Source organism: Neoarius graeffei, chromosome 1 (assembly GCF_027579695.1).
Source record: "Neoarius graeffei isolate fNeoGra1 chromosome 1, fNeoGra1.pri, whole genome shotgun sequence".
Lineage (NCBI taxonomy): Eukaryota > Metazoa > Chordata > Actinopteri > Siluriformes > Ariidae > Neoarius > Neoarius graeffei.
In genome coordinates, this window is record NC_083569.1 from 61,409,433 (window position 1) to 61,697,790 (window position 288,358).

The window sequence follows — 288,358 nt, forward strand, 5'->3', positions numbered from 1 at the left end:
GAGAAATCCAAAACAGTAACAGGGGCTAGACAAATCGTGGTCAAAAAACAGGCAATAGTCGAAAAACCGGGAGTCAAGAGATACGGGCAATCAGAACTCAAGGGCTAGGCAAAATGGGAAAAAAACAGAAGGCAAAAAAGGTCATACACAGAGAAACAATCAATATAATAACGCTCAATAGGCTTATGAGAAGTGAAGACAATACTGTGCAAAGGACAAGACAGACAAAGGGATATAAATACAGACATAAAGAAAAAGGTACAGGTGATCAGAACTCAGGTGAACCACTCCTACGAAGTGGTTCCGGATTGGTTGACGGAGTGCGCGTGGCGTGTGAGGGGGATTATGGGAAATGGAGTCCTGAGGGTTGAGGCGGATGGAGGGTGAGCCCGGAAGCGTGACGGTTTCATTTTATTTTATTTCTCTTTACATCACAATAACATGCAATTTTAACAGGTGTGTGTAGACTTTTTACATCCACTGTATATTGTAACAGTATATTACACGGCTGCGCGAAGATATGACGTTTATCTTCAAGTGGTTATTGTACATATCATGAGTGAGCGAAGCGAATGAATGATGTATTTTTCAACACGAGAAGATAAACTTCATAACTTCGCACGACTGTGTAATGTTCTTGATATTATATGGACGCATCCACAAAAAATATGCAAGTTAATCAAAAGAATTTTCATTTTGAACCAGTTCTCCATTTTGACAGTGCGTGTCTAGTCAGTGGGAAAACACTGGGAGTGACATCATCGGAGTGAACTATCTGGAAATATGTCACTCAGATCCATGATGTATTTTGTATGAAAAATGTGCGTTTTTCAACATGAGATCAACTTCATATCGTTAAGTGATAGTCTTTTTATTATATAGACACATTCACAAACAAAAAGTACCCAAATTTATTAAAACAATTCATCAATTTCCTCACAAGTGACATCTAGAGAGTTATGTCACGGTTTTGGTTCTCCATGTCCCAGATGTAGCTCATATGAAAAATATGAGTGGTGTATTTCCCAGTAAAGCACCCATTTCCATACAATATCTAACAATTATTCGCCAAAGGTGAAGTGAATATCAGTGAATAATAACCAAGACAAAGTCAAATTCACCAATATTCACTGAGTCTGAGGCAGATACTTGTTTTAGTATAAATACTGTACACAGGTGATTATTTAAAAAAAAACTGTATTAAAAATAATTTATTTCAATCTTTAAAGGGGCATGCAAATGTAATAACGGCGTGATGCAGACTTGTGCCAGTTATCTATGCCGACTCACATAAAATACTTTGTTTTGAAACGGATAAAATAAACCCCAATTCCACCTTACCTTTGAATAGTTTTAGACCAAACTTTGTAACATCTTTAGTGCTTTTAGGAACAGCATTTTCTTTCATAATTTCTAATTTTGATTGATTGATTGCTTTATTCTGAACAGTAAAGGAGAAGGATATATATAAAAAAATACAATAATCAAAACATCGTCATAAACAAACAGAATAGCGTAGCCACAAGGCAGTAATAGAATAGAATAGAATAGAATGCCTTTATTGTCACTATACGCATGTACAATGAGATTAAAGCATCTCCAACAGCAGTGCAAACAGCGTGGAGAGAGAGAGAGAGAGAGAGAGGAAGGGGAAGGAAAAAGGGGGGAGTGTGTAAGGGGGGTAAGGTGCACAGTCTGAGGTGTATGTGCTGTGTTACACATTATGGAGTGAGGTATTGCACATATAAAGTATTGCACAGAGACAGTCACATTATAAATTATTGCACGAGAGAGTCACATTATAAGATAAAATATTACACATTATGAAGTATTGCAAGGTAAGGTAAGGTGCACAGACTTGAGGTGTATGTGCTGTGTGTAAGCTGCACAGTCCTGAGGTGTATGTGTTAATACACCTCAGGACTGTGCACCTTCATAACATAATAATGTTCAGAAAGGATTAGGAAGAAGTAAATAACTTATCAAATCCTAACCCTCTATACCACCACTAATCAAACGTCACTTTCCGCCATAATAAACTATATATACAAAAGAAAACAAAAGCAACAAACAAAAAAGAAAACATACCAAGACATACCAACATGGTATAATATCGACCAAATCAAATCATATATACAGATACTTACCGGTATGTTATGCATATATACACACATACAGTACATATATACAGTACATACATATACACATACCTATAACTATATACAAAATACAAGAAGAGCAGTCACAGACTTACTCTCAATTTCATCATCACCTATATAGTCTGCCTGTCCTCATTCTCATATATTTTTAGTAACATGTTTTTATATAATTTTTTAAACAGTTTTATGTTGGTGCAATTTTTGAGTTCATTATCCAGACCATTCCACAATTGCACCCTGCAGACTGTTATGCACATACTTTTCATAGTTGTTCTAACATTTACTCTCTTAAAATTCATTTCCCCTCTCAGGTTATACCCACCCTGCCTTTCCATAAACATATTTTGTACCTCACCAGGAAGAAGGTTATGTCTTGCTTTATACATAATTTGTGCAGTCTTGTGTTTAACCAGATCAGTGAATTTCAGAGTGTGTGCTTTTACGAATAATGCGTTTGTATGCTCAAGATATCCCGTATTATTGACGATTCTTATTGCTCTTTCTTGTAATGTGCATAACAGCTACAGGTTAGATTTGTAGGTATTACCCCATATCTCCACACAGTAGCTCAGATATGGAAGTATGAGTGCATTATACAGAGTATGTAGTGATTTATAGTCCAGAATGTGTCTTGATTTCCCCAAAATTGCAGTAATCTTTGCTATTTTTGCTTTAACATGATTAATATGTGGTTTCCAGCAGATTTTGTGATCAACAATCACACCCAGAAATTTTATTTCATAAACTCTTTCTATGGTTATGTTGTCAATTTTCAATTCAACTTGAGGGTTCGACTTATATTTTCCAAATAACATAATCTTTGTTTTACTCAAATTCAATGACAATTTGTTTACATTAAACCACCTTTTTAATTTATTCGTTTCGGTTGTGATTGTCTCCATAAGCTGCTGTGCATTGTCCCCGGCGCAAAAGATGTTTGTATCATCGGCAAATTAAATGCATTTCATTATACATGATACATTACATAAGTCATTAATATACAATATAAACAGTTTAGGACCTAAGACAGACCCTTGCGGTACTCCACATGTTATGGGCAAATAATCAGATGTGTGATCTCCAGTTTTTACAAATTGCTGCCTGTTGCTTAAGTAGCTCTTCACCCAGTCCAAACCAACCCCTCTGATACCATACCTCTCTACTTTGTTGAATAGAATGTCATGATTTATTATGTCAAATGCTTTCTTTAGATCTATAAAAATTCCCATAACATGTTTTTTATTGTCTATACCATTTGTGATTTTCTCGATAAGTTCCATTAATGCCAGGGTTGTTGATCTGTCTTTCCGGAATCCGTATTGACTGTCAACTAAAAGTTTGTGTTTTTCAATGAAGTTGTCTAGTTTTGCTGTGAACAGTTTTTTGAGGATCTTGGAGAACTGAGAGAGTAAAGAAACTGGTCTGTAATTTGTGTAATGGTGTCTATCCCCACATTTATATAAAGGTATAAATTTAGCTATTTTCATGTTGTTTGGAAATTTACCAGATTGAAAAGATATATTACATATGTGAGTAAATGGTTCTGCAATTTCTTCAATAACTTTTTTTATTAAACTCATATCAATATCATTCCAGTCAGTGGAGGTTTTGCTTTCACTTCTCCTTACAATGTCTATGACCTCTTTTATGCCAACTGCACCAAGTTCCATTTTTTCCTCATTTATGGTGACAAAGTGATTGGCTGCCATTTTGCCGAGTCATTCGAGGTGATTATCGAGAAATAGTCTGAATCTCTCGACCAATCAGTGAGTGTGATTTTCTATAATCACCTGCGTATTTATACTAAATACCTGTATTGTGATTTAATACTTATAGCCATTACTTTATTCTTATATTTTTTTCTGTGTTTGAAAAGTGTTCTTTGCCTTTAAGGAGAATACTGTCTATGATTGAAGGGTCAGCGTGTGTGATGGTGTGTGTATGCATGAGTCAGGCTCTCCAACTTTCTCTCTCTCTGTGTGTGTGTACTGGCAGCAGTAGGCTGCTATCCCAGATGCAGACTCCTCTCTTCTCTCTCACTTTCTCTTCTTCTTTCCCTCACTCCTCCTCACTCCTCCTGCTGTCTGCTTAAGGAATCATCCAGGCTGCTCTTTATCCTGACTCATAGTGTCCTCGCCTCTGGGGTGTGTTTGACTAGTGTGGGGTAGTGGATGTGGACAGGGCTGGTGCTGCTGTCTCCTCATGCTGCGTGTGTTTATCCTTTGTGCCCAGAATGTGCTGACGCACGACGAGGACATCACAGATGCCTACTGCTGTGTCACATATGAAGGTAGGGATGAGGGTCCAGGGAAAGGGGCTACAGCATTGACTTGGAAGTCAATTTATAAACTGCTGGCAGCAACAATTTCTAGCATTTTGCTTTATTCATTCTGTCCTCCTGTGGGTCTATGATGTCCCCTGTCTCTGTGTGTCTGTGTTCATGTGCCCACACTTCAGCAGCTGAAGTTATTATTGGAAAAACAGACTCTCTCTCTCTCTCTTTCTCCATCTGGGGCATGCAGGGGAGTCCTGTTACATCGTCGCTGTGCGCATGTGTCCGTTTCGTTCAGCAAGGCACTGTGTTTATAAGAAGTGCTCTGTCATCACACTTTGGGGCCTGTGTGGTAGTCACTCCTCTCTGGGTGCTTTATCCTGTGCGCTGGACCAGAGAAATGTTAGACAACAATGACTCTGTTTGTTTAACATCAGTCTTACTTTCACATTTTAACTTCTCCAGATATTTATTTGCTAATGTTAAAGTGCCATTCCACCATTGGATGTATTCTTTGGCATAAAATACAATATATTTTGACAACATATATAAATGGTATCACTAGACAGAGAAATCTTTTAGCTTCAAAATGATATATCAAACATAATTTTTTGACAACGACAAGTATATTAATTTTGCGACCAAAGTCACCTACCCTTTTAATTTCCGCGCGTGATGTCATCGGCAGGTTCCCCTTCTTGTGTACCACGTGACGTGCGACGTGGCACAGATTATCAGCAATGGCGGATAGAACGCGATAAAAATAATACCAATAAATCTAGCTAATACCAATAAATCTAGCTAACTGAAAGATTAACTCAAAATTTTTCGCAATTTTTTTGGCCCCCATATACGAGGAGAAATGACTCTCTCACTTTGGGGGTTTCCTGGTCTAAAAATAGACCGACACGTGGTACACAAGAAGGGGAACCTGCCGATGACATCACGTTTCACTACCGCGCGGAAATTAAAAGGGTAGGTGACTTTGGTCGCAAAATTAATATACTTGTTGTTGTCAAAAAATTATGTTTGATATATCATGTTGAAGCTAAAAGATTTCTCTGTCTAGTCATGTTGTCATAAAATATATTGTATTTTATGCCAAAGAATACATCCAATGGTGGAATGGCACTTTAAGGAATCTGCAGGTAAAATATGTGTAGCCTAGTAGATTTTGTCTGTACAATGAGACAAATGTACTGTACCAAATTTGTCCACTCTTTAGCATACTTATAGCATTCATTCATCATAGAAGACCCTTATCTTGAAACAAGCGTAATATCACATTTATTTTCATCCTAGCCCATGAGCTGGTATGACACCCACATGCACCCTCAAGCTGGAACCACACACACACACACACACACACACACACACACACACACACACACACACACCTCCCCAAAACCCTCTAGTTGCGTTGTTAATGAAAACGGACATTGTTCTTAAAAGAGCATTGAAGAGATTTCTTCAGTTTTCATTTGTTCCCTTTCCCTCCTCCTCTATATCTTAGTACACAGGAACTGAATCCTGACCTCTCTCTGTATTTGAGACTGGTTTTGACTATCGAGCTAATTGAATTAGCAGCGGACATGTGAATAAATTGTAAGCTGATGGAATCATGACTGCTTCCCAGTAACGGTAGCAAGAGTTAATAAATGAAGCCTTGAGAAATGCTGAATCATGCCTCTAAAAGATAATAATGAGAGAGGATTTTTATTTCAGAATTAAAGTAGATGTATGAAACAAAATGAAGCCTTGAGAAATACTGATTCATGCCTTTAAAATATAAGAATAAGAGTGGGTTTTTATTTGAGGATTAAAGTAGATGTATGAAACAAACAACTCCATATTTCAACTCCTTTTATTTTGATGTGCAGTTTGATCTTAAATTTTCAATGTTTAATTTGAGTTTTAAACAATATATGATAAGTATTTTATTTTATTTTCAAAGAAAACAACACCATTTTTCTTCTTATTAATTTCATTTATGGGATGGTTAATTCTATTCATGGTCAAAAATTTACTTACTCACTTATCTGTACATTGAACAATTACCTAATCTTGACACGGTGGTGTAGTGGTTAGCGCTGTCGCCTCACAGCAAGAAGGTTCTGGGTTCGAGCCCAGCGGCCGATGAGGGCCTTTCTGTGTGGAGTTTGCATGTTCTCCCCGTGTCCGCGTGGGTTTCCTCCGGGTGCTCCGGTTTCCCCCACAGTCCAAAGACATGCAGGTTAGGTTAACTGGTGACTCTAAATTGAGCGTAGGTGTGAATGTGAGTGTGAATGGTTGTCTGTGTCTATGTGTCAGCCCTGTGATGACCTGGCGACTTGTCCAGGGTGTACCCCGCCTTTCGCCCGTAGTCAGCTGGGATAGGCTCCAGCTTGCCTGAGACCCTGTAGAACAAGATAAGCAGCTACAGATAATGGATGGATGGATGGACATAATGGAGTAAATCTCCTGAATCCAGATTCACTTTTGCACTTGGTTCTTTGTTGTTGCAGCTTGTACTGTGGGTGTGGGGGTTTATTGAGATGTGAAGGTTGTAGGGTACATACTGTAGAGCAACAGTGTAGTTCTCAAGTTCATTGCCCCCTCTATTGATCTGCATCACTGGACTTCTCGATTGTGTAATTATTTTAGTGTTATTTGGAAATCAGCCTCATAACATTAACTTTGACCCATAGCTTAGACTAGACAACAGTTTGTTCTGATATTTGTGTTGAAGCAACAGTTTTTAATTATTATATTTGCAGTAAATGTACAACCCCAAATCAGAAAAAGTTGGGACGGTTTGGAAAATGAAAGTAAAAAAAGAAAGCAGTGATTTCTAAATTTACTTCGACTTGTATTTCATTGCAGTCAGTACAAACCCCAGATATTTTATGTTTTGTCTGGTCAACTTCAGTTCATTTGTTAATATACATCCATTACTGCACTTCAGACCTACAACACATACAAAAAAAAAATGGGATGGGGCAATTTAGGGCTAGTAATGAGATAAAACAATTAAATAATGATGTGATTTGGTACAAAATCAGTATCCAGGAAATACCTAGCCTTTAAGGAGCTAAGATGGGCCAAGGATCTCTAGTTTGTCAACAAACTAGGGTTAGTGGTCGCCAGTGTCCTGTTTTACACCGTGGTGTGCTGGGGGGGGGCAGCACATCCAAGAAGGACACACAGGCTGGACAAACTGATCAGGCGGGCCGGCTCTGTGGTCGGCATGAAGCTGGACTCTCTGGTGACGGTGGCAGAGAAGAGGTCTATGGACAAACTATTGAACATCATGGACGATGCCAGTCACCCTCTGCACACCGTCATCAGCAACCAGAGGAGCCTGTTCAGTGACAGAATGCTCCTTCCCAAGTGCAGGACGAACAGACTCAAAAACTCCTTTGTCCCTCACGCCATCAGACTGTACATCTCCTCTCTGGGGGGGAGGAGGGGTAACAGGAGGACAGAGGACGGGAAGGAGCAGTAGCCTAGCCTTACAATAAGCAATACTGGACAATGTGCAATATAATGTGCAATACCTCTTCTGGTGGACTTTTTTTCCCTTCCTCTTCCCCATATTTATTCTTATTCTTTTTTATATTTGTATATGTAAATATCTAATTTAATTTAATTTAATTTATCTAGAAGTTTTTCTCTATTTCTATTCTCTGTTTAGCCTGTAATGATGCTACTGGAATTTTAATTTCCCTGAGGGAACCCTCCCAAAGGGATCAATAAAGTTCTATCTAATCTAATCTAAATGCATGAGAAAATTATTAAAATGTTTATAAACTTTGTATTCTCAATATAGTTAACAGTTATTCCATTAAACTGAGTCAGATATGCGCTGATAGCCGACGAGGCACATAGTGCCAACTTGGCTATAAGCCATATATGACGAGACTGAGTGGAATAACTGTTTTATTTTATCCACATTCATTGGATTTTGAGAAACAGAGCATTTTTATTTTTATTTTTGCAAATTCAATAAATAAAATCTTTATACAAAATATCTGACAAAATCATTCTGCTGAGAATGTAAACAAACCGGCAAAATAACAGTAGCAATTTGTGAAAAATTGTATAATAATAATAATAGAAAAATAAAAAAGATACGTTCTTACCATCAAATACTTTTATTCCATATTTTGTTGCTTTTTTTTGTTTTGAGTAGAGTTTTTATTTCATCCTTGGTTGGTTCAGTAACACAGTCCACCATTTTCTTCTTCTTTAGGGTTTTTGGCAGTTTGGCACCACCAACTGGGCTGGAGTGTGAAACAGGAGAGTGGGGAGGGGACTATTTTTTTTTAGCCATTTCTGTTTCCTTTAAATACTTGATAACAATGTGATATATCTAACTTGATGTGCTCTACCATATTGTTTTTCTCTACTCACTGTATATGAGCTGATATCCTAGTAGTAGAGTAGCCAATCAGAGTGCACAATTGCTCATATCCAGTGAATGTGGATAGAAAAATATTGGATATTTCACCCTTTACAGTATATAATATCGTTAAATGATTCAAGGAATCTGGAGGAATTTCACTGAAACACCTGTGATCTCTGATCCTTCAGATGGCACTGTATCAAGAACCGTCATTCATCTATAGCTGATATAACCACATGGGCTTGGGATTACTTTGGCAAACCTTTGTCAAGCACTACAATACAGAGTTACATCCAAAAATGCCAGTTAAAACTTTAATGTGCAAAAAGGAACCCTTATGTTAACTGTGTCCAGAAGCACCATCGACTTCTCTGAGCTCATGGTGTCTGGGAAGCCTGGAAGCATGTACTGTATTGTGGTTAGACATTATCTACAAATACTGAGGTATCTGGAATCATGCGACTTCTCGATGAAAAATTTTTTTTTTTCAATTTCAGTTCTGTTCCACAATTTCAGTTCTGCAAGTTTCACCTCATAGTTACATATTAATAAAAACTAGATATTCAGATCCTCATATGGTCCCATGTGAACTGAAACATTCACTAGTGCTTACAGATTCTGTATTATTATTATTATTATTATTATTATTATTATTATTATTATTGTTGTTGTTGTTGCATAACATGTGTCTTAAAGGTAATTCTGAGGCAGTAAAACAATCTGCCTAATGTCCTTGTTAGGTAAAGATTTTCATAAAGAAAGACCCATGGCAACATGAACACAAAGCTTGAATATAACCATAAATCCTGAGGTGATAATAAACAAGGCAAGGCAAGGCAAGTTTATTTATATAGCGCATTTCATACACAGTGGCAATTCAATGTGCTTTACAGAGGTAAAGGCAAAACAGTAAACAATAGAAAATAAAATTACATAAAATAAAGGGGGAAGAAGAGAGAAAGTTCAGTAAAAACAGCAGAGTGAAATGGAATAAAAGTTAAGTAAAGTTTAAAACATGTAAAGATGATGATATTAATCACTTAGCAGAAAGCATCTGAGAACAGCTTGGTTTTTAGTCTAGATTTGAAGCTGCCAACAGCAGGAGCATTTTTGATGTCCTCTGGCAGTTGGTTCCATAGCTGTACTGCATAGTAGCTAAAAGCTGCTTCACCACACTTTGTTTTAACAACAGGTTTTACCAGTAAATTTTGCTGCTGCGATCTGGTAGATCTGATTGGGTTAGGCCGCTGCAACATATCAGAGAGGTAATTGGGCCCTGTACCATTTAGAGATTTCTACACCAGCAGCAATGCTTTAAAGTCAATTCTGTAGCTTACTGGGAGCCAGTGAAGGGACCTTAGAATTGGAGTAATGTGCTATGTTCTTTTTGTTCGTCTGAGAACCCTCGCCGCTGCATTTTGAACCAGCTGAAGTCGTTTGATGGTCTTTTTTGGCAGGCCTGTGAAAAGGCCATTGCAGTAATCAACCCTACTAGAGATGAAGGCATGTATAAGTTTTTCCAGATCATTTTTTGACATAAGTCCTCTTAGTTTGGAAATGTTTTTTAGGTGATAAAATGCCGATTTAGTGATTGCTTTCATGTGACTGTCAAAGTTTAGCTCACTGTCAATGAAAACACCAAGATTTTTAACCATATCTTTTGTTTTAATCCCCTTTGTATCAAGAATAGTGGTAATCCTGAGTCTTTCATCTTTTTCCCAAATAGAATTACTTCTGTTTTATCTGTGTTCAGCTGAAGAAAATTTTGTGACATCCAGTTGTTGATTTGGTCGATACACTGGTAGAGACATTCAAGGGGGGCATAATCATTAGGTGATAGAGCAAAATAAATTTGGGTGTCATCTGCATAGCAGTGATACAAAATTGAGTTGTTCTTGATAATTTGTCCAAGTGGGAGCATATAAAGGTTGAATAGTAATGGTCCAAGGATCAACCCCTGGGGGACACCACAGGTCAAGGACATTGATGTTGAGGTACAATTTCCCATGGTAACAAAGAAGCTTCTATCTTTTAAGTATGATTTTAACCAATTGATAACTTTACCAGTCAACCCAACCCAGTGTTCAAGTCGATATAGCAGTATGTTGTGATCAACAGTATCAAAAGCTGCACTGAGGTCCAGTAACACCAGGACCGATGTTTTGCCTGCATCAGTATTAAGACGTATGTCATTTATAACTTTAATATAGTATATTTAATGTATAGTTTGAGTGATTTTCTTTTGCAGCACCAGGTGGTGCTCCTTATCTGAACAAATTCTTTCGCCCATGAAGGGCCTGGCACACCATAAACAAATACAGGATGTATAGTTATCATTTAATTCCTGCAGCATTCTCAAACCATGGTCAAATATTCACAGATATCAGTTCAATCATCATCATCATCATCATCATCATCATCATCAACTTTAAGAGCAAAATGAAATGTTTTATTAATCAGTAGAGAAAATCTTTGAGCATCTGAAATGATCAACTGTGAGCCATTTACTTATGTTCACTTAATTTGTGAGCCTTTTTGTTATTGCTATTATTAAGTGGTCCATGTGGGTTGTGTCTGCAACCTCTACCATCCAGGAAAAAAAAAACAGGCAGAGGGGGAAAGAGAGAGACAGGACAAAGCAGCAGGAAATGTTAAGATTTCCTCTCAACACATGGGCTGGGTTACTGGAGTGGGGCGTCTGGTTTAAAGTGAGTTAGCTGTGTATGTCTCAGCAAGTTCCCACTGACTTTTTCACTGTCAGAGGAGGTAGCACCAGAGCACTGGGAAGTATTCACAATCTACTTAATCAAGTTGTACATGTAGAGGATTTTCATTCTGGACGCTCACTGTGAGAAGTGACTGTGCACATACAGTATCTCAATACTTGCTGCGTGTGGATTTTTCTGTGATGTGTGGAGTATCTGCCAGTCTGTTGGAAGGTTAAGTTGTACAGTTACTGTAGCAACATGCTGAGGTGTGTGCTCCAGAGAGCGACTCACCTGAAGAATGTGGAGAAAGGGGAGCGGCAAAGTGACCCGTTAGCCAGCATCACATTTCGAGGTAAGACGTGTAGAATGGACCGTGGTGGAAAAAGCTATGAATATTTTAATTTATGGGAAGGGAAGCATGGTGTCATGGAGGGTAGCATTGCCATGAGTATGTCGGGTGAGGAGTTCTCACTGTGACTGAGGGTTTTCTTTGGGTTCTCTGGTTTACTCCCACTGCCCAAAAAATATCCTGCTAAATGGATTAGCTCCACTAAATGGCCCCTAGGTGTGAATGAATGTGTCCATGGTGCACTGTAATGGACTAGTGTCCTATCCAGGGTGTATTTCTGCCTCATTCCCAGTGTTCCCAGGATAGACCCTGACTCCACCATAGCTCTGACTGAAATAAAGTGGTTACTGAAAATGAATGAATGAATGAATGAATGAATGAATGAAAAATCATTTATCAAAGGTTCCAGTGTATGTTCCAACTGCTGCATGTTACAATCGTGCAATATCAGTTATGACTGACATGAAACAGTTATGACTACAAACTATCCATGTCAATATGGTTTTGTTCTCAGTGGCAGCTCACTATAGACTAGCAGAACAGGGATGTTCTCATCAGGAATGCTCCTGATGAGTCGAACTGGCAACGTGCCTCTTCTTATGCTATACAAATCAATGAGATGCGATGCTATAACACAATACAGAATAACAGCAGAGTGCCTCTTGGTTCAGTTCCAGTGGAATGAATGAGTAACATGGGCTCTAGTTAGCCACTTTTTTTTTGCACTTATACGATGATTGGTAGTTCCTGTCATTGTGTTCTATTTCCTGTTCTTACTTGTGTGGATGAGAGTATAGGACAGGGTGTTTTCATACTCAAATTCAAATAGCAGCTCTCTCCTTGAGATTACAGGATCTTCTAAATCCAGATTCACTTTTGCACTTGGTTCTTTGTCGTTGCAGCCTGTACTGTGGGTGTGAGGGTTCATTAAGATGTGAAGGTTGTAGGGTACATAGAGCAATAGTGCACTTCTCGAGTTCACTGCCCCTCTCTGTTGACCTGCATCACTGGACTTCTTGATTGTGTCTCATCTCATCTCATTATCTGTAGCCGCTTTATCCTTCTACAGGGTCGCAGGCAAGCTGGAGCCTATCCCAGCTGACTACGGGCGAAAGGCGGGGTACACCCTGGACAAGTCGCCAGGTCATCACAGGGCTGACACATAGACAAAGACAACCATTCACACTCACATTCACACCTACGGTCAATTTAGAGTCACCAATTAGCCTAACCTGCATGTCTTTGGACTGTGGGGGAAACCGGAGCACCCGGAGGAAACCCACGCGGACACGGGGAGAACATGCAAACTCCGCACAGAAAGGCCCTCGCCGGCCCCGGGGCTCGAACCCAGGACCTTCTTGCTGTGAGGCGACAGCGCTAACCACTACACCACCGTGCCGCCTTCTTGATTGTGTAATTGTGTAATTTATATATAATATTTAGAAGTCAGCCTCTTTGACCCATAGGTGAGAACAGACAATAGTTTGTTCTGTTTAAGTAACTGTTTTTTAATTATTATATTTGCAGTACATGTATGTGTGGCATGCTGGGAAAACCCACTGGAAGATGCTGTGGCTGAATTCTGGAATAAATAAATAAATAAATAAATAAATAAATAAATAAATTTTCTGGCAGTAAAAACCCAAAAATATTTTATCAAAACAATGCGGAAATGTTTTCATTTCAGTTATTTTATAACCTTGCATTGCATCTATGAGTAAAGCTCATGTTGGGTAATTAAAGAGATGGTTAATCACTATGTCTTAAGAAGTCCAAGACTAAGCTAGGTGTGATTGCCTCACTCAGCGAATGTCAGGCAGTGATTAAGTTGTTGGATAGCTGCATTCCATAGTGAAATGGACATCATTAATTCAGAATAATTCGTAATCAGTTTGTACTGAGATACCAAGTAACATCTCTTTATTTAAAATCAAATAAAGAGACATTAACTAAAAAGAAACATAGCCAACAAATAAGAACTCCATCCATCCATTATTCGTAACCGCTTATCCTGTGTAGGGTCACAGGCAAGCTGGAGCCTATCCCAGCTGACTATGGGCGAAAGGCGGGGTACACCCTGGACAAGTCGCCAGGTCATCACAGGGCTGACACATAGACACAGACAACCATTCACACTCACATTCACACCTACGGTCAATTTAGAATCACCAGTTAACCTAACCTGCATGTCTTTGGACTGTGGGGGAAACCGGAGCACCCGTAGGAAACCCACGCGGACACGGGGAGAACATGCAAACTCCACACAGAAAGGCCCTCGCCGGCCACGGGGCTCGAACCCGGACCTTCTTAAGAACTCAGTAATGATTAATCAGTAATTATTTCTGTCAGTACAGAGAGAGATCAGCTGAGTGAATAGATGATGATGATGAAGCTTGTATTTAAATGCTGTGAGTGACTTTTACCTCAGGTGATGAGACAGACTGAAGTATATGACGCTGGTAATCAGTGATAATTCATAAACTTGTCAATTTATACTTCTTTAAATGTAGTTTTGTTGTTTGTCCATGAATGGATTGGATTAAAGGTAGGTGGGGCCTATTTGGAGTTGAGATAGAAACTTTTTACATGTTAGTTTGTCCATTAATATGGTATAAATTTACTTTTCATTGGACTATGTGCAGAATATATTTCAGTTCAAATATATGTAGCTGCATATACGAGAAAATCTGAAGCCTTTCCCCAGGTTGCCATAATATATGATGTAATACATACAATATACTGCATTGTGTGCACTAGTTCCTGCAGTTGCTAAATCTCAGAACTGCTACCGTTAACTGTAAATTTAGATCACAGGCTGAAAATAATTTTGCATTTAAGATGACAACTTTAATAACGTTTACAGTTAAGGTGATCACTTCAACAAATAAAAAGGCTCCGAGTTGTTTTTGTGACTGTTAGAAGGCTGGTGGAAACCTTGAAATAGCCAAGCATTTCCACCCTCATGATAGTGAATGCCATCTCCATTTATAGACATCATGAACAAATTATTCTCTACAGAGGACGCTCTGAGTAAGCAACAAGCTATGAGAGAAAGTCTGGGGGTTGGGGGGGTGAAGTGGATAGTTACATGAAAAAGAGACTGGAAGCAAATACAGAACTCGTATTTAAACGATGTTGATGAGAAGAGTGAAGGGATCATGTGCATTGTGACTTTTTAGTTCATTACCAAAGTCTGGATATTTTAATCTCTGGAAGTATATACATGCTTCTTCATTTGTTTCCACTGAGGTTATCTTTCCAAAACTGTGTAGAGTGATGTGTCACTTGTTTGCCACCAAAGCTGTTTCAGATGAAGGACACGTTATTTCCATTTCATTTCCAGAATCAGAGACAGTTTTTGGGTTAGAATTTGTACCAGCCCAGATCACGCTATGACCTTTAGTGACGCCAGCTGTCCTTGTCTGTCTGTTGAGACAATATTTAAAAATTGTGTTACTATTTTAGTATACCCATTGGCTAGTGTAGGTTAGTTGCCAAAAATACTTGTTGATGCATGTCTGCCAGATAAGGTATTTAAAAGTACATTCTCCATGGCACAACAGGAAGGACCTTTCCTGATTCCATTTATACTTATTTTTGACAGATTTGTGTACTGGATTTATATAACGACCTTTGTAGTCAGTTAAAATGAAGAATGAGCACCTTTAATGTAAGATCCTCAAAAGAAAACGTCTAAAAGTAAAGCACTTTTTTTGTTTTGGTTTTTAAATGGCTAGTTATCTGTCTTGCTCACACTGAACAAACATCTTCTCCAGATCATGGTTCTGAATTAGTACCAGTTAGTGCCATGAACTAGCCTCTCTAATTGGGCTTGCTTCAACTAAATATTTATTTACAATCTATTCTGATGTATATCAGTATTTCTGTGATTTATAGAGATGTTTACTTTGATTGGATCTGTTTATAGTTAGCAGAAACACCACTTCCTGTATACACTGGAAGTCAGAACACAGCCTTCCTTCTCTTGACGGTTTAAGAAACCAGTTTCCTTCTATTATATATGAACAATCTGACCCTTCATTTCTCATCCCATGTAGTACGGATGGTGGCATAAACAGCTACAGGATCTCACACCTATAAATTGTAAAATGAAAATCGATAATATTCATAGCATGTGAACATTTCTTTTCATCATCACAGTTACTGAGTGCTATCTACAATAATTTACTTTTTCCCCTTTATACAGGGTCTAAGAAGAAGACCAAAGTGGTTAAAAACAATGTCAACCCTGTCTGGAATGAGGTTAGTTACCCACTATATATTATGGTATTGATGAAACATTACTATTTAACAATGGAATATGATTAAGCTACGTACACTTTCACTAGGAAATATAATGCATGTCGTGAGATACAGTAGAACAGACCTGACACCATTCAAACTGGTAACAAGTAAAACTATTATTTGGTAGAAAAATGAAATACAGCACTTTAACATATGAGGCATGTCACCACAAAATGAGTCCAGTTTGCCAAAAAATGAACATTGGATCTATTGTTCTATTGGATATTCTAAATCTACAGTTAATTATCTTTAAAATAAGGGACGAAATGCGAAATTTGGTGTAGCCAATACAAAGAAATGAGGAAAATTGTTAAAGGTATCATCATTTTAACAGAAAATCAAGTTTGGAGAGAATCAGCTGTAAACTTTGTGATGGGTAAACTGAAATTAATGCATAGTACACATTTATTTGGCCTACAAAGTCATAGGTTGTTTTACAATGTACAGTGGTGCTTGAAAGTTTGTGAACCCTTTAGAATTTTCTATATTTCTGCATAAATATGACCTAAAACATCATCAGATTTTCACACAAGTCCTAAAAGTTGATAAAGAGAACCCAGTTAAACAAATGAGACAAAAATATTATACTTGGTCATTTATTTATTGAGGAAAATGATCCAATATTACATATCTGTGAGTGGCAAAAGTATGTGAACTTCTAGGATTAGCAGTTAATTTGAAGGTGAAATAAGAGTCAGGTGTTTTCAATCAATGGGATGACAATCAGGTGTGAGTGGGCACCCTGTTTTATTTAAAGAACAGGGATCTATCAAAGTCTGTCTGATCTTCACAACACATGTTTGTGGAAGTGTCTCATGGCATGAACAAAGGAGATTTCTGAGGACCTCAGAAAAAGCGTTGTTGATGCTCATCAGGCTGGAAAAGGTTACAAAACCATCTCTAAAGAGTTTGGACTCCACCAATCCACAGTCAGACAGACTTTGTACAAATGGAGGAAATTCAAGACCATTGTTACCCTCCCCAGGAGTGTTCGACCAAGAGCAAGGCATATAATAGTCGGCGAGGTCACAAAGGACCCCAGGGTAACTTCTAAGCAACTGAAGGCCTCTCTCACATTGTTCATGAGTCCACCATCAGGAGAACACTGAACAACAATGGTGTGCATGGCAGGGTTGCAAGGAGAAAGCCACTGCTCTCCAAAAAGAACATTGCTGCTCATCTGCAGTTTGCTAAAGATCACGTGGACAAGCCAGACTATTGGAAAAATGTTTTGTGGACAGATGAGACCAAAATAGAACTTTTTGGTTTAAATGAGAAGTGTTATGTTTGGAGAAAGGAAAACACTGCATTCCAGCATAAGAACCTTATCCCATCTGTGAAACATGGTGGTGGTAGTATGATGGTTTGGGCCTGTTTTGCTGCATCTGGGTCAGGACGGCTTGCCATCATTGATGGAACAATGAATTCTGAATTATACCAGCAAATTCTAAAGGAAAATGTCAGGACATCTGTCCATGAACTGAATCTCAAGAGAAGGTGGGTCATGCAGCAAGACAACGACCCTAAGCACACAAGTCGTTTTATCAAATAATTATTAAAGAAGAATAAAGTTAATGTTTTGGAATGGCCAAGTCAAATTCCTGACCTTAATCCAATGGAAATGTTGTGGAAGGACCTGAAGTGAGCAGTTCATGTGAGGAAACCCACCAACATCCCAGAGTTGAAGCTGTTCTGTACAGAGGAATGGGCTAAAATTCCTCCAAGCCGGTGTGCAGGACTGATCAACAGTTACCGGAAACGTTTAGTTGCAGTTATTGCTGCACAAGGGAGTCACACCAGATACTGAAAGCAAAGGTTCACATACCGTACTTTTGTCACTCACAGATATGTAATATTGGATCATTTTCCTCAATAAATAAATGACCAAGTATAATATTTTTGTCTCATTTGTTTAACTGGGTTTTCTTTATCTACTTTTAGGACTTGTGTGAAAATCTGATGATGTTTTAGGTCATATTTATGCAGAAATACAGAAAATTCTAAAGGGTTCACAAACTTTCAAGCACCACTGTAATATTTTGGTGATGGATACATTATAAATTAAGTAATGTATTTATGGAAAATTATATTCACAAAAAACTAAAAATGATTATGTGGGTAATTTTTTGACGCAACCCCATTTCAAATTGCTATATCTCTGAATGAATTTTTGCTACAGTGGACTCGTTTTGTGGTGAAATGACCCACTTAATGACAAACTACACTAATTACCTATGAAACTTTACCTTTCCTCATTTTATTTGCAAAGAACGATTTGCTCTTCACATTTGTCTCTCTAATTATTTTCTGTTTTATCATTATATCAGGGTTTTGAATGGGACCTAAAAGGAGTGCCCTTAGACTCAGCAGCAGAGCTGCATGTGGTTGTGAAGGACCATGAAAAAATGGGAAGGAACAGGTATGTGTGCTTGTACAGTACATCTACAGTATGTGGAAGCTGAAGCCTTGTCCCAAATTGCACCCTAGTCCCTGTACTCCTCCTTAAAGCCTGCACTTTTATGTGACTGGCACTTTTTTTTTTTAATTTTGCCTTCTACATTCAGCAACTCCCTCCTCCATGACTGGCTCTATTTAATATTTCAAGGGTTTTTTTGGGTAAGGTACTGCTGATGAATCAGTAGTATCTGGCTCAGCTTTGACAAAACGGACAACGTTAGAGAAGAATGTTAGGGCCAGATTAAAACAATGATCATTAGTCTAGATGTTAATACAATCCAACCAATTAGTTTTCCGATGTCTTTTGATATGAACTGAACCAGGATACACAGATAAACATCTGTACGAGTACAAATCCAACAGCTGGAATGTCATTTACATGTCGACAGTACCTTTGTGTTAATAAAGACATAATTCACTTACATGTGTTCATAAGGTTTGTGGTTTCCTAAAGCATGACCGTTCAGCTTAGCTACTGAATTAACGAATGTTCAGTAGGACTTCCGGTTACATTTTCTCCTAATGGTCTGATGTAGCTATTGAAGAAAAAAAATCCTGCTTTTTATGTCTTTCATTTTGAATTTCATTTTAAAAATAATTGACCATGTAAGTGCATTGAAAGTATTTGATTCTAAAAAATGTATTATTCCATTGAGAAACAACTGACTAAACATGAATTGTCACTGGGATTTCAATTTATGTTTTTCCTAAAATGTTTCTATTTGTTCTTAACTTGAATTCTGTTGGTTGCTATATCACATTAAAGGTGGAAAACGATCTGACATGATTTATCTTGTTTTCATTTTTACATAACAAAACCCTGAAATTTTAACAGGGGTGTGCAGACTTTTTTCTACATTGTATATATGTGTTACTATTCTCAGTTTACACCATTCAGTCATTGGGTCTGATACAGCGAATATCATGTGCCTGATACAGCAAATTTTTCTTTTGTACGTAAAACAGTTGAACATGTGCATCATTAAACATAACCTTTGTTTATCCTTGAAGGTAGAAACACAAAAAGTTGTCCACCAGACAATAGGAAATAGATTGAAGTTGTGCCAAAGTGGTGGAGAGAGATCGAATACTTCTTTTACTTTTTCTCATTTTGTGCTTTATTGCATTTCATACACTTTTCACTTGAATGTCAATTATATGTCAATATGTCTTCATATTATGAAGATGAGATTGGAATGAACTGTACCACAAAGTTATTCAAAATTGCACATCACTGATATTAAATCAGTCAGCTCTCCTCCCTGCACTATAGCAACTTTAAGCACAATACGTTAGGTATGGTCTGTGTCTGTGTGTCAGCCCTGTGATGACCTGGCGACTTGTCCAGGGTGTACCCCGCCTTTCGCCCGTAGTCAGCTGGGATAGGCTCCAGCTTGCCTGCGACCCTGTAGAACAGGATAAAGCGGCTACAGATAATGAGATGAGATGAGACGTTAGGTATGTAACTGAATATGAATATGCTATTTGGATTAAACAGACACCACATCCTTTTTTTTTAATAAAAAGTTTGCTAGAAAGCTTCCCACTAGGTGTACACATTGGGATTCCCTGGATGAAATAAAACAAGTTACAGGAACATGAGTATTTATTTATTTATTATTATTTTTTTAATTGTGGAGCTGTGAAGGACTGCTCCTTGAGACTTATGGTCAGAGTTACCACATTTTTAGCAAAATTCCCACCCCAAGTACAGCTCAAAAACCACACACAAGATTTGAAATACTTCTTTTCTCTTGCACTTTTGGAGGAATCAAGTTAACAGTGGCATATTTATGATTTACAGTATATATCAACAATCCAATGCATTAGACAGTAATGCTAGCAAGCCTACTCATGGAACCAAGTTCATCAACATGGATATTCATAGGACATGCACCATTCTTTTCTTTTTTTTTTTACTTAGTGTTTTGCACCAGTAGTTTGATACTGCCTTACTGAGCTCCACAATAAAACTATATTTTGACTGTATTTCTGTACAAACATAAGAAATATGCTTTCGCAGTGCACATGGCTCTCAAAAAGTAATTATACTGTATATATATATATATATATATATATATATATATATATATATATATATATATATATACACACACACAGTGCTGTGCAAAAGTCTTTGACACATGTAAAGAAATGCTGTCGACCAAAAATATGAAATGAAATGTTTCAATATAAAAAAAAAATACTATAAACAGCAGTAAACCATAATAAATGAAACAAAGTCAGTATTTGGGGTGAGACGACCCTTTGCTTTTAAAAAACAAAACAAAACAGTAGTCTCAGGTACAGTGAGTGCAGTTTTATAAGGAAATGAGCTGTAGGTTTTACTGAGCATCTTACAGAACCAGCCATAGTTCTTCTGGACACTTTGACTGTCTTCATTTTGCAGCAAAACCCAGCAGCCTTCATTATGTTTTCTTTTTTAATCTGAAAAGTGCTCCCTTATGTCATATGCTGCTCAGATACAACATTTAATTTTGTGCTGGAAAACAAACACTTGGAACTCTAAAATGTTTTTGTCCTGACTCGATAATGTAGAAGTCATAAAATAGAAATCGATGAAGTTTGTATGAAAAAACATAGGGCACCTAAGACTTTTGCACAGTACTCTATCTATCTATCTATCTATCTATCTATCTATCTATCTATCTATCTATCTATCTATCTATCTATCTATCTATCTATCTATGTGTGTGTGTAATATCTGCATTCACTGTAATATCTAATATCTGCATTCACTGGATATGAGCAATCGCGTGCTCTGATTGGCTACTTTACTACTCAGATATCAGCTCATATACCATGAGTAGAGAAAAACAAAATGGCAGAGCGTGCTACTGAACCAACCAAGGATGAAATAAAAACTCTACTCAAAAATAAAAAAAACCCAAAATACAAAAAAAAGCAACAAAATATGGAATGAAAGTATTTGATGGTAGAATGTATCTTTTTTTATTTTTCAAGAATTATTATTATAGCATTTTTCACAAATCGCTACTGTCATTTTGCCAGTTTGTTAAGCAGAAATGATTTTGTTGGACGTTTTGTATAAAGTTTTTTTTTTTGTTTTTTTGAATTTGCAAAAAATAAAGATAAAAATGCTCTGTTTCTCAAAATCCAGTGACTGTGCATAGAATAAAACAGTTATTCCACTCAATCTCGTTGTACATGGCTTATAGCCAACTCGGCGCTACACGGCTCATCGGCTATCAGCTCATGTACAACTTGATTTTGTGGAATAATAGAATAATATATTTTTTCTCACCTTTCTGTCATGTAACAAACTCGAAAACTGAAGAAAAGCTGGTAAAATATTATTAGGTGGCTGTTGTCAACTGTGAATAACACATTTGTGATTTGGCAAAGACAGCTTTGCTTGGAAACAAAGTCAGCTTTCTGATGCAGTCACATTACATAGAAGGTAAAGCTTGCCAGTAAGTTCCATGTCTGGTTCAGGAGGTGAATAAAGTTAGGTTAGGTAAATTGTTATTTACTACATAAGCCATGGCCTAAAGGTTAGCAAAGCAGCTTTGGGACCAAAAGGTTGCTGGTTCGATTTCCTGGACCAGCAGGAATGGTTGCAGTGCCCTTGAGCAAGGTGCCTAACCCCTAACTGCTCCCTGGACTGCTCTGGGTATGGTGTATGTAACCCTGGATAAGAGCGTCTGCTAAATGCCTAGAATGTAATGTAACTTGTGAATGAAAAATCACTCCTCCAGCAGTGCAGTTATTTTCAGTTTTCTTTCCATTGTGTCCAGGCAATAGTGATAGAATTCACATTAGAAAAACAAACAAACAAACAAACAAACAAACAACCAGTATAGACCATGCCCACTTGCATTTTTAAACCAAATATGAAAACAGATATGAACATTTTTTTAATATAGAAAATGCCATTGCATTACAACCCTACTGCATATAAAAATGTGAGTCCTGGAGCTTAGCAGATCGTATCTCCAAACTTAATCATAATCATTCTACTCATTCTTTCTGTTGCATGGCTGCTCAATGAGAACATTCACACTAGATCATTACATAACTGTGTTTCAAGTGCTGGGGAATGTGCACAAGAAACAGCAACATGAGTAGGAGGTGTGGCAAATAGTGAGAAACAATTGGTAAATGATCCAGACTTTCTGAACATGCCCAAAGGTAATTTTCAACCATTGTGGTGTACTTATACAGTGACGCAATATCACAGGGAGACCAGAGGTGACATAATGTAAACAAGTATCTTCATGAGTTGGTGGAAGTGCTGACCAGCAACATTTGCATTTTTTTTTCAATTTTAATATATTTAAAAAAACACCCCGAATGTAATTCTGTTGTTTTATGCATACACAGAATAGACTGTACACATGATCTATTGGCATGTACCATAGGGTATTGTTTATGTACTGTAAGCTTGTAACATTTGCAAATCATGGTTGTGATTTAATCACTGGCAATTTTGAATGGCTTCAATAGTATATTGATTGCCTATTGTGAATGCATTATTCTTAACAACTCTGATGATGACTTGCACTCTTGCCCATGCTGTTGGCAAGTAGGAATGTGACATTAAATTCCAAACAATAAACAGCATTGTTAAATGAGACAGAATGGCAAACCTACACTCTGTGTGGATTCAGGAGCGTTTATATACAACCCCAAATCAGAAAAAGTTGGGATGGTATGGAAAATGCAAATAAAAAAGAAAGCAGTGATTTCTAAATTTACTTTGACTTGAATTTCATTGCAGTCAGTATGAATCCAAGATATTTCATGTTTTGCCTGGTCAACTTCATTTAATTGATTAATATACATCCATTCCTGTGTTTCAGACCTGCAACACATTCTAAAAATGCCAGGACAGGGGTAATTTAGGGCTAATAATGAGGAAAAACACTTAAATAATGATGTGATTTGAAACAGGTGATTAACCATGATTTGGTACAAAATCAGTATCCAGAAAAGGCCTAGTCTTCGAAGAGCAAAGATGGGCCCAGGATCTCCAGTTTGTCAGGAAATATGTGAGAAAATTATTTAAATGCTTAAAAACAATGTTCCTTAAAGAAAGATATGAAGGGATTTGGATATTTCACCCTCTATAGTGCATAATATCATTAAACAATCATTAAAATATCATTGCCCTGTGATGATCTGGTGACTTGTCCGGGGTGTACCTCGCCTCCGCCCATAGTCAGCTGGGATAGGCTCCAGCTAGCCTGCGACCCTGTAGAACAGGATAAGCAGCTACAGATAATGGATGGATAAAATATCATTAGGGTGCAAGCCAAGGCTGAACACCTATGATCTCTCATCCCTCAAATGACACTGCATCATGAACTGTCATTCATCTATAGCTGATATCGCCACATGGGCTCAATATTACTTTGGCAAACCTTTGTCAAGCACTACATGACAGAGTTACCGTACATCCACAAATGCCAGTTAAAGCTTTACTGTGCAAAACGGAAACCTTATGTTAACTGTGTCCTTCTCTGGGCTTGGAGGCATCTGGGATGGACCATCACATAGTGGAAATGTGTATTGTGGGCAGATTAATCAGTATTTCAGGTCTTTTTTTTTTTGGAAGAAATGGACACCGTGTGCTCTGGAACAAAGATGAAAAGGATCATATATACTGTAACTGGCAACAAGTCAAAAAGCCAGGGTGTGTCATGGTATGGGGTTGTGTCAGTGCCCTTGACAAAGATAACTTGGACCTCTGTGATGGCAGCATTAATGCAGAAAAGTACATTAAGATTTTGGAGGAACATGTGCTGCCTTCAAGAGGACACCTTTTCCATGATATTTCAACAAGACAATGCAAAACCACATTCTGCACTCATTACAAAGGCATGGCTGTGGAAGGAGAAGGTGTCTGTCCCTTCTGTCTGTAATAGAGAATGTGTGGCGAATTTTTAAACGAAAACTGACAATAATGATCCTGTACTGTGGCACACCTTAAGACTTGTTTGCAGGAAGAAACACCTGAAACACTTAATCACTTGGTGTCTTCAGTCCCTAAACATCTTTTCAGTGTTGTAAGAAGGAATGGCAACATTATCTCATCTCATTATCTGTAGCCGCTTTATCCTGTTCTACAGGGTCGCAGGCAAGCTGGAGCCTATCCCAGCTGACTAGGGGTGAGAGGCGGGGTACACCCTGGACAAGTTGCCAGGTCATCACAGGGCTGACACATAGACACAGACAACCATTCACACTCACATTCACACCTACGGTCAATTTAGAGTCACCAGTTAACCTAACCTGCATGTCTTTGGACTGTGGGGGAAACCGGAGCACCCGGAGGAAACCCACGCGGACACGGGGAGAACATGCAAACTCCACACAGAAAGGCCCTTGCCGGCCACTGGGCTCGAATTCGGATCTTCTTGCTGTGAGGCGACAGCGCTAATCACTACACCACCGTACCGCCCTGGCAACATTATAAAGTGGTAAATGCTTTATCATCCCAACTTTTTCTTTTGAAAAGTGTTGCAAGAATAATATATAGATTTAGGCACTGCCTAAAAGTGGAGCTCCCATCTGTTTCTGGGTTGTAGAATTTTCTTATATCATAGCCAGCCTCTTTTGTTTTATTTCTTTACCATTATAGTTACTATACTGTTTCCTTATGTTGTACAAAACATACACAGAAAGAGAATAGCTCTGGCCTGATGAGTAGAGTCAGGGCAGTGATTTTATTTATAAATTCAATTTCACATTGCTGAGACAAGAATACAAAAAAAAAAACATATCGGAAAAATAATATCATATTGAAAACAAAATATAATACAATGAATACGCTGCCGAGTACAAAAACCCGGGATAAAAAAAGTGCAATTGAGGAAATATTTAAAACACTCAGCATTGGCATTACCAACATACTAATATTAAGAAATTGTGTTATTAAGAAAGCCCATTAAAGAATTTTCTAGAGTTATAGTTTGTTCGTATATTTTTTTTAGAAGTGTGCACATTTTGCACGAAGGTCTCAGGTCCTTATTACATGGTTATCAAAATGAATAATGCACATAATACAGCATGTTGAGACAGAATTAACTCCAGCGATCGGACATCTGGATGTATTTTTAGACAATTTCTGCAGGCTGGAATCTTTGGGCTTTGTTTCATCCAAAAGAGAAAGTAACTGGTTGCTGGTTAGCTGAAAGAAAATCATATATGTAAATAAGCATACACTTCTTTAAATTATAAAATCATGCTTGTCAGTTAAAGGTAAGAGGTACAATGAAATGCATCATGGCAAGAAATCAGAAAACAACTCGATGGGTTACTCACTATTCAACTGTTGGGTTTCCTGTGGTGGCAGGCACACACAGGACTGAAACCATCAGAAAACAACTCAATGGGTTTCTTTATGTATCCACACTCTATGCCTATGGGGCTCCGCTCACGCGGGCCTTCGGCCCACACAGGCACTCGGCTAAAAATTGAAATAAGTATTTTGAAAAACAGTAAAATTCATGAGGTAAAACATCAAATAATGTGCTGTTGTATTGTTTTGAGCGCAATACATCTCATCTCATCTCATTATCTCTAGCCGCTTTATCCTTCTACAGGGTCGCAGGCAAGCTGGAGCCTATCCCAGCTGACTATGGGCGAAAGGCGGGGTACACCCTGGACAAGTCGCCAGGTCATCACAGGGCTGACACAGAGACACAGACAACCATTCACACTCACATTCACACCTACGGTCAATTTAGAGTCACCAGTTAACCTAACCTGCATGTCTTTGGACTGTGGGGGAAACCGGAGCACCCGGAGGAAACCCACGCGGACACGGGGAGAACATGCAAACTCCGCACAGAAAGGCCCTCGCCGGCCCCGGGGCTCAAACCCAGGACCTTCTTGCTGTGAGGTGACAGCGCTAACCACTACACCACCGTGCCGCCCTAGCGCAATACATACCAAACATTATTTACAAGGCATTGCTTTCAGTTTTAATTTCAATTTCAACATACCATTACACTTTTTCTGGGCGGCACGGTGGTGTAGTGGTTAGCGCTGTCGCCTCACAGCAAGAAGGTCCGGGTTCGAGCCCCGTGGCCGGCGAGGGCCTTTCTGTGCGGAGTTTGCATGTTCTCCCCGTGTCCGCGTGGGTTTCCTCCGGGTGCTCCGGTTTCCCCCACAGTCCAAAGACATGCAGATTAGGTTAACTGGTGACTCTAAATTGACCGTAGGTGTGAATGCGAGTGTGAATGGTTGTCTGTGTCTATGTGTCAGCCCTGTGATGACCTGGCGACTTGTCCAGGGTGCACCCCGCCTTTCGCCCGTAGTCAGCTGGGATAGGCTCCAGCTTGCTGCGACCCTGTAGAACAGGATAAAGCGGCTAGAGATAATGAGATGAGATTACACTTTTTCTGATTTATGGTTGTACCTTTTCCTTCCCTGGCATGTTCTCACTCTATGCCAGGGCCTATGCTGAGAGAGAGAGAGAGAGAGAGAGAGAGAGAGAGACTATCAATAATAATGAAGTTTTCCAGCAAGAATCATTTTATTTCCCTGACAACAATTATAGCTATTTTCCCTTTGAAAGCATAGTTTTATACTTCAAGTGTTTTTGTTAGTTTTCCAACAACTATTACTATTGTTTAGATAAAGAGTAAAATCCTTTCTGTATGAAGGCTCATATACTAATGAATGACCAAGGAAAGCTGAATGCTCTCTGATTGTGGTCTTTAGTTTGCAGCATTTAATTACTGAACTTAGTGTTGTTGCACTCAGATGATTATAAATCTTTCAGAATGTCCAGAATAATCACGAAAGCCACTGGAGTAGGGAGTGGTCACTTAGTGGGATGTTTAGGGACGTTCAGGATGTCCACTGGTGTGTCTTAAGTAGGGAGTCATGCAAAAGGAAGGATGAGTGGCATGAATGGAAGGGAATGCCCACAGGATATGACTTGCTATGGTGTGTCACATCTTATCATCTCAACTTCCTTCAAATAGGTTTAAAATGTATTTGTATTTTTAATACTTACATGTTAGACTTACTTCTTGGTAACAGTCAAAGGAAGAAAGAAAGAAAGAAAGAAAGAAAGAAAGAAAGAAAGAAAGAAAGAAAGAAAAGAACTCAAGCTCATCTCTTGCATGCCTTTATATAACCACAAGAACCTGAACAGCATTTGTCAGAGTGACACATATTTACAGAGAAAGAGCCATGAAGAAACCGACAGAAACCAGTGTTGTTTGGTGGTGTTTCCATGGTGATATGGTACTAGGAATACAAGACTGTTAAGACAGACCTCATCTGAAGTATCTGCCACAAAGTGTCTAAAAGTATGTTATATATTACAAACAATCCATATAAGATATTTGCATTCTGCGTGTTTTGCAGGTTTCTGGGGGAATGTCGGGTTTCTTTAAGAGATGTACTCAACTCCCCAAACCTTTCAGCTACCTTCACTGTATCCTTAGTGGACACCAAGAGGAATAACACTGGGGTAGGTCATGCCCATTTTTCTTCTTATTATCCATCTCTGTCCAGCCTCTTTTTGACTCCTAGCACTGAGTTAAATAAATCATGTCATGCAAAGATATAGAGTTTCTTCTAACAGCCTCTAATTCCTACTTGCCATCCCTAAGATCCAGAAATAGGGCAATTTTCCAAACCTAAGTATGAGTGTGTGATATTTTGGTGACATCATACATGAAAAATACCAAATAATAAGATAACAGTAAAATCAATGCATTGGAAACACCTAGTTATTACTAAAAAGGTAATGGTAACACTTTATTGCAAAGTTATCTTAAATACATAAAATTAGTTCATCTCTCATCTCATCTCATTATCTGTAGCCGCTTTATCCTGTTCTACAGGGTCGCAGGCAAGCTGGAGCCTATCCCAGCTGACTACGGGCGAAAGGCGGGGTACACCCTGGACAAGTCGCCAGGTCATCACAGGGCTGACACATAGACACAGACAACCATTCACATTCACACCTACGGTCAATTTAGAGTCACCAGTTAACCTAACCTGCATGTCTTTGGACTGTGGGGGAAACCGGAGCACCCGGAGGAAACCCACGCGGACACGGGGAGAACATGCAAACTCCGCACAGAAAGGCCCTCGCCGGCCACGGGGCTTGAACCCAGGACCTTCTTGCTGTGAGGCGACAGCGCTAACCACTACACTACCGTGCTGCCCAGAATTAGTTCATATTAATGAAAAAAATTACAATCTAATTTTTAACCTTAACCAATAATTATTCCATCTATTAACTGAAGTAAAAAAATTAACATGTTTGCAGTGGTTAATTCACAACATTCATAATTGAGACAAAATAAATGAGACTTAAAGATAAATTAGGGATAAAATTAGCTCATGTTTAAAGTCTTTAATTTTCTGTAAAGCTGCTTTGCAACAATGTCTGTTGTTAAAAGTGCTATACAAATAAACTTGACTTGAAATAAATGTGACTTAATTTACACCATGATGGCTGAATTTTCCAACATTTCTACCCAAAGACTTGGGATTAGTTCATCAATGTGTAGTAACTAGTTAGTGCATATGTATTTCATTACCATTTAAACAACTAATGCTTGTGTTGACTCACATTTTTAAAACTTTTTTCACATTAATGGTTTATTAATGTATGATTTGTTAATAAAATGGCAATTAAAGAAACCATAACGTAAAGCATTATCAAGGTACCACTGTTAAAGGTCACTTTCAAAGGCTATGATATGGCTTGTGGTCATGTCTAGAGGATAAGAGCCCTCATTAAATCAAACACAAGAAAGAAAGCTGAATTTATATTAAGTCTGACCATGAACTATAAAATGGCTTAAAATGTATTCCTAAAATGAGAAAGTGCAAGAGAATATTGACCGTGATGATGGTGACACAGCCATTAGAAGGGATACCAAGTGTACTCTAACATGCAATTACAGATTACTCTTCATTTTCTTGAACTGAATCAGAAATAGCAGCCTGTGTTTTTTCCTCCGAAGCATTGCTTATGTCAGTGAAGCGGAACACCCAGCTCTGGATTCAAGTGACAGCGATTATAAATTGGGAAATTTGATCATTTTCCCTCAGCCCCACCTTCAGGTCAAAGTGGACTAGAAGAGACAAACACATACACTACACACATGCCAGCCTGCAAGCAACTTTTTCCTGAAGGCTGCTAGGGAGATTTAAGTTGTTTTGGAACTCCCACCTTCCTTATTGATGTGAGTCGCCTTTAGACGTCACCAGTGGTCTCTTAAGAGGCAGTGTTTTCTATCCCCAACCCTACAATCTGATGACATTAAACACTCGCCTACTACCTTTCTCACACACCATATCCAAATGTGGGACTGTGCTCCTGGCATCTCAGCCCTACTTCCTGGCATTGTGTGTGTGTGTGTGTATGTGTGTGTGTGTGTGTGTGTGTGTGTGTGTGTGTGTTTCTTACCCCTGGATGGAAATGGATGGACAGGAGAAGGTGGAGTTCTCCCTTTAAGCTGTTTTGTATCCGTGTTCTCTGGAAAAACATAGCGGTAGGAAATAACTTCAGGAAGGTTTGGCTACATATTTGTGTTTAAAAACAGATTTATCCCAGTACATTTAATCTTTCCTTCAATAAAGAAAAAAAGTTTACATGTAACCATTAATAATTTCACTGCTTAGTGCAAAGTGCATTATAACCCTAGGTGGCAAAATTTAGTTACCAAAAAATATTGAGTTAATCATATGGGTACTACTGGGGGCAGCCATCGCTGTAGGTTAGATAAACAGAGTTGAGTGTATGGATAGCACTCTGCCCTCCCTCTGTATCATGGCTGAAGTGCCCTTGAGCAAGGCACCTAACCCCCAACTGCTCCCCGGGCTCTGTAGTATAGCTGCCACACTGCTCTGGGTGTGTGTGTGCGTGTGTGTGTGTTCATTGCTCACTTGTGTGTGCATGTTCACTGCTTCAGATGGATTAAATGCAGAGGAGGAATTTGGCTGTGCTTGAGTGTGCATGTGACAAATAAAGACTTCTTCTTCTCTCTACTGAGCACCATGATATGTTCAGTCGTAGAGATAAGATAAAATTATCATGAGGATATGTATGTCAATGCAATTAATTATGTATATATTCTTACTAGAAATAAAGCCAGGAAAACTCTGTTTCAGCCATGCTCCAATAAACCTCTGGATATTTTAGTATCATTTTAATATATTGGCTATCTGATGGGTGGCATGGTGGTGTAGTGGTTAGCACTGTCGCCTCACAGCAAGAAGGTCCTGGATTCGAGCCCAGCGGCCAAAGAGGGCCTTTCTGTGTGGGGTTTGCATGTTCTCCCCATGTCTGTGTGGGTTTCCTCCGGGTGCTCCAGTTTCCCCCACAGGTGGCTCTAAATTGACCATAAGTGTGAATGTGAGTGTGAATGGTTGTTTGTCTCTGTGTCAGTCGTGCGATGACCTGGTGACTTGTCCAGGGTGTACCCCGCCTCTCACCCATAGTCAGCTGGGATAGCCTCCAGCTTGCCTGCGACCCTGTAGGACAGGATAAGCGGCTACAGATAATGGATGAATGGATGGCTGGCTGGCTGGCTGGCTGGCTGGCTGGCTGGCTGGCTATCTGATTGCAGAGTAAAGAGAATCAAGTGTGGTGGAAAACCTCCCCAAAGATTAACTGAAAACCAGTAGTTAGAGTGAAATTCTGTACTCAATAAAATTGTCGTTCAATTAAAAAGTGCATCTTAGTTTCAATGGAAGGAAATTGTAATGCTACAGCATACAGAGACAGTTATGGACTTCCAACTCTGTGGAAACAGTTTAGGGAAGAAGAAGAAGAAGAAGAAGCCTTCATTTGTCACATGCATACGCAAGTACAGTGAAATTTCTCCTCTGCATTTAACCCATCTGAAGCAGTTAACACACGCATGCACACACAAGTGAGCAATGAGCACACACACATACCCAGAGCAGTGGGCAGCTATGCTACTGCACCTGGGGAGCAGTTGGGGGTTAGGTGCCTCGCTCAAGGACACTTCAGCCCAAGGTTAACCATGTTAACCTAACCGCATGTCTTTGGACTGTGGGGGAAACCGGAGCACCCGGAGGAAACCCACACAGACACGGGGAGAACATGCAAACTCCACACAGAAAGGCCCCCCATTGGCCACTGGGCTCAAACCCAGAACCTTCTTGCTGTGAGGCAACAGTGCTAACCACAGTGCCGCTCCAGAACCAGATATGTGTCTGGTGGTCAAGTGTCTGCATACTTTTAGCCATACAATGTATATGTGATATGATGTTGGGTGTATGAAGTACATCCATCCATTATCTCCACCGCTTATCCATCAGGGCTGGGGGGAAGCTGGAACTGACTCCAGCTGACTTCGGGTGAGAGGCAGGATGCAACCTGGACAGGTCACCAATCTATCACAGGGTTAACACAGAGACGAACAATTATTCACACTCACATTCACACTTATGGGAAATTTAGAGTAGTCAGTTGACCTAACCTATATGTCTTTGGACTGTGGGAGGAAACCAGAGCACCTGGAGAAAACCCACACAGGCCCAAGGAAAATATGCAGACTCCACACAGAAAGGCCCCAGTTGACTATGAGGTTCAAACCCAGAACCATCTTGCTGGGAGGTGACAGTGCTAACCACTGTACAACCATGCTGCCCATATGAAGTACTTAATTATCAGATTATCTACTCTATATGAGTGTTATACAGTACAGTTTATAAATCCAGTGTTTGAAATAGGGACTCACCAATCCCACTATTTTCATTTTTGACATCAGTCATGGTGGCACGGTGGTGTAGTGGTTAGCGCTGTCGCCTCACAGCAAGAAGGTCCGGGTTCGAGCCCCGTGGCCGGCGAGGGCCTTTCTGTGTGGAGTTTGCATGTTCTCCCCGTGTCCGCGTGGGTTTCCTCTGAGTGCTCCGGTTTCCCCCACAGTCCAAAGACATGCAGGTTAGGTTAACTGGTGACTCTAAATTGACCGTAGGTGTGAGTGTGAATGGTTGTCTGTGTCTATGTGTCAGCCCTGTGATGACCTGGCGACTTGTCCAGGGTGTACCCCGCCTTTCGCCCGTAGTCAGCTGGGATAGGCTCCAGCTTGCCTGCGACCCTGTAGAAGGATAAAGCGGCTAGAGATAATGAGATGAGATGAGACATCAGTCACCTTCTTCAGTACTGATATCAGATCAACAGCTGGTACATATCCAGTACCGACGTCCATAAGCCATTTCTCTCTGGAAGCCTCTGTTACAAAATTATGTGCAACACCAGAGTTACAGCATACTGGTTGTGTCCTTGGTTCATGTACTAAGTCTCTGCCAGTCAGTCCAAGATCAGTGGATTGGAAAGGAAAATGGGTCGATTCCACATTTAAAGCCAGTTTTAACTCTGATATAGAAGCACAGTATCAGTACACCCCTTGTAATGGTAAGGTGCGTGAAACTTCAAGCACATTATTATTTTTTCACTAAGACTTATAACTGAAAGATTTAACTGTACATAGAAGCTGAGCAGAACAGTCTAATTATCACATTTATACTGACTGTGTCCAACAGGCCACAGTGACCCTGCAGGTTTTCTACATCACTCCCCCAGGCATGGCTCCCATTTTTCAGCCCCCACTACAGCCAGAGACTCCACACAATACTGTAGAGCTGGATACAGTCACAGGTACAGACTGCGTGCGCACACACACACACACACACACACACACACACACACACACACACACACACACACACTGTACAGCATGGAATTAAAATGTGCACCATAATCTGATTATCACTGAATTTTAGGAAACAGTTATTTTGTGTGTGTAAAGCAATTAATAAACTATTGTTTAACAATTATTTAACCATAACTATTATTCTTTTAACTATTATTCCTTCAACTAACATTATTTGAAGCATTATTTAACATTATGAAGCTGTGAACTTCAGCATTAATAAACCATAAATAATGTTAACAAAGTAATAATATTAGCACGTACATTAATTAGTTTTAACAAAACACGTTAGCAAAAAAAATGTTGGCTCATATCGCCTAGTCAGGGCTTAATTTTACTCAGTAATGCTATGAACATGAGTTAAAAGAAGTGTTGATTATTTGGCTTATTTCGTTTCTTATATTTATAACACAGTCTCAATTAATACAAGCGTTATTTGGTTTAGTAATGTTACTTATGGTGCATTAGTGCTGAAGCAATACTGTAGTTTATAGCCGAGCTCCCCGTTCATGAAACACATGGAACAGAGCTCCATACTTAAAGGAGATACGCAGAACCTTTATTTTTAAATACATTTCTGAGTGAATAGTATCTCTATCCTTGACTCTTGTATGCTGCATAAATGGGAATAAAAAATATATATTTTTGAGAGTTAAAATCGACCGCAAAGTTGGCATTTGAGCTGCCCCACTGAGCCAGCCAGCCCTGAGTGTGTGACGTCACAGCGGGAACCGGTTTTAAGGCCGAGGCCTTTGACAGCTATAGACCAAAGCCAGACTCGGCAGGCGAGAGTGGTTGCAATGGCCTCTTCATTCGGATTTATTGGAGATTCTTCGGATTTCTCACATAGTATTACATCTGACTGCGATAGTCCTGAAATCGGAGTGTGTGTACATGCTACTGCCATACATGTAGGACCGTATCAGTTCGAACCATCAGAAAGTGAATCCGATAGTAACGTTGGCCACAGAGGCCCCCACCTTATGAAATAAAGCCAGAAAACAAAGCCGTCTAGAGAATTGGATGGAATTGAACTGACAGTCTCATGTAACTCTCATTAAAACAGGATAGGCGTTATAACTTATGCAACACACATGTACATGCATGCATTTTCACTGATAAAATGTAAAAGGCTAATTAAATAATCAGATGAACTGAGACAATCACATTCTGAAACAAGTTAAATAATCTTATACCAGTAACTTAAACACACAATACAAGTTACATGTATTAATCTAAATCCAGGTAAACAACGAGTGTTGTTGTTGTTGTTGTTGTGATGTAACCAAATGAGAGTTGCATCTTACCCGTCTGTGTTCTCGCTTCTTGAAGGCCAATTTTGTGGCCGATTGTTTTGAAACAATCTGACTTTCAGTTCTTTGTTCAGTTCCTTGTTCATTTGCTTCTTCTACAAAAGGGTGAGATATTGCTGCTGAGGCGAGCATATCCAGCAGAGAAATCTGACGACTGGTCCATTCATTCTCCATTTTCTCCATACTGAACACTCTACCATTACTGTTCGGCTCACACTCCGGGAGAACTGGTGCAACTGAATTTACTTTCCTTTTCTTGTAGTTTTCTTTTCCTTTAATTGTTGGTACTGCACCATCTTTCAGTACGGGCTTATAGCCAACGCTCCTCAACAGATCAGAGGTTTCGTACGAGTCATCAGTAAAATGTGCCTGTGAAATTCTCGCAAAATGCGTCCAAATCTTTGCAGTTTGAACATTCTTGGGCCATGAATGCAGCATAAATCCACCTTCTGTCATGTTGCTGCACCTGCCAGCAACACATCTACATGGCATGGCGATAAATTAGCTCAAAATGGAAGATCGAAGTTGCAGTCAGCTGTGTGTTTTAGTAGAGCGAAAATGGCGATGAGACCAATAGACTTCCTGCTGTCACGTCACAGATGTCAGTCGTTCACTCAGACCGCTGCCTATATGAATCATTTTAATCGTAAAAATTACGATATTAGATTTTTTGTTAACACTTAAAACTATTCCTGTGCCATTCTTGAGGTCTCAAGGCATTTATAAACAAAAAGTGAGGCCATGGTTCTGCGTATCTCCTTTAAGAGAATATGGTAATGCATCGACTTGATTTTTGATGGCTTTTGCAACTGTATGACATCCGTACGTATGCATGTACGTATGTGTACCACCACAGGGAACCCGATCGTAAGTGCAAGGCAACGTATCTCATAAACACTTGACCACTGGACAATGAAATTTGTACCTTTATTTACATATGATAGATGGGTTTTTATCCAGCACTTATTGTTAATTTGCTTTTTAAAAAAGAACATTGGATTATTTAACACTGTAGCAGCAGAGTCTCTGATGGGTGCACCTGTGTTTTATTCCACTTGAACACGAGTATAGCATCAAACACCGGACATCAAACACCATACACCGTGAAAACTAAAGAAAACAAAACAAATATAATGAACGTAACATGGCTGTAAACAAAGATACAATTTTGCACAGAATGTTTACAGACTATGCTCTGAACGTTACACATCTTTCTCTGCTCAACCAAGGGTGCAAACCTCTACAAGTTAGCCTTTGTACTCAAAGTCTCATGTTACACCAGAGTTCAACCAATGGACTGAACACAAACAAAACACACTCAATAAACAGCACACACAAGCTTTACATTGTGCATGAATGGCATATCAGGATGACAGACAGGAAAGCTTTATAACACACCGTACTAAAGCTCTGATAGAGGCACATGGTGAATGTAAACATAGCAGCGAGCGTCTGTAGCATAACAAAGACAGCTTCCTGGACTGACAGCTCTGCCCATGACATGAATAATGAGCAACAGCTCTGACCACCACTTACAAACACACTTTACACTATATACAACCCCGATACCAAAAAAGTTGGGACAAAGTACAAATTGTAAATAAAAACGGAATGCAATGATGTGGAAGTTTCAAAATTCCATATTTTATTTAGAATAGAACATCGATGACATATCAGATGTTTAAACTAAGAAAATGTATCATTTAAAGAGAAAAATTAGGTGATTTTAAATTTCATGACAACAACACATCTCAAAAAAGTTGGGACAAGGCCATGTTTACCACTGTGAGACATCCCCTTTTCTCTTTACAACAGTCTGTAAACGTCTGGGGACTGAGGAGACAAGTTGCTCAAGTTTAGGGATAGGAATGTTAACCCATTCTTGTCTAATGTAGGATTCTAGTTGCTCAACTGTCTTAGGTCTTTTTTGTCGTATCTTCCGTTTTATGATGCGCCAAATGTTTTCTATGGGTGAAAGATCTGGACTGCAGGCTGGCCAGTTCAGTACCCGGACCCTTCTTCTACGCAGCCATGATGCTGTAATTGATGCAGTATGTGGTTTGGCATTGTCGTGTTGGAAAATGCAAGGTCTTCCCTGAAAGAGACGTCGTCTGGATGGGAGCATATGTTGCTCTAGAACCTGGATATACCTTTCAGCATTGATGGTGTCTTTCCAGATGTGTAAGCTGCCCATGCCACACGCACTAATGCAACCCCATACCATCAGAGATGCAGGCTTCTGAACTGAGCGCTGATAACAACTTGGGTCGTCCTTCTCCTCTTTAGTTCGAATGACACGGCGTCCCTGATTTCCATAAAGAACTTCAAATTTTGATTCGTCTGACCACAGAACAGTTTTCCACTTTGCCAGTCCATTTTAAATGAGCCTTGGCCCAGAGCAGATGTCTGCGCTTCTGGATCATGTTTAGATACGGCTTCTTCTTTGAACTATAGAGTTTTAGCTGGCAACGGCGGATGGCACGGTGAATTGTGTTCACAGATAATGTTCTCTGGAAATATTCCTGAGCCCATTTTGTGATTTCCAGTACAGAAGCATGCCTGTATGTGATGCAGTGCCGTCTATGGGCCCGAAGATCACGGGCACCCAGTATGGTTTTCCGGCCTTGACCCTTACGTGCAGAGATTCTTCCAGAGTCTCTGAATCTTTTGATGATATTATGCACTGTAGATGATGATATGTTCAAACTCTTTGCAATTTTACACTGTCGAACTCCTTTCTGATATTGCTCCACTATTTGTCGGCGCAGAATTAGGGGGATTGGTGATCCTCTTCCCATCTTTACTTCTGAGAGCCGCTGCCACTCCAAGATGCTCTTTTTATACCCAGTCATGTTAATGACCTATTGCCAATTGACCTAATGAGTTGCAATTTGGTCCTCCAGCTGTTCCTTTTTTGTACCTTTAACTTTTCCAGCCTCTTATTGCCCCTGTCCCAACTTTTTTGAGATGTGTTGCTGTCATGAAATTTCAAATGAGCCAATATTTGGCATGAAATTTCAAAATGTCTCACTTTCGACATTTGATATGTTGCCTATGTTCTATTGTGAATATAATATCAGTTTTTGAGATTTGAAATTATTGCATTCCATTTTTATTTACAATTTGTACTTTGTCCCAACTTTTTTGGAATCGGGGTTGTATGTATATATATATTTTTTACATTAGCTAATGTATTAATGTCAGTTAAGAGAACCATAATGTGAAGTGTTACATTGTACCCTGTGTTACATTAAGGTAAAACCTTATGTATCTTGTATGTGAGTGTAGTACACAAAAGTTTTTTTTTTAATGTAGTGAATAACACTTCTTATGTATGCAGTGTTCTCATTGGACACTATGGGAGATGAGGACACAGAGAGTATGCTCATGGTGGAGGTTGCAGAGGAGCCTGAACCTGTTCCAGGACCACAAGGCCAGGAGATTGGGGCTCCTCATACACCACCAAAAAAAGCTCCTCCAGCATTTACACATGGCATGAAGAAAAAGAAACACCAAAGCAACAAAGCCCCACTTTCCAACAAACCTCAGGATCTCCAGGTGTGTATATGTGTTGATTTGGATCCAAAAACTCACAGTGTATGAATAAAAATTTATTAGCAACACATGTACACCTGCATATTCATGCATATCTCTAAGCAGCCAATCATGTGGCAGCAGTGCAATACAAAAAAAAAAGAAAAAGAAAAGCAGATACACGTCAAGAACTTCAGTTAATATTCATATCAAGCATCAGAATAGGGAAAAAATGTGCTCTCAGTGACTAACTGTGTTGGTGTATGTATGTATGTACGTACGTATGTATGTGTATATACAGTGGTGCTTGAAAGTTTGTGAACCCTTTAGAATTTTCCATATTTCTGCATAAATATGACCTAAAACATCATCAGATTTTCACACAAGTCCTCAAAGTAGATAAAGAGAACCCAGTTAAACAAATGAGAAAAAAAATATTATACTTGGTCATTTATTTATTGAGGAAAATGATCCAATATTACATATCTGTGAGTGGCAAAAATATGTGAACCTTTGCTTTCAGTATCTGGTGTGACCCCCTTGTGCAGCAATAACTGCAACTAAACATTTCCGGTAACTGCTGATCAGTTCTGCACACCGGCTTGGAGGAATTTTAGCCCATTCCTCCATATAAAACAGCTTAAACTCTGGGATGTTGGTGGGTTTCCTCACATGAACTGCTCGCTTCAGGTCCTTCCACGACATTTCAATTAGATTAAAGTCAGGAATTTGACTTGGCTATTCCAAAACATTAACTTTATTCTTCTTGAATCATTCTTTGGTAGAACAACTTGTGTGTTCAGGGTCATTGTCTTGCTGCATGACCCACCTTCTCTTGAGATTCAGTTCATGGACAGATGTCCTGACATTTTCCTTTAGAATTCGCTGGTATAATTCAGAATTCATTGTTCCATCAATAATGGCAAGCTGTCCTGGCCCAGATGCAGCAAAACAGGCCCAAACCATGATACTACCACCACCATGTTTCACAGATGGGATAAGGTTCTTATGCTGGAATGCAGTGTTTTCCTTTCTCCAAACATAACGCTTCTCATTTAAACCAGAAAGTTCTATTTTCGTCTCATCCGTCCACAAAACATTTTTCCAATAGCCTTCTGGCTTGTCCATGTGATCTTTAGCAAAAACCAGACGAGCAGCAATGTTCTTTTTGAAGAGCAGTGGCTTTCTCCTTGCAACCCTGCCATGCACACCATTTGTTGTTCAGTGTTCTCCTGATGGTGGACTCATGAACATTAACATCAGCCAATGTGAGAGAGGCCTTCAGTTGCTTAGAAGTTACCCTGGGGTCCTTTGTGACCTCGCTGACTATTACACGCCTTGCTCTTTGAGTGATCTTTGTTGGTCGACCACTCCTGGGGAGGGTAACAATGGTCTTGAATTTCCTCCATTTGTACACAATCTGTCTGGCTGTGGATTGGTGGAGTCCAAACTCTTTAGAGATGGTTTTGTAACTTTTTCCAGCCTGATGAGCATCAACAATGCTTTTTCTGAGGTCCTCATAAATCTCCTTTGTTTGTGCCATGATACACTTCCACAAACATATGTTGTGAAGATCAGACTTTGATAGATCCATGTTCTTTAAATAAAACAGGGTGACCACTCACACCTGATTGTCATCCCATTGATTGAAAACACCTGACTCTAATTTCACCTTCAAATTAACTGCTAATCCTAGAGGTTCACATACTTTTGCCACTCACAGATATGGAATATTGGCTCATTTTCCTCAATAAATAAATGACCAAGTACAGTGGGGCAAAAAAGTATTTAGTCAGCCACCAACTGTGCAAGTTCTCCCACTTAAAAAGATGAGAGAGGCCTGTAATTTTCATTATAGGTACACTTCAACTATGAGAGACAGAATGGGGGGAAAGAATCCAGGAAATCACATTGTAGGATTTTTAATGAATTAATTGGCAAATTCCTCGGTAAAATAAGTATTTGGTCACCTACAAACAAGCAAGATTTCTGGCTCTCACAGACCTGTAACTTCTTCTTTAAGAGGCTCCTCTGTCCTCCACTCATTACCTGTATTAATGGCACCTGTTTGAACTCGTTATCAGTATAGAAGACACCTGTCCACAACCTCAAACAGTCACACTCCAAACTCTACTATGGCCAAGACCAAAGAGCTGTCAAAGGACACCAGAAACAAAATTGTAGACCTGCACCAGGCTGGGAAGACTGAATCTGCAATAGGTAAGCAGCTTGGTGTGAAGAAATCAACTGTGGGAGCAATTATTAGAAAATGGAAGACATACAAGACCACTGATAATCTCCCTCGATCTGGGGCTCCACGCAAGATCTCACCCCGTGGGGTCAAAATAATCACAAGAACAGTGAGCAAAAATCCCAGAACCACATGGGGGGACCTAGTGAATGACCTGCAGAGAGCTGGGACCAAAGTAACAAAGGCTACCATCAGTAACACACTACGCCGCCAGGGACTCAAATCCTGCAGTGCCAGATGTGTCCCCCTGCTTAAGCCAGTACATGTCCAGGCCCGTCTGAAGTTTGCTAGAGAGCATTTGGATGATCCAGAAGAGGATTGGGAGAATGTCATATGGTCAGATGAAACCAAAATAGAACTTTTTGGTAAAAACTCAACTTGTCGTGTTTGGAGGAGAAAGAATGCTGAGTTGCATCCAAAGAACACCATACCTACTGTGAAGCATGGGGGTGGAAACATCATGCTCTGGGGCTGTTTTTCTGCAAAGGGACCAGGACGACTGATCCGTGTAAAGAAAGGAATGAATGGGGCCATGTATCATGAGATTTTGAGTGAAAACCTCCTTCCATCAGCAAGGGCATTGAAGATGAAACATGGCTGGGTCTTTCAGCATGACAATGATCCCAAACACACCGCCCGGGCAATGAAGGAGTGGCTTTGTAAGAAGCATTTCAAGGTCCTGGAGTGGCCTAGCCAGTCTCCAGATCTCAACCCCATAGAAAATCTTTGGAGGGAGTTGAAAGTCCGTGTTGCCCAGCGACAGCCCCAAAACATCACTGCTCTAGAGGAGATCTGCATGGAGGAATGGGCCAAACCTTGTGAAGACTTACAGAAAATGTTTGACCTCTGTTATTGCCAACAAAGGGTATATAACAAAGTATTGAGATGAACTTTTGTTATTGACCAAATACTTATTTTCCACCATAATTTGCAAATAAATTCTTTAAAAATCAGACAATGTGACTTTCTGAATTTTTTTTCTCATTTTGTCTCTCATAGTTGAGGTATACCTATGATGAAAATTACAGGCCTCTCTCATCTTTTTAAGTGGGAGAACTTGCACAATTGGTGACTGACTAAATACTTTTTTGCCCCACTGTATAATATTTTTGTCTCATTTGTTTAACTGGGTTTTCTTTTTCTACTTTTAGGACTTGTGTGAAAATCTGATGATGTTTTAGGTCATATTTATGCAGAAATATAGACAATTCTAAAGGGTTCACAAACTTTCAAGCACCACTGTATATGCACCCCCTACAGCTTGGGCTCTGACATGGACAGTGGGCCCGCTGCACCTCCCCAGTGAGTAGAGGAACTCAGGCACAGGACCAGTGCTATGGAGCCCAGCCCTCTTTGGTTACAACCCTCTCAAAAGTGCCCAAGAATGCCTCGATGTTGCCCTTGGTGGTTAGCTTCGCAAGTCGGCACTGGGCATCTTGGACCAGGTCCAGGATGGGTACTATAGCTGTAAGGGCGGCCTGTTCGAGAGACATTAGCTCTTGGGTGGCCACATGGAGGCCCCATGCCATCTCCTGTGAGAGCTGTGACTGCTGCAGGATGACCTCAAGGAGATGCCGCTTGACTAGATCCAGGATGGGAGGGTCGGGGTATGGGTCTGTGTCTTCTGCCTGCATTCTCCACCAGTGTGACACTCCCTAGCACTCAGGTTTGGACACAGTCTCAGGAGATGGAAGCTTGGTCTCGATTGGAAAAGACAAGTGCTCTTCTATTCAAAAAGATGGCAAGTAGTGGGTAAAATGGAGTGAAGGTGTGAGGTACTGGTGAATCTTCCCAACCTCACGTGATAATGTCCCTTGCAGACTGTTGAGGTTTCACTGCTTATGGGAGGCATCATGGAGAAGAACTGCTTCTGTCTGAAGACCTGTGAGTACTGTTGGAACTGGAATCTGTTGGCAGACAAAGAGAGCAGTGCAGACTCATTACTTCCTCTCACCATCCTCTTACTCACTCAAAGGTTGGAGTGGCATCCTTTTATATCTTCCCTGTGTCTCGTGGAGGGTGAGTGAGCATGCCATTGAACAAGCTCCAACCGTGTTGTATTAGATATCCCCGCCCCTTCAGCAATGTGCATGCTGTTTACCAGCAGTGATGCTGTGGTGGCGCTGTCTCTTCAGCACCACTGTGGCAGTGTGGTGAGGAGCTCTTGTGAGCTTGGGCTCAAGGGCCGCCAGCCCGCTGTTGTCACAATACATATTCGTGATCATGATTAACTATAGTTGGTTGCTTCTCTGTGCCAACATAAAAAGGGTTTGTTTGACAAGTACTGTACTCATGATTGGGAGGTGCAGCCACTTTGCCAAGGTCTGGAAGCAGACCAAAACTGTCACCCTCACCCAAGAGGAAATTGGTTCGGATGGACCAACCCAGGAACGACCACGGCACAGGCCTGCCATGAACTGGTAGCTGCTGGAACACCAGTGTCACTGTCTACAGTCAAGTGAGTTTTACATCATCATGTACTGAGAGGCCATCAAAGAAAAAAAGCACTGTCTCCAAAATTGACACCTTCAAGATCAACCAAAGTTTGCAGCTCATCACATGAACAAAGAAAAAGTGGAAAGTTTTATGGTTAAGTGAGACAAAGATTGACTTGTTTGGCTACAATGACCAGAGGTATATTTGGAAGAGTAAAGGTGAGGCATTCAGCCCAAAGAACACTGTACCAACAGTTAAATAACTATTAAGCATGACTAAACAAAGTGGATGGTATAATGAAGAAGGAAGACTACCTCAGGATTCTTCAGGATAACTTCAAACCATCAGCTAGACAGTTGAAACGTTTGGACACAATTGGGCTTTCCAGCAAGACAATGACCCCAAACACACATGAAAGCTGGTCGTTTAATGTAATAACTGATAAGCAGTAAGTAAACAGAAGTAAAGGTTTCCAAATCAACAATACAAAAAGGAACACTATTTACATTTCTGGCATTTGGCAGACTCCTTTAACCAGAGTGACTTACATTTTCTAATTTATAAACTGAGCAGTTGAGGATTAAGGGGACAGCTTGGTGATGCTGGAATTTGAACTGACAACCTTCCAATCAGTAGTCTAAAATATAAGCACTAGGCTATCATGCACAAAACCAAGCTGCTTTCTCTAGATAACTGAAATGTGAGAAAGGATAAAGCATACGTTGTGCATTTTAATTGGGTTCATTCATAAATGTGTGCATTTCGTATTGATAATGTTGAAAGAATAAGTGACACCAATAAGTAAATGCTTGAATGAAAGATTTTAATCAATGACACAAATGACTAACTGTCCAGGTACGGGTGCGAATCATTGAGGGAAGGCAACTGCCTGGCATCAATATTAAACCTGTTGTCAAAGTAACTGTGGGAGGCCAAACAAAGAGAACACGCATCAAGAAAGGCAACAATCCATTCTTTGATGAGGTAATGAATTATAAATAATGAATAAGTTTTTCTGAATGCTGAATGTTAAATTATTGAAGGTATTACTTTCAGTACACTGTTATAACCTTAGCTTTTGCTGGGCTTCTATTATCTTTGCATCAATAGCAGAATTTATTACTGGACCACCACTCATTAAGACCATACTTGTGCTTTTTCCCCCCTCTTGTGTTCCCCAGACTTTCTTCCTGAACTTCTTTGAGACACCAACAGATCTCTTTGACGAGCCTATATTTATTACAGTAAGCAGACCAGTCTTTATATTCATTTATTAGCTAAACTAAATGAAATGGGGATTTCTTCATGTAGAGCTTGAATGTAAGAAATAAAAAGGCCTAGATGCTATCTTTGCTCACACTTTTGATAGTGAGGACATTCAAGAACTCATCTCATCTCATTATCTCTAGCCGCTTTATCCTGTTCTACAGGGTCGCAGGCAAGCTGGAGCCTATCCCAGCTGACTACGGGCAAAAGGCAGGGTACACCCTGGACAAGTCGCCAGGTCATCACAGGGCTGACACATAGACACAGACAACCATTCACACACACCTACGGTCAATTTAGAGTCACCAGTTAACCTAACCTGCATGTCTTTGGACTGTGGGGGAAACTGGAGCACCCGGAGGAAACCCACGCGGACATGGGGAGAACATGCAAACTCCACACAGAAAGGCCCTCGTCGGCCATGGGGCTCGAACCCAGACCTTCTTGCTGTGAGGCGACAGCGCTAACCACTACACCACCGTGCCGCCCATTCAAGAACTCTTTTGGAAATTATTTACTGCCTACTTAACATTACCAAACCATAACTTCAGCATAAATAAGCTGTAAGAAACAGAGTAACAAAGTAAATTACAGGTAGTCGTCGACTTACGACTGCGTTTGGTTACAACTGACCGGTCGTAAACCGATCTGGTCGTAAGTCGGCCTATGTTAAATGAATGTAAGTATATTGTGATGTGTAATGATATTGTAATCATCTTAAAGTCTTATTTTATCAACATTTTCTTATTTCATTACCTTGGCTCATTATTTAGTTTAAGTCAAACACTGCATACTACACTGCGTACAGTACAATTCGTTTAATATGTGCAAAACAAAAAATACAAAATACAGGTGTGAAAAATAGAAAACATTTTAATTTGAAACATACCAAAATGCAAATGTAAAACATAGCAAAATACAAAATTTAGTGACTGCTGGCATCACTGGTGCTTAGCTGTGGGTCGTCTACGTCATCATCAGCTGTTGCAGCGCTCGGGCTGGCGGGAGCATTTGCTCGTTTCATAAACCAGGAGCTGGGGCGGAAACTGTATGACGGAGTGCACGAGGGAGCGTGAGAGAGACTGCACATGTGCCTGGAGCTGGGGTGGAAACTGTATGACGGAGTGCGCGAGGGAGCGCGAGAGAGACTGCGCATGTGCCTGGAGCTGGGGCAGAAACTGTTGTACGCTGCGAGAGGCGCTGCCGGGAGCTGGGGCAGAAACTGTCGTACGCTCAGCTAGCTCAGCTGGGAAACACTTGCCAGTCATAACCAGACGGTCGTAAAGTCGATCGGTCATAAGTCGCATAGGTCCTAAGTCGACGACTACCTGTAATGTGTTAATTGAAGTCTATTTAAATGTTGACTAAATACACCAGCATTAAATAATATTTATTCGATCTAGGACTCAAAAAAGTCAATTTATATTAGCATAATTTAAATGACAGCATGTAATGAAATGTTCGTAATCAGCTCAGTGGGTCTAAATACTGGAACACACTATTCAGCTCTAATGAATTTTGCCAATTAACTACTACATACAGATTAACAGGATATTAGTTTTTATGGGGATGTTTTTATTGATTGATGTAATTCAATATAGTTTGGCATTTTAGTATGTCCCTGATGTGCATGGCAGGTGGGAGATGATGTTCACACACAACTTTATTTTTGCTTTTCATAGATTTTCAGCTCAACTTTACTCATTCACACACACCACACAGACAGGTGCTCTGGTCAGGAGAGATCCTCTCTTGTCGCTCTCTCCCTCCTTTTCTACTTTCCACCCTCACTGCAAAAACACACACACAGCCACAACGTTAATTGACAACAGGCGTGCTCACTTTGCCAATAACCTTCCCTGGCCCCGCCCTCCATTCACAAACCAATGCTTGGCCATGCCCCCACTGCCACATACCCCATTGCCTGACTCAGGCCAGGGAGCTGTTCAGCCTGCAGAGAACTCCCCCCCCGACGGGATAGGAAGCCCACTACCACCATCTGCATCCTCAGCCTGTGGACCACCTCAAATTTAAATGGCTGTAGGACGAGATACCAACGAGTGATCCAAGCATTGACATCTTTCATGCGGTGGAGCCAATGGAGGAGCACATGGTCTGAACAGAGGGTGAAAGGGTGCCCCAGCAGGAAGTAGTATCTGAGGGTGAGGACCACTCACTTGATGGTCAGGCACTCCTTCTCGAGGGTGCTGTACTTACTTTCACGCATCGAGAGCTTGCGACTGATGTACAGCACTGGACGTTCCTCACCCTCCACCTTCTGGGACAGAACGTTCCCCAACCCTCTGTCTGATGCATCTGTCTGTAAAATAAAAGGGAGAGAGAAGTCAGAGGAGTGTAGCAGTGGCACCCTACACAGTGCAGCTTTTACCTTGGTGAAGGCCTGTTGGCACTGCTCCATCCACTGGACTGGATCTGGTGGTCCCTTTTTAATGAGATCAGTCAGAGGGCTGGTGATGTTCAAATAATTAGATATGAACTAGCGATAGTAGCTAGCCAGCCCCAGGAACTGTGTCACCCCCTTTTTGGTCTTAGGCCTCTTGCAGACTGCAATTGCTGCAGTCTTGTCAATTTGGGGATGCACCTGCCTGTGAACCAAGTGGAAACCCAGATACTGTACTTCCATCTGCCCAATCGCATGCTTTTTCAGGTTAGCTGAGAGACCCGCATGCCTCAGCTACTCTAGGACGGCCCTAAGGTGTTCTAGGTGCCACGGCCAATCATTGCTATATATAATAATGTCATTGAGGTAGGCCGCCACATAGGCGGCATGGGGGCAGTGGATCTTGTCCATGAGCTGCTGGAACATGGTGGGAGCCCCAAATAACCCAAAAGGAAGTGTGACAAATTGGTGTAATCCAAACGGTGTGGAAAAGGCCATTTTCTCTCGGGATAGAGGACTCAAGGGGATCTGCCAATCTCCCTTTTTCAAATCCAGTATTGAATAAAAGCAAGCAGCACCTAATCGATCGAGCAACTCATCAATGCAAGGCATTGGGTACACGTCAAATTTAGACACTGCGTTGACTTTTCTGTAGACCACACAGAACTGGACCAACCTGTCAGTCTTGGGAACCAGGACTACTGGGCTGCTCCAGTCACTGTGGGACTCCTCAGTTATGCCCATTTTGAGCATGGCCTTGAGTTTGTCCTGAACCACCTTTTTCTTGTGTTCAGGTAAGCGGTATGGGTGGCTACACACCACCACCCCAGGGGCATTTCAATGTGGTGTTCTATGAGGTGGGTGAGGCTGGGAAGGGGAGAGAACATGTCAGAAAATTCTTTTTGCAACCTGGCAACTTCTGTGAGTTGTGCTGGTGAGAGGTGGTCTCCACAGGGGACCAGAGTGGTTTGAGTGGTTACTTTTGTTTTTCCCTCTGGCCCCAGTGCAGCCTTCTCCAGAACTACCGATGCCAATGCCACAGGGACCCCCTCATTCCAGTGTTTTAGCAGGTTGAGGTGGTATATTTGTAGTGCCCCTCCCCCATCCATTTGCCTCACCTGATAGTTGACATCCCCAATTCGCCATGTGACCTCAAAGGGCCCTTGCCACTTGGCGACTAATTTGGAGTGCGAAGTGGGCAATAATATGAGCACTTTATCTCCCAGGTCGAACTCTCTCTAAGGCATGCACCTCTGTTGTACCGCCGGGCTTGACGTTCTTGTGCCTGCCATAAATTCTCCTGGGTTAAGTGCGTGAGGGTGTGGATCTTTGCATGCAGGTCGAGAATGTACTGAATTTCATTTTTACTAGTTGAAGATCACTAGCACATCCAAAATGCTGCGAGGCTTATGCTCATATCACAATTCAAATGGTGAAAATCCCATGGAGGCTTGTGGGACCTCTCATACTGCAAATAACAGGGGCTCGAGCCATTTATCAAAATTACATGCATCTTCACTTACAAACTTCCGAATTAAAATTTTAAGTGTCTGATTGAATCATTCCACTAAGCCATCTGTTTGTGGATGATAAACACTGGTGTGGATGGATTTAATTCCTAATAACCCATACAGCTCACGAAGTGTTTGTGACATAAACATAGTGCCTTGGTCAGTCAGGATTTCTTTGGGAATCCTGACTCGGGAGATAACACGGAAGAGTGCCTCTGCAATGCTGCATGCTGAAATATTGTGGAGAGGCACCCCTTCCGGATATTGTATTGCATAGTCCATCAGGACCAAAATAAAGTGATATCCCCATGCTGACTGATCTAATGGCCCGATGAGATCCATGCCAATTCTCACGAAGGGGGTCTCGATTAGGGGGATTGGGCGCAAAGGTGTTTTTGGAGTGGCTGCAGAATTTACTAGTTAGCATTTGTGTCATGCTGCACACCACCAGTGGACATCCCCATGAATCCCTGGCCAATAGAATCAGGCCATTATTTGGGCAAGTGTTTTAGCCTGATCGAGATGTCTGGCCATCAGTTTAAAGTGAGCCGCATGGAATATGAGTTCCCAACAGCTCTTTGGGATTAACAACTGGGTTATCTGTTCACTGGTTTGAGTGTCCTGCATCACTTGATACAGCCTATCTTTAATAATTGTAAAGTACAGGAAGGAGGGTGTCTCATTTGGCTGGAGGGGTTGACCATTGATTACTCTCACTTGGTCAAATGCATAATGCAGTGTCTCCTCTCATGTCTGCTCTAATGGGAAATCCTCAAGGGAATTCCCGAGAGAGGGAGGGGGGTGTGCTGCTCCCCACTCCATGTATTGCCCTGACGTGGTGCTGACATAGACAGCTCTGTAGCAGCTTCCCCAGTCAATGCCACACTGGGATCCCCCTGTGACATGTTGCTGCAGGATCCGCCCACTACTATGTGCTCCATTAAACCTCTAAACCCCGGCCAATCAGTTCCCAGAATCAGTGGGTGCATGAGGCATGGGTTAACCGCTGCCTTTATGCTATGCTTTTCCCCCCAAAATAGAATGTGGATGGACACTAATGGACATTCGTGAACATCCTCATGCACACACAAAATCTTCACCACTTGTGCTCTCCCCAGTACCTCACCTTGCACCAGGCTTTGGTGGATTGAGGTCTGATTACAGCCAGAATCCACCGACGTATGATACGTATCCCCTTGAACACTCACCGGTATATGATATGCTCCAGCCCAATCGAGGGCAGTCTCTGGCATATCGGGGATCCAGACCACAGCTCCCACCTCCACTGTGGAGCACTGACCCTGGAGATGCCCGGGCTCCCTGCAGCACCAGAATACCGGCCCAGGCTTCCCCTCTGCACTGGCAATATGGGAGTCACTCACCTGGGGGGAGAAGACACAGACATAGAAGGGGAAGATGGGAGGACAGCACAGGTGTGGCGGGCCAGCTGGGGGGAAGCCGGCCCCTGCCTCCGCGATGGGGGAATGGGGTGGGGATGGGAAGAGGAGAGAGGGGAGGAAGGAGAAGGAGAGAGAAAAAGAGAAGAGGCGGCATGTCTGCTTGCCACCGGAACCAGCACCAAATGGTCCTCTGCCAACTCAATGGCTTGATCCAGCAATGCCGGGCAGTGGCACTGGACCCACTCCACTTTTCCTGCTGGAAGCTGCGTGATGAACTGCTCCAGTGTCACCAGATTGATGATCCCCTCTGCGTTGTGGTCGTCTGCCCTCAGCCACTGCCAGCAGGCGTCCCAGAGCTGTTGGCCAAATGCAAACGACTGGCCGATCTCCTCCAATATCAGCGTCTGGAAGTGCTGGCAATGTTGTTCTGGGGAGTGGCCGACACGCTCCAGGATGGCTCACTTCAGGTCCGTGTAGATGAGCTGACTGTTAGTGGGGAGCTGCTGCGCGGCGAGCCACGCATCTCCAGTCAATGGTGGTAAAAGGCGCGCTGCGCGCTGCTCTACCGGCCACCCCCACACTTTGGCCACTTGCTCGAAGAATGCTATGGAGGCTTCCAGATTGTTGTGCAGCCCCATCTCGGTGGGGGTGACATGGGGAGGGTCTGCTGCAAAGGTGGTCGAGGACCTCACCGACATGAGCAGGTGCTGGAACGCCTGGCGATCTTCTTGCTGGGCCAGCAGCAAGGCTTCAAAGTGTTGTTCCTGCTCCTTTCGGAGGGCAATCAGTGCTTGGTACTGGCTCTGTTGGGCAGTAGCGAGGGCATTAATCAGGTCCTTAAATGGGGAGGACTCCATGTGGGGTTCCCTTCAGTATTCCTGGCTTTTGGCACCACTGTAGTATGTCCCTGATGTGGGTGGAATACTGAAGCATGGCAGGCTGGAGGTGATGTTCACACACAACTTTATTTTTGCTTTTTGTAGTTTTTCAGCTTGACTTTACTGATTCACACACACCACACAGACATGTTCTCTGGTCAGGAGAGATCCTCTCTCATCGTTCTTGCCCTCCTTTTCTACCTTCCACCCTCACTACAAAAACACACACACAGACACAACGTTAATTGACAACAGGTGTACTCACTTTGCCACTCACCTTCCTTGGCCCTGTCCTCCATTCACAAACCAATGCTTGGCCATGCCCCCACTGCCACAGGCATCATTTTAAAATTTTATCTGAAATTTGACATTAATTTGGCCTGGAGATGGACATGAAGTGGCAACTGTTGGCTTGTCTCCTATTTGGTTCCTCCTGATGGCTCATTATTTTCAGTAGTAGTAATGGTATTTAATACTATAGTAATATTTACCCCTGTGTTCTATCCGAGGTATTTGACTCCAAGTCTCTTCGTACAGACTCTGTCATTGGAGAATTTAAGGTAGTATTTTTCTACTTTTGTAGTCATTCCATTCTTTCATCAGTTTCAATTGCTGTGAATGGACACTGTTTTTTGGGATCTCTTCCCATGACATCTGTACTTCCTTTTTATCTTTTGTTTGTGGGACACACAGATCTGTTCTCTCATGCACAGCTGATAACAGTTATAACTCTTTCTTTTGTTGTGTTCTCTCTCAGCTGGATGTTGGCATGGTGTATAATGAACACAGTGAGTACTGCAGACTCCTGTGACTCTTGGCTGCCTGCTTGTACTTAATAGAGCACATTCAAAAATCTCACACTTTATTCCAATTCAAAATTTATTTTGATTCAATAGTGCATTAGTTTCATGCCATATTTGTATTATGCTAAGAGAATGAGAGATTTACCTTAGTAACAAGATGATTATTATTGTTTATTTTAATTCTTGTGGCAGGACATGCTATTCTCAGGAAATGGCTGTTACTGGCTGATCCCGATGACCTTTGTGCCGGGGCCAGGGGATATCTGAAGGTCAGCCTTATAGTCCTGGCTGCAGGTGATGAGCCACCAGTGAGTAAGAGTAATAACTCTCAAGTTTTGATTGTGGTTTCAAATTTTATTGATCCTATAGAAGAATTTATTCTTCCCCAACGAAATGTAACTCTATAAAATCTATGTCTTAGACTGAAAAAGAAGGTGTTCAGGAAAGGGAGGACATTGAGGCAAACCTACTGAGACCAGCAGGGCTCACACTCAGAGGAGCCACTTTCACTCTTAAAGTCTACAGAGCAGAGGACTTGCCTCAGAGTGGGTATTATCATTTGCATGTTTATCAGCATTATTGTGTGAGATCCTTTTTTATACATATGTAACTTTTTCTACCTTTGCTAGTGGATGATGCATTTATGGATGGCATGAAGCAATTTCTGGGTTTTGAGTCAAACCGAAAAAACCTGGTGGATCCATTAGTAGAAGTCAACTTTGCTGGCAAAACGGTACAAATTCTACATATTATTCAAAAACATCTTTGATCTGCATTAGCCATGTTCAGGCAGTCCACACACATCTTTGATCTGCATTAGCCATGTTCAGGCAGTCCACACCACAGCCCACTAGATTCATCTGTTTTTTTTAATGACTAAATGTTCTGTCGATCCACAGCTGGGATTTTTTTTTTGCAATATATTTTCCTTTGCTTTATTTTTAAGACAATCCAACCCATGACAAGAAATTACAGCTGGCTGACCGAAATGTTCCAACCAGGTTTTAGCCACATATGACCAGGTCCTAATGAAAATGCTCCAAGTCATGAGTCATGAGGCTGGCCAGTTTTGATGTAGCAAAGAAGAAGTAGGCTAATATACAACCAATGACCTCTCAGCATTTCAGAGTTCTTTTAAAAGCTTCCCAAAAATATTATAGCCATGGTAAGATGCACTGTAAAATATAATAAGTTGACTTTACTTAAAAAAAATATGCAAAGTCGTTGCCTCAAAAAAAGTCATTTATGTTGATTTAGATAAATTAGATTGGGTTAACTTATTTTTTGTGAGTTTGCAGTACTCAAATTAACTTAGATTAGTTTGATTACATTAACTTATTTATTTTGAGTTTGCAGTACTCACAAACTTATATTAATTTGATTACATTAACTTATTTATTGTGAGTTTGCAGTACTCATCTTATATAATTTTGATTACATTAACTTGTACTGTAAACTTAAAATAAATAAGTTAATGTAATCAAAATTATATAAGATGAGTACTGCAAACTCACAATAAATAAGTTAATGTAATCAAATTAATATAAGTTTATGTGAGTACTGCAAACTCAAAATAAATAAGTTAATGTAATCAAACTAATCTAAGTTAATTTGAGTACTGCAAACTCACAAAAAATAAGTTAACCCAATCTAATTTATCTAAATCAACATAAATGACTTTTTTTGAGGCAACGACTTTGCATATTTTTTTTAAGTAAAGTCAACTTATTATATTTTACAGTGTGGTAATAATTATTTTGAATTACCTCTGAGTAAAGATGATTGAAAAACTAAAAACAGGTAATTCACTCCATGTCATATTAATCATAAGGATGGTCCTGAGTGAGTTCTTTTTCTCTAGGATACTTGATTTTGAGGGCCAATATATGTGTATTCACAGATGTGCACTAAGATATTGGAGAAGAACGCCAACCCACAGTGGAACCAAAGTCTTATGCTCCCTATCAGAGTAAGATGAGCTACATAACAACACATATCAGAGGCTATTGTTCAAATTTCTCCATGCTCCTAGTCAATGCCAAATCCTGTTTCTTTCTGCAGTTTCCATCTATGTGTGAGAAGATGAGGATACGCATTTTAGATTGGTCAGTCCATCTTGAAAACAAATTATATTGCACTTGACTTCTATTCATCTGAACAAATAACTGTATGCGGTGTACTTACATTTAGAAAATCTTTAACTTTTTGCATTATCATTATTTCATTTCTGCTAGGGATCGAGCAAGCCACAATGATGTCATTGGCACCACACACCTGAGTATGTCAAAGATCTCTGCTCCAGGCGGGGAAATAGAAGGTAATCAATTAATTTCATATGAAGTGTAGCAAAATGTCTTTTGAAATGTGCACCTTCTAGTTTCATCTCTTCATCTTCATTCCATCTTTTATTTCTAAGCATACATGGAAAAACATGTGGCTTAGGTTATAAACACATTAGGATTCATTACATTACTCCATTGAATCCCTACCACAGTCGTGTGCAGCCCAGATTTCTGAATTTTGCAACACTAATGAGTTACAGTCAGAGTGTAATTCTATAGAATGTAATAGCAACAAAAGCACTAAATTTACTATTAGTGTGTGACAAACAACATATTTGCAGAACAGTCTTTGAAGAGCAACAGCAATGCTATGAATGCATTGTGATACAAGCATGAGTACTAACTTCCGAGCATATTCAGACACATCAGTAAGGAATGAAACACTTACTATTATAGGAAAATAATCAATGATGGCATGGTGTGATGCCCCACAGTTGATTATTTTCCAATAACAGCACAAATTTTATTCTTATATCATAGCAATTTGCCAACTATTCCATTTTTTAATTAATTAAACATGTTGCTTTTTGAATTAGTTTATAGTTATTTACAATGTTGTTGAACCTTCACAAGACAAGTTAGTTCACATGATCACTTGTTATAACAGCTATTTAACAGTTATTCCACAAAATCGAGTCATACATGAGCTGATAGCTGATGAGGCACGCAGCACGTAGCATGGCTTATAGCCAACCGAATTGTCTATAAGCCATGTACGATGAGATTGAGTGGAAAAACAGTTTTATTCTATCCACATTCACTGGATTTTGAGAAACAGAGCATTGTTATTTTTATTTTCTGCAAATTCGATAAATAAAAACTTTAGACAAAACGTCCGACAAAATCATTTCCACTTAGAATGTAAACAAATTGGCAAAACGACAGTAGCAATTTGTGAAAAATGCTATAATAATAATAATTCTTGAAAAATAAAAAAGATATGTTTTTACCATCAAATACTTTTATTCCATATTTTGTTGCTTTTTTGTACTTTTTGGGGTTTTGTTTTCAAGTTGAGTTTTTATTTCATCCTTGGTTGGTTCAGCAACACACTTGGCCATTTTGTTTTTCTCTACTCATGGTATATGAGCTTATAGCCTAGTAGTAGAGTAACCAATCAGAGTGCGCAATTGCTCATATCCAGTGAATGTGGATAGAATAAATTCAATTATTCCATCATCAGGGCGGCACGGTGGTGTAGTGGTTAGCACTGTCACCTCACAGCAAGAAGGTCCTGGGTTCGAGCCCCGGGGCCGGCGAGGGCCTTTCTGTGTGGAGTTTGCATGTTCTCCCCGTGTCCGCGTGGGTTTCCTGCGGGTGCTCCGGTTTCCCCCACAGTCCAAAGACATGCAGGTTAGGTTAACCGGTGACTCTAAATTGACCGTAGGTGTGAATGTGAGTGTGAATGGTTGTCTGTGTCTATGTGTCAGCCCTGTGATGACCTGGCGACTTGTCCAGGGTGTACCCCGCCTTTCGCCCGTAGTCAGCTGGGATAGGCTCCAGCTTGCCTGCGACCCTGTAGAAGGATAAAGCGGCTAGAGATAATGAGATGAGATGAGATTCCATCATCAGCATCTGTTTTTTCCTCTCTCTTGAAGTAAACAATACATAAACAATGCAGTTTGCATGTTACAGAGATACCACAAAACCCTACATTCATAAGTTACAGCTTTACCTCTGTTACAAAGCACTGACACTGGAGACTCCTTCCATATACTTCATATTAACTATATGTTTCCTTTACCATAGTGTCATCTTATCAACAATTACTGTACAATTATCTGTAAACATGGAGCATCTGCCATGCAAGTCCCTGTGTCAGGTGTTAGCATATTAGAATGGGTCCTTTACCTTATAGCTGGAACTACTCTCTGACCTGTGCTGTTATAGGAAATTAATCAACACCTTCTGCTCAAACAGAATTGAGCATTTAACAGTGCACTGGTATAAAGTCTTATAATTGACTCTAGACTTTATTCAGTGAGGACTGTGATTGTACTGGGGCATTAGTGCTTAATTTTGTTTATAGTATGTCCAAAGAACAGGGCAAGTGTGATATCAGAGTCTGTGATGTGTGCATGCAGGTAAAAGCCTGTATTTGCATTATAATGGCCTGTGGCATGAACAAGAACTAACTTTCTATTGTTGTACAACTTTATCTAAATTCCCACTTTGATCACAGTGGTCCAGTGAATGTAATTGAGTTTTGGTAACTCCAGCTGTCGCAGCGCTTTAATTTGTAGATGTGGTTTGTCTATTGTATTGTGTTGTACACAGTGCTTGAATTGGCCTTATTCTTGGCTGACTAATTGGTTTGTGAAACTCCTTCATGTAAACATGTGCTTGGAGATCTAACTACTTTGTGGCCGCATGGGTTAGTAGCAAAAGCGAGTGTGCAGCTGTAGTTTTCAGTTATGTTTAAAGTATACCTTATTTCTCTATGCATTCAGATGACTTGCCCCCCAGGACCCTCCAAAATGCCAGTATGTCTTTCTTTCCTATTGTATCTGTATCATGCAATTTACTTTCCATACAATCACTTCTAGGTACTTTAATTTCTTCTGAAAATCACAATATAACAATATGGGTGCAGGCTAGATCCATGGCGAGATTTTCTTACTGAATTTTAGCATGCTGAGCATACTCATTTACTACTCTCACAATTTAACCTCAACATTTCTGTCTTAGTTGATGACAGCCTGGGCTTCCTGCCGATGTTTGGCCCCTGCTATGTGAATATGTATGGAAGTCCTAGAGAGTTCACTGCCTTCTCTGACCCCCATGAGGCTCTTAACCTTGGCAAGGTAAAGTAGTCAAGCTCCACTTGAACTGCATTATTGCTAAGCATTGCTGTGTGAGATATTGAGAGTCTAAAAGCCTGCATAATGACATAGTCTTGCTTGACATCAAGTCTATTAACAAAATGGATCTTAACCTAGTATGGCACCCCCACCGCACACACAGTGTAGCAGACTACACCACCCCTTGGTTTATTCTTAGAGCAAAGGTGAGATTTGTATTAAAAAAAACCACAACACGGATTTAGAAAAATACCAAAATAAAAACTTTATTAAATATCTTTGAAGTGTCAACTCACCTAATTTGATTGGTCAACAAAAGAAAGACTACAAAATAATCATCTATTTGGATAAGTTAATCCACGGGTGTTGGTGCACCAATCCGGGTGTTATAAACTCCACAACCACACATAAATAAATACTAAAATCCTTCATGCAGTACATACTACTAATTCAGAATGCACTGCACCACAAACTTATCATTCTGCTGAACACAGCACAAACACCCCAATTACCGGTTAGCTCCCAAACTCCCCCAACTTGACCAACACCTAGGCTGGAGTAAATAAAAAAGAAAAAGACCCCCCCCCAAAACAAAACAAAACAAAAAACCATCTAGCCAATGGCTCACAATTCAATTAATACTCATTTCCACATACGCCATACAGCCAATGGGCTAGAGATAAACCAAGCACTAAAGTACTATTAAATTTAAAGCAGCATCCCAAGTAAAACATAAAAACAAACAGTCATATAATTGTGGGAGAAAAACAGCAATGAATAGCAGAACATCAGCTATATCTGTCAAACTGTAAGCATAAACTGATAGCCCAAGGGAAGGTGAACAGCAGCTTGGAGCGTCATGCAGCAATAAGTTACCAGCATTAGTCAGAAGCTATTCTCAGAGAAGTTGTTTATACCTTCCATAGAACAGCCATGCTACTTAGACAAGTGCAATCCTGTTGCATCACTTTATACAGCCAATACTCAATAAACAGGCCCAGCATGAAGGATGCTGCACCCACACTAGCTCAAACCAACAGCAATGGAATGAGGCTGCTCTCAGGACTCAAGGCGTTTGCACATATACCTGATCCTAGGACTCCAGATTTCTCAACAAATGCCTACTCCCATCCCAATTAGTAAAACCCCCCCCCAAAAAAAAGGAAATCCTTCACTGTCTATTCCCACAAGTTCACTCAAGTGAATCCAGAGTGGAATGGATAACCTACATTGACATCCTACATGGTTAACCTAAGTTAGCTGTAATGGATGTCTCTATTTGTTGTGTAGAAGAGCGATTATAATTTTAGCAGTGGTGTGTGTTGTGTGGTTTAGGGTGAAGGTGTAGCATATCGTGGCCGAGTGCTCTTGGAGCTCACCACTAAGCTGTGTGAACGAGTGGAACAAAAATCGGAAGACGTTAACCCTGATGACCTTCTGGTGGTAGAGGTAAGAAGTTTGACCATATAAAAGAAACATTCACCTTTCTTAAGAACTCCTGAACATGATTCCATGTAGAAAGGTTTGTGTGTTCTTTATACACATTTACTGTTGCTTCACACAGACACACAGTATGTATATGCATCTACTGTTTGTCTTTCCATGCAGAAATTCATGCGGAAGAGAAAGTACTCTCTGTTTGCTGCTTTTTACTCGGCCACCCTTCTTCAGGACGTGGATGATGCCATCCAGTTTGAGGTCAGCATCGGGAACTATGGCAACAAGTTTGACTACACCTGCCTTCCTCTGGCCTCTACAACGCAGTACAGCCGAGCTGTGTTTGATGGTGAGAAATAATGTTTAACCACATTCTCAAAAACAAGAGTGGTCAACATTGAACCATTGGTTGTCAAAGAAAAAGTGTACCCTGGAACACATGATACAGTGGTGCTTGAAAGTTTGTGAACCCTTTAGAATTTTCTATATTTCTGCATAAATATGACCTAAAACATCATCAGATTTTCACACAAGTCCTAAAAGTAGATAAAGAGAACCCAGTTAAACAAATGAGACAAAAATATTATACTTGGTCATTTATTTATTGAGGAAAAGGATCCAATATTACATATCTGTGATTGGCAAAAGTATGTGAACCTCTAGGATTAGCAGTTAATTTGAAGGTGAAATTAGAGTCAGGTGTTTTCAATTAATGGGATGACAATCAGGTGTGAGTGGGCACCCTGTTTTATTTAAAGAACATGGATCTATCAAAGTCTGATCTTTACAACACATGTTTGTGGAAGTGTATCATGGCACGAACAAAGGAGATTTCTGAGGACCTCAGAAAAAGCATTGCTGATGCTCATCAGGCAGGAAAAGGTTACAAAACCATCTCTAAAGAGTTTGGACTCCACCAATCCACAGTCAGACAGATTGTGTACAAATGGAGGAAATTCAAGACCATTGTTAGCTTCCCCAGGAGTGGTCGACCAACAAAGATCACTCCAAGAGCAAGGCATGTAATAGTCGGCAAGGTCACAAAGGACCCAAGGGTAACTTCTAAGCAACTGAAGGCCTCTCTCACACTGGGTAATGTGAATGTTCATGAGTCCACCATCAGGAGAACACTGAGCAACAATGGCAGGGTTGCAAGGAGAAAGCCACTGCTCTCCAAAAAGAACATTGCTGCTCGTCTGAAGTTTGCTAAAGATCACGTGGACAAGCCAGAAGGCTATTGGAAAAATGTTTTGTGGACAGATGAGACCAAAATAGAACTTTTTGGTTTAAATGAGAAGCATTATGCTTGGAGAAAGGAAAACACTGCATTCCAGCATAAGAACCTTATCCCATCTGTGAAATATAGTGGTGGTAGTATGATGGTTTGGGCCTGTTTTGCTGCATCTGGGCTAGGACGGCTTGCCATCATTGATGGAACAATGAATTCTGAATTATACCAGCAAATTCTAAAGGAAAATGTCAGGACATCTGTCCATGAACTGAATCTCAAGAGAAGGTGGGTCATGCACCAAGACAACAACCCTAAGCACACAAGTCATTCTACCAAAGAATGGTTAAAGAAGAATAAAGTTAATGTTTTGGAATGGCCAAGTCAAAGTCCTGACCTTGATCCAATCGAAATGTTGTGGAAGGACCTGAAGCGAGCAGTTCATGTGAGGAAACCCACCAACATCCCAGAGTTGAAGCTGTTCTTTACGGAGGAATGGGCTAAAATTCCTCCAAGCCGGTGTGCAGGACTGATCAACAGTTACCGGAAATGTTTAGTTGCAGTTATTGCTGCACAAGGGGATCACACCAGATACTGAAAGCAAAGGTTCACATACTTTTGCCACTCACAGATATGTAATATTGGATCATTTTCCTCAATAAATAAATGACCAAGTATAATATTTTGTCTCATTTGTTTAACTGGGTTCTCTTTATCTACTTTTAGGACTTGTGTGAAAATCTGATGATGTTTTAGGTCATATTTATGCAGAAATATAGAAAATTCTAAAGGGTTCACAAACTTTCAAGCATCACTGTATATGTTTATATTGATATATTTGTTTGTGTGATGTTTCGTAGTGTTGAGCAATTCTGATGCTAATTGACTGGTGCTGTATTTTCATTAGCGGTCAGCAGTTGTTCACTACTCTGACATCACAAGAGAACATTGCTAATGCAGTTGCAATGGTATTTATTGGGAGAAAAAAATTAGCAATGTTAAATGTAAGGAATAATGTTTTTGTTGTTACCTCCTAAAAATGAAGGAGAAAGAGCTTCTTTTATCATTTCACCATTTTCCAGTGAAGTTCAATGTCCTTCATGAGAAATCCAACCTGTAGAGAGTGGAGTTGGCAAACTCTGCACTCAAAGATCCAGAAGGCAATACAGCTATATGATGCAGAGACTCAACTCGACTAGTTGGTACTCTTTAAGATATCAAGCATAATGGCTTTGAATGCAGCAATGAAACATCTGTTTGAGTAGAGTGTAGAGTTGATGAGGTGTGAGAGCTAGACTAAAGGACTTTAGACTGAAGGACTAAAGCATTGCTGCATCGGTCTCTTTAGGTAGAACTGAAGCAAGAGATAATTCCCACTGGCACCACTGTCAGCAGGTAGTCAAACAGGATTGTGGGTAATGCACTTGAAAGTTGTGAACCCTTTAGAATTTTCTATATTTCTGCATAAATATGACCTAAAACATCATCAGATTTTCACACAAGTCCTAAAAGTAGATACAGAGAACCCAGTTAAACAAACGAGACAAAAATATTATACTTGGTCATTTATTTATTGAGGAAAATGATCCAATATCACATATCTGTGAGTGCCAAAAGTATGTGAACCTTTGCTTTCAGTATCTGGTGTGACCCCCTTATGCAGCAATAACTGCAACTAAACGTTTCCGGTAACTGTTGATCAGTCCTGCACACCGGCTTGGAGGAATTTTAGCCCATTCATCCATACAGAACAGCTTCAACTCTGGGTTGTTGGTGGGTTTCCTCACATGAACAGGGCTTGACATTAATGCTTGTCCGCTTGTCCGGGACAAGTGATACTTAATGTCAGACAAGTTCATCGTCTCAGTTACTTGTCCGATCGGACAAGTGCCAAAATACGCCGATATTCAGGTTACATATCAAATTTATCAGTTTATTCACATGATTTCCGAAGCATCTCACTCGACATATTGTTTTGATGAATCACCGGATGTTTCTATTCGGAAAGAGCGATGTGCACATGCGCAATATTCCACCTGCGAAACCGGCCAATACCGCTTCGTGTATTTGAGCTGAAAAGTAAACGGTCGTGTATGATTGGTTTTAATCGTGTCATACACGTGGATTTGTTGACGGGATCATTATTCAACTGTATATTTACGTTATGTGGTAATTTCCAAATCTTTGAATTGTTGTTGATGGTGTTCATTATATAGCCGAGCGCGTGTGGCGGGGAATGTGCGCCTGCATGCGTGTGGATTGACAGGGAGTGAGGTAGGAGTGGGGAACGTTATCTATGAAATACCAAGCTGTCAAATGGCTGCTAATTAGGTTACCAGCTGTATTAATTAACTAATTATTAATGGGAGTTTAGGGATTTGAAACATAGGGCTCTATAATTTAGATATAATTATGGATTATTTGAAATTATCTTTTTTTTGACCATTAAATACCATACAGGAGCCACACTGAATAATTAGATAACAATTAATCAGTGGAGGATATATATTCAAAATTAATAATTTAAAAATGAAAATATATATAATTTTAATTTTCTGGTTTTCAATTTCTCATAAATAAATTAATGATTGATGGAGTCCAATTGATGGAGCAGAACTCAAGGGTTGATAGATGAAGATGAATAGAAACTTTATTTGTATCCATTCATCTGTGAGTCAATAGAGGTGTGGAGGTTTTCATAACAAGCTATATTATCTTGTCATTTGATAACTAGATTTCAGTGTATAATAATCAGTGATTTACAGTATTAATCAGTCAATTTTTTTATCAGTTGTTTTTATTTGTAGCATTGTTGTTATTTGTTTCTCTTGTCCAAACTAGTGATATCTCATCAAGTCATAAATTTTATGATAATGTTACTTTTTGTGATATTTGTTACTGAACTGCAGAGTACTGATCTGTATGTATATAATGGTTAGTGTTTCTGGATCTCATAGTATAGTTATTTTGTTCTTAAAATTTTATGTTCATAATTTCTACTCTATTGGAATATATTGCTTCTGAACTTCAGCATAATAATTGGTGAATTATGGTATCAATCAGTCTGTTTTACTATATTTTTGAACTTTTGCCTCAATATATCAAGTACTGATTACTTTTTTTAAAGATTTTTTTGGGCTTTTTTTCACCTTTATTGGATAGGACAGTGTAGAGACAGGAAATGAGCAGGAGAGAGAGACAGGGAGGGATCAGGAAATGACCTCGGGTTGGAATCAAACCTGGGTCCCCAAATTTATGGTATGGCACCTTATTCACCTGAGCCACAATGCCCTCAAGTATTGATTACTTTTGATTCATACATAATATGCATACCGGTATGTTGTGAATTCGGAAACAAATGCAATTAAGATTGTTGGGTTACAGATAGTTTATTTGTGGGGTTTTTTTCCTCAAATATTTGTTCGGACAAGTCAACTTCACATTCGGACAAGTAAATTTCCTTTCAACTTGCCTGACGGGACAAGTGGTTTCAAAAATTAATGTAGAGCCCTGATGAACTGCTTGCTTCAGGTCCTTCCACGACATTTCGATTGGATTAAAGTCAGGAATTTGACTTGGCTATGCCAAAACATTAACTTTATTCTTCTTTAACCATTCTTTGGTAGAACAACTTGTGTGCTTAGGGTCGTTGTCTTGCTGCATGACCCACCTTCTCTTGAGATTCAGTTCATGGACAGATGTCCTGACATTTTCCTTTAGAATTCGCTGGTATAATTCAGAATTCATTGTTCCATCAATGATGGCAAGCTGTCCTGGCCCAGATGCCACAAAACAGGCCCAAACCAGGATACTACCACCACCATGTTTCACAGATGGGATAAGGTTCTTATGCTAGAATGCAGTGTCTTTCTTTCTCCAAACATAACACTTCTCATTTGAACCAAAACGTTCTATTTTGGTCTCATCCGTCCACAAAACATTTTTCCAATAACCTTCTGGCTTGTCCACATGATCTTAATCGAACTGCAGATGAGCAACAATGTTCTTTTTGGAGAGCAGTGGCTTTCTCCTTGCAACCCTGCCATGCACACCATTGTTGTTCAGTGTTCTCCTGATGGTGGACTCATGATCATTAACATTAGCCAATGTGAGAGAGGCCTTCAGTTGCTTAGAAGTTACCCTTGGGTCCTTTGTGACCTTGCCAACTATTACACGCCTTGCTCTTTGAGTGATCTTTGTTGGTCGACCACTCCTGGGGAGGGTAACAATGGTCTTGAATATCCTCCATTTGTACACAATCTGTCTGAGTGTGGATTGGTGGAGTCCAAACTCTTTAGAGATGGTTTTGTAACCTTTTCCTGCCTGATGAGCATCAGCAATGCTTTTTCTGAGGTCCTCAGAAATCTCCTTTGTTCGTGCCATGATACACTTCCACAAACATGTGTTGTGAAGATCAGACTTTGATAGATTCCTGTTCTTTAAATAAAACAGGGTGCCCACTCACACCTGATTGTCATCCCACTGATTGAAAACACCTGACTCTAATTTCACCTTCAAATTAACTGCTAATCCTAGAGGTTCACATACTTTTGCCACTCACAGATATGTAATATTGGATCATTTTCCTCAATAAATAAATGACCAAGTATAATATTTTTTGTCTCGTTTGTTAAACTGGGTTCTCTTTATCTACTTTTAGGACTTGTGTGAAAATCTGATGATGTTTTAGGTCATATTTATGCAGAAATATAGAAAATTCTAAAGGGTTCACAAACTTTCAAGCACCACTGTAGGAACCCGTTAAACAGTGAAAATAGACCAATAATGTTGTACGCCACTGAAGATCACATGTTAAACATGAAGATTAATATGCAAGTTGTGCAAGTTGTTCAGGGTGCGTTTTTCCTATACCTGTAGGTTGTCACTACTATTACCTGCCCTGGGGGAATGTGAAGCCTGTGGTGGTGCTGTCGTCAGAGTGGGAGGACATCAGCCCCCGTATAGAGGCCCTTAACATGCTGCTGCTCATCACAGAGCGTCTGGTGAGGGCAGAGTCAAAGTGCATTAGGATGAGAATTATGCTTCCGAAAGTTATATTAAAGTTAAAATGTTATATAGGCATACAGTATGTGTAAATGGTGATATAAAAAGGAAAGCTTGTTTTTGTGGGATGGTCATTTATACATTTGACTGTATTTGTGTTAGGAATCAAACCTGAAACTTGTACAGTTGGAGCTCCAAGCAGGTGGTGACCAGGACAGATTGGAGGAGAGGGTGGTTAAACTACTTGATGATCTCATCTCTGACTGCAGGTAAAGCTCCTCACAGGTATAAGTGGAGGGTTAAAAAGATCACAACCTCAAAATGTTTTTTTTTTAAAAAGCATATGTTAAAAATTGTTTAAAAGCAATTTGAGAAGGCCTCTCCATGATGGCAAAGATGAATATGTTATTAGCTATTATTATATTAGTATATTAGAATATACTATTTGCTTTAAAGGGCAGCATGGTGGTGCAGTGTATTATTAATTCCTCACAGCTCCAGAGTCCTTGAGTTGATCCTGAGCTTGGGATACTGCCTATGTGGAGTTTTACATGTTCTTCCCACATCTGTGCAGGTCACCTTTAGGTTTCCTCTCACTGTCAAAAAAAAAAGCATTTAGGTGGACTGACTATGCTAATTTCCTCAAAAGTGTGTGTGCGTGTGCGCGCGCACGCGCATGTGCGTGATGGACTGTCCCTCTATTTGGGGTGAATTCTCCTGCCTTGCGCCCAGTACTACAGTACCAGTATAGTCTCCAGCTCCATCATGACCCTGACCAGGATAAAGCAGTTACTGAAGATGACAGATAGTGGTGGCTCAATGGCTAAGGTTTTGGGTTACTAACCTGAAGGTCATGGATTCAAGCCCTAGCACTGACAAGCTGTTACTGTTGGGCCCTTGAACAAGGCCCTTAACCCTCCTGTGTCATGTACCCCCTTGTTGTAGAGTTGCTCTGGATAAGAGTGTCTGCTAAGTACCTGTGATGAATGAATATTAGCTTTATCTCTAAAAATGGAGATATCTTAATAAGCAACTGAAATATTACTATGTGTAAGCTTTAACACAGTATTTCAGTAAATGAGAACTTTTTACCTTATATCAGTGAAGTTTTTGGGACATTTTTCTGGGTTGCTGTGTGAGTATTAATGAGATTAATGGCCATGATGGTGTCTTTCAGTGAGGAGCTGCCTGAGCTGAGTGGATGGCCATGTGTGACCCCTTTGGATAAATCTTTGCGGCGTTTGCGTAAGGTGAACCTGAAGCAGATTGAGCAGGCCGCGCTGGCGCTAAAACACGGCCAAGAGACGGAGCTGAGTACAGTACTGGAGCAGGCTGAGGACTGGGCCATGAGACTGCACTCACTGACTGAGGAGGTGAGAATCCACAGATGGGACCTGAGCATGAGTGCAAAAATCTAAAACAATATTGACTGTTTTAGAGTTACTCCTTTTACGCATCATTTCCTTATTTTTTCTGTTTTCTTTTGTTTTGCTCTTTGTTTCTGTCTTTTTTGTTTTTCTAGCATTCTTTGGTGGCAGAAAGTCACATTCCGGAGAGAGCAGGGTACACAATGTATCTGTCTCAGCGGAGTTTAAAATGCAAAGATTTCTTTGTTTTCTCTTCTATCTCAGTTTTTCTTATTTGTTCTCTCTCTCTCTTCTGTCATTCAGTATTTATATTTTATTCAAGTCTGTCTCTCACTCAACCAGAACAGAATTACTATAATACAGAATGATTAATGTTATGTTTAAGAAGTAAACCAATTTATTTGACTTCTTTATCAGTTGACCTGTAACCCTAGCTATGTAATAAGCGAGAGGCTGAGGGCTATAGAAATGCCCAATGTGCCTTGATGGCATGGGAAGGACTCTTTATCAGTTGAAAATTACCATACTAATATGCTGTCTAACATTACAACAGCTAATGCTGCTGAGAGTTGAGAGTTGATACAATCATCTATGTTATACAATCAGTACATGCAACAAAGAACCTTGATCATAGTTAAAACCAGTAAGCAATTTGATCCTTTTTTTTTTAAACCTAATTGTCTTTAAATAATATTGTTATTTGAAAATGTAATATTTTCACATGAACAGTAGGGGGTGCCAAAATTTACCTCATCTCATCTCTAGCCGCTTTATCCTGTTCTACAGGGTCGCAGGCAAGCTGGAGCCTACCCCAGCTGACTAGAGGCGAAAGGCGGGGTACACCCTGGACAAGTCGCCAGGTCATCACAGGGATGACACACAGACAACCATTCACACTCACATTCACACCTACGGTCAATTTAGAGTCACCAGTTAACCTAACCTGCATGTCTTTGGACTGTGGGGGAAACCGGAGCACCCAGAGGAAACCCACGTGGACAACATGCAAACTCCACACAGAAAGGCCCTCACCGGCCACGGGGCTCGAACCCGGACCTTCTTGCTGTGAGGCGACAGCGCTAACCACTACACCACCGTGCCGCCTCCAAAATTTACCTATGCCTGGCAAAATGAGTTCATCATGAGTTACTGCTTTTGGGATTTCTTTCTTAATCATTTTACCCTTTTTTCAGCCTCAGAACAGTCTGCCAGACATAGTGATCTGGATGCTTCAGGGGGAAAAAAGAGTTGCGTACCACAGAATCCCAGCCCATGAGGTACTCTTCTCTCAGGGTTACTGCGGCAAACGCTGTGGTCAGCTGCAAACTGTCTTCATGAAGGTGTGTATGCTACAGAGCAAGCAATGGAAACAACTCTTCCAATGTGTAAGTTTGTTATGAACTATAAACTGTTAAATCGACTTCTTGGTGTATGTTTTAGTACCCTCAGGGTGGTAGCGAGGACTATAAGATCCCAGCACAGCTCAGAGTGAAGGTGTGGTTTGGTTTGGCTGCTGATGTCAAGCACTTCAACCAGTTTTCAGAGGGCAAACTGTCTGTGTTTGCAGAGACAGTAAGCAATTTTTAAACATTTCAGTTATATATCCTCACGTATTGCTGTATAAATTGAGTTTAACCTTGTTGTCTCAAAAAGACCTATTTGAAATGATTACTCAAAACAGAACAGTGCTAAAATAACTGTTGATTACTGTAAAACATCATTAAAAATAAGATTCGAAAAACCCTGCTGTTAATATAGCTGTCAAGTCACCTTCGTGTATTTCTCTCACACCCGTGCACCCACATGCCATCAGGATTTTCAAACATGGTTGAAAATCTGTGTGTTCAGAAGTATCGCTGACGTTGTCGATAACTGAGGCAAAGGTATATACAAGTGTACTGCTGTAAGAGATAAGGAGGCCGAGCTAACTGAAACAGCATAGTGAACTGGACCAAAGGATTAACAGGTTTTAGAAGTTTACTTCTAAAGTCTACTTCTTTCATGGGACCAACAATGTGGGAACATTACTATTCAATGTCTCTGTAAAAATAAGAAGCTTTTAACATTATCATGGAAATGTGATTAAGGCAAGTTTTCAGGCTTTAGGTATTTTAGTATTCTTTGTCAATTTTGGCATAAAAATGACAAACAGTACCTCATGACACAGTAAAACCTTGAAAAATTAGCAAAAAGAATGCTAGATCATCCTACCTCTTTTGAAAATAGTCAGTTCACAGTCATTTTCTTTGACCATCCATATTTTATTTAGCTCTGTTGAACTGATAGTCTGCAAGTTTAATTGACTCTGTTAGCTAGATGTGTAGCTACGTTGCATACGTGCCTTGTGAGTTCATCTGCTTTTTGGACAAATAGTACCCATAATTGCACAAATTGCATACCAAATTTAATAAAAGTCTATTTACACGAACTAGGCCTACTGTTTGAAAACCTTTGCTAGCCAGCTGTGTGCTTACTGTTTCATCTGGCTGTGCAAAACTTGCTAGCAACACAATGCTTTGGAATTATTTCAGGTAAGTAGGAAAAACACACCAGACATACTTTTAAAGGACAAGGGTCATCGCAAATTGAAATCTTATTTAACAGCAGGAAAAATTGAAGAAGTACTTACGTCTTTGAATAGAAGCTTTAAACATGCAGCACCCAAATAAATCAGAGACTTGCATGACACATTATGGCACGTTCTAGAGGGAGTTCCCACTGTTAGTTTAGCTGGCATTTAGCTTTCTATGGGTTGTATGGCAGCAGTTTAACTGAATTCTCGAGGAGATAATTTGATATACTGTAATTTCCATGAAGGTATAGTATTAGTTCTCAGCCCCACTTGTCATTCAGATAATTAAGTATTGTTTGTGACTTGTAACTCTACTAGACTGTTACTGGTTTTGTTGTGTTTTTCATGTTTTCTTCCTACTGTGTTTCCTGTAGTATGAGAACCAGACTAAATTAGCTCTGGTGGGAAACTGGGGGACAACAGGGCTCACTTACCCCAAGTTCAGTGACATCACCGGGAAGGTGAAGCTGCCCAAGGAGAGTTTTAAACCCTCACCAGGCTGGGCATGGGCTGGAGACTGGTACATCAGCCCAGAGAAAACGTATGTTCCACACTAAATTCTACTGGCTTACTCTCATCCATGCTCTCTTTCACACACAAAAAAAGATGTCTTTGCATGTTGATCTAGCACACTTGAGGTGTTGGCCTATCTGTATAGCTCTAAGCTTGTGTATTGAGCGTACTTAGCTGACACCGAGCATGTTCTTAATTGCATAATCCAGTGAATCCTTATTAAGCTTTATTGACCAGATGTTGTTTTCCCCATATTTTTATGTTGTCCAGCTTGCTATATGATGTGGATGCTGGACACATGACTTTTATGGAGGAAGTGTTTGAGAATCAGATGCGGCTGCCAGGGGGACAATGGATCGGCATGCCAGAAGGTTACACAGATGTGGTGAGCATATAAAACTTTATAAAGTTGAATAGGATTTGTCTGCATATAATGTTTATTGATGTCCATTCTTTGGTTATCCAAACTGAAATTAAAGAAGAAGTCTTGTCCTAAAGTAGCCCTGCGAACAGTAAAGACTGAAATGCTGTTTTGCATTTGTCCATCGGGGAACAGAATGGAGAGAAAGCAGTGCCTAAAGACGATATTGAGTGTCCTCCAGGCTGGATGTGGGAAGATGAGGAATGGAGTAAAGACCTAAAACGGGCTGTAGATGATCAAGGTATAGAAACTATAATGTTGTTTTACCATTGTCTATGATAAACCTGTATAATTTATGGATCGATTGGACTTTTGAGTGGCGGCACGGTGGTGTAGTGGTTAGCGCTGTCACCTCACAGCAAGAAGGTCTGGGTTCGAGCCCCGTGGCCGGTGAGGGCCTTTCTGTGTGGAGTTTGCATGTTCTCCCCGTGTCTGCGTGGGTTTCCTCCGGGTGCTCCGGTTTCCCCCACAGTCCAAAGACATGCAGGTTAGGTTAACTGGTGACTCTAAATTGACCGTAGGTGTGAGTGTGAATGGTTGTCTGTGTCTATGTGCCAGCCCTGTGATGACCTGGCGACTTGTCCAGGGTGTACCCTGCCTTTCGCCTGTAGTCAGCTGGGATAGGCTCCAGCTTTCCTGCGACCCTGTAGAACAGGATAAAGCGGCTAGAGATAATGAGATGAGAATGGACTTTTGCTATTGAGATTGCATTAAGTCAAGTCAATTTTATTTGTATAGCACTTTTAACAATAGACATTGTCGCAAAGCAGCTTTAAAGGAAAAGTATACATTTTAAACTTATAAATTTATCCCTAATGAACAAGCCAGAGGTGATGATGGCAAGGAGAAGCTCCCTGAGACAACATGAGGAAGAAACGTTGAGAGGAACCAGACTCAAAAGGGAACCCATCCTCATTTGGGTGATAACAGATAGCGTGATGATAAATAACTCGTATCTATAATTGGATCTATATGGTCAAAATGTGCAGTTGTGTAACCAGGATATTCATTATAGTTTTGAAATGGTCTATTTTGTTGTAGTTATCAACTGTTCATTGATGGAGACTTGAGAATAGCATTAAGAATAGATATTATGGACGTTGTTGCTAATTTACTTATTTGACTTAAAGAATATTTTATTATCTAAAAGACAACCAAAAGCCTTTGTTATTACCATTATCTGCAGGGTGGGAGTATGGCATTACCATCCCGCCTGACCGTCGGCCTAAGTCTTGGGTTCCAGCTGAGAAAATGTATCACACCAATCGCCGACGTCGCTGGATCCGCCTTCGCCGCCGAGACCTGCAAAAAATGGAAGCACTCAGAAAGGTACCACATTGCTATCTCACCATTATTGGTTAAATCTTAGTCATATGGTTTTCATCAGTGCAATAAAATTCAAACTTTTCTTCACTCTTGTATTGGGAACTAGATAAAAAAAATCTCCACTTCAACACTACTCTTTACTCTCAGTTTGATGCTCCATACCCGCTGTCTGAGTTCAGGGGGATTCTGGGAAATGTCAGTGTGGTGGAATGGTGAGTGGAGTTCTGTAGAGTATTTGGCAGATGAAAGTGGGGTTCTTCTGAATTGTAGATGGAGGTTGAGAGGACACCTAATCAATCACACCATCTGACACTAATCTGAAATCGATCCCATGTCTCTAATCTATGAGTCTTATTCTGCCTTGGCAAGAAATCCACAGCTCATCCAAATTTAGCGTCTTACCACAAATATGCCTAATGTTAATCATCTGTGGAAGAGTGTACGTGTGTGTGTGTGTGAAGGACAGAGAAAGAGATTCTGTTTTTGAAAATCTGTGTGTATCCTGAAAACCCCATAGACATCATAGCTAAAACACACATGTATTATTAACAATGATGTATTTTTGAGATTATCTCACTGTTTTCAATGATCGATGAGACAAAGAAGCCAAGGGATAAAGAGGTACACTGGAAACCACTTCAGGATGAGTCAGGCTGAGAGAGAGAGAGAGAGAGAGAGATGAAGCACATAACCTTCATTCTTCCCATTTCCTATGCTCTCCTCATGGTGGTGCTCTGAGAGCGCAGATCTGAAAAATTTCTTTAATTCTAGAGCTGTTGAGTTAACGCTCTTCAATGTGTGTGTGTGCGCGTGTGTGACCTCCAACAGCAGCGTCCAGATGAGTCGGAGAGGGAGGGTTGGGAGTATGCTTCTCTCTTTGGCTGGAAGTTCCACCTAAAGCAAAGGAAGACTGATTCGTTCCGCCGTCGCCGCTGGCGTTGCCGCATGGAGCCTCTGGAGAAGACTGGACCAGCGGCCATCTTTGCCCTGGAGTGCTCACTGGTAAAGATAGTGAACAATTTTCAGTTTACAAAGCTGGAAGTCAGACAAAGCCAAACTGACCAGGGGTAATTGAAAGACAAAAAAGAGAGAGAATGTGAGAGTTGAAACTGAATTAATACTTGTAAGGTGTGAGATTTTGACAAGGTCTGGCAATCGCAGGAATTGAATGAAAGTGTGTGTGTGTGTGTGTGAGAGAGAGAGAGAAAGAAACACTGATCTGAGACATCAACAGCAAGAAATTCACATCAACATACTCAGTCCTGAAGCAGGAAAGTTAAGGGTAAAGCTTGAGTTGGAGAAGTAGAGAACAAAAATGGGCATAAATGGCTTTGGGCTTGGATGGGCCTGAGGTGCTGAGAGTGACTGGGCAACCAGTGAAGAATCAGCCTGGTGAAATAAGGGCACCATGGGAGACTAATTACCACAAAATAAAGACAGATCTGTGTGTGTGTGCAACGGAAAATGTGTGTGTACAGTACAGTATGTTCACTCATTTCTCAGGCTCCCAGTCTACTGGGTCTGTTGTGTCACATCCATTCCAGGCTGCTCTGGCGTGGGCTGTGATGTGGGCTTGGCTGGATCTGAGCTTTACATCGCTCTGGATGAAGTTAGGTTGATTATTGAAAGGCCCTGTTAGTGCTACCAGTTGTGAGTCGGGGGATCCCCTGGCAACTTCTGAACTCACAATCTCTCTGTACAGTGGGCACTAGATTACATTTAAAGTTTGGTTTCAGGGTCAGTGCCCACCCAAGCAATGATCATAATTATTTATGTTTTTTTTGGGTTCAAAGGAAACCAAATGAAACTTTTTAAAATTCCAAATAAAATTTGAAAAATATATTTCCATTTGAAACATTCCAAGATGGAACAATACTTGAAAATACATGTACTTAGATTACTTTTTTTTTAATCATGAAAAATCATTTAGAAATGATGTTATGGCTCTGAGAGTAACAAGGTAAAATGAAACTGGGAGGAAAAAAAAGTTGTATTTGTAATATTAAATATTGAAGTTAATTTAGTTCCTGTAACATTTCCTAGATCTTTTATTTGCAATTACACTTGTGCATACAAACATGAAATCAGGAGAACCCTGAACACGAGGAAGATATCTACTGTATGGGTCCATGGATATTATTTATAATAATTGAAATAAGATACACTGATTTGCCAGCTGGCATGATGGTGCAGTGGTTAACACTGTCTCCTCACAGCAAGAAGGCTCTGGGTTTGAACCTGGCGGCTGACCCCTGGGCTGTTCTGTGTGGAGTTTGCGTGATCTCTTTGTGCCTGTGTGGGTTTCCTCCTGGTGCTCTGATTTTCTCCCACAGTCCAAAGATGAGCAGATTAGGTCAACTGGCTACTCTAAATTGCCCATAGGTGTGAATGGCTATCTGTCTCTCTGTGTTAAGTCTGCAATAGCCTGGTGACCTGCCCAGGGTGTACCCCAGCTCTCACCTGAAGTCAGCTGGGATTGGCTCTAGTGTGACCCTGATGGATAAGCAGTATACATGATGGATGAGTTGCCAGCTTATTCTACTTATTAGTCATTGTGTTAGGTATATCTTTTAGGTACAGTGGTGCTTGAAAGTTTGTGAACCCTTTAGAATTTTCTATATTTCTGCATAAATATGACCTAAAACATCATCGGATTTTCACACAAGTACTAAAGGTAGATAAAGAGAACCCAGTTAAACAAATGAGACAAAAATCTTATACTTGGTCATTTATTTATTGAGGAAAATTATCCAATATTACATATCTGTGAGTGGCAAAAGTATGTGAACCTCTAGGATTAGCAGTTAATTTGAAGGTGAAATTAGAGTTAGGTGTTTTCAATCAATGGGATGACAATCAGGTGTGAGTGGGCACCCTGTTTTATTTAAAAAACAGGGATCTATCAAAGACTGATCTTCACAACACATGTTTGTGGAAGTGTATCATGGCACGAACAAAGGAGATTTCTGAGGACCTCAGAAAAAGTGTTGCTGATGCTCATCAGGCTGGAAAACATTACAAAACCATCTCTAAAGAGTTTGGACTCCACCAATCCACAGACAGACTGTGTACAAATGGAGGAAACTCAAGACCATTGTTACCCTCCCCAGGAGTGGTCGACCAACAAAGATCACTCCAAGAGCAAGGCGTGTAATAGTCAGCGAGGTCACAAAGGACCCCAGGATAACTTCTAAGCAACTGAAGGCCTCTCTCACATTGGCTAATGTTAATGTTCATGAGTCCACCATCAGGAAAACACTGAACAACAATGGTGTGCATGGCAGGGCTGCAAGGAGAAAGCCACTGCTCTCCAAAAAGAACATTGCTGCTTGTCTACAGTCTGCTAAAGATCATGTGGACAAGCCAGAAGGCTATTGGACAAATATTTTGTGGACGGATGAGACCAAAATAGAACTTTTTGGTTTAAATGAGAAGCGTTATGTTTGGAGAAAGGAAAACACTGCATTCCAGCATAAGATCCTTATCCCATCTGTGAAACATGGTGGTGGTAGTATCATGGTTTGGGCCTGTTTTGCTGCATCTGGGCCAGGATGGCTTGCCATCATTGATAGAACAATGAATTCTGAATTATACCAGCGAATTCTAGAGGAAAATGTCAGGACATCTGTCCATGAACTGAATCTCAAGAGAAGGTGGGCCATGCAGCAAGACAACGGCCCTAAGCACACAAGTCGTTCTACCAAAGAATGGTTAAAGAAGAATAAAGTTAATGTTTTGGAATGGCCAAGTCAAAGTCCTGACTTTAATCCAATCAAAATGTTGTGGAAGGACCTGAAGTGAGTAGTTCATGTGAGGAAACCCACCAACATCCCAGAGTTGAAGCTGTTCTGTACGGAGGAACGGGCTAAAATTCCTCCAAGCCGGTGTGCAGGACTGATCAACAGTTACCGCAAACATTTAGTTGCAGTTATCGCTACACAAGGGGGTCACACCAGATACTGAAAGCAAAGGTTCACATACTTTTGCCACTCACAGATATGTAATATTGGATCATTTTCTTCAATAAATAAATGAGCAAGTATAATATTTCTGTCTCATTTGTTTAACTGGTTTCTCTTTATCTACTTTTAGGACTTGTGTGAAAATCTGATGATGTTTTAGGTCATATTTATGCAGAAATATAGAAAATTCTAAAGGGTTCACAAACTTTCAAGCACCACTGTATATCATTTTGTTAGGGGTGTCAGCCCTGCGATAACCAGGTGACTTGTCCAGGGTGTACCCCGCCTCTCGCCCATAGTCAGCTGGGATAGGCTCCAGCTTGCCTGTGACCCTGTAGAACAGGATAAGTGGCTACAGATAATGGATGGATTTTGTTAGGGGTGGCATGGTGGTGTAGTGGTTAGCACTGTCACCTCACAGCAAGAAGGTTCTGGGTTTGAGCCCAGTGGCCGATCGGGGCCTTTCTGTGTGGAGCTGGCATGTTCTCCCCGTGTCTGTGTGGGTGCTCTGGTTTCCACCACATATGGTTAGGTTAATATGGGGCAGCCATAGCCTGAAGGTTGGGCTAAAGTGCCCTTGAGCAATGCACCTACAGTGGATATAAAAAGTGTACACACCCCATTAAAATGATAGGTTTTTCTGATGTAAAAAATGACACCATGATAAATAATTTCAAAACTTTTCCCACCTTTAATGTGACCTATAACCTGTACAATTCAATTGAAAAACAAACAAATCTGTTAGGGGGAAAACATAAAAAAAAAAAAAACGTACAATAAGCTGGTTGCATAAGTGTGCACACCCTTAAACTAATACTTTGTTGAAGCACCTTTTGATTTAATTACAGCATTCAGTCTTTTTGAGTAGGAGTCTATCAGCCTGCCACATCTAGACTTGGCAATATTTGCCCACTCTTCCTTCATTATCATGCTGAAAGATGAAATTCCTCTTTATCTTCAGCTTTCTAGCAGACACCTGAAGGTTTTGGGCCAAAATTGACTGGTATTTAGAACTGTTCATAATTCCCTCCACCTTGACTAAAGCCCCTGTTCCAGCTGAAGAAAAACAACCCCAAAACATGATGCTGCCACCACCATGCTTCACCGTGGGTATGGTGCTCTTTTGGTGATACAGTGTTGTTTTTGCTCCAAACATGCCTTTTGGAATTATGGCCAAAAAGTTCAATCTTGGTTTCATCAGACCATAACACATTTTCCCACATGCTTTTGGGAGAGTTGATGTATTTTATTTATTTTTTTCCAAAATTTAGCCGGGCCTGGATGTTTTTCTTTGACCCTACCTCATAGTCCAGAAATATGGAGAATACGGGAGATTGTAGTCACATGTAGTACACAACCAGTACTTGCCAGAAATTCCTGCAGCTCCTTCAGTGTTGCTGTAGGCCTCTCGGCAGCCTCCCTGACCAGTTTTCATCTTGTCTTTTCATCAATTTTGGAGGGACGTCCAGTTCTCGGTAATGTCACTGTTGTCCCATATTTTCTCCACTTCTTGATGACTGTCTTCACTGTGCTCCATGGTATATCTAATGCTGTGGAAATGTTTTTGTACCCTTCTCCTGACTGATACCTTTCAACAGTGAGATCCCTCTGACGCTTTGTATGCTCTCTGTGAACCCTGGCTTTTGCTGGAGGATGGAACGGAGTAAATGTCTGAACTTTATTTGGGGTTAATCAGAGTCCTTTTAATTGATGGCAGGTGTGAACCCAAAAAGACTGAATGCTGTAATTAAATCTAAAGGTGCTTCAACAAAGTATTAGTTTAAGGGTGTGCACACTTATGCAACCAGTGTATTGTACATTTTTGATATTTTATGTTTTTCCCCCGAACAGATTTGTTTGTTTTTCAATTGAATTGTACAGGTTATAGGTCACATTAAAGGTGGGAAAAGTTTTGAAATTATTTATCGTGGTTTCATTTTTTACATCAGAAAAGCCTATCATTTTAACAGGGTGTGGACACTTTTTATATCCACTGTAACCCCCAACTGCTCCCTGGGTGCTGTAGCATAGCTGCCCACTGCTCTGGGTATGTGTGTGCTCATTGCTTGCATGTCTGTGGTCACTGCCTCAGATGGGTTAAATGCACTGGAGGAATTTTGCTGTGCTTGAGTGTACATGTGATAAATAAAGGCTTCTTGTTTTTGTTGTTCTATACATGTCCAGAGTAGAAGAAGGCTGATAAATTGCAGCAAATGGATTAACAGTGGTAATTGTATACCTACAAAGTGACCAATATGGAGGGTTTATCTACAACCCCGATTCCAAAAAAGTTGGGACAAAGTACACATTGTAAATAAAAATGGAATGTAATGATGTGGAAGTTTCAAAATTCCATATTTTATTCAGAATAGAACATAGATGGCATATATGTTGCTCTAGATGGAGTATATGTTGCTCTAGAACCTGGATATACCTTTCAGCATTGATGGTGTCTTTCCAGATGTGTAAGCTGCCCATGCCACACGCACTAATGCAACCCCATACCATCAGAGATGCAGGCTTCTGAACTGAGCGCTGATAACAACTTGGGTCGTCCTTCTCCTCTTTAGTCTGAATGACACAGCGTCCCTGATTTCTATAAAGAACTTCAAATTTTGATTCGTCTGACCACAGAAGAGTTTTCCACTTTGCCACAGTCCATTTTAGATGAGCCTTGGCCTAGAGAAGACGTCTGCGCTTCTGGATCATGTTTAGATACGGCTTCTTCTTTGAACTATAGAGTTTTAGCTGGCAACGGCAGATGGCACAGTGAATTGTGTTCACAGATAATGTTCTCTGGAAATATTCCTGAGCCCATTTTGTGTTTTCCAATACAGAAGCATGCCTGTATGTGATGCAGTGCTGTCTAAGGGCCCGAAGATCACGGGCACCCAGTATAGTTTTTCGGCCTTGACCCTTACGCACAGAGATTCTTCCAGATTCTCTGAATCTTTTGATGATATTATGCACTGTAGATGATATGTTCAAACTCTTTGCAATTTTACACTGTCGAACTCCTTTCTGATATTGCTCCACTATTTGTCGGCGCAGAATTAGGGGGATTGGTGATCCTTGTTAGGACTTGGACTGTTTTGGCCTCTAGAGGCCGCTGTTATTTCCTTTTCGTGTCATATTTATTTTGGCCTCTAGAGGCCGCCACTGTTCCTGTGTTTTGTGTTTTTTTTTTTGTTAATTGCCTGTTAGTCCTAATTATCTTCACCTGTGTCCTTAATTAGTTTGTGTATTTATACCCCTGAGTTCAGTCCTCTTGTCACGGAGTCTTTGTGCTGTTATGTTTATCTCCAGTTTCCTTTGTACTGTGTTTTGTGGATCTTCTGAGCTTTTGCATTTTTGCCTTTTTCTTTTTGAATTATACTCTTTGTTTTTGTTTTTTTTGTTTTACCCTGGATTGTATATAGTGTACATAGTATAAATAAACCTTTTGTTACTTTTTCTACTTCCGCCTCACGCCTCTGCATTTGAGTCATTCCCCTGGTGGCCTAGTGGGGGTTTGCTGGATCATCACACCAACGAACCAGGTTCGAATCCCAGCAAAACCCTAACAGAAAGACTCCGTCATGACCGACTCAGCAGAGGCTGCTTCAACTGTCTACCCGGCCAACCTTCAGGGAATTATGGCAGCTTTGACACGCTTCGGAGCGACCATGGACGCTCATGGACGTACGCTCACCAGCCAACGTGAGGCCCTTGCTCGCCACGAGGAACTGCTTCAGCAAATTGGGAAAACCCTGGCACAGCTGACATCTCTGCCTGCATCTCCTGCTCCAGCTCCCACTCCTGCTCCAGTGCCTCCTGCCATGCTGCCTTCTTCACCTCGCGAACCCAGCCTTCCTGCACCACAGAGGTATGAGGGCAAGCACAGTGAGTGCCGAGAGTTCCTTACCCAGTGTCAACTCACCTTTGAGCTTCAGCCTACCACCTACACTACGGATCGCCGCAAGATTGCCTTTGTGATCACCTTATTAGCTGGTAAGGCGCGAGCCTGGGCTACTGCTATCTGGCAAAGACAGGGACCTGAGTGCTTTGATTTCCAGCTGTTTTCTGAAGAGATGCTTCGGGTCTTCGATCAGGCAGACATCAGTACCGACGCAGCCCGAAAGCTCATGTCCATCCGGCAAGGAGGAAGCGTAGCAGATTACGCCATCTCGTTCCGAACACTCGCAGCAGTAAGTGGATGGAACGAGACTGCCCTGGTGTCAGCCTTCCACCATGGTCTGTCTGACCCCATCAAGGACGGTCTGGCCTCTATTGGATGCCCAAGTGACCTCGAAACCCTCATCTCACATGCTATTCGTCTGGACAACAGGATGAGAGAACGCCACCAAGCCTTGAGCCCCCCCAGCCTCCCTACCTCTACCTGGAGACCGTCTACCTCCTTCAGTGACTGTCCAGAACCCATGCAAGTGGGTCGTACTCGCCTCTCCGCATCTGAGAGGGAGCGCAGAAGGAGGGACAAGTGCTGCATCTACTGTGGCAAGCCTGGTCACTTCCGAGCATCATGTCCCGAACTCTTGGGAAAAGGACCGCCCCGTCCAGCCGAGGGAGGGTTGTGACGGGGCCTACCCTCTCTCCCGGACTCCCTGGCCAAGGAATCTACATCCCGGTCTCCATCTCCTGGGGTGAGTCTGTCCACTCTTGTCAAGCTTTGATAGACTCAGGGGCGGCTGGGAACTTTATGGATATTCACTTCGCCCAAAGCATCAATATACCTACTGCACCTCTTGAAGTCCCTCTGTCTGTGTCTGCCCTCGATGGCCAAGCGTTAGGTGATGGAAGAGTCACCCAAGTTACTTCTCCAGTCTTCCTCCAGTCTCAAGGTCACAAGGAAGAAATATCCCTGCACCTGATTCCTTCACCTGAGTTCCCAGTTATTCTAGGCCTTCCTTGGCTTATTCGCCACAACCCTCGCATAGACTGGGTAACAAGCCAGGTTGTGGAATGGGGCCCTGCATGCCATGCCTCTTGTCTGCTCTCTAGCTCTCCTGTGTCTCCTGCCGAGCCCCCTGATCTCACCGAGTTATCTCAAGTTCCCACAGAGTACTGGGATCTCAAGGAAGTATTCAGCAAGAGCAGGGCCGCCGTTCTTCCTCCGCACCGGGCCTACGACTGTGCCATCGACTTGCTCCCTGGGACTACCCCTCCTCGTGGCAGACTGTTTTCCCTCTCTCAGCCAGAACGCAAGGCTATGGAGGAATACCTCAAAGACGCCCTGGTCTCTGGGTTCATTCGACCCTCCACTTCACCTGCTGGTGCCGGCTTCTTCTTTGTCGGCAAGAAGGATGGGGGGCTTCGACCATGTATTGACTACAGGGGCCTGAACAAGATCACTGTGCGCAACCGATATCCCCTTCCGCTGATGTCCACTGCTTTCGACCTGCTCCAAGGCGCCACCGTCTTCACCAAGTTGGACCTATGGAACGCATACCACCTCATCCGTATCCGACAAGGAGACGAGTGGAAGACTGCCTTTAACACCCCGTCTGGGCACTACGAATACCAGGTGATGCCCTTTGGACTCACCAACGCACCAGCTGTTTTTCAGGCCCTAATCAACGACGTCTTAAGGGACATGATTAACCTGTACGTCTTTGTCTACCTCGATGACATCCTTATCTTTTCCAAGACCATGCAGGAGCACTGCCACCATGTCCGCCAGGTTCTCCAGAGGCTGCTACAGAACAATCTGTTCGCCAAGGCCCAGAAATGCGAATTTCATGTTCCCGAGGTCTCCTTTCTGGGATTTATTGTACGGACAGGCCAACTCCAAATGGACCCTGCCAAGACCCTGGCCGTCCGGGACTGGCCTACTCCCAAGTCCGTTAAGGAGGTTCAGCGGTTCTTAGGATTCGCTAACTTCTACCGCAAGTTCATCAGGAACTTCAGTTCTGTGGCAGCACCCATGTCAGACCTCACCAAAGGGACAGGTGGATCTTATGGCTGGTCTCCTCAGGCAGAAAAGGCGTTCAAAGACCTCAAGGCCCGCTTCTGCACGGCACCCATTCTGGTCCTCCCGGACACCTCCCAACCATTCATCGTGGAGGTGGACGCCTCGGACAGTGGTGTCGGCGCGGTACTCTCTCAACGTTCGGAAGGAAAGCTGCACCCCTGCGCTTACTTCTCCCACCGCCTGAGTCCTGCGGAGTCCCGGTACGATGTGGGGGATCGAGAACTGTTAGCGGTCAAACTGGCCCTTGAGGAGTGGAGGCACTGGCTGGAGGGAGCGCAACATCCATTCCTGGTTTGGACTGACCACAAGAACCTGGAGTACCTCCAGCAAGCCAAGAGACTGAACCCTCGACAGGCTAGGTGGGCCCTGTTTTTCAGTCGGTTTGACTTCACCCTCTCGTACCGTCCCGGCTCCAAGAACACCAAACCTGACGCACTGTCCAGGCTGTTCTCTGCCACTAACAGGGAGAATGAAGTCGGGCCTATTATCCCGGTGTCCCGGATTGTGGCCCCTGTCCGCTGGGGTATTGAGGAGGCTGTTCGACGAGCCCAACGCCAGGACCCCGGTCCTGGGACGGGGCCACCGGGCCTCTTGTACGTCCCACATCAAGCCCGGGCCAAGGTTCTCCAGTGGGGTCACTCTTCCCCTCTCACCGCCCACCCGGGAGCTCGGAGGACCCTGGACTTCCTGAAAAGACGCTTCTGGTGGCCTAACATGGAGCAGGAAGTAAGGTCATTTGTCCTGTCCTGTGAGGTTTGCACCAGAACCAAGAACCCACGACAGCGTCCCCAGGGTCTCCTGCATCCTCTGACCATTCCCCGGCGTCCCTGGTCCCACGTGGCAGTCGACTTCATCACGGGTCTCCCTGAGTCACAAGGTAACATGGTCATTTTGGTCATTGTTGACAGATTCTCCAAGGCCTGCCGCTTCATACCTCTGTGCAAACTCCCCTCTGCTCTTGAAACAGCGAAACTTATATTTAATCATGTCTTCCGAGTCTTTGGTCTTCCACAGGACATCGTCTCAGACCGAGGGCCCCAGTTCTCCTCCCGAGTGTGGCACGGGTTCTGCAAGGTCATCGGAGCCACTGCCAGCCTCTCCTCTGGGTTTCACCCACAGTCCAATGGTCAGACGGAGAGGCTCAACCAGGACCTGGAAACCACCCTGCGAGGCCTGGCTATGGATAACCCGACATCATGGAGCACCTGGCTGCCATGGGCAGAGTACGCCCACAACACCCTGCAGTCATCGGCCACCAAGCTGTCGCCATTCCAGTGCCAATTCGGGTTCCAGCCACCTCTGTTCCCGGACCAGGAGGAGGACGCGGGGGTGCCCTCGGTCAACCAATATGTGAGACGGTGTCGCAAGACCTGGAGCAAGGTCAGGAAGACCCTCATACAGACCTCCAGAACCAACCAGACTCAGGCCAACCGCCACAGAAGACCTGCACACACTTTCCGCCCTGGGCAGCGGGTTTGGCTGTCCACTAAGGACCTTCCGCTGCGGGTGGAGAACCGCAAGCTTGCTCCTCGCTACATTGGCCCCTTCAAGGTGGTGCGCAGGGTGAACCCTGTCTCCTACCGGCTCCAGTTGCCCCGGACTCTGAGGATCAACCCCACTTTCCATGTTTCCCTGTTGCGGCCTGTACTGACGTCTACGTATGCCCCTGCCCCTAGGAACCCCCCACCCCCCCGCATCTTCCAGGGGCAGACTGTGTTCACTGTGCATCGCCTGCTTGACTCCCGCCGGGTCCGCGGCGGGTTGCAATATCTGGTGGACTGGGAGGGCTATGGTCCTGAGGAGCGCTGCTGGGTTCCTGCTCAGGATGTCCTGGATAAAGAACTGTGTCGGGACTTCCATTCGGCCCATCCGGATCGCCCTGGGAACGTCAGGAGACGCTCCTAGAGGGGGGGGGTCCTGTTAGGACTTGGACTGTTTTGGCCTCTAGAGGCCGCTGTTATTTCCTTTTCGTGTCATATTTATTTTGGCCTCTAGAGGCCGCCACTGTTCCTGTGTTTTGTGTTTTTTTTTTTTTTGTTAATTGCCTGTTAGTCCTAATTATCTTCACCTGTGTCCTTAATTAGTTTGTGTATTTATACCCCTGAGTTCAGTCCTCTTGTCACGGAGTCTTTGTGCTGTTATGTTTATCTCCAGTTTCCTTTGTACTGTGTTTTGTGGATCTTCTGAGCTTTTGCATTTTTGCCTTTTTCTTTTTGAATTATACTCTTTGTTTTTGTTTTTTTTGTTTTACCCTGGATTGTATATAGTGTACATAGTATAAATAAACCTTTTGTTACTTTTTCTACTTCCGCCTCACGCCTCTGCATTTGAGTCATTCCCCTGGTGGCCTAGTGGGGGTTTGCTGGATCATCACACCAACGAACCAGGTTCGAATCCCAGCAAAACCCTAACAATCCTCTTCCCATCTTTACTTCTGAGAGCCGCTGCCACTCCAAGATGCTCTTTTTATACCCAGTCATGTTAATGACCTATTGCCAATTGACCTAATGAGTTGCAATTTGGTCCTCCAGCTGTTCCTTTTTTGTACCTTAAACTTTTCCAGCCTCTTATTGCCCCTGTCCCAACTTTTTTGAGATGTGTTACTGTCATGAAATTTCAAATGAGCCAATATTTGGCATGAAATTTTATAATGTCTCACTTTCAACATTTGATATGTTGTCTATGTTCTATTGTGAATACAATATCAGTTTTTGAGATTTGTAAATTATTGCATTCCGTTTTTATTTACAATTTGTACTTTGTCCCAACTTTTTTGGAATCAGGGTTGTCATAAAAAGGACAATACAGGATACAGGTCCCTAAAAAACTCAGTGTATTTTGGGTATTATAAAAGAAATGTTGAGGGTTAAAGCCATTTTATAAAACTTTATGCACACTACCTATATTTTATTAACTCATTAATCTTTCTGCTCATTATTCAGCAGATCCACTGGAGAACTGTGCATTTATGAGAGTAATGAAAGTCTGGACTGAATGGTTCTGAAAGTTTAAAAGGTTAAAGGACTTGGTGATGGAGTTTTCTCTTGCACGTTAGGCTGGAATTTTCTAAATTATGATTAACATGGTTGAACTCTTAAGCTTCAATACTCTACTGGTTTCTGATGTCTCTGCACTCTTCTCTCTGAAGCCAGCAAGCAATCTCTTTTGGACTGGCATGAGTTGATGCTGGGCACACGCTAGTGGTTAAGCAGTGGTTTAGAGCTGGGTGAGCTGGTTCCTCACTGTGGCACTGCCTTGTTTCCGTTATTGTATGGTTGCATTTAACCCAGTTTAGTCATCTCTCCCTGTATGTAGAACTACCACTCCTATTGTGCCAAAGGCTGTGTATAAATTCTTCTATAGTATAGGCATATTCAGCACATGAGATCTGTTACTATTCCATGGTCTCAAAGCCACGGATGGTACATGACACTAAACTGTTTCTGTGACCACTGGAATGATGCTATGATATATGAGCCAATTCCGCAGCTGAATTTGGCAAATTCCAGCACTGAACTGGTTTTGATGCAATTTGGTTTGCTGTATTTTGTGTATTTTATTTGTCATATCCTATTTTAGCCGTGACTGGTTTAAACTCTGAGCCTTGTTTTAAGGAACAACATATTTTTTCCACAAATAAAACAATAAGTCACGCAAGTCAGTAGAACCTCAGATGACACAGCACTTTCCCTTTAAACAAGACACACAATTAGATGTTTCTTTTTTTAATGATTTTTTTTTTCTGGCTACTTCAGTTGAAATTCCAGCACCACGAGGTGGTGACGTACAGTAGTTTAGTGCCAGTGGTTTGTGGTGCAGATGGAGTTGCCCTCTTACTAACTGGCGGTATGCAGATCATTAACACATTCTCCATTACACTCTTGGTTGGAATTGTTAGATATCTGATCCAGCATAATAACTCTTTGTCCTGCTCAACAGCCAAAATATGCAAGTCTTGTTTACATTCAGGGAACATATTACTGCTTAATTGGCTCAGCGTTTCATTCTAATGTTTCTTTTTCTGTCCATCAACAGGGCAATGTGACTGATGACAAAAATGATGACAAGTCTGTCACAACAACTTTTGGTGTCAATCGTCCCACCATCTCATGTTTCTTTGATAGTAAGTAGTCAGAATTTTAAAATTATTTTGCAGTATTAAAACACAATATATCGTGAAGCACTGACTCCTGCACTGTGTTTCAGGTGGAACTCGCTATCATTTGCGCTGCTATCTGTATCAGGCTAGAGACCTGCTGGCGATGGATAAAGACAGTTTCTCAGGTGGGTTTGAATCATACATCATGTCAGTTATGCATGAAGATCAACTTTAAAACTTGGTATTCTTTAACATTGCTCTTTAGTGTTAAGAAAGCACTTTTAGTTTTGAAGCAGATGTGCTTGGCGGGAGCCAAGTGCAGATGTGCTTTGTAGGAGCTGTTCTTATGCAAGTCTGCCATTTATTATAAGCATCTGTATTTGTTTGTCAGAATGCCATGTGTGTAAGCTGGGCCACACCCTGGCTCTGACCTTTTAACCCTGGAGCCCTTAGTTATTTCTGCAGTCTTTAGGGTGGCCTATTAGTACTTTCTTAATGTGAGCCACTGTTGCACAGTTAGTGTAATTCTGAGGCACACACCGGATATCAGCAACGTATACCCTTAGGCTCTTACTGCTGTATGACATGGGGTTTATGCTAGATTTTGTTGCCAGGTAAATGCATGCTAAGGTCTATATTTCCCTACCAAGCATGCTCATACTTGCATGATAGATTGAGGTCTACTGGTAAGCCTAATATGATGCACATTGAGAACGGTATGTAATAGAGGTGGAATAACGTTTTTATGTGTCCGCTGTGTAAAAAAAAAAAAAAGGTCAGCATTGCTCAGTATAATAGAAGGGTTTTATAAATAACAAAATCATAAAAGTGAAGTCTTGTGAGACTTAATGTTAGCGTACCCATGGCTGAGTTTACGTCAGAGATGGTAAAATATGGTGCTTGGCAAAGCCTGGGATAAAGCCGTTTTGGTAGAGCTTAGCCCCAAGTGTAGAGAAACTGCTTACTGCAGATTTACTGCTGTGGACACAACAGAAGGCATTGTAGTAGTGAAACAAATGTTACTATTGAATAGTCTTTTTGTTTTCTATCTAGCTACATTTGGAAGACGATGCATTTGAACTGTATTGCTTAATAGGAGACATATTCTTCTGCTTCGGTTTGAAATGAACAGAAATTGAATCATTGCAAATATTAGAGTCATTAATGGACTATAATCATTAATATAAAACTAAAAAAAATGACGGCAAGTTAACTTAATAAAGTTAAAAGGACCTATAAGGATAAAATTTGTTGTTCATTAGGTGCATGTGAGCTTCTATGAGGTCATGTAGTTATGGTTTAATGAAGATAGCTAACAGCGGTGCAAACGTCTCATTGGAGCGGTGTTGTGGTTTGGCTGGTCATACCTTGTATCCTTGGAAATGAAAACCAAAGCAAGTGCAACTAAAGTGTGTGTGTGTGTGTGTGTGTTGACTTGTGGGCAAGTCCATGGGCATATAGACATGAGGATTACACTCATACCATGATGTATATTTGTGCTTTGGTGAAAGGGGATTTGGCATTATAAATGTGGTTAGCTCATGAAGTACTGACTTTGATATAAATGCTCTAACCACGCTTATCAGGTGGAAAGTTTGAGTCTGCGATGCATGAATGGGGCGCCAAATGTTGTGGGAAAGCATTCAGAGCTTCTATAATCATTTCATCTTCCTAATGAACAATGGCTTTTTAGTTACTAAAGGCACTTTCGCACGTTTTTTTTCTTTGACTGTGGAGTCTATGAGAATGGTGAGAAAGGAAAAGACATAGATATATTGATTCACCATTAAAGAACAGTAGAATGGCTAATAGATGAATGAATGGGTTTTAACAGAGTCCCAGTCAGAGAAAACAGTGTGCCATTTCTAATAAGTAAATTCCCCCCCACTGTCAGGAAAGTCAAGACAGGAAAAATAAACCAATCTGACCTACTGTTACTAATTCTTTTGATAAGGCTGCTCCTGTTATTATTGTAGTCTCATAAGTCTAATAAAAACAATTTTAGGTAACACACATGCAGACGTCTTTGCCCCAATCATATCCACCCATCCATCCATTATCTGTAGCCGCTTATCCTGTTCTACAGGGTCACAGGCAAGCTGGAGCCTATCCCAGCTGACTACGGGTGAGAGGTGGGGTACACCCTGGACAAGTCATCGCAGGGCTGACACACAGAGACAAACAACCATTCACACTCACATTCACACCTACGGTCAATTTAGAGCCACCAATTAGCCTAACCTGCATGTCTTTGGACTGTGGGGGAAACCGGAGCACCCAGAGGAAACCCACGCGGACACGGGGAGAACATGCAAACTCCACACAGAAAGGCCCTCACCGGCCGCTGGGCTCGAACCCAGGACCTTCTTGCTGTGAGGTGACAGCACTAACCACTACACCACTGTGCCGCCCACCCCAATCATAGTCATATGCAAAAACAAGGATACAGCAGACCCACATCAAATAAATTGATGTGATTATCACTTAAAGTATTTGTGAAGCAGAAATGTGCCACAGAAAGTCCTATAAGGCACCGGGTGTACTGTGTCATTAAAGCACTGTCATCACTCTTCATGGTCTGTGGTTATCACCCACTACAGATGTCCAACATAAATCTCCTATGGCTGAAAAAAAGCACTCTTGCTAAAAGAGAGAAAACTGGGTGCAAAGGAGAGGTGTGGCTATTGTATGTATGATTTTTCCTTTAGTTTTTGATGAGATAATGGAAACTGAGTGAGACAGGTCCTGTGCTTGGGGCATAATTTCAAGCCCACAGACCCTGATGAAAAAATGCTTCATATTTTCAAAAAAATATGAAGCCAGTATAAATCACCAGGCCTGAAGTTCTGACTGCAAATCTTCAGGAAATTTTAGGGTCAGTTACCAGACTCTGCCGGACCCACAGTTCTTTTTCAGAAGTCTGGGGAAAAGGTATAAATCATGGCAGGACTGGAACCACTTGTCCTGGTGACTGAGATGGAGCTGAATAAAATAAAATAAAATAAAATTATGTGCAACGAGATTTACAAAGGAACAAAAAAGTGACTTCCATTCACAGGTCCATTCTCTATTACAGTGACCACACTGCATAAAGATGAAAACCACTGGGTGGACATACTGTGTAACAACCAAACAACCAACCCTCCCTCACACACTCATTGAAAATTCACCAGAACATTAAGTTTAGCCAAGATGACTTTACTCATATTCTGTTGAAAAAAAAAATAAGTTTCAAAATAGAGATGGGTGATATGTAATGCATAAAACATGACAGGGTCTGCTGTTGTTGGAAAATACGCCATGAAAGGCAAGGTTTTGAAAAAAAAATCCCAAAGTGGATTTTTTTATTCTAGAAAATTTTACACTTCTTATATCACAGCAATTTGCCAGCAATTAAAATGTTTAATATACTTACAGTATGAACAACATTATATACAGCATCTTTGTAAAGTTGCAGTAATCATTTACTGTACCCCATCTGACATGAATTCTTCATGTAAAATGTGAAGATTGGTTTTCACACAGGTATTACTCACCTTTCAGACACTACCTGTGAGTTGGTGAATGTTGAAACATAACTTTGAGTGATTTTTGTATTCTGTGTCATGCCCTCTTTTAAAAAATGTATGATATGTCATGATTGTTTCAACATAATGACGGAGAATCTGATATGAACAAAACCTTGTCTTTAGACTTTTTTTCTTGTAAATATGTTCTAAGGGTGAACAGTATATACATATACAAGGGTGGCTGTAGCAACTGCTTTAAGGGGTAAAGAGTTAAACGAACTTCCATTAAACAGTCCTCCCATCACCAGTCTCTCTCTTTTTTATTACTTTTATTTTTTTCTGTCACTTGAAGTTAATAAGACAAAACAAGCAGCCTCTCATGTTACAGAGAAATCAGAAAGTGCAAAGTCCTCTGTCCTGAAGACTCCCCCCCAAAAAACAGAAAACCTACTGACCGTTAAAAAGCACTGACACCCAGGACTCATTCCAAATTACTTACAACATTGTAAATAAATGTCTGCTTTCAGAAAGTTTTACCATATCAACATTTTTATATTTTCTTTGTTAACTAACACATTGGGCGGCACGGTGGTGTAGTGGTTAGCACTGTTGCCTCACAGCAAGAAGGTCCGGGTTCGAGCCCCGTGGCCGGCGAGGGCCTTTCTGTGTGGAGTTTGCATGTTCTCCCCGTGTCTGCGTGGGTTTCCTCCGGGTGCTCCGGTTTCCCCCACAGTCCAAAGACATGCAGGTTAGGTTAACTGGTGACTCTAAATTGAGCGTAGGTGTGAATGTGAGTGTGAATGGTTGTCTGTGTCTATGTGTCAGCCCTGTGATGACCTGGTGACTTGTCCAGGGTGTACCCCTCCTTTCGCCCGTAGTCAGCTGGGATAGGCTCCAGCTTGCCTGCGACCCTACACAGGATAAGCAGTGACGGATAATGGATGGATGTAACTAACATGTTTTAATCTGTTTTTATTAGCTTTAGTTTAATGTAGATTGTCCACCGTACAAGTCTCTGTGTTTAAGCTGTTATTACAGAAACCTTCATGCTTTAAAGAGAGTGCATTCAATTAAAGTTGACATTATTGTCAGCGTCTGCTATTAAAGAAAATTAATGAACACCTTCTGACCAGTCAAATTTGAGAATTCAGCACTGCAATGGCATAAGGGAAATATATCATTGTGACACTTGTTGACATTTTCATGACACACAATATGTATCATGATATTTAGTTACAACGTTCCCTTTCATAAAAAAGTTCCAAATAAACCCTTCTGAAAGAAAAGAAATTGCTGATTTTGTTTTCAGCATCACTGAAAACGTGGACTGGAGAGACACTGATAACAAAATCATTCCCAAAGTGCTTTCTTTTCAGAGGGGTTTATTTGGCCCTTTTTGTGAAAGGGAAACCCACTGTTATAGCATTCTGTGTGGAACCTTTAAGGGCTCTCCCAATCAAAGAACTTTTTAGTTCACTAAATAAATGTGATTTTCTACGAGTGTATGGATTTGCTTGTAATGACCACATCTGCCAGTATTCGGACCCCTGCTGTGGAATCTGACCATGAAAATTGTAAATGGGATTGAAATAGGAACATAAATAAATTCATATAATCATATAATTATAACCCACTGCGTCTGACTCTCAAATACAATACTGAAGAACAATATCTGCTCTTAAATATTTGGTAAAGTCTCGATAATGCCATAAAAATGTGCCAACTATGTGCGATTCCACCCAATATTCAACATGCTGTCTTGTGGTCGGCTACAAAAGGCATTTATTTATGACCTGCCTGTGGCTACAGTTTTTTCCCAGGCACCCTGATACATTTTTAAGAATATAAAAATGATACACTGCACTTAAACAAGCCAATGCTACACTGTTGACAGATTGCAAACAATGCATACTGGCAGTGCCTCCTCTGTCGTCTGACTGTATGGCAGTACTTTTCAGAGTCTCGCATGGTTGAGTCATACACGTGGGCGACCATTGCTGAGCCGTTGTCCAGTCCCACAATCCCCTCAGGAGGAGTATTTATTTACTCTGTGCAACCCGATTAGCCCTCGCCTGTATTTATTTCCCATTGACTCCTGGGTGATGGTGCACACTTGGCTTACTTATGCCTCTGTTTATTTGAGCCAGAATGTTTTGTGGGAAGGGGTATTAGTTTGTGTGTATGTGTTAATCAGAGCTGGGAAAAAGCAGGTCCATTTTCCCCTCCCTAGTGAAATTATCCCCATTGAGGATGGTTTTTACGTGGACTATAATAATAAACTAAAACTGTCTCTTCAATTTTAGGCATTCCTAAGTAGTTTATGTCATTCATTTTTAATTTTGGCTCACTTTAGAAAATATAAGTTTAACTCTTTGGTGTTTACACACACACACACACACACACACACACACACACACACACACACACTTGTATAGACATTACATTTGGATGACCAAAGTTCAGACAGTTTCCTTGCAGCATATGGCTATTTTCACTGGTTTGGTTGGCGCAGTATTCCTGACTTCATCGCTCTTATTATATTATCAAAGACAGAAACACCACAGTTTATTATGCTCAGTGATGCATTGGCCTTGAAAGAAGGACTTTCATTAACTACTAAATCACTGCCTCGGTTTTAATGACAACCAGACCTCTGCTAGTTTTTGCGGTTGCACATCCTAACACTGGCAACTGTTTCTTTCCATTTTATTTGTCTATCACTGCAGCACATAACAAAATCACTATTATTAAATTAGAAAGGAATCCACTGGATGTTAATACAATGAAATGCCGGAATGTTCTTATGCTATAATTTGACAGTTTAATCTGATTTGCAGTGCTCTGTTTTACAGAACATAAGCTTGAATGTTTACCTCTCCAGGATTCAAGGAAATATTTCACTCTGTCACTATACAGCACAATTTCTTCAACTAAATGACATGTTCCGATTTTGATGCTGAATTTTTGATATTTCTTTGCAGATCCCTATGCCATTGTATCATTCCTGCACCAGAGCCAGAAGACAGTGACCATAAGGAATACACTTAACCCCACCTGGGATCAGACTCTTATCTTCTATGAGGTGGAGATATTCGGAGATCCCAAAGTGACAGAGAAGAGCCCACCAAACATTGTGGTGGAGCTCTATGATCAAGACACTTATGTGAGTTTATAGTACATTCTTTGTGCAAATGAGTTTGTCTGAGCATTTACATTTGTGCATATCAATATATGAGTTAGTGGAATAAATTTTGATCCTATTGCAGCCGTAACTAATTACAAAGACAACAAGTGTTGCCAGGCAAAACAAACCTCGCCCAGTAGCACTTATGATGAATATGAAGGAAGATATCATGAAAAAATTAGGTACCTTATGGGTACATGTGGCTACTGCTTATAAATAAAATTGTTTTCTGATCCCATGTCCATACAGTAAATATGGCATATTTATTTACTCTACGAGGCAGTAGCCACAAAAATGAAGCGTAATCCAAAAATGAACAATTTAAAAATCACAGAAGTAAAATGTACCAAGTGTCTGTACTTTATATTATTCTACTCTTACTTCTTAGTTTTCGAAACTGAAACCTCTGAACTGAGGCTGACATGCACACGCTGTCGCCATGACCCAAACTCTTATTTCCTGGAAATGGCCCGGCGCTAGAGCTCAGTGGAACACACTTTCCCTCTGTAATAAGCATAAATATGTCTGAAAGTGATTTCTTTAGTCTAGTCCATTTTTTCGAATGATGAACCGAATTGTGTACACTCACCGGCCATTTTAATCGGAACACGTGTATGTGCATGTGCAGTGCGCAACTGTTACACTCTTACATTCTTACAGCACGATGACATAGTGGCTAGCGCCTCTATATGAGGCAGTAGCCACAACAAAAACGATTTTGACCTTTTTGGTGACCTTGACCGGATGACCCTCAAAATGTTGGAGGTTCTATTTGAGACCAATGCCCATCTATCCTGAAAGTTTCATGAAGATTGATCCAGCTGTTTTCCCGTAATATCGTTAGCAAAAAAACAAAGAAACCTGACCGAAAACAATACCTCGCCCCCGGTGGACTCTGTCCCGGGTGAGGTAATAATTATGCATACTATTAATTAACTTAATGTGAAGATAATTAACAGATTTTAAGGAGGTTTTTTTTTAAAGATTTGTGCATATTTTTAGTCTTTTATATTTGTAATTATTTGTATCTGTACATGCATGACCCCACCAGCTCTGCTGATCAACTTACCGTGTTTAAATAAATAAATAAATAAATAAATAAATTCATTCATTCATTCATTCATTCATTCATTCATTCATATGTTTACTGCATATGATTGTAAATGTGTTAATGCATGTTACTGCAAATGGGTGCTTCAAAAATCGAAGCATGGCATAGCTGGTTATTTCACAGTTCTGGCAAGCATTTCAAATGTTGCTGATTTTTTTTAATCAAATCACTATTAACACCTGATAGATTAACAGGTGCTACACTGGTATTTCATTGTACACTATGTAGTTCTCCCAGTATCAGATGATTGGTGGTGTGAGAATAGTGTTGACATCGATTTTAGTTAGATGAAGACTAAACTTGTGGGATATGTAATATATTTCTGAATCAGATGATATGACAGATGATAAATTGGTGTTTTTATCTAATCTTTCGACTTCTCCTATAGGGGGCAGATGAGTTTATGGGGCGCAGTGTATGCCAGCTGTCTGTGGTCTCCTCATCTCGTCTGGCCTGGTATCCCATCTTGAAAGGTGGCAAAGCAGTAGGTGAACTACTTGCTGCATTTGAGCTGATCCGCAGAGATAAGGTAAAGACTGTCATCATTATTATTTGTTTATGCCTCAGTTTATTGTTTCTTAGAGCAAAGGGTGGCATCAAAAAAGAATTACAAGCTTAGGTCCCAACTGGCACAACAGAAAAGTGTTTGTGCTATTGTTGGGAGATTGTGAGCAAAATTGGCTGTGCTTTCTGAGTGGGAAGGATGGCATGCTCTCTCTCTCTCTCTCTCTCTCTCTCTCTCTCAATCACAGTGACAGTAACCAATCAACTGTATAATTTTGTTATAAAGTTAAATTCTGTTAAACTATATTACTTGGCGCACCACGAGCTGGCCTAGTGGTTAGTGTGTCCGCCTCTCGACCAGGAGATCATGAGTTCTACTTGCGGTTGGGTCACACCAAAAAACCATCATAAAAATGGTACCTACTGCTGTCTGGCAAGGCATGCTGCAATACAGATGTGAGTGGGAAGTCAAACTCTCATGGTTACCAGAGGACTGGCCCCCCACTGTAACTCTAGCTGTATAATAGGCAAGAGGCTGAGGGGCTATAGAAACGGAGATCGGCGCCGCCCAATGCGCCTTAAGGATCTGGTTAGTACTGGGACGGGAGACTGCCTGGGAAGACCAGGTTCTGTCACAGGAGGGACTGAGTTTATATTACTTGGAAAATGCATTTTGTGTAAGTCATTAGAAATGACTTTTGAATGGACTTGTAAGAAGGTAAGTTTCTGCCGAAAGGTCTTCGAAATGTGGTGACCCAGTGAAGCACTACAGCACCTCAATTATCAAACATGCAATGCCCCTGTCTGTATTTGTATGTGTATCTATTTAATGCTCCATATATTTGCATATGCATGTGTATTCAGGTTGAATCTCATAGTGTAGGTATGTCTGAAACCAGAAAATGTGCTTGAGATATGCTCAGGACTATTTTTACTCCTGCATGTGCAGATATTACATTTGTTTTTTTTTCCAGTATGTCATACTTTCTAATGAATTTAGTTTCCAGTTACTAAGGATGACCAAACATTCATGTTAATTAACATGGCCTTTATTTGAAATTCAATTCACTCATGCCTGCATGAAACCTCTTGCACACAAATGAACCTTTCTGGCATCCTTTTAACCTTTTATCAGGCAAACAGTGTGCCTATTCATATCTGTACTGTATTTGCATTTGAACACATTAGAACACATTATCTCTTCAATCCAACAATGTAGTCTGTTCTAAAGTAAGCTGGTCATAAATACCTCAAGTTCTTTCTACTTTACCAACTGACCTGTATTGCAGCTGAATATATCGGTTAATCTGTCATTTAACATTACTTTTCACATGTGCAACACCAGAGTTTGTTATCTGTGTTATCTAGCATTTTCGTTTTCACTCGGCAGTGCATTTAAAACTAATGATGTGTACTAGTTAGTACAGTTTACAGCTTGAAGCTGTAATAGCATTTCTTGAAAAAAGCTCCAACGCTAATAGGGATTTTCACACAGGAGTCGACAATCTCCATGTGGGCAGTCACACTGGCACAGGCGGAGTAGCAAGCGGGCTCAACCCCGAGAAACCATTGCCAGCCTGCTTAACCTCATGCTCTCAAGTTGAAAAGTTCAATATTTTTAAGGACCAATGTGAATATTGCATCAGATTTGGCCAACATTTCTAACATTTGGCTAACAAATGTGATTGTTTCAAAAGCAAAAGTAAGCTAGGGTGTGCTCTTTTTCAGCTGCTGTATGAAAAGCTGATCAGCAAAGCTGATTTTGAGTTTTCATTCCTGAAGTGGAGCGAGACAACCAGAGCAGAGAGTCGTCTGCCATGTGAACAGCTTTTTACTAAATATAAGAATTTGTTGATTCCACTAAATAATATCAGAGCTGTAGGTTGCATGGGTCAAACTCTGGTGTTGCACATGTGCTTCTAAGTCAAAGAACAAATTCTACTCGCATTTAAAAAAAACAAGGAGCAAATGTCGGTATGACACTTGCACTACGTATAAACTCTGTACAAACGTGTTCAGATGTGTACTGTTTTGTATTTTAATATTACTCTGGACAATAACATTTAATTCATTTACGGGAGGTCTTGCTTTTTCTTACATTGTGGTTTTGCTCTGAATAGACTGCATTGTGTCCACGTTAGGGACTTGTGTGTATGTGAGCGTGTGTGTGTGTGTGTGTGTGTGTGTGTGTGTGTGTAAGGAGGGCGCCTGGATCCCAGGAGAACATTGTGTGCTTTTTGATGAGTACTTGTTCACATGTGAACAGGCTGCATTCCCAGTGGCCACAGGCTAATTTAATAATGTCCCATGATGTCACCGCTTTCATTTGAGACTTATTAAATGTGTGGTCTGCAACTAATGCGTTCTATCTATCTATCTATCTATCTATCTATCTATCTATCTATCTATCTATCTATCTATCTATCTATCTATCTATCTATCTATCACAGCCTGCGATTCATCACATCCCTGGTCAAGAGGTTAGTGGTGTTTCAGTTTTTTGCCCCCCCCACACACACATTATTTCGCCTTCAACACAGGCCCTTACTGTTCTCCAAGGCAAGCATGACAGAGTAATTGGATAGGGCTGCTCCTAAGTGGTAAGTACACCACTGTACCTGGACCCATTTATCTGGCCTTGTATCAATCTTGGACGTGTTTAACAGACTGTCATGGATTTGTGGTTATTTTTTCCCCCTTCTGCTCTTGGATCAGCCAAAGGACCATGTCTGTGTAATGCAGAATGCCATGAGAATGACTGTAGATACCATTGTGTGGTTAAGTGTGCCAGAGGCTCCACCCAACATGCCCACCTGGCACCAGTTACAGCGGCATAATCAGAGGGAAATTGAATTACTATGCAAGGCCAGGCCACCCAAGCAATCATGTTCACACACACACACACACACACACACACACACACACACACACACACACACACACACACACACACGTGTGTGTGTGTCAAACAATTCTTGTGAGAACCTTCCACTGACATAGTTATTAATGCAGCCAATTAATGCTGTGCCTGCACTTAAATCTAACTCTAACCTTAACCTCAGTAACTAAAAACCATTTGGCTCATTCAGGGTTTTTTTAATAAAATATTTTTGGAAAAAAAGAAGAAAAGAAAAAAAGCAGTATTATTTGCAAGGACCAGCCAAGTGTTCCCACAAAGAAAACTGTCAAAACTGTCAGATATCGTCCATGTGGGGACCTTTGGTCCCTGCCAAAATATAAATACATGGCTGTTTCTGAACTATTGGGTGCCCAAAGTGACAATTTACTCAGGCATCCTTGACTCACACCAATCATATTTATGTATAAGAATGAACAGAATTATCTTGGTGGAAGGAGAAACAGTGTAATAATAAAATGAAAAACAGCCAAACAAGAACTATACAGTGTCTTGCAAAAGTATTCATCCCCCTTGGTGTTTGTCCTGTTTTGTCGCATTACAAGCTGGAATTAAAATGGATTTTTGGGGGGTTAGCACCATTTGATTTACACAACATGCCTACCACTTTAAAGGTGCAAATTGTTGTTTTATTGTAACACAAACAATAATCAAGATAAAAAAAAAACATAAATCTGGAGTGTGCATAGGTATTCACCCTCCAAAGTCAATACTTTGTAGAGCCACATTTTGCTGCAATTACAGCTGCAAGTCTCTTGGGGTATGTCTCTATTACCTTAGCACATCTAGCCACTGGGATTTTTGCCCATTCCTCAAGGCAAAACTGCTCCAATTCCTTCAAGTTAGATGGGTTGCGTTGGTGTACAGCAATCTTCAGGTTATGCCACAGATTCTCAATTGGATTGAGGTCTGGGCTTTGATTAGGCCATTCCAAGACATTTAAATGTTTCCCTTAAACCACTTCAGTGTAGCTTTAGCAGTATGTTTAGGGTCATTTTCCTGCTGAAAGGTGAACCTTCGTCCCAGTCTCAAACCTCTGGCTGACCCAAACAGGTTTTCCTCCAGAAATGCCCTGTATTTCATGCCATCCATCTTTCCTTCAGTCCTGACCAGCTTTCCTGTCCCTGCAGATGAAAAATATCCCCATAGAATGATGCTGCCACCACCATGCTTCACTGTAGGAATGGTGTTCTCAGGGTGTTGGGTTTGTGTCACACGTGGCATTTCCCATGATGGCCAAAAAGATCAATTTTAGTCTCATTTGACCAGAGAATCTTCTTCCATGTGTTTAGGGAGTCTGCCACATGATGTTGGGCAAACTCCAAATGTGTGTTCTTAAGCAATGGCTTTTTTTCTGGCCACTCTTCCATAAAGCCCCACTCTGTGAAGTGTACAGCTTAAAGTGGTCCTATGGACAGATACTCCCATCTCCACTGTGGATCTTTGCAGCTCCTTCAGTGTTATCTTTGGTGTCTTTGTTGCATCTCTCATTAATGCCCTCCTTGCCCGCTCTGTGACTTCTGGTGGGCGGCCTTCTCTTGTCAGGTTTGTAGTGGTGTGATATTCTTTCCATTTTGCTATAATGGATTTAATGGTGCTTCATGTGATATTCAAAGTTTGGGATATTTTTTATGACCCAACCCTGATCCATACTTCTCCACAACTTTGTCTCTGACCTGTTTGGAGCGCTCCTTGGTTTTCATGTTGCTTGCTTAGTAGTGTTGCAGAGTCCGGGTCCTTCCAGAACAGGTTGATTTATACAGACATCATGTGACAAATCATGTGACAATTTAATTGCACACAGATGGATCTTAATCAGCTAATTATGTGACTTATGAAGTGAATTGGTTGGACCAGCTCTTATTTAGGGGTTTCATATGAAAGGGGGTGAATACTTATGCACACTCCAGATTTCTGTTTTTTCATCTTAATTATTGTTTGTGTCACAATAAAACAATAATTTGCACCTTTAAAGTGGTAGGCATGTTGTGTAAATCAAATGGTGCTAACCCCCCAAAATCCATTTTAATTCCAGCTTGTAATGCAACAAAACAGGACAAACACCAAGGGGGATGAATACTTTTGCAAGGCACTGTATAAGGAGTCAAACCTCTAAACAAGTGCTATCTGAATAAATAAATAAACATTTCTTCAGGGTGGCACGGTGGTGTAGTGGTTAGCGCTGTCGCCTCACAGCAAGAAGGTCCTGGGTTCGAGCCCCGGGGTCAGCGAGGGCCTTTCTGTGTGGAGTTTGCATGTTCTCCCCGTGTCCGCGTGGGTTTCCTCCGGGTGCTCCGGTTTCCCCCACAGTCCAAAGACATGCAGGTTAGGTTAACTGGTGACTCTAAATTGACCGTAGGTGTGAATGTGAGTGTGAATGGTTGTCTATGTCTATGTGTCAGCCCTGTGATGACCTGGCGACTTGTCCAGGGTGTACCCCACCTTTCGCCTGTAGTCAGCTGGGATAGGCTCCAGCTTGCCTGCGACCCTGTAGAAGGGTAAAGTGGCTAGAGATAATGAGATGAGATGAGACATTCTTCATTCTTCTTGAATTGTTGAGTTGGTGAGTAGGTAGCAACTTAACTTGTTTTAGCTTATTATTTCTTACTATTTTTCGCTAGCTGGTGAGGAACTAACTTTTTCCATTATGAACATGTTGAAACAAGAAAGTCTCTAAACAGCTTAAATCCAAATAAGTCGCATAAATTTCTTACCTGTGTTTTGAGTTTTTCTCATCTTCTGCTATGTTCCTTTTTGTGTTTCTTCACCCCTGATAGATGTGATCACTGCTTCTTCTTCATGATCTTCTGACATTAGTTATGTTAGTTACTTAGTTTGGTGATGTAAACTAGAATATTAGTGTATTCTTTTCATACTATTGGTGGGGGTGGGGGGTGAAACTACCTGAAACATAAAGATCTTTTGTCAAATGACAGTAAAGTATGTATTTTTGGTAGGCCTAATGAACCACGTAGTATACCACTGATAGCAAGAAACAGCCCTGTATGAAACATGCCCATGCACACACACAGGCTCTCTTACCACTGTTTGATTTGAATTGTTTTTAAATTATATTTTAAACTTTTTTTTTTTTATTCCCAGGGTGACCTTGTCCCACATTCTCATATTATGGATGAGGTAAGTAATGCCAATCATAAAAATTGACCCATAGCTCTTTTGTTCCTTTATATTTAACATTGTTTTTATTTTTAAATGGATCTCATGCCTTCTTTTCATATATTTTTCATTTTCTGTTCCTTCTCTTGTTTTACTTTTTCTTCAAGCTTGTATTTCCAGCAGTCTTCTCTGAGAGTTTGCAGCAATGGGTAAAATATTAACACACACACACACACACACACACACAGACACAGCCTTGTTGGTGAACTGAAGTCTTCGCACCACCGCAAACTTTAAGCACAATGGAGTTTACACAAGATCATGCAGCAAATGGCTTTAATCCCAATTATATATCTTCCTGAATTTTGTTCTCAAACTCATTCCCTCATTCCCTCAAACCACAATGATGAAGCACTCCAGCAATGAGGGAATGATGCTCAGTTTGAAGTGCAGAAGTTTTAAAGGGTTTTTCCACTTGTCCTCCTGGAGAAACCTCTAAGGTGTCTGTGTAGAACTGTACCAACTGATTGTTGACCTTACACATCCAAATAACCTTTGAGGAACCCTTGAGAGTGTATGTTTAGTTTACAATTATGTCTGTACTCAAATAGTTAATATTTTTCCAGATCTATTGCATGCTGTGGATCAGGTTCATCTAATTACCTGCGAAATATATATATATATACACACACAACCCCGATTCCAAAAAAGTTGGGACAAAGTACAAATTGTAAATAAAAATGGAATGCAATGATGTGGAAGTTTCAAAATTCCATATTTTATTCAGAATAGAACATAGATGACATATCAAATGTTTAAACTGAGAAAATGTATCATTTAAAGAGACAAATTAGGTGATTTTAAATTTCATGACAACAACACATCTCAAAAAAGTTGGGGCAAGGCCATGTTTACCACTGTGAGACATCCCCTTTTCTCTTTACAACAGTCTGTAAACGTCTGGGGACTGAGGAGACAAGTTGCTCAAGTTTAGGGATAGGAATGTTAACCCATTCTTGTCTGATGTAGGATTCTAGTTGCTCAACTGTCTTAGGTCTTTTTTGTCATATCTTCCGTTTTATGATGCGCCAAATGTTTTCTATGGGTGAAAGATCTGGACTGCAGGCTGGCCAGTTCAGTACCCGGAACTTCCTTCTACGCAGCCATGATGCTGTAATTGATGCAGTATGTGGTTTGGCATTGTCGTGTTGGAAAATGCAAGGTCTTCCCTGAAAGAGACGTCGTCTGGATGGGAGCATATGTTGCTCTAGAACCTGGATATACCTTTCAGCATTGATGGTGTCTTTCCAGATGTGTAAGCTGCCCATGCCACACGCACTAATGCAACCCCATACCATCAGAGATGCAGGCTTCTGAACTGAGTGCTGATAACAACTTGGGTCGTCCTTCTCCTCTTTAGTCCGAATGACACGGCGTCCCTGATTTCCATAAAGAACTTCAAATTTTGATTCGTCTGACCACAGAACAGTTTTCCACTTTGCCACAGTCCATTTTAAATGAGCCTTGGCCCAGAGAAGACGTCTGCGCTTCTGGATCATGCTTAGATGCGGCTTCTTCTTTGAACTATTGAGTTTTAGCTGGCAACGGCAGATGGCACGGTGAATTGTGTTCACAGATAATGTTCTCTGGAAATATTCCTGAGCCCATTTTGTGATTTCCAATACAGAAGCATGCCTGTATGTGATGCAGTGCCTTCTAAGGGCCCGAAGATCACAGGCACCCAGTATGGTTTTCTGGCCTTGACCCTTACGCACAGAGATTCTTCCAGATTCTCTGAATCTTTTGATGATATTATGCACTGTAGATGATGATATGTTCAAACTCTTTGCAATTTTACACTGTCGAACTCCTTTCTGATATTGCTCCACTATTTGTCGGAGCAGAATTAGGGGGATTGGTGATCCCCTTCCCATCTTTACTTCTGAGAGCTGCTGCCACTCCAAGATGCCCTTTTTATACCCAGTCATGTTAATGACCTATTGCCAATTGACCTAATGAGTTGCAATTTGGACCTCCAGCTGTTCCGTTTTTGTACCTTTAACTTTTCCAGCCTTTTATTGCCCCTGTCCCAACCTTTTTGAGATGTGTTGCTGTCATGAAATTTCAAATGAGCCAATATTTGGCATGAAATTTCAAAATGTCTCACTTTCGACATTTGATATGTTGTCTATGTTCTATTGTGAATACAATATCAGTTTTTGAGATTTGTAAATTATTGCATTCCGTTTTTATTTACAATTTGTACTTTGTCCCACCTTTTTTGTAATCGGGTTGTATGTTATTTACCAGCTGGGAGGTCCGTATGGTGAAATACCATGACCGAGGTCTTGAAAGTACCGAGCGAGGCCCTCTAGGCCGAGGTCACGGTATTTCACCATACGGACCGACCTTAAGCTGTTAAATAACATATATATATTTTTTCTTTACCAAATTCTAACAGAAAACTGGAGCGCCGGAAAGGGAATACCAAGCCGAGCCGCCATTTTAAATCCTCATTCACGGCTGTAATGCAAATGGCTTCCTCCTCAATATACAAGTGCACTTCCATGGCAGGAAAAAAACTGCATTTTGCCGCCTATGTTGTCCCCTATTTATACAAAATTGAGTCATTCAGGACTCAGCCATGTTTTTGCTCGGCGTTAGCAACAGTTACAGGTTTTTAGCTTTCTCCTGAAATGTTTTCTTTTATTTCTTCTTCCTCAGGGTAGTAAAACTCGCCTTCGCTGTGAACACTGTCGTTATCACTATCCATGATATAAAATTAATGCTATTCTCCTGAGAAATGCGAAAATAAATGTTGACAAAAATTGCTACAATGTTTGTTGTTGTTGTGAACGAGTGAGTCGCCAGAAGTCCATAACCGGGGTCCGTAACCGGGGTCCGTACCGTAGGATACGGACCTGCTCGCCAGCCAATCAGAGTGCAGGATTTGATGGAAACCGGACCGAAAAAAAAATTAACAGTTATTTCACAAAACTGAGTCATGTATGAGCTGATAGCCGATGATCACGTAGCACCAAGTTAGCTATAAGCCATGTACAATGAGATTGAGTGGAATAACTTTTTTTATTCTTTCCACATTCACTGGGTTTTGAGAAACAGAGCATTTTTATTTTAATTTTTTTCAAATTTGATAAATAAAAACTTTATACAAAATGTCTGACAAAATCATTTCTGCTTAGAATGTAAACAAACCGGTGAAATGACAGTAGCAATTTGTGAAAAATGCTATAATAATAATTCTTGAAAAATAAAAAGATACGTTCTTACCATCAAATACTTTTATTCCATATTTTAATGTTGTTGGTTTTTTTTTGCATTTTTGGAGTTTTATTTTCAAGTAGAGTTTTTATTTCGTCCTTGGTTGGTTCAGTACACTCCGCCATTTTCTTTTCTTCTTTTTTTGGTGGTTGGCAAACCAACTTAAAGGTGCAGTACTGCCACTGACTGGGCTGGAGTGTGGAACAGGGGATACTGGGGGGGGGTATATTCATTTATTTAGTTATTTCTCTTTCTTTTAAATACTTGATAACAAAGTGATATATCTAACTTGATGTGCGCCGTCATTTTGTTTTTGTCTACTCACAGAATATGAACTGATATCCTAGTAGTGATATCAGAGCACATGATTGCTCATATGCAGTGAATGTGGATAGAATAAATTTATTAATTTTTTTCCCGGTGTGGTTTTCATCAAATCCTGCGTTCTGATTGGCTGGCGAGCGGGTCCGTATCCTACGATATGGACCCTGGTTATGGACATCTGGCGACTTGCTTGTTCACAACAACAACATACATAGTAGCAATTTTTGTCAACATTTATCTTTTTTATAAGATTTATTTATAAGATTTTTATCAAAAATCTTATAAATTTTTGCCAGCATTTCTCAGGAGAATAGCATTAATTTTACAGCATGGATAGCGATAATGACAGTGTTCACAGCGAAAGTGAGTTTTACTACCCTGAGGAAGAAAAAATAAAAGAAAACATTTCAGGAGAAAGCTAAAAACCTCTAACTGTTGCTAACGCCGAGCAAAAACATGGCTGAATCCTGAACGACTCAATTTTGTATAAATAGGGGACGACATAGGCAGCAAAATGTAGTTTTTTTCCCTGTCATGGAAGTGCACTTGTATACTGAGGAGGAAGCCATTTGCATTACAGCCGTGAATGAGGATTCAAAATGGCAGCTCGGCTCGGTTTTCCCTTTCGGGCGCTCTCGTTTTCTGTTAGAATTTGGTAAAGAAAAAAATAAATATATTATTTACCAGCTTAAGGTTGGTCCGTATGGTGAAATACTGTGACCTCGACCTTGAATACTGACCTCGGCCCAGAGGGCCTCGCTCAGTACTTTTAAGACCTCGGTCATGGTATTTCACCATACCGACCAACCAGCTGGTAAATAACATATATCATAGCTTTTCTGTGCACAATGTAAAACAAAGTTAGCATGACTCGTTAAATAAGGGCTCATTTAGGAGTTGATCTCAGAAAATGCAGTACTTTCTGCTCATCTTTGGGTTTATGTTTACATTTATGGCATTTGGTGGATGCCCGTATTCAGAGTGACTTACAGAAGGGATGTTCAGTCTCTATCAATAAGTACTTCTTCAAACTGGTTCACTAGATTAGGGACTAATGGCCCTTTTCCACTACCCTTTTTCAGCTCACTTCAGCTCGCTTCAGCTCACTTCAGCCCGACACGGCTCGCGTTTCGACTACCAAAAACCAGCACGACTCAGCTCGCTTCAGCCCTGCTTAGCCCCTAAAACTCGCACCGTTTTGGAGTAGGGCTGAAGCGAGCCAAACCGTGCCGAGTGAGGCTAGGGGCGTGAGTGGACACTCCCCTGTGCACTGATTGGTGAGGAGGAGTGTCCTCACATGCCCACACACGCCCCGCGAGCGCGCTGGGATCTGTAAACACCGCAAACCCGGAAGAAGAAGAATTACGAATTACGAGAATTTCTGAAGCCTTATGCGCCTCGCCTCATCTATACGCTCTTGCCAGTATCTGTTGGCGTTGTTGGTGACAACAAGCCACAGCACCAAGACCAGCAACACTAACGACTCCATGTCCTCCATGTTTATTGTTTACTATTCGGGTCGTGAGACTACCGCTTAAAAGCTCACTGAATCAGTGACATACAGAGCATCGTGGACGAGTTCGTGGAGCGCAAGGCTCGTCGTATGCCCTTCAAATAATGCGCGTAGTAGGCTATTGATGTTTTATTATGAGCCATGTACAGTATGTCGCCTAATGTTTTTTTGTTTCTGAGTTACATGTTCGTTTGAAGGACTTAATGTACAAAATAACATAGTTGCACCCCGTAGTGTTGAAATTGGTAAACACAGTGCATTCAGTGAGGTTTGCACCGCCCTCCTTTTATTTCTGACTCTTCCTGTCACCGTTGCAACCTCTGAGCGCTCATTCGTATGCCCTTCAAATAATGTGCGCAGTATAGGCTATTGATGTTTTATTATGAGCCATGTACAGTATCCTAATGTTTTTTGTTTCTGAGTTACATGTTCGTTTGAAGGACTTGATGTACTAAATAACATAGTTGCACCCGGTAGTGTTGAAATTGGTAAACACCGCAGTTGCGGACATTTTGTAGCCTAAAATGATGTTATGATAAGCTTTAATAAAGGACCCGGTCATTTGCCCCTCCCCCGGCCCGGCTCTGACTTGTTCTGCCACTGTCACTGATGTCACTGTTTGCGCTGCTTAACGACATCACGTGACGTCCACCCACTTTCGCTAACTCCACCCAATGTGTCCACCCACTTCCAGCCAGCACGGTTCAGCGCGGTTGTAGTCGAAATGCAACTCCAACAGCCCCGTTCAGCTCGACTCAGCTCGACTCAGCACGGCACGGCTCAGCCGCGTTTGTAGTGGAAAAGCGGCATAAGAGTACTATCAATCTAAAATGCTGTTGGAGAGGTTACTTTTTTTTTAATTTCTTCTGCCGTATGTTAACATCATATTCACAGATGTCTAGATTTATACTGGATTAGATCAGTATTCTCAGAAGGCAAGAAAACAGTGCCATTGAAATGTGCTGGATCATTTTCTCACAATAATCTGTGAAGCTTCCACTTTTTTGTTTTTTCATTTTGCTAAAAGCTTTACTTTTTCTTTATTGCTCTTGGCTTAACATCGAAACAAGCCATTGTGTTGTTGGCAATTTAGATTCATTTCAAGACAATAATGTGATTTCCCGCAAGTTTGAGATGGTGCATCATCTAATATAACACTTGCTCACAGCATACTACTAACTAAAGCCTATGTTCTGTTTTTGGAAGGAATTTTATATCAGCGTTGGGAAGCATTTTTCTTATTAATGGGTTGGGGAAATTTAAGGGCAGTCTTTTGTACCTCAAAATAATGGCACTCAAACATTACATGGTGTACTATTAAAGATGTGAGAAATATAGCAGTGATTTAAAACAATATGCCATTGTATTTAACAGTGACATTGTCTTTAACATTGCTTCCAAAGGCAGCGATGCAATTCTGCTAACAATCAGGGTTTCATTTTTTGGCATGTTGGCTAACCACAACTAATATTTAACATAACAGTGTTTGACTGATTTCCCCTGCAATCTGGAACTAAAATGTGTGTCTTTTGATACCCATCTCCAAATGTTCACGCACTGTAAGTAAGTCACACAGCTACAGTGTTCCACATATACAGTGCAGGTTGAGTGTGGAGGTTGAACAAGGTGCAATATTAAGGTACACAGAGCAAATGTAACAGTGCATTACTTCAATACAGTACCTGCTGCTGTGCTACATATTGGATTGGATTGGACTGGATTGTTCAGTGTTAAGCCCTGTTTTTGTGTTCTGATTGGTAGCCAGAAGACTCAGATTTGCCATACCCACCCCCCCAGAGAGAGCCAAATGTCTTCATGGTGCCACACGGCATCAAACCTGTTCTCGAGCGCACTGCTATTGAGGTTAGTCCAATACAGGCATGGAGACCAGCATAGTTACAATAAGGATTTGAACTGCAGATTGCTTAGCATCCATCACAAATAATATGACTTCCAGTGTATAACATTTTAGATCCTGGCATGGGGGCTGCGTAACCTGAAGAGCTTCCAGCTGGCCAGTGTGACATCTCCCAGCTTGCAGGTTGAGTGTGGAGGTTGTATGGTGCAGTCCTGTGTCATCCGCAACACTAAGAAGAATCCCAACTTTGACATCAACACACTCTTCATTGATGTGGTACATTGTAGGCTTAATCATTCTATGACATCCAGTTATAATATTAATCTATTTAATTTGTAACCAAATCTCTTGGGGACATTTTCTGATTTAATAGGTAACTATTAACTTTCACCAAACTATATTATAGTCCTGATAAACAACAAAAAATGCACCTAAATTTCTTGTCGTTATGTTGAAAAAAAAATTTTTTTTTTTTGCTTGTCCATTTCTTAAAATGTGCAGTTTTGGCAGTATAGATCATCAATATCATTAGGCTTGACATGAGTTTCAGTTTGCTGGCATTGTTTTTTGGACCTTATTGCTGCAATGACTGCCACAGCAACAATCCACTGCATCAAACGAGTCCAACCTGTAATTACCTAACTCTAAACGGTCTGGAGCATGCATGGAGTCTCATCTTACGGTGAAAGGCTTTGTGTGGAACAAATACTGGCTGGATATGTTGACGGTTCACTGTCAGTTAGAGACAGCTGTATGCCAAGCATGAGACAGACACTCACCATGTCATAATTCCTTTGGTTAGTTGCACTGAGTGTTGTGGCAGTGAGATGAGCCCTTCTCTAATTACATGTGAAATGGAGAAAACAACAATACTGTACTCAAGAGACATGCATTGCACCGCAGTCAGGACTAGCAAAGGCATTTATCTTTTTCTTCATTTGGTGTCAAAAGCTTAGTGACCTTTTCCCCACATTTTATTCTACATGTCAGTCTGTCTATAAAGGTTTTCAACTAATGAATCCAGTTTGATAAGTGGCAGAAAGATTAAGATTACAAAGGACTTACGACTAGACATTTGTATTGTAATGTTACATTCTGTGATCTTTTGCGAACCCAGCGGCTGCCCAGGGAGGAACTCTACATGCCTCCATTGGTGATCAAAGTGATTGACAACCGGCAGTTTGGCAGGAAGCCAGTGGTGGGCCAATGCACCATCCGCTCTCTGGAGGAGTACCGCTGCCTGCCTGAGAACCAGGACGAAGAGTCCACAGAAGAGGAGCTGGGTGAGAACAGAGAGAAAATGAATTCTAATGGATACAAAAAGCAAATGTAATGTAATGAAAATGACTTTACTAATTTTTCCTTCATAGAAACTATTGCTCACACACCAAGAGATGAAATACTGATTGACATTGACGACAAGGAACCTCTCATTCCTGGACAGGTACAGTTTTTTTTTTAATCTCTGTCTATTAGTACTAGTCAATAACAGGTCTCACTAAAACACAAATGATTCCAAGAAGTCCAAACCAAACAAAAATGGGAAGGTCCATTGCTTGAGACCCTTGGGTGTATGGCTGAAAATGTCATCATCGCTAACTCAGTCTAACGTTGTTCTAAAAGAAGCATTAACCTTAAGGCTTACTTAAGTGCGACAGACTCGTATATGATTTGTTTGATTACGTAAGTCTTTTTTTTTATGAGTGTAATTCTTTTGGCTGCTATTTGGTGGTTCTGGGGTCATGTAGCTTGGGTTTCTCTAGGTTCCCTTTGGACACTTACAGTAAGTGAGGTATGATCTTATGAGATGTTATATACAGAACACACCCTTAAACACAGAGTCTAGGGGTAATTCCTTAACAACGGAACCTCTGGCTCATTGCTAACATTGGCCGCACCCTGCCTAAAACAGAAATGTGTTTTGATCACTGGCCAGTCGTTGCCCTCGCCTGTCAGAGAAATAGTAAGTATTCAGCACTGGCAAATTAAGTTGGCGACGTAAGTTTAGAAGTTATGTCACCATTTATGTGAGCACAAAGCATATTCGGTTACATTATACAGGTGCTTATGTTGATTTCCAGGTGTTTATGTTGACATTCACATTAATAAAATGACCTGCCTGTCATTTCTTCAAGGTTAAAAAAAAGGGCTGAAGAAGCAGGTTGTTTGCGTGTGTGTGTGTGTGTGTGTGTGTGTGTGTGTGTGTGTGTTTGTGTTGTTATTGTTTTTTACATAAAAGCAAGAGACAATTTAAAAACACACAAATTAAAAGAATGAATAATATGATGATATATAAATGATAAAATGGCAAGTATTTAAAGAAACAGCTAATAAGGCTACGTTCAGACTGCACCCTGAAACGACCCATATCCGATTTTTTTTTGCCCATATGCGACCTGTATCCGATTTGTTATTGACAATCTGAACGACACAGATCCGATTTTTTCACATGCGACCCAGGCCGCTTGGATATGTGGTCCTAAATCCGATGCAGATCCGATATTTTCACATGTGACTGCAGTCTGACCGGACAGGTCGCATTCATGCGACCTACACGTCATCAACAAGAGACAAACGTCACTATTCTGAGTTGGCTAATCCCGCCTCTTTGGTGGAAAACAACAACATTTGTACAGTTTTCAGAATTTAAATAGACTTTTATAGAATTGATCAAGCTAATGGTGGATTTGGTAGGGACCTGGATGTTAAATCATCCTGTATTACAAGATAAGATTGTTCTGGAAATTTCCAGTAATTTGACACCTTCGGTCTCATTAGTCTGCTGCCCACATTAATCAGATTATTGTGTGAGTTCTGCCGCCGCCACAAAAAACACATCGCCAGGTCTCGCCTCATCTCCATGCTTTACTTGCAAACTTGAAGAGTGCGCTTTTTTTTTGTTTACGTATTACGTAGATGTGCTTATTACGTGTCAATTTGCGCATGCGGGACACTTTTGGGTCGTTTTCCGTTCATATTGGAGATCGCATACAAGTCTCATATAATTGGTAATGTGAACGGCCTAACAAAAAAATCGGATTTCACAACAAATCGGATATGGGTCGTTTCAGGTTGCAGTCTGAACGTAGTGTAAGAGTCTAGTAAATTGACAGAATATTACTACTCCTAGTTCCTAGCAATTAAATCACTAAAAATTTACAACACATTCTCTATCTTTTCCCCCTACAATGAAGTACTGCAGTTGAAATTGTGAAACTTAGACATGGTTTAAAAATGATCTATCTATCTATCCATCTATCTACCTATCTATCTAGAAGCAGGTGAGACCTTGCTTGTGGCCACATTCATTCTCTCTCTCTCTCTCTCTCATATATATATATATATATGAGAGAGAGAGAGAATGTAGCCACAAGCAAGGTCTCACCTGCTTCACTTTTTTTGGTCAATTTGAGGATGCACTTTTCCAGGACCCAAGATGATGCCCACACAGTATACTATACCTCCACTTGCCCAACTGTAACACTTCGTGGGATTGATCTCAAGGACTTTCTTGATATCATATTATGCTGTATATGCCTGTGCAAACTGTCACTATAGATAACTATGTTGTTTAAATAAACAATGGCATGTGTTTTGTGGGGCTATAGCATGTAGTCCATTAACTTCTGAAACATAGTTGGGGCTCTGACAAGCCCAAAATGAAAAATGATAAACTGGTAAACCAAAGATATATATTTCCCCTTAGACTTTGACAGTAAGGGGATCTGCCAATCATCCTTGGTCAAATATAGAGTCAAATGCAAATGAACTACATTTAGCCGATCCAGGAGCTTTTCAAAATAAGGCACTGGACAGGCATCATATTTTTAAACTGTTTTCAAATTGCAGAGATCCATGCAGAAATGGATCATTCCATACACCCTGGGCATAAGCATACTGGACTTGTTCTAGTTACTGTGTGGCTCCTTTATTACTCCCAGCTATAGGATTTATCCCAATTTGTCCTGAATCACTTTCCTTCAGGCAAGCAATAAAGCCAAGACAGGGGAGAAAAGACATCAGAAAATTTTGCTTGCAGCTTGGCAACCTCTGCTCTTCAGGATGGTGAGAGATGGACTCCAAGAGGGATTGAAGTGGGATTTGTGTTTTTGAACACTGCTGCCCCAACTCATCTCTCTCTGCCACTCATCTCTCTCTCTCTGTTGCCAAAACAACAGGGACTACCTCTCTCCACAATTTAAGAAAACTGCTGAGTAGCAGCAGTATAAGTCTGCTGCTAACTGAACCAAATCTGTTCCCAAAATTACTGAGTAGAAAAGATAGGGACTAACTGCACCCTTTGCTGTATGTTTTGGCCTCTGTATTCAATGCATTCAGTGTCACCAAAGGATATTTTTTTCAGATCATATTGAATATACCTCAGCTTCACCTCCTAGCCCCTTTCCAATGTCTTGTCTTGAATCAGGCTTTGGTCCATCAGGTCTTGCAGATAGAGTAAGCACTGTAGGACCCAGAGCAATGCTGGGGTAGGAGCAGTTCTGGGCTGGGGAGAATGGCATGCAGGTTCTCTTGGCCAGCAAATCTGCACATGGTTGCTGGCCAGGTGGATATCTTCAACTAAAGTGTTGGGTTTGTGCCACTTTCCCAAACTCAGAGATATCATCTGGAGGTCAAATGACAAACTGCTCCAACACCAGCCATTTGTCTACCTTCTCTGCCTGCTGTGGATCATGTCTCAGCAAGCACTTGCAGGTGTTGAGAAACCTCTGGGCAAATGCGAAGCACTATTTGGGGTATTTGGGGAAAGATCTCTTGATGCTGTGGTTGTAGGCCAAGGAAAGCCTGATGTTGCTGCACTGGCATCACTCCTGCACAACTGGACCACTTGGGTGAACAGACTCTCATTCTTAGTCTGTAGACAGCTCCTGGGATTTGGCACCAATCTAACAATCTCAACAACATGCCACTCAGGGAATAAAGCAGACCAAGGGTAAGCGCACATGCGAGCTTTTCTTAATTTGGGTTTGTGCCTTGGCACCGTAGTCAGACGGTAACTTAAAACTGTGCTTTGCTCATGGCCACACACAGACATACTCAGATTACTGCTCAGAATAGAGAGAGACAGAGAGAGAGACTATATAACTATACATGGAACTATAGGGCTCAGGTGTGTACCATTTGTCATTACCCCACTAGCTTGTCTCCAAATACACCCTTCATGGTGTAGACCCGTGCTAAACAATGCTCCACCCCACCTGCTAGAAAGATGAACAGTTTTTTATTTTTTTATTTTACTGCCCTTATTAATGGTTGATGGGGAGGATTGTTTTTGTATAGTCAACAAGTGAAGTAGTTGTTAAGGAATTGCTGGAAGCACATTATGAAATGATAAATACCCATATAATTAACAAATGGTTTTAAAACCCATATCCACAGCATTTAATGAAGCCTCCTATAGCGTTCATTAAAAAGAGACTCACTTTTAATAAAGCCTCCTATAGCGTTTATCAATTGCCTGCCATAACTACAGAATGAAAACATAACTGCCACACCAAAAACATAATAACATCATAAAAAATGATCAAGAGAGGTTCTGAAAATTGGAAAATTGTTTCCATTTCTCAGTTTTGACCTTTCAACTTTTTGTTTAGTTAGTTTGTTCACTTGAATAAATAACTGAAAACAAAATTAACTTTGGATCGAATGGATAACTTGTTCCCTTTGGCAATTTTTGCAGTTATATTTACAAGATTGATCTTCCAGTTTGGCTTTACATTCTGGTATAATACAGTATTACAATCATTTGATATACCACTGAAATATAGTCCTTTGAATGAAAGATGCACATTTTTGACTAAGTAAGCATTTTGCTAAATACAGAGTAAATACCTCTTCTATATCCCCCTATGAATTCAGCTGTATTGCAATGACAGCACAATGGGTTATTTAGATCTCTGCATTTGTATGAGGGAACATTTTTCTCTCATTTGTTTTCTGGCTTGCCTTGTCAAAGGACCGCCATCAAATGACTTGTTCGGGTCAGAATAAATAAAACGGGAACCACAACCACAGCTATCCATGTGAAAATCCCCTCATGATTCTCATCTCTGTCCATCAGAAAAGTTCTGAGAGCAGTAAAGAGACAGATGCTGGGGTTGGGAGCGTATGTTCTGTAGGATGCATGTTCTGCAGATTTAGCTTGTTGATACATACTATATGTTAACATATTACTTGGTGGGTTTCATAGGTAAGCTCATGGTCTTTCAAATAATCTTATTATTATTGTTATTGCTATTTTTGGATACAGGTGCATGCTTGCTAGCTTATATGTGGCTAGATGCATGGCCACATGTTGTTAATCCAGAGTAGTTGACTATGTCTGAGCTGAACCTGAGCTGAATCCTAGAATTTCAGTTTCACATGACTCCTGACACTCTAGTGGAAACGTAGGCCTGAAAGTAAGCCCCACACAAAACCGGGGGAAGTTAGAAAAGCCAAAAAGAACAATCTGATCTTGTGCCACTCTGCAGCTGTTTGAAGCCTCCTCTGTTTTGAACGGTTTAAGACTTTGCCTTGCAATGGAAGCGATACAGTAAAGGTTCTGCTCTTAGGCCAAAGCAGATCTTTGGTGTCTGTATCCACAAATCATCTAATAGCTGATACTATGTCATATTTTTTTCAGATCAGTAGTACTTGTTTGCTGGCTTTTTTGGTTTTGGATTGACATTTCATAACAGGGTCGGTCCCTCGAACCTGTCACTTCACATAAAGGAGTGGACTATTTTGTCGAGCTTGATGATGAGTGGGTCACATCCAACTCTTTGTATATAACCAATTTAAATGTACAAAGTTATACCAGGCATACACCATTACAGTGAGCCAAAAACTCTCAGTGCTCTGAATTATTTCCACATCTGTGAATTCCTTGTGTTTTATGCTGTGGGGGCAGAAAGCTGGGCTACACTCCCCAGTGCATTAAGTGAAACTTGAGCCCCCATCATTTCCCCAAAGACTCCACTTTGGCTCCAGATAGTACCCTGAACTAGGATCTTATATTCCCTGAAAAATGCTCTCTGGTAGAAAGGAGCATGTTTGTCACTCAGTACAAGTTTTGATGAAGGCCAAAGGCAACATCTTTTGGGGAAAGTTAACACACCCTTAGTGGCTTTATAGATGCTCTTTGGCTCTTTACTCTTTGGTTTAAGAACAAACTGCAGAAAGAGGGTGCTAAAAGTGGGGACCCATGTAGAGATGCTTTCAGGATGTTTTTCAAATGGGACTTTCTGGACACCGATAGGATATTCTAATAGGATCAGCTTTGTCATACCTTGATGGATTTGCTGGGGGGGGGGCATTACAGCTTGGGAGGATGCATGTGTTATTATATAGAGAGAGGTGATCCAGCCTGTTCAGTCCATTGAAACTTTTCAAGTGTACTTTTGTAATGTGCTGTAATGCAACTGCCCCACATTAGAGGACAACAGCAAACGAATGGCCCTGTTCCTAATTAGCTGTTCCTTTGAGTGCCTTGTAAAGCTGCCTCTGTTATTGTATACATAATGTCCTGGCACTAGGCTGAAGAAGGCGCTGCTAGGGTTCAGGCCTGCCTCTGATGTGGTGAGTCGTTGTCGTGGGCAACTGAGTTCCCCCGTTCCTGCCTGCTCACCACAGGCGCCACAGGAACCATCCCTCCCTGCCCCTCCTCCATCCTCCTCTGTCTTCCTCCCAAAGCCTCCTGCTTAGGGTCGATTCTAGGGAAAAAGGAGCACTTGCTGACAGACCTCTGCAACCAGGTCCTTCTCTGAAGCACCACACCAGAACAAGGCTGAAGCCTTGGCGAAGGGTGACCTTGGCTCTTTTTGACTGTCTGATTAGCTTGTTGATTTAGAATCTTTATGTAGTCTCAAATGCTGGATTGTCTTTGTGTGACCTAAGAAGTCTTTGCTCATTTAAACTTTGTTTAAATGTAGGTTCTGACGTATGTGTCATATCAATCCCTTTAGACACTTCTCTGTGTCACTGCACAAACCTCATGTTTAACTTTTGTGATATAAGGGTAGCTTAATTTGACAAAGTTTCTGTGTTGAACATTCTGTGTTGGCACATGTAATGACACGTCTTTGGGCAAAACTCCACAGTTGTAACGCTGTTCTTCTATAATGTTTTTCCCCACACCCGTCTGGTTTTAAGTCTGAAGTGGTTATGATGATGGTTTTGGATGAGTGTTTAAGCAAATATTTCTGTCAACCTGATTAGCTTCCAAGGCATACCATTGCAGTCTAATTGATTTGGCAATGGTTGTGTTTGGTTGGTGTTTATTGGCAACCTGGCATGTATACGTCTCTGAGGATGATTCAGAGCTATCTCACTCACATGACCTAACTGAAAAATTAAACAAACCTTCACCCTAGTCTCAACCTTATCCATTTAAGTGCAAATACACCTATATCCATCACACTCCTGGATGATATTTGTAATGTCTGCAAGATGTGAGTTAAGTTACTGCAGCTTAAATGATTTGAAATTGAATGATGTTCTTTTCAATCTTGTTATGTGGATATTATACAACACAGTCCTACTGTTGTCATTTCCAGTGAAAGTTGTAGTTTTTCGACAGAAATTCCATTATTCCCTCTGCTTTTCAGGGTCTCATTATTCACCAGTTGTTTAATTCAGAAGATGAATTTCTGCTACTTTATCATCAGCTTAGCACTTTACATAAATATACTCCCAAGGACAACAATAGATTCATTAAGTGCTAAAGGGTACGATGATCTGATATCATCATATGTCATGTTTGTGCATTAGATTTGCACACTTTTTGTTCCTGGCCACAATCTACTGGAGTTATTACTGGGGAAGCCACATTCTTAAGCCATGGAAAAAATGACTGCATCTTTCTTCATCAATAAATTGCAATTCAAAGGTCTAGCATTCATAATGACTTTTACATATACTGAAAACCCAGTGTTGCCTGAAATATGGATATCTAAGGAGTTATCCTCCTGTCAGAAATAGGTATCCATTCATTTAAGGCAAAAATAATAATAACAACCCCAAATCAGAAAAAATTGGGATAGTATGTTGAAATTGAAATTAAAACTGAAAAAAAAAGATTTGTAAATAATCTTTTATTTGTATTGCACTCAAAACAATACAACACATTATTTGATGTTTCACCTTATGAATTTGATTGATTTTTCAAAATAAACACATTACAATTTTGATTCTTGCAACACTTTTCAAAAGAAGTTGGAGCATTTACCACTTTATAATGTTGCCATTCCTTCTCACATTTAAAAGATGTTAAGAGACTGAAGACACCAAGTGATGAAGCATTTCAGGTGTTATTTTGTCCCATTCTTCCTGCAAACAGGTCTTAAGGTGTGCAACAGTATGAGAATGTTATTTGTCATGCATTCTTTATTAGAGACAGAGGGGACAGGCACCCTCTCTTTCCGCAGCCATGCCTTTGTAATGTGTGCAGAATGTGGTTTTGCATTGTCTTGTTGAAATATCCCTGGAAAAGATGTTGTTTTGAAGGCACAGAAGTGGAAGTTACTGCTGCCAAGTTCACTGACACAACCTCATACCATGACAGACCCTGGCTTTTGGGCTTTTGCTGGTAACAGTCTGAATGGTCCTCTTCATCTTTGGTTTGGAGCACATGACATCCATTTCTTCCAAAAAAGACCTGAAATACTGATTCATCTGACCACAATACACATTTCCACTGTTTGTTGGTCCATCCCAGATGCCTCCGAGCTCAGAGAAGTCGATGGTGCTTCTGGACACAGTTAACATAAGGCTTCCTTTTTGCACAGTAAAGTTTTAACTGGCATTTGTGGATGTAACTGTGTGTTGTAGTGCTTGACAAAGGTTTGCCAAATTAATCCTGAGCCCATGTGGTTATATCAGCTATAGATGAATGACAGTTCTTGATGTAGTGCCAACAGAGGAATCAGAGATCACAGGTGTTCAGCTTAGGCTTGCATCTTTGCCCTTTCTTCAGATTCCTTGAATCACTTCATGAAATTATGCACCATAGAGGCTGAAATATCCAAATCCCTTCATATCTTCCTTTGAGGAGCATTGTATTTATTTTAATACAACCCCGATTCCAAAAAAGTTGGGACAAAGTACAAATTGTAAATAAAAACGGAATGCAATAATTTACAAATCTCAAAAACTGATATTGTATTCACAATAGAACATAGACAACATATCAAATGTCGAAAGTGAGACATTTTGAAATTTCATGCCAAATATTGGCTCATTTGAAATTTCATGACAGCAACACATCTCAAAAAAGTTGGGACAGGGGCAATAAGAGGCTGGAAAAGTTAAAGGTACAAAAAAGGAACAGCTGGAGGACCAAATTGCAACTCATTAGGTCAGTTGGCAATAGGTCATTAACATGACTGGGTATAAAAAGAGCATCTTGGAGTGGCAGCGGCTCTCAGAAGTAAAGATGGGAAGAGGATCACCAATCCCCCTAATTCTGCGCCGACAAATAGTGGAGCAATATCAGAAAGGAGTTTGACAGTGTAAAACTGCAAAGAGTTTGAACATATCATCATCTACAGTGCATAATATCATCAAAAGATTCAGAGAATCTGGAAGAATCTCTGTGCGTAAGGGTCAAGGCCGGAAAACCATACTGGGTGCCCGTGATCTTCGGGCCCTTAGACGGCACTGCATCACATACAGGCATGCTTCTGTATTGGAAATCACAAAATGGGCTCAGGAATATTTCCAGAGAACATTATCTGTGAACACAATTCACCGTGCCATCCGCCGTTGCCAGCTAAAACTCGATAGTTCAAAGAAGAAGCCGTATCTAAACATGATCCAGAAGCGCAGACGTCTTCTCTGGGCCAAGGCTCATTTAAAATGGACTGTGGCAAAGTGGAAAACTGTTCTGTGGTCAGACGAATCAAAATTTGAAGTTCTTTATGGAAATCAGGGTCGCCGTGTAATTCGGACTAAAGAGGAGAAGGACGACCCAAGTTGTTAACAGCACTCAGTTCAGAAGCCTGCATCTCTGATGGTATGGGGTTGCATTAGTGCGTGTGGCATGGGCAGCTTACACATCTGGAAAGAAACCATCAATGCTGAAAGGTATATCCAGGTTCTAGAGCAACATGTGCTCCCATCCAGACGACGTCTCTTTCAGGGAAGACCTTGCATTTTCCAACATGACAATGCCAAACCACGTACTGCATCAATTACAGCATCATGGCTGCGTAGAAGGAAGTTCCGGGTACTGAACTGGCCAGCCTGCAGTCCAGATCTTTCACCCATAGAAAACATTTGGCGCATCATAAAACGGAAGATGCGACAAAAAAGACCTAAGACAGTTGAGCAACTAGAATCCTACATTAGACAAGAATGGGTTAACATTCCTGTCCCTAAACTTGAGCAACTTGTCTCCTCAGTCCCCAGACGTTTACAGACTGTTGTAAAGAGAAAAGGGGATGTCTCACAGTGGTAAACATGGCCTTGTCCCAACTTTTTTGAGATGTGTTGTTGTCATGAAATTTAAAAATCACCTAATTTTTCTCTTTAAATGATACATTTTCTCAGTTTAAATATTTGATGTCATCTACATGTATGTTCTATTCTGAATAAATATGAAATTTTGAAACTTCCACATCATTACATCACCTGTTTCAAATCACATCATTATTTCATTGTTTTACTTCATTACTAGCCCCAAATTGACCCTCTCCCAACTTTTTTAGAATGTGTTGCAGGCCTGAAACACAGGAATGGATGTATATTAACAAATGAAATGAAGCTGACCAGACAAAACTTGAAATATCTGGGGTTTATACTGACTGCAATGAAATACAAGTCAAAGGAAATTTAGAAATGACTGCTTTCTTTTTTTTTAAATTTGCATTTTTCATACTGTCTCAACTTTTTTCTGATTTGGGGTTGTAATATGAACTGAAAATCCAATGCCAATTTCATAAATAACTAATGGTGGCACAGTAGGTATTGTTGCACCTTTATAGCTTCATGAACTCTGCTTCAATCCTGTGCTTGGTTTACTATTTGTTTAGAGTTTTCCATGTTCTCTATGTGTCTGTGGGTTTCCCCTGGGTTCTCCAGTTTTCTCCCGTCTTGTATAAAATATGCCAGTAGGTGGATTGGCTCCACTAAATTGCCCATAGGGGTGAATGAGTGTGTGAATGTGTGTGCATGTTGTTCTGCGATGGATTGATATCTGGGGTGAATTCTCCCACCTTCCAGAGTTCCAGTGGTCTTGGGATAGGCTCCGGGTTTACCACAGCTCTAATTGGAATAAACAGTTATTGAAAAGGAATGAATGAGCAATTTATCAAAGTACAATCTCATCATTGCATTTACATATAATTACATTTGACAGAAAAATAGCTCAGTACATATGTGAATGCTTGTGAAAGGCATCTCTGCCTCATTATACTCAAGCTTATTCTGTAAACATTGTCCTTGTCATATTACCCTTAAACAGAATATCTAACAATACTGATGCATCTTCGTCCTATCATACCTATCATTTTATTATAATGCATACAGTATATATATATATATATATATATATATGCTTACAGTTAAATTATATATATTCTATCCACATTCATTGGATCTGAGCAATCGCGCGCTCTGACTACTCTACAACAAGGATATCAGCTCATATACTGTGAGTAGAGAAAAACAAAATGGCAGAGCATTTTGCTGAACCAATTGAGGATGAAGTAAAAATTCTACTCAAAAACAAAACCCCAAAAAATACAACCCCCCCCAAAAAAAACCCAAAATATGGAATGAAAGTATTTCATGGTAAGAAAGTATCTTTTGTTATTTTTCAAGAATTATTATTATTATTGTATGTTTCACAAATTGCTACTGTCATTTTGCCGGTTTGTTTACATTCTAAGCGGAAATGATTTTGTCAGGCGTTTTGTATAAAGTTTTTATTTATCAAATTTTCAAAATATACAAATGCTCTGTTTCTCAGAATCCAGTGAATGTGGATAGAATGAAACAGTTATTCCACTCAATCTTGTCGTACATAGCTTATAGCTCGGCTCTCAGCTAAAGTACAACTCGATTTGATGGAATAACTGTTTATAGTAACTGAGAAAAATCCCTACCTCAGACCGTAAATTTATACTGTATATAATATGTAAATCATTTTGTGATTTGGTTTATTTTAAACCATTTTACTTTTCTTTTCTATTTTTTGATGCATAGAACTGTGGTTTTCCCTACAATTTTGACAGTGTGCAATATTTTAACATACTAACAACCATGCCTCTGGTTTGTAGCTGGCAGATGGCACCAGTTCCGCTATTATTAACATTTCGCCTTCTCACTCCAGCCTCCATGTACGTATGTATGATCTAAATATTGTGGCTATACCTTTTAAAGTCTTGTGTAAGCATGTGTTACTTCCTCTGTGTGACCCTGCATGTATGTATGTGCATGTTCAATGATATATGCATGCCTGTACTTTACTCTTAGATTATGTTAATATGTCTTGTGTCCAGGGACCAATACATTTACAAATCAACTGTTTACACTTCTGAGTGGTGGAACAGAAAAGTTTTTACCCTATCTTCCAGAGATTGCTAGTTCAAATGCCATAGCCGTCCATGGCCGGGAGCTGAAGAGAGCACAATTGTCGTGCTCTGAGGTGGCTTCCTCCCTCCCATGTCAATTGTAGCAATGCTCGACAATTATGGGTGTCTGTGAGATTGTGTATGTGGAGGTGGGCGGATAGCTTTTTCCTCCAAGTATGTAACACATGGCCCTAAACAAGCAGTTTGAAAAAATGGTGTTGGCTGGTGTCATGTGCCTTGGATGAAGCATGTGATAGCCATTGCCCTCCCTGGTTAGTAGCTGTTGTGTGACTGGGGAGAGGTGTCTAGTGGGTGGAAATTGGCCATGACTAAATTATGGAGAAAATCGGGGGCGCAAAAAAAAAAAAAATCAACTGTTTCCAATATATTCCTTTATTCAATGAGAGAATTCCTCACACATTTGCTGTATTTGATTATATAATCAAGAACAATTTAAAAAAAAAACTCAGAAAAAAACAGATATACTGGAATAATTAAAAATAGTTAAAAAGAATGAAACGCTATGACTTTCAAGTGGGACATTTATGAAATGCTTTGGTTTCAGTTGATTATTTGTTTGGGGAAGAGTGGGAAATTGTTCTGTTTTTCATAATTATAATACCACTTCAGAGTAGTTGTGGCAATGTAGTCATAAATATAGAAAAATAAATATGTCTTTTAACAAATGGTGCTCCAAAGTACTACTGTCTCTCCCAGTCATAAATTGCACCATTTATATTTACTTTTTTTTTTTAACAGTAACTGGAAGGATAACAGTCCAAGGTCTAAAGTTTAAAGGTTGTTCTAAGGTGCATCTTGTAAGATGTATGTAACTACAGTAACTGAAAGAGATTCAGGTGATTAAGAGGGTCACTTGTTATCATTTTGTCATCAGACAAAAACTGCAGATTTTGACAATTCTGCTTCATTGAACCCATCGTTACACCCAAATTATGCAAAAATGGCACTGAGACATGAATAGCAATGGCTTCAAGTGCTGATTATAAACATGCATCACTCTGTTTAGCTGCTAATTATGGACTATGAACATAATGCTGCTATGCGATATCAACAACCCCAAATCAGAAAAAGTTGGGAAGGTATGGAAAATGCAAAGAAAGCAGTGATTTCTAAAATTACTTTGACTTATTTCATTACAGACAGTATGAACTCAAGATATTTCATGTTTTTTTCTGGTCAACTTCATTTCATCTGTTAATATACATCCATTCCTGCATTTCAGACCTGCAACACATTCCAAAAAAGTTAGGACTGGGGTAATTTAGGGCGAGTAATGAGGCAAAACAATGAAATAATGATGTGATTTGAAACAGGTGATGTTAACAAGTGATTGTAATCATAATTTGGTACAAAAGCAGTATCCAGGAAAGGCTATCTGAATATAGACAGTGGCATTGTATTATAATACCTAAACTAGTAACGGTGTTATTACATTTTGTTCATAAAGTAAAGTGATAGACATTCATTCATGTTGAGGTCGAGGAAGCCAAATAGATTTCAAAATTGGGCTCAATTTCTCTCTATTTTGTCTGTAAGAGTTATGGGTTATGTGCATGTGAGTCAATGTATCTCTGTGTGTGACTAATTATGACTGTGTGTGAGTTAAAGATAGTTTGATGGCATGGTAGAACTCACTGGTGTTATATGACCCAGTTTCCATAGCATTAGAGGCTGGGTTAGTTTTCATAACTCTTCGTGAGTCAGGCAGTCCTACACTATGCAGGCCCCTTCAATACAAATGCATGTTTATATCACACACCAAATGTAGCACTCACTGACTCTCCAAGCCAAGACTTGGAGGTTTCTCTTTCTGCAAAGATATTTATTTTATTAGAAAATATTCAAACCAGATGATCAAAAACCTGAATTTTCTCTCTTGGTAGAGCCAAAGTAAATAGAGCTGTTAAAAGATTCCCAATGTATATCCCCCAAAGCCAAAGCCAGGAGCAGATGAAGGAGCAGGGGGTGCTTTTCAGTCACTTTTCCCCTAATGAAATTTGAATGTAGACTTTGCATGAGCCGAAGGACGCCACTCTTGCTGTGCCTTGCTGGCCTAAGGGTGGTGGACCTAGCAGCTTATGATACAGCAGTTGTGTTGTGCCTTAACATTGTGTTAATGTGAGGTTTGTTCATACATATATTGCCAATGTAAAACCCCAGTTTAGGACAGAACTTGAGGCTTGAGGCTGACGAAATTACAGACAGCTATACTTTTTGTGCCACATTCACACACACACAAAAAAACCCTTAAGGCTGAAAGTAGCTGCTAAGTGCTTGATTTGGGAGTAACTATTAGTTTGCTAGAGTATCTTAATTTCAAGGCTCTTATTTTTTCAGTCTAAGCAGTTCCCAAATAACTTTAAAGCTATAACAGCTTGAATATCTGCAACAATTTAGTGATGGTCTGGAATACTTTACATCACTAAAGATGAAGACTTCTCACAAACAATTAAAAAACAGAATGACACCAGCAATCCAGCTACAGAGTTTGTGTGTTTGAAATATTAAATGAAAAGTACTTTTAAAAATGCCTATCCTAATTGTGAAAGTATTAAACTCCTTGCTAATTTTGGCAGGGATACAGTCAGCTCATCCACGGAGGGAAGCAATGAATCATCATCAGTTTGATGACTCTACTTGGTAAAAACAATTATGCAGCTCAAAAAATTGGAAATATCTCAGTCATGTACGAGTTGAAGGGCAGCATGGTGGTGCAGTGGTTAGCACTGTCGCCTCACTGCAAGAAGGTTCTGGGTTTCAACCTTGAGGCTGACTGGAGCCTTTCTGTGTGGATTCTGCATGTTCTTCTCATGTGTGGGTTTCCTCTGGGTGCTCTGGTTTCCTTCTACAGTCCAAAGACATGCAGATTAGGTCAACTGGCTACTCTAAATTGCCCATAGGTATGAATGTGAGTGGTTATTTATCTCTGTGTTGGCCCTATGATTGGTGATCTGCCTCTTGTCAGAAGTCAGCTGGGATTGGCTGAAGGTTACACTACAACTGTCGTACAATGCCGTAGTGTCCCAAATCTGGTAGCTGGTTTGCTGAACACTTTTCAAGTGGAATAAATACATTTATGGCTAAATTAAGAAGAAGAAGCCTTTATTTTTGTCACATGTTCTCTCAAGCACAGCAAAATTCCTCCTCTGCATTTAAACCATCTGAAGCTGTAAACACACACACACACACACACACACACACACACACACGCGCGCGCGCACACACACAGAGAGAGAGAGAGAATGGGAGAACGAGAGAGCGATGAGCAGAATAAAAAATACATTTATGGGTAAATTATATGGATCTGTGATGCCTGCATGTTTCAGCTTTTGGATGTAATGCAATCTGCTGGTATAACATACATTTTTAATCATTTCAGAGAGATTGTACTGACTGCAGTCGTTTCGGTTTTCATTATAAACTGTCGTGGCTGTTGCTTTGTTTGCCCGGTAATATGGCGGATGCTGCATGATAAACAAAAACCTGTGACTGGATATGTTGAACAGTAAATGGTGTCTATAGACTGTGCAGTATCTAACAATCTTCTAGAAGGTCACTTATTATACAAAGCCATGCCCTTCCAGGCATATAGTAATTAAGAAAGCTGTTTAAATGGAAAATCCATAAACTATTATCCTTTTAGTAATTCACAGTGTTCCATGTGTATACACTGACAATTAGCTGTTCATATAGCTGACAAAGTAAGCATTTACATTTGGCTTTCCTATATTGAAATAATCAATGCTGTAATTTTCATTCAATATTTATGACACTACTACACATATCTACCATATTTGTGGAACACTGAACTTTGTCAAAAATGCTGACCTTAACTGACTAAGCAGTGTGGTAACATTCACAAAATAAGCCTATTCTTTATATCTGACTGGCTAATTGAACTTCCTTACTTCCAATGTCAACAGACATCACAATCACTTGTTACTTTTATGATGACTGTCAAACAGAGGCCTGCTTCACCAAGATGCAGTCACTGCGAAACATGGAGCACTGCTGACCCGTTACATGCCAAGCCTCCAGACATTCCAACGTGTAAAAAGCATTTCAATGATTTTTCCATTTTTCATCTTTTATAGTTGACATCCGAAACAACTTCAGAAGTTTAGGGGAGGGGGAAGCCAAAATTGTGGTCACTCATAAAACAGAATGTTGGTTCATTGCTGAATTTTCTTTAGTTTGTCCAAATATGCTAAAGGTTATTTAAAGGATCCCCTAGATTCTGATGAAAAGTGCTTCTCGTGTTGAGTTGTAACCTGGGTTAGAGTGTATATTTTATTCATTTCTTCACATTTTGATTTTTTTATACTTGCCATCCAATTGGCTCATCTTGCTCCTGAAAATATAAACGTTTAAAAATTCCTCTACTGTCTCCTATGCACTTACATAAAAGGTAGCAGGCTGAATTTACAAGAGGCTGCAAGATAAAGTTTCATGTCTGGAATTCAACCTGCACCAGAGCTCTAACTAATTTTTCACCCACCACTGTTGCAAATTCCTGAGGCCATTTTGGAAATTGTTTCTTTTAGTCAAAACGTCTAACCTTTCAGCCCAAACATCTGGAATTCCAGTACAGTATATTTAAAACATTCTACACATTAAAATCTGTGGATTTACCTTAAATCCATTTACTGCTAAACTACATGCAGCTTCTTTTTTAAACTCGCTATAACCTTTAACTCTGGAATGGAGAGTAGTACGAGGCATTTTTAACAACTTTGACATGAATTAATTCTTGGAAGGGCGACAGTGCCCTGTTTTCACTCTGACTGTTTCGACCACCTTGTATCAACATTAGGCAGCATGCCCACTTATGAAGCGACCTTGGCAATGTGCAGCTGGCATACAAAGCCTGGCTCTGCTGTCCTGCCCGGTATTATTCCTCTACAAGTTATGGCAAGCCGGAGCAAATGATTCTGGCATTTAGCCATGACTACAGTGAAGCCCTCAATGGAAGGGCTCGTTGATAGGTTTTATTAAGTGCACACACATACACACCCGTCTTGTCCTCTATGGTGCAATAACAGTCATAATAAAAGCACCAAGCCCCAGACACATGGCCCCTCATTATATACATCTACACATATAAAATCAGAAAAGTACTTAAAGTATACACACACACACACACACACACACACCATCAGTGATGGAAGCTTGACTGCCTGCACCCGCTAATATTCCACTGGTAAATGCACACAGTATGAAAGGCACTATTCAGAGCCTCGAGAGCCTGCGCTATAGCTGAACTAGCTTTGATGGCAATTGTGCACTACACAGCCAATCTTATTCACCCACCGTTTTCATGTCACCTCTGTGTAGATGCGCTGCCTGACAGGGGAATCCCCAAAAACATCTCACCCGAAAAGCCCCCATTTCTGTGCTCTCTTTTTGTGGCTTTTCGCCAGTGATTGCTAAAGCTTCATCCGTCTCTCTCTCTCTGACATTCATTTAATGTGTTGTGCTTGTTTTTCTTTTTATTCCCTTTCTTTGCATTGTTTTCCCTCTGATTGTGAAGAGCGGTTCCACATTTCTGCCAAGAAACTGGCCACATGGTTCTCACATGCTGCAGCAGTGGTACCAGTAGCATTCGGGGGTAGTGACAAAAGCCTGCTTAGCTCTCTCTCTCTCTCTCTTTCTCTCCATATACTACAATCTCATTGGGGATCAGACAAATGTCCCCATAAGGTTACCCCAACACACACACACACACACACACACACACACACACACACACACACCAAAAACAGAACCAAAACAGTCCAGTGTGCTCCATTTCTGAAATCTGCTACCGCTGGCATGAAAAGTTTCACTCCCTAACAATTTATTAACCTTGACAGGAGTCGGAGTCGTAGCCTTTCAGTTACCTAAAATAAACATGAAGTTTTTTTGTGCTAGATCACACTTGTACACACACATATTCATGTCTATACACACACTTAAAACAAAGTGTGTTTACAATCCAACATGCTAGTTCTCAATTCATGCACCCGGCCACACGTGCACACACAAACACACAATTGCTGGCACCACTTAAACACATTGTGCCTGGCCACCATGACACATGCTGTGCTGACATGTGCCACGACCGCACTGAGAGAAAAAAGAAGCAAATTCTATCATTCCTCTCCCACTACTGCTTTTTCCTCCCTTGACGCTGTTGAAAAATAGCAGGGAAAAGAATGCTGGATTCAACGTCCCTCTGCAGTACATGCCAGAGTCATGCTTCTGGAACAGCGAGAGTGTGTGTGTGTGGGTGGATGGAGTGTGAGAGCTGGGCAAGAGCTGAGATCTCACATACACTGAATCTTTCTCGAAAATGGACATGTGCATACACACACAGACATATATCCTGTCCCGCTAGCTTGTCAGTCTTTTGCTCACATGTGCACGCACACACACATACACACACACACGTGTACATTCATTTTAGCACTGTCTCTGTTGAAGGTCAACAGCAATTGGATAATGTGTTAAGTAGAGCCCTTAGCTCTGGACAGTGGCTCCCCTGGCTCACTTTGAAGTTGAAAGATATTTTTTGTTTCTTGTTTCGTGGCAGCGACCCTGGCAGAGGGTGTAATCTTATGTTAAAAGCACTACTTTGTCCTTTGTTTGGTGGAAATGTGGTAGTGGCTTGAATGAAACGTGCCTGTTACTTGCCATCTTTTGAAAGTTTCCCACCAAATACTTTCCATGTCCCTCATGCCACACAAATGAGGCCTAGAGGTGACCACTTTTATCAGTGGGAATGAACACATCTAACACTGGCGCAAATCAGTGAGTTAATTCCTACCATAGATCGTACAGTCCAAGAGCTTGTTACTGAAAGATTTCGGATTACATCCTAAAAGTCTAGCCTCGTCACCTGTGAGGGATTTGTCATTTGGTTTAGTTTACTGTGGAAAGAACATAAAGTTTGGAAAATGTTCTTTCCACTCATTACTCCTCCACCTCCAGGCCTTTTGTGGACACTGCTACAGTCACTCTTGCATGCGCATGAACAATCTAGTTGTATAAGGCACAGTCCTTTAATCACTCTTTTTTTTTTTTTTGCCATACTGTTTTAATTTGAATTTTTACTCTCCGGACATAGATGATCCACTGGGTAAGTGAAGTTTATTAACAAGTATCAAGTATGCTTAAAAAGTTTTCCACTAAAATGTTATTGCTTCTCTTTTTGTTTTGTTGTCCTTTTCTTGTTCTAGGAGGATGAGTTTATGGATTGGTGGAGTAAATTTTATGCCTCGACAGGAGAGAGGAAAAAGTGTGGGAGTTATCTGGAGAAAGGCTTCGACATACTCCAGGTAAGGCAAAAAAAAAAAAAAAAGTACACAGCAATACACCTTTCGCTAAGTATTAGTAGGTGATAGTACTTTCAGATTTTAATCTTTCCCAATTTCCACTCACTAGCTTGTTACTAGCTGAGTCTCCTCATGGCATGATTGCTCTCAACCTGAGAGGGTGAATGCCAAACTGTGGTTCTTTCAAAACTCTTGAAGTCATGCAGTGTCACAGATCGCTTGAACTTCAGTATACATGAGCGAACAGACACAAATGTCTAGCATCACTCTGATTGACAGATGATAGAAGGCCTTTCCTTCAACCTAGAATGCAATGCCAAGTGCACTACATTTCAGATGTCATGCTTCACATGCTCCTTGTGTGACTATCATGTTCACATTAGTAAATTCACCGAGATGTTTGCAATATCTGGATTATGGGTATCAAATGTTTTCCAGGCACTCCATACTTAAGTACAGAGTGTATAGTATAAGGTGTAGTATATAGTGCATAGTACTATAGGACCACTGGTGTTGGGATTTTAACTCACAACCTTATGACAATAAGGAAAACACTTGGTGGCTCCAATCATGAGACATAGCTCAATTTCAATGCAGCTGTCTAGGCAAACCTGAGAAATAAAGTAAATATAATCACTGAATGGCTTATAATATTAAATCACTTAAATTGATTACTGGACTGAAATCACATCAGTTTTATTCACTGCCAAGCAAAACCAAACAAAACACTAAAAGTGCAATGAGAACGTTGTCTAATGGCTCTACAGCATGACTTCGAAAGTCTGCTGAGCCATTGGGGACAGCACGTGCCGTCTTTCAAGTGTACACTTCCCTCTAGTCCACTCCAGCCCACTTCCCACGAGCTTGTCTGTTTAGAAAGCAGCCCTCGGCTGACAACTTTTCCGATGAATTCATGTCGGGGATGCCGCAGGGGGATAACTGAGAGCAGACAGGGGCTCAGCTACTGACATCATCAATTCATTCCCACTTGTTCCACACCACTTTCTCCCCACCACCACAATCTCTCTCTCCTTGCCAGGCTTTCCATCCTTTCTTGTCCCAGGAGCATAGTCTGACAGCCTTCCAGCCATCCTTTGTTTCTCAGGGCTTACCTTGCTCTTGTGTGGAACGTTTGGCAAAAGAAAGTGAGGCTGGGCTTTGCTTCTCAGCAGGGAGGAGTCACACTGACACTGACTCTCACTCAGAACTGCTGTGATCAGCTGTTATTTTAAACGAATGGTGCCTCAGGGAGAGAGTGAGACGGAGAAGGAGAGAGATTTCATACGATGCATGCAGTGTCGTACATTGGTTGTGGGGATGTGGCCAGAACACAGAGTGAATCATTTGGAACAACACAGACTATTTATGGATATTCACTCTTGCTCTCATCAATAAATTGTCTCCTGGGTGGCCTTTTCAATGCCTTTTTAGGTAGCTAAATTATGTGGTGCATCGATATTACAGCAGTGCATATTTTCCAGTCGTATAACAATTTTAAATGTTCTTGTAAAAGAAAAAATCCTTAATACCTTTACGCTTATAATTATAACCACATTTAAGGTTGTTTAATGCACTTGAAATTTTAGACCCACAATTAAAGTCCATGACCTAAAAGACATCCTGGCAATTGATACAATAACGTGTGGTATAATCATCCGTTGAACCATAACCATTATGTAAGTATATATACAATGCTTTCCATGAGTGATATTTCTGTTTATACCCACTCTCTCTCTCTCCATGTTTGTGATAGTTTGTATTCATCGAGGTCATTTCGAATACCTCAGACTATTAAATCAAGCTGACTGGATTTCTGGTAAAATCATGAAGATGTTTTTCATTTTCTTTACAGTTCAGACCATCTTCAAGACCTTCAATGCAAGTCAAAAATAGTCTCTCCACTAGGCATCTCGCTGTCTCTTACTCAATCACTCACTCAACACTATTCCCTCTGCAGGTGTACGACACTGAATTGGAAAAAGTTGATGGTTTTGAGCAGCTGGCAGATTTCTGTCAGACTTTCAAGCTGTACCGCGGACGCACTCAAGAGAGTGAGAGCAATGATCCCTCAATTGTTGGAGAGTTCAAGGTGAAATCTCTAAAATCCTGTATATGACATTGAAGCAACAACATGATACTCACTCAAATGCTATAATTGGTTTTGCTTGTATCCTTGCCTGCATTTAAAACCCCTACATGCAGAGCCAGATGTGTAATGTGACGGATGTTCAAGCTTTCAAACAGACCTCATAGAGTTACTGAGGTTTTTTCAATTGGCCACATATTCATCTCTTCAAAATAGTCCATTCAATCTGGAAAGTGACTGCTCCATTGCAAATCATATGTGTAATGATTGCGTTTTCATATGCAGAATTTGCTTTGGTCTGACCTCTCTAATCTTGTCATACAGGGCATGTTTAAGATCTACCCATTACCAGATGACCCATCTGCCCCTTCACCTCCCCGCCAGTTCTGTCTCCTTCCTCCTAATGGCATAGAGGAGTGTTTAGTTCGGGTGTATATTATTCAGGCTTATGGCCTGCAGCCCAAAGACACCAATGGCAAGGTGAGCTACACTGTCACTGGCACGAGACCTGACGCAATCATCATTAATACATGTACCCATTATGATTACAGCATTTTATTAGAAGGGTGTCTACATTAAGCATTCCATAAATCTTTTATAAATGAGGAATGGAAAATTTAAACTTGAACTTGACCCAGCTTATGATGATCTTTTCAAAGCACAGCCAATAAGATGAGCCCTTATATGGGACTTAATAAAGATGTGACTCACTAGTTACAAGTCTATGTCGAGTTTTCTGATAAGGAATCCTCTTGTGGAGGATATCAAACTTGTTTTTGTCCAACCTAAAATAACCCTGGAATTGGTTGTCATGGTTGGATTTAGAAACATTCAGAATGGGCTAGCTCTGAGAATCTATTTTTTAAAACCTATCTTGAGGACATGGCTCCGCTTCAACCTAACACAAAACACAGATCATCTGTAGGCACTCTTGCAGTTATAAACACTATAAATGTTCCCATTTTTCTTCTTTCTTTACAGTTCAGTTTACAGTTCAAAAAATCTTCAAGGTTTTACAGAAGTCAGAATGTAGATAGAGACATATGTTTCTTTTACTAGGTGTCTCTCTCTCTCTCTCTCTCTCTCTCTCTCTCTCTCTCTCGCTGTGGCTCTCACTCAAAGTCAACATGAAAAATTGCAACACGTCACTTTACTAACACAAGCACAAAGCGCAAAATCCTCTCTCATGAAGACTTTGCTATGGTGGTAAACCTATCTCTGGCTGTTATAAAGGCTTAGATTATGTGTAGTTGTTACTATAGAAATGATAATGTATTAGAATAAGTGCAAACCTGTGAGTTGAATTACAGCTGGAACTATTGTTGGAGCTGCTTTTATAGAAAACTAATCAATCAGAGTTCAGAGTTTGCAGCTCTGTAGTAAAAAAGTAAAATTAATAATGATTTCAGCATGCGGCGGCACAGTGGTGTAGTGGTTAGCGCTGTCGCCTCACAGCAAGAAGGTCCTGGGTTCGAGCCCCGTGGTCGGCGAGGGCCTTTCTGTGTGGAGTTTGCATGTTCTCCCCGTGTCCGCGTGGGTTTCCTCCGGGTGCTCCGGTTTCCCCCACAGTCCAAAGACATGCAGGTTAGGTTAACTGGTGACTCTAAATTGACCGTGAGTGTGAATGGTTGTCTGTGTCTATGTGTCAGCCCTGTGATGACCTGGCGACTTGTCCAGGGTGTACCCCGCCTTTTGCCCGTAGTCAGCTGGGATAGGCTCCAGCTTGCCTGCGACCCTGTAGAAGGATAAAGCGGCTAGAGATAATGAGATGAGATGAGATTTTAGCATTAAATAATCCATTGCTTTGACCTCTGGCTTTCTTAAATAAGTGAAATTGTTTTGAAATTGTTTTATATGAAGTATTAAAATATACTTCTGAAAAGGTAAGCTGACAGGTAAACACACTAACACAGCATAGACATATTAAAGACTTATGAATAATGGGGAAGCCATGGCCTAACTGTTAGAGAAGCAGCTTTGGGACCAAAAGGTCACTGGTTCAATTCCCTGGACCAGCAGGAATAGCCGAAGTGCTTTTGAGGAAGGTACCTAACCCCCAACTGCTCCCCAGGCTGCTCTGGGTATGTTGTTTGTTGCTCTGGATAAGAGTGTCTGCTAAATGAATGTGCTGTGAGTAAATACAGGCTAATTAATTTATAAGATAAAAAATATAGACAACAGCCTTAAAAGTCACAAACTACATAAAATATTTCTTCTCAGTGTCATATGCTGATATAACTTAAGCTTTCATAAATCCTGCAGCACTGTTTGCAAAGTTGTATGCAGTTCTTATGAATGTGTTATGAAGGCACTTAAAGTCCAGGGCAAATTGGCTCCTTGTAAGATTTTGGATTTTTTTTTTTTTCAACAAGACTAGCCAGTTGTGCACTACATGACCACTGACCATATTTTAGACCACTAATATCAGCGAACCAGTACTGGCAGTGTGCTGCCAAATTTATTTTCCTGCTAAAAACAGAAGCAGATTTGCAGTTTATTTACTGGAAAATTAAGTGTTTTACAGTTGGCAACATCTACAGTATATTACTGTTAATAAAAAAAGAAAGCAGTATGAACATTTCGCTTTTAACTTTCAGAGTATTTTATAGTTAACTGATGTATTTTTAAATATTTCTTATATATAACCTTTTACAGTACTTGAGTTTTGCAACTTACATTATTTATACTTTTATGAATATTTAAGGGGCAGCACGGTGGTGTAGTGGTTAGCGCTGTCGCCTCACAGCAAAAAAGTCTGGGTTCGAGCCCCATGGCCGACGAGGGCCTTTCTGTGCGGAGTTTGCATGTTCTCCCCGTGTCCGTGTGGGTTTCCTCTGGGTGCTCCGGTTTCCCCCACAGTCCAAAGACATGCAGGTTAGGTTAACTGGTGACTCTAAATTGACCGTAGGTGTGAATGTGAGTGTGAATGGTTGTCTGTGTCTGTGTCAGCCCTGTGATGACTTGGTGACTTGTCCAGGGTGTACCCCGCCTTTCGCCCGTAGTCAGCTGGGATAGGCTCCAGCTTACCTGTGACCCTGCAGAAGGATAAAGCGGCTAGAGATAATGAGATGAGATGAGATATTTTAATCTTGAAAAGTTTCATCCAGTTGGTTGATTACTAATCTTAAAAAAGTTCTTATTATGCACAACTGAAGAAATTTTCACTTAATTATGATGTTTCGATGTCTTTCTTAGCTGACATCTTGATCACATCTAACGCTTGGCGTCTCTGGCCACCGCCGGATGGTGCACATGACCTAGAAATGAGACTGCTGCATAAATCGGGACGTAGGGGCATACTAACTCAGCCATATGTGGGATCAGCTGATTTCTAGGTCACATGCACCATCCGACGGTGTCCAGAGACGCCAAGCGTTAGATATGATCAAGATGTCAGCTAAGAAAGACATCGAAACATCATAATTAAGTGAAAATTTCTTCAGTTATGTATAATATAAACTTTAAGATTATTTACATTTTAATATATTTATATTTTTAAATAAAAAATGCTGCTTTATTCTAATACACACCCTGCTGATTGTGTCCAAATCTCATCATCAGAAATGTGCTTTTTAAATTAAAAGGGCTAAATAGCTACCCCTGCAATCATGTTAACTAAAATTAGTGACAAAACTAACACAGCTCTTCAAGCATTTTACTCGTTATTTTAAAGTAAAGGATCAAATATGAAACAAATATACCTTGAAACATTCGGAGCACAGTTCTCATGATAACATGGTATGGGTATGTGTGGAAGTGCAAATATTGAAGATGTGATGATGAACAGTGATATGAAACAGTACAGTAGTGTCCACTTCTCCCAATCCAGCCTATGGTGTTAGATTGATGTCCACATACCTGATAAGAAAACTTCCTTGCAAATCAAACAAACTATTGTGGCTTATAAAAATGTCACTAAGTCAGTACTTAGAATAATCATCAGGGCCTGATAAAGTAATTTGATATCTATAACCACTTATCTGGTGCAGGGTCACAGGCAAGCTGGAGCCTATCTGGGCGAGAGGCAGGGTACACCCTGTACAAGTCATCGCAGGGCTGATACACAGAGACAAACAACCATTCACACCTACGGTCAATTTAGAGCCACCAATTAGCCTAACCTGCATGTCTTTGGACTGTGGGGGAAACCAGAACACCCAGAGGAAACCCATGCAGACATGGGGAGAACATGCAAACTCCACACAGAAAGGCCCTCGCCGGCCACTGGGCTTGAACCCAGGACCTTCTTGCTGTGAGGCGACAGTGCTAACCACTACACCACCATGCCGCCCTATCAGAGGTGGACAGTAATGAAGTACATTTACTTGAGTACTGTACTTAGTGGTGCTTGAAAGTTTGTGAACCCTTTAGAATTTTCTATATTTCTGCATAAATATGACCAAAAACATTATCAGATTTTCACACAAGTCCTAAAAGTAGATAAAGAGAACCCAGTTAAACAAATGAGACAAAAATATTATACTTAGTCATTTATTTATTGAGGAAAATGATCCAATATTACATATCTGTGAGTGGCAAAAGTATGTGAACCTCTTGGATTAGCGGTTAATTTGAAGGTGAAATTAGAGTCAGGTGTTTTCAATCAATAGGATGACAATCAGTTGTGAGTGGGCACCCTGTTTTATTTAAAGAACAGGGATCTATCAAAGTCTGATCTTCACAACACATGTTTGTGGAAGTGTATCATGGCACGAACAAAGGAGATTTCTGAGGACCTCAGGAAAAGCGTTGTTGATGCTCATCAGGCTGGAAAAAGTTACAAAACCATCTCTAAAGAGTTTGGACTCCACCAATCCACAGTCAGACGATTGTGTACAAATGGAGGAAATTCAAGACCATTGTTACCCTCCCCAGGAGTGGTCGACCAACAAAGATCACTCCAAGAGCAAGGCGTGTAATAGTTGGTGAGGTCACAAAGGACCCCAGGGTAACTTCTAAGCAACTGAAGGCCTCTCTCACATTGGCTAATGTTAATGTTCATGAGTCCACCATCAGGAGAACACTGAACAACAAATGGTGTGCATGGCAGGGTTGCAAGGAGAAAGCCACTGCTCTCCAAAAAGAACATTGCTGCTCGTCTGCAGTTTGCTCAAGATCACGTGGACAAGCCAGAAGGCTATTGGAAAAATGTTTTGTGGACGGATGAGACTAAAATAGAACTTTTTGGTTTAAATGAGAAGTGTTATGTTTGGAGAAAGGAAAACACTGTATTCCAGCATAAGAACCTTATCCCATCTGTGAAACATGGTGGTGGTAGTATCATGGTTTGGGCCTGTTTTGCTGCATCTGGGCCAGGACGGCTTGCCATCATTGATGGAACAATGAATTCTGAATTATACCAGCAAATTCTAAAGGAAAATGTCAGGACATCTGTCCATGAACTGAATCTCAAGAGAAGGAAGTTCATGCAGCAAGACAACAACCCTAAGCACACAAGTCGTTCTACCAAAGAATGGTTAAAGAAGAATAAAGTTAATGTTTTGGAATGGCCAAGTCAAAGTCCTGACCTTAATCCAATGGAAATGTTGTGGATTGACCTGAAGTGAGCAGTTCATGTGAGGAAACCCACCAACATCCCAGAGTTGAAGCTGTTCTGTACGGAGGAATGGGCTAAAATTCCTCCAATCCGGTGTGCAGGACTGATCAACAGTTACCGGAAATGTTTAGTTGCAGTTATTGCTGCACAAGGGGGTCACACCAGATACTGAAAGCAAAGGTTCACATACTTTTGCCACTCACAGATATGCAATATTGGATCATTTTCCTTAATAAATAAATGACCAAGTGTAATATTTTTGTCTCATTTGTTTAACTGGGTTCTCTTTATCTACTTTTAGGACTTGTGTGAAAATCTGATGATGTTTTAGGTCATATTTATGCAGAAATATAGAAAATTCTAAAGGGTTCACAAACTTTCAAGCACCACTGTAAGTACACTTTTTGAGTATCTCTACTTGACTTGAGTATTTTTTTGGAAACTTATGACTTTAACTTCACTACATTTGAAAGGCAAATATCGTACTTTTTACTCCACTACATTTCTATCAAGGTCTTTGTTACTTGTTACTATGAAGCGGCTTTGAAAGTGGATGGTTTTTTTCTTTGCTTTTCTAAAACGTGATTGGTTTTTTCACATGAGACACTGAGACAGCCTATCAGTAATCACTAGGATCACATCACATCCATGCACTGTATAAAATCAAGTTCAATGATTTCTCAGCAGCGTTATTTAACACAATCAGTTGATGGCAGAATGAAAGGAAGTGTTTTTTTCTGGGGAATGCACGCACTCATAGCCCATGAACCCACGTTTCAGTTTTCTGAAAGGATTAAAGATGTGTTTCGTTTTAAATGTTTGCTTTGTTTGTCAAAAACGAACCACATCACGGCCTACAAAAACTCGCCATCCAACCTGCACACTCAAAAAAAAAAAACCATTGGATTTACTTAACCGAGTTATGGCAACCGGTCCCACAAAACTGTGTTAATTTAGATGTATTGAATACAATTATGTTGAGTTATTCAAAACATAACTGTATTCAATACATCTAAGTTGTCTGTGTTTTTAGAGCTCGCAATAATGTTGCAAACATAGCTATGCAGTCTGGTTAGTCAAATGACTTTCTATGGATTTGCCCAAGTTGCTGTAGCCTTGTCCACGGCTAATGTTAACACATAGCTAGTTAACTTGGACATTGTTAGTTAGCACATAAAAACGGAGTTACAATAACATGAATAATGTTAACTTATCTGAAGTCCTTTCAGGAGTATGTTTTAGCATAATCTTGCCAAATAAACAATGTAGAAATCTTTCGTTTCTAGTAGCGTTAGCTACCCAATATGATTTTGAGTTTGAAAAGAGTTTACTAGCATGTCAGGTGGAGCTTCACTGACTCGCTAGCTTAACGTTAAACCACCATGATGGCATAGCATGCGTTCATTTTGTGAATTCACGTTTCTGTCCTTGGTAGCGGCATTAGGTGGCATTAGGTTTTGTAAGCTTTGTGGCAATAATACAACAATGCATTGACAGAAAATGTACTTTTAATACTTAAGTATTTTTAAAAGCAAGTACTTCAGTACTTTAACTTAAGTAAAAAATTGACTGTACAACTTTCACGTGTATCAGAGTAACATTTGACCAATGGGATCTGTACTTTGACTTAAGTAATGAAGTTGGGTACTTTGTCCACCTCTGCGCCCTATTTGATATGCATTCATGTGCAATTTCAGAGTCAAACAAGTCATAGCTCAATCTCAACTCACCTGAAGATTTTCTGGTTGAAATTATATATAAACCACTTGAAAACACCAAACAGTTCAATTCATTCCTAGAACTTCCCTTAGCTTCTGCTTTATGGCCTTTACTGCACTGTCCTTGTCCTCAAGCTCGCTCATATCAATACAGTTAATAACGATTATTAACAGATTCAACAAACCATGAAGTTACAACAAGGCACATATTTTTGACCTCTGATTCAATAAACATTATGTAAATTTTCTGTTGCTCTATTCTAGCTGGATATGCCAGATTTTAGATTTTAGATATTAGATCATTATATTCCTGAAATATTCAACATGCGTCCATACTTTTAAATAGATGTAGATGTAGAAGTTCTTGACATTAGCTAATAAAATGTAATCCTGATACACAGCTGCTGAATGTTTTATACATGCGTATCTATTTCAATATAATTCACTACACTGCAAAACAACTGGAAACCTCAGTGATGAGCTTTTTAATAACTGATTCATTAAATAAAACTGCTACTCGCCAAATAATAAAATTGCTGTGCATTTTTGCTTGGATGTTTTTTTTCTTCCTATAATGCATTTGGGTTATATATTGCTGCAAACTATTTTTTGTTAAAGATGGATATCTGGGGTGGTTAATTAGCAGGAAAGTGCTAAATTTGAGAGAAACATGATGGTTCTTGTTAGAAAACCATCAACTGTATGTCATTTAACAGATTTTCTATTGTATTAACAGTCGTCATCATCATCATCATCATCATTTTCCCCTAGTGAAGTTCTACGCTCGTTAGGGTGCTTCTGTCAGGATTCTATCCAACAGTCACTTAAAGTCTGATTTTGACATCATTATACGCCGTATCTGCTGGGCATCTAATCCCAGCAAATTCTCGAACCTACTCCATTTTGGTGACTTTGTGTCAAACAAAAGTTGTTTCTTCACTTCCCCATTATCCATTAACAGTAAAGTTTTGCATTTCAAAATAACAGGTTAATACTGTTGAAATTCTAATGAAATTTATAGCAAAGTTTTACAGCGTATAAGGATTTTCATGGTGAATAAAATGTTAAGAAGACTGGAGAGGTTACTGTACTGTATTATACATCAATATAGCCAGCTTTTCCTTTACCAACTGTAGGCATGAACAGTGTGGTCTCTCCACTGACCTGACCACAGATGGTCTCTCTTGTGAGCCATTAGCTATGAACACACTCTGATGATGTTTTGTCATTACCTACTCAGGTCGAGAGTTATGATATGGAACATTACACACACACACACACACACACACACACACACACACACACACACACACACACGCCTTCTCTGAAACCCTACAATTATCGTCGAGGTTGGATGATTTTTCCACACTACTAGTGAGAGAGTGGTTGGTGTGAGTCAAGAGAGGTTTTGCTGCTGTATGTGCTGGACATTGATGGATATACTGTGGTGTGTTTGAACATACATGTGTGTGCATTAGTGCATACGCTGTAATGGATCTCATTTCTGTCTCACACTTTCTCTACACACAGTGTGACCCATACATTAAGATCACATTAGGGAAGAAATCAGTAAATGATCATGACAACTACATACCCTGCACCTTGGACCCAGTTTTTGGAAAGTAAGTGACTCTCTCTCTCTCTCTCTCTCTCTCTCTCTCTCTCACACACACACACACACACACACACACACACACACACACACACACACACACACACACACTGTCCCATTTTCTCTATTCTTCTTGTCCCTCTCATCATTCACATGCAGGTAAATGATTTTACTCTGTAGCTATGGTACATCAGATAGGAATTTTACTATTGCACCAGCAGGGGTCGCTCGACTCTTAGCAATGGTCACACCACGATTTCTCCAATACTTGAGTCATTACACATTGATAAGTTAAAGCACGTATTGATGCAAACCAGATAATGACATCATGTGGGAACATTCCTAAAAAGAAAATCCAGTATCATTTGATTAGATCTTGAATAGAGAACTGATTAAGCCCTCATTTTTCTGAAGAATGGTGATTCAGACAGCCCAGTGTATCATGAGTCAGAGAGTCAGGAGTCATGGCGTAGGAATAAGACCATTTACCTTTTTCTCTCAGGATGTATGAACTGACATGCTCCCTGCCCCTGGAGAAAGACCTGAGGATCATGCTGTATGATTATGACATGCTGTCTAAAGATGAAAAGATTGGTGAGACCATCATTGACCTGGAGAACCGCTTTCTGTCACGTTACAGTGCCCACTGTGGCCTTCCCCAGTCCTACTGCGTGTAAGTAGTATACACACACACACACACACACGCTTGTTTCACTATCCCTGTGAGGACCTTCCATTGACATAATTATTATTGTCGTTAATTAATACTGTGCCTGCGCCTCAACCTAACCTTAACCTCAGTAATGAAAAGGAAACTTTTTGGCTCTTTTATTTAATTTTATTTTTTACATTTTTGTTTAAAAAAAACAAAACAAAACACACACACAGCAGCAATTTCCCCATGGGGACCATCCAAATGTTCCCACAAGGTCAAAATTGTCAGATTTTACTTTCCTTGTGGGGACATTTGGTCCCCAGTAGTATATAACCCCCCCCCCCCCACACACACACACACACACACAGAGGTTTATACCGTTATCCTAATGAGGACCTTCCACTGACATGATTATTCATGTAGCTAATTAATGCTACACCTAAACCGTAACCTTAACCTCAGTAACCAGAAGGAAATCTTTTAGCTCTTTTAGTTTTTTTAAATAAAAGCAGCAGTTTTTGTTTCCTTGTGGGGATGAGCCAAATGTGCCAACAAGGTCAAAACTGTCAGATATTCTTATTCTTTTTTGGACATTTGATCACCGCCATGCCACTTACCTACAAAAAAGGCAGCTTTTTTACTCTTTACCATTAGGCTTTCTTACTTCTACAAGTGTAACAGTGTTCATAATTTACAGCGTTAATAAAACCATTTAAATCTTTGCCAGTCCGACAATATTGTATTTTAGCTCATGGATGTCTACAAATGCAACATCTAATCAGCATAACATGCCTGTCCCTGACACTCGCACAGGTCTGGAGTGAACCAGTGGCGAGATCAGATGAAACCCACCCAGCTGCTTCATCGTTTCTGTCAGAGGAGAAACTACAAACCGCCTGTCTACAAGCATGACAGAGTGATTTTTAGAGGACACGAGTACACCACTGCAGACCTTGGTCAGTCATACATGCACACTCACGCACACTTTACCAATCTGAATTTATCATTTGTTATGTTTTCAGTTCGTACCACAATGTGTCTATACATGTGCGTATGTATAAAGTCAATACTATTTATCGTGGGCATAGACAGGAGGATAAGAAATGAAGGTGGAAGTCTTTTCTTTGGAGCTGCCTACTGCATTAGTCACAACTAAAAGCTAATCAAAACAATGGTCTAACTCTATCACATCTTCCATCAATAAAGAACAGCGTGCAAGAACAGCTGCGGTTGTGTGAAATCACTGACAAAAGAGAATGTGTGCATAGCATACGTCACGGCCTGTGTCATATATCATAACTGTATATGTGAGGGATTGCAGGGGAGATAGGGAGGAAGTTTACTGCTTGGATGCTATCAGCAGAAAAAATGCCGTGTTCCTTGGTGAAGAAAAACACTATGATGTATATGAAACCTGTGCAAATGTACAACATCAGCTTCATGGATCTTCATTCATTTAGCTATCCATTATGTATACCGCTTGTCCGTCAGGGTCGTAGAGGAAACTGGAGCTAAACCCAGATGACTTTGGGCTAACACAGGGTCAAGCCTGGGCAGATTGCCAATCTCTTGCAGGGTTAACACAGAGACGAACAACCATTCACACTCGCATTCAACTTAGAGTAGCCTGGCATGGACACTTTTCAACAGAATACATATCATTCCTCTCATAGTGATCCCACATCCCTCATTGCTGAAACACACCTGAGAGAAGTTTGCAGTTAGTGTTCCACTTATTTCCCAACTGTCCCCTGCTATGTCCTGATTTTTCTCATTTCCTCTGTCCAAAACTCCAAAGATGATAACCAACAAATAAAGCCAAACCAAGGTTTTCTCCCTTTCCTTTGCTACTGAGGTGAGGCACATAGTGGAGACTAAGGGCTCCAACAGCCATCTTTCCAAGGTCAGCTCCAGATTTACAATGCGTTAGTGCGCTAGTCTGACCCAGCCAAGGTCAACACTGCGGTGGGCTTCTCCAGCTCTCTCCATCCTTCGGCTCCCTTCTCACCACCAAGGAATACTACCTCACTTTGTTTCCGCTCTCGTAACCATAGTGACTCACGTTAAAGTGATTGTCAGGTGGCCTTTTTGGTCTTTCAGCTTCTTCATGGTGGACTGTGCGCACCTCCAATCCTCTCGTGTTTCTATCCTCTCCACACCATGACTGTTTCCCTCAGGGATGTGACACAGGGTATGAGCCCATAAACTCAACATTGGAGAATGTGCTCTCTCTCTCTCTCTCTCTCTCTCTCTCTCTCTCTCTCTCTCTCTCTCTTTCTCTCTCTCATTCAGTCTCCATGTCTTGGAAGAGGAAAAATCTTCTCTTAGATCAACACAGAAATCATTGGGTCATCCAGAGAACTGAAAAGGATAAACTCTTCAGACCATAGAAATGGAATGCTTCATGAATTTACTTTACAGTCCCACTTTTCCCCCCTTTTCCCAACATCTCATTGATGACTTTATAAAGACGTGTTTCAATTTCCCACTTCAGCTCAAATACGAGGGTCAAGTCCTGATAATTTTTGCACAGAAACAATATTGCGGTGAATATTGTGATTACTGCATATCACTTTTACAGTATTAGGCTAAAAAAAAAAAAGAAAGAAAAAGACATTTGGTTGAAGCTATTTCCTGGTATGCTGAACAAATACACATAGTGAACATTCCGGAAATCACTTACATGCATCCATTCATTACATATATACACCATAATATTGATGCAATGATGATGGATCTGTCTGTCACTATTTCTTCAGTAGATGAGGCAAAGCCAGCAAACCCTCACCTTGGGCCACTGGAGGAGCGTCTGGCTCTGCTGGTGCTGAGGAGACAAGGCCTTGTGCCTGAACACGTGGAGACCAGGCCTCTATACAGCCCCCTGCAGCCAGACATAGAACAGGTAAGACTCAATTTCTTTTATTTGTAAAACATTCAGAGAACTACAAATGCAGTAGTAAATCTTGGAGCTATAAGGGGCCATTATGAGTTTTTATTTTTATTTTGGCAAAAAATGACTGAATAAATGTGAAAAGTTTTACATGTACGTTTGCTTAAAACTATAAAAAAAAATGCAAATATTGAAGGTTCTTTTGGATCTGAACTTTACTGTAGATCAAAAATCTATGGCGAAATATATTAAAAATATAGAATTTGTCAGATATCGCCTCCTAATTCTAAGGTCCCGGGTAACATACTGCATTATATATAGAAGACGAATCCTTTATTTGTCACACTCAAGCACAGCGAAATTCCTCCTCTGCATTGAACCCATTTGAAGCTGTGAACACACGCATGCACACAAGTGAGCAATGAGCACACACACACATACCTAGAGCAGTGAGCAGCTATACTACAGCGCCTGGGGAGCAGTTGGGGGTTAGATCCCTTGTTCAAAGGCATTTCAGCCATGATACAGAGGAAGGGGAAAGTGCTGTTCATTCACTCAACTCCCCTCACATTTTTCCTGTTGGTCCCAAGAATTGAACCGGCAACCCTTTGGGCCCAAACCTGCATCTCTAACATTCATGATTTATTATATTTGTTCAATAACTTATATTTATATTATGAAATAATATTTGTATATTATCATCTGACTGGGGGTGGCATGGTGGTGTAGTGGTTAGCGCTGTCGCCTCACAGCAAGAAGGTCTGGGTTCGAGCCCCGTGGCCAGCGAGGGCCTTTCTGTGTGGAGTTTGCATGTTGTCCGCATGGGTTTCCTCCGGGTGCTCCGGTTTCCCCCAAAGACATGCAGGTTAGGTTAACTGGTGACTCTAAATTGACCGTAGGTGTGAATGTGAGTGTGAATGGTTGTCTGTGTCTGTGTCAGCCCTGTGATGACCTGGCGACTTGTCCAGGGTGTACCCCGCCTTTCGCCCGTAGTCAGCTGGGATAGGCTCCAGCTTGCCTGCGACCCTGTAGAAGGATAAAGCGGCTAGAGATGATGAGATCATCTGACTGGCCTGTTTTTTATACTTGTATTCAGGGACGGGTCCAGCTGTGGGTGGATCTTTTCCCTAAATCCTTGGGCCCTCCTGGACTGCCTTTCAACATCACCCCACGCAAAGCAAAGAAGTAGGATTAAAGAACCACACTTTCCAAATTTACAGTACGAAATCTATTTTATCTCTTTCCATGAGTCATATTTTTTGCCTTGTTTTCTTGTACAGGTTCTTTCTACGCTGCATCATATGGAACACGAATGATGTGATCCTCGATGATGTCAGTGTGACAGGCGAGAAGATGAGTGACATTTATGTGAAAGGGTACATCCATCTTAAATATTCTAATGAGGTTGTTAAGCTTGTGGAGATGTGTGATTTTGCTTGGTGTTATTTCTGTGTCACACATTTTCTTGTTTGTCTGTTGCTAATGTGACTAATAGTAACAGCAGGATGCTAAAGAGAGTGAACTGCGGAAACAAACACAGTTGCAGGGCAACAGGAGCTATCTGTCAAACCTGATGACACTGTCTCAGTGAAAATTTCACGTGACGTAATTATGGATTTTGTTCATCGCTTGCAGATGGATGCATGGACATGAGGGGAACAAGCAGAAGACGGATGTGCATTATCGCTCGCTGGGTGGCGAGGGTAACTTTAACTGGAGGTTCCTCTTTCCCTTCCATTACTTACCTGCTGAACAACTCTGTACCGTTGACAAAAAGGTGAGGTTCAAAGACACCCCTGTCTGTCTGTCTGGAGGTGAAAATATGCCCTAGTCCAAGCATACAGCATGTTCAAATCAAGCTATCATTGTCAATTGGCCAAGCTGATACAGGCAATATAATTTTACGTCAGCTGCCCCAATGAGTATCATCTGTCTGATTGAATGTAGAACTGAAAGCTAATCTCCAGGCCTGATCAAGTCATTGAGCTTCAGTAAGGCTCTCTGGGCAAATCCACAAACCCTAAGTGATCTTTAAAGCTGCCACAGAAAGCCTTTACGTGATGGAAATCCTCAGAGCAGACAAGTACAAGAGAACAAATTGTCTCAGACTCCAGAAATTGGCTGGCTGCTCCCTTCATATAGTAACAAGGTACAAGAAATCTCGTCAAAGCACATCTGCCCCTCATCCAAACCAAACCAGGTTCAGGGAAAACAGCTGTGATGGACAGGGCACTTAGAGTGAGGTTTTGGCAAGCAGGAGATCAGTTATGGTAAGATTTAAGATAGCGGTTGCACCCATTACACCCAGAGTGGGCAATTATGTCAGCTGTCAGTAGATAGATCCACTTTTGGCTCAGAGTTTTCTGGAGTATGCTCCAGTTGAAGTGATACATTACGAAAGTCATTTGTGTGCATTAAAAGGAGAGTGATAGATTAGGTGTGATAGTTTGTTTTGATTGGCTGTTGCACGGTTGTCAGGCAGACAGACAGGGCTTGTTTACGGGTGCAGGGCGTGACTTCATTATCTCTACAGTGCTGCTGCTCACATCAACCACTGCTACTGTGTGGCGTCTGTGCTGTCACACTGATGGCATCCTGTCTGGCGGCTGGGTGGAGAAGTGGGGTTGTAGTGACACTCTCTCTGAATAATCTTGTCAAGCTATTCTCTCTCTCCTACTTTCCCTTTCGTTCTGTCTCTCACTCAGTGTCTCATTCTTTCCCTCTCACGTTCTAGGGTTAGAGTTAGGGTTCATTTTCTCATCATTTTCTCACTTGATCTTTCTCATGTCTATCTGTTTACATCTGTCTCATCACTTACCGTATTTTCCCTCTCACTCCACTCACTAAATTTGCATGCACACTAATAATTAGATTTCAAGAATTGAAATTAAAGACCCCTGCATTTAAGCCTCATAATTCAGTACACGTAGGTTCGTTAATCTGATATCTTTTTTTTCCCTGCACATAAGAATAACAGTTTTTCCCTATGCCTTCGGATTAAAACCAATGAGACAAATTGAAGGAAAAAAAACCCCATTATGTTAAATAAATAAATAAATCTCCCACAAAATCTCCCAGTAAAGTGATTTAAGAGCTGAGCAACTAGCTGACAAGAAATAACATTATGGAGGGTTTTATATTTTAGGACAAAATAAAGAGGACAAATTAATTTAATTTATGCCACAAAAAAGTAACTTAGTAACTTTACTAAGATTTGAAATAACTGATTTGTATGCAAGCGGCACGGTGGTGTAGTGGTTAGCACTGTCGCCTCACAGCAAGAGGGTCCGGGTTCGAGCCCCGTTGCCGACGAGGGCCTTTCTGTGCGGAGTTTGCATGTTCTCCCCGTGTCCACGTGGGTTTCCTCCGTGTGCTCCGGTTTCCCCCACAGTCCAAAGACATGCAGGTTAGGTTAACTGGTGACTCTAAATTGACCGTAGGTGTGAATGTGAGTGTGAATGGTTGTCTGTGTCTATGTGTCAGCCCTGTGATGACCTGGCGACTTGTCCAGGATGTACCCCGCCTTTCGCCCGTAGTCAGCTGGGATAGGCTCCAGCTTGCCTGTGACCCTGTAGGACAGGATAAAGCAGCTCAAGATAATGAGATGAGATTTGTATGCACAGTTGTGTATGATTTACAAAGTCTAATCAAATGCAAAGTAGGGGGAGGAGCCAATATGTAAATAAGGCTTTAGTGTATACTTAGGCCCAATCCCAATTCTAATTTCTACCCCTCCCCCTCCCCCTTCCCCTTGGCCCTTCCCCTTGAAACTGAGCTACAAGGGATAGGGCTTGAAATTCAACCCCTACGTATTGGGATAGCCCTTCAACGATCGCATACGTCATCGCGTACCTCCGTCAGCGTTTACGTTAGCAAAACGCGACCAAATGCGTCATTGGCTGCGACCAGCCGCTACAGTCAGAGCCAGAAGCAGAACCAGAAATCTCTGCTGAAATGCCGTCTCCCACTTTTTTGATGCTTGCTGGGAGGTCACCTTTCCCTCCAGGCCAAGCTCCTTGATCAGCGTCCTGTATCATAAATATGAGGAGTGATGTAAACACTGTGAAGAGCAAGCTAATGTAGGGTGTGATTTGTTAACTAACACCACTGAATGGGATATCTTTGGCGCTTTGTGCATCACATCCGACAGAATGAGGTGTCAGAACACTCATGTAAACAATAAAAGTGAGAATAACAGAACAAAACGTACGCAGTCAAGCAACCGAAAACAATACTCACTCCCAAAGCTTTTTAGCAGCAGCTTTGGATTTCAGAAATCGCTGCTCATTCTCAGCTCGAAAGCGAATCAAGCGGTGTGTTTCCTCTGGATTCCCTAGTTCAAGTACACAGGGATGGGAAGCTGGTTAACGTAACGACACAACAGAAAAGCAGATCCTCTGTTGTTTGTAATTACTTGAGCTAACTGCTAAATAACAACTTTGGTCACAATTTTCATTGCATCAACTGATCACACAACGTTAATGTTATAGTACGTTAACGTTAATAGGCTAGTTAACACTATTGACGTAGTAATAGAACGGTTATAACAACTTACGTAAATAATGGAGAAAATATTTACATTTATGACAATCTTTCGCCGCGGGAACCGCCATCTTTCTGAAATCCGCATGAAATCTCGCTGAAATCCGCATGGCATTGTGGGAAATCACTCAAACCCCTTCGTTCGGAGTCAGCTCCAGGAAAATCTCCGTTTGGAGGGGTACAGAAGCCCTACCCCTTCCCCTACCCCTCTGCGTTAACTGGGATTGGGATACCCCTACCCCTTCACGTGAACGCGCAAAATGGAGGGGAAGGGCCAAGGGGTAGGTCCAAGGGGTGAAATGGGATTCGGCCTTAGTGTTCATGATAGCTGATGGTTTCAATGAGATTGTCTAGAAGAATGAACTAAAACCTCCATTACATATGCATGCCAAATAAAATGGATAAGACGTCATGAAAACTTGTTCAAAATATTAAAAGTAGTCAGGCATGACTTTGTGTTATGTATATGTATGTATATATGAAAGAATACCTTTGTACAGGCTCTCTGAATACTGTTGAAAATAATGGGTACAAATGTGAAGTGAACCTTGAATATAAAACCATGATACCATTGTAAAATTAATTCAGCATTTAGATTACGTTTAGACTATTTTTAGATTCTAAGACACAAATTAAAAATTCCATTCAAATGGCAGGAACGAATTTCCATAAATTTCATCCTTGCTCTTTGGTTGTATTCATTTGCATGTGCAATAGCTGTTTGTGAAGTCACTTTCAAGCCCAGTGGATCACTGTGTGAGGGGTTTATTAATTGAATAACACAGACATTATGCACTCTTTGCTAGAAATGTGGCTCACGTTTATTGGATTATATTTATGAAGGCAAATGTGCTACTTTGCTCATATAAAAAGATGCAATTTGTCGTAGACCATCGAGGTGATTAAGCTTGCACATTACTAGATCAGGACTTTAGTGTGTTTAATTTCACAGATGTGCCTTTATTATTACAAGTGACAAAATGATCGAGAGTTCATGTTAAGATAATAGCAAAATTATCAAAGTAACATCAGATCAAAAGTGTTTTTCCTTTGCTGTGTGTGATTATAAATTATCTCTAATAACTTTGCCCACCCTTTGTCTTTATAACTACCTTCAAACTCTTTCATATCCTTTGAGCAGCTTTTAGATCCTCTCAGTTGTAATAGTGGCCCCTCATTCTTTTTTACATACAGTGGTGCTTGAAAGTTTGTGAACCCTTTAGAATTTTCTATATTGCTGCATAAATATGACCTGAAACATCATCAGATTTTCACACAAGTCCTAAAAGTAGATAAAGAGAACCCAGTTAAACAAATGAGGCAAAATATTATACTTGGTCATTTATTTATTGAGGAAAATGATCCAATATTACATATCTGTGAGTGGCAAAAGTATGTGAACCTTTGCTTTCAGTATCTGGTGTGAACCCCTTGTGCAGCAATAACTGCAACTAAATGTTTCCGGTAACTGTTGATCAGTCCTGCACACCGGATTGGAGGAATTTGAGCCCATTCCTCCGTACAGAACAGCTTCAACTCTGGGATGTTGGTGGATTTCCTCACATGAACTGCTCGCTTCAGGTCCTTCCACAACATTTCCATTGGATTAAGGCCAGGACTTTGACTTGGCCATTCCAAAACATTAACTTTATTCTTCTTTAACCATTCTTTGGTAGAACGACTTGTGTGCTTAGGGTCGTTGTCTTGCTGCATGACCCACCTTCTCTTGAGATTCAGTTCATGGACAGATGTCCTGACATTTTCCTTTAGAATTCGCTGTTATAATTCAGAATTCATTGTTCCATCAATGATGGCAAGCCGTCCTGGCCCAGATGCAGCAAAACAGGCCCAAACCATGATACTACCACCACCATGTTTCACAGATAGGATAAGGTTCTTATGCTGGAATGCAGTGTTTTCCTTTCTCCAAACATAACGCTTCTCATTTAAACCCAAAAGTTCTATTTTGATCTCATCCGTCCACAAAACATTTTTCCAATAGCCTTCTGGCTTGTTCATGTGATCTTTAGCAAACTTCAGACGAGCAGCAATGTTCTTTTTGGAGAGCAGTGGCTTTCTCCTTGCAACCCTGCCATGCACATCATTGTTGTTCAGTGTTCTCCTGATGGTGGACTCATGATCATTAACATTAGCCAATGTGAGAGAGGCTTTCAGTTGCTTAGAAGTTACCCTGGGTTCCTTTGTGACCGCACCGACTATTACACGCCTTGCTCTTGGAGTGATCTTTGTTGGTCGGCCACGCCTGAGGAGGGTAACAGTGGTCTTGAATTTCCTCCATTTGTACACAATCTGTCTGACTGTGGATTGGTGGAGTCCAAACTCTTTAGAGATGGTTTTGTAACCTTTTCCAGCCTGATGAGCATCAACAACGCTTTTTCTGAGGTCCTCAGAAATCTCCTTTGTTCATGCCATGATACACTTCCACAAACATGTGTTGTGAAGATCAGACTTTGATAGATCCCTGTTCTTTAAATAAAACAGGGTGCCCACTCACACCTGATTGTCATCCCATTGATTGAAAATACCTGACTCTAATTTCACCTTCAAATTAACTGCTAATCCTAGAGGTTCACATACTTTTGCCACTCACAGATATGTAATATTGGATCATTTTCCTCAATAAATAAATGATCATGTATAATATTTTTGTCTCATTTGTTAAACTGGGTTCTCTTTATCTACTTTTAGGACTTGTGTGAAAATCTGATCTTTTAGGTCATATTTATGCAGAAATATACAACCCCGATTCCAAAAAAGTTGGGACAAAGTATAAATTGTAAACAAAAATGGAATGCAATGATGTGGAAGTTTCAAAATTCCATATTTTATTCAGAATAGAACATAGATGACATATCAAATGTTTAAACTGAGAAAATGTATCATTTTAAAGAGAAAAATGAGGTGATTTTAAATTTCATGACAACAACACATCTCAAAAAAGTTGGGACAAGGCCATGTTTACCACTGTGAGACATCCCCTTTTCTCTTTACAACAGTCTGTAAACGTCTGGGGACTGAGGAGACAAGTTGCTCAAGTTTAGGGATAGGAATGTTAACCCATTCTTGTCTAATGTAGGATTCTAGTTGCTCACCTGTCTTAGATCTTTTTTGTCATATCTTCCATTTTATGATGCGCCAAATGTTTTCTATGGGTGAAAGATCTGGACTGCAGGCTGGCCAGTTCAGTACCCGGACCCTTCTTCTACACAGCCATGATGCTGTAATTGATGCAGTATGTGGTTTGGCATTATCATGTTGGAAAATGCAAGGTCTTCCCTGAAAGAGACGTCGTCTGGATGGGAGCATATGTTGCTCTAGAACCTGGATATACCTTTCAGCATTGATGGTGTCTTTCCAGATGTGTAAGCTACCCATGCCACACGCACTAATGCAACCCCGTACCATCAGAGATGCAGGCTTCTGAACTGAGCGCTGATGACAACTTGGGTCGTCCTTCTCCTCTTTAGTCCGAATGACACGGCGTCCCTGATTTCCATAAAGAACTTCAAATTTTGATTCGTCTGACCACAGAACAGTTTTCCACTTTGCCACAGTCCATTTTAAATGAGTCTTGGCCCAGAGAAGACGTCTGCGCTTCTGGATCATGTTTAGATACGGCTTCTTCTTTGAACTATAGAGTTTTAGCTGGCAACGGCGGATGACACGGTGAATTGTGTTCACAGATAATGTTCTCTGGAAATATTCCTGAGCCCATTTTGTGATTTCCAATACAGAAGCATGCCTGTATGTGATGCAGTGCCTTCTAAGGGCCCGAAGATCACGGACACCCAGTATGGTTTTCCGGCCTTGACCCTTACGCACAGAGATTCTTCCAGATTCTCTGAATCTTTTGATGATATTATGCACTGTAGATGATGATATGTTCGAACGTTTTGCAATTTTACACTGTGGAACTCCTTTCTGATATTGCTCCACTATTTGTCGGCGCAGAATTAGGGGGATTGGTGATCCTCTTCCCATCTTTACTTCTGAGAGCCGCTGCCACTCCAAGATGCTCTTTTTATACCCAGTCATGTTAATGACCTATTGCCAATTGACCTAATGAGTTGCAGTTTGGTCCTCCAGCTGTTCCGTTTTTGTACCTTTAACTTTTCCAGCCTCTTATTGCCCCTGTCCCAACTTTTTTGAGATGTGTTGCTGTCATGAAATTTCAAATGAGCAGAAGCATTTCGTTGTTTGCCGGCAGCACCCGCAGTAAACTGTCGCAGTGAATTGAAAATGCCGTAAGATTCGTATTACACATGAAACGTTTGTGCTAGTGAGTGATTGTTATAATTTGTAAACAAACATGGCCACCAGGTTTGTTCCATCGAATGTGTATGTATAATAATAGTAATAATATTGGCTGGCTTTTTTTTGTAGTATATCAGATATATTCCATTCAGCTAGCATGATATTGAACGAGTCTTCAGTATCATGCTAGCTGAATGGAATATCGCTGACATACCATGAAAAAAAAGCCAGCCAATGTTGTTTAATTATTTACTCTCAAATAACCTTTTCCCTGCTTTCCTAGAAGCTTTAATAAAATTGATCGTGTTTACTACTTGCAGTGTTGCTACTAAAAGAATCCTGATTATTGACTGACTCATGCAGATTCATTTTTAGTGTGTGTGAGAACATTAATTACTGTGAAAACTTATTATTGTTTTAAGCATTAGTCATACATCTGGTTCTTTTGTACATGTACAAATCCTTTGTGTCTGCAGGAGCACTTCTGGAGTTTGGATAAGGCTGAAATGAAAGTTCCTCCTAAACTCACCATTCAGATTTGGGACAATGACAAGTTCTCCTTTGATGATTACCTTGGTACGAACACACAAAGAGCAAAAAAAAAAAAACCTTAGAGTCTCAGTCAGACCTCCAGCTCAGTGAGTTCAGTGGTGTTAACCTTCCCAAAACCACAGAACTCTTCAACTGCACCATTTCTCAGCCTTGACATGACAGCAGAACAAGAAGCAAAACACTGTGTGAAACAGGACCACGCTGATAGGATCCTTATGTTTAGTTACTTTATGTGCTAGTGTGTCCTGCTGTGCATGTGTCTCTGTGCGTGTGTACGTATATTTTGTAATTAGTTTGTTGCATATGTCTGGGCCTCAGTTTGAACCTCTGTAACTTGTAGCCGTTGTCCCTGAGGCTACACCACACACAGTGGACCCCTACACAAATACATCATTCATCTTCACGACTACTGTTATTATTGCATTTATTAAACTTATTTCCAGCATATCAGCACATTCATGGAAAAGAAGAGTTATGGCTTTAGGAACATGGCTCCCAAAAGAATGCTGTACACTGAATTATGGAGTATGTATATGTTTAAACAATATATCATACAGCCACAGTGTTAAATTTACATCTTTGCAGACTGTGACAAATTGTCCACTTTAGGGTGGCAAAGTATAAAACTGCCAAAAACCCTTTCTCATCAGGGAATAATTAGAAAAAAAAAAGAAAACAAGTACAACACAGCATCTCTTTCTCTTTGTCGCTGTCTCTCTCAGGTTGTTTGGAAATGGATCTGAACCACATGCTGAAGCCAGCAAAGTCTCCTGAGAAATGTGGTCTGGAATTGCTCTCTCAGCCCCAGGACAAGCTGGTGTCTCTGTTTGAACAAAAGACAGTCAAGGGCTGGTGGCCTTGTGTGTGTGACAGACAGGGACAAAAGATCTTAGCTGTGAGTGGTATCTAACACACACAAACATCTTGTAGCAATACACAAAATATGCACATGTACAGCATTTGTTGTGTATGACAAATTACCATGAACAAGACTTCTGACATGTTTCCCTTTGATCAATGGAAAACCTGCACACTCAAAACTCACTCAGAATGGAAGACTAAGGGCAGTTGTTGGGGTTTCAGTAAACATTTATCTTCATTCATTCCCTCATCTTCAGTAAGTACGTCATGCTGATCAGGGTTGCTGTGATTCTAAGCTACACAGAGAGCAACTTGAACTCAGAACTGAACCAGCTCTATCATCTGCTCCACCATACCGGAAATATATTTATCTGGAGTATATTTTTGTAGCTTTCATGAATTCTGGAGTCTAATTTATTTGTCAGTTTTGTTTATATGTGTATTTCTGAATTGGGACTATTTTTAGTGCCGATTCTGAATTTGTGGTTATAAGTTACCAAAGTGGGCAGTATGGCGGTGTAGTGGTTAGCACTATCACCTTACAGCAAGAAGGTCCTGGGTTCAAGCCCAGTGGCTGATGGGGGCTTTTCTGTGCAGAGTTTGCATGTTCTCCCCGTGTCTGCGTGGGTTTCCTCCGGGTGCCCCGGTTTCCCCCACAGTCCAAAGACATGCAGGTTAGGTTAACTGGTGACTCTAAATTGACCGTAGGTGTGAATGTGAGTGTGAATGGTTGTTTGTCTCTATGTGTCAGCCCTGTGATGACCTGGCGACTTGTCCAGGGTGTACCCCGCCTCTCGCCCGTAGTCATCTGGGATAGGCTTCAGCTTGCCTGTGACCCTGTGCAGGATAAGTGGTTATGGGTAATGGATGGATGGATGGATGGAAGTTACCAAAGTAGCCAGTTTCTTCCTGATTGGACATTTATTGTTTAAAATTTGGATAAAACTACCTTAGAACAGTTTTGATAAAATGTTCTTTAATTTACGTTTTAAACCCACTTAATGTGGTGAGTGAGTAGATGCATGGATGCAGGATGTATGTGTGTAAACTTGGTATGAACTTCATCTCATCTCATTATCTGTAGCCGCTTTATCCTGCCCTACAGGGTCACAGGCAAGCTGGAGCCTATCCCAGCTGACTATGGGCGAAAGGCGGGGTACACCCTGGACAAGTCGCCAGGTCATCACAGGGCTGACACATAGACACAGACAACCATTCACACTCACATTCACACCTACGGTCAATTTAGAGTCACCAGTTAACCTAACCTGCATGTCTTTGGACTGTGGGGGAAACCGGAGCACCCGGAGGAAACCCACGCGGACACGGGGAGAACATGCAAACTCCACACAGAAAGACCCTCGCCGGCCACGGGGCTCGAACCCAGGACCTTCTTGCTGTGAGGCGACAGCGCTAACCACTACACCACCGTGCCGCCCCTGGTATGAACTTCATTTGGCAAATCCAAGGAATGTAATCCATGTCAATAGCAGGGGGTTGAACACAGGCAGGTAAACCTAAACAAAGATAATCTATAATCAGAAACAAGGGTCAAAATCAGGAAGCACAATGAAACACAGAACTTGGAAATGAAATTACTAATAGCACAATAAAACTTTACAACACTACAAAGAAACAGGAGAGTATAAAAAACAAACAAATCAAGAAGTAACACAGAACAGGTGGACACCATCAGGTAACAAACCAAGACCAGGATGGGTGGCAGAGACAGAACCAAAACAGAAACCAAAACATAAGCACATGGTGTTTGTCGCCATGGGAACTGGAATGGGGAATCTGTGACAACCAATGACCTTATTGTTAACGTAATTTATTTTTATATGAAAATCATATTCAACAAGTGCCCTTAGACTTAGATTTATGATAACTCAGTGTTTTGTCAAAAGTATTCTGTGTAAAGGAGTGAAATTTGTCCCTCAGGGTAAGGTTGAGATAACACTGGAGATTGTGTCGGAGCAGGAACAGGAAGAGAGGCCTGCAGGTCTGGGCAGAGAAGAGCCCAACATGAACCCTCATTTGGAGGAGCCACAGTGAGTCAATTCTTTTAATGTTTCCTGTTAGTTCCCAAAACACAGTATAAAGCCTCCAAGATTATTTAGACTGGATTACCACAGATTGTTGTTTTTCTTCACTCTTTGGATTCAGATGAGTTCGATCGGAAGGTAAATAAATACAGCTTGATAAACTGATATGTGACTTCTTGTTATCTCTGTGCAGGCGTCCTGAAACCTCCTTCCTGTGGTTCTCCTCTCCTTATAAAACCCTGAAGTTCATTGTGTGGAGGAGGTTTAAATGGTTCATTCTGGGCCTGATCATTCTCTTCTTCATCCTGCTCTTCCTGGGAGTCTTTCTCTACTCTTTCCCTGTAAGCTGTGTGTATGAATGTGTGTGAATGTGTGTCTGTGGGGTGGGTATAATTTCTGGGTGGTAATTTTATAGATCAAAGGATAGATGTAGAGTGTGAAAAGCTTGTATCTCTCTGATCATATTTCAAGAATGTGGGGACCATTATTTAATATTGCACCTGGGTCAAATATTTCTCTCTTGCACACACACACACACACACACACACACACACACACACACACACACACACACACACACACACACACACACAAGCTCAATGATGATAAGTGCACTATAGTCACACATTGTTTCAGTTAGAAAGCCCTGATTTTACTTATTCCTTAGGCAGTTCTGGAAAATGTTTCAATTACTGATTTTACCGTTAGAATTAGGTTATGTCTCTTTCGTGTGAATCACCCAGCATGGTCTAATGCCTGGAAATTCATAACGATTCACATGACTCAGTTTATATGAAAGTTGTGAACTTTCATACAAAGTTCACAGGGCAAACATGGACAGGGCAAGCATTCATAGCCTTCCTTACAGTTTAAATCGAACAACATTAAAAGAAATCCAACCACATAACCTCGCACATTCACATTTACATTCATTTTTAAAGCTCAGGTTTGAATGACCTGTTGTAATTTTTCCATTCTTGCAGAACTATGCTGCTATGAAGATGGTGGGCCCCTTCAGCGGAGTAGGAAATGGGAAACAATAAGCAGGGGAATTTGAGAAGACACAGAAAGAAGGATGGGGCTCAACGCCCATCCTAGCACCTTCTACTCTTATGCCAAATACATATCAGTATTCAAACTGCTCCATCTCCATGTTACTGGGTTCCTGCTGGATAATCGAGTCATATTGCTTGAGCCATTGTATATGTGCACAAAGAAACCCATGCTGCTCCTACTGATATCTGTCTTCAACTTGAATAGAGAAAAAGCTACAAGAGGATTTAGGTGTAAACTGATGTTATGCAGAGATAAGAATGTAAAATGATGTGTGTATGTGACTCTGATCAAGCCATATGTGCATGTAGAAACACCCCGTGACTCATGTTTTAACTCTCAGCGCCTTTTTCCTGGTCGAGACCTAATGCTGAACTCATTTCTCCCTCTGAATTCTGTTCAAGTCCCCATGTATACTTTTATCTCTGTCCCTGATTTAAACGCTTCTTCATGCTGTTCGTAAAACTCTGGCCTTTTCACAGCTAGCCATGGCTTTCTTCCATCTCAACATAGAAAAAGAGACAGAATTGCCTTTCGCCTCCTCTGGTGCCTTCATCCCTCACCACCCGCCCCTTTTGCTTTCAGCATGATGTGCTGATGCTTTAGGTTAAAACCCGGATTTATCCTGTGAACTTGTAAGGTCTGAGACAACCTGCTTGTTATCTGAACTCCAGCTGTCAGCAGCCCTATGTCTGTCTGATAACTCTCAAAGCCTCCGCAGAAATCCCTCACTAAACAGGCCTGGTATCAGTTATAAGCTAGTTATATGTGTGTTTGCCTACCGTATATGTGCATATGGAGACTGGCTGTGTGAGATACAGGAAAACGTGAGAGTTTGAGAAGGTGTGTAATGCGTCTTTAACTGTTAAAAAGCAAAATAATGTGGTGGCTGTGATTGCAGATATATGAATGAGTTTAGAATCACATGTGTACATCTGTTAAGGTCAAGACTACTTTAAAGGACCCATAAAATGGCAATCAGCATGATAAAGCATACTGACAGAAGTAGGTTATGTGCTATGTTCCCTCCTGTGTTGAGTGAAACACAAGCTCAGGGGTCGAAGCATGGCCACGGGAAGGGTCAACCGGATCATAGTGCAGGGCTCCGCAGTGCTGCAAATATTACGTAAGACTGATCTTTGCATGCTTAAAGGGTTTAGCAGTGTGTTTATCCTACAGCTAGAGCTGCACAGTGTCATTCTGAACAGGAAAATTCAAGAGAACCAGACTAATCCCAGCGAATTTTCACTGATTTCCTGGAGTGTGCACGTTGGCCCAAAAAGAGGTGGAAAAGGTGCTTGAACTTTAATTCAGGCTGAGACAGCTCTAAAATTATGACATAAGAAAAGGGACTTGAGGAGGAATGTCAGCAATTAAAATATGATGATTTTTTTGGTTTGTTTCTCTTCTGTTCACTGTAGTCAAATTGAGTAAATCTATTATATACTTGTACTAAAGCTGTACAATCTGAGTCCCAAAATACTTGAAATGGCTCCTTTTGCAGGACAGTTGTTGATATACATAGTCCTGGGCCTATTCAGCCAAAGTAATTGAGGGTTATAATTTACCCAAAGAATGACTAGCTATTATGTCAATGTTATGCCTTGTTAAAGTTACACAACATGACAATCCTGCCTGTTATTATTTCTGTGAATACAACACTGCTGTTACTCTGAATACAACATACTGCACTATCTTGAATCTAATAATGAATGTGTTGGGAATATGTTGGCTTTAGTCCCTTATAGGGATGAATTCACTGTGCCTAAAATTGTATGCGCATCCGTTTTCAGACAATATATGGTTACAACATAGCAATATTCCAGTAACAAAATATATGCCCTCAATTATAGTATTGTCTTTTCTTGCATCAAGACCTACATTAAATCATATTTTAAAATGGTGTATGCATGAAGCACATTCCACATATTCAGGGTTTTCTAAATGAAGCAGTTTTGAGGTAGCATGCATGTGGATTTGAGCCGAGTGTTTCAGGAGTTGGGAAAAGTTCATCTGTACAAAAAAAAGGAAAAGAAAAAAGATCTTGGATATCTTATTTGTCATTGCGTTGCATTTTTGTCTTATGTGTTCAAAATTGAAGAAATAAGCAACCTGATTTCCACAGTCCATGGATACGTCAAGATTAAATTCTCACTTAAGATACAGGCAGGAGACAATGTAGTGGTTTGCCCAGCTAGAAACTAAGCCACAGTGTCGTTAGCTAGTCTTGGAATGTTGCTGAGTAGTGCAGTCCTGGAGTAGGTTGATGGTGTTCGCCTCATGAAAACACATTAACCAGCAGGAAGTTGGGGAACGTACAGCACATGAACAGAGCGTTTGGGTTCTGCCATGTGGAATGGACCTTCACCAGGTCCTGTCTCAGTGCCGTCGCCTTGCTGACACTTTTGGCCTGCCTTGAAATAAAAGCAGGAATTTAATCGAGTGTGAATCATGGCGCTGTAAAACAGAGAGAGAGAGAAGGTGTGTAAAAACAAAATGGAAGCTTATTCTTATTAACATGATCTATTTCTAAAATAGCCTGTAGTATAAACATCACTTCACTATTGAGGTGAAATGTGGTGAAGATCCTTCGAGCTCACAGCTGGTTCTGTAAAATCATTCAGTAAATTCCATAGATCCTGCAAAATTATGTTTAGTACCTCAGGACAAATGATGAAGTAACCCAGAAATTATGCAATACAGGATGCAGCTAGTTTCAATTTTATATTCAATGTGCAGGGGCAGGCAAGTGAAGTAAGTCATGGTAAAGATGAAGTGCCCTGTTTTTTGGATGAGAAGAAATGAAAGCACCTGTGTTGATGATGGTGATGGTGGAGCATCAACCATGACTGACAATCAAAATCCACCAGTAAAATGATTCGTCGACAATTTCTCTTGCTTTACTCCCTGCCAAAAACAATGCAAGACGTTGTTTTCTTGACTTTTCTCATTACCTTGCTTTGATCTTCACTATTAATTTTCTTCCAGTTCAGTACTACTACTGAAGTAAAACTAACTGAAATATTTTATCCATAACAAATAAGAACAAACAGCTCAGTTTTAGTTGCTAAATGGAAATCAGCCACTTAAAGCATCATTACACAGGTGAAATCATATATCTAATAGAATCAATAATAATAATAACAGAAAAGCAGGGATTTAGTTGATAGAAACATTATGTTCCAGAGGGCTTAGACATGCCTGAACACCCACAAAAGAGCACAAGAAGACAGACAACAAAGCTGTTGAAAGCAATACCACTCAACTGCTTATTTATACATTAAAATAGCAATGCAACCTTTATAAATATATTTTTAATCATAAAACACTGCAGGGAAATATACCCTGGAGGTTCAGTTTTTAAAAGAAACGAGGATGTGTTTTGATTAAATGTCACAGCTGCATGTCAAAACACAACACTTAATAATCTATTCTTTCTACCCCCACACTTTTTTTTTAAACAATTGTTCCACTCTTTGCAAAAGGAAAGAGTGCAGTGTGGAAGCCATGGTCTAAGGGCCTCTGCATGCTCTTGCGACAAGGCTTTCGCAGATAGCTTTTCGCAGACAGTTGTAATTTATCATTGAGCGGGGAGTAATAGGCATGCGCGATGTTATTCACCGCCACAATGCAAGGGGGCGCGAAGTCGCAAAATCGCTAGGAGTAGTTGGTGGGTGTGGTTAGTGGAGTGTTTATCCTCCGGTTACTTATAATGACTAGAACTGGAGTCGTATAGATGTACGTACTTCCTCAATCAACCGCTCTTCGTGCTGCTCCATCTTCGCTCGTGTTTTTAAAAATGGCGGTAGTGAAAACAAACCAAACCGGGAAAGTAGGGAAGCGGAAGTGCGTGTACAGCGGACGTAGAGTGGACCAATCAGAGCCCTCTTGTCTGCGACGCTGTCTGCGAGGCTTCTGCGGTGGTCACAATTTTTGGGAGGTGCGTGCAGAGCGTCTGCGAAGGGGGGGCTACGCAGACGCCATCTGCGACGCCATCTGCGAGGACTGCATTGTCAGCATAAATTGGCCTTACCGGTTAGAGAAGCAGCTTTGGGACCAAAAGGTTGCTGGTTTGATCCCCCGGACCAGAAGGAATGGCTGAAGTGCCCTTGAGCACCTAACCCCTACAGTAACTGCTCCCCAGGCTGCCCTGGGTATGTTGTATGTCGCTCTGGATAAGAGAGTCTGCTAAATGCTTGTAATGTAACGTGTTAGCACTGAGCCTCATTCCTCTAGGTGAAGAAACACCTGTTATTATTAGTAAATATGTTAACATGTGAATCTGCCCTGTCTATAACAGTAATTGAAGCTATCTGAGGGGAGGGGGTGTATGTGACGAGTTTTCATATAGCTTGGAATTTGTATCTACATCCAGAGCTCTACACCATAATCATCTGGTTATGTTCTTTATTAAACATAGTATACAAGACCCAAAGGAGGCAGCTAAAGCATTTGAGCCAATTACTGAATTACAATATTCAAAATGAAATAACAGGTGGTGTTAAGGTCATGCAATGGGTATCGTTGCCTGGGTTTGATCCTAAGCTCGGGTTACTGTCTGCATGGACTTACTATGCATAATCCTTCTGTGCGCATGTGGGTTCCTCTCCAGTTTCCTCCCATTTCTGAAAAACATACTGCATGGTGGATTGTGAACGTGTGTGAATACATATGTGCATGATGTTCTGCCATGGCTTTCCAAGGTGTATTCTTGCCTCTTGCCTAGTGCTGCTCAGGTACATTGTGACCCTGACCATTACTGAAGATACAAATAAAATGCATTAATAGTAAATCTATGTTTAAATGATTGCCCTACTTAAGTTTTGCAAACAGATAAATCACTCATTTGTCTACAAAATATCTTAAAGCAAAACTTGTTGAAAGCCTCAATTACACTGTTGTTACATGGTAACTAACGTGTAATAGGCTTACACAGTGGCATGCGCTTCAATACGGCTCTTGTAAATATGTCTTTGTAGTTTGTGGAGGAAATATTACTACATAATAAATCATGGTGTTGAATGTGACTCAATACTAGCGGGCCACAACACTCTGTCTCTGACTCACTGTAACCTGGTTACAGTGAAGGGAAACATTCATATTACAGCTCCCATTGCGCCCAGTAACACAGTGATATAATCGGCACCTACTAGCCTTTGCTTAGATTGCACCACATCTTGGCAGCCTTTTATACAAAGTTACTGCTGTCCAACAGCTCAAATATAACCCACCAGTCTACACTAAAAGGTCATAATTGTGGGTTTACTGTTCGTGAAAGAAAACCCTGTTTGGATGATTTGATATATACAGTGGAAAAGTGCTATATGTAGAAGAGTAGGGTGTGTATGTATGTACTTTCTTATGATGTAATTGGTGTTGGCCAAACTTCCATAATGAATTGAAAGATTAGAGTATCCTTGGGATCAGTCAGTTAAAGTTCGCTACAATGATATTCTGGTAAAATTCCAATAGGTCCAGTGTCAACTTTAGTCACGTTATCATGTCTTTTACGAAGGGCACCGTATTCTTGGCGCTTCTAAGACTATTTTGTACAACGTCTGTACAACATGGTTTTCAGTAGAAAGCGTAAAAATTTAAAGAGTCATCTTAAATCAATTCCAAACTGATTTGCTGTATCCACAGCTTTAAATACTCTCTGATCTTTTCACCAGTCTTATAAAGCGTTCTTGATGGAATAATTTCCTGGTGAAAAGGTTTTAATAAAAAAATGATCCCTCTAAAGGAAAGATTCCTTATGGCACAATTTTATCAAAGGATGTATTTTCAGTGGAAAATTTATATTGGATTGTCCTGAGCTAGCCCAGTCATAGTAGGGTGCATTTACAAAGAAATTGAGGATGAGAGATGGCCTGATGCACTGACCTATTTTTGAACTTGTCCAGTCAGCACATGTCTCTATAATTGTATTTTGATGGCCTTAGAGCGTTCCTTAATTGCTACCTTTCCATCTCTCTCTCTCTCTCTCTCTCTCTCTCTCTCTCCCCCTATTCCTTACTTTGTGTAGGTAATGTGTGTGTGTGTGTGTGTGTGTGTGTGTGTGTGTGTGTGTGTGTGTGTGTGTGTGTTAAAGCTTGGGTATGTTATTTCAGCCTTGCTGAACTTCCTATGCTCCTTGACCATTGTCCACTGAGTATGTGGGTGGGAGGCAAGAGTCATGTCTAACCTCGACTCTCATAATTCCTACAGTATACAGGGGAAAGGATCAGATGTCTCCTTGTTAGTAGACAGAATAAATTTGACTATACATTTAACACACAGAAGATGCTGACCTCTGCCATGTACCTTTAAATTACTTCCTGTTGTTCATATTATCCCAAATGTTTTGTGAAGGATTATTTTTGTTGTTTGATTTTAACTATTATTTCACTGTGTTTTGTAAAATGTATGCTGAAAATTGTATCACCTACATAGTTGGGGCATTGCTCATCTACATTGTAATTACAAAGGTGAAGCATGTTTGACTCTCAGAAAATGTTTTATTGTCTCTAGAATGAGATCATGGAAAAATCCAGACATCAAAAAGCTTCACCTATTAAACAACATCTGCATTGACTGCTAACTTGGCATGGCCAACCCTTTAGAAATCAACCCCTGGTTGCTGTAGACCAAAAGGACCATTATCACGCAAATTGAATTAACAGATTAATAGTTCTCAAACAACAGAGATATCCTAGGTGGGTGATTTGGGATGTAGAGGCCATCTCATTAGCCATCTCTAGTATTGGAGCTAACTGCTTAATAGCTTCAATAAGTGGCCTCTTAAAGTCAATTTAGCAATCATATACATAAGTATGAACTCTTTTTACACATAATTATCAACTGAATAAACAAGAAGGAATTTTTCACTCTGAAATGGAAAAAGCTATATAATTTTATGAGCCACACAACCATGTTTTTTATGTGTTGAGTCATTTTTGTTTTCTCACCATGCCTTGTTTTGATAAAGCCTCATTTTCTGTTTGATTTAGACACAGATAACAACGAAATGTGTTTAAATTTACTTACTGCTGCACAACTACTGTTTTGCAACAGTTGCGATCATGATTTTAGTGGCTCCTATGTATTGAGGATTAAAATATCAAGTCCCCATGCAAAGGAAAAGCCATATCTTGGACAAAATTCAAGATTGTTTGCCTTTAACGGTCTGGGTCGCCCTGCATTGCTCTCTAAGTGCTGTTCTGCACCATGCGATGCTCTCTAAAGCCCATTATGAGAATGCTACCCAAGGAGTGGTTTTATGGCACTGTGAATGTAATTGTTTGCCTGTTTTATGCATTCTGCAAGCAGTGGGGTGGCATCCACACACAAACACACACATGCACACACACACCACATAAAACTCTTCACACAAAACACTAAGCATACTTTTGAGAATGCCGTGGTTTGTGGTCTCCTGATTTTGCCACCCTGACAGTAAGCTGCTCCTACTAGGGTCCTGTCTGGCACGTCTACCTACCACAGAGCCTGGGAGACATAAAGCCCAAAAAAGTAACTACAACATATAAGGAGATGTGGTATAGTTAGGAGAAAAGAAGTGAAGAGGGAAAAAGATCTTAATGAGGTACGGCCTCATTAGAAGTATGTTAATAAATATGGTAATTTATGCTAATAATTCACCAATCAAAATATAATGAACTCATGAATCAAAACTGATTCAGTAATCAATTTTAAATTATTTTTAGAAATAGCTGTTGACTGAAAAAAGCAAGCTAATAAAAACCATAGAATGATCTTTGGAAACATGACCTTATAGAACCTTCTGTTATGGGAGACAAGTGTGTGGCCTGTGGCTGCTCAGTTGGGGTATCAGTCTCATGTTGGGATGTCTGGGAACTGAACTTTACTCAAACACCATCTATTTCCTCTCATTACATCAAGAGGAAACATTAGAGGTCAACTTGCAGGAACTGAAAAATGCCCACTTCTTTGATGTTGCATTGTGGGATCTTAACTGTGCCCTTCCTTTTCAGGCATTGCCTCTTTTAACTCATTATTTTGTTCAAGAATCGAGTTTGAACAATATGTTCTTTTGTTGTGGGCAGCTACAATTGTCATCCCCAGTGGCATTTGATTTTACCACTTCATTCTTTTGGCCTCCTCATATGTGCCCACAGCCCTTTTCTTTACCCTGAAGTCCCAGCAAAGCAGGATGCTGAAATACACCAAGCAAAAAGATGTTCTCATTTACATGGGTAATTAAAGCAGATAAATTTCCATTACATGGATGAAAATTTTCATTGTAATCAGGAAAATATCTGAACAGCAGACACACTGCTTGTTAACAGTTCTCAATAAGCAGCTGTACTGTTTGTGAAGGAATTTCCAAGCTCACAATCTGGTGAGATGTCACCACAATTTAAATCGCACTGCGGAATGCCAGCTCTCCTTCTAAAAATATCAAAATCACATGATTTTATAATGTTAACCATCCGAGTTCTCTTTATAAGGAAGAAGATGTGTCTCAATATGAATTCCAGGAATGTTTTGACTGCTGTGATGAGGCTTTGGCTTAATTCACCTGGCCCGAGGTCAGTTTGGTCACTGTAATTTCACCTCAGCCAGTACAGCATGTTCCCAGGAACTATCCTTCAGCAAAGGGAAACCAAACCCTAAGTTTAATTTCAAAAGAAACCCATTTGGGACATGAGTAGTGCTTTACCAGATATGTTTTTCCCAGTCATATAGACAACATTTCAGTCATTCCTTTTACTAACATGTTGAAGCATAGCCAGGCTTGGAGCAATATTTTCATCAAGCAGAAAAGTGGTTGGCATCCTTGTGTATTTTTCACAGAAAAGTCCAGTGGAATTAGGTGTATTCAAAGCTCATACAAAAGAGCAAAGAGTTTGGAACTTGTTCGACTTTTTCACAAGACTGTTTACATACATACATACATACATACATACATACATACATACCAGTGTTGTAGTTGAGTCACTAAATTGTGAGTCCAAGTCCAGTCTCGAGTACCCAGTGTTCAAGTCCAAGTTAAGTCCACGTCATTAAAAAAAAAAATTCAAGTTGAGGCTGAGTCGAGTCTGAGAACAAGATTCCAACCTCACCGTGGCTGTTTAGCCCCATTAACATTAGTTTGTTCCTTAACATGACATATGAACAGGTGAATGTGCATTCTTTTTATCAGGGAGTGTGAAGTATTCTGTCAGAGATGGTTGGGAGACGGATGTAAGTGCAGAAGGTGTGTTTATTAATACAGGTGAAGACAGATAAACAATCCAGAATGGCAGGCAAAATCGTAAAACAGTGAAACAGGCAATAGGTCAAGTGAGGCACAAACAAGCTATCATAGACTAGGCAGAATCAAAGATGAGAAACAGGAAACGTGGGATCAGGAAACCAAACAAGGAAATAAGGCTTGGTAATGTATCAGCAACGCAACCCAATATTTTGCAAAGTAAGTGTGTTTTCACAGTTTTTATACAAGCACGCTGATTGTGCCTTCATGCTGTGCAGGTGCGAGTCGTTTATGGCGCACGCGCGAGAGTCCGCTTGGCGCACAGGTTGTCCGGAGCGTCCCTGAGAGTCTATCTGATGCACGTGCCAAGGCGCGCAGGTGTGACACTCTTGCATGAAATTAGTATAAAAATTAATACTGATATAAATATCTTATGCCAAATTATGATGGCATGTTACAAAAAATAAAGAAAAAAAATCAGTCCTCGTCTCCAATTTATGACTCCTAATGTAGTTAATGCATGAGTCCGAGTCCAAGTCCGAGTCATTGGTGCTCAAGTCCAAGTCAAGTGACGAGTCCTTAAAATTAGGGCATGAGTCGGACTCGAGTCCTGGATTCGAGTACTACAAGCCTGATACAGACAGACAGACAGACAGATACACACACACATATGGCACAGTGGTGTAGTGGTTTGCACTGTCACCTCAAAGCAAGAAGGTTCTGGGTTTAAGCCCAGTGGTCGATGAGGGCCTTTCTGTGTGGAGTTTGCATGTTCTCCTCATGTCTGTGTGGGTTTCCTCCGGGTGCTCCAGTTTCCTCCACAGTCCAAAGACATGCAGGTTAGGCTAATTAGTGGCTGTAAATTGACCGTAGATGTGAGTGTGAATGGTTGGTTGTCTCTGTATCAGCCCTACGATGATCTGGCGACTTGTCCAGGGTGTACCCTGCCTCTTGCCCATAGTCAGCTGGGATAGGCTCCAGCTTGCCTGTGACCCTGTACAGGATAAGCGGCTGCAGATAATGGATGGATGGATATATATGAGAGAGATAGTTTATCGTTGAGAGGTGAATATATTTCATGAGTGAAGCAAACGCGTGTCGAGACAGCAGGAGGGATAACGTTGGGAGTGACGTCATCAGAGTGAAATCTCAGAAATTATTATACATACAGGACACATGGAACAAAAACATGTATTCTATTCCCTTGTAGCAGGTTTCATTGCATGGTTCAATAGCATGCAGTATGCCCTTCGGACATAATGTACGACCCCGATTCCAAAAAAGTTGGGACAAAGTACAAATTGTAAATAAAAACAGAATGCAATAATTTACAAATCTCAAAACTGATATTGTATTCACAATAGAACACAGACAACATATCAAATGTCGAAAGTGAGACATTTTGAAATTTCATGCCAAATATTGGCTCATTTGAAATTTCATGACAGCAACACATCTCAAAAAAGTTGGGACAGGGGCAATATGACGCTGGAAAAGTTAAAGGTACAAAAAAGGAACAGCTGGAGGACCAAATTGCAACTCATTAGGTCAATTGGCAATAGGCCATTAACATGACTGGGTATAAAAAGAGCATCTTGGAGTGGCAGCGGCTCTCAGAAGTAAAGATGGGAAGAGGATCACCAATCCCCCTAATTCTGTGCCGACAAATAGTGGAGCAATATCAGAAAGGAGTTCGACAATGTAAAATTGCAAAACGTTTGAACATATCATCATCTACAGTGCATAATATCATCAAAAGATTCAGAGAATCTGGAAGAATCTCTGTGCGTAAGGGTCAAGGCCGGAAAACCATACTGGGTGCCCGTGATCTTCGGGCCCTTAGAAGGCACTGCATCACATACAGGCATGCTTCTGTATTGGAAATCACAAAATGGGCTCAGGAATATTTCCAGAGAACATTATCTGTGAACACAATTCACCGTGCCATCTGCTGTTGCCAGCTAAAACTCTATAGTTCAAAGAAGAAGCCGTATCTAAACATGATCCAGAAGCGCAGACGTCTTCTCTGGGCCAAGGCTCATTTAAAATGGACTGTGACAAAGTGGAAAACTGTTCTGTGGTCAGACGAATCAAAATTTGAAGTTCTTTATGGAAATCAGGGACGCCGTGTTATTCGGACTAAAGAGGAGAAGGACGACCCAAGTTGTTATCAGCGCTCAGTTCAGAAGCCTGCATCTCTGATGGTATGGGGTTGCATTAGTGCGTGTGGCATGGGCAGCTTACACATCTGGAAAGACACCATCAATGCTGAAAGGTATATCCAGATTCTATAGCAACATGTGCTCCCATCCAGACGATGTCTCTTTCAGGGGAGACCTTGCATTTTCCAACATGACAATGCCAAACCACATACTGCATCAATTACAGCATCATGGCTGCGTAGAAGAAGGGTCCGGGTACTGAACTGGCCAGCCTGCAGTCCAGATCTTTCACCCATAGAAAACATTTGGCGCATCATAAAACGGAAGATACGACAAAAAAGACCTAAGACAGTTGAGCAACTAGAATCCTACATTAGACAAGAATGGGTTAACATTCCTATCCCTAAACCTGAGCAACTTGTCTCCTCAGTCCCCAGACGTTTACAGACTGTTGTAAAGAGAAAAGGGGATGTCTCACAGTGGCAAACATCGCCTTGTCCCAACTTTTTTGAGATGTGTTGTTGTCATGAAATTTAAAATCACCTAAGTTTTCTCTTTAAATGATACATTTTCTCAGTTTAAACATTTGATATGTCATCCATGTTCTATTCTGAATAAAATATGGAATTTTGAAACTTCCACATCATTGCATTCCGTTTTTATTTACAATTTGTACTTTGTCCCAACTTTTTTGGAATCGGGGTTGTATACAGTTGTACACATGAAGTTCCATAGCATTTTTCCTTGTGTCCGAAGGGGTCATTGTCATCATGTCGCTTATCCTACGTGTATTACGCCACTCTACCCAATGGACAATGAGTGTTCAGTGTGGTTTACGATATTGCATGTTGTCAAGAGAACATGACGTCACATGCCAGAGCTGATGAGAATATCCAATGAGAAAGTTTACTGCTGCGCATGTGCAGAGGCATTTCTTTGTTCACTGGGAAAGAGAAAGACCCGGCTATTCCAGTGCGAGGATTAGCTATGCTATGATTAAGCACTAAATAAATAAACTGAAAACTGAAACTAAAGACACGTTGAACACCCGAAAGGCTACCAAAACTTCATTAGATATTCTTCACGCGTATTTACAAGCAGTGGTGAACCGTTACTATTAGAGCTGGGACTTGAGCTCAGCCAAACCTTAGCAAGACCAAAAAAGCAACAGGGCAACGGATTTTGCAAGGGATTAGCAGCAGGGTGCCAGGTTGCTCCATCATGTGTAGTTGTTGATGTTTATTTTAAAAGTAACTAAGTAAATTACAGAGGGAAATGAATACTTAAGCCTGAGTGAAAAATACTGTGGTGAGCGGGCATGGAGGAAGAGTCTGGAGACAGCAATGTTAGTTTCTTGGTCGTTAGCCTGTGCTACTTGCTCTCGATAGCACTGGCTTGACTGCTTTATTAGCATTTGCTAACACTACTGATGGAAGGTGACTTAACTGCTGCACTGACAGCAACAACTTGCGGTTAAGGTTGTGTTGGCCTTTGAGGAGGCCTAGAGTGATACATTTTTGATCCATGCCACTATAAATCAAAATCTGATTGGTTAATTCATCTGTCACTTCCTACATAAACATACACTGCCATGGCCTTCTGTCCCGGCAATGAAGTCCTCAGCAGTGAGTGAGCCAGCTCTAAACTCTTCTCTGCCTAGAGACAACAAACAAAAAATTCTCATTGGATAACTCGATTTTAATGTTTTCAGGACAGTAACCCTTTCATTTCTGAAGCACATTTGATAGAAAATAAGACAAGATTAGAATTAGAAGAGAAAAATTATAATGAAATTATGAAAGAATGAAAGCAATTAAATATAACATTTGAAATGCTGATATGCTTGAGCCTTCTCTGAAGGGCTAGAAGGCCCTGATGGGTCCCTTCTGTTTACAAGAGAAAAACATACCAACGGACATCGAAAAACTCGAAAAGAGAGTGTGTATGTCTCATCTCATTATCTCTAGCCGCTTTATCCTTCTACAGGGTCGCAGGCAAGCTGGAGCCTATCCCAGCTGACTACAGGCGAAAGGCGGGGTACACCCTGGACAAGTCGCCAGGTCATCACAGGGCTGCCACATAGACACAGACAACCATTCACACTCACACCTACGGTCAATTTAGAGCCACCAGTTAACCTAACCTGCATGTCTTTGGACTGTGGGGGAAACCGGAGCACCCGGAGGAAACCCATGCGGACACAGGGAGGACATGCAAACTCCACACAGAAAGGCCCTCGCCAGCCCCGGGGCTCGAACCCAGGACCTTCTTGCTGTGAGGCGACAGCGCTAACCACTACACCACCATGCCGCCGAGTGTGTATGTATAATAATAATAATAATAATATCAGCTGCCTTTTTTTTGTGATATATCATGCTAGCTGAATGGAATATATCTGCTAGACCACTTAAAGCCAGCCAATATTATTTAAATATGTCACTCAGATCCACAATGTATTTTGTATGAAAAATACAAGTTTTTCAACACAAGAAGATAAACTTCATATCTTCAAGCCAACATGTGATTTTCTTTTTATTATATAGATACATTCACAAACAAAATGTACCCAAATTTATCAAAACAATTCACTGATTTCCTCACAATTAAAGATATTGGAAAATATGTTACTCAATGTCCCAGGTGTAGTTTGTATAAAAAAATACAAGTGGCATATTTCCCAGTAAAACACTCGTGTGCATAAGCTAAAGGGGATGGCTATTTGGAACTTTCTCTGATAGGGATATCCAGGAATCAATGAGTTCTATGAATTTTTAAAAGTCCCCCCAAGGAACAAACCATCAGAACACCAAGGTTCAAGAGTTAACCTATTTTAATGTAGGGTAAGTGATCATAGCTATCCTAATTGTAATGACTTGAGTTCTTATCTGTCACACCAGCTCCCCACAACTCTCCTCCTGACCACCAGAGGTCAACATCCCTTGGGCTCCAGTTTGGTTTAACTTCCTGTAATCACATTTACCTGTTTCCTGTTACCTCTCAGGTATTTAAATATAGAAGTATACCAACTAGATGCAAAATCTAATTACATACTGTATGTTAGCACCCTTACCATATTAGCAGGGGCAAGAATCCCTCTTAAGCCAGTCTAGTTATAAGGAGAGAAACTGCTCTACTCTGATATCCTCAACTCAACACAATTTATACTTTTTAAAAAAATCTAAATGTGTGGCGGTGGCACGGTGGTGTAGTGGTTAGTGCTGTCACCTCACAGCAAGAAGGTTCTGGGTTCGAGCCCCATGGCCGGCGAGGGCCTTTCTGTGTGGAGTTTGCATGTTGTCTGTGTGGGTTTCCTCCGGGTGCTCCTGTTTCCCCCACAGTCCAAAGACATGCAGGTTAGGTTAACTGGTGACTCTAAATTGACCGTAGGTGTGAGTGTGAATGGTTGTCTGTGTCTATGTGTCAGCCCTGTGATGACCTGGCGACTTGTCCAGGGTGTACCCTGCCTTTCGCCCGTAGTCAACTGGGATAGGCTCCAGCTTGCCTGTGACCCTGTAGAACAGGATAAAGCGGCTAGAGATAATGGATGGATGGATGTGTGTCTTGAGTAAGAGTTTTACTGCTATTAATAAGTTTAAATCAACTACCAGAAGAAGAAGAAAGTAAAAAATAAGAATAAGAATAGTAAGCAGGCGGCACGGTGATGTAGTGGTTAGCGCTGTCGCCTCACAGCAAGAAGGTCCTGGGTTCGAGCCCCGGGGCCGGCGAGGGCCTTTCTGTGTGGAGTTTGCATGTTCTCCCCGTGTCCGCGTGGGTTTCCTCCGGGTGCTCCGGTTTCCCCCACAGTCCAAAGACATGCAGGTTAGGTTAACTGGTGACTCTAAATTGACCGTAGGTGTGAATGTGAGTGTGAATGGATGTCCGTGTCTATGTGTCAGCCCTGTGATGACCTGGCGACTTGTCCAGGGTGTACCCCGCCTTTCACCCGTAGTCAGCTGGGATAGGCTCCAGCTTGCCTGCGACCCTGTAGAAGGATAAAGCGGCTAGAGATAATGAGATGAGATGAGAAGAATAGTAAGTATAAATTAGACTAGAGAAGAGGTGCCAATAATTCTTTAAAAAATGACCTATAAATACCTCTACATCCCACTACAGCAACATATTCTTCATAAATTGGTCAAATAACATAATCTAACCTAAAGGTAATACTCTATGTCAGGCTCAAGCTAACTGAGCTATCTTTAGATAAACACGGCCTACCTGGCAAATAGGTCAAAAGTGCATCATTACAAATCCAATCATAATTACCTTGACCTTTCTTTGACCCCTTGAGTTTCATATCTGATAACTCACTCCCATATAAGAGTAAAAACAATGCAACTGTTTTATTGGGCCCCTTTGAAAAAGTAAAAAAAAAAAAAAAAAATCACCTTTGAAACGACTATTTATGAAAGAAAAAGCCAGCACTGCTTGACAAAACTTTGGAGATTGAGATGCACTTTTCAGTATCGATTCCTTCTCACTCACATTCTCATTCCTCACTGTTGGAAGAAGCGGGATGCTTGCCCTAAAATCACTCATCTTTTTCCATCTAATAAACATTAATAGCAATGTATTATAGCTGTTCGCATTGTCCTTTTTTTTCTTTGCACAGATGCAAAGGTGTGAGAGAATACCACATGTATGTATTACATATCAGTAGGTCTTGATAGTAGGACAGTATTCAGTACGTAACCTTTTACAGATTCTATATAAATTAATGCAACTATAAAATGTGTTGGAGGGTGGGTGGGGCCAGAAAAAAAACTTACTAGAGCCAGATCTGGCCTGCATCCTGTACTTTCATGATCCTGGGTATAAAGTTTGTGGACCAATTTCTTGAGTTTGGATTTGCCATTTGGAATTTTCTTTTCTTTTCTTTTTTTCCTCTTGTACATCTGCTTAAATAAACTTCTGCACATGGAGCCAAACAATCCAAGTCCCATGAGATACACCATGCCTCTATGTCACTGTTGTAATTGTATAATTTGCCCAATGTACCATAAATCTACCATAAATATTTGGAACAGATCAAACAAACTGAAGCTTAACTGACATGATAACTTCTGTCTTATTTTAATCTGAACCTCACCTTCGTATTTCTGCAGTTCTTCTAATTAGGATCAATATTGCCTCAAAAGTCTAGATCACTGTAACAAACATTACTCCATAAGCTGTTAAGTGTCCATGTGCAGGAAGGCTTCATTAACAATAATTAATACAGTCCAATATCTAAAATGATAGAACAGGCTAGAGTTAAACTATTTAGGGCATGAAATAGCATGAAAAACAAAACTAGAGGGTGATCCTAAGAGTAGTTAAATATTAAAGGTAAACAGTCTAAATATATTCAAGACAATTTTGGGGGGAATTTTAAGTCTTTATTCATCACATGTACATTAGAGGACAATGAAATTCTTTCTCTGCATTTAACCCACCTGGGGACGTGAACACACACATACACAGAGCAGTGAGCAGCTGTGCTGCAGCGCCCAGGAAGCAGCATCTAGTGCCTTGCTCAAGGGCCATGGATGTTGAGGGAAGGGAAAGTGCTGTTCATTCACTCCCACTCCCACATTTGCCTGCTGGCCCAGGGAATTGAACCAGCGAGCTTTTGGTCCCAAAGCTGCTTCCCCAATTAGGGATAAACAAGGGTCAGAACTATAAGATGAAACTTTGTAATGACATGCTGAAAACTGTTAGCTTATATACTGTGAAATGAGGAAATGAGCAGGAAATTGAGGTCAAAGTTTGTGCTAGAACTCAAAAGGGCATGACCGGATGGCCTTAGAGCGTTCCTTAATTGCTACCTTTCCAGAGAGGGGTAATAGTGTAATGGTGTTACCAATTACCAATAAAAATTGATAGAAAAACAGCATATGTGGTGGTGAAATTTTGACTTTTTTGGAAAAAAAAAGTATGCTTAGTTCTCTAAAAGTACAGGTTGTATGAAACTGAAATATATTACTCTTTTGCATGTATGTATTGTAAAACCTTTTTCTTCTTCTTCTTTCGGCTGCTCCCATTCAGGGTCACTACAGGGGAACTGTTCCACATATTTGATTTGGCATTGTAAAATCTGATTATCCCAAAAAGTGAAAACAAACAAACCTATTGGAAATACAGGAGAATCATCTTGACAGTTGGCATCTGAATTGATTTTGTCTATTTTCCTCCAGATGACATTCAGCAAGTATGTTATTGGCAGAAAACCCCAATTTTGGAAGTTTGCTTGAATTAAGCTGCAGCAACATTCAGTGGGTTTTCCCAGAAGAAATGTCAAACATAATAGTAAAAATGTATTTCACCTGTTGTGTTACAGTATACTGTATACTTTGCTATAGTGTTGTGATATTTTTTTTAAAGTCCAACCTTTTCCATTTTCAAAATCGAAGTATACATTCAGTGATGGCTTGTGAGCTTGCAAAGTGACATTTTGTTTTTGTTATTTTTCATAGAACATATTTAAGACATGGTACAGGAAATGGATGATTGAAATGGAGGTGCATATTCCATAATACAAGTAAAATCTGTCACTCTTTCATAACTTTTACTGTTTGAGCTACTCAAAATTCTTTTGAAACCTGAACAAAGAATTTTCCCTGAACAGAAATTTCCATAATGAAAAGGTCAACACATAATGTGTCAAAAGTTATTAAATCATAACCTGTAGTCATTTTTGTCTTTCCACCCAAATACTACGGCATGCCAAGTCCATCATTTTCCAGGTGGTCAAACTTTTCTCTACATGGATAATCAAGATTATATTCCTGCCAACAACATCTTTAAAAACATCACTTTTATTATACAGTGCCATGCAAAATTATTCGCACACTTCAGAAAAAGAAGCAAAATGTCTCATCTCATTATCTCTAGCCGCTTTATCCTTCTACAGGGTCGCAGGCAAGCTGGAGCCTATCCCAGCTGACTACGGGCGAAAGGCGGGGTACACCCTGGACAAGTCGCCAGGTCATCACAGGGCTGACACATAGACACAGACAAACATTCACACTCACATTCACACCTACGGTCAATCTAGAGTCACCAGTTAACCTAACCTGCATGTCTTTGGACTGTGGGGGAAACCGGAGCACCCGGAGGAAACCCACGCGGACACGGGGAGAACATGCAAACTCCACACAGAAAGGCCCTTGCCGGCCCCGGGGCTCGAACCCAGGACCTTCTTGCTGTGAGGCGACAGCGCTAACCACTACACCACCGTGCCGCCCCAGAAGCAAAATGTATTATATAAAAATAATAACACATGCAAAAAGTGATGTTCTAAGCTCACACTTACAGGAGAGTTGTATAGTTTAATTTAACATTGTTGCATAAATGCATTTTAATGATTTCTCTCAACAAAACACTGGTTTTAAAATTATTGGCACCTTTACAATTACTATTTTGTGATGCCTACCGTGGTCCTCCTCCATGTAAACCAGTTTAAGCTCCTTCATATTCTTACATTTGTGCATGCCTCCTTCATTTTTGGGTTCACATCTAGAAACTGAGGTGGTGTTTACATTAGACTGTATCAGCGGATCATCAGATTAACGTTTTTAAAACGATTAGCGTGCACACAGCAACGCTAATACATGATTCGCGTGCACACAGCAACGCCAATACACGGATACGCTCGGCTCCGCAGGCATCCTGCGCTCCAAATCACTCCGCCCTGAACAGCGAGTGCCCTCTGGAGGGTGCGCACTCCGGCCCTGCGCAGCTCACAGAGCGCGCGAGTGAAGCGCACGAGCAGTGATTCGGGACTGAGCCGCTGTGTGTGTGATCCCAGTGCATATCGGGCATGCGCGTCACTTATCACTTGCAAGTGGAAGGATGGCAAGCCTAAAGACAATCATAACTACACAATGGGCAGTATTTGCATCAGTATTTGCAGTATTTTCATACTTTTATACTCTTTAATGAAAGGTGATACAAGGCGGAAGTCCGCGCCGTTTTTCAGCAGTCGCGTCACATGACCAACGCCAGTGAATCAGGAAGGTGGATGTCACAGTGACATTGTCCAATGATGACGCCAGCTAGAGCTCAGCACAGCGTATCTGCGTATTCTCAATGTTTACACAGCACCGGACCAGACACGATCTGGATTGAATACGTGGTCCCTGGCGGATTCCCGTTTCCAGGCGTTTTAAAGTAAACGGACAGTGCATCCGCGAAGAAAACGAGACAGATACGGTCTAATGTAAACCTGGCCTGAGATAGGTATTTCAAAACACCATTTTGGTGCTTTGTTGACTATTTCTGTGTTGATTTGGAAGTAGAATTGGCTGATCATCTTATTAAAAACCCTATCTATAGCCAATTCTGAACAACCCTGAACCACTTGCCACAAAACAGCCCCAAAGCATCACTGATTCACCACCATATTTTACAGTGGAAACAGGTGCTTTTGCCTTTGGGGCTTTCAACCCCATTTTGATGCCAAACATGCTGAAGGTATGCATGACCAAAATGTTTGATTCTGTCTCATTTGACTACAGCATACATAATGCCAATTGTTGTTCTCATGACACTTGGTGAAGTACAGATGTTTCATATTGCAAAATGCTCTCAGGTAGGACTTTTTTTTTCAATGCCTACAAACAGCTGTTTGTTAAAGTTTTGATTTTGAAACTTGAAAACTATGTATAAGAATCAGAAACTGTGCAGTTCTAAAATACTGGGCTTATGGGTCCAATTCCTGTAATCTTCCAACTGTTTCAGACATGCAAAGCTTTTAGCTTTGTCCGTACCTATACTTAATAGTATTATTATCCATTAATGCAATTTTGTAGACCCAAGAAACATCAGGGTTTTTTTTTTTGACTGGCATTGATCGTCGTCATCGTTTGGATGAACCCGACCAGGAGTCACAGTGGGCGGTCAGGGCAAAAGAGCCAGTTGACAGTGGGGCCATCAAGAATCTTCAGCCCCAGGATTCCGTTGAGGGCACCGAAGACAGGACAGAGTTCAAGTAGGTGGCTCACAGTTTGGGGGGGGGGCCCAGGAGCAATTCTCAGAACCTGCTGCACCAATGGTGTGGAGGAAGGCCTGAGTTTTCCCCCAATGGGCAATGATAATAGATGAAAATGGATTTTATATTTGGGCAACCTCATATTGAATAGAATGCCTTTATTGTCACTGCACAAATGTACAATGAAATTTAGTTCATCATAGGAGAGCAAAGCCGCTGTGTACAGTACGTGCGCACCGCCACTCTTGGGCACTTCAGCCCAAGGCCTTCCCGTGTTAACCTAACTGCATGTCTTTGGACTGTGAGGGAAACCAGAGCACCCAGAGGAAACCCACACAGACACGGGGAGAACATGCAAACTCCACACAGAAAGGCCTCCGTTGGCCACGGGGCTCGAACCCGGACCTTCTTGCTGTAAGGCAACAGTACTAACCACTTACACCACCGTGCCACCCATACTAATACATATTAATACTCCAAAGAAAAAGGACACGGTTAAACAATAGAATTCCTGGAAACGGAGTAAAAAAAAGTTTGCATTTATTTAAAATAATACTGTTTTCATATAATTATTGTGTCATGTTTAATTTATTTAATAAAGTTTGCTCATTTTTATGAAGGGTGCCAATAATTCTGGCACTGTAAACAGTTTGTTATCTGTTTGGACCATGATATAATGAATAATTAAAAATAATTTCCATCCTGGTTCACCTTCTGCACTTCAACAGACATAAATTCATCCAACATCATTAATAACCAAAGGCATCAGACAAGCAATGAAACCACATGGCTCAAGCTACATGGACCACTGTCATGTGGAATGAGATGCAACAGTTAGTTTGTGCTTAGAATAGGATATATGGGATGACATTTCAATTCTACATTTCCTCCTGGAGTCTGCAGTAAGCTGTTTGGGTTGTGGTGCCACACTGAGTCTGTGAGACCCCCTCTGGACTCTAAATGACTGCAACACATGGAATGTGTGCAAAACATTCTTAAACTACACCACAGTCTCTGTGTGTTCCAGTATATTTATTGCCTCTCATTTCAGACAAAATTGTCAAAGATTAATTGGCTTTTTATACTGAATGTTTCCATGTTATAATTACTACATGAAACTGCTACTTTAGTGTACGCAGAGTCACATATACTTTAAAACTTAATAAAGCACCCTGCAATTGCCCTTATCCATTACCCCTATAAAAATAGCTTAGGAACAGTTACAGTGCCAACTGTACCATGCCAGCAAGAGCTTTTTGCACTGTTATCCATGCTTGTGCCTTAAATGCCCATCAAAAAGCCCACATGAAAGGTGAAAACATCTATTACCAATCACAATGGCTCACTTAAAACTATGATGGAAAGCTTAGCTAACTAAATTGAGTGATGGTCTGGGAAAACCATTCACATGGTGAAATTTAGACATTATCTATTATATGAATTTCAGAAAGCTATAGGATTCCCTGAACTGACATATGTTACTTTCTTGCCTGTATCTCAGCAGAAGTAAAGTTATAGCATTTGAAAATCTGGTTATCTCCAGAAGTCAAAGAGAGAGAAAAACTACAACTAAGTACACTCAACAGCCTCTTTAATAGGAACTTGTTTTTGATTCTAAGATTCCTGTTATTGCCCAGCAGGAGTGGAACAAAATGTGGTCTTCTGCTGTTTCATGCTGAGATGCTTTTCTGCTTACCACGGTTGTAAAGAGTTGCTATATCCTTCCTGGCAGTTCGAACCAATCTGTGCCGAGTTTCCCAAAAGCATTGCAGCACAAAGATCATTGTTAAATGGTAGAGTGAGCAGAACAATGAACACTCTCTCTTCTAGTTAAGATGCTCTTAACACTAAGAGACTTCTGGGAAAACCACTGCTGGCCATTTTTCCTCTGACCTTTCTTATCAACAAGGCATTTCCACCCATAGAACTGTTGCTCACTCAATTTTTTTTTGTTTTTCGCACCATTCTGTGTAAACTCTAGAGACAATTGTGTGTGAAAACCCCAGGAGATCAGTAGTTTCTGAACTACTCAAACCAGTCCATCTGGCACCAACACCCATGCATAGTTGCCAACCCTCCCGATTTCAGCGGGAGGCTCCAGATTTTAGCCTCCGTCTCCCGCCTCCCGATCGTATTTGTTAAAAACTGGATAATCTCCCGGTTTGGGGAAATCCCTACCGCCAAGTTAAAAATACTCCCGATTATGTCCAATCAGAATCGTATGAGAAACACTGCTGATGTCAACTGACTTTTAACCAATCAACGAACAGAACGACAGTCACTTCCGTAATGTAGGATTCACTCAGGCTGTCCGACATTTTTTACAAGCAGTCATTCATCATGGCCACTAAACCAAATACTAAACGGCAAAAATATGAATGCAAATACCAGGTTGCATGGGAGAATGAATTTCCATGGATAAGCAAATATTCGACCAGCCAGTTACACATTTTAAGGTAAAGATACCTTAAATCAGAATATAATGGACATTTGAGTGTGAAATTAAACTAGTCTTCCATAGCATTTCAGAAACAAACTGTACAACTTCTAAAGTGTTTAGTGAAATTTTGCATGACAGAGAATTTGTTTGGTGAGTGTATTTGAATAGTGTGGTGGTGTCTTAGTGCTATTTTGAATTTATGTTTGAAAGTTTTAAGGGAAAGTTTACAAGTGAATTATCTGGAAAGTGATTGATTTTGATAGAGTTTTGAGGTTTTAAGTGAAAGATTACTAGTGAGTGTATTTTGGTCGTACTAAAATTTTGCATTTGAGTGAATTTCTTTGTGGAGTATATTTTGATAGTATGGTAGTGTTTATAGTGCCATTTTAAAATTTTATTTGAAAACTTTCAGTCAAAGTTTGCAAATGAGCAAATTCCTTTGATGCATTCCGATAGGATTTTGAAAGTATTTCTAGTGCTTTTTAAAAATTCTGTTGGAAAGTGTTTAGTGAGAGAGATGCATTTTAGTAGTACTAAGACAGTGCAGTATTTATTTAGTTGAGTTGTTACTATTTTGGTTAAATCTTATTAAAATTTAATTTATATATATTATAGTTCTCTGTATTTTTACATGAGCTTACAGAAGGAAAACACATTTGATGCAATCCAATAATACTTTCATTCACTGACTATTTTAAGAAATTATAAACATTCTTCTAAAGCATCACTTGTGTTATTTTCTGTGGGTCTCTGTATGTAGACAATATTCAGGCATGAGATTTTTCAGCTAAAAATCTGATTAAAGACTTCCCTTTCATTGTTATTATATTAAAATTCAAGATGAGTATTATTTCAGATTTTTCACTCTGAGCTCTCTCATGCCTGATACATGAATCCCAAAACCTATAGTAATTGATAGAACAATATCAACAATTCAAAAACTCTTTAATTGTATAAATTTCAAATGGTTTGCAATTAATTGGGATCCACTGTTTTTATTGTTTCAACCGCGCATCATACCCTCGTCCAATTGAAAATATCATTCACGCACTTTTCTCCCCCATGAGAATTTTGAAAAGTTGGCAATATGCCCATGCCACAGTGAAAGTCACAGAGATCACAATTTTTCCCATTCTGATGTTTGAAGTAAACATTAACTGAAGCGCTTGATTTGTATCTGCATGATTTTGTGCATTGTGCTGCTGTCGAGGGATTGGCTGATTAGAGAACTGCAGAAAACAGTAGGTGGATGGGTGTTCCTAATAAAGTGGCTGGTGAGTGTATTCTATAAGAACTCCAGTGAAAGGCACCAATGCATTGTCTAAAATCAACTGTTGTTTAATGTGTTCATTTGCATTTTATATGAAATAAATAGCATTCAAATAATACATATTTGTATCAGGGCTTTACATGAACTTTTTTGCTCACCGGCCACTGCGGTTTTCCCGAGTCACTAGCCATTCAGCCTTTTCACTAGCCACAATTTTGTTGCCAGGAAATCACAGTTTTTTTCTTCACCATGATACATTAAAGTTCGGAAGATCTAAATTTAATTATGAATGGCAGCGTATAATGTATCTCTACAGTAGCGCTCAAGTATTCAGTGCTGTTAAGGTAGCTCCCTATATGAAAACATGCAACCAATTCAGACAAAAATATAAACAGAGTATTCTGTTTATTGAACTCAAATTCAAGCCCCTTACAATATGAAATATCGTATAATATGAAAAATAACATTCAGTACAACTGAACTGATTCTAATATTAAAAGTCCAACTCAAAACATTTATCACTGAAAAACATTTGATGTTTTGATATGCAAGTATTATTATGTGTATTATTATCAAGTATTATTATGTATATTATGTATTATCTATTAATATTGTGTGCGTGTGTGTGTGTGTAATGCATGTGTGAACATGTGTAGAGAGAGACATTAAATGTCCTCATTACATTCATCATCAGATGAGTCTGAATGGTCCATGAAAAATGGTCTTCGTGACCTGAGGCTTCCAGCAGGCCATAAGTTGATAGCTGGGGCGGGATCAAAGTCTCCAATAGGGGCAGAGGATAGCTGTACAGTTAGCAGGTCAGACAATGTCTGACTCTTAAGACTGGCACGCCAGTCACTTTTTACCAGCTTCATGGCACTGAATCCACGTTCACTATCTGCTGTTGAAGCAGGGATGGAAAGGATGAGGTCAATCACATGCAGTATGTTTGGGCAGTATTGGCCAAGCTGGCGATTGATTTCAGGCCAGGTGATGTTTCGTATGACACCAGGGTCCTGGTAGAGCCTGGACTTCAGAATAGTCCACTGGTCAAGGATTTCATCCACCTTCACTCCAGATCTCTGAAGCAGAGGTTTGAAGTGTGTAACAAGCTCCTGGATGTCAGAATCACCAAAATCTACAAGATGCAAGAAAAAAGATGTAGAAGATGTGCTAGGCAAATATGACACAGGTAAGTTTTGTTGTAGTCATGTTTTGTGTAGTCTGGTCATTTTTCATTAAAAAAAAACCCAAACAAGCTCACCGTCATTTCTGTCCACCTCTGGCCAGTAGCAGAAGTTAGTGATCCGCATGGCACACAGGATCCCATGGCTCATGTCTTCAAATCTGTTGAGCAATGTTTCTGACAGCAGGTCTATGAGATGGTCTTTGGTCTGGTGAAGGGAGTGATCATCACATGGCCTCAGACTGATGCCCTCATACAGGTTTGTTCCCAGCACTGTTTTCAGCCTAGGTCCAGGTCTACATTATGAAAGAGGAAGAAGAGGAGAGGACAAATTGAATTACATCAAGTTACTTAATATCATGGCACAGCATAACTGTTTGTCAAAGAGTGTATTTGGTGATTTTTACCTGGATTTGTATTTGAGAATTATGGTGCAGCAGGGGCACCGCCAGAAATTTTGGGCCCCATGAAAGATTAGAATTTTGGGCCCCCCAACTTTGCCCACCCTCGTCACAATTGCACTATTGTCATTATTTGACTTTTGATAGCCCATGGACCTTGAGTTTGTGACTTTGTTATTACATTTTATGTATTAACCTACCAGGGACTAGAGGAAAACTGGTCAGTGACTAATTCTGGTGCATTTACAATCACAAATGAAAATTCAAGATTTTGCCACATGTCTTGTGCTAGGACAAGAAGCTCCTCAATTTGAAACCAATGGTTTAGAATGTGTGAACATTCCACACACGTAGCCATGTCAAACACTTGACTGGTGTCCATTATTAGCAACACTTTAATCTAGCAAACTGTATATGGCACTCGCTCATTAAAAACTTCAATCCTAAAGCATTTATGGGTTGTATTGCTGCTTACCTCCTTCTCCAAAGGGGGGTTCAGTGGTTTGGTAGGGCGGAGGTCCCCCTGAGGCTGAATCTGTGCATATTTAGGGCACCCCATTAGTTATGAAACTGGTTATTAGCACTAGTTATTAGCACCAGCATAACGTAATATTTCATCTTGTTTATCACACAAGTCAGTTCAGTTATTAAAATGGAAAAAATGTCACTGTACAAACTGTAAAAGTGTTCTCTTGATAGGCTAATCCAACCATGTTCATACTGTTCATTTACCATTCGCTAATATTTTGAACACACATGTGAGCAAGGGCGGCATGGTGGTGTAGTGGTTAGCACTGTCGCCTCACAGCAAGAAGGTCCTGGGTTCGAGCCCCGTGGCCGGCGAAGGCCTCTCTGTGTGGAGTTTGCATGTTCTCCCCGTGTCCGCGTGGGTTTCCTCCGGGTGCTCCGGTTTCCCCCACAGTCCAAAGACATGCAGGTTAGGTTAACTGGTGACTCTAAATTGACCGTAGGTGTGAATGTGAGTGTGAATGGTTGTCTGTGTCTATGTGTCAGCCCTGTGATGACCTGGCGACTTGTCCAGGGTGTACCCCGCCTTTCACCCGTAGTCAGCTGGGATAGGCTCCAGCTTGCCTGCGACCCTGTAGAAGGATAAAGCGGCTAGAGATAATGAGATGAGATGAGAGATGAGACATGTGAGCGATAGCTACCTTTCTTTGGGAAAAACTGAGTGAGCAGTTGCCTGCCTCTCCGGTCCCTCTCAGCTTTCAGCTGCCTTTCTTTACGTTTTTGACAGCCACTCTTCATATTTAGCGATCATAGACTGTACGCACTCCACTGCTGGCTGGCTGGCTGCTGCACCGTGACACAGCAGCAAGTAATTGCACTGATCAGTACACAGATTTAACGCATCGCGCTTCTACCAGAACTGGACCGGACCATTTCGCAAAAGGGGGAGAGTTAAATGACAATATGTTGAAGAACTCAAGAAATAGACAACCTTGTTCAATTAGCTCATTTTACCAGATGAAATATTGCATTGTTGTTATTTCAAAAGTCTCATTAAAATCATTAAAAGCATATTATCAGCCTCTTAAAGGGCCCCATGGCAGTGCTGGGCCCCTAGAATTGTTCTAACCTTCCCCCCCTGGCGGCGCCCATGTGGTGCGGGTAGAGGACAGGCAGTCATGCACTTCAGCCACAGTTACTGAGGAATGCTGCATGGTTAAAGACAGGCTGCTGAGCTGACTTAGCAAGTCATGGAGGAAGCAGGAGAATTTCAGGACTGCTCCATCCTTCATGATATGAAGGAATCCTCTGGCCTTTGCTTGCTGTTTTTCACTCCCACCTTCTTCAGGTGACTGCATCTGATTTGACATTTTAAAACACTTTAATACAATTGAGTAATACAACTATTAAAACATTTTAATGCACACTTTAACTATCTATTTATTGCCCTGTCAAGCCTAGACAAATTACTACAATAAATTTGTAGATATGAAATATGAATTCAAATGTCATAGTTAAATATGCCAACTAAAAATTATCACCAATGGCATTCTAATTTAAGCTATATTATAGGCCTACCTGGTCTAGGTGGTGCACAAGTCCCTTGTAACCTCTCAAAAATTTGTCAAGGGCTTGCAAGACATGTGACACCCACCATGTTCCCCCTATCCTTGTTGGCATAAGATGTTTCATGCCTATTTCTTCAAATCCTTTCTTCAAGTTTGCTCTATTAGTACAGCTTTTGCGATAGAAGGTGTAGAGGCCACTCAGTAACTCTTCAACTTTCCTAGCCATACTAATGTGGGTCATGGCATCTGAGAAGGCCAACTCTAGCCTGTGGGACATGCAATGTATTCCTAAAACATATAATCTGTCCTGGTGCAATTGGGTGACAACTCCTTTCTTAACCCCTGTCATCACGAATGCACCATCAGTCCCACAAGCTACAAGTTTCTCCAGCCACTGTGACTGCCCTGTTCCATCTTCATTTCCTGAGACTGTTTCCATTAATGAAGTGATTGCCTCAGTAATGTGGGTGGCATCAGGTTTGTCCACTGACTGGACACCAACAAAACACACATCCATCTTCCCTGCTGTTGCGAACCTCACATAGACCAACTCCTCTTCCATCACTGAGCTGTCAGTAGAACTGTCACTCATAACAGAAAGAAATTTTGTGGTAGCTAGAGCTTCTTTTAGCTTTTGTCTTTCGGCCTCAGCAATGAAATGCATGAACTCTTGAGCATGTTGTGAGTTCCTGTAAGTGCTACCTATTTTCAGGCCTTTTTTCTCATCCACCCTAGAGAAAACACAACATTGACTAACGTTAACATTATAAACTCAATGACATGATCTTGCTTAGCTAACAATAAAACACTGGGCTTATCCACACTAAAAACCCTAAAGTTACTTACTCGCACATCCAGACGTAGTCTGTGAATGGTCGACTCTTCTTTACAATTGCGTGAATGTTTCTAAACAGCAGCTCCATCCTCTCCAGCTCAGCCAACTTCATGACAGCCAGGGACTTGAAAGCAATGCTGTCCTGTAGTGAACCAGCCGTCTTCGCCGGTTTTGATGTTATAGTACCAATGTGTGCATTTGACTTTTCGTGGTCCTTTATAGTTTCAAGTCAAAAATTATTGGTGCCTGTCACAAAAGAGAGACCCTTCACTCGCTCGTTGCCATACTTTCTACAGTCTTCGCAGTACATGGTATTTTCGGTTTTGCTATGAACTAGCCAATCTTGCCTGAACTTCCATTTGGCATTAAACTGTCTAATTTTCCTATTAGCGTCTTGTCCATCTTTGCCCCTTTTTTCCTGAGCAGCAGGGTTTGAAACTCCAGCAATATGCCGCCACATTGTGCGCTTGTCAGTCGTCAGCAACTTTGTTGTTCGCTCATTAACCACAGGTTACCGCATCACTGATTTTATCTGAGCCGTTCTAAACAATTGTAAAATGTTGTCAGAATGTTTATGCAGGTGCTCATGGGAGTTGTAGGCGCGTAATATTACATTGCAATGCATTTATTATATCAGATGCCTTCAGAGAAAACTACAATTAAAATATATTGTCATACCACAGAATAAACCACCCGCCAAAGTGGCTAGTGAGACTAAAGTCATTACCCGCCAAAGCCGAATTTTACCCACATTTGGCGGGTGGGCGGGTGCTAATGTAAAGTCCTGATTTGTATTGACTTCTCATCTCATCTCATTATCTCTAGCCGCTTTATCCTGTTCTACAGGGTCGCAGGCAAGCTGGAGCCTATCCCAGCTGACTACGGGCGAAAGGCGGGGTACACCCTGGACAAGTCGCCAGGTCATCACAGGGCTGACACATAGACACAGACAACCATTCACACTCACATTCACACCTACGGTCAATTTAGAGTCACCAGTTAACCTAACCTGCATGTCTTTGGACTGTGGGGGAAACCGGAGCACCCGGAGGAAACCCACGCGGACACAGGGAGAACATGCAAACTCCACACAGAAAGGCCCTCGCCGGCCACGGGGCTCGAACCCGGACCTTCTTGCTGTGAGGCGACAGCGCTAACCACTACACCACCGTGCCGCCCTGTATTGACTTTATATCATCATTTACTCATACCTTCAGACTGTCATCCAACATTCATTCCATGTTAAATAGCAATTATTTCATATAAAATGAGTGAAAAAACTGATAGATTATTTAAAAGTCATAAATAATTTTCAGAATCCCCCTCCTCTGAAGTCATCTCTAAATTAAATGAATTGTAATTATGTTAACCTCATCTCATCTCATTATCTCTAGCTGCTTTATCCTGTTCTACAGGGTCGCAGGCAAGCTGGAACCTATCCCAGCTGACTACGGGCGAAAGGCGGGGTACACCCTGGACAAGTCGCCAGGTCATCACAAGGCTGACACATAGACACAGACAACCATTCACACTCACATTCACACCTATGGTCAATTTAGAGTCACCAGTTAACCTAACCTGCATGTCTTTGGACTGTGGGGGAAACCAGAGCACCCGTAGGAAACCCACGCGGACACGGGGAGAACATGCAAACTCCGCACAGAAAGGCCCTCGTCGGCCACGGGGCTCGAACCTGGACCTTCTTGCTGTGAGGCGACAGTGCTAACCACTACACCACCATGCTGCCCCTGAAAACTAATCTATTTATGGGAAAAGAATTCATTAGTGACACATTATTAAATTATTATACGCTTATGATGGGCAATGTGTAACCCTTTTTTTAATAAGCATCATATACATAAGTCTGCCTTGTCTTATCACCTGAATTTAAACACTTGTGCCATTTAAACTGAAGCTTCATCATCACTTTTCAGTCTGCTAATCAGCGTCCTCTCTTGCATCACAGCTGAAATAATTGCTGATTAATTTTCTGATTTAATATTGTGTTGTTAGCTAAATTTCCATTTTATTAGGTTATTTAAACATTTTAAAACTTTTTCCAATATTTTTTCTACAGAGTGTATAAGCGCTTTTCTCTGGTTTGGTGATGATGTAATGGTGCAGGTACTGCACAGATTGCAAATATGATTGATGACATAAGTTTCACTACAGCATATATCTATTAAACAACTTGATCAATGCATGATATTCACTGTGTGTGAGGGAAATTATGCTTACCTAGCAAGGTTTTAGACATCTTTATCCAGACTGACTATATTTAAATCTCCATTTGTTAAACTTTGATTTTAGTTGCAATGGGCACTGATGGGCTTCTTGTGTGACAGTGCTTCTGTATGGATGTGAATCCTGGGTACTATTGGTCAACATGGAAAATAAGATAAATGCATTTGCCACATCTTGTTATGGAACCATGCTTAACATCAAATGCCTTGACTGTGTGAGCAATGCTCAGATCGACAAAATGACAAACACCCAGCCCCTCATCAATATTATACGGCAGCGTCAGCTACACTTCCTTGGACACGCCCTTAGGATGCCAGAAGAAGAGCCATGCAGGAGGTACGCCCTTTATGTTCCAGCCCATGGCAAAAGGCATCCAGGTCGACAGAGGACAAGCTATCTGAACTACAGTGGTGCTTGAAAGTTTGTGAACCCTTTAGAATTTTCTATATTTCTGCATAAATATGACCTAAAACATCATCAGATTTTCACACAAGTCCTAAAATTAGATAAAGAGAACCCAGTTAAACAAATGAGACAAAAATATTATACTTGGTCATTTATTTATTGAGGAAAATTATCCAATAATACATATCTGTGAGTGGCAAAAGTATGTAAACCTCTAGGATTAGCAGTTAATTTGTAGGTGAAATTAGAATCAGGTCTTTTCAATCAGTGGGATGACAATCAGGTGTGAGTGGGCACCCTGTTTTATTTAAAGAACAGGGATCTATCAAAATCTGATCTTCACAACACATGTTTGTGGAAGTGTATCATGGCACAAACAAAGGAGATTTCTGAGGACCTCAGAAAAAGCGTTGTTGATGCTCATCAGGTTGGAAAAGGTTGCAAAACCATCTCTAAAGAATTTGGACTTCACCAATCCACAGTCAAACAGATTGTGTACAAATGAAGGAAATTCAAGACCATTGTTACCCTCCACAGGAGTGGTCGACCAACAAAGATCACTCCAAGATCAAGGTGTGTAATAGTCAACGAGGTCACAAAGGACCCCAGGGTAACTTCTAAGCAACTGAAGGCCTCTCTCACATTGGCTAATGTTAATGTTCATGAGTCCACCATCAGGAGAACACTGAACAACAATGGTGTGCATGGCAGGGTTGCAAGGAGAAAACCACTGCTCTCCAAAAAGAACTTTGCTACTCATCTGCAGTTGGCTAAAGATCATGTGGACAAGCCAGAAGGCTATTGGAAAAATGTTTTGTGGATGGATGAGACCAGAATAGAATTTTTGGTTTAAATGAGAAGTGTTATGTTTGGAGAAAGGAAAACACTGCATTCCAGCATAAGAACCTTATCCCATCTGTGAAACATGGTGGTGGTAGTATCATAGTTTGGGCCTGTTTTGCTGCATCTGGGCCAGGACGGCTTGCCATCATTGATGGAACAATGAATTCTGAATTACACCAGCGAATTCTAAAGGAAAATGTCAGGACATCTGTCCATGAACTGAATCTCAAGAGAAGGTGGGTCATGCAGCAAGACAACGACCCTAAGCACACAAGTTGTTCTACCAAAGAATGGTTAAAGAAGAATAAAGTTAATGTTTTGGAATGGCCAAGTCAAAGTCCTGACTTTAATCCAATCAAAATGTTGTGGAAGGACCTGAAGCGAGCAGTTCATGTGAGGAAACCCACCAACATCCCAGAGTTGAAACTGTTCTGTATGGAGTAATGGGCTAAAATTCCTCCAAGCCGGTGTGCAGGACTGATCAACAGTTACCAGAAATGTTTAGCTGCAGTTATTGCAGCACAAGGGGGTCACACCAGATACTGAAAGCAAAGGTTCACATACTTTTGCCCCTCACAGATATGTAATATTGGATCATTTTCCTCAATAAATACCGGTAAATGACTGGGGCGGCACGGTGGTGTAGTGGTTAGCGCTGTCGCCTCACAGCAAGAAGGTCCAGGTTTGAGCCCCGTGGCCGGCAAGGGCCTTTCTGTGCGGAGTTTGCATGTTCTCCCTGTGTCCGCGTGGGTTTCCTCCGGGTGCTCCGGTTTCCCCCACAGTCCAAAGACATGCAGGTTAGGTTAACTGGTGACTCTAAATTGACTGTAGGTGTGAATGTGAGTGTGAATGGTTGTCTGTGTCTATGTGTCAGCCCTGTGATGACCTGGCAACTTGTCCAGGGTGTACCCCACCTTTCGCCTGTAGTCAGCTGGGATAGGCTCCAGCTTGCCTGTGACCCTGTAGAACAGGATAAAGCGGCTAGAGATAATGAGATGAGAATGAAATAAATGACCAAGTATAATATTTTTGTCTCATTTGTTTAACTGGGTTCTCTTTATCTACTTTTCGGACTTGTGTGAAAATCTGATGTTGTTTTAGATCATATTTATGCAGAAATATTGAAAATTCTAAAGGGTTCACAAACTTTCAAGCACTACTGTATATACAGAAACTGTTAAGGGACACAGAGGGAGATTTGCCCCCTGATGTACCGGTAATTGCTGCCTTGGCTGCAGATCAAAGGCAATGGATGGGACTCATGGTCACCTGCAAGAAAAATGCAGCTGAAGGATGATTGTTAAAAATTGCTCCTTACACAATATACTTTGCAGAAAAGATAGGCAAGATTATAAAGTAAAGAGAAGCATTTCCATAATTGTTTGGTGAAATATATATATACACCTTTGGTTTTAGAAAGGTGAGGTGCCAAAGTATGTTCCCACTCTGGGGAATTTTTTTTTTTTTGAACAACAAAAACATTTTTTCAGCCTTTTTTTGGCTTTGTGCCGTCATTCCACCATGGAAACATCTAACAGGCTTTTCCAGACCAATTAGGTGTTTGCCCCCCCCACAAGAAGTTTTAGTTTTTGTGAAGAATGTTGCATGATCCAGCAGGTTCTTCCAAACAGCAATATTCAAAGTTCCATGCAGCTGTAACCAATGGCTAGACATCTAGTGTAGTTGTAACGCATGTTTACTATAATTAAACTAGGTACAGGTTCCTGACGTAATGTCAGTACCTAACTCTGATGGGCATTGTTTTATTTTGCTACCACAAAAAAGAGAAATAAGTTCATACAAAGATTTTGGGGGTCCTACATTGATTTCCCACACTTCAAAATAGAGACATATGGTGAATTTGGACATTGAACAAAATCCACTGATGTAAAATCCCAGGGATCAACGGAGCGCACGCACTAGAAATCATTTTGCTCATCTGAAGTCTATTCATCTGTAAAAACTCAGGCTTCCTCAATATGTATACTCTCCCAGGTTTGATGTCACTTTCACAAACCAGAGCTCAATGCTATTCAGTCGTCTCCAATCTAAAACCCAGTCCATCATGCTCTAGCTTTAGTGGCACTACAAAATACAACATTCTACTAGTATTCCCCTTCATTTTTCTATGTGGTTACAATGACGCCATGGGCTTTCTGAAATTGAGAAATCCACAAGAATCCTTCATGACAAACCCCCTTGTACATGAGGGCTGGAAAATAGGGGGTGAAACTAGCTTCTAGTGCCAATGAGTAGATGCTTGACAGCATTTGTACCAAGAAATGAAATTCAGTAAAAGAGAATTAAGGTTGGTCCCATCTGGGGTGGAAAATGCCTCTGAATAACGCCAATAAAATTATTCCACTGAACTACCTGATTTTCTTTTTTAGGAAGCCTTTGTGTGGTTGGCACCACTCGGTTGCAAAGTAAGCTAATAAACTTTCACCAGTTTTATTTTTCTACATCTCCCTAAGATTTCTTTTCTGACAGGAGTAAAGAAGAGGGTTAATATGCAGATGTAGCTTGCAAAAGTTCAGGGGTCAACTTGGAAGATGGTGTGCTCGAATTACTGTTTATAACTGTGTTCATTGCCATAACATTTGCATTCTCACTGGGTGGTAATATCAAATTTCTGTAACAATTCACAACCTGCTGTTTCTTAATTTGGCCACCATTTATAGAGCTTAGAGCAATGAGAGGTGCCTGTTAAACTTCATACTATGGCATCAAAGGGCTGGAATGGTATGGCGTCAAAGCAGGGGTGGATTTTACAGCTTAGCGTAATATTACAATTTCATGCTAAAGATTACCATGTTCATTATTTTGGTATATTTTTGAGATATTTCCTGATTATTCAGAAAATTAGGCTTTGTCATGATTGTAACCTAACAGGCCAATTTACCGAAATGGGTACAAGTTATAAATGACTGTCAGATAAACACTTAAATACTGCATGCCTTACAAAATGTCATTGGAAGCAAACTGTCGAGTAAGCCTTGCAAGAGTTACATGATTAAACTATTAGGGCACTCAACAGAGTGCATCTCTCCACCAAGCCACATATCAACATCAAAATCAAATCACTTGAACCTAGGATAATACTAAAGCTGTACACCAAATTTAATCAAAATCCGTTCACTACTTTTTGAGTTACATTGGGAAAAGACAAAAAAATCCAACATATCCAGATTTTCATCAAAGTCTAATCAATTGTTTCTTGGCCCATGGCCCATCTTTCCTCAAAGTTTCATCAAAATCTGTTAATTACTTTTTGAGTTACATTGGGAACAGACAAACAAACAAACAAACCAAGGCAAAAACATAATGTCCTCCAACAAAGTTGGCAGTGGTAACAATCCTTTCTTTAATGCAAAGTGCCTATTACATGCGAGGGCGTGTATTATTATTGTTGTTATTATTAGGATATTAAGACTTGTGTCAGTTCACAGAGTGACGATAACCCATCGGAAGATGGGCCCACATATCACGCTTTTTTCTCCAGTGCCTGAGTGGCTGAGGGGAGGAGCTTCTACTTTTTAAAAGCCACCCTGGAAGAGATGATGACAGGTTCCACAAGAAAGATAGACACTAATGCAAAGTTGTCAGTGAATGCTGAGCTTTTGTGAACAAGAAGTTTTGTGAATGGGCGCTGAGATTTTTTGTGAATGCTTTTATTACATGCTCAGAATCAAATCAAGCACTGTGTTGATGCATGCTACAGTTGCTTATTTTTGTTTGTTTGTTTTCTCCATGATGGATGGGCTGTTTGCTGGGTATTGGGGCTTGGACAGGTAAGCATGAGCATGCTCCTACATTGCATGCCACTGTAGTGAAATACGTAATTGTCAAGACACCATAGAGAAGAAGTGAGTGCCATCCCATGTAGGTTAGAGAGGGAAGACTTGGGTAGCTAGCCATTTTTGTTTCACTTTTTGTTTCTAGGTAGGTGTGGGAATCAAGAATAGGGAAGAGGGTTTTGTTTTATTTCTTTCTTTCCTTTAGTGCCACCAGAGTTCAGCCTTGTGTGATACCCAAACTCCACCATGTCTGTATATTGTATATACTGTACATGTAGATATGTATATACCTTGTCCATCTTTTCACTATAGAAAACACCAAATAAACCTTGCTGCATAAATGTATCATCCTGGAATCTCATTCATTCTGTTTTCTGGGTTGGTTACATTTTGGGGCACTTCCTGTCACACTGGTAACAGCCACCATTATTGACCCAAAGTCACCCCTGGGCTTCGCGTGGGGTCATAACAGTGCCACAAACTTAAAGCGCTGGGTTTTTTTTATGCTTTTATATAGTTGTAAACTGCTTCTCAGCTCAGTCACTGCTTTAGTCCAGCCCTCAGGTTACTGTTAGTGTGGAGTTCAGGAAAAAGACACCACGTGGTTTAAATACCTTTGTGGTAACAGGAAGCATGCACATTCTCTGGTTGTCAGGAGGCACATTGGTGGTGGGGCAGCTTCTAAAGCCAAACCAACACAAAGTCATGCCTACCTGTGGGTCTGGGAGCAGGTCAGTGCTGGTGTTTTATGTGGAAATCAACAGAGACAGAGGGGTCAAAGATTTGATCCACTAGTACCATTGAGCACTGATTGTGTATGACTTAGGCAATTATAAACAATATAAAGTATAATTAATTTATCTGATCATTTTAAATGGAAATAACTATAAATTGCTTTAGCTTTTTTTTATTTTGTGAAGGGAAGCTTGAGTTCCAGGTCTCTCGTGGCTAGCCAGATCATCTGCCCATAGTGCAACCTGAGTTCATATTGCCTATGATGCCAATTACCTTAGAATTTCCATCTTCATGCTCCTCCCTGGAGACTTGAATCACATCTTCAGTTGGCTAGCTTAAGCATGTCCAAAAGCTCTGCTGAGCAGGGGAAGAGTGGTAGCTGACAGCCCAATATGCACTGGAACAGGGACATACCAGTCAATGAAGGTCAAAGTCAAAGTCCTAACCATACCAGGACTTGGTATTCCCAGGCAGTCTCCCATCCAAGTACTAACCAGATCCTTAAGGTACATTGGGCAGCACATACAGTGGTGCTTGAAAGTTTGTGAACCCTTTAGAATTTTCTATATTTCTGTATAAATATGACCTAAAACATCATCAGATTTTCACACATGTCTAAAAAGTTGATAAAGAGAACCCACTTAAACAAATGAGACAAAAATATTATACTTGGTCATTTATTTATTGAGGAAAATGATCCAATATTACATATCTGTGAGTGGCAAAAGTATGTGAACCTCTAGGATTAGCAGTTAATTTGAAGGTGAAATTAGAGTCAGGTATTTTCAATCAATGGGATGACAATCAGGTGTAAGTGGGCACCCTGTTTTATTTAAAGAACAGGGATCTATCAAAGTCTGATCTTCACAACACATGTTTGTGGAAGTGTATCATGGCACGAACAAAGGAGATTTCTGAGGACCTCAGAAAAAGCGTTGTTGATGCTCATCAGGCTGTAAAAGGTTACAAAATCATCTCTAAAGAGTTTGTACTTCACCAATCCACAGTCAGACAGATTGTGTACAAATGGAGGAAATTCAAGACCATTGTTACCCTCCCCAGGAGTGGTCGACCAACAAAGATCACTCAAAGAGCAAGGCGTGTAATAGTCGATGAGGTCACAAAGGACCCCAGGGTAACTTCTAAGCAACTGAAGGCCTCTCTCACATTGGCTAATGTTCATGAGTCCACCATCAGGAGAACACTGAACAGTGTAGGTACATTCAGTCCATCTCTTTAAGAAACTACATTTCCCATCAGCCAACTTCCGCGTTGACCTGCGTCATGTGGGGGCGGGATCACCAACGTCACATCCTACATAAAGGCATAAGAAACCCGGAAACTCCTAGCACCTCCTCTTTTGGCGCCGTGATTCAACACGGACACAGGGAGGAATCACTCGCTCCGCGAGCAAACCCAAAAAGACGTCTTTTCTTTTCTTTCTTGCAAGAATCAGAGTTTCGCGCTTTTCTTTGTTTACCTTTGGCCACGGTAGACTCTAAGATCGTGCGATTTTAAACTCAGCTTGAGTTACAACCGGTTTATTCATTATCAGTACGTACGGACTGCAGCCCAACAGTTCAATTAAAAATTAGGAGCGATGGAATTCCTCCTCATTAAACAGCTGTGCACATTATTTGATCAGAGACTTTCCTTTTCATCACGAGCGACCACGCGTCGGATCAAGACTGCGCCTCACGGAATCGACTCATGTGCTCCACAACGCCGGAACTCCAAAGTCTCAGAACATCTCTTCATAATCTTGCTAGAGGCAAGATACTGAGTAAGACTTGGCATTTGGGCAAAACCTAGTCTTAGGAATTAGCTTTTATTGAAGTACTGTGAATTTAAACTCACATTTAATTGTTACACTATAGACACGCAGCGTGTTGAATTGTTTTATTTTGTTTTAATCTCTCAGTTGTTTAATAGATAGGCTGTGCATGCTTCTCTCTATCCCTTACTAACATTTTGATTTCCTTATTACACATTTTGATTGTATCAAGATTTCAGTGAATTTGGTAATGTTATAAAGCTAGTGGATTAGCTGCTACGGCTAATTCTTCTATCTTATTAGCATCCAGAGATAATTGTATTGTCTCAAGGGATCACAAGGCCTCCACCATGTGAATTTAGCTACACAGAGCTAATCTAGGCCTACACAAACACATGGCCTCTCACAAACACACCTTTAGCTAGCAACCAGAGCTAAATCCTTTGTTCTCAAACCCCACGTGGTGACACACCCTCCTTAGCTAGCATTCCTTTGTCTTAGCTTAGCCACACGAGGTTAATCTAAGCATACACAAACACATGTGGAGTTAGCTACAAGAGCTAACCCTCTTGTAGGCCACACCCAAGGCCTCTCTCTCACACACAAACATATCTTAGTTAGCTACACAAAGCTAATTCTTTTGTCTTAGCAACCAAAGCTAATTCTTTTGTCTTAGCAACCAAAGCTAATTCTTTTGTCTTAGCAACCAAAGCTAATTCTTTTGTGTAGGCCACACCCACACAAGGCCTCTCATACACACACACCCACACACACACACACACACACACACCTCACTGTTTGTAGATATTTCAATCTGCTATTATCCATTTTTATCTTTGTTATAATAAATTCATTTATTATTGAAACTGTGTGTTTTATTTGTGTTCCAATGTTTATGAGGTCACACAATCTCCCAAAGAATTCAAAAAGGTGCATATAATTTATGTAATATGATAAGTGATCATAATAATTTGGAAAATACCATAATTTAGCTGTTTGGTAATTTATTATTAAGCACCAAAATTAATGGTATTGATAATATGAGACTGATTCAATGAAAACAATTCAATGGTATGATTCAAATGAGACTGATTCAATTTAATTATTAACCTTCAGATTTAATGAGACTGATTTAATGAGATTGATCACTCAATTACCCAAATGCACCTACAACAGCAATGGTGTACATGGCAGGGTTGCAAAGAGAAAGCCACTGCTCTCCAAAAAGAACATTGCTGCTCGTCTGAAGTTTGCTAAAGATCATGTGGGCAAGCCAGAAGGCTATTGGAAAAATGTTTTGTGGACGGATGAGACCAAAATAGAACTTTTTGGTTTAAATGAGAAGGATTATGTTTGGAGAAAGGAAAACACTGCATTCCAGCATAAGAACCTTATCCCATTTTTGAAACATGGTGGTGGTAGTTTCATGGTTTGGGCCTGTTTTGCTGCATCTGGGCCAGGACGGCTTGCCATCATTGATGGAATAATGAATTCTGAATTATACCAGCGAATTCTAAAGGAAAATGTGTCCATGAACTGAATCTCAAGAGAAGGTGGGTCATGCAGCAAGACAACGACCATAAGCACACAAGTCGTTCTGCCAAAGAATGGTTAAAGAAGAATAAAGTTAATGTTTTGGAATGGCCAAGTCAAAGTCCTGACCTTAATCCAATAGAAATGTTGTGGAAGGACCTGAAGCGAGCAGTTCATGTGAGGAAACCCACCAACAACCCAGAGTTGAAGCTGTTCTGTATGGAGGAATGGGCTAAAATTCCTCCAAGCCGGTGTGCAGGACTGATCAACAGTTACCGGAAATGTTTAGTTGCAGTTATTGCTGCACAAGGGGGTCACACCAGATACTGAAAGCAAAGGTTCACATACTTTTGCCACTCACAGATATGTAATATTGGATCAGTTTCCTCAATAAATAAATGACCAATTATAATATTTTGTCTCATTTGTTTAACTGGGTTCTCTTTATCTACTTTTAGGACTTGTGTGAAAATCTGATGATGTTTTAGTTCATATTTATGCAGAAATATAGAAAATTCTAAAGGGTTCACAAACTTTCAAGCACCACTGTATTTCCATTTCTATATCCCTCAGCCTCTCACCTATTATGTAGCTAGGGTTACAGTGGGAGGCTAGTCCTCTGGTAATTGCAAGAGTTCGACTCCCCACTCACATCTGTATTGCAGCGTGCCTTGCCAGATGGCAATAGGTACCATTTTATGATGGTCTTTGGTATGACCCACCCATAAGTAGAACAAGCGATCTCCCGAGCAAGAGGTGGACATGCTAACCACTAGGCCAGCTCACGGTAGTGAATGAAAGTGCTTTGGGATTATTCCTCCCAAAGCGAGAAATTAATCCATTTATTCTGGTTCTGAGCAAAATAGGATCTCAGGAACCTGTTTTTTTTTTTTAGCTTAACAGTTTCAATCTGACTGTTGGACTGCAAGTGATAGCATGAAGAGAGATTCTGATTTTCAACAGCTGACAAAATGTCTTCCAAATGTGATGTGAACTTCACTTTGGTTAAATATCCTCAGGCAGACCAAATTGTCTGAACACCTCACTAAACATGTGTTCTGCGGTTTCAACATAAAGCTTGGGCAGGAGAACAAGCCTGAGAAATGCTTGATGATCAGATGTTCATAGGACTGTGACATACTGCAACGCAATATGAGACTTGTTTATTTGGAATTACTGGACCACCATAAAAAATGCTTTGGTGTTCATCCAAACATTATCATCAGTTATAAAACTGTTACAGGAAGTAACTCTGGCAAAAATACAGACAAGGGAGTCACATGATCAGCACATGACATGAGGTGTTAAAGTCACATGACTACTTAAGATGTCACTGAGTTGTGCTGCCAGAGAAAATGGTGTTCCCAGCTAGTAATGGTAATAGTAATCCTCCCACTTGTGAGGTGGAGCAAGCTGGTTTGTCCATGAAGTGCTGAGGTACAGTTTTTAACACAGCATTATAAGCTGGGTACAGGTGGTGTCTCAGACCCCTCCTCTTTTTAGTAAGGGCTGCTCCACTTTAAAGGGGAACTGAAGTCATTTTTAAACTTGCTTTATTTCTTAATTAACATGTTATTCAATTATGTTTTCAGTTTTATTAACCTTATATCGTGACTTGTATTGGCATATTATATTACACTTATCTGCCTTTTCGGTTTTTAGCCATGTTGAATGTAGTTCGTATTGTTCATGGCAGGCGTCGCTTATCCGTGTGATCTTCACGAGACTTGTGCGAGACTTCAAACGTGAAGTGTCAGCGCCGCCATTTTGAAAACTGTTTACACAGTGGCCAGATCGCCATATCATTCCATCCATTATCTGTAGCCGCTTTATCCTTTCCTACAGGGTCGCAGGCAAGCTGGAGCCTATCCTAGCTGACTATGGGTAAGAGGCGGGGTACACCCTGGACAAGTCGCCAGGTCATCGCAGGGCTGACACATAGACACAGACAACCATTCACACTCACATTCACACCTACGGTCAATTTAGAGCCACCAGTTAACCTAACCTGCATGTCTTTGGACTGTGGGGGAAACCAGAGCACCTAGAGGAAATGCCATATCATTCCAATTTAGATTAATTTTGAGATTTGCCAGCTTCATCAGTGACGGAGATTATTCCATACAACTTCGAACCAACGTGGAGTAGAGAAGAGTTGGAAAAACGACAGGATAAGGACTAGTCCGTTGCACTGGTATGTACATCATTACTGTCACACAATTAAAATGTGCCAGATCAGGTGGCTGGTGGGTTTTCAAAATAATAAATACATGCATGTATTTTTGTGATAAATACGTATTATACTGAGCGCATTTCCCACATAATACTCACTAAGGTTTCGGACAGCACTACAAAATGGCGTCCACAAGTGCCCTATATAGTGAGTAGGGGGTGATTTCGGACACAGGGAAAACTTCCAGCTTGATTGCGTCAGCATTCGAAAGAGGGCACGCGCGGCTTTTGACAACGTTGGCAGATGTCGATCACTTTGATTTCCGCTGTATGTTTTACTTCTGTCCTACGATGTCTCGCACAGGTCTCAGCGAATCTTGTTTACAGCCATTGCTTTGACATATGGACTGATAATATTACATAGCATATTTCAAACGCTCATAACTTGCTATAGCAGTGACAAAATAGCTATCAGAAATGCATTCCTACATTTTGTAAAATGAGATAAATAGAATTTTGATGATAAAAAATTTGCCTTCAGTTCCCCTTTCATAGCTGGCCTCCTTAACACCTCATTCAAGCCACCTGTCTCCAGAAAAGTTTTACTGATTAAAAATAACATGTTTAGAGGTGCTTTAATACTGACAAGCCTGGGGCTCAGAACAATCATGAGCTTGGGAATGTGATATCATTCCACTAACCATGTTTTGTAACTTATCATTACAAAACAAGAGCAGGTAAGTGAGAGAAAGAGGACTTTGGGTCTTGAAGACTATGGCCCTGTCCACACGGCAACGGATTCAGGTGAATCTGATAAAATTGTTTATCGTTTCGGCCTGGTGTCCACACGGCACCGGCGTTTTGGGTGCCCCAAAACGAAATCTTTTGAGAACGGGTTCCAGAGTGGAAAGATCTGGCAACGGCGCCGTTGCGAAGTCGTCTGGATGAGTAGAACGGATTTGTTTACGATGACTTCACAACCACATGACTGTCAGTGCTTCACGCCGGGTAGAAGTGTAACGAACTCGATGCGAGTTGTCAACAAATCCTATAACTTGGTTCATGAAACGCGCTTACAAAATATTTTCATTGTGAATATTTATTGTGTAATGGTGCAAAGTGAGAGAGAGAGAGAGAGAGAGAGAGAGAGAGAGAGAATAGCCCTTAGGGCAGAGTCAATCCCGCCAGCAAAAATAAGGGAAAAAAAGGAGCGATCTCACCTCTTCAGATGTTGGTTTAAGTCCTACAATACATTCCTCAAAAAGGGCGTAGAAGAACAAATTAATCCATCAACGTGTAGCATTCAGTTTATTCCAGACCATTAAAGACGCCGCCTTCCGCGTAGAATCATACGTCATCCTCGCCGCCATATTGGATGGGTCAAAGCAGAGAATAAAGATGCCTCATTCATGTGCTGCGTTTAACTGTACCAACAGGTTTGCTGTCCAAACGAGATCACATGGGATTACCTTTCACAGGTGAGACTGGAAAAATACTTTTCATTGTATTTGGTCATTATAACATAATTTTACGAACAGATTTTTCTGACTTTGTGGCTAATATGAAGTCTCGCGCATAATATTTTATGCGCATGCATCCTTACTTCTTCTGTTGTTCTGTGTCTCCGATGGGACCGTCTTACAGCGCACCTAGAGGTGTGGCATGTGTATTGCATCGTTTTCAGCAAGCGTTGCGTTGCCATATGTACCTGATATTTTACTGATCCGTTGCCCATGTGGACGCGATATTTTTTTTAAAAATCTCGTTGCCGTTGTCGTGTGGATGTAGCCTATCTCTCTTCTTAATTGAAACCTGTCATTTGACATACAAGGTTGGTGTTACATCCCTCTAAGGATGAATTAAAGCTGGTCTTCACGTCATGGGGAAGCTTACTTAGCAGCCTCTGTTGATGTGACGCATATTCTGATGTTCCCCCACATTGTTACTTTTCACATTTGTTGCTATCATTTTACACTTTTCCTGTATTTAGAAAAACAAAGTAAGCAAAGTGTCTGAGACAACACAGTGACATAATATGACTTGTGGTTTGCAAATAAGAAATAAAATAAAAGCATTACTTTTGCTGTATCTCAAAAAGTGCATGAACATATAACAGTCTAGTACAGGTAAGTTTGAAAGTTACTTAATGCTGCTTTGTTACCTACTGTGAAATAATTCATTACATTGCAAAGAATAATGAGCAACCCAGTTTTCTCTCTCTCCCTTGAAAAAAATTGCACAGCTAATCATCCATCCATCCATTATCTATACCACTCATGATTTGCTCCAGCTTCCCATCAGGGTCACAAGGGAAGCTGGAGCAAATCCTAGATGACTTTGGGCAAGAGGCAAGGTATAGAGATCTTGCAATCATGTGACCGGGAAGTACACAGCCGCCATCTTGTCGGTAAAAAACACAGCTGAATACTACTGCACTCGTGTACAGAATGGATCAATTTCAACCGACGGACTACACGGCTCATTTTTCTAATGAAGTGATAACTAGATATATGTCTAAAATAAACAATCTACAGATTAGTGACCCTTATGGCTTACCGGAGTTTTCACGACCGTGTCAGTGGATTTTGAACTGCCAGCGGAATACCCAGACGTGTATAATTACCTCATCAACTTTCACTCGCTGTTTAGTGGTGAAGCACTGCGTGCTTATAAATCTCTGGACAGTTATCTTTACAGAAATTCAGGATTTGTCAGCCGCGGCATCTTGTAAACAAGAAAATAATCCTCATTGGACAGGTAAGTCACTTAATTATTGAGTATAGCACTGACCAGACGATTATAGAATAGAATAAGGTAATTCCAGCTGTAATTCCAAATCGTCCGTCTTGTTTACCATGGATCTGGCATTGGAGAGATAGAGGCTTAGCAGTGGAGATTTGCGTAGCTGTTTTCTGAGCTTAGTCAACAGGCTGGCTCTGCCTGCAGCCTCGCTTTTGCTTCCGCTCCCGACACCGCCTCCTTCGCTTTGCTTCTGATAACAATCCACGGAGACCCCGCTGGTCTCGCTATCTCGTCCGGAATGTTGTGCATGCGATGGAAATCGCTACAAACCGTAATTTTCTGCTGGAAACCAATGTCCAGTAAGTCCATACGGTTGTAGTGGATATTGAAGTCCGGTACAGACGAACAACACGCAAAAATACACACAAAAAACATAAAAAACGTGCACAGGTAGGGAGAGCTTGTAGCCGCAGCCGTTGTAGTAGAATTGTATATAGTAGGATTTTCCAGAAGAAAAGGTAAAAGTAGAAGGCGGAAATATGGCGTTTGACCGACAAGATGGCGTCTGTCACAATCTGGATCGGCTGTGACGTCACATGCAAGTGCTCCATACCCTGGGTAGGCCAGTTTATTGCAGGGTTAACACAGAGACAAACAACCATTCACATTCACACCTATGGGCAATTTTGAGTAGCCAATTGGTCTAATCTGCATATCTTTGAACTGTGGGAGAAAACTAGGGCACCTGGACACTCACACAGGCATCCAGACATCCACACAGGCATGAGGAGAACATACAAACTCCACATAAAAAGGACCCCATTGGCCACAAGGTTTGAACCCAGAAACTTTGGCTGTGAGGCGTAATTACAGAAAAGGGGAGGGGGAAGGGACCTCATCATAATTGTATGAAGTTTATGGTATAATTCCTGCAGGGGTATTGGAGTGGTATGATTGATGCTCCATTTCTTTGCATAATTGAATGCAATGTTAATCTTTCGGCTAGTTCCGTGGATTGATGGCCTAGGGAAATGTAGTTAGCAAGTTTAACATATGTTCCACAGCAAATATATTCTTGTGCATGTATTTGTAACCACTAGCATGACTTAATTCATTTGAAAAAATATGGAGGTTAGTTTTAGAGGCAGGTTTAATATTGACAGTTGTTCTTATGGCTACATAGAATACGAATCTGAAGAACAAAAAAAAAAAAAAAAAAAAACAGCTACTATACCCTCACTTTTTTGGGTTTTTATCAATTCCAAAAGAAATGAAACATGAAACTATATGTGACATATTTAAGAAAGATTAAAATCTCATTTCACACCCAATATTAAAGCAAATTAATGTATTTGTAGACTGTAAAGGGGTGGCACGGTGGTGTAATGGTTAGCACTGTCGTCTCACAGCAAGAAGGTTCTGGGTTCAAGCCCAGCAGCTGCCAGGGGCCTTTCTGTATGAAGTTTGCATGTTCTTCTTGTGTCTGTGTAGGTTTCATCCGGTGCTCCAGTTTCTCCCACAGTCCAAAGACATGCAGGTTAGGCTAATTGGTGACTCTAAATTGACTGTATGTGTGAATGGTTGTTTGTCTCTATTGGCCCTTTTCCACTACCCTTTTTCAGCTCACTTCAGCTCGCTTCAGCTCACTTCAGCCCGACACGGCTCGCGTTTCGACTACCAAAAAACAGCACGACTCGGCTCGCTTCAGCCCTGCTTAGCCCCTAAAACTCGCACCGTTTTGGAGTGGGGCTGAAGCGAGCCAAAGCGAGCTGAGTGAGGCTGGGGGCATGAGCAGACACTCCCCTGTGCACTGATTGGTGAGGAGGAGTGTCCTCACATGCCCACATACGCCCCGCGAGCACGCTGGGATCTGTAAACACCGTAAACCCGGAAGAAGAAGAATTACCAATTACGAGAATTTCTGAAGCCTTATGCGCCTCGCCTCATCTATACGCTCTTGCCAGTATCTGTTGGCGTTGTCGGTGACAACAAGCCACAGCACCAAGACCAGCAACACTAACGACTCCATGTCCTCCATGTTTATTGTTTACTATTCGGGTCGTGAGACTACCGCTTAAAAGCTCACTGATGTCACTGTTTGCGCTGCTTAACGACATCACGTGACGTCCACCCACTTTCGCTAACTCCACCCAATGTGTCCACCCACTTCCAGCCAGCACGGTTCAGCGCGGTTGTAGTCGAAATGCAACTCCAACAGCCCTGCTCAGCTCGACTCAGCTCGACTCAGCACGGCACGGCTCAGCCGCGTTTGTAGTGGAAAAGCGGCATATGTGTCCGCCCTGCGATGACCTGGTAACTTGTTCAGGGTGTACCCTGCCTCTCGCCCATAGTCAGCTGGGATAGGCTCTAGCTTGTCTGCAACCCTGCACAGGATAAGCGTTTACAGATAATGGATGGATAGACTGTAAAGGCTGATAAAGTAAATCAAACTACTTTTCTCAAAATATATCTTTTGTCTTTAAAAATCTGTTCCCCAAAAGTATTTTTTCACTTGAGCTTTCCTTTAGCATTGCATGCAGCATTATCTGTCACAACTTAGCTTCTAAATTTTGCTGTATGGCTTATACATCAGCGTCTCTCAACCACTGGGTCATGGCCCTTTAGTGGGCCATGAAGCACCATCTAGTGGGCTGCAATTTTTTGTTCTCAAGTTGAAGCTAATTTTTAGTAGGGTAAAATTGCTGTGTTGCATCCAACATCACATCCACCTCATTGGATATGCAAGACATGAAGTGGTAGTCAGCTAAGCTCACTGTTCATAAAGTATTATTTTTGCTGGAGCGCCTCCTTCTTCTTCTTCTTCTTTTGGCTGCTCCCAATTAGGGGTTGCCACAGCGGATCTTTCATCTCCATTGCTCCCTGTCTTCCGCATCCTTCTCTCCCACACCTGCCACTTTCATGTCCTCTCTCACCACATCCATGTATCTCCTCTTTGGCCTTCCTCGTTTCCATTTGCCTGGCAGCTCCATCCTCAACATTCTCCTTCCAACATGCTCTGCATTTCTTCTCAGGATGTGCCCATACCATCTCAGTCTCATCTCTCTTAACTTAATTCCCAAGCTCTCCACATGTGCTGTCCCTCTGATGTGCTCGTTCCTTATCCTGTCCAACCTCATCACTCCCATCACAAACCTTAACATCCTCAACTCTGCCACCTCCAACTTTGCCTCCTGTCTCTTCGTTAAGGGTACAGTCTCCAATCCAGACATCACAGCTGGTCTCACTACTGTCTTATACATCTTACCTTTCACTTTTGCTGGGACTTTCCTATCACAAATGACTCCTGAAATCCTTCTCCAACTGCGCCACCCTGCCTGCACTCTCTTTCTCACCTCACTATCGCAGTCTCCATTTTCCTGCACAGTTAACCCCAGGTACTTGAATTCACCAACTTTCTTTATGTCTACTCCTTGCATCTTCACTACACTCTCATCCCCATTCTCATTGAGGCACATGTATTCTGTTTTGCTCCTGCTCACCTTCATTCCTCTTCGTTCCAATGCATACCTCCATCTCTCCAAACCCAACTCAACCTCCTTTCTACTTTCACCACATATCACAATATCATCCACAAACATCATGTTCCATGGTGACTCTTGCCTCACTTCGTCCATCAAGCTATCCATCACTATGGCAAACATGAAAGGACTCAAAGCAGATCCTTGATGGAGTCCCACCTTCACCTTGAACAATTCAGTTGTTCCAACTGCACACCTCACTGCTGTTTCACTGTTCTCATACATGTCTTGCACCACTCTGATATACTTCTCATTCACTCCACTCTTTCTCATACAATACCATAACTCATCTCTCGGCACTCTATCATATGCCTTCTCCAGGTCTACAAACACATAATGTAGCTTTCTCTGGCCTTCCCTGTACTTCTTCATTAACATTCTTAAAGCAAAAATTGCATCCGACGTGCTCTTCCTTGGCATAAACCCGTACTAAATGCTAGCCATTAAAATGCCCTTCGCTAGCGTTGTTTTGAACAAACCATGAAACTAATAAAAGTTTTTTTTGTTTCTGTGTGCCCTGTGAAGTGATAAAAAAGGGAGAAAGAGCAAAGGAATTTACCAAAAGATGATGAGGAAGGTGGCTTTGAGCCTCAAAGGGAGCAGAGTCGAAGAACGCTCAAGTTTGCAGTGATCACTTCGTGAAAGGTTTGTAAATTCACAATTTGGATTCACAAATCACGTTTCTCACCATTTTCCATTATTTCATGATGTTTTTAAGTTCAGGAAACACTTAAGTCCTCAGGTGTGTTTTTCTTTACTGTTTGATCATGGTTGCCATACTGTAAAAATTTTTTATATAATACGCGTAATACCCAGATCTTTAAAGGTGTTTCTGTGGATCTTTGTGAATGATTTACCTGGAAAAGAAGAGCAGGGAGGATTGGAAATCGAGTGTCTATGGTTTGTTTACACCTAATACTAAAACTTGTAGCATCTTAGCAACCAACACAAAGGCATGTACAAAAGCCCAGAAATTCCTACTTACCCAGGCATTAACGATAAATGATACAGGATTTATCTTGTAATGACTTGATCCCCAGATCTTTAACCCAACTACATATAAATAGTTGTACGCCTCCATGCTCTTCCAGGCTTTCATCTGTTTGTCCATGTGGAACGATATCTGCAGCACCAGGGAGTTTGAGATGTCGGGGAACTCAACGGATGGATAAATTTTCCAACTCTTAGGAAAAATCCTTCTTTGTTAACATTTAAGGATCTATCCCATTGAGTGTTTTTTTTTACAGTATATCTACTTCTTTTGAGTGTACTTCTTGGTTTTAATAACTTGCTTGTTTGCTGTACACAAATATGGCAATAAGTTCTTGTGTTAATGTACCAGACTCCACTTTTGGATCATTAATCCCTTTTGACTGAGAATGCTCTGCATGCATGGTTTTATGTTGGCTTCTGGCACATCCATACAGTTTTAAATAAAATACCTACAATTAAAAACAGATATTGTTTTTATTGCATTTATTTAATTCCTGGGCTCCCTTTGGTAATAGGGAGTGATGTGGCATAGATTTTTAGATACTAATAGAATAGCTGAGCTAAAATAATTGGGGATCTTTTATAATGGGCCCTGACTCATTACAAGTATGAATAGGTGGGCCTCAAAGTGGAAAAGGTTGAGAACCCTTGTTATACATGACAGCATGATAAACAATCTTGAAGTGCAGTGTGATGTGACGTCAATTCCCCAAATCTGCTGATTACTTCTATGGGTTGTGGTGTTAACACTTGAAGCACAATGCAAAAAAAAAGAGATTGCCCATGTTGTTGTGAGACAAAATTCCCAAATCAGGAAAAGTGGGGATGGTATGGAAAATACACACACAAAAAAAGCTATGATTTCTAAATTTACTTTGACTTGTATTTCATTAAAGATAGAATGATCCCAAAATATTTCATTCATTAATATACATCCATTCCTGCATTTCAGGCCTGCAACGGATTCCACAAATGTTGGGACAGGGAAATTTAGGGCTAGTAATGAGGTAAAACACTTAATGAATGATGTGATTTGAAACAGGTGATTGTAATCATGATTTGGTACAAAATCAATATCCAGGAAAGGCCTAGACTTTGAGGAGCAAAGATGGGTCCAGGATCTCCATTTTATCAACAAATGCATGAGAAAATTATTGAAATGTTTAAAAACAATGTTTCTCAAGGAAACATACAAAGGGATTTGGATATTTCACCCTCTACGGTGCATAATATCATTAAATAGTTCAAGGAATCTAGAGGAATTTCAGTGTGTAAAGGGCAAGGGTTCAAGCCTAAGCTGAACACCTGTGATCTCTGATCCCTCAGACAGCACTGCATCAAAAACTGTCATTCATCTAATCACATGGGCTTGGGATTACTTTGGCAAACCTTTGTCAAGCACTACAATACAGAGTTACAAATGGCAGTTAAAACTTTACTGTGCAAAAAGGAAGCATTATTTTAAATGTGTCCAGAAGCTTTGTCAACTTCTCTGGGCTCGGAGACATCTGGGATAGACCTTCACACAGTGGTATTGTGTATTGTGCTCAGAGGAATGAGTATTCCAGGTCTTTTTTAGAAGAAATTGACTCTGTGTGCTCTGGACCACCGACAAAAAGAACCATCTAGACTGTTACCAGCAACAAGTCCAAGGAAGAATGGGACAATATAACACCTGACATGCTTCATCACTTGGTGTCTTCAGTCCCTAAACATCTTTTAAAGTAGACTGCCTTTCAGATTTTTCAAGTGTAGGTCATTAAAATAATTTTCCCTGACAGCCAATTATTTTTGTTTAGTGGACCGAATGCTACTGAATTTGAATCACAGACTTCCAATTTTATTAGTTTTTTTTTTTTTAAATTGAACAATTAATGAATTTAGGGCCACATGGCTTTAAATTCTCCACTGTTTTTTCTTGCTTCACCATAACTGAATTCAAGATACTACATCAGGCATGATGTGGTGGGCTTTCCCCGTTCACCCAAGGCATTGTGGGATACAAATTTGAAACAAGAGAGAAAAATAGAGGATGTGAATGTGTGAATGAAATGTGAAAGACTGACTACAGTAACGGAAAGTGAGAAGAAAAGACATTATGTTGTGAAGGAAAGGAAATGCAGGACTAAACTAATAAATATTGGCGGTCAGCGAGCACCTCGGTGTGATCAGCTGTTCATTTAGGTGGGGTTTACATTAGACCGTATCAGCGGATCATCAGATTAATGTTTTTAAAACGATTAGCGTGCACACAGCAACGCCAATACACGATTCGCGTGCACACAGCAACGCCAATACACGGATACGCTTGGCTCCGCAGGCATCCTGCGCTCCAAATCACTCCGCCCTGAACAGCGAGTGCCCTCTGGAGGGTGCGCACTCCGGCCCTGCGCAGCTCACAGAGCGCGCGAGTGGAGCGCACGAGCTGTGATTCGGGACTGAGCCGCTGTGTGTGTGATCTCAGTGCATGTCGGGCATGCGCGTCACTTACCACTTGCAAGTGGAAGGATGGCAAGCCTAAAGACAATCATAACTACACAATGGGCAGTATTTGCATCAGTATTTGCAGTATTTTCATACTTTTATACTCTTTAATGAAAGGTGATACAAGGCAGAAGTCCGCGCCGTTTTTCAGCAGTCGCGTCACATGACCAACGCCAGCGAATCAGGAAAGTGGATGTCACAGTGACGTTGTCCAATGACGACGCCAGCTAGAGCTCAGCACAGCGTATCCGCGTATTCTCAATGTTTACACAGCACCGGACCAGACACGATCTGGATTGAATACGTGGACCCTGGCGAATTCCCGTTTCCCGGCGTTTCCAGGCGTTTTAATGTAAACGGACAGTGCATCCGCAAAGAAAACGAGACAGATACGGTCTAATGTAAACTTGGCCTTAGCAACAGAATGATGGAACTGTCAGTGCACAGTCAAGGTAAACCTGTAGATGGCAGTAATGCAACACTGTGGATGCCAGTTGCCATAAAACCCAAAAGATGAAGAAGAAGAAGGTAAACCTGCGCATGTGCACATGGACTTCCTTTGTCTGCTTGACTGAGGTAGATATTAAAGTGGGAAATATTCTGGGTTTATTTTTTAAAAATAAAATAAATAAAATTCATGAGGGGCGGCACGGTGGTGTAGTGGTTAGCGCTGTCACCTCACAGCAAGAAGGTCCGGGTTCGAGCCCCGTGGCCGGCAAGGGCCTTTCTGTGTGGAGTTTGCATGTTCTCCCCGTGTCCGCGTGGGTTTCCTCCGGGTGCTCCGGTTTCCCCCACAGTCCAAAGACATGCAGGTTAGGTTAACTGGTGACTCTAAATTGACCGTAGGTGTGAATGTGAGTGTGAATGGTTGTCTGTGTCTATGTGTCAGCCCTGTGATGACCTGGCGACTTGTCCAGGGTGTACCCCGCCTTTCGCCCGTAGTCAGCTGGGATAGGCTCCAGCTTGCCTGCGACCCTGTAGAACAGGATAAAGCGGCTACAGATAATGAGATGAGATGAAAACAATTATATATCAGACCTGAGGAACTGTTGGAGAGTTCAGAACAAAATAGTAAATATCCTAGATTTTGTAAGTATATTATCACACATGATTAGCTTGCTTCAAATGTTTTTATAGCTATTCCTTGGTACAAATATACATGCAGAAGTGATACAGATAGCATTTTATGCATGGCTATTTTATGAACCTTGTTAAAAATGTGTCACTGATCTACAGATAGTTATGGCTACAACCCGAAGTAAAGCCTTCAGATATACCGTGATTGCCTACACATCAGTTCCCATTTTTATTTGATTCGTACAGGTTTTGCATTGAGTATACCAATGGTATAAATACTATGGCCTTCCCAGTCAACATTTTTATAGCGATGTTTTAGACAGCACTCTCCACCAGCATCATCAGAACACCAATTGAGGAAATATATTTTGGGAAAATAAAATCTATTAAGAAAACTGTATATTTCCAGAGACTTGCAGCCTCCATGCCAAGGCATATTGAAGCTGTTCTGACAGCTGCTCTGGCCCGATGCCTTACTAAGACACTTTATGATGTTTTTTTTTTTTTCTTTAATTTGTCACCTGCCTGTATGTGGCAGTTAGGCATAACTTACATCTCTATTTTTCTCTTGAGAAACAACACTACAGCAGAGATCCAGATGAACATTAAATGTTTAATTCAAAAGTCAGAGCTCAAAAATGGCATTCATGTACATACATTCCAGCCAGCCTGGTTATGGAAATTAACACTTTGTGACCCACCAGTGTTTCCTGTAACTTATATAACAGTTATTACTTGCTGCTTTTTAGCTGCCTCTGTTAAACCAGTGCAAACACATCCAGGAAGCATTAATGTCGACTACATAAAAATACTTGACAAATAAATGCTATTAAACGACTGTAAACATGCTTTCTTCTTCCCAGAGCTGGACCACGTCATTAATATTGGTGATAAGTTTCTAAATAAAGCTGCTTATGTTAAACACTACTGGTTGTCCATACAAATTGTTGCTGTTATTTATTTGATTGATTAATAGCTCTATCTGTGATAGTTATTAAAAGGGTTATGTACTGCTTTGGTAAATGTTTAAGAAACATGAAACACACCAGGCTGGTGTGGGGTGTACATGGCAGTTGGCACTTAATTGTTTTTCCCTGCATACTTTTGTAGAATTTGCCCATTTTCTCGATTAAACATCCCTTCACTCTCCTGTCTCATTCCTTCTCATATAAAAAGAAAAGTGACATTCAGGACCTCACACACTTTTATTTTGTCTTTCCTCTGCATATTTCTTTGAATTTCTGAAATGTTAGCAAGCCTGAAATATTTTATAATTACACCACAAACTTGCCTGAATTCCAACTACATGTTGTAATGTTGTCAGCGTTTATGGTGCTCACATTTCAGAACATGCTGTAATTTCTACATAAATATCAGCAAAATTCACCAAACTATTTTTGGTCTAACCTCAAGTCCAACAAGTATGGCAATAGAAAACTTGGCTTTGTTTGATCTTTAAAATTGCAGGGGTTTTCGTCTTTGATAAAAAGTTAAAAATGGAGTGAAAGGTTATGCCAAGCAAAGTTAAAAAACATGATTAAAAACTTACAATGCCCATAAAAATAATACTTTATATGATAGAATGTAGTGCTAGTAGAAAAATACCTGAATACACAAATGCTCTCAGTAGCTGGAAATTCAAAGCACCCTGGTCAGAGGCCCTTCTATTAGTTTGCGACCAACACAAACAGCAGAAGAAAAAATCATCTTTGTAAAAATGTAAAGAGTGTCTGCCAACTGAGCCGTTTTTGCTGTTATCACAATAAATCACATGTGAAACTTGGACAAGAGTGTGCACATAAGCACGGTCTTTGTTTTCTATTCCACTTATAAAGGTTGTGTCTCAGGGGAGTAATCAATGCTGAGGCATTACTCTCTGTGTGTGTGTGTGTGTGTGTGTGTGTGTGTGTGTGTGTGTGTGTGTGTGTGTGTACATATGTGTGAAAAAGTAAACGAAGAGGACAGGGGCTTGTAGGGAAGACATCAGTAACTGTGTGTGTAGACACGTGTGCATGTGTGGTCATACATGTTTGTGTGTGTGTGTGTGTGTGTGTGTGTGTGTGTTCTCGGTGTATACCGAGAAAGCGACTTTTGCCAAAAATCAGGAGATTGATTGAACCTGCAGTGAGTGATGCGACTCTAAGGATGTCTGGATAATGAAGTATTATTTTCCTTACTGTGTGTTTGGCCTTGGCTTTCTGAGGTCAGAACAAGTGCAAGACATTACTCACCATATTCATAAAAAAAATTTCATACGCAGTAATTTTAATCTTATTATGGTAACACTCTACCTTTAATGTTCCCTTTACACATTAACATAAACAAACCGTGAACTTCAGCATGAATACACCACAAGCAACATGAACAAATTAACTAAAACTAGTATAATAAGACATTTTTATTAATTAATTTTCTGTAAAATGTAAAAACATATCCTGGACGTAATGGCGGATGATCCAAAGCCCTTCCTGGGAACACTGGATGTGAGGTGTGACTACATCCTGGATGGTCAAGACCACAACTACAGGGATATCACTAAATTGCCTGTGCATCGTCTGAGTTATTTGTTAACATCATTACGATGATTGGATGTACGACTTTGTGCTTCAAATGCAACCAATAACATGATTCATTGCTAATTTGAAATTTTTGTTACTGTTAACGGCTGTCATCCCTCAACCCCCCAACACACACACACTGGTCTGGTCCTGATCTCGACCCCGTCCCGCCCTGCCTTGGTCTTGATTTGGTCTTAACCCCTCAAAGTATTGGCCTTGTCTCATTCTGAATACACTCTGGTCTTGGTCATGACTTGGTCTCAGTTTAGGTGGTCTTGACCACAACAGTACTAGGAACTACCCTGTGTGTGATGTTACAAGGGACCATGGTTGAAATTCAGAAAGAAACAACACTGATGTGCCACAAAGTGGAATAATATGTCTAAAACGTTTATCATTTTGTTTGGGAGGTTAAATTAATGCAAGCTTCATTCATTAATGTAGGTTTCATTCATTAACTAAAGAGTAACTCACTAGCCGTTGCTCTCTCCATTTTCAGACATACTTTCATTCTCTTCAGAAATGGATCATAAAGGTAAAGAAAACCTGCCCTTTACTTGCTCGTTTGCTTAGGTGTGGAGCCTAAACTCCTGATGCTGTAACTTACAGTGTCTCCTGCCTGCCTGACGCACACTCCAGACATACTTACTTTTAAACATTGCTCCAAAGTCCAAAATGATTCTTATTATTTTTTTATATTTTGTGATGGAGCAATGGCAAGTGGGGTGTGGGAGTGAATGTTAGCCACCCACACTCTGTAGAACAAGTCCCTCTTTCTTCAAGCTGCAGACTGTTTGCTTTACAGAGGACCAAGTGGAAAGAATCAAAGGCAGGACTAGCACATGAAATGTAACACAGAGAAACTTTTTTTTTTTGGTCATACATAACAATTTAATTTTCACTTGTGCACTGAAAAGATGATGTTTGCCTTGAATCATACAAAGGCAGAAATGGAAAATATTTAAATAATGAAAGAAAAATCAAGTTGTACAGACACATAATATTATTATTAGAATTTATAACTCAGATCTATAGTCAACATTTCAAAGTAAGTATATTGAGGTTTGGTTGTGTCTTCCTTGTCTGAATCAGTATTATACCGACTTTAAGACCCATTGTGCGTGGTTGGGACCAGAATGGAAAAGTTCAAAGGTAATCTTCAGGTTTGCCACTAGATTTTTCCAGAAAGCTCTATGAACAGTGGCTTGGTAGTATAAAATGACCTTTTCCATACCAATAGCTTGTGTAATCACTCTCCCACACACTGGCTGTGTGGCTAGACTGCCCAAAGGGCACAATTATTCTCAATGTTATTTCTCTTTTACTGTTTTCTTTGGTATTCCATTCCTTTTTGGAACGCAGGGTTGTTCTTGTAAGCTGAATGTAGTGGCTTATATGGGACTGATTCTAATCAACAGTCATTTTCCTCCATATGTGCCCGCTGACTCTACTGCCACCACTGCCCCATTTTCCTGTAACTTTTTTTTTTAAGTCTGTCTCTGAGGCCACGTTATTTGAGTGCCACGTTATTTTGGTAATAGTGGAGAAGGAGTATGAGGCAAAGGGTGTCAAAGTGTCTTGGTCTTTGGTTCGTGTCTCCCTCTGTTTTTTTTTTCTCAAACACACACATGCATACATAAACACACAAATTTTCAGACACACATTCTTGCTTTCCCACCCTCCAGTGCGGTAAGTGATTAAGTTCCAAACAACATTATCACCCACACATGGCATGGTTTCCATAGGTCACCAGTCTTACATCATTATTAACTCTGTTCTCTTTTTATGCTCCCTGGACACGCCTGGCCGGATTACCGGACCAATGACAAGTACAAGTATCACCCACAAGCAGCGCTGTCTCCAGCCAGCACTTCCCTCAGTTTGATTTATTATTTCCATTAAATGTGTCAAGTGGGTCTCTTTCTTTCTTTTCATTCACAAACAAGAGAAAAAGAGGATCCACCCCATTTTAACAAACATTGTCACTCCTTTCCTGTCAAGCAGAGTTAAGATACCAAATAAAGAGTTTGTCTTACTCACATAGTGCTAGTTCATGTATGAGTGATGTCCTGTTCAGCAGGGTAACATCAACAGAAAATAAACTGACTTATTGTTAGAGAGAGCAGGGGGCGGTGGAACCAGAGATCCACACTATTTACTAAGTCCCAATATATCAAATTTACAATCCCCAAAAGGGAGCCTTCACCACAAGACACAGTGTAACTTAAACAGTGTATTTAAGATAATTAGCTTATTTGGATGGTGTGTGTGTGTGTGTGTGTGTGTGTGTAAATAAAGAGTTATTAGTTTACTGATAATTGAATTAGAAAACTTTTTGCTGTCTGTTCAAGTGGCTACCAACCAAAATACCAGAAATAATAAAAACTGTTTCATAAACATCATCCTCTCTTTGTTGTGGCACTTTGAAGGGTTGTGAATTGATGCACTCAAAGGAAACAGGATTAAACAGGATTAAAAATAATCACTTTTTTTTTATAAAGAATCTTAAAATGAACCCTAGATTTGTGTAAACGTACTGTAATTAGCTGTTTTATGCTGAAGACCACTGTATCTGTGTGGCTTCGCCATATGTACAGGTTGAAACTGCACCCAGAGAGTATCCAAAATGAAATCCTCCATTAAAACCTTTTACTCTCTGCCAGTCCATCATCTTGCTATAAAACATCTGATAAATTACTGCCTCCTGTCACATCTGAACCGCAGACTCTGCCCCAGTGAGGGCGATTTATTACTTTTCCTTCTCTCCCTCTTTCTTTCCCTCTATCCCTCTTTACTCCACTGCTCCGATGATCTCTGGTTTGCTCGGTTACTTTTCCAGACCACATCGTGGTGTGAGTCAAGAATTGTCCAGAAGACCCTGCAACGGGCTCAGATGTGGCTTTGATTTCTTGCTGCCTCTCTAAATGTTCTGTGACATTGAGTGCTTCTGCAACAGAATCCCCTCAGTCTGGTGACTTTGGTCTTGGTGGCCTATTCAGTAGATCAGTGGGTTTGTGCTAATAACTAAGTAAATAAATCAGTAAATAAGAGGCATGTAAAACACAATGCTTTACTGTTTAACATACACAAGAATACTTACAAAAGTGGGAGGGTGTTTATGGACCTTAAGTAAGTATAACATTTATGTTCCCAATAAACAGTGGAGCTAAGCAAGGCTGTGTACTGGCTCCCATGCTCTTTGGTATCTTCTTTTCCCTACTCCTTTCCAAGGCCTTAAGTAAATCACAAGATGGCATCTTCATACACCCAAGGAATGATGGAAAGTTGTTCAAACCTATATGCTTGTGCGCAAAGACCAAAGTGATGAAAGTCCTGATTGGAAAGCTGTTGTTTGCTGATGACACTGCCCTAGTTGCTTGCATCCCAGATACCTACCAGAGGTTGATAAACCAATTTGACCTAGCATGAAAGGATTTGGGGCCAAACATCAGTCTCAAAAAATGTAAATCCTTTGCCAGGATGTCAGCACCATCCCAAACATCCACATCAGTTACTACACCTTGGAAGTGGCCAAAGAATTCACTTACCTAGGCAATTCCACCACCACCACCACCACCACCACAAGACTCAAGATTTCCCTACACCAATTGCAACAAAGCATGCCTGTCTCTGATTGGACTATACAGTCACAGCAGGCACTGCAGCTCCCAGATAGACTAAACCAGAGGCATCATCATTGTCTTTAGAGACTGAAGATGGCCAAAGGAACTTGTCCAGCTCATCTCATCTCATTATCTCTAGCCACTTTATCCTGTTCTACAGGGTCGCAGGCAAGCTGGAGCCTATCACAGCTGACTACGGGCGAAAGGCGGAGTACACCCTGAACAAGTTGCCAGGTCATCATAGAACTTGTCCAGCTATTGCAGGTAATTATCACAGTTAGGTAGGTTGGACATTTACAACCAGTCTTCTTACAATCATGACAGGACTTTAAAAACTACATTTATGCCTATGAGTATCCCTTAGTGAACAATATCCCTGAGTTTATTGTTTATTTCTATCCGTGATTTATTGAAACTACCCCAGTCCATCTCAGGTCAGCAGGTGCACATACACAGGCGCAATTTAGGATAGCAAAATAGGGAAAAGCGCTGATCATATTGTTTCTAGTGGTGAAGTTAATGAAGCAAGGGAAAGTAGCTGTCACAGACTCACAAACAGTATTGGATGCAAAAGTGGAAGGGGACTTTAATTTAGGACAGTTCAGGCAGACAAATCCAAATCGACAGGCATAGGCATAAAACAGTAAAGAGGCACGAGGTCCGGCAATGGGCAAATAGGATTTCAGATACATCCTGGGAAATGGAGTTTGGGTGTGGATGTAACAGTAGCAAGGATGGTTTTTTTTTCATTCACTCATTTTCAGTATCCACTTCATCCTGGGGCAGCATGGTGGTGTAGTGGTTAACACTGTCGCCTCACAGCAAGAAGGTTCTGGGTTCAAGCCCAGTGGCCAACGGGGGCCTTTCTGTGTGGAGTTTGCATGTTCCCCCTGTGTCTGTGTGGGTTTCCTCCAGGTACTCCGGTTTCCCCCACAGTCCAAAGACATGCAGGTTAGGCTAATTGGTGGCTCTAAATTGACCGTAGGTGTGAATGTGAGTGTGACTGGTTGTTTGTATCAGCCCTGCGATGACCTGGTGACTTGTCCAGGGTGTACTCCGCCTCTCACCCATAGTCAGCTGGGATAGGCTCCAGCTTGCCTGCGACCCTGCACAGGATAAGAGGTTACAGATAATGGATGGATGGATGGATGGATGGATGGATGGATGGATGGACTTCATCCTGGTCAAGTTACAGTGGGTCCAGAGCCTATCCCAGGAGCTTCAGCCATGAGGCAGGAAACTACCCCAGTCCATCTCAGGTCACCAGGCGCACACACACAGGTGCAATTTAGGATAGCCAATCTACTTCATGGCATGTTTTTGGGAGGTGGGAGGAAGCACACACCACCACGTGGACATGCACAGAAATTCATAAACAGTAACCCGAGTTTAGGATCAAACTGGGGATGTCGGAGATGCTGGATACAGCAATGCTACCTGCTGTACGACCATGGTGCCCTAAGTAGAAAGTACTCCTGTGGAAACTAGGAAGAAAGCAAACCAAGTAACTGAGTAGTTGTATGCTTTGTCTAGCTTTTGTTAATGCTGAATGTCTCCTGCTGCTCCTTTCTGGTTTTTAATGAGTCGATTTTTTTTTTGTGTGTGTGTGCTTTACCTTGATATGACCCTCTGAGAAGTTTATTCACTTTCAAGCAATTACATAGTCTACTGTAATACTGGTGCTGTCATTATAATTAAGGATTCTTTCAGTTTAAAGCAACAACCAAACAAATCTCAAGGATGACAGTAAAGAGGGATTAAATAAAAGTAAACTGCTGAAGAGGCAGAAAAATCCAATAGCAGAATTTTTACTTCTGGTTAACTGAATCTAGTGTATATTGGGTCAAAAGTTTAGGGTAAGTAAAGAAGGCCAGGTCCAATGGAAGGGATGGTAGGCCAGATATATGTCCAGAGAATAAGGAGTGCTTGGACTTCTGATAAAAAGATTTTACGGCTGTCAGAGAAAGTGATGGGGAGACAGAGACGCAGCAGGGTGAAAAGTGCAGCATACTGCTGCTCTGTATCTGTCTGGGGTTTGAAGCTGTGTATTCAGTCTCTGTATAAAGAGTCTGAAGAGTGGATTGATATGATCATGAATCTTTTTTTTAATTAACCAACTTTTTGTAGGTGAACACAGATGTCATATAAAGTGTGTTTCCTTGAACTGATCAGAATTGTAGCTTTGCATAGCTGACATACTTAAAGCAGAAGTTTGATCTGAACTCTGTATGTATGGTGTATATGTATACATATACTGTTAATGTACTACGGTGCTTTTCCAGGGTGTTTGGCAAAAAAAATAAAAATAAAATCGAGAGAAATTAAAAATATGCAACAGGCAGCATTGTTGCCTCACAGCTCCAGGGGCAATCCTATTTGATCCTTAGCTCAGGCTACTGTCTGTGCAGAGTTTTGTATGTTTTCCCAGTGTCTGTTTGGGTTTCTTCCATGTTCCCCAGTTTCCTCCCACGTTGCAAAAAAAAAGGCATATTGGATACACTGAATTGCCTTTAGGTGTGAATGTGTGTAAGTGCTTTGTGATGGATCAGTACCACTGAATCTGGTGTGTTCCTGCCACACACCCACTGTTCCCAGGATATGCCCCACCATTACTCTGAACTGGATAAAGCAGTTACTGAAGATGAACTATAATAGCCTCAATACAAGTAGCCAGTTGACTTATTTGACAGATTAACAAATTGTCCTCCTAAGCTATACATACTGATTAAAAAATAACCATCTTAGCTGAAAAGCACAATTTTGCACAAGTCATGCAAAGATGAGAATCCATAAAACAATAATTTCCCTGTATGGAGTGACGTTTTATTTCTAGATTCCTATTTCTAGGAATCTCCCCTCCTGTTAAGGTCAAGGTAACAGTTTTCACCCTGGATTCTCTCCTTTTGTTGAGAGGTTTGAAGGTTTCCATGTGGATTCAAATGCCTCGGCTCTATTCCACCTGTCATCACTCCTGCATGCTCAAGCATCTCTCAAACATGCGTCCTTCTTTGCGAGTGCAGAATAACTTAAACAGATCTACAGTAGACTGAGGTATCCAGTTTCCACCACACAATCCAAGAGACCTGAGACGCCGGAGCCCAGGCCCAATTTAAAACAGCAGATTTAGAAATGAAAGTCTTTTTTGTGTGTTTTCCCTGACATTTTTCCCCTACCACTGTTATTCGCCTCTCATTTTTCTCCTCTCAAACCATGCCATCTGCAAGAGATCATAGCTGTGCTGAAAGAGGATGGGTTTAGGGCAGTGGGATCTGGGATTCAGCCTTTAGAAATTATCTACTCTGTCTACCTGAAAAACAACCCAACTTTGATAGGATCCAATGAGCCTCCATTGGTGTATAGTTGTTGTGTGTGGTTTTTTTTTATTAATTCAACCACGCCAGCTTCATAGGATGAGATGAAAATCTGAGATCCTGTGTTGTACGTTTATTATATCAAGCTCCATATTAATGTGTCAACAAATAATTGTTTACAGTGTGAGGATTGGGGCAGCACGGTGGTGTAGTGGTTAGCGCTATTGCCTCATAGCAAGAAGGTCCGGGTTCGAGCCCCGTGGCCAGCGAGGGCCTTTCTGTGTGGAGTTTGCATGTTCTCCCCGTGTCCGCGTGGGTTTCCTCCGGGTGCTCCGGTTTCCCCCACAGTCCAAAGACATGCAGGTTAGGTTAACTGGTGACTCTAAATTGACCGTAGGTGTGAATGTGAGTGGGTGTCTGTGTCTATGTGTCAGCCCTGTGATGACCTGGCGACTTGTCCAGGGTGTACCCCGCCTTTCGCCCGTAGTCAGCTGGGATAGGCTCCAGCTTGCCTGCGACCTTGTAGAACAGGATAAAGCAGCTAGAGATAATGAGATGAGATGAGTGTGAGGATTGACACAGAAATGATGAATCGACATCAATATCAATCCTAAATTAAAGGCCCGTCATTATGTTCTCTTGTTTGTGTTTCATGCAACCATGCTTCTTTATCCTTTAGTGTTTATCAGAACAGAAGGAAGAAATGTGGTGTGTGAGGGTCTTCCAGGCATCTGGTTCAGAGGGAGAGCAGTCATGAACAGTGGCCGGAATAGAGGGGCCACAGAGGTGTAAGAAGAGATGCAGAAATTATGTAGCGGGGGGCTATAGCATTTTATTCTTAATTGGTACATGGATTTTGTATCTCACACTTTCTTCCAGGAGGGAAAAGAGGTTAAGAATGTAGCACTCCCGGAAGGTAAGTCAGGGGGAGCGTAAGAGTAGGCAGGGTAAGAGCAGGGAGTAAGATTTGCTGTGTCAACATGCAAAGTCATTATAACAGCTACCTTTCATGCATCCTTTAGTGTTCTCATACTCATACATGAATGCCTAATTATTCAGATCCAGCATGTACATGGATATGTATGGACATGTGAATGTGCAAGTAACCAAATAGCTGTGATTCACAGGACCTTAAACTGTAAATGGCATTAGCTTGATGTCAGCATAGATAAACACAAAAGACAGAGTTTTAATTTGAACATTAATCCTGTTTGAGCTGTTTAAATAACTAAAACACTTAAGTTACATCTGTTCATTAGTACAACCCATATGTTTGGACATTATCCTTCACATATCCCTATAACAAGCTACAAGAATAAATAGCAGCCTCATTAGTACTTGGAATCATGCTACATTCATTTCACCATTCTTCCATTTTATTCACCTTCTCCTATTTGGATCAGTAAAAGAAAGAAAATCTGATAAAACCTTATGCCAATATGTTCTTTCAGTGGAGATACATTATTGCACTGTTGGAGCTGTGTGTGAAGATCTGGATTGGTGTGGGTGGGGTCGGGCAGAATCCCATCCTCACACCTGGCTGTCCAACCACAGATCAGACTGGTGGAATATGAGCGATAAGCAGGCGTGGTCCAGTTGCAAGCTCCTGTGGAGTTGGAATGCTGACCCTGACATGAACCATGATCTGGGATTGATTAGACAGATCCTTTAAATCTTGCTGGCTAACAATGTGCTCAGGGCATGTTTTGCAGTAAAAAACACTCTTCTGAGGCATTCCCTGTAGAGTTCAAAACAACAACCAGGAGGCCAGCAGAAGAGAAAAGAGAGACAAAGAAGTTTTCAGGGTGAAAGAAATCAATGAAGTGAAGTATCTTTGAAGGGGATAGGGGGGAATTACAAAAGCTGTTGCAGATCCATAGCCTTGTGGGACATTTGGTTTTCTTTTGTCAAACACAGATGGGAACAAATGCAAAACGGATCAGACTGAGTCACGGCTGCATCAAAGTAGGATTAATTAGGAAATCCATTGGGATATGCAATTTCAATAAGCCTTTAATACAGTGTGTTATTAATTTTAGTTGTTTTTTTCCTCCAAACATTTATTCCTCATCCATGTTGCAAAACATATAATAGTATTTATTACACTTTAATGTGTGTTATTCCCGAGAGACAGAAAGGATGGCACTAACCAGTGTTGTAGTCTAGTCACTAAGGCCAAGTTTACATTAGACCGTATCTGTCTCGTTTTCTTCGCGGATGCACTGTCCGTTTACATTAAAACGCCTGGAAATGCCGGGAAACGGGAATCCGCCAGGGTCCACGTATTCAATCCAGATCGTGTCTGATCCGGTGCTGTGTAAACATTGAGAATACGTGGATACGCTGTGCTGAGCTCTAGCTGGCGTCGTCATTGGACAACGTCACTGTGACATCCACCTTCCTGATTCGCTGGCGCTGGTCATGTGACGTGACTGCTGAAAAATGGCGCGGACTTCCGCCTTGTATCACCTTTCATTAAAGAGTATAAAAGTATGAAAATACTGCAAATACTGATGCAAATACTGCTCATTGTGTAGTTATGATTGTCTTTAGGCTTGCCATCCTTCCACTTGCAAGTGGTAAGTGACTTGCGCACAGCGGCTCAGTCCCGAATCATTGCTCGTGCACTTCACTCGCGCGCTCTGTGAGCTGCGCAGGGCCAGAGTGCGCACCCTCCAGAGGGCACTCGCTGTTCAGGGCGGAGTGATTTGGAGCGCAGCCGCTGAGGAGGAAGCGATGAGCCGCACTGACACATTTCTCAACTTACGTGCCGAATTAGTCATGTGATTAGCGTATCCGTGTATTGGCTTTGCTGTGTGCACGCGAATCATATATTGGCGTTGCTGTGTGCACGCTAATCGTTTTTAAAAACGTTAATCTGATGATCCGCTGATACGGTCTAATGTAAACCCCACCTATACCTCAAGTCCGAGTCCAGTCTTGAGTTCCCAGTGTTCAAGTCCAAGTCATTAAAGAACATTTTGAGTCAAGTCCACTCTGACTCCAATTGAGCTGAGTCCGAGTCAAGTCCAAGACTCCAATCACACCATTTGACGGTGGCTGTTGCTGCCTTTGTGTGAAACCATCTCTGCTACTGTGTTGGACTAACGTTACTGCTTGACTGCCCCATTTTAGTTAATAGGCTACAGATAAAAAGCTTGTTCATTGCTCAGTAAGCCCCGCCCACTATCAACAGGGCAAATAACATGAGAGAGGGTTAACACTAGCTAGTTCATCGGTCAGCAAGCAAGTCTCACTATCAACAGAGCAATGAACATAGCGTGTCACTTACTTCTCTGGGTGGAGTCTTGCCAAATGACGATTGAAGTTCAAGGTTGTCACCGTTGTCTCCTTGATAGTTCTTCTACACATGGAACACATAGCAGTGCATTTTTTCCCATTGCACGAGAAGTATGTACAAGCAAAGCAGACAATCCTTGGGGCATTCTCTCTAGGCATTTTAGCACCATTAACGTTAATTTGTTCCTGAACATGATGTATGAACAGGTGAATGTGCATTCTCTTGCACGAAATTAGTATAAAAATTAATGTAGATATAAATATCTTATGCCAAATTATGATGGCATGTTGCAAAAAATAAAGAAAAAATCAGAGTCCTCGTCCAAATGCAGTTAATGCACGAATCCAAGTCCAAGTCCGAGTCATCAGTGCTCAAGTTCAAGTCAAGTCATGAGTCCTTAAAATTAGGGCATGCGTCGGACTCGAATCTGAGTCCTGGACTCGAGTACTACAAGCCTGGCACTAGCACAGACATTATGAAATAGTGATTGTAGACTGCACTACCTAACAGGAGACAGAAGCAGTTCCTCTCACTGCAATCATCCTATAGGCTGCCAGCCAAGTCAATGATCTTGATGGTATAAGAACCAGTAAAACTCATTCAGACAATGTGATCACATACATATTTGTAGTTACAAACAAAGCTATATAAGAACAGTAGCTTCATAGACAAACGTTTGTGGGATGTGACCTCCAGCTCATACCCCCACCACCCAAAGCCATCCCACCCCATGATGGGGATTAGTGTTGTTCTCTTCTGTCCCGTAGACAGTGTGGAATTGAATTTCTCTTTTTCATCTCTCCACAAATTACTTCAAGATGACCCCTTATTGGCTTAAGAACCTAATTAGACTTGTGGCCTCATTTACCAGAATCACTTGTGCAAGCCTCTTTTTCAAAGGAAGGTGGGGGGAGGGGAGGAGAAAAGAGGGTTTGGTGTATTGAATTTGCCTTTTCATCATAACCAGAATAACATCTCCTACCAGCTGAAAAGTCATTTGAGGGGTTGTTCAATCAGCCGCTAAGCCTTGAGAAGAAACCAGACTGATGTAAGAATGGAGATGAGCTGGTGATGGGGGGAAAAGAATACTACATAGTTCTCCATGGCCTGCACATGTGCACCCAATGAAGCATTAAACCTTAACTTTCCAGATCCCTACAGGAGCAGGCAGAGAAGAGACAGAGAGGAATAGGCTTCAGCAAAGGAAACGTTCATCCCTTGAAGTCCCAAGACTGGTTTACATTTAAGTTGTGGTACTTTCTCTAATGTCTGCCCCCTTTTGCCATCTGTCCATATCCTTTCATGTCCCCTTCTGTAAAAGATCTGCTGTAGCATTATTCCACCACCATGCAGTTCTGTGCATGAATGTCATCCCACTGCTGTCTGTGAAAAAAGGTCATCAGCTGACCTTTGACATTGCATCACAGGTGATTGATTAGACTAATGGGTGATCCTTTTGTATTTAACATTAAAAAGATAATATTCCTTAGTGCTATTTATGAGTCTGTAATCCAAGAAACTTGACTACCAGACATTCAGAAAAAGCGAAGAACTTCTGAAAATCAGCACAAACTCAGGAGGTTTCAATATACATCCTTTGTTGACTTTTCCATCAGGTTTCATTGAAATTACCAAGTGACTTGTTTTGATCCCTTGGTCTGTTGGCTTATTCTCTCTTAGAAGGTCTGTTCTGTGACCATTTGTGCACTTTGGATTTGGCCTGTTCCCTCTCAGTGTGACTGCACTATGATCAGATTTGCTGTGGAGCTTCATGGAGTGCTTTCTGAGAACAACCAGGCACTCAGACCCGTCATCCTCCTCAAGTCAACCATATCACTGTATCCGATTCTTCTTAGGCCCTGCAATCTGTCACTATGGGGCCCTTCTTAGCCCCTTTTCAACCAGGCCTCACTTGATTTAAAAAAAAAAAAACAGAAATAAAGAAGAAAAATTGAAAGTAGGCATAGTGAAACATAGTATACAGTGTGTCATTATGTAAAATACAAAATTATTTCTGTATATGCATGGTATGGTGGTGCAGCATTCCTGGGGTCCTCTGGTTTTCACCCATACTAGTAGTTAGTTTTGCTGTCCGGAATTTCCCTTTGGTGTGAATTAATGAATATGTATGTACATTGTAGCTAGCAACAGACTGACATTCCATCCAAGGTGTTGTCCTGCTTTGCACCCAGTCTTCCTGGGATCCACTGTGACCCTGAGCAGGATAAAGTGGTTAATGAAGATGGATGAATGAATCACTATACATATGTTGTACTAATTTGTTCCAGTCATCTTGAAACACAGAACGGAATGCAAATGTGTTAGAGCTGTGTGGGATCATCACTGCTGCTTCTAGGCACATTATTATGTTCTGGATATAAAGCCATACAATTTAAACATGCTGTTTTGTATTAAACAATATTAAGAAGAATTAATTTTGAAAGCCATGTGTTCTTGGAAATTCTTGAAACAAATATTAATTTACAATATCATGCACGCAAATCTAGCTATATATGCATGCCATGAATGCATTTGTACAGATACATCCATCACCGCTTATCCTGTGCAGGGTTGCAGGCAAGCTGGAGCCTATCCCAGCTGACTATGGGTGAGAGGCGGGGTACACCTTGGACAAGTCACCAGATCATCGCAGGGCTGACACACACAGAGACAAACAACCATTCACACTCACATTCACACCTACAGTTAATTTAGAGCCACCAATTAACCTAACCTGCATGTCTTTGGACTGTGGGGGAAACCAGAGTACCCAGAGGAAACCCACACAGACACGGGGAAAACATGCAAACTCCACACAGAAAGGCCCCCATCGGCCACTGGGCTCAAACCCAGAACCTTCTTGCTGTGAGGCAACAGTGCTAACCACTACACCACCGTGCCACCCCACAGATACATTCATTCATTAATTCATCTTCAGTAATCAAACCTATCCTGGAAACAGTGTGTACAAGGCAGGAATACACCCTGAATGGGATGGCAGTTCATTAAAGTGCATGACATATGCGTGTGCACGCACGCACACACACACACACACACACACACACACACACACACTATAACTACCTGTTGCATCACTGCAAATATACAACATATACAGTGTTTGGGGACTCTTTCTTTCATTTTTTTGAGTATTGATCCCAAACACACCTCAGTGCTGTTTATGACATATTTTGAGACCAAGGGGAGTGCTCTCTGTAATGCAATGACCCATCCAGTTACATGACCTTAACCTAATCGAGCAGTTTAAGAAGCAGTTGGATCAAAAAGGGTCAAGAGAGTTATCGAACAAGATCCAAAAAACAAGTGTGAAGTCCTGGAAGTCTACTAAAAAAAAAATACTTGTGTTTTGTTTGTTCCACATCCACCTGCATGTCCTCTCAAGTGTTAAAAACATTTAAAATTGGACTGTTTATGCATATTTAGCTATGAAAAAAGCTTCTGCCTTTTGGAATTTGAACAACAATATATGTAGATCTCATAACATATAGCAGCATTTTAATTATTACAGTTTATACTCCACATTTTTGTTCATACCTCCAGTGCAACAGCTGCATGCTTTGATTGTATTCTGCCTCACTATTATGTTGCTTTGAAAAGTGTCTAATAAATGAATGCACATGAAGCTGTTTGAGTATACTGACCAAGAAAGCCAGAAAATGAGGTTTTTAGAGAGGATCTGGTGTGTGTGTGTGTGTGTGTGTGTGTGTGTGTGTGTGCTTGTTTACCTACAAGTCCCTACTCAGAGGCCATTCTTGCATGTCTTTCACCATATCTGTACTCTGTTAGAGATCAAAGAGGAATATTGTGCTTGGAATGATCCATTTGCAGTGTAATCACATTGGTAGGACCTAGCGATGAGTTTGGTTCACTGGGACGATGGATTCGCTCAGCAGCTGCGGTGAAATATAGAGCATTGGTGAGTGATACAGAGAGTCAGTGCAGGTGTGAGACTCACACACATACAGGAGAGAACAGGAGATGCATTTGTGCAGAAAGAGCCATATCAATCTGTACTAATTAGCCACCTGTCTGAAGAGAGAATGAGACATGAGGAAAGAGTGGCAGAGAAAACGAGTAGGACAAAAGCAGAAGTGATGAGCTTGTGACCTTGCTACTTATCAGACTGTGATGTCAAATGAAAGTATTAGGAATTTAAATGAGTGTCAGTGTGGCCATACTGGGCTTGTTGCTAAACCATGAGGTGCACAATGTGAGTAGCATTTGCATTACCAAACCCGGATTGCAAACAAGGCATTTCAAACTCACCACATGCAAGTGCAAATAATTTAAGCTTTTTTTGGAACCCAGTTTTTATGGACATAGTTTTATGAGGTCTGTCTCCTGTCTAGGAAATCAGGTCTTTAACATTCTGTAGTGAACTCACATACCTCACACACTTTTCTGGTAATTTAAAATTCTCATGTTTACTCGCATATGACAATCACTGCAAGTTCACATAATATTAAGCTGTTGTCATTCGGTACTGGTGACATTTGACATTTTGTTTTGAACATTAACATATCTTGAAGTTCTACCACATCGTCTGGGCTGTTAGAGACGTTCTTTTTGACCTAGCACATGTACGATATGTGAGACACTCGAGAAAAACCCATGAGATTTTTAACATTGAATTCTCTAAAATAGCCAAAAAAAGAGGAAAGTTTGGTCAAAATTGGGTTTTACTGTTGATAATACACGTTCATACCTCAACTTTTAGAAACCATAATACAACTGTATATTTCACCAGAGACATGTGGAAATGGTTTCGCTTCAGCTTTCTGCAAATATCGTGTTGGGTTAGGAGCCAGTTTAACAAGCAAGTAAAAAAATAAATAAGTGTTCAGTCTGCCTGAAGGTGTCTGAAGGAATCTGGCTCAGTGTGCTTTTCTTATGCAATTAATGTTGTACTTTGATCAGATTGTTGGATAGTTAAATGCCACTGGGAAATGGACATAAGCCTAATCAACTCTGTCAAAAGGTTCACACAAAATATGCTGTATGAAAGGAACTTCAGGCTTTTGTAACAGCGTATATAAAATTGCTTATGTCTCAATAGTTTCGAAATCCTTGATGCACTAAGTGAAAAAGCAGCTACACAGCAGACACAAATTAGTTAATGGTGGACGTTTTTAGTTTTAAAATCAGCAGTTATACAGCTGTTTTGGCTCAGGCTACTGTGAGATATCACACAATAATTGGCACCTTTTATTCAGTGCAAATGTCACAGTTCATAGTGTATAAAGTGCAGATTTACAGACAGCCTAAATGTTATGATTTACTATGATATACGCTTTATGGCTAGCTTGCTTACTTACTCACTCACAGATCCACCAATCTGAACCAGTCTTGTGGTTGTGGCAAGCTCAGCAGTGAACAGTGCTTGGTACTGTGTGGGAAACTGACTCAACAAATTTAACAGCACTTAGCCAGTTAGTAAAAAGTAATGCTGAGCTGTTAATGAAGACCCAGTCAAGAAAGAACATGAGAATGGAAAGAAACCCGAATCCATCCCCAATATGTCTATTAGCATTGTCCAGCTAACATGCTAGGTTTAGGAAGCATATGCAGTATCACTCGAGCTGCCTGTTTACTGCTGGTTGACTAGATGGCAGGACATGTACATGCAGAAGAAGCGACTGGAGTCTATCGGCAACTGTGGAGGATAGGGTACTCGTAGCGCCTACTGTAATCGCAAGCTGTTACACAGATTGCTGTATATACTGTAGTCTACGTGTGATTTGAGGTGAGAAGAACAAAGGGAAAAATATATGCATGACACTGGTACTTATTGTAAAGACTATATCAAAAGGCAAACTCTGTTGAAAGGTCTCAGGACCCTATAGTTACATTATAGGTATTTAGCAGATGTTCTTATCCAGAGTGATGTACAACATACCCAGAGCAGCCTGGGGTTAGATGCCTTGCTCAAGGGCACTATAGCCATTCCTGGTGGTCCAGGGAATCAAACCAGCAGCTTTTGGTCCCAAAGCTGCTTCTCTAACCATTAGGCCAAGGCTTCTCACAAAAGCCATAGTTAGAGCCTTTATTCTCAAAACAAAAAGTGCAGCTTTGTTAGTGAAACATGGTAACATCAAGTTGCCTGATATATTAATGTGACACACAACAAAGTCAAATATTAAGGACACTATATAATAATTTCACTATTATAAAGTTGTGTGCAGTGTGTATATTGCTGGGCCTGTGGACCTATATATTCTGAGGTCAGTGGAAATGTGTTTTCCGTCTTTACTTTGGCCTGCCTCGTTGGTGTGATCCTGATGGGTTCTTGACAGAAGACAAAAAAAGATCCTCACCACATATTCAGTATTTCACCCCATCTCCCCCTCCCTTTCTCCATTTCTCTCTTTCTGTCCTTGATTGGCACAAAAACGTGCATTTAATTGTCTCTGGCCTAAGGGGTTCAACAAGTGCCAATTCTCAGTGTGCAAGCACATGAAATTCCTGTGCTCACAAACTCTGACTGTATAACTCCAATGTATGATCATTTATAAAACTAAATAAATATTTAAATAAGAAACCAAACTTGCCTCATTGCAGCAACAGACCTTGTCTAAATTGAAAGGAACAGGAAGCATAGAGTGGATTTATTTTTCTAATCAATCTCTTACATTCTAGCTACATTTTAAAAATGGCTAAAACAATAACCTAACAGGACATAAAGAGTGTGAGCAGATTGCCTTCAGGCTGCTTTGAATATTTAAGCAAATATTCCAAAATATTTTTGGCTTGTATCTGTCAGAGTTCTGAATGCAGTATTTGTTAATGTGTTTGGTTAGTGGCATTGAAGTAAATGATGTATGCTTCTATATGGTCACACTGGACTCATGCTGATAGATGTGGTGCTGGTTTGGTGGCAATGTAGTTCAAGTTTGGCCTCTTATAACTGTCTGTGGCCTGCCACTGGACAATTAGATATTTTTGTTCTTGTCTCAAGCAGAGGACTGCCCAAACCTAGCTGAAGCTTGTATGTTTGGTCCAACTGACCTGTTTCTACTCTATTGTACTGCAGAAATGTGTCTGTTAAATTAACTTTCATTGGTTTTGTTGTATGCTTAACCAATTAGTGCCTACAGCTTCTGGGTTTGGGAAGCTTTTAGGATTTAAAAACAAAAGTGAGACAACAGATCAAGATCAGTTAAGTCATGATTTCCTGCACATACAATATTGATGTAAAACCTTTCACTTCAGATAAGATCATTTACAATCTTAGTGAGCCCTCACTGAGTGACATAATCCATCCATTATCTGTAACCACATATCCTGTGCAGGGTCGCAGGCAAGCTGGAGCCAATCCCATCTGACTATGGGTGAGAGGCAGGGTACACCTTGGACAAGTTGCCAGATCATCGCAGGACTGACACATAGAGACAAACAACCATTCACACTCATACCTACGGTCAATTTAGAGCCACGAGTTAGCCTAACCTGCATGTCTTTGGACTGTGGGGGACACCGGAGCACCCGGAGGAAACCCACGCAGACATGGGGAGAACATGCAAACTCCAGACTGAAAGGCCCTGTCGGTTGCTTGGCTCAAACCCAGAACCTTCTTGCTATGAGGCAACAGTGCTAACCACTACACCACCATGCTGCCTGAGTGACACAATTCATTTATTAATTCATTCATCTTCAGTAAGTGCTTTATACTGGTCAAGATTGATCCAGAGCCTATCCCAGGAACAGTGAGCACAAGAACGCACCCTGCCCAGCTCAGGGAACCATTCACATGCTCATTCACACATAGGGACAATGAATTAAGGAGAGGATAGTGTGTCTCAGATGAAGGCTTGCCAACATTGGAAATCATTTTATCTAAAGTGTAAAGTATCCCTGTATCTTCATATACATTCTTGGTGTGAATCATGGCTTATCTAATGTGCAGGTCTCATTAAAAAAAAAAAAGTCTTTCAAAATATGGATGCAGGAACATCATGCAAAACTTTTCACAGTGTAGGTGCATTTGGGTAATTGAGTGATCAATCTCATTAAATCTGAAGGTTAATAATTAAAATTGAATCAGTCTCATGTTATCATTAAATCACTCATGCAATCAGTCTCATTAATTAATACCATTAATTTTGGTGCTTAATAATAAATTACCAAACAGCTAAATTATGGTATATTCCAAATTATGATCACTTATCATATTACATAAATTATATGCACCTTTTTGAATTCTTTGAGAGATTGTGTGACTTCATAAACATTGGAACACAAATAAAACACACAGTTTCAATAATAAATGAATTTATTATAACAAAGGTAAAAATGGATAATAGCAGATTGAAATATATACAAACAGTGAGGTGTGTGTGTGTATGTGTGTGTGTGAGTGTGGGTGTGTTGTGGTGAAAACAAAAGATTAGCTTTGTGTGCTAATTAAGATGTGTTTGTGTGTGTCAGGCCTGGTGAGGCCTAGCTTGGTTGCTAGCTAAGACAAAGGAACGTTATCTAAGTAGAACAAAAGGATTAGCACGTGTTGCTAATGTGTGCTTGTGTGTGTGTGGCCTGTGTGTGAGAAAGGCCCTATGGCCTGAGCAGAAGGCTAGCGTGGGATGCTAGCTAGGTATGTCTGTGTGTGTCAGGCCTAGTGGCCACGTGTTTGTGTGTGCTTAGATTAACCTCGTGTGGCTAAGCTAAGACAAAGGAATGCTAGCTAAGGAGGGTGTGTCACGACGTGGGGTTTGAGAACAAAGGATTTAGCTCTGGTTGCTAGCTAAAGGTGTGTTTGTGTGTGTGGAGTTGACCATGTGGCTAGGCCTATGGCCTAGCAAAAGAAAGAAGCTAGTGTGGGATGGTAACTGATGTGTGTTTGAGCACGTGGTAAGGCCTAACAATCCTTTGGGGACAATACAGTTATCTCTGGATGCTAATAAGATAGAAGAATTAGCCATAGCAGCTAATCCACTAGCTTTATAACATTACCAAATTCACTGCAATCTTGATACAATCAAAATGTGTAATAAGGAAATCAAAATGTTAGTAAGGGATAGAGAGAAGCATGCACAGCCTATCTATTAAACAATTGAGAGATTAAAACAAAATAAATCAATTCAACATGCTGCGTGTCTATAGTGTAACAATTAAACGTGAGTTTAAATTCACACTACTTCAATAAAAGCTAATTCCTAAGACTAGGTTTTGCCCAAATGCCAAGTCTTACTCAGTATCTTGCCTCTAGCAAGATTATGAAGAGATGTTCCGAGACTTTTGGAGTTTCGCCGTTGTGGAACACGTGAGGCGATTCCGTGGAGCAGAGAACTTCTTGATCCAATGACGGTCGCTCGTGATGAAAAGAAAGTCTCTGATTAAATACTGTGCACAGCTTTTGAGTTAAAAAGGATTCAATTGCTTCTTAACTTTAAAATAACTGCCTGGTTGCAGTGTTGTACGTACTTATAAGGAACAAATGAAAAACCGGTTGTAAACTCAAGCTGAGTTTGAAATCGCGTGATCTTAAAGTCTACCGTGGCCAAAGGTAAACAAAGAAAAGCACAAAACTCTGATTCTTGCAAGAAAGAAAAGAAAAGACGTCTTTTTGGGTTTGCTCGCGGAGCGAGCGATTCCTCCTTGTGTCCGTGTTGAATTACGGCACCAAAAGAGGAGGAGCTAGGAGTTTCCGGGTTTCTTATGCTTTCCTGTAGGATGTGACGTTGGTGATCCCACCCACGCATGACGTAGGTCAACGCGGAAGTTGGCTGATGGGAGTTGTAGTCCTTAAAGGGACTGTTGTAGTTCTTAAACGGACTGTATTGTACCTACAACAGGAAGTAATGACTAATAAATCATGAGACTCAGAGTAACATCTCACTTCTATGTACTGTATAAATACGGTTTGTTATAGTTTATAGTGCATGTGCATGCAAAATGAATGCAAGAGTGAACCAAAGCTTGTTGTGAATAAAAGATCAATGAGAGTATAAAAGAGGTTACATCTAATTTTTTCACCCCATCAACACTTCATTAACAGTGGCTTGTGTGTGGGTGGGTGTATGTAACGTGAGTGTGTATGTATGCATGTTCAGTTTTTCTTCTGTTCCCATGGGAAGACTTGTGCAGGTCAGTGATAGGGTACTAGAATAACCATGTCCTCTATGGTACTCCATTAACAGATGTGTGTGTGTGTGTGTGTGCGTGTCAGGGTCAGTGATAGGCCATGTATTTACCAGCAGACCATTACAGTGACTCAAAAGCAGGTCACTGGAGTCCCACACATCCTTTTCTTTTTCATCATATTTCCTTTAATTAAATAAGACATTTTGCATGCAGATGTGTGCATTGCACATTGTTGATACAGCAACAGAAAGCAGCTCACAGCTGTTCAGATTTTTTTTTTTCTTCTTTAGGTTTGATGTAAGAAATGTCATTATTTATCTACAGTCAGTTCAATTATTATAATAATGGGTAGTGCTGTTGAACTTGTGCTGAACGTTTTAACTGTGCTGCCACCAACCTTGCTGCGCCAGTAAATCTGACAGAAAATTTGTTTGTCCTTTGACCTGTGGGCGTCCCTCGTGAGCCTTGTACAGACGGGTTCTGCTAAAACTATCACAGGGGAGGTGGTCTGTGTGTGTGTGTGTCTCTACTGGGGCATGTAGAAAAGTCGAGGTGTGTGTTATGGGGGTGAGGACTAATGAGTGGCTCAGGCTGTTCGACTACGGCTGTAAATCTACCCCCCACATACTTTCTCTCCCCCTGCTCTCTCTCTCTCTCTCTCTCTCTCTCTCTCACTCACTCTCACTTACACACACACACACATACACAGACTGCCACCATCCCCTGGCAGAGTTTCACAGGGCTCTCTACACTGAAATAATGACCCATGCTCTCACAGTAAATACGTTCCAGCTCTGTTGTGGTATGTTTTTGCACTTTTCACCCTGTTCTCGTTAGACAAAAAAGAGCAAGCAGCAGAGAGGGGGAAGAGGGGGAGCAGCAGATTTAGAGGGGTGAGGAAGGTGAATTTATTAAACCCCAGAAGTGTGGTTTTGGTGTGGAGTAATGACCAAGCTTTAATGACAGTGCTGGGGTCTGCGGGGTTGCAGAGGGGCCCTCTGTCAGTCTGTTTGATTGTGTAAGCATGGTAATTGGCCCAGTTAAAGCGACTGACCTGTGATCAGTGCCTGTGTGTCAGGCTAGAGGGCATGGTTATATTGCCATAGGAAGTGAGTTTATGGATAGTGCCAGCGGTTAGCGTCTTTTCATACACTGGGCTGATGGGGCCTGATGTTGTGGAAAGCCTTGTGATATGCTGAGTGCAGAATGTAACACTGGCTGTAGCAGTCTAGGGTACTCTGACCTCATGACCCCAGGGTAACAGATTCCCACAGTGATTAGGAACACTGCAGAGTTTACAGTAATGGGAAGCTGTGTTTACCCTTGTAGAAGAAGAATTTCCATTCCTTCTCTCACCTTCACCTGTGACAACTCAGGACTGCATTTTGTATTTATGGTTTGGAAAGTATAGAAGAGTATATGATCAGATTATCAAGATATAATCTTAGAATCTAAGAACACACAGCTGGCTATAAGTGGGTACAGTGGATACGCTGCTTAGGCTGTGTGATGAAGACCTAATGAGTAGGCAAGGCCACATGTTGGCTTCCTGCCATAATATGACACTGTAATACACCTTCACATTTTTTACACACAGCCATTTCACTTTCACTCCATTATGTGTACCGGTAACTGTTTGAAGTTTATTGCCTATTATTAAAATAATTGCTGAATATGGCAACCTGTAACACATTGTGTGAGAGGAGGTGTAAAACATAGGAAATGTTTGATGGAGACATTCGTTCTATTATTATGCCAACACCTCTGCAGAGAACATATGGGGAACCTCAATAAAATAGTCATCATTTGTTTTCAATAAGGCTTTTTAGGTGTGATTTATTAAAGCAATATGTTGTATCTTGGACACTTTAGATGATGCCATTGATGGTAGACTTTATCATACCTACCCTGTGGACAGTAATGCAGTAATCTCCACACAAGTGCAATAAATAAATAAATAATAAAAAATTAAAAAATATTATTCTGCTTTGGTTTTAATATATTCTACTTTTGTATGTTTATTAGTAGCAAGAAAAGCCATACAACAGTTTCATAGCAATGGTCACTGCACCGATTTGCTCTGAAAGTGACAAGAAGAAAACTAGACTTCACAAATGTCTTCTGGTTACGATGGTAAATGAAGATTTCAGATTCCCTTTCCCCTGTCAGGTAGTGGTGTTTGATGGGTATTATGGGAATTGTAAAGCCACACCCTAGTGAACCATCATTGCAGTTCCAGGAGCCTGTGTGCAATGTGAATAGTAAAACTTTGCCTTTCAACCGCCCTTAACCTCAAATTTGTCAAACGTGTATCATTTTTGACAGACAATAACACCATTTCTCAGCTCATTTGAGAATGGATGTGCTTGGTTAGTCAGGGACTATGGTATCCAACAAACACACACTCACATACACAGTCATAGTGAAAATGTGTGCCCCAGCAGCAAAAGCTGGACCGGAGACTGACCACAAGCTGCATGAAACCACTGAACCACTGACCGGGTCAAGCATCCACCCTCTGGTCCTGATGGATCTAACAGTTTAACATCAGCCAGGTCTGCTCTGCTAAGTGACTTTCACTGACATTGCAGTATGGGCCACAATATTGCACTTTGTAGCATCTTGCCTTTCCACTGCTTTTGAGCTTTTCTTTGGCATTTTACATCTTTGAATGGATGCTATTGATTTCATTTGGCATAAGTACCTGAGAAGAGAACACAAAACCCAAACTGTAATCCCATGTACAGATCTCTCTCTCTCTCTCTCGGCTTAAATTTACTGACAAGGTTATATAATTCTATCACCGAGTATTTCATTGAGACAGAAACACAAATTACTCCTTCTACATTGCTATAATATCCACAGTCTCCAGTCTTTGTCCTTACTGTGCCAGTTGTAGAAAGAAGAATGTGAGTCACTGAGCAAAGTGCCCAACCGCAGTTTGGGCAGGCAGATCTAGCTGCTTGTTTGGGGCTATGTGTCTTTTCATAAAGGAAGTTGAGTGTTGTATTATGTTGTTTTCTGCTTCCTGTGACTCAGGGCTGTTATCCTAGTGTGGTCCACTTTCTCCCTGCTGTAGGCTCACTTCTTCATGCAGCAAACAACACCTTACCCAGCTCACTGGAAACCAATGGCAAGAGATAGTGGGCAGAATCTCATTCTCAAAAGATAAATTAGAAGGAAATAAATATCTAATAACAAAGAAATGTTGACTGACAAGGTTCGCCTTACCAGGGGTGACCAGCTCATATAAAGGAGTTACCCAAATATTGTATGGTTGAATGTTGATGGCCTCCACCTCTTTCTGCCCCTTTTTCCTGCTTCATTTTTGAGAGCACCCTTGAGAGAAACCTTACCAATAATCCAATCACAACATGAGGTATTCATTGTATTCTGCCAACTCATAGGTTTTTGCCTCTAATCCTTAGCCACCATCCTTGCAAAAACAGCAACACATCAGTTGTATGACTGTACATCTGAGTGAATTGTGCCCTACCTGTAACTACAGCATAAACCCACCTTAATTTCTGATGGTGATTCTCATAGGTGGACACATCATTAATCACTAGGGTCACATCACGTCCATGCACTATATAAAATCAAAGTCAGTGATTTCTCAGCAACATTATTTGAACACAATCAGCTGATGGCAGAATGGAAGGAGGCAGTTCTTCTGGGGAACGCACACACACCTATGGCCCATGAACCCATGTTTTGGTTTTCTGAAAGGATTAGAGATTTGTTTTGTTTTAAATGTTTGCCTAAAATGAACCACCTTACAGCCTACAAAAACTGGCCATCCAACCTGCGGAAACATATTGAGGTATGTAAACGTTTTATTCCAAGAGAGAGCTTGCAACAAAGTTGTCTTTGATTTTAGAGCTAGAGGTAATGGTGCAATAGCTATGCAGTCTGGTTAGTCAAATGACTTTCTATGGATTTGCCTGCCAAGTTGCCATAGCCTTGTCTGTGACTAACATTAACACATAGCTAGTTAACTTGGACACTGTTAGCATGTAAAAATGGAGTTACGCTAACATGAATAATGTTAACTTATTTGAAGTCCTTTCAGAAATGTTTTAGCATAATCTTGCCAAATAAACAGAATGTAGAAATCTTTCTTTTCTAGTAACGTTAGCTACCCAATATGATTTCGAGTTTGAAAAGCATTTGCTAGCATGTCAGGTGGAGCTTCACTGACTAGCTAGCTTAACGTTAAACCACCATGATGGCACAGCATGCGTTGATTTTGTGAATTCACATTTCTGTCTTTGGTAATGGCATTAGATTTTGTAAGCATTGTGGCAATAATGCAACAATGTGTTGACAGAATGTACTTTTAATACTTAAGTATTTTTAAAAGCAAGTACTTCAGTACTTTAACTTAAGTAAAATTTGACTGTACAACTTTCACTTGTATCGGAGTAACATTTGACCAGTGGGATCTGTACTTTGACTTAAGTAATGAAGTTGGGTACTTTGTCCACCGCTGGTGATTCTACATCCATATGCTCAAATTCAACTGTTCTCCCATTCTATAGTCCAAACAACATCCACCAAGAAAGGCGCAATAATAATCCTCCTTTTTGGGTGTAGAAGTGGTTTAAACATTCAGCCTGCAGATGTATCCTCTGGGTTGTGGGCAACAACATCTGCAACAACAGCATACCAGTACACCAAAAATGGCCACTTAAACAATGCTGCATCTGTCACTGCAAAGTGGTAGGCTCATTACAAAGCCCAAATGCCATTCTCTGGAACTTGAGTCAACCTACAGCAGGGGCATGGTAAATATAGTTTAATATCCACTATGGTGGATATCCACCTGCCAATCCACTGGCAAATTGAAGGACACTGAATCAGATCATGTCAAGAAAACAACACCATAAGCATTAATAAAGCACTGATAAATATTTAGCAAATAAGTACATGTATTTGTTTGAAAGTGCCAATATCTGTTGCTCACCCAATTCCTTATGGAGCAGGTTCACATCAAAACGTAAGGACTCACATCCAGACAGGGCTACTTCAGTTGTATTCACTTTAACAATACTTTCCTACTTCACTGTTGAAGCATAGTTCTGTTTTTCCATCAAAATCTCTTCTTATCTCACAGCCCCCATATTCTGACACTCAAAACATAAATAAACACTTCCAGCCCTCGTTGGAAAACCAGTAAACCTTGCTCCTGCCCCACAAGGAAGGTTTACTATCCTCCCCATTAAATCAGAGTCACTGAGTGAGAGAGATGAAGGAAAGGAAAAGAGGGATGAGGTGAAGAAGTCAGAACCCATCAGTGGGCCTGAAAGACTCACATTTCGACTCATGTTGCAAACAGATCTGTTTTCACCTCCTTAATATTAGCGCTACCATAGAGTGTCAAGCCTTGTTGAGTTTCCACAAAAGAGTAAAGCTTAAAAAGTGTTTTTCAGGAAAATAATCTAATAGTCACAAGTAATAGTTGCCAATCCCACCTCCTGGCATTTTGGGGAGATGGGAGGAAGCCAACATGGAGATGGCAGAACAAGTGAAATTCCACACAGACAGTAACCCAAGCTCAAGGTGGAAGTGGGGATCCTAGTCCTGTGAGGTGGCAACATTACCTCCTTTTCTTTTTAAACCACATATCTTGTTATAGTGGTTACTTGGTTCTTCTCCTTGCACTATGGTTCACTGGACACATTTCTATATAGCCACTTCATCAGGAGTTCTCATGCATTACACCAGTCTAAATTGTTTGTTTGATATAAAGAGCTCCCAAAATGTCCAAAGTAGCACAATGTGTAAATTACAGATATGGATATAAACTTGATACTATCACATACAGTGTCTTGCAAAAGTATTTATTCCCCTTGGTGTTTGTCCTGTTTTGTTGCATTACAAGCTGGAATTAAAATGGATTTTTAGGGGGTTAGCACCATTTGATTTACACAACATGCCTACCATGTTAAAGGTGCAAATTGTGACACTAACAATAATTAAGATGAAAAAACAGAAACCTGGTGTGCGCATAGGTATTCACCCCCTTTCATCTGAAATCCCTAAATAAGACCTAGTCCAACCAATTCACTTCATAAGTCACATAATTAGTTAATTAAAATCCACCTGTGTGCAATCAAAGTATCACATGATGTCACATGATGTCTGTATAAATCATCCTGTTCTGGAAGGACCCTGACTCTGCAACACTACTAAGCAAGGGACATGAAAACCAAGGAGCACTCCAAACATGTCCAAGACAAAGTTGTGGAGAAGTATGGATCAGGGTTGGGTCATAAAAAAATATCCCAAACTTTGAATATCCCAGGGAGCACCATTAAATCCATTATAGCAAAATGGAAAGAATGTGGCACCACTACAAACCTGACAAGAGAAGGCCGCCCACCAAAATTCACAGACCAGGTAAGGAGGGCATTAATCAGAGATGCAACAAAGACACCAAAGATAACACTGAAGGAGCTGCAAAGATCCACAGTGGAGATGGGAGTATCTGTCCATAGGACCACTTTAAGCTGTATACTCCACAGATTGGGGCTTTATGGAAGAGTGCCCAGTAAAAAAAAGAAATTGCTAAAGAAAACGCATTTGGAGTTTCCCCAACAGCAGGTGGCAGACTCCTCAAACACATGGAAGATGATTCTCTGGTCAAATGAGACTAAAATTGATCTTTTTGGCCATCATGGGAAATGCCACATGTGACACAAACCCAACACCCTGAAAACACCATTCCTACGGTGAAGCATGGTGGTGGCAGCATCATGCTGTGGGGATGTTTTTCATCTGCAGGGACAGGAAAGCTGGTCAGGAGTGAATGAAAGATGGATGGCATTAAATGCAGGGCAATTCTGGAGGAAAACCTGTTTGAGTCAGTCAGAGGTTTGAGACTGGGACGAAGGTTCACATTCCAGCAGGAAAATGCCTCTAAATATACTGCTAAAGTTACACTGGAGTGGTTTAAAGGAAAATATTTAAATGTCTTGGAATGGCCTAATCAAAGCCCAGACCTCAAACCAATTGAGAATCTGTGGCATAACTTGAAAATTGCTGTACACCAACGCAACCCATCTAACTTGAAGGAGTTGGAGCAGTTTTGCTTTGAGGAATGGGCAAAAATCCCAGTGGCTAGATGTGCTAAAGCTAATAGAGACATACCCCAAGAGACTTGGAGCTGTAATTGCAGCAAAAGATGGCTCTACAAAGTATTAACTTTGAGGGGCTGAATACCTATGCACACTCCAGATTTCTGTTTTTTTTATCTTGATTATTGTTTGTGTCACAATAAAACAACAGTTTTCACCTTTAAAGTTGTAGGCATGTTGTGTAAATCAAATGGTGCTAACCCCCCAAAAATTCATTTTAATTCCAGCTTGTAATGCAACAAAACAGGGCAAACACAAAGGCGAATGAATACTTTTTCAAGACCCTGTAACATCATTAATCTAAAATAGAATAACAAAGTTTTTTTTTTTCAAAAAAAGTCAATAAATAAAATTTAAAAGGTTCAGAATAGTTCCAAAAGGAATACATTCTGAGCAGGAAATTTATTCAGAACTAACATATGTAACTAATTCATAATCCATCACATTTGTAGACTTTATTTTGAAACCCAAACTTGCTCACAGCACACAGATGAGCTCCTTCCACCCCCCCCCCCCCAAAAAAAAAGGCCTCAGGGTGTTCTCTAAGTCACTTAGTACAGTAAGCAACTATTTCTCTGAATTGCTCCATGGAAGCAACTCTTTCTCTCTCCCTCTCTCTCTGCTGTCTCTTGTTTCCTCTTTGCTTTACCACATACTGTATTTCTTGAATCACAGTCGCCAACTACTATGGACAGTGTAGACCCCGGTGATGGACATTGCCTTTAAATTTAAACTCCATGGGGCGCTAAAGCCTTCTGGATGTGTGCTTTGGATACCAGGCTGTGTTTGACTTCAAAACCTACACCATCTTTCTTCTACAGGACAGAAGCCTGGCAGGCATGGCTGCTGTTTCAGAGTGAGTTGAGAGAAAATATTGAGCCTGGAGTTTGACCAGTGCAGGGAGGCCTGAAGGAGCAGAGCACCAATCGTGAAGATATAAAGCATATCCAAGATGGCCAAATTCAAGAAATTTGTATCAGAGCACACAGTGTTTGAGATGAGCTCTTCTTCACTTCATGGGCTTGATGACCGAGAATATTGAAAATGTTGTGAATATTTTTTCATAACAGAGAAAGACAAAATCTAATTATGATTTTCTGTCACATACGGTACACAAATTTGAGAAAGAACCATTTCAAACTTTCTTTAATTTTGGCTTTCTCAATAAATTTATCCTTTATCCAGCTCCTTAAAGTGGATCATTTGTAAAATTTCCCTTCATATGTGTTCACCATTCTTGCTGCTTCACGATCCTTCCTGTGGAGGAAAAGAGCTAGCTGTTAACTCTTGCAGCCTTATTCACTGTTCATTGAACTCCACAAGGCTTTGCAAGAGTTCTAGTGCACTAGCTGCAAACGTGATAATTTACAGCAAGTGTTAGTGAGACCTTCTGAGGGGTTTGGCAGTGGAGAGGCTCCCTTCTCTCCTTCCTTTATGCTTTAAGAGGTTACACATTATTTTACTCATGAAAAACTTGGTGATCTGTGACCCATTTTTGAACTTTGCCTCTTTCTTCGCTCAGTCCACTTGTTTATGAGTTCCTCTGTCCCCAGGTTCACCTCAGATCTGATATCGACAAGCTTGAGCCACATTGAACATGAGTGTTTGTTTAAAAAATGAGAGAAATACATATTTCATGAAATGTGGCCCATGTGTGTATCTAACGGTGGAAATCTGTTCTTCTGTTTCATAATTTGTATGGGGGTTGTGAGCTGATATGTGTATTTATATGTATAAGTATTTGTTGTGTGTGAACCTCAAATCCCATCAAGAATATATATGAGTTTCTTAGCTTTCAAAGTGAGGTTAATCCAGTCCAGTGGCCTGGCTATGAATGTCACAATCGTTTAGAAGGTTTAGAGAGATATCGGTTGTTCCAGGTGGGAATATCCTTTCCTCCCTGTTACCACTTATGTCGCCTCAGTTGCTTCTTTTTCCACTGAAGGGTTACTGAAGGGTTGCACATGAGTGATAACCCTTCCCCTAACGTACATTCTGAGTGTCACACCTCATTATTGACCTGCAGAAATGCTTCCTGATATGTGCTGGCCCCCAGCATGCAGTCCTTCTGTAAGGATTGAACTTCGAATCCACTGGCCCCATGGTGAAGCATTGGAAACAGAGGGAAACAACACTTTATTCCCCTAATGAAATACAAACAGTCCAGGGCCCCAGAGAGGAGCAGCACTGCAGGAGCTGAACTCTTAACCCACACGGCCTATGGCTCAGCCTGTCACCCACAATGACGGCTCTAATTGCTTTAGATTTCATAAAAGCTATAGAGCTTCTTACACCATTATACAGTGGTGCTTGAAAGTTTGTGAACCCTTTAGAATTTTCTATATTTCTGCATAAATATGACCTAAAACATCATCAGATTTTCACACAAGTCCTAAAAGTAGATAAAGAGAACCCAGTTAAACAAATGAGACAAAAATATTATACTTGGTCATTTATTTATTGAGGAAAATGATCCAATATTACATATCTGTGAGTGGCAAAAGTATGTGAACCTTTGCTTTCAGTATCTGGTGTGACCCCCTTGTGCAGCAATGACTGCAACTAAACATTTCCGGTAACTGTTGATCAGTCCTGCACACCGGCTTGGAGGAATTTTAGCCCATTCCTCCGTACAGAACAGCTTCAACTCTGGGATGTTGGTGGGTTTCCTCACATGAACTGCTTGCTTCAGGTCCTTCCACAATATTTCGATTGGGTTAAGGTCAGGATTTTGACTTGGCCATTCCAAAACATTAACTTTATTCTTCTTTAACCATTCTTTGGTAGAACGACTTGTGTGCTTAGGGTTGTTGTCTTGCTGCATGACCCACCTTCTCTTGAAATTCAGTTCATGGACAGATGTCCTGACATTTTCCTTTAGAATTCGCTGGTATAATCCAGAATTCATTGTTCCATCAATGATGGCAAGCCGTCCTGGCCCAGATGCAGCAAAACAGGCCCAAACCATGATACTACCACCACCATGTTTCACAGATGGGATAAGGTTCTTATGCTGGAATGCAGTGTTTTCCTTTCTCCAAACATAACGCTTCTCATTTAAAACAAAAATTTCTATTTTGGTCTCATCTGTCCCCAAAACATTTTTCCAAAAGCCTTCTGGCTTGTCCACGTGATCTTTAGCAAACTGCAGACGAACAGCAATGTTCGTTTTGGAGAGCAGTGGCTTTCTCCCTGAAACCCTGTCATGCACACCATTTGTTGTTCAGTGTTCTTCTGATGGTGGACTCATGAACATTAACATGAGCCAATGTGAGAGAGGCCTTCAGTTACTCAGAAGTTACCCTGGGGTCCTTTGTGACCTCGCCAACTTTTACATGCCTTGCTCTTGGAGTGATCTTTGTTGGTCGACCACTCCTGGGGAGGGTAACAATGGTCTTGAATTTCCTCCATTTGTACACAATCTGTCTGACTGTGGATTGGTGGAGTCCAAACTCTTTAGAGATGGTTTTGTCACCTTTTCCAGCCTGATGAGCATCAGCAACGCTTTTTCTGAGGTCCTCAGAAATCTCCATAGTTTGTGCCATGATACACTTCCACAAACATGTGTTGTGAAGATCAGACTTTGATAGATCCCTGTTCTTTAAATAAAACAGGGTGCCCACTCACACCTGATTATCATCCCATTGATTGAAAACACCTGACACTAATTTCACCTTCAAATTAACTGCTAATCCTAGAGGCTCACATACTTTTGCCACTCACAGATATGTAATATTGGATCATTTTCCTCAATAAATAAATGATCATGTATAATATTTTTGTCTCATTTGTTTAACTGGGTTCTCTTTATCTACTTTTAGGACTTGTGTGAAAATCTGATGATGTTTTAGGTCATATTTATGCAGAAATATAGAAAATTCTAAAGGGTTCACAAACTTTCAAGCACCACTGTATGTTCAGAAAGCTATATTGTTGCAAATATTGGCAAAATGTTTGTAGAAGTACAGTAGTGACTCATACATGTAAGCAATATATTTTGCTCTGGATTTATTTTGGATTGTGTGTATAGCTACACTTTTGTCACTTGATAGAAGTTCCTGGAATGACATATACATGTCCTGGTAATACATACGGTACGCTCACCAGCCACTTTATTAGGTACACCCATCCACCTGCTGTTTTATGCAGTTATCTAATCAGCCAATCCCTTGACAGCAGCACAATGCATAAAATCATACAGATATAAATCAAGAACTTCATTTAATATTCACTTCAAACATCAGAATGGGAAAAATTGTGATCTCTTTGACTTTCACTGTGGCATGGGTGTTGGTTTGAGCCAGATGGACTGGTTTGAGTATTTCAGAAACTGGTGATCTCCTGGCATTTTCACACACAACAGTCTCAAGAGTTTACACAGAATGGTGGAGAAAACAAAATACAGTGAGTGAGTTACAGTTCTGTGGGTGGAAACACCTTGTTCAAGTTCAAGTTTATTGTAGCCATATCAACAGTATAAAAATACAGTTGCTAGGAATGTAGGAATGCTAGGAATAAGAGAGGTCAGACGGAAACGGCCAGATTGGTTCAAGCTGCCAGGAAGAATATACCGTAGCAACTCATCACAACTCTTTACAATTGTGGTGAGCAGAAAAGCACCTCAGCATGCAACAGCAGAAGACCACATTGGATTCCACTCCTGCCAGCCAAGAACAGGAATTTTAGAATCAAGAACAAGTTCCTATTAAAGTGGCCGGTGAGGGTATGTAGTTGTATGTCATAGCAGGAACAAAAAGGGCCCTGATCATGAAGTTTAAATAATTTATTTGTCCAATATGTTTGATATGTTTAATTTTTTGGTGAACATGATATGTAAATTGTTGGTTGGCGGCAGGGTGGTGTAGTGGTTAGCACTGTTGCCTCACAACAAGAAGGTTCTGGGTTCGAGCCCAGTGGCCAATGGAGGCCTTTCTGTGTGGAATGTTCTCCCTGTGTCTGCGTGGGTCTTCTCTGGGTGCTCCGGTTTCCACCACAGTCCAAAGACATGCAGGTTAGGCTAATTGATGGCTGTAAATTGACCACAAGTGTGAGTGTGAATGGTTGTTTGTCTCTATGTGTCAGCCCTGCGATGACCTGGCGACTTGTCCAGGGTGTACCCTGCCTCTCACCCATAGTCAGCTGGGATAGGCTCCAGCTTGCCCACGACCCTGTACAGGATAAGTGGCTACAGATAATGGATGGATGGATGTTGTTGGTTGTTGAGTATAGCTAAAATCACGTTTACAAGCTCGTTTGAATTCATGTGTAGCTATGAATTCATGTTCCATGGCTGAGGTACAGTGGTGCTTGAAAGTTTGTGAACCCTTTAGAATTTTCTATATTTCTGCATAAATATGACGTAAAACAACATCAGATTTTCACACAAGTCCTAAAAGTAGATAAAGAGAACCCACTTAAACAAATAAGACAAAAATATTATATTTGGTCATTTATTTATTGAGGAAAATGATCCAATATTACATATCTGTGAGTGACAAAAGTATGTGAACCTCTAGGATTAGCAAGTTAATTTGAAGGCAAAATTAGAGTCAGGTGTTTTCAATCAGTGGGATGACAATCAGGTGTGAATGGGCACCCTGTTTTATTTGAAGAACAGGTATCTACCAAAGTCTGATCTTCACAACACATGTTTGTGGAAATGTATCATGACACAAACAAAGGAGATTTCTGAGGACCTCAGAAAAAGCGTTGTTGAGGCTCATCAGGCTGGAAAACCATCTCTAAAGAGTTTGGACTCCACCAATCAAACAGATTGTGTACAAATAGAGGAAATTTGAGACCATTATTACCCTCCCCAGGAGTGGTCGACCAACAAAGATCACTCCAAGAGCAAGGCGTGCAATAGTCGGCAAGATCACAAAGGACCCCAGGGTAACTTCTAAGCAACTGAAGGCCTCTCTCACATTGGCTAATGTTAATGTTCATGAGTCCACCATCAGGAGAACAATGAACAACAATGGTGTGCATGGCAGGGTTGCAAGGAGAAAACCACTGCTCTCCAAAAAGAACATTGCTGCTCGTCTGCAGTTTGCTAAAGATCATGTGGACAAGCCAGAAGGCTATAGACCTCTTGCAGTCACGTGACCGGAATGTAAACAGCCGCCATCTTGTCGGTAAAAAACACAGCTGAATACTGCTGCACTCGTGTACAAAATGGATCAATTTCAACCGACGGACTACACGGCTCATTTTTCTAATGAACAGATAACTAGATATATGTCTAAAATAAACGACCTACAGATTAGTGACCCTTATCGATTACCGGACGTAGTTTTCATGACCGTGTCAGTGGATATTGAACTGCCAGCGGAATACCCAGATGCGTATAATTACCTCATTAACTTTCCCTCGCTGTTCAGTGGTGAAGCACTGCGTGCTTATAAATCTCTGGACAGTTATCTTTACAGAAATTCAAGATTTGTCAGCCCCCCTCAGATGTGGCATCTTGTAAACAAGAAAATAACAATCCTCATTGGATGGGTAAGTCACTTAAGTATTGAGTACTAGTACTGATACTAGAAATATCAGTAGTATCTAGTATAGCACTGACCAGCCAATTATGGTTGAATATTTTAACTGAGCACAAGGAATTTATGATTTGATACTTATGAAGTTATCTATCTCTACATGTGACCCCTAAAAGTATAAAATTATTATACATCTAGAGACTACATAGAATGTCACACCACTAAAGACCCAATCCACCCCCCCGCCCCAACCCTTTTCTCAGGTTCCCACTTCCCGGAATTTTTTATTAGAGCAAGTCATAAACTTATGTTGCAAATAACCACATGGATCTCATCTCATCTCATTATCTCTAGCCGCTTTATCCTTCTACAGGGTCGCAGGCAAGCTGGAGCCTATCCCAGCTGACTACGGGCGAAAGGCGGGGTACACCCTGGACAAGTCGCCAGGTCATTACAGGGCTGACACATAGACACAGACAACCATTCATACTCACATTCACACCTACAGTCAATTTAGAGTCACCAGTTAACCTAACCTGCATGTCTTTGGACTGTGGGGGAAACCGGAGCACCCGGAGGAAACCCACGCGGACACGGGGAGAACATGCAAACTCCACACAGAAAGGCCCTCGCCGGCCACGGGGCTCAAACCCGGACCTTCTTGCTGTGAGGCGACAGCGCTAACCACTACACCACCGTGCCGCCCTACCACACGGATATACTGGAATAAATACATGGCGAACCTGAGATGAAATGGTCACTGCACAGGCGCCAATGATCGTTCTTTCCAGTCGGTACCCATGCCTTGTTGTTGTTGTTGTTGTTGTTTGGATCGGCCTGGCTGATAGCAGCAATCCATTTTGCATGCCTGTCAGGGTCCCGTGGCAGCCTATGAAACTTTCTTCCCAATTTCTGACCTCTCCTGTTGTGGCATTTATATGCCATACAACTCTCCGGCATTGTGGCACGGTAATATTTGAAGATTTGGGCGAAAAACAACGAAAGTCAGTGTCGGTAAGACGGCGGAAATATGGCGTTTTACCGACAAGATGGCGTCTGTTTACAATCTGGATCGGATGTGATGTCACATGCAAGTGCTCCATTGGAAAAATGTTTTGTGGAAGGATGAGACCAAAACAGAACTTTTTGGTTTAAATGAGAAGCATTATATTTGGAGACAGGAAAACACTGCATTCCAGCATAAGAACCTTATCCCATCTGTGAAACATGGTGGCGGTAGTATCATGGTTTGGGCCTGTTTTGCTGCATCTGGGCCAGGACAGCTTGCCATCATTGATGGAACAATGAATTCTGAATTATACCAGCGAATTCTAAAGGAAAATGTCAGGACATCTGTCCATGAACTGAGTCTCAAGAGAAGGTGGGTCATGCAGCAAGATAACGACCCTAAGCACACAAGTCATTCTATCAAAGAATGGTTAAAGAAGAATAATGTTTTGGAATGGCCAAGTCAAAGTGCTGACCTTAATCCAATCAATGTTGTGGAAGGACCTGAAGCGAGCAGTTCATGTGAGGAAACCCACCAACATCCCAGAGTTGAAGCTGTTCTGTATGGAGGAATGGGCTAAAATTCCTCCAAGCCGGTGTGCAGGACTGATCAACAGTTACCGGAAATGTTTAGTTGCAGTTATTGCTGCACAAGGGGGTCACACCAGATACTGAAAGCAAAGGTTCACATACTTTTGCCCTTCACAGATATGCAATATTGGATCATTTTTCTCAACAAATAAATGACCAAGTATAATATTTTTGTTTCATTTGTTTAACTGGGTTCTCTTTATCTACTTTTAGGACCTGTGTGAAAATCTGATGTTTTTGGTCATATTTATGCAGAAATATAGAAAATTCTAAAGGGTTCACAAACTTTCAAGCACCACTGTACCTCAGCCATGGAACATGAATTCATAGCTACACATGAATTCAAACGAGCTTATATACACCTGTGTGTGTGTGTGTGTGTGTGTGTGTATATATATATATATATATATATATATATATATATATATATATATATATATATAAAACCCCAATTCCAAAAAAGTTGGGACGCTGTGTAAACTGTAGATAAAGTCAGAATGCGATAATTTGCAAAACATGGAAACCCTATTTTTCATTGAACATTGTACAAAGACAACATTTCACATGTTGAAACTGAGAAATTTCATTGTTTTTTGAAATATATATGCTCATTTTGAATTTGATGTCAGCAACACATTTCAAAAAAGTTGGGACAGGGGAATATTTACCACTGTGTTGCATCACATCTACTTTTAACAACACCCGGTAAATGTTTGGGAACTGAGGAGACCAATTGCTGTAGTTTTGAAAGAGAAATGTTGTCCCATTCTTGCCTGATGTACAATTTCAGTTGCTCACCAGTTCAGGGTCTCCTTTGTCTTATTTTGCACTTCATAATACACCAAATGTTTTAAATGGGAGACAGGTCTGGACTGCAGGCAGGCCAGTTTAGCACCCAGACTCTTTTACTATGGAGGCATGCAATTTTAATATGTGCAGAAAGCGGTTTGGCATTGTCTTGCTGAAAGAAGGAAGGCCTTCCCTGAAAAAGATTTTGTCTGGATGGCAGCATATTGCTCTGAAATATGTATACAGGTAGTCGTCGACTTATGACTGCGTTTGGTTACGACTGACCGGTCGTAAACCGATCTGGTCGTAAGTCGGCCTATGTTAAATGCAGAGGTGGGTAGTAACGCGCTACATTTACTCCGTTACATTTACTTGAGTAACTTTTTGGATGAATTGTGCTTGTAAGAGTAGTTTTAATGCAGCATACTTTTTACTTTTACTTGAGTATATTTGTGAAGAAGAAGCGGTACTTTTACTCCGTTACATTGGGCTATATTCTGCTCATTACTCGCTACTTTATTTTTATTGATCCGTGCGATGCGTGGTCTGTTTGTTTATGTTTTGTCGAGACTTCCAGCAGAGGCTCTGTCACATGACCGCATCTCACCGATCAAATGGAGCAGCCAGAGCCATAGTGGTAGCAGCTATGGTTTAACTCCGTTTTGCCAATCAAACAGAACCAAGCCGCCGCGCGCACCCGCACACAAAATTCCCGCGGCAAGACCAGTCCAGGTGGAAAAGAGCACGGAAGCAGAAGAAAAATGGCAGAGACAGCGGCCAGCGTTTCTCATCAAGCCGAAGAGGCACACCCCTGGCCACACATACAAACCATGTTCACTCTCCAAACAACAAAAAATAATAGTTATGTTATGCGGTGTCACAATGTGTCTCCCCAAACCAGTGGACGTTTCAGCTTATAAAAACTCAACGTCGAATTTGAGGAAACACATTGCGGTAAGTAGGCTGTGTGCTTTTGGCTGTCTTCGTAGGCAGATGTTAGCCCTGTTGTAACATCATAAATAACTGTAAAATACATTGTTTTGTGGAAATGTATTGACGCACTGCGGCCTCAGATGGCAAGATAACACACACACACACACACACACCAGAGAACCAAGAAATAAAACTACAAAAAATCTTCCTACACTTTTTATTGATGTGAAACCAAAAAATGCTCATGAAAATAAGGTTGCTCGCCTAGTGTCAGCTCCTCAATAGCGTTACAGTTGTACACGGCTCTGGTCAAAAACTGGGAATGGAAGACTGGTGAAAACTTACTAAATAACAAAACACGTAACATATCGTTTGTGAAATCTCCATTTTTCAAGCTACTGTATTTGTTGTGGATTAGAGGGATTTGTGAAGACTTTAGGTGTTTTTTTCTGTGAGATTTATTTTATTATTTGTCTACAAGTGCTTGTTCACAAAAGGAAGGGCATTAGCTTGTTAGCTTGACAGCTTGCTAGCTTGACTGCCTTTTTCTTCTTTTTCTTTGTAACCTCTACCCATTGTTTTGTTATTATGTTACTTAGTAAAGATTTAATTAATTAATATTTAATTTATTATTGTTTTCACCTGTTCACGGCTAAAAGGTCACAGCTTCACAGTGCAAAATTGAGAGCCTGCTGCTGTTAAAGCTGAACAGTCACTTCATGGAGTGAACGCACACACACACACACACACACAGTGTTATGGTTTATGTGCAGACTGCCTTGAGCTTCTTGTTGTTATTGTTAATACACAGAACTACACACACACAGTTTATATGTGTGAAATATGTATGAAATCTCTGCCTGTTATGACATCCTGATCAATAAACAAAAGTTACTCAGCAGTTACTCAGTACTTGAGTATTTTTTTCACTTAGTACTTTTTACTCTTACTCAAGTAATTAATTGGATGACTACTTTTTACTTTTACTTGAGTAATATTATTCTAAAGTAACAATACTCTTACTTGAGTACAATTTTTGGCTACTCTACCCACCTCTGGTTAAATGAACGTAAGTATATTGTGATGTGTAATGATATTGTAATCATCTTAGTCTTATTTTATCAACATTTTCTTATTTCATTACCTTGGCTCATTATTTGGTTTAAGTCAAACACTGCATACTACCCCGCGTACAGTACAATTCGTTTAATATGTGCAAAACAAAAAATACAAAATACGGGTGTGAAAAATAGAAAACATTTTAGTTTGAAACATACCAAAATACAAATGTAAAACATAGCAAAATACAAAACTTAGTGACCTCTGGCATTACTGGTGCTTGGCTGTGGGTCGTCTACGTCATCATCAGCTGTTGCAGCGCTCGGGCTGGCGGGAGCATTTGCTCGTTTCATAAACCAGGAGCTGGGGCGGAAACTGTATGACGGAATGCGCGAGGGAGCGCGAGAGAGACTGTGCATGTGCCTGGAGCTGGGGCGGAAACTGTTGTACGCGGCGAGAGGCGCTGCCGGGAGCTGGGGCGGAAACTGTCGTACGCTCAGCTAGCTCAGCTGGGAAACACTTGACAGTCATAACCAGACGGTCGTAAAGTCGATCGGTCGTAAGTCGCATAGGTCGAAAGTCGACGACTACCTGTATATCGTTCAGTATTAATGATGCCTTCCCAGATTTACAAGCTACCCATGTCATGTGCACTAATGCCCCCTCATACCATCACAGATGCTGGATTTTGAACTGTGCACTGATAACAAGCCGGATGGTCCCTCTCCTCTTTAGCCTGGAAGACGTGGTGTCCATGATTTCTAAAAAGAATTTCTACTTTTGATTCATCAGACCTCGGGACACGCCTCAGTCCATCGTAAAAGAGCTCGGGCCCAGAGAAGGCGGCGGTGTTTCTGGATATTGTTTATATCTGGTTTTAACTTGCATTTCTGGATGCAGTAATGAACCGTTTTCACAGACAATGGTTTTCTGTAGTGTTCCTGAGCCCATACAGTGATTTACACGACAGACACGTGTCCGCTTTTAATGCAGTGTCGCCTGAGGGCCTGAAGATCACAGGCATCCAATGTCAGTTTTCAGCCTTGTCTCTTGCATACAGAGATTTCTCCAGATTCTTTGAATCCTTTAATGATATTATGGACCATAGATGATGTGATCCCCAAATTCTTTGCAATTTTACATTGAAGAACATTATTCTTAAATTGTTGCACTGTTTGCCCATGCAGTCCTTCACAGAGTGGTGAACCCCTCCCCGTCTTTACTTCTGAGAGACTCCGCCTCTCTGGGATGCTCTATTTATACCCAATCATGTTACTGACCTGTTGCCAATTAACCAAATTAGGGTTTTTTTTAGCATTACACAACTTTTTCAGTCATCTGTTGCCCCTGTCCCAGCTTTTCTGAAACATGTTGCTGATATCAAATTCAAAATGAGCATATATTTTTCAAAACCAATAAAATTTCTCAGTTTCAACATTTGATATGTTGTTCTTGTACTATTTTCAATGAAATATAGGGTTTCCATGATTTACAAATCTTCACATTCTATTTTTATGTACAGTTTACAACACAGCGTCCCAACTTTTTTGGAATTGGGTTATATATATATATATATATATATATATATATATATATATATATATATATATATATATATATATATATATATATATATAATAAAAAGAGAGAGAGTAAATCATTCATAGGCTATCTGGTTTCATATGGACCAGTTATTCTCTTTATTATGGTATCTGCATTTCACAAACTCCCACAAAGGGGGGGGGGGGGGGGGGGGGGACTTGTTGGCTAATAGCCATATAAACCTGCATTAAATATCTCCAAGGCTTTAAAACAGTGATGTCTATGCAACAATATTTAAATCTTCACTGCTTGAAGGTTGGTTTTATATAAACTACGTTGTTAACAAAATTAATAAAGTTAAAGAATCACTGCCATGACTTTCTGTGAATAGTTAAGTGTAGTGATCACACACTATCTGGCAAAAAAAGGTTGTCATTTGAATTGAAATGAGCAAATACTTAAGTGCCTTTGATTGGATAATTATGGCAGTGATTAATATGTTTCAGCGTGCAAAAATTCTGTTAACCCTAACTGATGCAGTGAGTAGCTTCTCATTTCTTTAACAAACATGTCGGAAGACTTATCCCGTGGTCATGGAAAAGATGTTATTGTGTTTCAAAAGGGTCAAATTATTGGTCTGCATCAAGCAAAGAAAACAAAACAACTAAGGAGATTGCTGAAGTTACTAGACTTGGGTTAAGAACTGACCAATGTATTACTAAAACCCTGTGAAGGATAGTGGTGAACTGTCAACTTCAGGGAAGAAATGTGGGAAAAAAATCTTGACTGACTGTGATCAGAGATCATTTAAACACTTGGTGAAGGCAAATCATAAAAAAAAAACCAAAAACATTGACAGTAGAACTCACAGCTATGTTTAATAGTGAAAGTAAGAGCATTTCCATATGCACAATGTGATGAGAACTCACAGGATTGGTACTAAACATCTATGTGACCATTAAAAAATGTTAATGAGGCTAACTAGAAGAAAAGGCTTCAATTTACTAGGGAGCATAAAGATAGGACTCTGGAGCAATGGAAAAAGGTCATGTGGTTTGAGGAGTCCAGATGTACCCTATTCCTGAGTGATGGGCATGTCAGGGTAAGAAGGGAAGTGCATGAAGCGATGCATCTATCATGCATTGTGGCCACTGTATAAGCCTGTGGAGGCAGTGTTATGATCTGGGATGGCTTCAGTTGGTCAGGTCGAGGCTCAGCAACATTATGTGGCAATAAAATCAAGTCAGCTGGTAACCTCAATGTATTGAATGACCAGACTATCACAAAAATTGATATTTTTTTCCCTGATGACATGGGCTCTGATTGTGAAAGAGTAGTTCATGGAGCATTTCCCACATGAATTGACTTTAACTTCATTGATCATTGGGATGTACTGAAGAAGACTGTAGAAGCAGCCTTTATTTATCACATGTACACTCAAGCACAGACTTAAGCACACAGTGAAATTCCTCCTCTGCATTTAACCCATCTGAAGCAGTGAACACACACGTGTGCGCAATGAGCACATACACATGCCCAGAGGAGTGGGCAGCTATGCTACAGCACCCAAGGAGCAATTGGGGGTTAGGTGCCTTGCTGAAAGGCACTTTAGCCCAACCTTCAGGCCATGGCCGCCCCATGTTAACCTTACCTAACTGTGGGGGAAACTGGAGACATGGGGAGAACATGCAAACTCCACACAGAAAGGCCCCCACTGGCTGCTGGGCTCGAACCCAGAACCTTCTTGCTGTGAGGTGACAGTGATAACACTACACCAGCATCCTTGATTGATTGATATATACTTTATTATCCCAAAGGGAAATTTGTCTTGGACTCATGCACTGCATACAATGCTTAACAATAAAAAAAACCTTACAAAACAGACAACTCAATATAAATAACACATAACAAACAAACAGGACCCCCCCCCCAAAGATTGCGCCCTTCCCATAAACACCATGGCACCATTGGCACCATTGCATAGTGACTACAGCCTCAGGCAGCATCAATTCAATAATCAAAATCTCACAAGACAGACAACTCAGCATAAATAACACATAACAGACTGACCTCCCCCCCAGAATGCACACTTCCCGTAAACACCATGGCACCATTACACAGTGACCACAGCCTCAGGCCGCATCATTTAAAAATTTGATGGAAGTAGGCACAAATGACTTTCTAAAGCGGTTCAGTTTACAGTACGGTTCTGTGCTTTACAGAGTGGTTCAACTCTTCTGTCATCAAGACAAGATCTCGGTGAAAAATTAATGCAACTCTGGGTGGAAATCAATGTTGTGATGTTGCATAAGGTTGTTGAAACAATGCCATGGTGAATGTGCACCTTAATCAAAGTTAAAGGTGGTCCAACAAAATATTAGTGTGCGACTTTTTTTTGGCCAGGGAGTGTATTTATAATTTAGGTCTGCGCTTGCACAAATGATGAAAGACTTTGTCTAAAATATGTTTCTCTGGAAAGTACTTTGCGTGTGCTGATGTAAAATCATGAAGGAAGTGATTTATAACGGCCAGTCATAATTTATGAAATACATGTATGTTACACAGTGGTGGAGCAGGTATCATTGTTGCCTTACAGCTCCAGCACTGGAGTGGAAAAAAAGGCCATCTTAGTGAAAACTTTCACTTTGCACCATCAAGTGAAAATATCTTGAATATTGTAAAGGTTTTCAAATATTTCTCATAATAATATTATAATAAACCAAATATCCAAATATAAGGTTACTAAACCGATTTCTAGATATGTGTACTAATTTCAAGTTGTAAGTTCTTTTCTTACATTAGCAGATAACTGTGCTTCTTTCTAGAAATGAATGCAATTAGGTGTAGCTAAATCCTGTTAAAACTATTTGGTTTATTGTAATATTATTATAGGAAATACCAGATCAGTTTGACTATATTCAAGTTATTTTCACTTCATATGATGCAATTATTGCAGTGAGCATCCCTAGTTTGATCCTGATCTAGGGTTACACTTTTCCAAAAACATGCATGTGCGCAGTGTGGTTATGCAAAATTGCCCCTGTATGTGTGGGGCGGCATGGTGGTGTAGTGGTTAGCACTGTCGCCTCACAGCAAGAAGGTCCTGTGTTTGAGCCCAGTGGCTGATAAAGGCCTTTTCTGTGTGGAGTTTGCATGTTCTCCCCGTGTCTGCGTGGGTTTCCTCCGGGTGCTCCGGTTTCCCCCACAGCCCAAAGGCATGCAGGTTAGGCTAATTGGTGGCTCTAAATTGACTGTGAGTGTGAATGGATGTTTGTCTCTGTGTGTCAGCCCTGTGATGACCTGGCGACTTGTCCAGGGTGTACCCTGCCTCTCGCCCATAGTCAGCTGGGATAGGCTCCAGCTTGCCTGCAACCCTGTACAGGATAAGCAGCTACAGATAAAGGATGGATGGATGGATGGATGGATGGATGGAAGGTGTGTGTGTGTGTGTGCATGCAAATGCATGGTGCCTGTGATGAACCCATTCAGGGTGTGTTTCCACCTCTCTCCCAGTGTTCCTCTAGGCTTTGGAACCCTATTGATCCTGACCAGGATAAAGTACTTACTGAAGATGAATGATGAAATACTTAAGTTATAATATTTGCACTAAAAAGGAAGGATCAGTGCTCTTTCTTTGCTGTGTGGATTACTGCATGTCAGACTGCTGAATGCAGACATGTGGCTCAACAGTAAACGGGTTGTTGGACTTCAGAAAGCTCTGCTTTGAGGTAAAGTGGTTAACCAAAATAACTGATCTCTGGATCCTGGCACTCCAGAAAGAGAGAGAAAAACTCAACCATAAGTAAAAGGCTGGCATTTGTAAAAGTACTACTTTGAAGTGTTTTAAATGTGAGACCTCTAGAATTTAGGCCTTCAAATTCCAGTGACCTGGAGTCATATACATTTGCATTTAGCAGTGCCAAAATATATAACATAAAACATTTATATCCGGGCGGCATGGTGGTGTAGTGGTTAGCACTGTCGCCTCACAGCAAGAAGGTTCTGGGTTTAAGCCCAGTGGCCGGCAAGGGCCTTTCTGTGTGGAGTTTTCATGTTCTCCCTGTGTCTGCATGGGTTTCCTCCGGGTGCTCTGGTTTCCCTCACAGTCCAAAGACATGCAGGTTAGGCTAATTAGTGGCTCTAAATTGACCGTCGGTGTGAGTGTGAATGGTTGTTTCTCTCTGTGTGTCAGCCCTGTGATGACCTGGCAACTTGTCCAGGGTGTACCTCACCTCTTACCCATAGTCAGCTGGGATAGGCTTCAGCTTGCCCACAACCCTGCACAGGATAAGCAATTATGGGTGGATGGATGGAACATTTATATCCATTTGAGTCATAGACATCTGTACATTTTAGTAATCTGTAGGTACCACACAGTCCCTTTAAGAAACTACATTTCCCATCAGCCAACTTCCGCGTTGACCGACGTCACGCCTGGGCGGGATTTCCTACGTCACATCCTCCATGAAGCTATAAGCAACTGAGCAACGCTTCCTACTTCCTCTTTCGGCACCGTGAATTCAACACGGACACAAGGAGGATCGCTCGCTCCGCCGAGCAAACCCAAGAACAGACGTCTTTCTTGCAAGATCCACGATTTAACGCGATTTCCTTGTTTACCACTGGCCCCGGTAAAAATCCAGAATTGCGCGATTTTTAACTCAGTTGAGCTACAGCAGGTTTGCTTGTCTATTATAGTAACGTTACGAACTGCAGCCCGGAACAGTTCATTTAAAATTTAGAAGCGACCGGATCCTTCTAATTAAAAAGCTGTGCACATTGTCTGATCAGAGAATTTCTTTTCATCACGAGCGACCACGCGTCAGACCAAGAAATCCTCTGCTTTCCACGGAAGCGACTCACATGCTTCACAACGGTGAAACTCCAAAAGTCTCGGAACATCTTCTCATAATCTCGCGTAGAGACGAGATACTGAAGTAAGACTGGCATTTGGGCAAAACCTAGTCTTAGGAATTAGCTTTTATGAAGCAGTGTGAATTTAAACTCAGGAACGGTTTAATTGTGTACACTGTAAACACTTAGGATGTTGAATTGATGACTGTTCTATTTTGTTTTAATCTCTCAATTGTTTAATAGATAGGCTGTGCATGATTCCTTATTCCTTACTAACATCCTCAATTTCCTTATTATACATTTTGACCTCATCAAGATTTCAGTGGATTTAGTAGTGTTATGAGCTAGTGGGTTAGCTACCGGCTAGTCCTTTGTTACTTAGAAACACGTGGCCACAGGCCTCACAACACACCTTAGCTAAACACATGGCTAATTCCTTTGTCTCGTTAGCAAGCTAGGCTAACCTTTTTGCTTAGGCCACAGGCCACACACAAACACATCTTAGCTAGCAATCCATGCTAACTCTTTGTTCAGGCCACGTGGACACACACAGACACACCTTAGTTAGCCACACGGCTAATTCTTTTGTCTCGTTAGCAAGCTAGGCTAACCTTTTGTTTACCACAAGGCCCACGCACACACACACAGAGACACACACACACCCACACACACGCTCATCAAGTACACATACCATATCATATTTGTATACAATGATTCCAACTGCTATTATCCATTTTTATCTTTGTTATAATAAATTCATTTATTATTGAAACTGTGTGTTTATTTGTGTTCCGATATTTTTGAAGTCGCCCAACCTCAAAGAATTCCAAGGTGCATATGAGTTGTGTAATACGGTAAGTGATCATAATAATTTGGAATATACCATAATTTAGCTGTTTGGTAATTTATTATTAAGCACTAAAATTAATGGTGGTATTTTAATGAGACTGATTCAATGAGATTGATCACTCAATTACCAATTGCACCTACAAATCTTTATTTATTTATTTATTTATTTATTTATTTAAGCTTAAATAATCAGCATAATATATTCTGGGCATTTCTTTGTCAAAATAAGCTGTCCATTTCTCCAAAAACCCTGATTGAAAGAGTCTAGAAATTTTGATTGATTTCTTTTCCTTGTACTAACACAGGTAGCCACATAAAAGGCAACTCAAAGCGCTGTGTAGTTATAGCAAATACAGAGTAAATAAGCAAGTGAGGAAGTAAAAGAAGGATAAAAGTGGTAGAAAAGAAGGTGTTTAAGTGCATGTGCACCATGGCTCTCTTTGCATGCTTCCAAAGAGCCGTCAACAATGATCAGCATCCTCCAGGCAAGTTTCCAGAAGTTTCCCTGGACCCAACAGCACTCCACAGGGAGCCTGTCTACAGAGAGTAAGAGAGAACTTGTGTGTGTGTGTGTGTGTGTGTGTGTGTGTGTGTGTGTGTGTGTGTGTGTGAGAGAGATCCACACGATTTACCAAGTCCCAACATATCAACTTTACAATACCCAAAAGGGAGCCTTTGCCACTAGACACAATGTAACTTAAACAGTGTATTTAAGATAATTAGCTGATTTGAATGGCATGCTTTCATTCGTCTACATTTAATGATTCCTGCTGCTGTGAAACACAGAATACCAAACCATAACATTCCATAGCTAGTTGATAGAAACCAGGGGATGACTGGAGTCTGGAGGGAAGAGAATGTCCTCCATGTCTGAAATTTGGAGATTTTAGTTGTTGCTGGCCAGTCCCCACCTGGTCAGTCCTCAGTGTTTGGGTATCTCTGTAGCTCATGCCTTTTCCACTCATGGCTGAGAGGTTGAAATGTGAACCTACTTGTTCATTTTTCTTTCCCTCCTCTCTCTCTCTCTCTCTCTCTCTCTCTCTGTGTCCACTACATCTATAATTATACAGTAAAATAAACAGTAACCAAAGCCGCCACATCACTCAACAACAGTACAAGTGACAAAGACATCCCCTCCTTGGCTTTAAGGGTCAAAATGAAATTTTCAAATTCCCTAACAGCATTCATTGCCTTCTGGAAAGGATCTTCTTAAAATAGATGCATTTGTATACTGATATCTTTTCATTTCCGTTATTTTTTTTCTGAATGATTCCAAACAAATGCCCAAGTTACCAAAATACCATGCTTACCCAGACATGACCTATGATCTCATTCATATCCTCTCTAATGGTTGACAAACAGCAGGGTATTAACCAGGAAACCACTGTATAATACAACAAGGTCCAAGTCAGAGGGGGTTTTTTTTCCACGCTTTCCTGGTTTACACAGCAAACTGTACAACGTACATCACTGCTCAGTTTTGTCCACTTACTTCAACTTGGGCCTCAATGCTCCTCAACCTACAATCTGTTGGCTAATACCACATGCTAACCAGGGCTATTTCCAGAGAGAGAGTCCACTAACCAGTGCTATTTGAAGAAACAGTTGATGTTTTTAGGCCATGCATTCCCCCTGTTTACACAGTCTGTCCTGAATGAAAACACACCAAGAAAAGATCAATTTTGCTGGTTTTGTGTCCTAACATAGGAGCACTCATAATGGCTAGACTGGGGGGGGGGGGGGGGGGAGACATGACACATATGCCAAACATCATATTATGGCATCCCCCAAGTTTTGTTTACCCTGTTTGAGTGGTTATGTGGGTTTGTTGTATTATGGGCTCCTTATTGTATCAGTGGCTCTGAAAAATTTATGTAAGGCTCTGTTCTTGCTCCAGAAGCAGTTACATGCTCTTGGCAGCGTCAGACCTCACCAGCTACAGCACATGTTTGATGTAAAGAACAGAAGCCATACTGATGATGTCTGCTGCAGCAGATCTTTCAAACATCTAATCCCATATCAATATCCTCCGTCTCTCTCTTTTTCTTGATTTCTCTACAGAAATATCCATGCTGAGTGTCATAACACTTAGACATGGATGGCCTAACAGTGATTCATCACTTAAAGGAAAATTCCACCCTGAAACAATATTTATATTGAAATATTAGTGATGTGTTTAGCAATTCTGGTACTGATTTGCTGGTTGATGCTGTATTTCCATTAGTCTTGTGAGAAGTTAGAAGTTGTGTGCTACTCTGATGTCACAGTGGGACCTTGCTAGTGCCGTTACAATGGTGTTTAATAGGAGAAGAAAATTGAACAACCTTAAAAATAAGTGATAATAGTCAGGTTTTGCTATTAGCTCCAAAAAAAAAGAAAGGGATTCTTTTCTAACTCACCATTTTCCAATGACTTTCAATGTCTAATTAATGAGCAATTCAATGTAGAAATAGTGGAGACAGAAAATATTGGTTTCAAGGTTCCAGGATACAATGAAGTTATACAGTGCAGAGGCTCAGTTCAGCTAGTTAGTGATTTATGAGAGCTACAGTACCAGTCAAAAGTTTGGACACCCCTACTCATTCAAAGCTTTTTCTGTATTTTGACTATTTTCTACATTGTAAAACAATACTGAAGACATCAAAACTATGAAATAACATCTGGAACATATATGGAATTGTATGGTAAACAAAAAAAGTGTTAAAAATATGTTTCATATTTTAGATTCTTCAAAGTAGCCACCATTTACCTTGGTGATGCTTTGCACACTATTGGCATTGTCTTGAAATAGATTTATGTTTCAGTCCTTAGTATGAGCATTTAGGGTAGTATCTCACTGGGCTGCGACAGCCCGCGACTAGTTGGAGACACAACAATTGCAATAAAATATGCGAATTAGCGACAATTTTCACTTGGAATCACACTGAATTGCTATTTGCATATTTTACTGCAATTGTTGTGTCTCCAACTTGTCGCAGCCTAGCTTTCTCTCGGCAGGCAGGGAAGTAGAGGAAGCCTCATGGAAACTGACTTGAGAAGGGTTCGTGATGGCTTTGCGACACCAGTAACGCGTTTGCGGCTATTTTAAGAGAAATTTTGTCACATGAATTTTTTGAACATGTTCAAAATTTCAGCCACGAAGGAGCGACACTTTGCGACTCATGCAAGGAAATTGAGAAGCCCCGTGAATGTTTTAAGACACTTTTGAAACTCTCTCACGAATGACATTCGCACTTTGTTACAAGCTGTCACAACCCAGTGAGATACTGGCTTTACACAAGAAATTTGGTATTCATGATATCCAGAAAAAAGGTCCGGGTTTGAGCCCCGTGGCCGACGAGGGCCTTTCTGTGCGGAGTTTGCATGTTCTCCCCGTGTCCGCGTGGGTTTCCTCCGGGTGCTCTGGTTTCCCCCACAGTCCAAAGACATGCAGGTTAGGTTAACTGGTGACTCTAAATTGACCGTAGGTGTGAATGTGAGTGTGAATGGTTGTCTGTGTCTATGTGTCAGCCCTGTGATGACCTGGCGACTTGTCCAGGGTGTACCCCGCCTTTCGCCCGTAGTCAGCTGGGATAGGCTCCAGCTTGCCTGCAACCCTGTAGAAGGATAAAGCAGCTAGAGATGATGAGATGATATCCAGAATAAACTTTGTATCCTACTCATGCTCCTGAATGTATGTAAATGTATGCATGAGAAGGCTAATTAATGTAAACCTCAACTTGACCAACTTCAAATCATATAATTAGCATGAACTCCTGCAGTTTTATATGTGGAATATACCATCAAGTTTAAATTGCTTAATTTTATTATATTTATAGCATTTCAAATCAAAGTCCTTCCCATGCCATGTGGCACATAGGGCGGCACCAATGTCCGTTTTCGTAGCCCTTGGCCTCTCGCCTATTACATAGCTAGGGTTACAGTGGGGGGCTAGTCCTCTGGTAACCGCGAGAGTTTGACTCCCCACTCACATCTGTATTGCAGCGTGCCTTGCCAGATGGCAGTAGGTACATTTTTATGATGGTCTTTGGTATGACTCGACCGTGAGTAGAACTCACGATCTCCCGATCGAGAGGCTGACATACTAACCACTAGGCCAACTCATGGTTCAGGCTTTATAGCATTTAGAGGCCCTTATCCAGAGTGACTTCTAGAACAGCTTTGTTGTCTCTATCAAAAACACAGCCTCGTGCTAGTCCACGAGGTCAGACATGATGAATATTTTCTGAAAACCAGTAAATTTAGTACTAGTGCATCTCAAACAATTAGAATATCACAAAAAAAGTTCAATATTTTCCATCAGTTATTTAAGAAAGTGAAAATTTAATATGTTCTAGACTCATTCCATGTAAACTAAAATATTTCAGACATTTTTCTATTTTCATTTTGATAATTAAAGCCTACAGTGCAAAAAAAAAAACATATATCAGAATGTGAGGATTTCATTTCAAGTTTGAGTAAAACGCAGTATAAATACTGTGTATCTCTTGGTCTAGTTCAGTACACACAATCACAATAATGGGGAAGACGGCTGACTTAACAGTTGTCCAGAAGACAATCATCGACACCCTCCACAAGGAGGGTAAGCCACAGAAGGTCATTGCTGAAAAGGCTACCTAGAAAAGGTGTGCAAGCAACAGGGATGACCAGAGCTTTGAGAGGATTGTCAAGAAAAATTGATCCAATAACTTGAGAGAGTGGGGCGGCACGGTGGTGTAGTGGTTAGCGCTGTCGCCTCACAGCAAGAAGGTCCTGGGTTCGAGCCCTGGGGCCGGCAAGGGCCTTTCTGTGTGGAGTTTGCATGTTCTCCCCGTGTCTGCGTGGGTTTCCTCCGGGTGCTCCGGTTTCCCCCACAGTCCAAAGACATGCAGGTTAGGTTAACTGGTGACTCTAAATTGACCGTAGGTGTGAATGTGAGTGTGAATGGTTGTCTGTGTCTATGTGTCAGCCCTGTGATGACCTGGCGACTTGTCCAGGGTGTACCCCGCCTTTCGCCCGTAGTCAGCTGGGATAGGCTCCAGCTTGCCTGCGACCCTGTAGAAGGATAAAGCGGCTAGAGATAATGAGATGAGATGAGAACTTGAGAGAGTTTCACAAGGAGTGGACTGAAGCTGGTGTCAGTGCATCAAGAGCCACCACACACAGACGTCTTCAGGAAAGGGGCTACAATGGTCGCATTCCTAATATCAAGCCACTCCTGAACCAGAGACAATGTCAGAAGTGTCTTACCTGGGCTAAGGAGATGAAGAACTGGACTGTTGCTCAGTGGCCTAAAGTCCTCTTTTCAGATGAAAGTAAATTTTGCATTTCATTTGGAAATCAAGGTCCTAGAGTCTGGAGGAAGAGTTTAGAGGCACAGAATCCAAGGAGTTTGAAGTCCAGTGTGAAATTTCCGCAGTCTGTGATGATTTGGGGTGCCATGCCATCTGCTGGTGTTGGTCCACTGTGTTTTATCAAGTTGAAAGTCAACACAGCCATCTACGAGGAGATTTTAGAGCACTTCATGCTTCCATCTGCTGGCAAGCTTTAGGGAGATGCTGATTTCCTTTTCCAGCAGGACTTAGCATGTGCCCACAGTGCCAAAACTACTACCAAATGGCTTGCTGGCCATTATATTACTGTGCTTGATTGGCCAGCCAACTCACCTGACCTGAACCCCAGAGAGAATCTATGAGGTACTGTCAAGAGGAAGATGAGAAACACCCAACCAAAAAAATACAGATGAGCTGAAGGCAGCTATCAAAGCAATCTGGGCTTCAGTAACACCTCAGCAGCGCCACAGGCTGATCAGTTCCATGCCATGCCGCACTGATGCAGTAATTTGAGCCCTAACCAAGTATTGAGTCTATAAATGAACATACTTTTCAGAATTTGAACAGTTCTGTATTGTAAATCCTTTTTTGATTGATCTTAGGAAATATAATACAACCCCGATTCCAAAAAAGTTGGGACAAAGTACAAATTGTAAATAAAAACAGAATGCAATGATGTGGAAGTTTCAAAATTCCATATTTTATTCAGAATAGAACATAGATGACATATCAAATGTTTAAACTGAGAAAATGTATCATTTAAAGAGAAAAATTAGGTGATTTTAAATTTCATGACAACAACACATCTCAAAAAAGTTGGGACAAGGCCATGTTTACCACTGTGAGACATCCGCTTTTCTCTTTACAACAGTCTGTAAATGTCTGGAGACTGAGGAGACAAGTTGCTCAAGTTTAGGGATAGGAATGTTAACCCATTCTTGTCTAATGTAGGATTCTAGTTGCTCAACTGTCTTAGGTCTTTTTTGTCGTATCTTCCATTTTATGATGCGCCAAATGTTTTCTATGGGTGAAAGATCTGGACTGCAGGCTGGCCAGTTCAGTACCCGGACCCTTCTTCTACACAGCCATGATGCTGTAATTGATGCAGTATGTGGTTTGGCATTGTCATGTTGGAAAATGCAAGGTCTTCCCTGAAAGAGACGTCGTCTGGATGGGAGCATATGTTGCTCTAGAACCTGGATATACCTTTCAGCATTGATGGTGTCTTTCCAGATGTGTAAGCTGCCCATGCCACATGCACTAATGCAACCCCATACCATCAGAGATGCATGCTTCTGAACTGAGCGCTGATAACAACTTGTGTCGTCCTTCTCCTCTTTAGTCCGAATGACACAGCGTCCCTGATTTCCATAAAGAATTTCAAATTTTGATTCGTCTGACCACAGAACAGTTTTCCACTTTGCCACAGTCCATTTTAAATGAGCCTTGGCCCAGAGAAGACGTCTGCGCTTCTGGATCATGTTTAGATACGGCTTCTTCTTTGAACTATCGAGTTTTAGCTGGCAACGGCAGATGGCACAGTGAATTGTGTTCACAGATAATGTTCTCTGGAAATATTCCTGAGCCCATTTTGTGATTTCCAATACAGAAGCATGCCTGTATGTGATGCAGTGCCGTCTAAGGGCCCAAAGACCACGGGCACCCAGTATGGTTTTCTGGCCTTGACCCTTACGCACAGAGATTCTTCCAGATTCTCTGAATCTTTTGATGATATTATGCACTGGAGATGATGATATGTTCAAACTCTTTGCAATTTTACACTGTCGAACTCCTTTCTGATATTGCTCCACTATTTGTCGGTGCAGAATTAGGGGGATTGGTGATCCTCTTCCCATCTTTACTTCTGAGAGCCGCTGCCACTCCAAGATGTTCTTTTTATACCCAGTCATGTTAACGACCTATTGCCAATTGACCTAATGAGTTGCAATTTGGTCCTCCAGCTGTTTCTTTTTTGTACCTTTAACTTTTCCAGCCTCTTATTGCCCCTGTCCCAACTTTTTTAAGATGTGTTGCTGTCATGAAATTTCAAATGAGCCAATATTTTGCATGAAATTTCAAAATGTCTCACTTTCGACATTTGATATGTTGTCTATGTTCTATTGTGAATACAGTATCAGTTTTTGAGATTTGTATATTATTGCATTCTGTTTTTATTTACAATTTGTACTTTGTCCCAACGTTTTTGGAATCGGGGTTGTAATTTGAGATACTGGATTTCTGATTTTCATGAGCTATAATTCATAATCATCAAAATTAAAACAAAAAAGGCTTGAAATATTTCACTTTATGTGTAATGAATATAGAATATATGAAAGTTTACCTTTTTTGAATTAAATTCTGAAAAAATAATCTTTTTCATGATATTCTAATTGTTTGAGATGAACGAGTATATTATTGGCATTAATTTAAAAAATCCATCCATCATCTGTAGCCACTTATCCTGTACAGGGTTGCAGGCAAGCTGGAGCCTATCCCAGCTGACTATGGGCGAGAGGCAGGGTACACCCTGAACAAGTTAGCAGGTCATCACAGGGCCGACATACAGAGACAAACAACCATTCACACTCACACCTACGATCAATTTAGAGCCACCAATTAACCTAACCTGCATGTCTTTGGACTGTGGGGGAAACCAGAACACCTAGAGGAAACCCATGCAGACACGGGGAGAACATGCAAACTCAACACAGAAAAGGCCCTCATCAGCCTTTTAATTAAGCCACCCTTAATTAAAAAATATAAAAATTAAAGAAAGCGAGCCAACACAAACCAATAAAATAAGACAAATGAAATAATCAGTCACAATATGATGAAAAATGCCACTGTGCATAGTTATTAACAAATGTCTCAGTTGAAGATATATCGAGCACATTATTATTATTATTATTATTATTATTATTATTATTATTATTATTATTAAATATTTTGATTAGCATAGTAGTGACTAAAAATAATTTCCTTTTCATTTTTTCAGGCTTTACCTTGAACATTCATTTTGTGCTCCCAGCTGTCTGGCATTTGAACTTTTATAGAGTTTTGTGGGCGTCACTATGTGCAAATGAACTGTGCCCTGTATGCACTTGGTAACTTACAGATTATTGGCATTCATTAACATACACACAAGTATAAAGAAAATCACCATTTCCACATTTTAGTAAATCTGCATTTTGGTTTGGCTTGTATTAACATTTACACACAGTTTTAATAATTGCTAGATGAGGCTAAGTATGTAGGTTAATCTCGATAAAAGTTGATGAAAGATGTTTAAACTAAAAAAGTCAACTCATAAAATAAATATTAGACAGGACTGAAGATCACAAGTTAATGCTAAAGATTAATACTGAGGGTGGATTTCTCCTTTATGGGGATCTAAAAGTTTTGCATAAAAGAAATGAACAGATGGTGCTCCCTCGCATCAGTGTGCAGAATTGAACACATAGGATATGACCTGAGAATTCTTCCATTAAAGCCTCATCACTTGCTTCTCCCTCCCATCTCTCTCTGTCCTGTTGTCTTCTTTTGTTGGTGAACAAGTCCAGACATCAGCCATATCACCCCATATTTCTTGTTCTGTCAGTATCTATCTCAGTCCTCTTTTCCTCAAACTTTTCAACACTGGAAATCAGATCCAAATACATATAGGCAAAGTTTCATATCAAAAAGCAAATGCACCCCATCCACTCCATTCCCACAACCGGCCCCCTCAACACACACATGCACGCGTGCGCGCACACGCGCGCACACACACACACACACACACACACACACACACACTCTCTATTGTCAGGATTATTTCAAAAGTAGTCACATATTTTCAAAGTTTTGTTGACCGATGGGGTGGCGTGTGATAGGTGAAATGTTTCACCGTGGCTGAAGGTTCTCATTGGCCCCCATACAGTGAGTAGATGAGGTGTGTTGACCACATGTGAAAATGACCTGCTAAATTAAAACAGATACACAAGAAAAAAATTTATATATATATATATATATATATATATATATATATATATATATATATATCCATCCATCCATTATCTGTAGCCACTTATCCTGTACAGGGTTGCAGGCAAGCTGGAGCCTATCCCAGCTGACTATGGGCGAGAGGCGGGCTACACCCTGGACAAGTCACCAGATTATATATATATATATATATACACACAACCCCGATTCCAAAAAAGTTGGGACAAAGTACAAATTGTAAATAAAAACGGAATGCAATAATTTACAATTCTCAAAAACTGATATTGTATTCACAATAGAACATAGACAACATATCAAATGTCGAAAGTGAGACATTTTGAAATTTCATGCCAAATACTGGCTCATTTGAAATTTCATGACAGCAACACATCTCAAAAAAGTTGGGACAGGGGCAATAAGAGGCTGGAAAAGTTAAAGGTACAAAAAAGGAACAGCTGGAGGACCAAATTGCAACTCATTAGGTCAATTGGCAATAGGTCATTAACATGACTGGGTATAAAAAGAGCATCTTGGAGTGGCAGCGGCTCTCAGAAGTAAAGATGGGAAGAGGATCACCAATCCCCCTAATTCTGTGCCGACAAATAGTGGGGCAATATCAGAAAGGAGTTCGACAGTGTAAAATTGCAAAGAGTTTGAACATATTATCTACAGTGCATAATATCATCAAAAGATTCAGAGAATCTGGAAGAATCTCTGTGCGTAAGGGTCAAGGCCCGAAAACCATACTGGGTGCCCGTGATCTTCGGGCCCTTAGACAGCACTGTATCACATACAGGCATGCTTCTGTATTGGAAATCACAAAATGGGCTCAGGAATATTTCCAGAGAACATTATCTGTGAACACAATTCACCGTGCCATCCGCCGTTGCCAGCTAAAACTCTATAGTTCTAAGAAGAAGCTGTATCTAAACATGATCCAGAAGCGCATACGTCTTCTCTGGGCCAAGGCTCATTTAAAATGGACTGTGGCAAAGTGGAAAACTGTTCTGTGGTCAGACGAATCAAAATTTGAAGTTCTTTTTGGAAATCAGGGACGCTGTGTCATTCGGACTAAAGAGGAGAAGGACGACCCAAGTTGTTATCAGCGCTCAGTTCAGAAGCCTGCATCTCTGATGGTATGGGGTTGCATTAGTGCGTGTGGCATGGGCAGCTTACACATCTGGAAAGACACCATCAATGCTGAAAGGTATATCCAGGTTCTAGAGCAACATACGCTCCCATCCAGATGACATCTCTTTCAGGGAAGACCTTGCGTTTTCCAACATGACAATGCCAAACCACATACTGCATCAATTACAGCATCATGGCTGCGTAGAAGAAGGGTCCAGGTACTGAACTGGCCAGCCTGCAGTTCAGATCTTTCACCCATAGAAAACATTTGGTGCATCATATAACGGAAGATACGACTAAAAAGACCTAAGACAGTTGAGCAACTAGAATCCTACATTAGACAAGAATGGGTTAACATTCCTGTCCCTAAACTTGAGCAACTTGTCTCCTCAGTTCCCAGATGTTTACAGACTGTTGTAAAGAGAAAAGGGGATGTCTCACAGTGGTAAACATGGCCTTGTCCCAACTTTTTTGAGATGTGTTGTTGTCGTGAAATTTAAAATCACCTAATTTTTCTCTTTAAATGATACATTTTCTCAGTTTAAACATTTGATATGTCATCTATGTTCTATTCTGAATAAAATATGGAATTTTGAAACTTCCACATCATTGCATTCCGTTTTTATTTACAATTTGTACTTTGTCCCAACTTTTTTTGGAATCGGGGTTGTATATACACACACTATACACAAGGAGATGCAGCAGAGAGCAAGGTTGAAGGCAGTCAGTGGTGATGGAGATAACATTCACTCTGTATTGAGAATATAAAAAAAAAAATGCATCACACACCAAGTATAAAATAGCTGTGAGGAAAAAAAAATCTTTGTATGTCCCACAGGATAAAATATATATCAGACACTATGAAGGTTTCATGTTCTCTATGGCCTCAAGTCTAAAATAAATAGGTAAATAAATATATAATGGGGAAACCACAGTTAAATAATCCTACTGTCTCCTTTTCCCAGTAGCCAAATTCAATTTAGTCCACATTCTTTTGATGGATTGGCTGAAGCTACTCTTTCCAGTGCAAATGCCATGGAAAATCTTTTCAACATCATAGGAAGAATACTACATCATGAAAAAGCAAGACTGCTGTTATTCTACAGGGAGAAAAAAACGTGTGGAGAAATCTAATATTATCTGCCTACCCTTTGCCAAACCTTTCATTTTCTAGTATCACTGAGATGGAGGGTTAAAGTAGATACTTAAAGTAGAAAGGCTGAATAGACCTGTAGTAGACCCCAAGAGCACAGGGACTTCCGAAGTCTGGCTTGCATGACATGGAGACACTTTTCCAGGAGGAAAGCCTTTGCCAGGCTGCTGGCTCCGGTGCTCTGGGCAGCCGCCACAGTGGTTTGTGGTGGAGTGCCATGGCAGTGAAAGTGCCGTGAGGGCTCCCACTCTTGCATACTTTATGGTCAGACTGAAACATTACAGCCCAGAGAACGCTGCCCAGCATTGCCAGACGACTGAGATGAGATCACTACTGAAAACATGCTAGCACTAACACCCGCTAAGTGCCCTGTTTGCGAACCTTTATGAACGACTGACAGCATGGAACACAGCATGCGTTTGTGTTCTGGAGTGAGATGTTGAGCACTGATGTTCAATAAAAGGGGATCTAACTTGTCACTGTGATTATTTATGTTATGAATTTGCCTTTACCACAGTAAAACATGAGGTCAGTTGACTATGATCTGTCATCTGCCTTTTAGATTATCACCATCCCTCGGTATCTTCTTTCTCACGGAACGCTTCTTCATGCTGTCTGGCATATGACTGTTGGAGCACTTTTTTTTCCTGTGAATTTAACTGTGATCTGCAAAGGATTTGCCAACTGGAGTTAGGGCCACATTAACTCTTCTCAAGTTTTACTGTCGAAATACATATAATTCTATATGCCAAGTTATTATTTTTTTTCACATTTTTAAACAGAAAGCCCAATGTGTCTATAGAGTTCAAATACATTGCATATTTTAGTTAGTGTGATCTAGTAGATATTATGTACCTGTAAAGACTCAGATATTAGTCTGGTTGCTGTAGTGATTGTTGATTAGGGTGTATTGTGGCATCTAAAATTTATAAGGCCTCTCAAAATTTGGGCATTGGCAAGAATGTGGTGTGTCAAAGTATAATCTCTTGTGGTTGGATCACATAATCAATCAGATCACCATCTGGTTCTTGGTTAACCTCAAAGTTGAATATGCAGGGCTTGAGATTGCAGTACTGTAAACAGTTGCCCTCAAATGCGTGGAGTATGAACCTGACACTTTGGTGATATTCAGCCGCTGGTCCTGAGCCATGCACACAGAGAGAGGGGGAGGATGTTACCTTGCTACTGTTGTATTCCATCCATGTGTGTGTATGTCTCTATGTACTTTACTTGGATGACGCCCAGTATTCAGTCTCCAGTCTCCGCCCACTGCAATGTAAAACAGAAGGCTTAGATAAGCTATAGTTGGCTACAGCTGTTGCACAACATCTCCATCTGGTCAGTATATAAAAGTATGTGTGCTTGTGTAAGTGTGAATTTCAGAGCATCTGTATATTAACGTGCATTAATTAATGCAGTGCATCTTGATCAAGCCAGTGCAGTGGAGTGAGCGTCAGAGGACGGAGCAGCAGCCAGGGTCATGTCTCCTGAAGCATTTCCTCCTCCTTCCCCATCAAGGTCGTCTCATATGTCATATTTTCACTGAGAATTTTTCCTTACTCTTCACTTTCTGCCATAAGCATACCGTATTCCAGAGTTCATTCTATCAACAAAAATTAGTTGTATTAGATGAGGAAGTTCCTTTCTGATTTTTTTTTTATCAAATAAAACGCTCACACACAGCACGGCCTGTAAAACAGAGCAACCTTTCGTGTGTGTTTGTTGTCTGACGTTGCCTTGACAAACGAAAGCAGTGCTTTATTTTCCACATGTTGCCTCTCAGCCAGATTTGAATAAAAATCATGTGTTGATATTTGACATACCTTGCCTCAATGGGTGTAGAGAGAGGGGGTGTTTGGGGGGTATTTGACAGGCTTGAAAGAGGCCTTGGTAATTGTAATTATACTTAATTTGTTTATCTCAGCTTTATTCAACCAGACTGTCCCCTGAGATATATGTAAGGGAAAAGCCTGACAGGAAGCAGTATGTCTAATAAACATGATTGAACATGAGTGTAACGTTCCCTACGTGTGGGTGGAGCACAGAGGACGGCAGGACAGAGATCAGGGTTGAATAGCGGCTTTATTGCCAAACTTTTCAGTCTAACAATCTGTAATACACACAGAGACACACACGCACTAGCGTCTTGTTCAGGGATGCTCTTCTCCGCTCTCACTCTCCCTCCTTAAATAGGGCGCGGTCACTGGGAAGACACACACAAACACAGGTTAATTGCCGTCAGGTGTAGTGATTCTGCCACTTACCTTCCCCGACTCCGCCCTTCTGTCACAGACCGGCGCTTGACCATGCCCCCGCTGCCACATACCCCCACCGCCCGACTCAGGCCGGGCGGCCGTCCGGCCTGCAGCCGACCCCCCCCCTTGACGGGAGAGGAAGTCCGCCATGACCATCTGCGCCCCCGGCCTGTGGACCACCTTGAAATTGAAGGGTTGGAGTGCCAGATACCAACGGGTGATCCGCACGTTGGCATCTTTCATGTGGTAGAGCCACTGGAGGGGTGCGTGGTCCGAACAGAGGGTGAAAGGGCGCCCCAGCAGGTAGTAACGGAGGGCGAGGACCGCCCACTTGATCGCTAGACACTCTTTTTCAATCGTGCTGTAGCGCCCCTCACGCACTGACAGCTTCCTGCTAATGTACAGGATGGGGCGGTCCTCCCCCTCCACCTCCTGGGACAAAACCACCCCCAGCCCTCTGTCCGACGCGTCGGTCTGCAACACAAAGGGGAGAGAAAAGTCAGGGGAGTGTAAAAGTGGCCCCCCCACACAGTGCAGCCTTCACATCAGAAAAAGCCCGCTGGCATTGCTTTGTCCACTGGACCGGATCTGGCGCCCCCTTTTTAGTGAGGTCAGTCAGCGAGCTGGTGACGTCCGAATAATTAGGTATAAACCTACGGTAATAGCCAGCCAGCCCCAGGAACTGTCTCACCCCCTTTTTGGTCTTGGGCCTCGGGCAGGCCGCAATCGCTGCGGTCTTATTAATTTGGGGACGCACCTGCCCATTGCCCAAGTGGAAGCCCAGATACCGTACTTCCACCCGCCCAATCGCACACTTCTTTGGGTTGGCTGTGAGCCCCGCTCGTCTCAGCGACCTAAGGACGGCCCTCAGATGTTCGAGGTGCCTCTGCCAGTCATTACTATAGATGATAATATCATCCAGATAGGTGGCCGCGTAAGTGGCGTGAGGGTGGAGGACTCTGTCCATCAGCCGCTGAAACGTAGCGGGCGCCCCAAACAGCCCAAATGGAAGGGTGACGAATTGGTGTAAACCAAACGGTGTGGAAAAGGCCATTTTCTCTCGGGATAGTGGAGTCAAGGGGATCTGCCAATATCCCTTCGTCAAATCCAGCGTCGGATAAAAGCGAGTAGTGCCGAGTCGATCGAGCAACTCGTCAATACGAGGCATCGGGTACGCATCGAATTTAGACACCGCATTGACTTTCCTGTAGTCCACACAGAACCGGACCGACCCATCGGCCTTGGGTACCAAGACCACCGGGCTGCTCCAGTCACTGTGGGACTCCTCGACGATGCCCATTTCGAGCATGGTCTCCAATTCTTCCCGAACCACCTTTTTTTTGTGTTCGGGTAACCTGTAAGGGCGGCTACGCACTACTCCCCCCGGGGGCATCTCTATGTGGTGCTCTATGAGGTAGGTGCAACCGGGCAGGGGCGAGAACACATCCGAAAACTCGGCCTGCAACCGGGCGACCTCCGTGAGTTGGGTCGGGGAGAGGTGGTCTCCACAGGGGACCGGAGAGGTGCGTGATGCCAATGCCCTCTTTTGAACCTCCGGTCCCAGCTCCGCCTTCTCCGGGACCACCGACACCAACGCCACGGGGACCTCCTCATTCCAGAGGTTCAGCAGGTTGAGGTGGTAAATTTGTAGTGCCCCACCCCTGTCCATTCGCCTCACCTCATAGTTGACGTCCCCGACTCACCGTGTGACCTCAAAGGGCCCTTGCCACTTGGCGATCAATTTGGAGCTTGAAGTGGGCAACAGTACGAGTACTTTATCTCCCTGGGTGAACTCCCTAAGGCGCGTACCCTTGTTGTACAGGCGGGCTTGCCGTTCTTGGGCCTGCCGCAAATTCTCCTGAGTTAGGTGGGTGAGCGTGTGGAGTTTTGCGCGCAGGTCCATAACGTATTGAATTTCGTTCTTGCTTTGTTAAGGTCCCTCCTCCCAATTTTCCCGCAGCACGTCTAGGATGCTGCGCGGCTTACGCCCATATAATAATTCGAATGGGGAGAACCCCGTGGAGGCTTAGGGAACCTCTCGCACTGAGAACAACAAGGGTTCGAGCCACTTATCCCAATTACGTGCGTCATCACGAATTTTTTAATAATATTTTTGAGGGTGCGGTTGAACCGTTCCACTAAACCGTCCGTTTGTGGGTGATACACACTGGTGCGGATCGGCTTAATCCCCAATAATTCATATAGTTCGCGCAGTGTCCGTGACATAAATGTAGTGCCTTGATCAGTCAGAATCTCTTTCGGGATTCCGACTCAGGAGATAACACGGAAGAGTGCCTCCGCAATACTGCGTGCTGAGATATTGCGCAGAAGCACTGCTTCCGGGTATCACGTTGCATAGTCCACCAGAACTAATATAAAGCGGTACCCTCATGCTGACCGATCTAATGGCCCGACGAGATCCATCCCAATTCTCTCAAACGGGGTCTCGATCAATGGGAGAGGGCGCAAAGGCGCTTTTGGAATGGCCGCTGGGTTTACTAACTGGCATTCGCAGCATGCCGTACACCACCTACGGACATCGCCGCGAATCCCCGGCCAATAGAATCGGGCCATTATTTGGGCTAGTGTCTTATCCGGCCCTAGGTGTCCAGCCATGGGATTAAAGTGAGCCGCCTGGAATACCAATTCCCGGCGGCTCTTTGGAATCAAAAGCTGCATGACTCATTCTTTAGTTTGAGTGTCCTGCATCACTCGGTATAGCCTATCCTTCATAATTGCGAAGTAGAGGAAGGACGGGGTGGCGTTCGGCTGGAGCGTTTGACCATCGATTACTCTCACTTGGTCAAACGCATGTCACAGAGTCTCGTCTCGTGATTGCTCAAATGGGAAATCCGCGAGGGATTCCCCAATAGAGAGAGGAGGAGCCGGTGGCTCCTCACTCTGACGCGGAGATGACGTAGACGGCTCTGTGACAGCTGCTCCCGCCAAAGCGACCCCGGGACCTCCCCCTGTCAAATGGCAGGACCCACTCTTTACTAAGCGTGTCATTAACCCCCGAAATCCCGGCCAATCAGTCCCCAGAATCAAAGAGTGGGTAAGGTGAGGATTAACCGCCGCCTTCACTATAAATTTTTCCCCTCTGAAGAAAATGTGGACCGACACCAAAGGGTAGCTGTGAACATCCCCGTGCACACACAACACCTTCACCCCCTGTGCTCCCCCCAATGCCTCGTTTTGCACCAGGCTTTGGTGAATTGAGGTCTGATTACAACCCGAATCCACCAATGCCTGATATGTAGCCCCTTGGATACTCACCGGTATGCGATACGCTCCGGCCCGATCGAGGGCATCCTCTGGTGTGTCAGGGATCCGAACCACCACGCCCATTTCCATTGCCGTGCACTGTTGTTGAAGGTGGCCCGGCTCCCCGCAGAGCCAGCAAACTGGCCCGGGCTTTCCCTCTGCACCGGTGTTCTGGGGTTCACTCACCTGAGGGGGGGAGAGACAGACACAGATGGGAGAAACGGGAGGGCACCACGGGTGCAGCGGGCCGGCTGGGGTGGAGCCCATCTCCGCGGTGGGGGAATGGGGCGAGGACGGGACACAGAAGGAGGGGGAGAGAGAGAAGAGGAGAGAAGGGTCGACGTCGTCTGCTGTCCTGCCGCCGGAACAGCCGCCAAATGATCCTCCGCCAGCTCAACTGCCTGATCCAGCGACGCCGGGCGGTGGCACTGGACCCACTCCGCGGTTCCTGCTGGTAAGCGGGCGATGAATTGTTCCAGCACCACCTGGTCGATGATCCCCTCAGCGTCGCGGTCATTGGCCCTCAACCACTGCCAGCAGGCGTCCCGGAGCTGCTGGCCGAACGCGAATGGCCGACTTCCTCCAATCGCAGAGCGCGGAAGCGCTGGCGCTGTTGCTCCGGCGTGTGCCCCACGCGCTGGAGGACGGCCCGGAGGAGGTCCGCATAGGCCAGCCAGCGGTCGGCGGGGAGCTGTAGCACGGCCAGCTGTGCCTCTCCCGTTAGGAGGGGGAGGAGGCGCGCCACGCGCTGCTCCATCGGCCACCCCGAGGCTTCCGCGACCTGTTCAAATAACGTGATGGACGCCTCGGGGTCGTCCTGCAGGCCCATCTTGGTGACGGTGAGGGGAGATGGGCCCGCGGCCGGAGCGCTGGTGGACCCCTCCAACGCAAGGAGGTGCCAGAACGCCTCGTGGTCTTCCTGCTGGGCCAGCACCAGGGCTTCGAAGCGCCGCTCTTGTTCCTTCCGGAGTGTGACGAGCGCCTGGTGCTGGCTTTGCTGGGCCGTGGCGAGGGCGTGGACCAGGTCGGCGAAAGGGGAGGATTCCATGGGGCTGCTTGGTTGGTGCTCCACTCTGGATCCCGGGTTTCGGCACCACTGTAACGTTCCCTACATGTGGGTGGAGCACAGAGGACGGCAGGACAGAGATCAGGGTTGAATAGCGGCTTTATTGCCAAACTTTTCAGTCTAACAAGCTGTAATACACACAGAGACACACACGCACTAGTGTCTTGTTCAGGGATTCTCTTCTCCGCTCTCACTCTCCCTCCTTAAATAGGGCGTGGTCACTGGGAAGACACACACAAACACAGATTAATTGCCGTCAGGTGTAGTGATTCTGCCACTTACCTTCCCCGACTCCGGGGGAAGGTATAGTAATTGATATATAGTATGATAATATAGTAATTGATGTATTTCACCTAAAAACAATTTAAACTACTTAGTACACAACAGGTTGTTTTTCACAGTACAAAGTAATTACTCTGATTTAATTCGATGTATACTAGTTTATATACTAGTTTATTCTGACAGTAACATTGGATCACAAAAATGTGCTATAAATTCTGTGAACGTTTTACATCTTGATTTAGTTAATACAGAATCCACAACAAAATGCAAAGGAAGATCTCATCTCATCTCATTATCTCTAGCCGCTTTATCCTTCTACAGTGTCGCAGGCAAGCTGGAGCCTATCCCAGCTGACTACGGGCAAAAGGCGGGGTACACCCTGGACAAGTCGCCAGGTCATCACAGGGCTGACACATAGACACAGACAACCATTCACACTCACATTCACACCTACGGTCAATTTAGAGTCACCAGTTAACCTAACCTGCATGTCTTTGGACTGTGGGGGAAACCGGAGCACCCGGAGGAAACCCACGCGGACACAGGGAGAACATGCAAACTACGCACAGAAAGGCCCTCACTGGCCACGGGGCTCGAACCCGGACCTTCTTGCTGTGAGGCGACAGCGCTAACCACTACACCACCGTGCCACCGCAAAGGAAGATATGTTTAAGATTAAAAAATGAGACTTTTTTTGTCGTTTTTGTTGGTTTTTATGGAAATTGTAAGTCGCACTGGATGAAGGTCTCTGTAAATGCTGTAAATGTGTACAAGCAATAAGCTTACATTTAATGAACGTGTACATTTTTAATGAATAATAAAACTTTATATCATATTTCAATTAGGCTTCTAGTAAAATGCTAGGTCTCAGTATCCCTGAAGAGGAATCGCAAGTGACCCGTATATACAACCCCACTGGCTCACTGTCGCCTGTAACCAATACAACAATGTAGCAAAACAGCAGGGGAGCTGTCATATGCTGCAGTCAATGTGCAACAGAAAGTAATGCTTTTGAAATCAGTGCCCAAGTGTAACATTATAGTGGGCCTGGAAATGAGATTTGGCCATTACATTTTCACAAAAACGCACACAGTGGACTTCAAACTGGAGAACTTGGGGTGAAGCCTGAGACAGACAAACCACACACACACGCACACACTGCACAGACACAGCTAATAATAAGCGTGTGTGTGTGTGCACGTTGTGTTTTTTAACTGTCTGAAAAATTGCTACATGTTTGATTGGAACAGAGTGCCATGGTAAATTACACTAATTCAGACACTGTGTGTGTGTGTGTGTGTGTGTGTGTGTGTGTGTGTGTGTGTGTGTGTGTGTGTTTCTGTGTAGGGGGTGGGGGGGATGTCATGGAAAGCCACTTTTTTGGTGTCTATCCAGGGAAAAGAATGCAAAAAGGATAAATTTGCCCTAAACTTTTTTTTGTCTCTCGCAAAAGAGGAATAATCATAATGTGCCAGCAGCAGGAGGAGGGGGAGACTGAGGGAACACGAGAAAAAGAGGGAGAGAAACACATAAAACAAGAAAATGAGAAGTTGATCCAGAGGTGGCTGAGAGAGAGAGAGAGAGAGAGAGAGAGAGAGAGAGCGCTCTGACTGTAAGCCATGTTCTCTTTAACAACAATTTAAATTTCTCTTACATTCTGTGTTGTTTTCTTTACACTCTATCACAGCTGCCATTTGAAACTTCTACTTCCCTCATATACTGTAAACTGTACACTCTTATATGTCCACATATCCACATGCATACACACACACACACACACACACACACACACACACACACACACACACACACACACACACATATATCTACATTCTCACAGAGCTATGTTATTGGCATTTATTCTATAAAAGCTGAAACATGCTTTAAACACCCCAACAGATTGGCATCTCTTTGCTCAGATTCACTATTTTCACCAGAATTCTTCACCTTTATTCTGCATTGAACCTGCACAGGAATGAAACCAGAACTCTGCACATCCCTTTGACTGACTTACCTAAACTGTCACCAGACCAACCAGAGAGAAGAACTGCCTCCACACTGGTGGACAAAATCAGTCAACACAGATTATCCCCTCTCCCTCCGCCCCCCACTGTCTGTCGCTCTGAGTTACATGTTGATCCTCAGATCGAGATGCTGACCTCTTCTGCTCCTCGGACCTGCCTGATCCATCCTGATGCCCTACATCTGGCTGGAGTCTCATCACATCGCTCCTGTGGAGGACGGCCCCATATGGACAATCGAAAGTCACACTTTGAAAACAGCTCTGGACTCTTACAGTAATGCTTTTATATCTGAGGGCTACAGTTAACTTGCTAACTTTAGGACTGCAGTTGTCATGAACAGTTTTGCACTCAGGTTTCCATCAATGATCAGTTTATAACTTCAGCAAAACAAACTTCATGTTAAAACTATAATGAATTTCCTGGTTTCACAGTTATATTTTGTGACTATATGGGACACAGTTATAAAAGTGAGTTATTTATAATAACGTTGTCTGTTATCACCCAAATGAGGATGGGTTCCCTTTTGAGTCTGGTTCCTCTTGAGGTTTCTTTCTCATGTCATCTGAGGGAGTTTTTCCTCGCCACCGTCACCACAGGCTTGCTCATCGGGGTAAATCTCATCTCATCTCATTATCTCTAGCCGCTTTATCCTTCTACAGGGTCGCAGGCAAGCTGGAGCCTATCCCAGCTGACTACGGGCGAAAGGCGGGGTACACCCTGGACAAGTCGCCAGGTCATCACAGGGCTGACACATAGACACAGACAACCATTCACACTCACATTCACACCTATGGTCAATTTAGAGTCACCAGTTAACCTAACCTGCATGTCTTTGGACTGTGGGGGAAACCGGAGCACCCGGAGGAAACCCACGCGGACACGGGGAGAACATGCAAACTCCACACAGAAAGGCCCTCGCCGGCCCCGGGGCTCGAACCCAGGACCTTCTTGCTGTGAGGCGACAGCGTGGCTTGCTCATCGGGGTAAATTAGGGATAAAATTAGCTCATGTTTAAAGTCTTTAATTTTCTGTAAAGCTGCTTTGCGACAATGTCTATTGTTAAAAGTGCTATGCAAATAAACTTGACTTGAAACTTGAACACAGATTCATTAATTTAATGACAATGTTCATCACATAACTGAGTGTAAACTGTAAAACCTGTAAGTTATTATACTGCTTTCATTGCTAACAAAACTTGAATGAAATATTGGGCATCATGTGTAAATGTGTCCCCAAAGTATAATAATATCTCACAGTTTGGGGACATTTGGCTGACCCCCACAAACAAAACTGATTTTTTTTTTTTTAAAATATAAAATCTAAAATAGGTTTCCTTTTGTTAGGTCGAGGTTAGATTTTGGTGTAGACATAACATTAATAATCTACATTAATAAATGTCAACGGATGAGCCTCACATTGTGTGTGTGTGTGTGTGTGTGTGTGTGTGTGTGTGTGTGTGTGTGTGTGTGTCCTGCCTTGAAGCTTGTAGTCTGGATAATGAGCACCATTCAGAGCCAGGGACTGTCACTTCTTGAAATAATTATCTTAATAAATATATGAAACACACACATGCGCATGCTCGATCCACATATTTCCATATTTCATTAGGAAACGCATTTTCTTTATGTGTGTAATTCATTATCGATGATGCAGTTTGAGTAAATATAGCCCATGCAAATTTTACATATGATGGTTGAGATGATACAATACTTTACAGATGTTTGGTCTTTGTCTTATACAATCCTCCAATATGAAGTCCACAGACTATAAGTTCATGCACATGGACATGTCTGCCAAAACCTAAAACAATAAGCTGACATTCAAATCCTAGGTTTTCAATAGCAGTATTTAAAAGTTGACATTTTATGATTTTTGAAGTGCATGACTCTTCTAAAACTAATTCAAAGGCACATGATACTATACATCAAAATTTAAGACTTTCTCCAAACTCTCTTGGAAATAGAATCTGGTGTATTTACAATTATTGAAAGAGTTTCAGATGTAATGGTAAACCACTGAGACCTGACTGCATAATGCTGTACATTTTCTCCTCGAGTGTGTGAGGGATCTGTGCAGACACCAAGTCCACAAGTCGTGTCTGGCAGTATACAACCCCTTAAAAGAGCTGCAGCTATTATATGTGCAACTGTGTGGACTTTGTTTTGAAAAGTGCTGGGGAAAGAATAACAAAAACCCATGAGTAATTATAAAGCAGGCCAATTCACATCAAAGAGTTTTTAGAGTTTTTCTGTTTAAAGCATGTTTCATGGGGGGAAAATAAGGATTCCATTTTTAACCAGTGTTCAAATCCACACCAACTTATTAAACTCTCCAGCTATTACAGAATGCAAACTGCTATGGTTAATACAAGGGGCGACACAGTGGCGCAGCACAGAGTGTTGCCGCCTCAGAGCTCCAGCGTCCCTGGTTTGATCCTGTGTTCAGGTTATTCTCTATGTAAAAATTCTGCATGTCTTCCCGGTGTCTGTCTGTGTTTCCTCTAAATTATCCCTAAGTGTGAATGAGTATGTGTATACAGTGCGCTACTCTCCAATTCAGGGTGTATTTCCACTTCACACCCAATGCTCTCAGGGTATGTTCTGGCTCCACTGTGACCCTGACCAGGATAAAGCCGTTACTGAAGATCTCATCTCATCTCGTTATCTCTAGCCGCTTTATCCTGTTCTACAGGGTCGCAGGCAAGCTGGAGCCTATCCCAGCTGACTATGGGTGAGAGGCGGGGTACACCCTGGACAAGTCGCCAGGTCATCACAGGGCTGACACATAGAGACAAAAAAACACTCACATTCACACTTACGGTCAATTTAGAGCCACCAGTTAACCTAACCTGCATGTCTTTATATCATGGAAGCCTAAGAGTGTAATTCCACAGGCTGATTACGTTGGTCATGATTTTCATTTGCACATGCCACAATATTGTGCTTTGGTGTGGATATCACCATATCACTGTGAATGACACAACAATGAAAACATAATCTGTTAGGAATTCCTAATCTCTCTGTGTGTGGTGCTCATTGTGACATGATACACGCTGAGCTTGTGTTTTGTTTGGAAACAGTATCTGGTGTATTTGCAATTACTGAGAAGGTTTCAGCTGTAATGGTAAACTACTGAGGATTGACTGCATGACTCGCTTCATGTGCTTTTATCTTATATTTAGTCTTGTTTCCACCCACTGACTTATCATTGGTTTAAATCCCAGTTGTATCTTGATCATGTTCAAGTGTTTTGTGTTCCAATCTTGAATGATTTCTTGTTAGTGTGATTGCAAAGCAAGCACACTTCTTACTGCCAGACTACTTTTATCACTGCACTACCTCTCCCACAACATAACCCAAAAATAAACGCCATTTGCTGATCACAGCAAATGCCCTGATGTGCCGCCTGCATGTTTAAATTAAAAATAAAATTTTATAACAACAGCCCTGTGATGACCTGGCGACTTGTACCCCGCCTTTCGCCCGTAGTCAGCTGGGATAGGCTCCAGCTTGCCTGCGACCCTGTAGAACAGGATAAAGCAGCTAGAGATAATGAGATGAGATATTGCTAAAAGTAGGCTTATCTGGACACAGCCATTTGTGCAGAAACCGAATATCCACCTGTAACGTAACCAGCACACTAGTGCACTGTTTCCCTTAGTAACACAGAGCCATCAAATAAAGGCTTCTAATTCCAAAAAAAAATCCCTGGGCACAACTGCTCGCTCTCTCTCTCTCTCTCTCTCTCTCTCTCTCTCTCTCTCTCTCTCTCTCTCTGTTCACTGCTTCAGATGGGTTAAATGCAGAGAATTTCATTGCGCTGAAGAAGAAGCCTTTATTTGTCACATGTACACTCAAGCACAGCGAAATTCCTCCTCTGCATTTAACCCATCTGAAGCAGTGAACACACACAAGTGAGCAATGAGCACGCGTGCATTCACGCATGCATGCACGTGCACGCACACACACACACACACACACACACACACACACACACACACACACACACACAGCAGTGGACAGCTATGCTACAGCGCCAGGGGAGCAGTTTGGGCTTAGGTGCCTTGCTCAAGGGCACTTCAGCCATGATACAGAGGGAGAGGAGAGTGCTGTTCATTCATTCAACTCCCATGACATTTTTCCTGCCAGTCCCAGGAATCAAACCAGCGACTCTTTGGGCCCAAGGCTCTAACCTTCAGGCCATGGGTGCTCCCAAGTACAGTAATGTATATGTGACAAAATAAGGCTTCTAATTCTAAAAATCCTAATCAGAAATTTTCTGTAACCATGTGATTTTTTACTGGCAACAAAATACGTGAAATCAACAGACTTCAAGATTACTTTTCTCAGTGAATAAAAACAAACAAAAGCATGTCACATCAAAAAGAAGGAAAATAATTTTTTGAAACAAACAAACAAACACTGTGATGCCAGTGATGTAGCGTTTATAAGCAGGAAAAGGCTCCCAAAGGCTGGATGTGCTTGCTGTTTACTTGTGTGTGTGTGTGTGTGTGTGTGTGTGTGTGTTCAATGCTTCAGTGAGTGGGTTTTATTTACAGCCAAACGCTTGACATTCGGGCATCTTCAAGGTTGTGTACAACCATTTAGAAGCGATGTATCCACTAGATCTCAGTCTCGGTAAGTCATGTAGCGTGTAAGTGATGTCACAATCTCGGATTCTCTCACATAATTTGCATTCAGGGTGCGATATTTGAACCTCAAAGAGAGAAACATGGCAACACCCAGGGACATTGTTTTTCTTTTAAAATAAAATCTGGACACAGTGTACAGGTACAAATATTTGCAAGTGAACTCTTAAACGTGTTGTATGGATATTATCTATCAGCATAAAAGAGGTTTTTTTTTAATCCCCTGCCCAAACAAAGTTTGGGCAGGGGATATAGAAACAGGTTCTGTCCATCCATCCGTTCGACTGTCCGTCCAGTCACGTTTTTGTTTACGGGCCATATCTTTAAAACTACTGAAAATATCTTCATGAAGCTTTGTATACATATCAAGCAACATGTGAACTGGTGCCTTTTGCTATTTTGGATTTTCAAAAAAGAAGTATTTTTCAAATATTTACATAAAAAATAGATTTTGACTTAATTTTTAAGAGCAATGTTCGTTTCCGGAGCATACATCCAAAACTATTCATGATATGGATTTGAAACTTGGTATACATGTTAACAAGGTGATGTAGATGTGCCTTTTCATACGAAGAAATTTGAGAAGAAATTTGAGAAGAAATTTGGTCTCTCAGGTTAGTCTGAAGGGTAGGTTTTGTGTCTGGAGCAGAACTTGAAAACTATGAGTGATATGGTCTTGAAAGTTGGTATTTGTGTTGATTAAGTAATGTATATGTGCCTTTTGATACTAAGAAATGTGAGAAATTTTAATTTTTAGCTCACCTGGACCAAAGGTCTGGTCCTAACCCTAACCCTAGATGACTCTGTCTTCTTCTTTGGGTTTTGTTTGGCTTTAAGATATTGACCACTAACCAATTTCAACTCATCTGTCCTGTGATTAATAGTGTGTTTGTATACAGCGTTTGGGAAGACACACTTGTTCTCTTGGGGTTTTTTTTGTCTTTATTTTTTTACAGGAATACATGGTATTTTCATGGCCATAGCCAGCCACCGTATGAGGCCACCGAGGTCTGGACCTCGATCATTTTTAAGAGCTGAAAATACATTTGTATGCTAAATATTCAACTGGATAAAAAAATAAAGAATAACATTAAAACGTCTCCGTAAAAAAATGCATTGTTAATTATGCTAAATGTTGATTCTGTCTTCTGTGTCTGTTTCGTGCATGCGGCTCTAAACCCAAGAACACAAAAACGAATAAGTGCGCAACTTGGGGAGTAACGCAGTGCAGTAGACATGTTTTTTTCATGGTAACCATTAGTGCACTTTCATGAAGCTGTTAAATTTACATTTTCGAAGCAGCGCAGTTTTGTCCTCATTGCTTGGGCCAGATCAAACCATTAAACAAGCTTAAATTATTCTTACTCTTGCCACATACATGATTTTTTGTTTTCAAATGACAACAACACATCTCAAAAAAGTTGGGACAAGGCCATGTTTACCACTGTGAGACATCCCCTTTTCTCTTTACAACAGTCTGTAAACATCTGGGGACTGAGGAGACAAGTTGCTCAAGTTTAGGGATAGGAATGTTAACCCATTCTTGTCTAATGTAGGATTCTAGTTGCTCAACTGTCTTAGGTCTTTTTTGTCGTATCTTCTGTTTTATGATGCGCCAAATGTTTTCTATGGGTGAAAGATCTGGACTGCAGGCTGGCCAGTTCAGTACCCGGACCCTTCTTCTACGCAGCCATGATGCTGTAATTGATGCAGTATGTGGTTTGGCATTGTCATGTTGGAAAATGCAAGGTCTTAGAGATGTCGTCTGGATGGGAGCATATGTTGCTCAAGAACCTGGATATACCTTTCAGCATTGATGGTGTCTTTCCAGATGTGTAAGCTGCCCATGCCACACGCACTAATGCAACCCCATACCTTCAGAGATGCAGGCTTCTGAACTGAGTGCTAATAACAACTTGGGTCGTCCTTCTCCTCTTTAGTCCGAATGACACGGCGTCCCTGATTTCCATAAAGAACTTCAAATTTTGATTCGTCTGACCACAGAACAGTTTTCCACTTTGCCACAATCCATTTTAAATGAGCCTTGGCCCAGAGAAGATGTCTGCGCTTCTGGATCATGTATAGATACAGCTTCTTCTCTGAACTATAAAGTTTTAGCTGGCAACGGCAGATGGCACGGTGAATTGTGTTCACAGATAATGTTCTCTGGAAATATTCCTGAGCCCATTTTGTGATTTCCAATACAGAAGCATGCCTGTATGTGATGCAGTGCCATCTAAGGGCCCGAAGATCATGGGCACCCAGTATGGTTTTCCGGCCTTGACCCTTACGCACAGAGATTCTTCCAGATTCTCTGAATCTTTTGATGATGTTATGCACTGTAGATGATGATATGTTCAAACTCTTTGCAATTTTACACTGTTGAACTTCTTTCTGATATTGCTCCACTATTTGTCAGCGCAGAATTAGGGGGATTGGTGATCCTCTTCCCATCTTTACTTCTGAGAGCCGCTGCCACTCCAAGATGCTCTTTTTATACCCAGTCATGTTAATGACCTATTGCCAATTGACCTAATGAGTTGCAATTTGGTCCTCCAGCTGTTCCTTTTTTGTACCTTTAACTTTTCCAGCCTCTTATTGCCCCTGTCCCAACTTTTTTGAGATGTGTTGCTGTCATGAAATTTCAAATGAGCCAATTTTTGGCATGAAATTTCAAAATGTCTCACTTTCGACATTTGATATGTTGTCTATGTTCTATTGTGAATACAATATCAGTTTTTGAGATTTGTAAATTATTGCATTCCGTTTTTATTTACAATTTGTACTTTGTCCCAACTTTTTTGGAATCGGGGTTGTAGAAACACACATGACTGTTAATTAATGATGTCTGGAGATGAATGTTCTATCATAAAAGGGATGGATTTTTATGGATGCAACTCAGAGAAACTGACACTATGAAGAAGGCTAAGCTGATATATGGATCAGTGTTTGGATCATCTATTGCAAATTATTTTATATAAGCTTATTAATGGACTACAGTGGTGGGGACAAAAGTTTAAGGGGCATGTCATCAGTGTAAGTTATGCCATATGTACTACTGTCTCCAGGTGTTGCAGTGAGCCATGCAGAAGGCAGAAGCATAAGTGGATAGATGAATATGATAATGCAAGGTTTTATTGAAACTGCTTTAACATATGCAATAGTGAGTCCATTTGGTTGGCTCCCTGGTTTGTTTGAGCTTGGTTCAGTTGTGTACTTGTATTTAGACAAGTGAGAACCAAAACAGCCAGGTTATGACTGTGAGGTCCATCCATCCATCCATCCATCCATCCATTATCCGTAACCGCTTATCCTATGTAGAGTCACAGGCAAGCTGGAGCCTATCCCAGCTGACTATGGGCGAGGGGCAGGGTACACCCTGGATAAGTTGCCAGATCATCACAGGGTTGACACATAGAGACAAACAACCATTCACACTCACACCTACAGTCAATTTAGAGCCACCAATTAGCCTAACCTGCATGTCTTTGGACTGTGGGGGAAAATCAGAGCACCCAGAGGAAACCCACACAGACATGGGGAGAACATGCAAACTCCACACAGAAAGGCCCCTGTCAGCCACTGGGCTCGAACCCAGAACCTTCTTGCTGTGAAGCAACAATGCTAACCACTACACCACCGTGCCGCCCTGACTGTAAGAAGAGCTCTCAATCTGCTTTTTTCTGAACCCGAATACAGTGAGAACAGGATTCAACCCTGTTTTAACCCAGCGACTGAAAGTGAATCAAGCATGCTAAGTACTATGGGCAATTTCTTTTTTACATCTGACTAAAGAGTGCCAGAGGACAGAGCTGAAGTGCTGCAGAAGTAATATGTATACTGAATATACACTGTAAAAAAAGATATCTTCGGAAGTGAAAATATCTTGAAAATAGTTGACATGATCTAGCATTTCCTATTAGAAGAATACAAGACACCAGTTCTGAGATTATTAAACCTAGTTCTAGATTGCAATAAACTTATTCTAAGATGTCTTATCAAGTAAAAATATCTGTCCATACAGAAAGATAATTTCACTAGTATTAAAGGAGTACGCCACCCCCAAGTGAAACTGAGTCAGTCCCTGCAGTCCCTAGAGTTGGATGAGTGAGCCAAAGCGTTTTGTAGCCAACCCAGCCATTGTCCTGATCTGGAAACGTCCCGGTTAGCTTTAGCTTAGCGTAGTCGCTGTAATCCGGCGTGTCCAGATAGCATTGTCATTGCAAAAGTGAATCAAATAACTCAAGATTTTTTATAATTATTTCTCATGACCTGTACATTCACATCGAGTACACATATCAATGCAAATTAACACGGAGGGATTTACTAGACCAATTTATATCTGGAACTATTTTCGGCCACAGCACAGGCAAAGCACTGCTGCAGGCGCAAAGACACCACGCAGCACCACAACTTCCGTCAATACACCAGTGTTACCAGGGAAACCAGGGTTTTCAGGTGCTGCGTGGTGTCTTTGCGCCTGCAGCGGTGCTTTACCTGTGCTGTGGCCGAAAATAGTTCCAGATATAAATTGGTCTAGTAAATCCCTTCGTGTTAATTTGCATTGATATGTGTACTCGATGTGAATGTACAGGTCATGAGAAATAATTATAAAAAATCTTGAGTTATTTGATTCACTTTTGCAACGACAATGCTATCTGGACACGCCGGATTACAGCGACTACGCTAAGCTAAAGCTAACCGGGACGTTTCCAGATCAGGACAATGGCTGGGTCGGCTACAAAACGCTTTGGCTCACTCATCCAACTCTAGGGACTGCAGGGACTGACTCAATTTCACTTGGGGGTGGCGTACTCCTTTAAGTATTGAAACTGCTTTAACATATGCAAATTCAGTTTTCAACTTTTTTTGCACTGTATGGCTGGCAAACACAGAATGAATGTTGGATTAAAAAAAAAGGGGTGGCACAGTGGTGTAGCGGTTAGCATGGTCGCCTCACAGCAAGAAGGTTACGGGTTCGAACCCAGCAGCCGGCGAAGGCCTTTCTGTGCGGAGTTTGCATGTTCTCCCCGTGTCTGCGTGGGTTTCCTCCGGGTGCTCCGGTTTCCCCCACAATCCAAAGACATGCAGTTAGGTTAATGTGGGGCGGCCTTGGGTTGAGGTGCCCTTGAGCAAGGTACCAAACCCCTGACTGCTCCCCAGGCGCTCTGGACTGCCCACTGCTCTGGGTGTGTGTGCGTGTGTTCACTGCTTCAGATGGGTTAAATGCAGAGGATGAATTTCACTGTGCTTGAAGTGTGCATGTGACAAATAAAGGTTAATTCTAATTCTTCTTCTAAATTGCCTCTATGTTCTCAGTGCTTGGTTGAGGTCTGTGATTTCTACACATACTTTCAAAAGATTTATTTATATTCCTTATTGCCATGTTTCTAACCAATGACTGAAATAAGTGTATACATGTTCCCAGCTCTGCTCCTTTCCACATGTCCTTTAGCCAATGTTTTTTGTTTTCTGGTTAGTGGAAATTTGTGCAGTAAGAAACCGAAATGGTGCCAAATTGAAAGTGAATCAAGTATCAATTTCACCCTGATTTGGACAAGACGAGAGGAGAGAGTGACTTTAGTCACAATATTTAAACAAAAAATAAGAACTTGCTCACTCAAAAAAAAAAAAGGAATAGTGACTACATGGCAACGTTTCTTCTAAATTTTACTTGAAATTCCATGAAATTTACTGGAAATTCCATGTTTGTTTGAGATTTGGGGTATGAGACATTCCTTCAGATCAACTATGACTTCCACCTTCATCAGAGATGTTTATTTGCCCTTGTTTGGTTCACTTTAGCTCTGTGTTTTTCTTTTGCTCAAGTGAATAAAATCCAGACAATTCCAGCGCACATCAAATCCATGGGCTACCACCCACACATGTGCACACGCACGCACACACACACAAGGCATTCACTTCAAACAGTCCGTATGCCTGCTTTATCGGTTTGTGTAAAATGTTTAATAAACAAATTAAACTTTTAATGGATTGCCGAAACACACATCAAGACCAAGTACCGTTCACAGATTAAGAAAGGTAAAACCAGATGCTGTGCTGCAGTGTAACTTCAATTTACTGATTACCACTTAAATTACTCTTTTATATAGTAGCTTCTGTCTAAACAGTATGTCCATAAATACATATGTGTAAATATGCATATGTGTGAGCATTTACATTATTCACCAGGACAGACAGAGGTTTAATGGATTATCCTCCCTCCTCTAGTTGGCCTCTGTGTACTCAAACTAAGCATGACCGCACACACAGGCCCATACCCCCCCCCCCCCCCCACACACACACACGCACACACAGACTGCCTGAAAAAAGGTCAACGAATGGATGTTACACAGTCTCCTTCTTGTAAACGATTAAACAGTTTGGCTTCAAATTCTCCCTAACCCTTTCCTCTGTGAAAATCTTCCAGTATTTAAAGCCAGTGAAAATAATTTCTGTTACCCATTCTTAAAAAAGTGCAGTTTTTATTCTCTATATCTAATTTCCTCCTCCCCAACCCAGGCCTCAACATAAAATCATAACTTGTACTCAAATTGTGCTATTCTGAGCCCTTTTTCTGTCGTAAGCAAATGGAATTGGGGGATTGTAGAACAAAGAGGACATTCAGGCTGTGCCATGGTGTGTATAGCTGATGGGGATGTTACAGTCACTAACTGTGGAGAAAAAAAAATAATACAGGGTAGCATGGCTTAGGGGGAACTGGGCATGTTCAAAGCTCTGACAAAAAGATGGAAACTCCACACGCGGCTCACATACTCTGATCTAATTCCTCAATTCCATTGTACCTTTTTGTGGCTTTTGTTATAATTTGTGTCACAGCCTCATTTTTAAGCTATGGTCTATGGCTTTCACTTTTGTCACTATAATTCTGTGGCACCACTAGTCATGTCTGTGCAATGCAATGTGCTTCTATTCTATTCAGTTTCTATTCATTAATTAGGTGTTACTTTGCCCTTCAGGCAGAGCACAAATGAGGCCTGCAAAACCAGGGGCCTTGTTCCTGGACTGTCTGAATGCTCAGACATTCCTGATGGCTACAGGGGTGGGTAGAACTGTGTGTCTCTCAACACTGTATACCCCCTGGAGACCATCAAACTATGCCAGCTTTGGAGACTGGGTGCCCTCCGGGCATGAGGGCCAATTAAGCTCAACACAGATGCCTTTTTTGGGGAGAAGAAACACCCTGCTGCGCACAAAGTGCGGCCCCCACAGCGTACGGTATTTATTTGCCCGCATACACATGCACACGTGTACAGACACACATACACACATTCTTGCCTAAATACAGTCTTGTACCTTAGGCCAGATTCTACAGTCATTCTCACACCTGGAACCAATGTGTGAACAAATGAAGGAAGGCACGTAAGGAACGGCAGGCAGGGAGGATTAATGACTTGGTTTATCCCTCCCTACCTGCTTTGTTTTATATATACACACACACACACACACACACACACACACACACACACACACACACACACTTGTCTACTCACATGCAACATTGTTACGGTAAATGTGTTGTGTACTTTTAGTGTAACTCATTATTTTCCCATGTGTCTGCCTTCCTCTGATGAACCATTGGATGAAAGTTGTTGTACTGGACACTTTATAAATGTTTGATGTCAGATGATGACATCACTTCAATGGGATGTAGTTGATAAGGAGAAACGTTCTCAAGATTTCTTAAAGTCTTTTGCCTCATTAAGTAAATTAAATAAGCAGCTCAGGAGAGTTTAGTACAACATTGTATTTGTGGATTTGTGTGTGCTGGAACCAAGATATTGTGTTTTATGGGTCCTTTCTTTCATAGGTAAAAATAAAAATGCCTGTGTGGTAGGAATACAAACAATTTATTTCATGTCAAGTGACTGCAAAACACAAAACACTCTTAAACATCAGCTACATAGTTTTCACTAAATTCAACTTGTAAACAGATACGTCAACAAGCTTAGGCCAGAGAGGTTTACATTGCTCACACTTTAC

General features: G+C 41.2%; 1 protein-coding gene across 8 annotated transcripts; it reads left to right on the forward strand.

Annotated features, from left to right (window-relative positions):
• The first annotated feature begins 4,160 nt into the window (after positions 1–4,160).
• On the forward strand, positions 4,161–156,094 carry dysf (dysferlin, limb girdle muscular dystrophy 2B (autosomal recessive)). Of its 8 annotated transcripts, XM_060936077.1 has the most exons (57): positions 11,551–11,875; positions 16,080–16,135; positions 18,505–18,596; positions 28,001–28,106; positions 33,170–33,284; positions 37,993–38,210; positions 43,729–43,857; positions 44,055–44,117; positions 50,839–50,889; positions 51,087–51,117; positions 51,325–51,440; positions 51,554–51,677; positions 51,762–51,865; positions 53,033–53,101; positions 53,194–53,237; positions 53,367–53,449; positions 55,925–55,957; positions 56,163–56,278; positions 57,611–57,724; positions 57,884–58,061; positions 63,819–63,943; positions 64,107–64,213; positions 65,122–65,317; positions 66,505–66,651; positions 66,752–66,883; positions 68,258–68,424; positions 68,667–68,781; positions 68,953–69,058; positions 70,004–70,146; positions 70,972–71,145; positions 84,109–84,196; positions 84,280–84,357; positions 90,663–90,844; positions 92,365–92,505; positions 94,931–94,960; positions 98,500–98,535; positions 98,682–98,723; positions 105,395–105,496; positions 105,606–105,767; positions 106,609–106,774; positions 106,862–106,935; positions 118,769–118,828; positions 126,301–126,399; positions 128,354–128,485; positions 128,807–128,962; positions 137,288–137,379; positions 137,872–138,042; positions 138,838–138,980; positions 140,787–140,926; positions 142,011–142,099; positions 142,195–142,290; positions 142,550–142,691; positions 150,208–150,307; positions 151,006–151,178; positions 153,086–153,195; positions 153,383–153,530; positions 154,173–156,094. In XM_060936077.1, the coding sequence occupies exons 1-57, from the start codon at positions 11,782–11,784 to the stop codon at positions 154,230–154,232; spliced, it is 6,360 nt and encodes a 2,119-aa protein (XP_060792060.1). In that variant the 5' UTR covers positions 11,551–11,781; the 3' UTR covers positions 154,233–156,094. The 8 variants fall into 8 exon arrangements, with proteins under 8 accessions (XP_060792022.1, XP_060792031.1, XP_060792060.1 ...); XM_060936039.1 differs by lacking the exons at positions 11,551–11,875; positions 118,769–118,828 and adding an exon at positions 4,161–4,449 and having other exon boundaries at positions 140,784–140,926; XM_060936048.1 differs by lacking the exons at positions 11,551–11,875; positions 118,769–118,828 and adding an exon at positions 4,162–4,449.
• Positions 156,095–288,358: the final 132,264 nt, after the last annotated feature.

Excerpts from the sequence above, each read along its gene's own strand:
- dysf (XM_060936077.1), top strand. The coding sequence starts at position 11,782 with ATGCTGAGGTGTGTGCTCCAGAGAGCGACTCACCTGAAGAATGTGGAG. Across the intron at positions 106,775-106,861 it reads GTCCACAGAAGAGGAGCTGG|AAACTATTGCTCACACACCA; the intron begins GTGAGAACAGAG and ends TTTCCTTCATAG. Across the intron at positions 142,692-150,207 it reads TCTGTACCGTTGACAAAAAG|GAGCACTTCTGGAGTTTGGA; the intron begins GTGAGGTTCAAA and ends TTGTGTCTGCAG.